The 242712-nt window shown below is 40.1% G+C and overlaps 2 long non-coding RNA genes, 2 pseudogenes and 11 gene segments (V, D, J or C); 13 read left to right on the forward strand and 2 right to left on the reverse strand.

Moving 5' to 3' along the window:
• Positions 1-17411: 17411 nt before the first annotated feature.
• Positions 17412-17998, forward strand: LOC119887446. The segment is given in 2 exon segments: positions 17412-17462; positions 17553-17998. Coding segments are annotated over 2 exon segments (423 nt in total).
• Positions 17999-23013: 5015 nt separating this feature from the next.
• On the forward strand, positions 23014-24079 carry LOC119887856. The gene is made up of 2 exons (XR_005441819.1): positions 23014-23217; positions 23490-24079. It is a non-coding gene; the product is annotated as an uncharacterized LOC119887856 (long non-coding RNA).
• Positions 24080-41641: 17562 nt separating this feature from the next.
• LOC119917595 lies at positions 41642-48986 on the forward strand (annotated as a pseudogene).
• Positions 48987-52226: 3240 nt separating this feature from the next.
• On the forward strand, positions 52227-52842 carry LOC119887587. The segment is given in 2 exon segments: positions 52227-52416; positions 52498-52842. Coding segments are annotated over 2 exon segments (363 nt in total).
• An 8949-nt stretch (positions 52843-61791) lies between these two features.
• On the forward strand, positions 61792-222141 carry LOC119917602. The segment is given in 2 exon segments: positions 61792-61856; positions 221837-222141. Coding segments are annotated over 2 exon segments (345 nt in total).
• Positions 79699-80284, forward strand: LOC119887564. The segment is given in 2 exon segments: positions 79699-79753; positions 79843-80284. Coding segments are annotated over 2 exon segments (363 nt in total).
• LOC119887738 lies at positions 100613-101093 on the forward strand. The segment is given in 2 exon segments: positions 100613-100712; positions 100800-101093. Coding segments are annotated over 2 exon segments (324 nt in total).
• Positions 132883-136767, reverse strand: LOC119887390. The segment is given in 5 exon segments: positions 132883-133462; positions 133584-133895; positions 134043-134321; positions 134543-134842; positions 136690-136767. Coding segments are annotated over 5 exon segments (1302 nt in total).
• On the reverse strand, positions 141668-156984 carry LOC119887833. Its single transcript, XR_005441812.1, has 3 exons — positions 156869-156984; positions 145402-145474; positions 141668-143303 (listed from the first exon to the last, which is right to left on the reverse strand). It is a non-coding gene; the product is annotated as an uncharacterized LOC119887833 (long non-coding RNA).
• On the forward strand, positions 154278-154911 carry LOC119887509 (annotated as a pseudogene).
• On the forward strand, positions 192315-193259 carry LOC119887548. The segment is given in 2 exon segments: positions 192315-192369; positions 192457-193259. Coding segments are annotated over 2 exon segments (363 nt in total).
• On the forward strand, positions 193511-197745 carry LOC119887780. The segment is given in 3 exon segments: positions 193511-193593; positions 193690-193806; positions 197526-197745. Coding segments are annotated over 3 exon segments (357 nt in total).
• On the forward strand, positions 210152-210629 carry LOC119887576. The segment is given in 2 exon segments: positions 210152-210202; positions 210289-210629. Coding segments are annotated over 2 exon segments (363 nt in total).
• A 2258-nt stretch (positions 222142-224399) lies between the features above and the next one.
• LOC119887607 lies at positions 224400-224945 on the forward strand. The segment is given in 2 exon segments: positions 224400-224455; positions 224545-224945. Coding segments are annotated over 2 exon segments (360 nt in total).
• A 10473-nt stretch (positions 224946-235418) lies between these two features.
• On the forward strand, positions 235419-235861 carry LOC119917612. The segment is given in 2 exon segments: positions 235419-235473; positions 235560-235861. Coding segments are annotated over 2 exon segments (351 nt in total).
• Positions 235862-242712: the final 6851 nt, after the last annotated feature.

Consider the following 242712-nt stretch of genomic DNA (forward strand, 5'->3'; position numbering starts at 1 on the left):
GGCCTTTTGTGTACATAGAGAAAGGGGGCAAAACAAAAGCTGCATTTATAATTTTGGTCAGTGTATTTTACTTCTGTGTCCATCACCTTTTGCTTTTCCTCTGACACCCAGTAAAAATGCTGGCAGATTGGTTGCGCTTCACCTACATCAATGTCATGTTCCATCAAACTGTTAATAGGAGCAGACAGCTCAATGTACCGCTCCTCAGACAAATGATCAAACAAAGCCTCTAGATTCTGCAGTGTCTTAGAATTCTTTAACCGGCCACACAACAAACTCTCATCAGGCGGTGTAACCCCGCCATCCTCCTGTACAGAGAAACAATTCATACCATTCCCCACTGTTGCAGCTACTGAAACTGCTTTGAAAGCCCCTTTCTGCTCCATGCCACAAGACTCAGAAATCTGCAAATGACATGCATAATAAGGTTTCAGAAGATTTGATGTACTGGGACCAAAAAAGTAGCGCAGAATGTAGCCATATGACTGATCATGAGAAGTCCTCAACACTTCGTCACGAAACTTTGATTGAACAACAAACTGAAAAACGGGATTACCAACAACGTCTTCCCCATGTGGCACCCACTTCCTCACCAACAATTGGTCCTGCAGCAAGTAGCCACTTGCAACATTTTTTCCATCAATAGCAGTGAGAACACTATCAACCAGCTGACTCAGAGAGGGATCAGCTCTCTGCTCTGCAACCAGGTCACTGCGAAAAACAGACAAAAGACAATCCGAGAAAATGGCAACACAGAGCTCACAATGTATGAATTCAAAGCCCCAGTATCTCTCAAAATTTTTTACCGGTATGGTGACATCACTCCCCACTAGAGTCACACAGCCGTCAGACACAAAAAATGATAAATGACAGGACTGACATGTTTAGCAGAAGCAGCAAATGCAATAGGCTTAACCATCGGCCATTTCCACGCCTAACATTAGTTCTAGGACAATCAGCTTTCCAGTGTCCCCTTCCTCTGCAGAAGTTACATATGTTGGTCGAGTCAAACTGTGTCTGTCCCCATGCAGTCCGTTCTGGCCTACCCAGGCAACCAGTTCCTTCTTCACATTTACCTGTTACACAAAACTTACTGACATCTCCCCTGTAACCAACATCATCCCAAGCCCAGTGCTCACATTCACCCTTGTGTGTAATCACATACTGATCTGCCTGTGTAGCGGATTCTGCAGCAGCCTTTATCTCATTTTCAATGAAAGCAATGTGGTTGGGAGCAGAATTTTTAAACTGCTCCAAAATGACCAAATTACGGCTAATTAAGTCTCAATGTTCAACGCAGTACATCACTGACTAAAATGATTACTTAGCTCTCTGGCAAACTCAACATGAGTCTGTTTACCAGACTTTTACCATGTCCGTAACCTCTGGCAATATGCCTCCGGCCAGTGGTGTAGTCTAGTTTTTTCTAGTGAGATACTGTGATTTTTCCCTCCCACCCTCATACTCCCCTGTCCCAGCGTGACATCCCATAAGCGCCACTACACTCACTAATACATACAGTATGCATGTACATGTAATAGAGAGCATTCTGAAGGACTGCTTAGGCTGTGTGTTATCAACAACGCAAAGACTTTAACAGCCAATGACAGTTACAGGTGGGAAAGGGCGTCATTTTGTGTTCAAACGTGGTGGCGACATTTTAGGGCTCAGATTAGAGTTGTGACAAAACACTTAGCATATGAGATGTGACAATCCAGAATATTGGGGTCACAATATCAAGACTAGAAGATATTTTAATAGTATTTAAAGAAATATTCATTGATGAGTACACGATTAGGTGGTCTGGTGGTCCTCCCCCAGAAGATTTTGAGCATTAAACATTTAATTTCCTGCATTCTGGAGACATTTTCTGCACCAATTTCTGGTGGAAATGTCTAATGTTTAGTGTTAATCACCATCTAACTCAGCCAGTTAAGAGCTACATTTAGCCTTAGATGTTATATGAATGTGGTTTTATCAGCTGGCAATTTTCAATGCACATTTCACAGTGCAAGTTGCAACTATTATTAACAATAATGGAAAGCAGTAATAACAATGAACATAGGGCTATGTGCAGTTCTATCACCAAAACTCATTCATTACAGAATATTGGCACTGAGGACACCAAAAGTGGTCCACATCCTCTCAGGCTCACTTAAAAAAAAAAACATGTATCAGCTTAAATGCATGAGGAGGCATCCAGGAACTGCTACTACTGTACACACACATACACACACACACACACACACACACACACACACACACCACACACACACTGTATCTCGCATTCATTGATCCACCACATCAACATTAGTTAACTAGTTCTAGATTCAATTCAATAGACCAACAATGCTGTTACAGTTCCGTGAATGATACCGTTAATAACAACATAGGCCTATATGCTATTTTCACTCACCAGGTAACGTTACGATAGCATCAGCCTCATCTGGCTCATTTTCTGTGTTTCAGTAACTTTAACATTTGTTTTATCTGTAAAAGCTGCAGTGTCACCCGGAGCGGCAGCAGCTTTAGCTGCAGGCTTACAAAAACACTGAAAGAGTGAGTTTGCTCGCGTTTCACATCTCCTTCAGTGATTCACATTAGTTAATTTCAAACATGCCCCAATTACCAGCACGCAGCTGTGTTGTTGTTTGGTAGCGGACATCAGATCCCGGTCACAGGCCACGGAAGCCCAAACGTCATTTCAGAGCTTCGCAACACAAACGGGGTAAATTTATGTAAATGCTCCGTACTTGTACAGCCTTTCTAGTCTTTTCGACCACTCAAAGCGCTTTTACACTACATCTGCATTCACCATTCACTCACATTCATTCACTGAGCCTAAGTGCTCAAACAGAAACTAACATTCACACACATTCATACACTGGCGGAACAGCTGCAATTCAGGGTTCAGTATCTTGCCCAAGGACACTTCGACATGCAGCCCGGGGGAGCCGGGATTGAACCACCAGCCTTCCGATTAACGGCCAACCCGCTCTACCTCCTGAGCCCTGTTACCAACAGGAAATCTTTTACCATTCCTATTGGGTATACGGCGTATACCTACGTATCACGTAGACTACACCACTGCTTCCGGCACCAACTCATAAGCCATTAACAGTGCAGCCTTGACCATCACATAAACTTTACTTTCAGCCACAGTGAAAGCAGAGTAGGCTTCCTGTGCTCTATCTGTCAACACACATTGTAATCGTCTTCTGCGGTCAGAGTCTGACCACCGTCTACCCTCTGCTACCCGCTCTCAAAGTGAGAAAAAAGCTGTCCGGGTCTCGTTCACAAAACCGAGAAACCAAACACAGATTACTGGCCACATCAAAAGAACCTGAAGTAGATCTACTAGAGTTAGCAAGAGAGACATAGCCCCACCTGTGTGAGTTTTAGCACTTAATCCATGCTCCATCATAAGCTTCCAGACTAGCAACAACAACATGCAATTTACCTTTGTCAACCAAGGCCGGATTAGTGCCCCGAGGGACCCCTAGGCACTGAAGCTCCAAAGAACACCCACACTCTTGATAACAAAGCTGTTGACACCCAGCAAACCACAGGCACCTAATAGAACCTTTGCCCCACCAAAAAGACTCCACCAATATGCACAGACACACATACGATGCTAAAGCCCGTAATTAGGCTATTTTAAAGGGGCATTATGTAGTTTTCAGCGCCCACTAGCGGTGCGATTTTAAGATTGCAACCAGGCATGTGCTTGTACGCGTGCTCGCTTGAACTCATGAGCGAGCAGAATCCGAAACACAACCACTTTCATAAAGAAATCGTGCAATAAACGCAGGACACCAGCATGCAGGCTGTGGCTTTTCACTCAGACATGTTCAGGCTCTGTTACTTCAACGTTACCATCTCAGAGGCGGATCGACACCGGCGCCGTACCTTTCATTCAGCGCAGCGAGACATCAGCATATTGGCACAGTACTCCCTAAAAAAGGCAGAGTGAGAGCGGCTATAGACAGGTAGGGAGCCAGCTTCACACAACATGCTGGAAACTCAGGTAAACTCCCACTAACGTTACATTAATATTTTTATCATCTTGATGTTGAACTAATCCATGCTCGTTACATGATAAAGTTACACTGTGTTGTGTTGTGACATTGTATCTTCAGTAAGTCATGTTTCAGGATTACTAGTGTGCTTTTTGCTTGGATAATTTTCAGTGAACACTATTTTGCCATAGTCTTGAGCCATAAACTGTTTTGGGATGATTTAATTCATTGTATAATTGTATTGTGATTTGTGAGTGAGATGGCAGTACTTGGTTTATAGAACTGGACTGACATACTTGCTGCCTGCTCAGCTGGAGTAGTCATCAACTATTCACCAATATGTGTGATTTTACATGCCAGCTTGGCTGGAAGTTAAAGGGGCTATATGTAGTTTTTCTACTAAAATTAATCCTTTTTTATTGCCTGTGTGTGAAGGGGTTGTAATCTGACATTAAAATGATCCACTTGCCGGGTTTGGCTATTAACTCTGAAGGCAAGTATTCCTATTCCTATATGAACGCTCCGGGTCGGATTATCCACTAAATCCAGTGACTGACACCTGCATGCGCGCTCCCGAGGCTCTCGCTTTGTCTACTGACTTTGCACTCAGCAGCGACGACACTGCAACTTACGACATGGAGTCTGCTAACACTAAGAAACGACCTGCTCCCAGCACAACACAGACTCCAACACAAACTCCACATTAGGATAAAAAACCAAAAAAAAGTTTTATCTACTGAAGCTCGTCAGGCCAAATGTGAATCGGATCGACTTCGTACGAAAATACGGATCAACATCGGCAGGGCTTTTGAATCATGGAGAAACCTCCGCTTTGTTTTGGGTATAAAAACAGACCCAGAGTTGGCTTTCATCCTATTGGACAGGTAAGCTAACATTACTACAAAGCATGTAAAATATATTTTGATTTTGTGCTTCAGTTGGCTCAAGTTAGATAGTCACCAGTCGTTACATGTGAACTACTCCATGATGCATCAAAACGGCTCCCCAACATATCACTGACACATTGCCGACGTCTGCCAGATATCTAGCATGCCAAATTGCCAAATATCTGGAGGAGTCGGCCAACTCGACATCCACATTCAGCCAATAAGAGCAGGCTGCTGGCTGAGTCCCAAAAAACCTTTTACTCAACTCCAGCTCTCTCTGTAGCTCAGACAATCCCTGCTACCTGCGTGTGCTAATCCATTCTTTAACCCATATTCTTTTCTTTATAATTGCTATTTTTATAATAACAAACAACAGCTGTTTCGTGTTTAGGTTTGCATCATTTCTTGACAAAAGGTGGTTAGGAGACCAGTGTCGGGTGACAGAGTCGCTGTCAGCTTGTGTAGTGTTTGACGCTGTGTCACTGATCAGTCAGGTAGTGTGAACGCCACAACGACTTCAAGACTCCCGTCACAAGATCGCAAGTTGTGTAGTGTGAACGGCACGGCCATTGGCCGACGCTGAAAATTGTGTAGTCTGCACGAGCCTTTGAGTGAGCTGGGCATTCATACACTCCTAAAGCCAACATATCCTGCACTTGACAAACTAACTCTCACACAGGTTTATAGCAGCTATCACACCATAATGAAGCAATACACATGACATGCAAACAGCATATAAACTCAGCAAAAAAATCACAGATAGCATAATAGCTCTCACCTTTAGGAGTTCTGTTTTGGTCTTTTCTTCGCAAAGTAACTTTAGCCGATCAAGTCCTCAAAGTCCAGCTAGCAACAAGCAAAGCTTTATATTTTCCTGGGGGACGGTGACTAGCCTATATAATAAGAATATAATAATAACGTCTCTTTCCGCCCGCCTCGTTCCCCCTCTGTGCTGTATAGTTAGCCGCCAGATTCTGAAAGGCTGAAATCCCTTTGAGACGCTCTCTGTAATCGATCCCCATAGTGCAGATTATAGTATCTGCCACTGCAGTTGTACTTGAGGTAGAGTTGCACCGTTCTGTTTGCTGTCCGGTGTCCCCTTTGTCTTTTTCCGTTTCTTTCCTAAAGTTAGCTAACGTTACAGTTAACTTACTGAGGCTGAGCATAGCTGGTAGAGTAACTTAGTAACTTACTTCCAAGCTAACATTGGCTAGCTTGGCCTCCTCTTCATTTATTGCTTTTTTGAAAAATCTGCTTATTAGAGGGAATTTTTTTTATTGCAGCTGATTCTTTCTTTTCATTATCTATTTTTTTCTTTCTCTTGGCAGCTCCGCTGGGCTTTCGGTTGCTATCGCTTCCAATACCACAAACACTAAGGTTACACTCGCAGATACAAGCTCTGACCATTGATCAGTCGCAAATTAATTCCACTGTTTTAATCTCAACTTGTTCTTACAATTGTTCTTGAATCAGTTCGGTGTAAACCACCAGCTCTATTCCCACCTACCTTTACAGCTTTAAACACAGCCAAAACATCACCGCAGCTCTGTCCCTCTAACTGCCTATCCAAAAACTAGCTAAGCTCCCCCCCATACTCCCCCTAGTATTTACGTTTTACTTGCAGTGGTTACATTGGTAGCCTGACAGCCCGGTAAAGTAACCATAAAATGGCAACCCACCTGCAGCTTCGCATGTGCTCTCGAGACAACAGCTTTAACCATGTTCACCACCACACTACAACCCCCCAAATGAACTCCCAAGGGAACCCGTTCTTATGCCTACAATCAGAATCAGAATCAGAAGGAGTTTTATTGCCAAGTAGTGTTATAAATCCGAGAAATTTGCTTTGGTGATAAGGTGCTACACGTAGACAAACATACAGTTGAGATAAAGAAATATAGAAATATATAAATATGGAATAGACAATGCCAAGACATAGACAAGAATAGACAAGAATAGACTTAAAAAGACAACTATTTGCAGAGACATGTGCAAAAGAAAAAAATTATTCTGGGTTTGTGTTGTGCAGACGTATTGCAACGGAATATATACATTGGCAATATAAAAATATACAACAACAAAGATTTACAATTAACAACAAATATGTTCAATTTGCCAGGTTCGTGCATGATATGAAATGAAATAGTATTTACATGTGCAGAGACATTTGTATTATTTGAAAGGGGGGAGTGTCAGTGGGAGACCCAGGCCTTGTTGATGAGGCTAGCTGCAGATGGGAAGAAGCTATTTTTTGTGGCGAGAGGTTTTGGTTCTGATGGACCTTCCAGAGGGGAGAGTCTGAATCAGTTTGTGTCCAGGGTGGGAGGGGTCAGCTGCAATCTTTCCTGCTCGCCTGAGAGTCCTGGACGTACAGGTCCTGAAGTGATGGAAGATTGCAGCCAATCACCTTCTCTGCAGAGCAAATGATACGCTGCAGCCTGCCTTTTTCCGTGGCCGTGAAGCGTACCGGAAGGTTATGGAGGAGGTCAGGATGGACTCAATGATGGCGGTGTAGAAGTGCACAATCATTGTCTTTGGCAGGCTGAACTTCTTTTGCCGCAGGAAGTACATCCTCTGCTTGGTGAAGGAGGTGATGTTCAGCTCTCGCTTGAGCTCCTGGGAGATGATGGTGCCCAGGAAGCGGAAGGAGTCCACAGTGGTGACGGAGGAGTCACAAAGGATGATGGGGGAGGGTGGGGCTGGGCCACGACCATCTCCACTGTCTTCAGAGCGTTGAGCTCCAGACTGTTCTGGCTGCACCAGGTCACCAGATGATCGATCTCCCACCTGTAGGCGGACTCATCCCCACCAGAGATGAGCCCAATGAGGGTGGTGTTGTCCGCAAACTTCAGGAGCTTGACGGACTGGTGACTGGAGGTGCAGGTGTTGGTGTACAGGGAGAAGAGAAGGCAGCCTTGAGGGGTGCTGATGGTCCTGGAATCAGAGACATGTTTTCCCAGCTTCACATGCTGCTTCTTGTCCGTAATGAAGTCATTGATCCACCTGCAGGTGGAGTCAGGCACGTTCAGCTGGGAGAGCTTGTCCAGCAGCAGGGCCGGGATGATGGTGTTGAAAGTAGAGCTGAAATCCACAAACAGGATCCTGGCATAGGTTCGGAGTCCAGGTGCTGGAGGATGTAGAGAAGGGCCATGTTTAACTGCATCATCTACAGACCTGTTGGCTCTGTAGGCGAACTGTAGGGTATCCAGGAGTGGGTCTGTGATAGATTTTTAGGTTGAACAACACAAGGCATTCAAAGGGCTTCATTACCACAGAGGTCAGGGCGACGAGTCTGTAGTCATTTATTCCAGTGGTCCTTGGTTTCTTGGAGACAGGGATGATGGTGGAGGCTTTGAAGCAGGCTGGCGCATGGCATGTCTCCAGTGAGGTGTTAAAAATGTCTGTGAACACCAGAGACAGAGTCCGTCCCAGCTGCTTTGCCTGTCCGCTTCCTCCCATGCGTGTCCCCCAAGGGTGAGGACCCTGCTATATATTGCTGCACCAAACACACACACACACTGGTTAAAGGAAGCAGAGAGGCTTTAAAAAAACTCCTCAGAACATTTGTTCACAAAGACCCACAGGTGACATTAGAAGATATGAAGTCAGATGACACTATCTAAATAGAAACAGTGCCTCTAAAAACCCACACATGCACACTATGGAAGCAACAGCTGATGTTGTGGTTTCTGACTTCCTCATTGTTAAATTTAACGTGTGCTTTTTGATTTTTGATTTTTAACAGGAGGTGTTAGGAATATATTTGGCATTATATGGATGGCCCTCGAAATGTTGTTAAAAAAATAATTAAAACATCTATTTTGTTTATAAATAATCTTACTATTGAATGACTTTAAAATAATCTTCAGTATTAAAAAGTTCATCATATGATGAATTATAATTCTGATTATAATATTATAATCAGAATACAAATGAATGATGTAAAACACTGTTTTCCAGAGATCTGTCAGATGTGGTGTGTTTCTCTGTGAGGAGGAGTCAATGCAAAACTCTGATCTCTTCCATCTCTACAAATGTGCTTCAGAGTGAAGGACAGAGACTGAATCACTGACATTTACAGTGTAGACTGGACAGAGACAACCAGATTTAAAATGATCAGATATGATTATTTGGGTGTTTTTCTCATCCTGTCTTTTAATTGGGCAGGTAAGATCAATGAAATTCTTTACTGGAAAGATGCTGATAATATGTAACTATTGTATATTAACTAATAAGCTGTTTAAATATCTGCAGGTACTGAGGCTCAAACACTGACAGAATCTGAACCAGTAGTTAAAAGACCTGGAGAATCCCACAGACTGACCTGTACATATTCAGGGTTTGGTGGCAATTATAACAACGCTTGGATCAGACAGGCTGCTGGAAAGGGACTTGAATGGATTGCTTATATCAGTGGTAGTGGTAGCAGCAAATACTACTCTCAGTCAGTTCAAGGCCGGTTTACCATCTCCAGAGACAACAGCAGACAGCAGGTGTATCTGCAGATGAACAGTCTGAAGAATGAAGATTCTGCTGTTTATTATTGTGCTCGAGAGCCACAGTGACTGGAGTTGATTAGGCCGCTGTACAAAAACCTACAGTACTCATATTTCACATTGTTAGACCCCAAGCATGAACTCCTTTTCTTTGTATTCATATTACATACTTATTTCTATATTCAATAGTTCTTTTTTTAGTTATTGTTTTAAATTTCACATTTTCTTACAATTGAATGTATAACACAATTAAAATCATATCTAAAGCAGAGGTGATTTCCAGGCATGTTTTCACTCTGCAGATATAATAACAGTCAACAGACTCTTCTATTGGCTCCAGTTACACCAACATTGATGCTTCATACATTTGATTCTTGACATCATTCTTGATCATATTTATTTATTTGGTTGTAAATAATTATCATATATTGGTTGTATATAGTGTGTAAATATCTAAACATCGTAGATGTAGAATGTAAATTGTACTGATCAAATATAGTGTGTATACAGTGTGTATATATTTAGATCCATGCAGAATGTTACTGATTCTACTTTTATTCTATCTGTATCAAAACATTTTCTTTTTTAACAGTTTTCACAACCAGCCTCTGTGACTGTGCAGCCAGGTCAACGTCTGACCATCAACTGTCAGGTCTCTTATACACCGCATATTACAAAGTTTCCCTAAAGAACAAGTTCAGTATCGACTTAGACTCTTCCAGCAACACAGTGACTCTAAACGGACAGAATGTGCAGCCTGAAGACACTGCTGTGTATTACTGTGCCAGAGATCCACAATAACACAAACCATCAGTAGACCTGAAGAAAAACCCCTCAGTGCTTGAACACTTGTAACATGAAGCCACCAGAGGAGGAGCCCTCAGACCACTAATGACTTCAACACCAGTTCACTGTTACAGAGAGAAACAGACATATTGTCAGTGAAAAAGGAGAAGGATTATAACATGGTTTAGTAAAATAATATAAAACACAGTGGAGGCTTTTTCCAAAATGTGTCTTACCTGTTTGACTCACAATATTCATGTACAGCATTTTTTCAGCTCACAACTGTGCTTTAAAAAGCTCTTCACCTAATAATTCCTTCTTTATATCACTTTTTCATAAAACAAGACACATTACATTGATGGTAAATGCATCAGTAAGTTCTTCAGCCTCTTAGTTAGTTTAGTTTGACCTATTTGAATAAAAATGTAAATTCTGAATTATTATTTAATAATCATCAAATGATTCTTATTTTTTGGGAGTGCATTGGGTGTGTCAGATTTTTATTTACTGTAATATGAAAATCACTTTGTAGACTTGATGAAAGATTAAAATGAAGAATATAATGTAATCTCACAGTTTAACAAGGTCAAGTTTTTGTGTGATGAAAATTGAGTTGTGAGTATGGTTAAAGTTGTTATTTGTTGGACGATACTTTGTTAAATCTGACTATATAATAAATCACCAAATTCTACTTCATATTAAGCCTATCATATTAGTTGGCTGGTGTTACAACTCATGTCCAACAAATAAAATGCCAAACTCTGTCCTTCCTGTGAGAACAATTCAATGCAAACACTAGATGTTTTCAACCTTCACTAATCTGACTGCAGAGAGGAAAATAAACCTTTTAGTTTTCTCTGCAACTTTTGTTTTACACAACATAACAGTGTTTGTGTATCTGACTGAATTAATCACAAGTACATGGATACAATTTATAAAAAGAACATGCTAGCAGAGCCGCCCTCAACATATTTATGTAGTTTTGTTTTAAAGTAGCAACACTTAATAATACTCTTTAGGAAAGCAGCAAATGCATATGCATGGAAATAGTGACTGTGACTAACTCTTGAAACTGAAGACAGTTGGCTTTGAGTAAAAAAAGTAAAATATGTGTTACTGGAATAATCAGTGAAAAGACACAAATATTTCTTTGAAATAGTTACAATAAGTGGGTCTGTTGTGAACGTGAAGATGTCGGCCTGGGCTAACATTAGATTCCCAGGCAGAATTATTTTTGCAGTACGACCCTGTGGAACAGAAATATGCTTATTGATGTTGATTTGACATTTATGTTGATATTTTACAAGCATTAATATACTCACCAAACACTATCAGCTCTCTCCTCCCTGTGAGGAGGAGTCAATGCAAAACTCAGATGTCTTCCACCTCTACTTATCTGACTGCAGAGAAGATGACAGAGAACAGTGGACACACAGTTTAACATGATGGACTATAGGACAGGACTGCTGCTTTTAACTGTCTGCTGGGCAGGTGATCATCTGACCTCAATTTGACACAGTTCTTATTTCATGTACAAACTTAATTAAGCTAAAAAAAATGTCTTTACAGGTGTTGATGGTCAGACTCTGACAGAATCTGAACCAGTGGTTAAAAGGCCTGGAGAATCCCACAGATTGACCTGTACAGCCTCTGGATTCACATTCAGCAGCTACCACATGGGCTGGGTCAGACAGGCTCCTGGAAAAGGACTGGAGTGGATTGCTTTTATCTATACTGATAGTAGCGGCACATTCTACTCCCAGTCAGTTCAAGGCCGGTTTACCATCTCTAGAGACAACAGCAGACAGCAGCTGTATCTGCAGATGAACAGTCTGAAGACTGAAGATTCTGCTGTTTATTATTGTGCTCGAGAGCCACAGTGACTGGAGTTGTTTGAGCAGCTGTACAAAATCCTACATTACTCATCTTTCAGGCTGTCAGAGCCCTGGACTGAACTAAAACTTATCAGTCCTGCTTCTCATGTACACTGGATATTGTGAAAGTTAATAATTTTCTACTCGAACAAAAGTCGTGTTAACTTGACTTCATTTTGTATAGTAAAGTTTAAATATAAGGTGTTTACGATCAGCAGCGACTGGAACTCCATCTGTCAATGCCATTTAATTCAATTCAGTTTTATTTATACAGTGCCAAATCACAACAACAGTTATCTCAGCGCTTTTCATAAAAGGGCAGGTCTCTTTTTCTGTTAGCAGCTACTGGACAGCTTGGATCAGACAGCCTGCAGGGAAAGGACTGGAGTGGATTGGAATAAGAGCTGGCTTCAGCTCATTACAAAGCTTCACTAAAGAACAAGTTCAGTATTGCCTAAGGGGGCTTTCACACCTGAAAGTCCGCACCAAGGTCCGAACCAAAGTTCATGTTTTGATACATTCGGTTAGTTTTGGTTTGTTTCACACTGTAATTCTGCGACCGCACTAAAGGAACTTACATGACAGACCTGCGTCCTGTCGTCATCATCTATGTTGGCTGCGTCTCCCTGTAGGCTACTTGACATTGATTTGTTTATTAAACAGTTCAGCGGAGAGCTTTGACAAGAATGAATGAATAAAAAAATGTAGGCTACATATGCATATTTGCTACTACATTTCAGTGTTTCCCACAGAATGACAGTGTAACTGTTGCGGGGGGGCATGCGTGTGCGAGTGAGATCAATTTTGACTAACAGCTATATACAGCGTGCTAGTCACGAAAATCCAGCTGTAATCACATAACATTAACTTCTCTCCTTATTAGCTAGGCTCCTACAGATTTGTGCAGCTGTGTTCCATGAGGGAGAGAGAGAGAGGTACGAGTGAGAGGAAGTGCTGCGAGAATGCACTACGGCGCTCTACAATCAAATAGGCCTATGATTTTAAATAGGCTTATTAAAAAAAAATCGAAAATCAATCTGTGGCGGTCAGTGTTGATATTGTGGCGGTCGGCACAAATAAATGAACGTATAGGAAACAATGCATTGTTATTATTATGGTATTAGGCTACTACCTGCAGCACCAACTATACTGAAGGCTAGTTCAAATTCGCAATTAAATGTCCTCATTGAGCGATGGCAGTGTGATAGGCTACTAATGGCCTAGTGGCCGTCTGTATCAAAAGATGAGCTGTCACGGGAGATTTATAATTGTGCCCATATTTCAATGCATTTCTCCATGCATTTATTTGTTTCCGGTTTAAACGGCAACCGGCGAACTTCCTGTAGGCTAAATAGCCTGAAAGTCCGAACCATCCAAAAAATGCTTTCACACCAGAAATGAACGGAACCATGGTTCAGGTTGATCCGGACCGAGACTACCTCTTTTGGTCGGACCAAATTCTGTCTCTTTGATCCGGACCGTGGTCCCGAGGAGGTTTCACATCTGCAAATTTGGTTTGGACCAAACTGAAATGTCCGAAAGTCCGGACCAAACGAGGTAGGTGTGAAAGCCCCCTTAGACTCTTCCAGCAACAGTGACTCTAAACGGACAGAATGTGCAGCCTGGATCAGCCTTCAGGCCTGGAGATGCAGTGGCACTGAGAGCAGCAAGGAGGGAACTAATGGATGGCATCAAAAACGCTAAGGGTACTTATGCCCTACGGATACAGGGCCATTTTTCCATCACTGACCCCTGGAGCATGTGGAGGGGCATTAAGAGCATCACAGACTACAAAGGGAAGGATGCAGAATGTCCTCGGGACCCATCCCTTCCTGATGCTCTAAATACCTTCTATGCTCGTTTTGACTTATCCAACTCCTCCAGGTGAGCTACCTTTCAGTGTGTTTGCTGAGGAAGTGAGGACGACGCTGCGGAGGATTTACCCCCGCAAGGCAGCAGGCCCAGACGACATCCCCGGCCGGGTTCTGACAGACTGCTCAGTATCTTACTGGGGTGCTAAAGGACATTTTTAACTTATCACTCTCCTTAGCTACTGTGCCTGTTTGTCTCAAGACGTCCACTATTGTACCAGTGCCCAAGAAATCAGCGGTGAAAAGTATGAATGACTATCGTCCCGTAGCCCTCACTCCATTGATCATGAAATGCTTTGAACGCCTGGTTCTGGCCCCCATAAAGGACACAACATTAACATCAATGTGGACCCCCATCAGTATGCCTATAGGAGGAACCGGTCTGTGTCTGACGCAGTGTCAGCTGTCGTCCACTCTGCTCTCACCCACCTAGAGAGCAGGGATTCCTACGTCCGGCTGCTCTTCCTGGACTTTTCATCTGCCTTTAACACTATCATTCTACTGTTCCGAGTCTGCCTTTGAGTCCTTAAGTTCTTGTATTATGACAGTTTAAATCTTTATTGCTACATTTAATTTAATGATGTCCACATCTATCGATCGATCTATCTTTATTGATCCCCAAGGGGAAATTGCGGTGTTGCAGCAGCAAAATTCACAGAGATTACAAAAAAAAATGTACAGACCAGATATATTTATTGTGTATATTTACAAAACTGAGATGTATACACAAGTGCAACTGTGCGCATATTCAAGATGCATCACTTGCATTAACTGTAGTTTAATGTTCAGTCTCCTCTCCCTGCACAGGAGGACAGTTATTGTGTATGGTAATAGCAGTGGATAGGAATGACTTTCTGTTACGGTCCTTGCTGAGTTGTGCTGGAAGTCCGAGGTGGAAAGCGTTACGAGAAATGGTGGGAGTACAGTCCCCTGTGGTGCTCCTTTGCTGCTGACCACCTGTTCAGACACACCACCCCTCATTCCCACAAACTGTGGTCTGTCTGTCAGGTTGTCAATAATCCAGGAAGTTGTGGAGGTGTCCACCTGCATCTTTTGGAGCTTCTCCCGCAGCAGTAAAGGCTGGATCGTGTTAAAAGCATTAGAGAAATCAGAGAACATGATCCTCACAATGCTGCCAGCTTTATCCAGGTGTGAGTGAGTTAGCTGAAGCAGGTAGATAATAGAATCCTCCACACCAACCTCAGGGCGGTAGGCAAACTACAGTAGGTCAATGGAGGTGATCACCTGTGGTCTCAAATGTGCCAGAACCAGTCTCTCCATAACCTTCATAATGTGATCCTCAGGCAGGGACGGACTGGGAGTAAAAAATGGATCTGGACTTTATTTCAGACCAGCCCACCAGAACTTTTCACCGTATACTCCACGGCCACCCTGCTAATGCATGCACAAATAGGACCAGCCTCTAATAAACCACCTAGCAGCATCACAGCCACTGATCACTATTGTAGTACTACTATAAAAAGGCTGCAGAACAAACACTGAAATTGTCATGATTGAACCCTCTCACATCACACTGAGATAAAAAGACTAAAATATCCACAATCCTCTGTCTGCTGCTTAGGGTCAGTAGTTGGCTTTAAGTCATGGGAGTAGGCCTACATATAATAAAAAACTGATTGAACACCTCTCAAATCAGAGAACGTAATCCAATGCTGTTTTTCTGGCCTCGACTTGGCCGTGCTCCATTTTCCATTGCAGATAGTACCTAGAGATAGTACTCCTCAATGTAGTGTAGTAAAATGTCAATATTCGAAATCTAAATAAAGAAGAAGAAGAAGAAGAAGAAGTGGGTTTAGTGATGAACTAACATATGAAAATTGTAAAATATAAAACTTTCTGTTTCTGGCCTCTGTCAGGCGCGCGCAATGATGATGCAGTGAATAGTGACGATTCTCTCTGACCAATCAGTAGTCTGCTGTTTTTTCACATCACATTTTAGTATTGCCTCAGCTCGCTTGGAACCTCGACGGAGGTGATCCAAGAAAAAGTACGTGGAAACAGGTACAGATACAACTTTTCCACAATGGAAAACCCAAAAAAGCGAGTAGAGTCGAGGCGAGGCGAGCTGGTACCGTGCAGTGCAAAAGGGTTTTTGAAATACTACAAAAACACAGCAGCAGTGCCACTATTTCATATCAAGTGAATGAAAGGCAACACAATAAATAATACTGTGTGGCTTTACTCACCGTTTACACCAGACTGTTGATGAGTTTTAATGTATTGTAGGTGAAGTGGTCGGAATCTTGTTGATGAGCATCATATCTAGCAAATCAAATCACTAAAGACACATTCTCCCAAACAAAATATGAATTTGAGAGGGAAATGATGGATTGGTATATGTATAGGATACTATTTGCAACTAATGGCAGACATTAAATAAAATGAGCTAATTAGCATATGTCTAAAGCATTTATACGTGTATAATGACAAGATAAAATCAGAATCGAATTAAAATGCTTATTTTAGCAAAATTAAGTTACACAACAGTAAATGATTGATACTAAAGTGGTTTATTTCACACAAAATTTCCACAGGACAGCGAAATGTAGACATTCAGAGTTTTACTAACGTAGGGTTTTAACAGGTTTTTATTTCTGACACATCCACACACAGATAAAGGTAAAATGTGGTGAGCATTATAAACACTAACATATACAAAGTTTTCATCTAAGCTAAAGAGTGAAAGAACTTGGTTTTTTGCATTTCTGATCCTGAGCAGCTGTTTTCCTCTAGAGGCTCCAACTTTCACCGTATGTCTGTGTCTTCAAACATCTGCAGACAATGAAACCATTAAAAAAGTCTTTTATGCAAACCTGCAAACCAGTAGCATCAGACTTACGTTTTCATACCAATAAAATGCTGTGTTTCTATGCTTGAAGTTAATTGTGAATGTGATTTAGGTGCTGACAGTGATGAATGAATTCTCACAGTAAGACAGCTCACATCATATTTAAAGTGAGTTTTAATCTTTTGAAAACATACTGAACACACATTCATGGTGGTTGCTCCTTGTTTGGGATTTTAATGAATATGTTCATATTTAGAATTATAATGAATGAATAATGATCCTTGTCATTGTTGCAATTATATGATAATGTAAATAATGGTTTAATATTGTATTGTCAATACCTATAAGCATTATTGATTCAGTATAAGTTAAAAGTTAAAAGTTAAAAGTTAAAGGTAATTTAATTTTGGTAAACACAAGGACATTTTCAAAATGTTACAATTTAGTGCGAGGTGAAATTCAAACATCATAAGTAAAGCAGAGGTGATTTCCAGGCATGTTTTCACTCTGCAGATATAATAACAGTCAACAGACTCTTCTATTGGCTCCAGTTAGACCAACATTGATGCTTCATGTGTTTGATTCTATGCAAACTCAGTGACCTTCCTTGTTACTCAGCTATAAAAACTTCCCATCAGGCTGTCAGTGGAGTTCACAGCACGTCACTTTCAACATAAACCATGTTTTCTGTAGCTCTGCTGCTGCTGTTGGCAGCTGGATGTGAGTCTGTCTGGATTTGTCAAAGTCAGCAGTTCTTCTTTAGCAGTATAACTTGATCATTTGTTACAAAACATTTTCTTTTTTTAACAGGTGTGAAGTGTGAACAGTTGACACAGCCAGCCTCTGTGACTGTGCAGCCAGGTCAACGTCTGACCATCACCTGTCAGGTCTCTTATTCTGTAAGCAGCTACTACACAGCTTGGCTCAGACAGCCTGCAGGGAAAGGACTGGAGTGGATTGGAATGAGAGCTGGATCCACCACATACTACAAAGATTCATTAAAGAACAAGTTCAGTATTGACTTAGACTCTTCCAGCAACAGAGTGACTCTAAACGGACAGAATGTGCAGCCTGAAGACACAGCTGTGTATTACTGTGCACGAGGAGACACAGTGAGATACAATAATAGGAGAGTCATACAAAAACTACCTACTCTATTTACCACTACCACTATCAACATTCAGTTGTCTTAGTATCTCTTTCTTTTTTACATTTCTGATTGCCACTGTCAGTTATGAACATTCTGTATACTGATGTCTTATTTTTATCTTATTTGGCTGAATGTTCAATTAATTTGCAAACTAAATACATATAAACAAGTTAAATGCAAACCTGTTTTTATTCCTTGCTTTTAAAAACTCTGGTTAAATGTGATGAATCTGTGTAACCCTAAACCAAATCCTAATAAGAGTTATGTTAAATTTAATGGCTTACTTATAGACAGGCTAGATACTTAATTTGTTCCTGGGGGGACATTAGCATGTCACAACAGCAGAACAAAAAGGAACTACACATTACTAAGAGTAGTGGAAAAACAAATGTCAAACACACACACAGATAAGTATCCAACGAAGGTTAAAATGAAGGGCAACTGGACTTGGTTGAAGCTACTGGAAGACGTTTCGTCCCTTATCCAAAGGACTTCTTCAGTTCTGAAGAAGTCCTGAAGAAGTCCTTTGGATAAGGGACGAAACGTCTTCCAGTAGCTTCAACCAAGTCCAGTTGCCCTTCATTTTAACCTTCGTTGGATAACTATGACCTGGATGACTGAGAATCTTCATAGACACACACATAAGTACTAATGTAAAAGTAAAAAAGTAAGACTTTCTAAGCACCTGCATGCTACAGATGTGTGCAAATTTGAGACATTGATTAACTGAAGTCTTCATATGAAACAGACTCTTAATAATGAAGCAAACAATTTAATAATATGTTTGCCACCCGATTACACAAATTATACTGAAACATGACTTGGAGGAATGAGTCATGTACAGTAAACATTGATTCTCCAGTTTCACCAAACAGTAACTGAGATCCAAGTCATATCCAATTCCACACTGTAAGGAGGAGTCAATGCAAAACTCAGATGTCTTCCATCTGACTGCAGAGAGGATAACAGTTGATACACAGTTTCCCATCCCCAGAGACAACAACAGACAGCAGGTGTATCTGCATATAAACAGTCTGAAGACTGAAGATTCTGCTGTTTATTATTGTGCTCGAGACTCAGTGACTTGAGCAGCTGTACAAAATCCTACAGGACTCATCTTTACTGCAGTTTTACAGAACTCTTTGTGAGAAACACTAATGTTTGATTAGAAAAAAAAAAATTCTAATCAGAGATAAGAATGTAAAATCATATTACTAAATCTGCATCTTGCTTGTTCCATAGATTTTAATTAAAACAACTCTGAACAATAAACAGCATTTACAGTTCAGTGGTTTAAAATGTCTAATCTTAGATTTAATTATGATACTTTCATATACATTATTTGACAGATAAACCAGCAGACCTTTCCCTGTGCACTACAGCTGTTAGTTTTTTTGCATATCGTCACACAGGTTTCAACTCCAAAACGTTAATTTCCTTTTCTTGAATACTGAAACATTTTAACATATAAAATCTAACCAGCTGCAGTTTTCTGTTTGAAATGTCTGTTTTCTGATATTTTATACAATATGGATGGCTATCAGCTACGTTAAAACATGAATACAAAATAAATGATACAATAAATCTAAACTCTAACAGAGTGCCTGTGCATGAGCCCCTCCCTCCCCGTGATATCCTGATGCAAATCTTCAGTCTGTGCAGTGTACTTCTGTCCTGCTGACTGCTCTTGTACTTTGTGTGGAGCATCAGAGGTCACATCTCCAGCCTCAGGATGATCAACACACTCACTCTTCTGCTGGTTGCTCTCTCTCTGCCCTGTGAGTTCTCCTGCTTCCTGCTGTTTTATCTTTTATCAGACAACATCGACTGATGGTCAGTCAGTGATCCCAGAAAACTTCCCAGATGACTGTCTCACTTTCTTCTGTGGTTTCTCTCTCGTTTCATCTCATCAGGTTGTACAGGTCAGAGTATGGAGTCCATTCCTTCCAGTTCAGTAGTGAAAAAGCCTGGGGAGACTCTCAGTCTCTCCTGCAGAGGATCTGGCTTCACATTTAGTTGCTGCAGTATGCACTGGATAAGACAACCTGCAGGAAAATCACTGGAATGGATTGGGGTTGGCTTCTCTGTTGCCAGTAGTAACACTTATGCCAGCAGTGTGCAAGGACGAATAGAAATCAGTAGAGATGATAGCAACAGCATGGTGCTGCAGACTGTCCAACTTAAAGCCAGAGGACTCTGCTGTGTATTACTGTGCCAAAGACACACTGGTTAAAGGAAGCAGAGAGGCTTTACAAAAACTCCTCAGAACATTTGTTTACAAAGACCTACAGGTGGCAGTAGAAGATATGAAGTCAGATGACATTGACTCTAAGAACAGGCAGGTGCACACTATGAAAGCAACAGCTGCTTTTGTGGTTTCTGACTTCCTTTTTTGTATACTTTCAATCAACATGCAACGGTCAATAGGCACTGAGGGTCAAATACAGACAGTCAGTGGACTGGAGAATCCCACAGACTGACCTGCACATATTCAGGGTTTGGCCATTAGAATGCTTGGATCAAACAGGCTGCTGGAAAGGGACTGGAGTGGTTTACAACTATCAGCTGGAGTAGTAGCAACAAATAATAGGCTACTCTCAGTCATTCTAGGGAAGGTTTACCTTCTCCAGAGATAACAGCAAATAGCAGCTGTATTTAGTGTCATAGTCAAGACCATCCAAGCCATGACCAAGACCAGAGAGTATCAAGACCGAGACAAGACCAAGATGCTGAGGGGTTGAGACCAGAGCCAGACCGTCCTATACGCTCACTTTGCACGTTGTGTAAGGCCTTGCATATTAGGCAGGGCCCCGCACTCTCTTGTAAAAGGTGAAACCTGGTGTCAATGTTTACAATTTAAAGAAAGGATGAAGAGATAACCATGCTTCTGAGTACGATAAGAGAAAAACTCAATGAAAGTGAACTGCAGTCAGGTAACACAAAATTAAATTTGCGCATTCTGGCAGCAACATCTGTGTCGACCTATACAATCTATGGTGCCGACCAATCCAGACAATACACGGATGTGGTGGCACTCCTCGTGTGCGCACATCATTTTCAAACGAGACAGTATCTGTCTCTCAGTCAAGGTGTAGTTTCAAATCTGAAATAATGCAGATGGAAATCAGTGACATTGACTAGCTGGGCAGACAGGGTAATATGGATGCACATAGTAAATAATAAGCACCTTGTATTTAGTCTGATCATAGTATAAATAGTATTTTTCACTTTGACATGTATTAAAGAAAACTCTGGGAGCCAGTTTGAACGGGCCTGATGCAGTTGATAACGTTAATAAATTGCAAGTAGCCTATTGTTATTTATAATTTACAGGGTCTATACTGCAGTTTGACAGTAGAGTAGATGCTGGATCATCAGCCAGTACAAGCACAGTTAATTCAAATCCAGCCTCATTTGTTTTAGCAAGTGAAATACAGGCAGCCTCAGCCAGTATGAGCACATTGATGTACAACCAGCATTAGATACAAGCAGCTCAGACCCTAATGAAACAGTTGCTGCTCCAACAAATGAGCCATTCAGGCCTATTACTGTTTTAAAGGAGGAAGGATTGTAGTGAGAGCACTACAGTGTCATGTGTGACTGTGCCGCAATGGCAAATTGTTTACACGGCTCATGAATCAAGTAGGAAGGCCCCATAGCAGATTTTGCTTAGGGTGCCAGGGAGGTTAGGACAGGCTCTGGTTGAGACCATGTCAAGACCAAGACCAGTGCCCCACACTACATGGCACATAAAATGTGGAACATGATCATAGGCACTTCTCAAATTAATCTGAATGATTCACATTCCCATAAAAACACTCAACATTAATTCTTGGCTTTCATATTTGATGTGCAACTATGTAGTCACACTCAAAATTTGCACCCTATCTGTCTCAACTCTGCTGTCACATCTCTAGGCTTGCTCTTTCACCCAAATGAGGAAGCGGTACCACAGCACATAACTTTACTGTCAGGAGCTGTATGCAGCTGACATTAGCTAAGGTTGATATAACTTAACTATTAGCTACATAGCTGCCTGTGGACTGTCTCGTCATTGTTTATCCCAATCAAAAATGTAAGTTACGAACAAGTTGTCACCAGATGCCCTGTCCCCTCAGTCTCTCACAAAGTTAACACTGCATTACCTATTTTCCTCAATATGTTAACTAAATTAGATAGCTAATGCACCTAGCTGGGTGGCAAGCACCTGAAATTCATGCCCTGAAACATACAGTATGCATAGGTAAGCTTGCTAGCTTTGTTAAGTCACTTACACAAAGCTTACCTTTCTTTATGCTTTCTTTCTAAGTGGCAATACAAGTTTAACTTGGTTTCATTCGACTCCGCAAGCGCCGCACTGCCGGATTTACAGATTGCTGTGTTTAATTTTGAACGTTGTTTTTGAGATTAATTCTTTATAGTTTAGGAAGCCAAATTTTATAATAAAGATTTTGCTGACATGTCCTCCTTCTCTTAGACAGACACAGCTGTCCCACATTCACTTTCTACAAGTGCGTGTGAAGGCGGGCAGGGAGGGGTAACAGCTCCTAACAGCAACAAAATTTTTTAATTAGTTAGTTGTTGCATTTGAAGTTTTACATCCAATCAAAGTTAAAATATTAACAAATCAGACAATGCACAGACAATGCTTGATATTCCCACAGTTGTGGTCTTGAAATAAAATCCCTAGTGTGCTTTGTTTGAGACTAAAACAAGAACAATCAGAAATGCAGTCGATATGAGACTCAATCGAGTAACACTAGCTGTATCTGCAGATAAACAGTCTGAACACTGAAGATTTTGCGATTTATTGTGCTCGAGACATAATAAGGGGAAATGCTTTTACAAAAGCTCAAAACTTTGCTTTCTGCATTTCATAAACACACTCAGATAAACATTGTCTCAATAAATCTGCTTCATTCAGACAAGTTTTTGTACAGCTTGGTGTTCTCATACATATAATTAAAGCACATGTAGTGGTGTGTGTTTTCTATGCAGGCTTATAGGTTTTTAGCCTTGCTCTTGAACGCACCTCTGGAGCATCAAATTAGCTCCACCCAGATCAAACCCCCTCAAGCAGCTGTAGTATCATGGCTGCCTCTTTGCTTTTTCGCTGCCTGTCTGTTGCCACATGAATCCTCTGTGATGTCTTGGTAGGTGAGTGAGTAAAAACCTTGTCTTGCGTTTCATTGTCTTTTCCCAGTGACTGAGGTTGTATGTTTTGCAGCAGTCTACTGCCTGCCTGTTATGTAGTTTGGCTGATTCCAAGGTTCCCTGTCTGGAGTGGCGTGATGTATTGTTCCTCACAGAGCACCCTGTGTTAAGGTACGAGAAGCTTAAGGAGCAACAAGTAGAGTATGATAAATGCCTGAGGTAACTGTTATTTACTTTTATAAATCTGTTCATATGTATGTGTTTAATTGTAGGTTGTCAGCTGCTGTTTTGTCTTTGTAAAATTAGGATCTTAACTATTGCTGCTGGTACACTCCGGCTGTAGTGCCTCCAACTGGCACTCCCCTAGTTGACTATGCTTATATTTTAGATATAACCAACTGGTCCATTGTGTTTTATTTAACTTGTTGTTTTGTTCTTTTCAGAGGTGCTAGTGGTCGGCTTTTGGTGGAGGCTAGACACGCTGTAGTGTTAGCGGCACTGGGGTAGTGACAATTTGCAGTGACCATCGATTAGAGTAAGTTGGAGCGCACCCTTAGACTGCCTCCCCACAGCTGGCCCTGGCCCACTCTGCTTTTTTGTTTGGTTTAATAATCAGTAACAACTGGGAGTGTGTTAAAAATAAAAACTCGTTTGCCAAATTTGTAATCTTTCATATTCCATTGTAATTTGATTATTTTGTGTTCACCATCGTCTTTTCAGGCACTTCCAGTTACCGATTATCGATAAATAAGTTATTCTTTTGGAGCCACATCTCTGTAATAAACCTGTGTAGCCTTTGTATAAAGGTTTAGTCAAAGTAGAAAAAGAGCATTTCCTGGGGTGGAAGTCCCCAGGTGGTGTTGTCGGATAGATTCTGGTAGTGGTGGTGATTCCTGTTAGCGCCACCACCAGCCTGGCCACACAGACTAAGAACATTAAGTAATATTTTTGATTTGAACATAAATGTGAATGCGTTTGTCTCGCTTGTCTGAGTTGTGTTAAACATTGTGTGAAGAATAAAATGTAATTAATACAATGTTGTAGCAAGTTTACTAATGCGCAATACATGTTTCCCCGTGACCCTGTATGCAGGTGTAGTGGACCTAAATTTATTAGTTATGCATTTTAATAAATTTATGAGAATTGATACCCAATTATGAATTATTATTCATAAAATCAGAATTTCCTCGTAAAGGGCACCACCGGAGTTGTTATAATCCTAGAGTCTCCGGACCTCTAGGTAGTTTTGAATAATTATACAATTATTACTAGTGATCAGTTAGTTAATAATCGCTCAATTATCTTAAATCAGTCAGTCAGTCTCATATCTAAAGGGTCAATTCTCTTGGCAGGAACTATAAATAGGCAACACACACAGCTCTTGATTATATTACAGTGAATTTATTCTCTAACTAAGGTGATAAAAAGATGGTTGGATACAGGGAACATAAACATTTGCTGAACAATGAGCCTGGAGGTTCGGTTGTGGGAAGCATTTGACTCATACGGCATAGAAGAGCTAATGAAAGTAAACTAATGCTATAGTTTAGGAGTTAAAATGGACATCTGATCACAGGACGTGTGTTAAGTCTTACTGCTGGTCGACAGCCTGCTTTTGGCCTGTTGCACGGGTCCCACGCTAGCTGCCGATCCTGGCTTTTTGCTAGGGATTCTCCGGGGTTCTCCGTGTCTGATTGAAAACGCCTCCTCCGTCTGGCAATTCGGCTGTTTTCAAGTTTCCTTCGCTGTAGCTGGCGAGACCACGTGGCTTGGTCTGACCTCGGTGAAGTTGGCTTCGACGAAAAAGGCTTAAAATGGAACTTGGTCGTTCCTGAATTAGTCCAGTGTAACTTAACGGACTGATAACTTTAACAAACAAAAGAAATAAAGAAAATAAAACAAACTGAAGGCAGATCGATGTCGCGGCACTTCAGGTGTGTAGCTTCAAGCGAACAAAGGGCCTGTTTGTTTCGCTGGTCGACTGAGGGCGTTGCCTGGAAGCGTCCAGAGAGCCAACAGCGAAGCGAAGAGAGTGGGAGAGCGAGAAGGAAGAGTCTGGCGAGCAGGTCGCGTGTCGCTCTTTTGTTGTCTGGGGCGTGGTTCCCCAGGGGGCGTCTCAGGTTTCCCCAGGGACTGCCTTTCTAAACTTAATGTCTAAAGAAAAGAAATCTATTTGCACGTATTATAATCAAATATTTTCCACAATCGAACCTCAATGGTTGAACGGTTGTACCGTTCTAGGCACATTTCCGACGGGGGCATGTAATACTTATTTCGTCCACTTGGGGGAGCTCAGGTTACATGAGGAAAGCTTGGATTAAATCAAAGATCGTCTCTCCTTAGGAACCGGGGAATATTGTTGATTCATCCTTAAATTCAAGCTGGCGATTAAGAGTATAGTAAAACATTTCTTTGTCATCATTTCTAAAGGGATTTTGTAAGAAAGTATTATGAACAAGCATTGATTACATTAGATGAAGGAGTGTCTTGCTGAAAATAAAAACACTGCACAAGTAACTTCTTTTCAGCACTAATATCAACAACAGATAGCAACAACAGTTAACATAACTACTCAAATAGAGGCAAACATATTCAGGTAACTAAAGATTTAATTAAATTTAATTAGATGCTTTGAGTCTTTTGGAGACTGCAGTCCTTTGTCATCCAAAGTTCAGTGTCTGGAACATGTCACACTTAGGTGAGACAAGGAGTATCCTTTTGATGTGGTAATAAAACAAAGAATAAGGTCAGTTGCCACGGAAACGTGTGTGGGGGGGCCAGTTTTGATAGGCTGTTCAGGGAGATGCCAATGGCTGGCTCGTGTCCCTTTGTCAGTTTAACAGTCAGGCCCCGCGTTATCAGCTTCGGAATCAAAATGGTGCCAGTTTTATGGTCGGGCTAGCACTTAGAGAAAGCAACTTTGACCCCTCCCCATCTTCTCTGGGGAGGAGAAAGGAATTTAGGGTAGCTCCACATTCATTCAATATAAAATGCACAAATCCACATCGTTGTTCACTACACAGGATAAGTGGTTGATGATGGATGAATGAATACATGTTTTCTTTTTCACGGGTGTGAAGCTCAGTCGTCTTTGAGGAACTCTGAACACACCTGTTCTCTGTTTTTCTCATGTTCTCTGTAGCTCTGCTGGATCCTGTGAGTCTTTTTTTTTTCTTTCCTTTTTTTAAATTTTATTGAAAAAGTACAAAACATACAAACAAGTTAGGGAATGGGTAAACGGATCCAAGACAATGAGGAAAAACCTACAATGGTGGAAATGAAACCATAGCACACTCAAACATAGCAGCAGACAATGTAAGTTACAAACAGGAAAATATATGTAAATAGATGCTTAAAGAAAAAAAAAGAGCAAGATGAGACACTAAAAAAGCAAGGATTGAGATATAGATGAGAGCAGGTTTTTTGCCTTTCTGTTCATTATAACCATGGCTTTCAGCGACTTGAAGTAGTTGATAAAAGAACATATGAATACAGTAAAAGAGGGAGTACTGCCTTTCCACTTACAAGAATGTATGTGATATTTACCCAAATTAACAAGATTCATGGTATCCGAAATATGTGCATCCAAATTGTCCATAAAATAAATAAATATTGTATACAAAAGAAGGTAGTTTTTAAATTTTTAAGAACAGCTAATCATGGACATCAGACCAAAAAGAGGGTGTAAGGGCAGTTGAAAGACAAATGGTTAATGGTTTCAGCCTCTAAAGAACAAAAGATGCAAAGCTCCACCTCAAATTTAAATCTTTTGTTTAAAAGGTCACTAACAGGGTATATTGCTGTTATTATTTTAAAGTGCGTTTCCTTCACTTTAGGAGAAATAGGACATGAAAGGTAAAAGGAAAATGACTGTCTCCTTAAGGGAACCTCAATATTATCACGTACAGAGCATGAATGAAAGTCCCCAAAGTTTTGGATTTAAAAACCAGACTGATTGTTTTGTTATTGCATTTTTTGTCCATCAGTGGGACATCACCAACTTTTAAGGAAGTTGAATGACCCTGATGTTCCATAATAGAGAATTATGTGGTGAAATATTGTGAGTAAATATCATTTTTCCAAAATGTAGTGCTTGTTTGTGGAAATCAGACATCCTTACAGGAATTTTGGGCATATAATAATCACATTTCAACAGGAAAACAATCCCTCCAACCTTATTAAATATTTTGTTAGGGATATGGTACCATATAGATTCAGGTTGCGAAAACCATTTGACTCTAAACACCGCAATTAGATTCGAATTCCATGGCCCTATGACCCCCGTTTTCATAGTCCCTGACTAACTGAGATTTGCGTAGGTAATGAGTTTTGTTCCTCCATATAAACTTAAATATTATGGAGTTGGATGACCTAATAGCTTTAGACGGAGTGTATAGTGAATGGCATGGGTAGATAAGCCTAGATAACCCTTCAGCTTTGGATAGAAGAATTCGACCTAATAAGGATAGGTAACGTGTAAGCCAATGATTTAAGGATTTCTGAGCAGCATGTAGTCTGGGAAAAAATATTCAGAGCTTCTCTGTTTTGCATTTTTTTTGTTATTACTATGCCAAGGTATTTGACTTCAGCTTTGACCAGGATGTTGGCTATGCTGCTAAGCTCGTTATTATGGACAGCCAAAAGTTCACATTTTCTAAGGTTTAGAGTCAGACCAGATGCTTTAGTGAAAATACTTATTTTATCAATAGCTTTTGAAACCATATTCTTGTTTTTTAAAAACACTGCTGTATCATCAGCAAATTGACTGATTATCAGTTCCTTCCCCAATATTTCAATACCTTGGATGCCTGAGGAGTTTTTGAGGTGTATCGCCATCAATTACACAGCTAAGATAAATAAAAGAGGACTAATTGGGAAACCCTGCCGAATACCCCGATTAACTGGAAAACTCATTGAGAAGCCATGACTGAGGGATATACAACTGTTTATGTCGTTATAGAGCATTTTAATAACTCCACAAAAACTGTGGCCAAAGCCAAACATTTCCAATGCTTTGAGCAGAAAGGGGTGTTCTAAGGTATCGAAGGCTTTGAAAAAATCTAAGAATAAAATGAAACTATTGTGTGGGATCAGTGAGTTATAGTCAAGAATATCTAAGACTAAACGAATATGGTTGTGGATATTTCTCCCTTTGATAAATGCAGAATGTGTTTCATCAATTATTTTGATAAGCCCTTTCTTGAGTCTATTTGCATAAACATGAGCTAAGAGTTTATAATCCCCACAAAGGAGTGTAATAGGCCTCCAGTTGTCCAAGGATAATTTATCTTTATTAGGTGATTAGGAGCGTGATTATCCCACGTTTCATAGTTGGCGACAGGGTAGAATTGCCTATGCATTCTTTGAAGGCATTGTAAATCAGATCTCGTATCCCAGTCCAAAAATGCTTATAAAACTCCGTAGTGAGGCCATCTGCACCTGGAGACTTTCCATTAGGCATCTGAGAAATAGCTGTGTCCAATTCTGTTAAAGAGATTGCATTTTCTGTAAGAGCTAGAAAATCTTCATCTATCTTTGGGGTCGAGTCCTTTAACAAATTGAGGAAATAGGTTGTATCTTGATTAGAGTATTTGGAGCTATAAAGAGTCCTATAGAAAGTATAAATGTGATTGTCTGAGTGAAGATCAAGATATGATTGACAATCATCAACATACAGCTTATGTACTGCCTTCTTGGCTTGTCTATTTTTTTCCAAATTAAAAAAGTAAGAGGAATTCTTTTCCCCATCTTCAATCCATCTCGCCCTTGAGCGGATAAATGCACCTTCAACTTTTTTTTTATAAAGATCATCTAGCTCCAGCTGCAGCTGATGGAGTTCTAAATTTTTCTCTTCGTTAAGAGAGGTCTGGTTAGATCTGATGTCCAGTTGTTGCTTTCTTCTCAGACTGGCCAAATTCGTACCTTCTTGAATGCCAATAATCCTGACATTATATTTGAACCACTCCCATTTGTTCATTGGAGATAGATGATCTAGTAACTTAACCTCACTAATCAGAGGTAAGATCCTGTTATTAAAATAATAATTTTTCAACAGATTACTGTTGAATTTCCAGTGGAACAGTTTACGGTGTGGTAAGTTGTTACTAGATAAGATAGACAGAGTAATTACACAGTGGTCCGTTTGGGGAGAAGGACAGATATCGCAATCAGAGGACAAATCAGACAGGTTGCTTGATATTAACCAGAAGTCCATTCTAGAGCACTGGGTTCGACTTGTTGTTACTCCATGTGTATTGTTTTTTCTCTGGATTCAATTTACGCCAAATATCAACAAGATCAATTGATTTAGAAAAGTCAGCTATTTGAATGCGTGAGAGACAAAACGTGTAGGAAATCTGTCTTGCCATTCATCTGGGACCACATTAAAGTCACCAGCAACAATGACCTTTTCTGTAGAGTAAATATTCTTCCATTCGTCAATCTTGGTACCTAAAGTATCAATCAATCTCTTATTTCTGGCTCGATTATTAAAACCATATATATTGACCAGAATATAGTTGCAAAAATTTAGTTCAATAGTGACCATAAGCCAATGTTCCTCAGTATCACCTTTGTGGTCAATAATACTACCATCAAATTGATTTAATAAAATTGCCACACCTTCTGAATTTGAATTACCATGAGAAAGGAATATGTTGCCACAGTCCCATTGGGATTTCCAGAAATTAGTATCATTATCGATAGAATGTGTCTCTTGTAAGAAAAAACAGTTTACTTTTGGTTGCTCCTTACAAAAAAGAAAAATTGCCTTACGCTTTGTGCTATTTCTTAAACCTCTAACATTTAAAGATAACAAAGAGAACATACAGTATTGGTTGAGTGTGTTCACAAACTTAACGCAGGACAACTGTAGGAGATAACCTTCTCAAAACAGGTTAATAACCAGTCACTATTTAACCCCATTGACTGGCTGAGAAGAACAAAGTTTAAAACAACTCAACTGTCAAGACCAGAAAACACTTGTGTACCATATGTTAAGTGTACAGGGACAGTCATTTAGGTCCAAGTAGGCCAAGCTAGAAGCTACATAAAAAATTGCAGCTATAACAGTTACAGAGTAAAGGCCTACCTCCAACAGCTGGCAATATAACTAAGACGATGCTGTTCTTCAGTTGACCAGCCAGCGGCCGTCAATGACGGCATAACCATCCCGAAGGTAGGCTTTAAGTCCCTTTTTCCTGGCTTGCTCCACTTTTGGCCAGAGACGAGCATGGGCTTCCTTGCAGAAGTCTTCTCTAAAGCGTATTTTTAAGTCGTTGCAAATCTAGGCATTTTTGGACATCTTCCAAACTTGATCGCGGACAGTTCTCATGGCAAACTGTAGTATGATCTGTCGAGGTCCGTCGGGTCTCACATTTTGACCCAACCTGTGCACAGTGTCCACCGTGTTCTGTAGATTTTCTGCTGGAAGGGGGACGACTTTGATCTTGATAACTTCTTCTCTGATGTTTTCTCTGTCTCTCTCGGGGACGGCGTTGAGTCGTAGCGACCATCTCCATTTATATCTTGCATGCTCCAGACACGATTCATGCAATGCTGCATTCTCCTTCTGCAACGAAGCTACCTGCTTCTTCTGGTTGTCCACATCCTCTACTATTCGTTTAACAACTTGCGTATTAGCGTCTACCGACTCTCTGATTTTAACAACAACGTCGGTATTTTCCTTAAGTTGCCATTCGAAGGCTTGGATATGGTCACTCTGAGCGTCAAACTTACGAGTCAGGTTTTGAATAGCGTTGAAGAGAACACTGTTGGAGATTTCCTCTACCTGGCCAGAAGACTTTTTAATTTTCTTCGGGTTCTGGCTTTTCAGCAGCGTATGTTGTCTGTCTGGTCGTGGGCCTTGAGCAAAGATCTGGGACATTTCTTCATTGGTTTGTTCCATCAAATCAATGTCTTCATCATCACATGCTTGCTGAAGAGCAGCAACGAGTAGCCATGATCATTGCTAGCTCCAGTCATAGCGATACAGTATAAGCTGAAGGAGGCAATTAAAAATGAAAATTAAAAATGGTCTAGCTTGCTGTAAATGCTATGTGCCCGAGGCCTGTGGCGTTGACTTATAGTTTTTTGATAGTTTGAAGGTTTTTTAAGAGTCAATTTCCATAGCCTGCAAAAAGTACGACCGCTGACTCTGCCATATTGGCACGCCCCCTGATACTGTAAGTCACACTGAAGCTTTTTTTTTTTCTCTTCCTTTATTGACAAAATTTACATACAAAGTGACATAGATCAAACCAGTGTATAATTAACAAGGGAACAGACAAGATTGGAAGGTGATGTACACTAAAAATAAATAATAAATAAAGTAAATTAAATAAATTAAAAAGAGGTGGGAGAATAAGGAGCAAAGTAACAAAGCTAGGGATTTTCGGTAAGGCTAAGGTCATCAACTAATTTAGAGAACTTAATAGCGTTCTTTTTCTTAATATGTTTAAAAGATGAAAAGTAAAGACACAGTTCCTTATGAAAAATGTAGAAATTTGGCCTCGATTTCATGAATTTGTTTTTATGTATAAAAAACTTCCCGAGAATGATAATTGAATTGATAGCTAGGTCATGTAAGGGGTCTTTCAAAATTGTACCAAATATAACATTTTCCTTTGTTAGACTAGAAAAGTTTAAAACTTTAGGGAACAACCAATAATGCACATCTTCCCAGAAAGCATTAGCAAAAATACATTCATAAAACAGATGCTCTGTAGTTTCAATGTGGTCATCACAGAATGTGCAGTTATTGTGATCCAAACCAAAACGACTTCTCAAAAATTCAGCTGAGGGGTATATTCCATTCAGAACCTTAAAATGAACCTCCTTCGCTTTTGGTGCAATAGGAAATTTAAAAAATTTAGAACTTAGAGTCTCAGCCTCTTTTTTAGAGAAAATTAGAAAAATGGAATTTCTGTGGAAAGAAGGTGGATATAATTCTCTAATGTTTGCCTGATAATGAAGTTTGGTAATTTTATATTTATGAAATTGTGATCATTCACCAAAAGCGAAGGGAGATTAGGTTTCACAGTATTTTGAGATTAATTATATAATCGATGCAATTACAGCTTGAGGAATTGCCTTGACAACCTTGGCATACTGACCTCTGTCGAAAAGCTTAAATTTGGAACCAGTCCTCAAATGACAGAATGTTACCTGTACTGTCCAATAAGTCCATCACAGACCATATTCCTTTTTCTAGCCAAAGTGGGAAAAATATGAATTTATTTTTAAGTAACACATACCTGCAATTCCATATAGGGGTGTTGTGAGGAGTAAAATTATGTTTGTATATCTGTATATCTATATTTGTGTATCTCCAATACAGTAAAACTTGTTGATGAAACGAGGATAAATTGACAGGGAGCTTTTTTAGATCAAAGTCACATTGAAGAAGGAAATCAATGCCTCCTACCTTCATAAAAATTTTACTGGGAATATGAAACCAGAATTGTTTTTCGGGAATTAAAAAAGACCTTCACCAGTTTGTTTTAATAGTATCGTTAATGCACTCAATATCAATAGCCTTAAGTCCACCTTCTTCATATTCTTTAACTATAGTGCCTTTCTTAATATAGTGGGTTTTCTTTTTCCAGATATAATTGAAAATAGCTTGGTCTATGGCTTTTATTGCATTTTTAGGAAGCGATAAGGAGTAGGCTGGGTAGATGAATCGAGAAATGCTCTCCATTTTTGTAAGAAAAATTCTGCCTATAATAGAAATATCTCTTTGAGACCAGGAGTTTAAATAAGATTTGCATTTATCCAGATTATTCCAAATATTAAGATTATCAAGCGAGTTCTTATCCTTAGTAATGTGTATCCCTAGGTATTTAACAGCTGATTTTACAGGGAAATTACGAACTGATGTAAGGGTGGGATTGTGAATCGGAAAAACCTCACATTTATTAAGGTTTAATTTTAAGCCAGATGCTTTCGAGAAGAAATGAACTGTGTGAAGAACCTTAGGAATTTGGTCACTGTCTTTCATAAATATAGTCGTGTCATCAGTTGGCTGATAGTTAGTTGTTTGTCTAGCACTGTTAATTTTTCGAAATGTTAATGTTTAACCAGAATGGAAAGTATTTCTGCTGCAGCGATGAAGCAGAAATACTGAAGCAGAGGGGAGATGGGGCAGCCTTGTTTAATGCCTTTCTCAATAGGAAACCTTGGAGATACACCTTGTGGTAACAACACAGTACTATTAGTGTCTTTATACAGTAATTTCACTATATTTTGAAATTTTTCACCAAAACCAAATTGTTCTAGGGTACGAAACATAAATTGGTGTTCAATAATATCAAACGCTTTGAAAAAGTCAAGAAAAAGGATAAAACCATCGTCCTCGATTAAGTTATTGTAATCAAGTAAGTCAAGTACAAGTCGTATGTTATTGTGAATTGATCGTCCTTTTATGAACCCAGATGATTGAGTGATACCAATTTTTAGTCTGTTAGCGTAGATATGAGTTAAGATTTTATAGTCTAGTATAATGTTGAAACAGAGGTCTTTCAGATGTTCCCAGAAGTGTCTATATAAGTTACTTGTTAGACCATCTGAACCTGGAGACTTGTCAAAGGATAAACATTTCAAGGCATTTTCAACTTCAGTCCATTCTGATTCCAGCATCACATACATCTTTAAAACACCATTCTTTAGTGAGCTCGAAGAAAGCATCAGCAGCTGTACATGAATAAGAGGAAGAGTACAATTTACTGTAAAACTGAAATATTTCCTTAGAGATCTTATTAGGATCCGTACATTCTTGGTTTTCAATTAATAGAGTTTTTATAGTATTTTGTTCTTGTCTCTTTCTCTCCAATCTACAGAAATAGGCAGAACTCCTTTCACCCTCCTCTATCCACTTCGCTCTCGACCTGATATATGCTCCTTTAGTCTTATTAATGTAAATGCTGTCCAGTGAAGACTGCATGAAGGATCAGTTTTTGTTTGTCATCTACAGTTAACATAGGTTTATTACAAATTTTGTTGATTTCCTTTACAATTTCCATTTCCCCTTCTTTACTAGCTCTGCTTAATTTTTTGCTGTTTGAAATGGTGATTTGATGTACCTTGTATTTTAAGAATTCCCATTTCTCCCTATAATTTGTTAAGTTGCAATCTTTATGAATATCACTGATTACTACTAAAATAATTTCTTGACAGAATGGTTCATATTTAAGAAGGCTTGAATTGAACTTCCAATACCCTTTATTCCTTTGACTTGGATTTGTAGGAGTAAGAATAAGTTTAATCAAGGAGTGATCTGTTAAAGGTGCAGTGGAGATTGTGGAATTGGTCTCCAATTTAGACCCAGTATCTGACAGAAGCCAGAAATCTAATCTAGATTTAACTGAACCATCTGATTTGAACCAAGTAAAGGTTTGGCTATCAGGGTTAAGCGTGCGCCATACATCTCTTAGTAGAAATATATTAAAAAACTCAAGTAAAATAGGGTTGTAATGGTGCCCCTGATATTTTGAAAGGATTTCTATCAAGCCACTCATCAATCACCATATTAAAATCTCCTCCAAATACATAATCGACTTCAACCACACAAATTATCCAGTGACCATAAGCATCCTTCTTGGTAGTTACCACCTTCCCAGGAAAATTATTTGAGTATGGCGACACCTGCTGACCTATTTGTGCCATGGCTAAAGACTATTTTGTCTCCCCACTGATTTGACCAGAACTTTTCATCTGTGTTGTTAGAGTGAGTTTCTTTAAGAAGATAGAACTGTGCTTTTTCATTTTTACAAAACAAGAAAGTTGATTTCCTTTTTATAGAATCTCGTAACCCCCTAGCATTAAGTGAAACAAAGGATAATGTGGATTTCAGAAAAGAGAAAATAGAAAAAAAAAGTAAGACAAAAATAGGGAAAAAAGTTTAGTTGTATGAAGCCCCTGTCAGCAAGGAATATATACTGTGAACACCTGTAATTACCTGTACTCAACCAATGTCGAAATATTGAAACTTCTTATTCTTAAATTGTAAAGTGTATCAAAATATATCTATGGCAGCTTAACTTTAACCACCTTAATCTAAATTTGCAAATAACAAAAATAAACTTTCATAAAAATGTTGACTTTGAAGTGCATGCCTTCAATTGAGAGGAGGTATTCAACAGTCTAGTGTAAACATAACTTAAAATACTTTCCCCCTTCTCTTTAACATTTTATGGTGAATCAGGTTTGTTTTCTTTTAAACTGCACAGCAATATATGCACCTTTTTGTAAAGTGAACAATGTTCAAATGTCTGAGTTGCAAATATTAGTAAACCCCTCCTGGGATGAGACTCTCAACGATGTGAGAGCATGAAGAGGGTGACATGTTTTAGATTTAACTTTATCTAGTCTGGAGTAACCCTGTTACCGTTGATGTAGCCCACATGTCCTCTGTAGTAGACATTCTTCCCTGCCGCTCTGGCTTGCTCCATCTTCGGCCATGCAGCAGCGCGTGCCTCTCTATCAGCTTTACAGAAGTCCTGTTTGAAGTGGATTCCGATATTTTTGCAGACCTTGGAGTTTTTGGACAGTTTCCAGATGGCATCAAGGTGATGCCTCATGGCGAACTGGATGATGCTCTGTCGGGGTCTCCCTTCTTCTCGTCTTCCGAGGCGGTGAACAGTATCGACCACCCATCGATGAGGCCCACTGCAGAGCGATTTCAGACAGAATACTGATGATTACGTCTCGGGTGTGCTCATCGTCTTTTTCTTTCAGGCCATGTATTTTGAGGTTCCAGCGCCTCTTGTATCGCTCTAACTCTGTTACTCTTTCCTTTAGTTCCTCGTTTTCTTTAAAAATATGGGGTGTCACGATCGTGGTGTGGAGGCAGGTTGGAGGACCAAAACGCAGGACACAGAGCGGAGCAGGTATAGTTCAACGAAGGGTTTTAATATAACCAAAAGCGAGCACACTTACAGGTGAGTGGCTGAATAAGAGAAATCCAAAATCCAAAATTACAGGGAGACGAGACAAGACAAGCAAGGCTGGTTACAGGCAGGCAGAGAGTGCGCGCACACACACACACACGACAGACTGGGGGGTAACATGAACAATGACCGGACAAGGACAAGACAGAAACACCAGGTATATATACACAGGGACTAACGAGCAGGGCGGGAGCAACACAGGTGACAGACATGAGACTAACGAGGCACAGGCAGGGAGAGAGAGCAGAGGAAAACAGAGAGACTTGACATGACAAGCAGACTATATAACAGATACTGGACACTAGACAGGACAGAACCCAAAACTCAACATACTAAGGCAGATACTAAACTCAAAAGTGCAACACAAAGGATGGCCAACCGGCAGAGCGTGACACGGGGCATTTCTTTTTCCACCGCTTGTATTTTCTCTTTCCATTCTTTGATGTCAGAGGCGTTCATCTCCACAAGTTTGGCAATGTTGGCCACCGTGATGGAGTTCTCCCTTAACTGCTCACCGAAATTATCAATTTTGGTGGTTAGCTTTTCTATAGCTTGGACCAGGGTTGTATGTGGGATTTCTTTCGTCTTTTGGGGCATTTTTATCTTTGCAGGAGGTGTTGCGACTTTCGTTGGGGTAACAGGGGGATTTTTCCTCTTACCGGCGTTGTTGGTCGACGTTTCCATCGGCGTGTAGTCGTGGTCACTCATGTTTGTTAGGCTCGAATCTGCACTTAGGCTAGCACCCGCTTTCCCGCTCAGAATGTTCGGTCAAAGTTATTTGAGGGCTCAACTTCTATTTCACAGCAGTGCACTTTCCAAAAGTCTGCTTTACTATTTTAAATTTGTTCGACTGTTAATACAATGTTTTTTAGGTAAATTTCGGGGCAATTGAGCAAGAGCTTACAATGTGCAGCCTGTCCGGTCCGCCATCTTGCCGGTTTGTCTCACACACACGCCCACCTCTATGGCGGGTGGATAGTGCCACGGATAATCTACCAAAGGAGACTGTCGTGTGACAGCTACGTGTGTGGATAGGCTACTCCGTCGCCAGTGCAAAACGTTGTTGATAAGCCTGTCAGGCTTGTTTTTTTTACAGAACTAATTCTTCTTTTTTCTTTTTTTTATTGGCGGTTGGAAAACTAGCCGAGAGGTGCATTAGTGCCACCAACTGGACTGGAGTGTGGAACCAGAGATTATTTTCAATACAAGGAGTACAGGCCTACATGCTCCAGCCTTTTTGTCATTAAAAGTGTTGCTGTAAAATTCTATTTTACACAGAAATTTAAAAGGAGGGTAATCTAATGGAAATAATATTTATCCAAGATATTAATCAACTTAATTTTGTAGGTTATGTCAGCTGAGAAGTTTACAACAGAAACTTCAATTCAAAAACTCAATTGTGGGTTTTACTTAATTAAATATTACATTGAGTGTGTTTTTACATTTATTTGTTAATAGACTATAGCTCTAACTTCAAAAATATAACTGAAGTAGTATATAGTTTAATCAAGGAAACTAAAAAAAAAAAAAGTAAAATATCTCTTTCAACAAAAAGGTCTCCAACATGGTCACATACTCTGCTGTACTTTGCTGAAGATGATTAATTTTCTTGACGATTTAATTAAAATTAAAGCAATGTGAATGATGGAAGAAATACACTCCTGAGGAAAATATATATATATATATATATAACCGGTAATATTTGTAATTTAATTGAGTAGCCTATAGGCCATGAAGTTATGCTATATTGTTGTATTATAGATTTCAGGGACAACTTGAAGTTCTAGCCTCCCATCTTTAATTTTTAACTGGCATGATGTTTACTTTTGGGTCTATTCTGTAGATTAAAATTATTCTTTTATCATTTACTTTGTGTACCCAACTATCATTTATAATATAAAAAATAGACCAACACCAAGCTACATGTTTTATTTACATCAATGTTTTACTCATATTTGATGCTGCCATAAATGTTTTGTTTTTCAATGGTTAACCATTTTAAAAACACAGCTTGAGCGGCAGTTTAATTGAGTGGTGGCGCAGCAAATTCAAACATGAAAACCAATCAAAAGCATCAGAACAGCAACAAACCTTACTAAACAACTGTGGCTGGAAATGGCAAAGGAAGACAATGTGCACATGAAATACACTCAAAGCAACAAAATGAATATTATTCAACATTTAGCCAAGCTTTTTAAAGAAAATATTCAGATGGCATCTTAAACATTTTCATAAGAAATTGTGATTTAATTACATATTTTACCAATCAGCCTAACTGTAACAGATAACACTTACATTTATTTTGTAATTAAATTATTTGACTAAATTGCATGTAAGTAGTTACTCCCCAACACTGCCTGTATGTTTGTCTACAGTTGAACATTAAATGGTGCTCTTCTTGGTATAGATTCATGGGAGCTTTATATTTATATGAGCATTAACAATAAACTATGCAGAGTGGTAAATTACGTTTGTATCATTGTATAATAGTATGCTGGTTTCTCTTAGTGTAGCATCCCGATGGAAAATTAAGAACTTCACTGAGGGTCTTAAGATTTTTAATTTGGTGTCTTGTACTTCAACAACAATGTAATTGCTAAAAAAAAAAAAGTGCAGACATAAGGCAACATAGTATCTTATAACGCCTTTAGGATTACATTGATTAGTAACACATTAGCATGATCAAACTAATCCAAATCATTATGCTGAAATATACATTTAAAATACATTGTTGCCAATAAAATAACCAAAGGCAAATGCCTATAACAAATAATAATAGAAACTGAATAAGCATGAAACAGCTGTAATACTTCAATGATTAATTTTATAAGTAACTGTAGGCCTAATACAATCATTTTCACATTGTGGGGAAGTGAAAGCATTATCTTCTTCAGTGGAATTTTATAGGACAGTGAATCCAAACAACAAAGCACAACACAGGCAGAGTTCAGAGTTTCCAGTTGCCACAAGAATAAAAGCATTTAACACATGCTGTACAAAAAATGACTTGAATTCACTCAATAAAGTTCAGACTCAGACACTTCTTGAAAAAGAAATTGTTAGAGTGGAGGCTGAAACAAAGAAATTACAGGCCGAGCAGGAAAAGCTGGAACTTGAAAAACAAAAAAATATCATTAGAAATACAGTTGCTCCAACAACAGATAAGCAGGTCATCTTCGCCTATTTCTGAAGAGGATGGGCGGTCTTTTGTAATTCTGTAAATAAGCCTAATGGCAAATTGTGTGCAATGAATCAATGACAATTATATGTAAATTAAAAAAGAGTTTATTAGGAACCTACTGGACTTTCTTTGTGGCTTATTTTTTATGGCAGAATTATTTTAAGTGAAGCAATAGTTTATAACATTTATAAAGCATTAATAATACGTGTACGGACTAGTCGTCCACCGACATCTTCATGCCCTGCATGGTCCACAGGGTCGGCACCTTCCTCCGGCACCGGCTGATAGTGTTGCCTAGGGAGAGGGATCCTCTTGGTGACACAGATGTTGTGGAGGACAGTGCACGCTGCTATTACGATGCAGACTCGCTCAGGGTGCATCCGCATCTCTCCATGAAGACAATGAAACCTAGAAAAAAGAATTAATGATTAGGCTATTGCAAAACCTAAATGTGTCACGTTTGGCGAGTTTTATATAGCCTAGGCCTAGTCTATTTAAATAGTTTTCAGTGATCTAGTGACCACACTATATCAGCACCATGGATAGCGGCACAGACACTGCGGAAAGAATTTTACCTGCGCTTGAGGACTCCGATGCACCCCTCAACGAGGGACCTAGTGGTGGTGTGGATGTTGTTATACTGTCTTGCTCAGTCCTAGGAGCAATTATAGGAGTCATCTGCCAGTGTTTCAGTGGGTATCCACTGTCACCGAGAAGCAGCCCATTTACTCTTCCAGCCTCGAAATCCTGGTATAACACACTCTCTCGGAGGATGCGTGCGTCATGGGTAGATCCAGGCCATCTTGCCACCAAATTAAAGATGTTATAATTGGCGTCACAAGCAATCTGCACATTGATTGAATGGTATCCCTTGCGGTTGACATACAGATACTCATGCTCAGATGGTGCCTGGATCCGGATGTGAGTCCCATCGATGCAGCCCACAATACCAGGAATGCCAGAGGCCCGGAGGAATCGGTGTTTCATCACCGCAGACTTGGCCTCAGTGGGGAGGTGAGCAGATCGTGGAAGGCGACGGCTCAGTGCCAGTGACACTCTGCAGATGGCCCGACATGCGGTGGATTTGTGGACATTAATCGTGTCTCCAACAGTGTTTTGAAACGCACCATTTGCATAAAAACGTAGCGCTATTAACAGCTGTAATGCAGGTGTCAATGCTGCGTTGTGATCGGACACAAACTGTAAGTTGGGTGACAGCTCTTCAACAAGTTCATATATATCTCTCCGACAAAATTGAAACCTCTGAATCAGCTCCTCATCATTGTAAATGTCCAATGGATTGCTTCTGTCCCTAATAACTCTCTCCCGTCTAAAAGCCCGCTCATTGTAAAGTCTGTGTATAAGGCGCGCCATGTCTTTACTGCTGAGTTATCAAGTGGTTACTATAGAAACTTGCCTAGATTTTTACTTTACGCCTGCTACTGACTAGGCGTAAGATTTACGCCCGGTCTTAGCGAGAAGAGGACTTGGAGCCTGGATGGTGCAAATAACTATTAGGTCGGACTTAGAATGCTGAGTTAAGACCTACTTACCTTAAGACCAGGCGTAAGCCCTGTTGGTGCAACCAGCTCCAGATGAGTTCGTCAACGAGCGCCGGCGCAGCTGGGACTGAACGCCAGCTCTTCAGCCCTTTTTCCTCGATCACTTCTTAGGACGACCAGAGCCCCGGCTCATAAACAGGAGCTGGTACTCAGGTGAGGAGGGCAGGTGTGTGAATGGAGGCGGAAATGAATGTTTGTAGCTATCCCGGCTATGAAGAAGACTTTCCATGCACACTCTGATGTTTAACAGTGTGTTGATCCTAAGTCCAAGCACCTGAGACGTAGGTGTTGGGTGTTAGGCTGGTATGGCAACACAAATGACGAATGCAAACAGGAAAAATCGCCAGAGATGGAGGGGAGCAGTGGCCAGGCTATACACAGGCGCCATCTTACTTCCCCTGAGCCTGAAATGTGCCCTTTGTGCTTTGGTTTTTTAAATTCAAATGTTATATTTTATACATTAGGATTTGATCAACAATGACAAGGGCTAAATTGAAATACCTAGACAACTGGGTCAGAGCATCTCAAACTAGAACTCTTGAGGTGTGTTCCCAGTGTGCAGTTTGCAGTACCTATCAACTGTTGTGAAAGTCTTCACATGATGCAGACTGTGCTTAATAAACAACTCAAAAAATGCAAAAAGCCTAATGCAAAAATTATACTGAAACATCCAACTCAAATCCAGTTACACACTGTGAGGAGGAGTCAATGCAAAACTCAGATGCCTTCCACCTCTACTTATCTGACTGCAGAGAGGATGACAGAGAACAGTGGGCACACAGTTTAGCATGATGGACTATAGGACAGGACTGCTGCTTTTAACTGTCTGCTGGGCAGGTGAAGAGCTTCACTGATCTTAATGTGAAATGTTTTCATTATGCTACCAATGTTAAGCATGACATGCATACTGTATCTTTTTTGTCTTGACAGGTGTTGATGGTCAGACTCTGACAGAATCTGAACCAGTGGTTAAAAGGCCTGGAGAATCCCACAGATTGACCTGTACAGCCTCTGGATTCACATTCAGCAGCTACGGGATGCACTGGATCAGACAGGCTCCTGGAAAAGGACTGGAGTGGATCGCTTATATAAGCACAGCTAGTACTCCCATCTCTTACTCCCAGTCAGTCCAGGGTAGATTCACCATCTCCAGAGATGACTCCAGCAGTAAAGTCTATCTACAGATGAACAATCTGAAAACAGAGGACACAGCAGTGTATTACTGTGCCAGAGAGACACAGTGAAAGACAATAACAGGAGAGTCATACAAAAACTACTTCCTCTATTTAGCACCACTGAGAACATTCAGTATTATAATATTATCAGTATATTTAATTTCCACTACCACTGTGATTGAAAGTAAACATAAATGTTAACAGTACTGTACAGAGTACAGAGTCAACACTTGAAGTCACAGAGTCACTCTCTGTTAAATACAGGCACATTTTAGGGTGCAACATAAAATTAGTAACACACTCCATCATGAAGCAGAGGTGTTTTCCAGGCAGATTTTTTTCACTCTGCACAGACAATATCAAAACAAAAAGTACTTTAAGTGGATATGGTATTATTAAACGCTGATAGAACTGAAATCCAATTATCACTATTTAAATAATAAACAGATGTTGTCATTTCATAGTGTATTGAATTAATTTGTAAACATCATGAGTACACAAAATTAAAATGAATAAGGACAGAAGAATATTTTATTTATAGAGAGCATTTCAAGATCCTCAAAGACACCTTACATGGCAAATAAAGAACCTAAATACAAATTTTAAAAGAGCTGGTGCTCTCAGTAGCTTAATATAGCTATAAGCTATAGCAATTTAAAATTATTTTAAAAGGAGCATTTAAAGTCATTTTTTGAACATAAAAATACTGTATCAGCTTGGTTTGGATGCTGGAGACAGAAGGTTGGTGTTAGATGAAACGGGCTACGGTGGAAAGTACGGCAGTAGAGGATGTTGGTGAAATAAGAGGGGCCTGATCATGGAGGATTTTGTTAGTGAATCAAAGGAATTAGATTTTTATGTAAAGTGATGTGGTCACAGGAGCAGGAGTGATTGAGCAGGTGAACAGCTGGGTTCTGGTCTGGATCCACTACCTGAAACTCCATCCAGTCACTTGGGTCTATCAGAGAGCTTCCGTGTTTGAGGAAACTAATCTTACCAATAAATTAGGGCTCTGACATTAGCTGCCCAGATAAATCCCCCACTTTTTGACGTCTTAGTAAAGTGAGTCTAAGTGAGTTTTATACCCCCAAATAAATGGCAATCGTATTGAATTAAAATTCAAGAATGTCAATGAACACTTAATTGGAGTATTTTTGAAACAAATATAAACTTGGGCCGCAACACCATTTTCATCACATTTAAACGCCCTGCAAGAGAAAGTGGCAAAGACCTCCAAAAATCAATGTATTTGTTTAGTTTGTCTAACTGGAATGAGAAGCTGCTTAAAGTTGACGGTTGCGGTAAGCCAATCACAGGTGAGACTGGTCGAGAAACGGGTTAGGTCACCGGACAATTACAGGCCAATTAGTAGCCTAGAGTCGAAGATAGCTTCAACTCCACCTCCTCGGCCTTCATTTTCCATTTTTACCAAACAAAAATTGAATTTCAGGCTTAATCCAGCAATACACTGTCACACTCTGCCTGTCTGCCATGCCGTGTTTTACACTTTTGGATTTAGTTAGCGTTATTTTGGTCTGTTGGGTTTTGGGGGTCTGTCTTGTCTGTCATCTAGTGTTCAGTAACCCTTGTCATGTCTGTTACCCCAGTGATCCCTCTGCATGTCTGTCTCTGTTTTCCTCTGCTCTCTCTCTCTGCCTCGTTAGCCTCATGTCTTTCACTTGTGTTGCTCCCGCCCTGCTCGTTTGTCCCTGTGTGTATATATTCCTGGTGTTTCTGTCTTGTCCTTGTCAGGTCATTGTATGTTGTCACCCTGTGTAGCAGTGTGTTGCTCCTGTTGTCAGCCAATGTCCAATGTTTCCCTGCTCATTTTGGTTTTCTGTTGGACAACCTTTGTTTTTGGACTCTGTCATCAGCCACTCAGTTTGTAAGTGTGCTCGCCTTTGTTTGTTTATTAAAACCCTTCTGAACTGTTCCTGCTGGCTTTCGTGTCCTGCTTTCGGGTCCTACTACCTGCCTCCATAAGACAAACTGTGACAGAATGATCCGACCACAAATGGACCTAGCGGATCTAGCATTATTGGCAGAGGATATAAGGGAGTGGACCTCAACCTGTGAAAGGTTAGGTTCCTCAATCCTGGATTCCATGGACTTGGATCGCAGACTGTTTGTTTATGGCCTCATGGAGAAGACCCTGTGCAGCAAGCCAAGGCTGCTGAATCTCCCCTCCCTGGATGAGCAGTTGGTCGTCATCACACGGATGAAGAGAGACCTGGAGCAGATAATGGACACTCCCGAGGGTTCGCTGCCTGGTGGCGCTAGAGCTGCTAGCCGCCAGCCTGATCCCCGGCCCGCTAGCTGCAGGGTGGGAGGCATCTTCCTCTCCCAGCCTGCACGCACCCAGCCTGCTAGCTGCCCGCCTGGTCATCTCCCTCCTGTGTTGGCTCCAGCATCCAGACTAGTTGGGGACTCCTGGACATCTAGCTCTCTGGTCTCTTTTTTGATGGACTTGGCATTAGAGCCAGAGAGCCTAAGGATTGCAAGTCCCCAACCAGCTAGCTGTCAGCCGGCTAACCCCCAACCTGCTCCGCCTGATTACCGGCCAGCTAGTGCTGCTAGCTTTCTGCCTGCCCACCTGCCTGATCCCCGGCCTGCTAGCGCTGCTAGCAGCCAGCCTGATCACCAGCTGACTCCTGTTCCCTCGTCGGTGTTCCAACCGGCATCAGCTTCGTTGGTGGCCTCAGTCCGAGGACCTCAGCCCAGCTGTGCCTCCAGAGCACCCAAGCTTTGGGTGCCGACCTCCGGAGAGGTCTTGCCGTCGGCCTCCTGCTCGGCCCCCAGTGGGTTTGCTGCCTCACTGTTGGCCGTCCTGCCAACCCCTTGAACTGTTGCCCCCTTGATCTGCCCTGCCTGTTGGGTCGTCCCCCGGGGCCACCTCCCGAACATTGTTGCCTCCCTGTTCTGCCCGGCCTGTTGGGTCGTCCTCCGGGACGGCCTCCTGAACATTGTGGCCCCCCTGGTCTGCCTGGCCTCATGGGTCGTCCCGCGGGACGCCCACCTGAACAGTTTTGCCCTCCTGGTCTGCTCTGTCGACCTCTGGGTCTGCTCCCTGAACTTTTGTTCACCTCGGTCGGCCTCCTGAACTGCCTTGCCCTGCCGGTATTTGGCCTTTTGAGACTTTTGTTTTGTTTTTCTGGCCCTCCGCCTGGGCTCCCTCCGCCCACCCTGGGCCAGCTTGACCTGTTTGTTTTTTTGGGGTTTTTTTTGTGATGTTTCGTTTTAGGACGTCAGGGGCTGTCCTTTTTGGGGGGGGGGTACTGTCACACTCTGCCTCTCTGCCATGCCGTGTTTTGCACTTTTGGATTTAGTTGGTGTTATTTTGGTCTGTTGGGTTTTGGGGGTCTGTTTTGTCTGTCATCTAGTGTTCGGTAACCCTTGTCATGTCTGTTACCCCAGTGATCCCTCTGCATGTCTGTCTCCGTTTTCCCCTGCTTTGTCTCTCCCTGCCTCCAATGCAAATTTAGTTTTAATATATCAACACTGTATCTCCAAAATCTCCGACTGGTAAAATGCAAATTCACACACTGATGCACAGTCCCCACCCATTATGCCTGCATAATATATATCCTTCATTACAGCTTTTGCAGTAGCAGACTCAGCCAAGTTCCCACCATGACAGTTGTACAAAGTGTCCCCCTCTTGGCTCTCATTTCAGGTGAGTGAAGTCGGTGTCCAGGGGAGGAGAAAAGGAGCTTTGGATGTCTGCTGGCTCCCTGTCATCCACATGTACACACTGGCTGTAGATGTTATGAATGATTACTCGGACGATCCTTGTAGTTTATTATTTGTGGTAAATATATACTAAATTTAGATATTTTATGACCTTGTAACTCACTAGTTACTCCCATTATAAATTGTTATGTTTTAATGTCTGCAACCTTGTTAATTGCGCTGCTGCCTGTCTTGGCCAGGATGCTCTTAGAAAAGAGATTTTTAATCTCAATGGAAAAAAAAGGGACTGGAATGGATCAGATAGTGGAACTGGCACAATATTTGCCCAAAGTCAGTGTTGGGCAAGTTACTCAGAAATTGTAATATTACTAGTTACTTATTACTCCTTTAAAAAAGTAATATTACTTTACTTATTACTGGGTGATAAAAGTAACTAGTTATGTTAATACTTTTGAGTGTTTCCCACAGAATGACAGGAGGGGTGGAGGAGGGGGTGTGGGGTTGGACAGGTTTGTGCAGCGGTGTTCACGAGAGAGAGGGAGAGAGACAGAGAGAAGCAGGGAGCGAGCCAGGAGGTGCTGCACGAATATATGCTCCTCAATACAGCTCCTTAATCAAAAATGATTTTAAATACACCTAGTAAAAATTTGAAAATCTATGTGGCGGTCAGCGTTGATAATTATCCAAATTACAGGCTAATTATGGGAAACACACTTTCCCTACCACCCCCTTCACCCCCAAACAAAGCAGTCTCTCCTGATTTTTTTAACTAACATCATATCCATACCATGAGTAAGTAGTTACACTACTTAGTTGGAAAGTAATATTATTACAGTTACTAGTAACGTGTCACTGCCCAACACTGCCAAATACACATCCAAAAATCTAGTGTAGGCTACTTAGAGGTGAAGAGTCTTAAAGAAGGAGACTCTGCAGTTTATTATTGTGCACGAGCCACAGTGACACACCAGACTATAAAGCATGTACAAAAACTGAACACTCGTTTCTGTATGAGATGCACTGAAGTCAGGGCTTTGAAAAAACATTTCCCATTGAATGATGGCCAATAAACAATGAAACACATTTTGTCATGTATTTGTCAGTGTTGTGGGGCAGTTTATCATGACTGAAGACAACGTTATTGTAATTACAACATAATTTAACTGCAGAAAAAGCTTTACTTTACTTTAAAAGCTTTTTCTACAGTACTCAGCTCTTCTAAATTAACTTACTTCAAACCAATAAACACATTAGAAACACTGAATAGTCAGATGAATGATGGAGATAATTTTGTATTATTTTGTGAATAATATTGATCTCATCCAGACTTTTATTTTTACCCCCTACACATACTGCTGACACTTTGGGGGATTTTTTAAACCGAATGTGGATTTGATTATTTTAAGAACCGAGTCTATAGATAAACTAAAATGCTCTTCTCCTCCCTGTGAGGAGGAGTCAATGCAAAACTCAGATGTCTTCCACCTCTACTTATCTGACTGCAGAGAGGATGACAGAGAACAGTGGACACACAGTTTAACATGATGGACTATAGGACAGGACTGCTGCTTTTAACGGTCTGCTGGGCAGGTGAAGAGCTTCACTCGATTTAACATAATTCTGATTTCCTGAACCAATTTAATCAATGTGATTTTTAAAATGTCCTGACAGGTGTTGATGGTCAGACTCTGACAGAATCTGAACCAGTGATTAAAAGGCCTGGAGAATCTCACAGATTGACTTGTACAGGCTCTGGATTCACATTCAGCAGCTACTTGATGGCCTGGGTCAGACAGGCTCCTGGAAAAGGACTGGAGTGGGTTGCCACTATCGATGTTACTAGCATCTACTACTCTCAGTCAGTCCAAGGGAGGTTTACCATCTCCAGAGGCAACAGCAGACAGCAGGTGTATCTGCAGATGAACAGTTTGAAGACTGAAGATTCTGCTGTTTATTATTGTGCTCGAGAGCCTCACAGTGACTGGAGTTGGTTGAGCAGCTGTACAAAAACCTACAGTACTCATCTTTACTGTGCTGATAGATCCTGAGAAAGACTTCTGTTTTAATTTAAACTTCTGTTTTAATTTTTGTTGTTGTTTTAAGGAAATCCTAAAAAAAAAAACACAATTAAAATGTCTTATTGTAAAGACCACTTCCTTATAAAACTCCCAATGACAAAACAATCTGAAATCATTATAATATATTATCCATATAAATAAAATACACAGTACATTTTCACATTCCAGTCACATTCATGTTTAAATGATTTGACCTCTACAGACAGTCACATTGTGGGAGTGAAAATGTTACAGTACCCGATGTAAAAACACTAGAGGGCAGTCAGTGTTAAGTTTCTTACTCTGTCACTTTATTCAAACATAATCTCATATCTGCTGATCTGCTGAAAAAGATCTGTAGTATACATTTTTCCACTTTTCTAAATAAACGTACTTTATGAGGGTTTTGTTTGAGTAAATCCAATCATGGCATGTTATACGGTTTCTAAATGAACCATCTATGTGGTGAGATCTAAGACCATTTTAGCACATTCATTAATAATGATTATTCAATAATGATTAAATAAATAATGATAAAAGATTATTCAACTGTATGCAAATAAAAGTTACTCATAAGGAAGTGAAGTGTGTGTGTGTCAGTGAGAGGACAGAAGAGCTCACATCAGTTCAGCTTCAACTGTTGCGTCAGATGTGTGACCAGGCTGGGCCAGTTGAGCCTGGTCCCAAACTTCACCAACTTTATAAACTTTGTCAAAAATACTCTATTAGCTTCCCACAATAGCCATAAGTTTGCAGACAAAAACTTCTCTGGAGACGGTCAAGAGTCGGTACAAAAAGAGTTTATTCCAAAACAGGACACATAAACCCATACAACATCCCAGCAGGCTGGACGATGAGGTCAACCCTATGGTCTGCAGACAGCCTTATATACCCCTTCTGGGCTGGTGTGCCCCCCTTCTTTCTTTATGCTGAATCTCTATCTATCTTCTGTTTTTATGCTGTTCACACAGGTTGTTATACCACTTTTACAAGTTTTCCAGCTTTCATTCATCATTCTGTGTTGTTGACTTTCTATATTTATATTTCTATATTTTGTTATATTACAGGATAAGAAACTTATCATTTACATTGTAACTCAAATGTCACCCTTTTTCATCAGTTATGCGTATATAATTTGACGCACAGTTATATTTCTTAAAAAATTACTACAGGAATAACACATGTTGTTGTTATACTGGCTGTTTATTACTTCTTGTCTTCATCTATCCATCCACTTTCTGCCTTTGAAGCTCACCCACTCTGCCGAGCAGAGCCAGCAATTGCTTTGTCAGCAAGTTCACCAAATGCCCATGGGCAAGTTCACTTGAAGTTCACACAGGCTCTATGAATCAGAGGTTGGAAGCTGTCAATCAACCCCTTTAAGCAATCATTAAACATGTAGTCTTAATATCAGCAGACTGACACCTTGGCAGTTCATCATGTTATAACAACAGTGGATATCAGTAGACCAAAGCATGCACTTGTCACAGCAGATTTTGGACACCTGTAGCCTCTCCTGCTCATAACAGTAGATAACAGTTGAGCAAGGTATGCATAGTCTCAGTGTCTGCAGTCAATGCCCCCACTCAGGGATCTTACCACAATGAGCTAGTTACTGCATTCATGATTACAGCACAGCACTTCTAAGTAGAAAATAAGACACATCTCATGATGTGTAATGTTCAAAGATTAAGAAGTAAGTAAGAAGTAAGTAAGGATAATTAATAAACTACCTACTAATGATTAATGCTAATTAAGGATATTAAAATGATTATAAATGATGAACTAAGAATGATTACTTATTAATATTGATTAAAGATAATAAAATGATTGATTAAAGATGATGAATTAGGAATGATTAATGATTACTTCTAATTAAGGATACTAAAATGATCAAAAATGATTTGCCCTTTGCTGATCATGCTACTTTCACCAAAAACCTCACTTTGTGGAATAAGCTGGTGTCTTTTGTGCTGTGTGCTAAAGACAAGACATCCCTACTGTGATAGACAATGTTTATGTATACTTTGCAACACATTTTCACTAATTCTGCTTTAACTTTGCTGGTATTTTTGATGATGTCTTGCTGTGCTCATTCACTTTGCTCCCAGAGCACACGTGCCTGCTTACACACACACTTGCTACTGCCTCCGGGCAGTTAGACACAGAGAGGACCACACACACTCAGAGCTATAGAGTTTCAGCGTTGTGATCTTAACTTTACACTGTAAAATAACACTAAGTGATGACAAGAGCTATAGAGTTTTAACACTGTGATCCTGACTTTACACTTTAAAATAATACTTTAAATGATGAACACTGCACTTAATGAAATGATGGCAATGCAATTAATGACAACAATTTAGGCTGTAATGTTCTAAAATAATTTGCGACCCATCACAACATCAACATGTTCTCTGCAGCTCTGATACTGCTGCTGGCAGCTGGATCCTGTGAGGAGCTTTCTGTGGATTCACACTAATAAACACATTAGAAACACTGAATAGTCAGATGAATGATGGAGATAATGTTGATTTCTGTTTCCACAGGTGTGAACAGTATTGATCTCATCCAGCCAGACACAATGGTTGTGCAGCCTAGACAGTCTTTGTCCATCACCTGTTAGGTCTCTGGTTATTCTTTGACTGCTGACAGCTATGCAACATATTCCATCAGTGGGGAGGAGCAGAGACACTTCTGCTGGAACAGTAGAACACAATAAAAGCAAATAATTTGCAGCCTGAGGACACAGCTGTGTATGACTTTGCACATTACCTCACAGTGATACAAACCACCAACAGACCTGCACAAATATTCAGCAACCTGTGAGAGACAACGTCCTACACATGTTAACAAGACATGCACAGTAACTTCCAGGAAATAGTTTACTTTCAAAATATATTTTACATATTATATATGTATACATACATGATATATTTTTAATTGTTGTGTTCTTGTATGTTGATGAAAAAGACATTTGTTTTGTTTATGTGCAAAGCGATGGACGATACAGTCCTTGGTGTTTGCTCTTTTCTTTGCTTTTCCTTTTGTTTGATGATTTTAATGAATAGGTTTTACATTATCCATGATTTGTGTTATTTTTAATCCCATCGGTCACAATAGTGACCATAAAAAACTTTTTCATTTATAAGGCTCTAAAAATGTTATCAATACATTTTAAGCAAATACTGAAATAATAGAGGGTCTCAATGAAACATGTGCAGTATCACATGTTTAGTCTAAACTGTCACATGACCAGAGCTGCTTAATTCCTGGTTGCACCATGAGAAAAGGATGGCTGCATCAAACCTCCCAAACAAAAGGTTAGTAAAGTATGTTAACATAAAGATAGGATGGAGAGTTTTGGTACACATTATCTTTAAGATGTCTAGTATTACTATTTGATATTATTAATAGTATATTAATATTAATATTTATTTGCATTTACTGAACTTTCTTCAGTGTGGTCATAGAATGAGTAACCGTTTTGACGGCAGCAATAGTGACGGGTGGGGTAACACGGGGCAGGTATCCACATTCACAGTTGTTGTTGTACTATCTGCTCGGTTTTTCACTTTTAGTTTTGGGTATGTTGGCTCTAGGTGACCACCCAGACAAGGCATGCACTGTGGTATATAAAAACAAAATCCCCCACTGTGTATTTCTGTGCCAGAGAGCAATAATAACACAAACCATCAGTAGACCTGAACAAAAACCCCTCAGTGCCTGAACACTGAGGGATTTTTCAGACAGCCTGCAGGGAAAGGACTGGAGTGGATTGGAATAAGATCTACTGGATATTCATTCTACAAAGATTCACTAAAGAACAAGTTCAGTATCGACTTAGACTCTTCCACCAAAACAGTGACTCTAAATGGACAGAATGTGCAGCCTGAAAACACTGCTGTGTATTACTGTGCCAGAGATCCACAGTGAGAGACAATTACAGGAGAGTCATACAAAAACTACTTCTTCTGGCAACATTCAATTGTTTCAGTATCCCTTTTTAGTTTTTCCTTTCTGTAACTGTCAGTATTGGAAATTTTAATAGTGAGTGACTGAATATTGAGGTCTTATTTTTATCTTAAATATAAAAATGTTTTATTTCTTGTTAAGAAAAATGATCTGTAGTAGTGTGATGAATGTGTTTAACCCTAACCCTAATAAGAGTTGTGATTAAGGCAATGACAGACAGATAGAATAGATAGATACTTTATTTGTTCCTGGGGGGACATTAACATGTCACAGCAGCAGTACACAAAGAAACAACAAAGAATAGTGCTAAAACAAATGTCAAACACAAATACTAACATAAAAGTAAAAAAAGTGAGCACTTCACACGTGCGTGATTGGCGAGTCCAGAGGGTTGCACCTGCATACTACAAGTGTGTGAAATGTAGGTAATAAATTGATAAACTATTGCCAAAGTTTTCACATGAAACAGACTCTTCTTAATAATGAAGCCAATTTCATAATGTGTTTGCAGACCTATTGCACAAATTATACTGAACCACGAAAGAGGGACTTTTGGCTGAATGACTCATGTACAGAAAACATTCATCCTACAGTTTCAACAAACAGTAACTGAGATCCAAGTCAAATTCATCTCCTCCCTGTGAGGAGGAGTCAATGCAAAACTCAGATGTCTTCCACCTCTACTTATCTGACTGCAGAGAGGATGACAGAGAACAGTGGACACACAGTTTAACATGATGGACTATAGGACAGGACTGCTGCTTTTAACTGTCTGCTGGGCAGGTGAAAAATTTCACTGATCTTATGTTTTCTTGTAATGTGTCAGTTTGTTGCATGTGATGGTTTTCTTTGCTGTCTTAACAGGTGTTGATGGTCAGACACTGACAGAATCTGAACCAGTTGTTAAAAGGCCTGGAGAATCCCACAGATTGACCTGTACAGCCTCTGGATTCACATTCAGCAGCTACCGTATGAGCTGGATCAGACAGGCTCCTGGAAAAGGACTAGATTGGATCGCTTATATAAGCACATCTAGTTCTCCTATCTATTACTCCCAGTCAGTCCAGGGTAGATTCATCATCTCCAGAGATGACTCCAGCAGTAAGCTCTATCTACAGATGAACAATCTGAAGACCGAGGACACAGCAGTGTATTACTGTGCCAGAGAGACACAGTGAGAGACAATAACAGGAGAGTCATACAAAAACTACTTCCTCTATTTAGCACTACTGAGTACATTCAGTATTATAACATTATCAGTATATTTAATTTCCACTACCACTGTGTTTGAAAGTAAACATAAATGTTAACAGTACTGTAAAGAGTCAACACTTTCTGTCATTTTAGGGTGCAACATGAAATTAGTAACACACTCCAACATTAAGCAGAGGTGTTTTCCAGGCGGGGATGAATGTGTTCACACTGCACAGACAATATCAAAACACAAATTACTTTAAGTGGACATGGTATGCTGATAGTGTTAATTGGATTTCAGTTCTATTTTTTTAGCCTAATGAACAAGGATGTTCTCAGTTGATAGTGTATTAAATTCATTTGTAAACAACATGAGTATATAAAAATAAAATTGATAAGAACAGAGAAATATTTTACTTACAGAGAGCTTTTCAAGATCCACAGACACTTTACATGGCAAATACAGAAACTAAATAAAACTTTCCGGTTGTACATGGTAGCTCAATATACAGTATCACACAGTGATTTGAACTTCCAGTGACCAGTAAATGCTCCGTATTTGTACAGCGCCTTTCTAGTCTTTTCAAACACTCAAAGTGCTTTTACACTAAATTACATTCACCCCCACACTGTATGTATTTTTTTATATTTTTTTTTGAGGAAACAGCAAATTTACACTGTTATACAAGGAGAGGGACTGATTATACAGGGCCCCAATGGACGGAGGTCCCTTTAAAATCCTGGAATGAAAACTTTGTTTTTGTTTGCAATGTTAAATTTTTAAGCAAGTAGTTTCAAACTAAATAAAAAGCGTCTGAATAAATCAGTTGGGAGACTGAACTTTGTATATCCCTCCAAAAAAAATTAAAAGTAGTGGAGGCCACTCTTACCATTTCTAAAAGACGCAAAATGGTTTAGCAGAGCAGAGTGACGCTGATGCTGGAGCATCAACATGCTTTGTCAAGTCTTTCCCCAAGCACGGGAAATTAAGGTCCCAAAAAAGAAAGAAAAGAGTAAGGACGCAAAGTGAAGGAAAATAACTGCCAGCTTATTTCTTTCAAAAGAAAGGTGATCACAGTCACAACTAGCAGTTAAAGAATGGTTTAAGCTAATATCAGCAGTTTAGATTGAAGGCAGGTATCTAGTGCAGTCTTGTTCCCTTGTCTTTTATTATGCAGTACTGTACAGTTAGCAATTTCTCAATGTCCGGCTATGACAACTAAGAAGGATTTTTTTTTACCAGCGTTGTACCTTATACCTTGAGAATGATATATGCGTCAATAAACGATAATGCTAATTTGGCTTGATACTCATAGCAAACCTCATTTAATCATAGTAAAATAGTTGTAGGATACAGTTTGTTGAGAAAAGAGTTGAAATGTGGTGAGATTTCAAACTGTGCAGACTTAAGCACAAATAACAGATTATTACTACTTGTTTAATTGTGATAAGAATGGGTCATTAGTGACTACCCTAAACACCATGTGTACAGTTGTTAGCTCCATTATTTCCATTATTTGTCAACATTTTTCAAAAGATGAGTGAGAGACAGGGACCAAGGCCCCATCCACACTACTCCGTTTTAGTTTACAAACGGAGAATTAAAACGAATACGATCTCCATCCACACCAGCGTTTCCGCTGCATTTTGGAGTTGATCTCCGTCTACATTAAAACGACTGAAAACGCACAGCTAGGAGCCGTTCAGGTGCACTGGGCATGCGCGTGCCAGTGTAAACATGAAGCAGATGGTCTGTTCCGTAGTTACAGAAGATTTGGCAAAAAATAATTAAATACAGACTAAGCATCAGACCAGTTTTTTTTTTTGTTGCATGGATCAATAAACATATGTAACACATGTAACACAGGAGTGTGGCGTCAGAAAACAGACTGGGAGTTGTTGCAAAGTAAATGGCGACATGCACAGTACAAGTGTAGGCAGATGAGTATTATTTGCAAAACGCAAAACAGGGTCAGCAGCGTTTCCAAACTTCTCGGTTTTAGGTCTTCGTTTTCATCGTTGTAGTCTGGACGGGGAGGTGCAAACGTAGCAAAAGGTCTCCGTTTTAATTCGAAAACGCAGTAGTGTGGATGGGGCCCAAGAGAGGAAGGGGGCCCACAGAGACTGCTTGTATATAGAGCCCAGAAATTTGTGCTACATGCCTGGTCAAAAGAGAAGGAATGAGTGAGCAGGTGACCAGCTGAGAATCCATTTGCAGCCACTTGGGTGTATCAGAAAGCTTCCTTGTTTGAGGGAACTGATCTTGCTAATAAATCAGGGCTCTGACATTAGCTGCCCAGTGAAATCCCCACACTTTTTTACATTTTAGTAAGTGAGTCTTGGAGACATTATGATTGAATTATAGTTTTAGAGAAAATGCTTAATTGGAACTTTACATTTTAAACAAGTACATGAACCCAGGGAGCAACACAGTCACAATTAGTTAGTTAATCACATTTAAACACCCTAGAGAAAGTGGCAAAGACCTCCAAAAATCAATGCCCTGAATGAAAACCTGCTTAAAGCCTTATTCCAAAATGGATGAAATTCATTATTTTCCTCAATTCTACAATACCCCATAATAACAACGTGATTGATGTTTGTTAGAAATCTATTTTTGTTTTTTTTTAAAGCACAGCCTTTGCTATGACACTCAAAACTGAGCTCAGGTCACACACCTGTCTAAAGTCCCACAGTGCATGTCCAAGCAGGTTTACCATCTTCAGAGGCAGCTGCATGCAGCTGTATCTGCAGATAAACAGTCTGAAGACTGAAGATTCTGCTGTTTATTATTGTGCTTGAGACTCAGAGACTTGCAAAATCCTACAGGACTCATCTTTACTGCATTTATCTGATATGGCTGATATCATTATTTCAAATAGTCAGAGAAAATGATTCTATACAGTTATACCAAACACTGTGAGAAACCCTAATGTTTGATTGGAAAAAACATTTCTAGGCGGAAATATGAATGTAGAAATGAAATTACTAAATCTGCATCTTGCTTGTTCCATAACAGAGCTTCATTAAAACAACTCCTCAGAGAAGACATTAGCTGAGCAATAAACAACATTTATAGTTCAGTGGTTTCAAATGTCCAATGTCAGATTTAAACGGAGTGTGGACTGTTAGCTGGAGAGGTGTTCACCTCCTGGGCCGTGCCGAGCGGGGCCTTGAGCAAGCCCCTGAACCCCCAACCGCTGGGGCCGCCTTACCAAGTGGTAGCCCACTCGCTCTGACATCTCTCCATGTGTTGTTGCTGTAGGTCCTGTTTGTGCATTTCAGACCTGTTAAAAATACTAACAACAGAGTGAAAACATTTAGTTTCCCCTCGTGGGATTCTTATTCCATTCTTCTTCCAAAAGAGCCCTTCCATATACATTATTTGATAGATAAACCAGCAGATCTTTTCATGTTTGCTACAGCTGTAAGTTTCTTGCATATCGTCACACAGGTTTCAGTTCCAAAGTGTTGATTTCCTTTTTTATTTTATTTTTTTAAATAATGAAACCTTTTAACGTCTAAAATCCAACCAGCTGCAGTATTAGTATTAGATTATCTTGCTTTCACCTCACTTGTTTTTACAGCAACAAATAAACAAACATGAAAAATAATAAATCAATTGATCTTTCAATTATAACCAAATCACGTAATAAACTGTTAGGTAGACTACATTCCTTAATTTTTATGATTCAATTATCTTTTTTCAAGTTATATACCAGTGTTTCCCAAAGAATGACACTGTAACTGTGGCGCACGATGGGGAGGGGTGTGCGTGCAGTCGATATTGACTACCAGCTATACAGCGTGCTAGCATCGAAAACCCAGGTGTTTTCTAACAATAACTTAGCTGTCCTTATTAGCTAGGCTGCTTACATGCTTGCTAATAATTTTTTAAAGCTGGGTCTACGACATTGACAGTGTTGTGTTGGAAAGATTTGTGCAGCAGTGTTCATGAGGGAGAGAGTGAGAGAAGGACAAGCGAGAGGATGTTCTGAGAGACTGCACTACGTTGTATGAATGTGGCAGTCAGCATTGATATTGTGGCGGCCGCTACAAATAAATGAACATATGGGAAACATGGACAAAATTGTTGGTACCCTTCCATTAAATAGAGAACACAATGGTCCCTGAAATAATGTGAAAGTGACAAAAGTAATATAAAAAATATAATTTGATTTCAATCATAAATATGATTGAAATCAGACATTGCTTTTGAATTGTGGTTCAACAGAATTATTTTTTTTAAAAACTGATGAAACTGGCCTGGACAAAAATGATGTTAACTCTGGAAATAATCTGACCATAGGGACATGTTTAACTGAGGTGTGTCCTGTAATTAGCACCGCTTGCTCTTTGAGCCAAACTGGAAGACGACCGAGGAGGACACTACTGTTGAAAGCAGAAAGCAAATCATTAGACTAAATCGTTTTTGAACTTGAATGCAGTACTCAGACTCAGAGTTGGTGAATCGAAACAGGGTTTTATTAACAATATACTGGATGTGAGATGCTGGGTTCAGGGAGTGGGTGGTCCAGGGGCAGCATAATAATCCAGGAAGGGGGAAGTCCGCAGGGTATGACTCCCCATTCCCGGGTGTGCATGAGCAGGAGTGAAGTAGTTGCAAGAGCTGGCCCAGGTGGGGAGATCGGTAACATGTGTCTATGATCTGGCGCTGAGGGGAGGCAAGGACCCGGTATAAGAGGCAGAGCATAATGAGGCTGATGGCTGGCAGCTGGTAACAGGCTCCTGCACACCTGCCTCCACTCCTGCAAAAAAGGGACACACACACACACACACACACCCCTAGTGACCATTTTGGGTTTTTCTTTCTTTAATGGAAGGGTACCAACAATTTTTTCAACATCTGTAATATAAAAACGGAAATGTTCTGTTTGAAAATGTCTGTTTTCTTATGTGATGTTTTATCCAATGTAGATGGCATTCAGTTATTATTATTATTATTATTATTAATTGTTATACAATAAATCTAAACTCTAACCGAATTAAAACATCTAATTTGTGTATAAATGTTGAAAAACTTGAAAAGCATCTTCATAATTAGATCATAATTATAATTTAGAATATAAAACAATGATGTGATATATGGTTTTCCCGAGATCTGTGAGATGTGGTGTGTTTCTCTGTGAGGAGGAGTCAATGCAAAACTCTGATCTCTACATATGTGTTGCAGAGTGAAGGACAGAGACTGAATCACTGACATTTACACTGTAGACTGGACAGAGACAACAGGATGTTAAAATGATCAGACCTGATTATTTGGGTGTTTTTCTCATCCTGTCTATTAACTGGGCAGGTAAGATCAATGAATCTCTTTATTGGAAAGATGCTGATAATATTAACTAATGACCTGTTTAAATATCTGCAGGTACTGAGGCTCAACCACTGACAGAATCTGAACCAGTGGTTAAAAGGCCTGGAGAATCCCACAGACTGACCTGTACATATTCAGGGTTTGATGCCCATTACTGGAACGCTTGGATCAGACAGGCTGCTGGAAAGGGACTGGAGTGGGTTACAACTAGGGGATAGTAGCGACAAATACTACTCCCAGTCAGTCCTGGGAAGGTTTACCATCTCCAGAGACAACAGCAGACAGCAGGTGTATCTGCAGATGAACAGTCTGAAGACTGAAGATTCTGCTGTTTATTATTGTGCTTGAGACTCACAGTGACTGGAGTTGGATGAGCAGTAATTTTTGTTCCTGAGAAATATTTGTAGTAAACATTAAACACACAAAAAGCACAAAATAAATCACTTCTCATAAAACAGCAGCAGCACAACAACGAGACAGCTCAACAATCTCTTTGCTGTAATTAAACTACTACAAACACTATACCTTTTGACAAATTAAGTAAATTATGTAGAATGTAAAGTGAGTCATATCAATAACTCACTCATCGTCAACCACTTATCCTGTGGAAGGAGTGGAAGGAGACTAGAGCCAATCCCAGCTGACATCAGCCAGGAGTCATTAGATCACAATGTTGCAGTTTCTTTTATAAAATCACTAGAGGGCAGTCAGTGTCAAGTTTCTCTCTCCTCTGTTTCTAAAAGGAGACACTCAGATCTGGTGTTCTCATTGATCTTAACTGACTGACACTTGAACCCTGGACTGAACTAAAGCTTAACACTCCTGCTGCTCATGTACACTGGATACTGTGATAGTTGATACTTTTCTACTCTAAACAAAAGTCATGTGTTAACTTGACTTCATTTTGATTAGTAAAGTTTGACTAAGGTGTTTACGATCAGCAGCGACTGGAACTCCATCTTTCAGTCAGTTCATTGCAGCAGACGACGTAGATCTCAAGATAAACAGCAGAAAGCCTGAAGGAACTGCCATGTCTTTCTGTGCTTGATGAACAACTAATCTGCAGTAAGAACCATTTTCTTGGATTTGAGTAAAAACTCACTGGGCTGATAGACCCTGATGTGATTAACATCTTTAGATCATTCAAAATGATACAAAACCACTTATACCACTTATGTGTGGCTAGCATTAAATTTACATTTCACGAGAGAATCCATCCATCCATCGTCAACTGCTTATCCTGCAAACAGGGTCGCGGGATGCTGGAGCCAATCCCAATAGACGAACAACAACTCACGCTCACACCTACCAATTAACTTACACTCACCAATTAACCTAGTCTGCATGTCTTTGGTGACGGTGGGAGGAAGACAGAGCACCCGGAGAGAACCCACACAGACATGGGGAGAACATGCAAACTCCACACAGAAAGGCCGGGGCAACCGGGGTTTGAACCCACGACCTTCTTGCCTTCATTGCTGCAGCTCTTCTTTTCACCCTGTGTGTTGTACGCTCTGCTCTTGAGCTACAGAGTGATGCATCTTACTTGTACAAAATCTTTGTTGGGAGTTGCATATGCGCAATTCCCAGGTAAGGACTACCAGTCAATCAGAAGAGAAGAGAAGGGCAAGTATATCCAGCTGCAGCCTGCAGACCGTGACGGAAGTTGACCTTTCAAATATGGTTTGTCCCAGAAGACACTGCGCACAAAACGTGATCAAGTTCATCTCGGCTTACGTACATGATAGATCCTAATGCAAACCGTATTATTCTTTAGAAGCCAACAACATCGAAAATGTGTTCAAACGTTTTCGGAGTTGAGAAGCTCCGCAAGTGCCGACCATAGTGCCGACGGGTGTTATATAGCTGCAGTAACGTTACCGGAGGCTGCACAGCAACACAATGGAGGTTAACCCTATCTGCTAGCGCCGCTGTAGGGTTAACCGGTCGACAGCATAATCAATAACTTTAGGCACATACCCTGGTTAGGGTAAGAGGAATGTACTTCGGGGGGCTGTCAGGAATAGCTAGCTAGCTACGGTTAGCTCCCCCAGGCCCAGTCAAACAGACCTCTGCAGCCAACACAGCAGACGTGTCCAGCAACAGCTGATAATGTTCGTACCGCTGTTATTCTGTCAATAAATTCTCAGTAATGTTGTTAAGTTTTAACCTAAATCGAGACACATCTGGCTTGTGATGTAACATTACAGAATATTCTTGGTTTGTGAAACTTAAAATCACTTTGGAAGAAATAAAATATACAACAGTGGTATGAATTGAAACATTGCTTTATTATTATCATTAGGCTATTATAAATAAGTATTTGCAGGAATTATAGAATAAATATACTATATTATATAAGTATAATATAGTAAATATTAACACATAACGTACAGTGATTACTACGTTGACACTTGACACCTCTTTTTTTAACGGCTTTTTTTTATTTAACAACTATGCGTGGACCGAGCAGTCGAGATAAACGTCATCACGTTTGGCTTCTGGGCCATATATGGAAGTTCAACTTCCGTCACATTTGTCTGGTTTTTATATACAGTCTATGGTTTGTCTGCGGACTGCAGCTGGACCCTTCTCGAGAAGGGCGGGTCGTAACAAATATCGTAGTGTGATCCAAATCAAAGTCGCTTCAGACTGCGACCGTAACCGAGCAGATGGTATAAGTTACTCACCAGTCCACAACCACACATCATTGTTCCACATCTTACCATTAGGACTAAACGTTGAACTGTTGCCGGTGTTCTGACGATCTGTGCTGCCTTGCCGAAAAATGCTACCATAGCGCAAATCGATAGACTCGACTCTACTCGGCCCTGCTCCGTTTTCCATTGCAGATTGTACCCAGAGATAGTACGTAGCTTGTCGTCATAGCGACGCCACACACAACTGCCACGACGTAATGTTCAATGCGACACACACACCAGCGATCCACACAGCTTTCTCTTTTTTAAGTTAAAACGTTTCAACATTCCTCAGAATGTAAAGGCAGACAAGCGGTATGAAAACCTTCTAGCAATGTTTTCCTCTGCTGTTGTTGCTGCAGCGGTCTGTGTGACGGCGGGAGCAGAGGGCTCTGTGAGAGGATGGCTGGCCGGCCTCACACGCTCCTCCCGCGGGTTGGCACTGGTTCTCGTAAAACTGTATTTAACTGGCATTTAAGTTGAACATTTACAAACAAAGTGAATGACCTGAATTACTCTGATTTTAATGAATATATCGTCTATTATCCATGATTCATGTTAATAATCTTATTTAGAATTATAATTTAAATATTGATCCTTGTACATAATGTTTTAATATTGAATTGTTGTCAATACTTGTAGACATAATTACTTCAGTATGAAAGCAAAGTTAACAGTAATTTAATTTATGTAAATGTAGGGACATTTTCAAAACGTTACAGTTTAGTGTGTAGTGAAATTAAAACATGTAAAGCAGAGGTGATTTCCAGGCATGTTTTCACTCTGCAGATATAATAACAGTCAACAGACTCTTCTATTGGCTCCAGTTAGACCAACATTGATGCTTCATGTGTTTGATTCTATGCAAACTCAGTGACTTCCTTGTTACTCAGCTATAAAAACTTCCCATCAGGCTGTTAGTGGAGTTCACAGCACGTCACTTTCAACATAAACCATGCTTTCTGTAGCTCTGCTGCTGCTGTTGGCAGCTGGATGTGAGTCTCTCTGGATTTGTCACAGTCAGCAGTTCTTCTTTTGCAGTATAACTTGATCATTTGTTACTAAACATTTTCTTTTTTTAACAGGTGTGAAGTGTGAACAGTTGACACAGCCAGCCTCTGTGACTGTGCAGCCAGGTCAACGTCTGACCATCACCTGTCAGGTCTCTTATTCTGTTAGCAGATACTACACAGCTTGGATCAGACAGCCTGCAGGGAAAGGACTGGAGTGGATTGGAATGAAATATACAGGAGGCTCTTACTTCAAGGATTCACTAAAAAACAAGTTCAGTATCGACTTAGACTCTTCCAGCAACAGAGTGACTCTAAACGGACAGAATGTGCAGCCTGAAGACACTGCTGTGTATTACTGTGCCCGAAAGACACAGTGAGAGACAATAACAGGAGAGTCCTCCAAAAACGACTTCCTCTATTTACCACTTCTGGCAACATTCATTTGTCTGAGTATTACTGTTTTTACATTTCTGATTGTGACTATCAGTTATGAACATTGTGAATAGTGAGTGACTGAATATTGAGGTCCTATTTTTATAGAATTCGTCTGAAATGTTAAATTGATTTGCAAACTAAATAAATATAAACAAGTTAAATGCCAATGTTTTCATTTCTTGTTTACAAAAAAATCCCTGTAAATGTTATGAATCTCTGTATTAAGATCACTTAATGCACTGTTAGGTACACCACATTATTTCACTTTCATGATTCAGTTTGTTTTTTGTAATATAAGTTGTTATACATACTTAACAGCTTCCTGCTGTACATAAAAACGGGCTTCCCACCAGGAAATCCGGCTACAACTAATAAAACAGTATCACAATATCCCTTCAATAAGTCAAATTTACTCACATACTGAGCCAAGCCAATTCTGCTCATCTGCATGCTCGTCGTCCTCATCGAGGTGGCAACCTGACTGCAGTTCCTCGTCATAACCGACTTCAGTGGGCAAATACTCACATTCCATGACGTACACAGGTGCATTTTATTGATGGCATTTTGAATGCAGAGAGATACCGTGACATGATCCTGAGGCCCATTGTTGTGCCATTCATCCACGACTATCACCTCAAGTTGCAGCATGATCATGCACGGCGCCATGTTGCAAGGATCTGTACACAATTGCTGGAAGGTGAACACATACCAGTTCTTGCATGCCCTAGTGAAAAGTGTATGAAAGAGGTGGTATTATGCTTTTTGACTTTTTCCCTCTCCTTTATTGAGTTATATACCTTATTTGTGCATGTAATAGGTTTGCAAAATGAAAAAGGAAGTTCCCATCTCCCACAGAAAACACTCTAAACTGCCTGAAAACAGCTTGTTTGTAGTCTATCCGTTTCCCTATGAAAGCTAAATGCGCCTCATATAACGCTCTCCAAGCGATTACTCTGACACGCCCTCAAAAACACCAGTGGAAAAACACTGAGCTGTAGTACACACCTCTCCTCTCCCTTCCAAACACTAGCTACTTTGCAGGCAGTCAGTAGACATAAGGTTAGGAGGGATTATTGGGTCAGATTTAAAATTAAAAGTCTAAAACTAAAAGTCTAAATCAGAAACTAAAAGTCAAAGTCAAAAATTTATTGGGTATTTAGGATTGGGGATTTGGGGACTCTGTCGTGTATGCAAATTAGGAGGCATGGCCCAAAGGCTGCAGGGAGGGTTTGGAACAGCTGAGGCGTAGGGGCACTTTATGGACTGCAGGGGGAGCTCTACTGCCAGCACACTGCCATGAAAGCAAGCAAAGGGAGTGAGCAGGGCTGGAGGGAGGACCATCATTTATAATACCTTTACTAAAAGGGTACAGCATTTCTGTCCATGTGGCCTCACACAAGTCAACAGTGAAAGGAGAGCTATCCGTCTGACGAGAAAGCAGCGGACAGTGAAGCAGGTAAGATATGATAACATTAGCGAGTTACCTATATTAGGCTAACTGTTTCTGACATGCATGAGTTATGTTACTGTCAGAACATGCAGGTTTTAAATGCGGATTTTAACCCCGCTGAGGGCTGTGTGTATAAACTGTAAAATTAAGGTGTAGAAGCTGTGTTTCTGGGTAACAGCACCATGCTGGGCAGGTGACAGGTGTGTGTTTACAGTGTTTGTGTGCTCTGAAAAACATAACAGCGCAGCTATAAAATCTCAGCAGGCAGACCTAGTATGGTATTATTACCAGAGGTGTGGACTCGAGTCACATGACTTGGACTTGAGTCACAAAAATTATGACTTGCGACTCGACTGACTTTGACTTTAACACCAGTGACTCGTGACTTCACTTGGAATTGAGCTTTTTGACTTCAGCTGATTTGACACTCCCCATGCCCAAATATAAATTATGATATAAACTTGCGCAGCACATCAACATAGGTCTCGAAAAAAAACACTGCGCCTCCAAAACGCACAACTTTATAAATTCCTCCACCTCACGGAGAAAAGAAAGGTCAGGTCGAAACAGTGTAGAAAGACTGCCGCAGCTGTTGCATGAAGCTGCTTCCACCAATTATAAAAACAAGTTAATTCAGATAAAAAGATAATGGCGCCGGGTGCTGTTTCACAACGACACTCGTTTTGTTTTATAAATCCAGCGCGCCTCTTTCCTTTACAGCTGTACAGCTGAGCCGCTCGTCCCTGTCTAAGGTGTGTTCAGTGTTGCTTTACTTGATCAGTGCTTGTAAAATATCCATGGTGTCTGCGTCTTCTAACGTCATAGCGATTTATAGTTTTCTCACCGCTGGTTTCTGTCTCTGCATCTCCCGACGAAACAACACGGTTTTATTTCAGCGTTCTGTAAGTAATTTCATCAACTCGATTAGTTCACCAGTCACCTGTCCTGCAGCTCCCCCAGTACACACACACACACACACAGCCCCCTCAGTGACCCATCCGTGACCCAAAGCTGTCAACTTGGGGGAAACTGTGCTCTTGCACTGTAGATGCTGCTTAAAGTTAATAATGTTGGATTATTGTTTCTTATTTCATGGGCTATATGAGATTTTGGAGTAATACATATATAATAGTTTTAAAAAGAAACTGTTACATTTTAAAAGTTCAATAGTTGTTGAATGTTTCCTAAGGCGATGAGTAATCCTGTTAAATAATTGTGATCTCAATATTGACCAAAATTATTAGCAGCCCTACATGAACATTTAATTTAATTCATGAAATTATAGAACATTTGTTGTGTGAAACTACACCTCTGCCTTCTTTCTGTACAGGCTAATGCTTCATTCAATACATTTTTTTTATTTTTAAACTTTTGAAATGGTTTTACATTTGGTGAAGAGCACATTATGACTTGTTTAGGACTCGAAACTCAAAGTTTAAGACTTGGACTTGACTTGTTGGTCCTTGACTTGAGACTTGACTCGGACATGCCAGTCATGATCGGTCTGGACTTAGGACTCGACTTGGGACATGAGTACTAAGACTTGAGATTTAACTCGGACTTGTAAAACGATGACTTGGTCCCACCTATAATTATTACTACGTACACATATGGATGTAATGTTTAGGCCTGATAGACATCCACTAATCAGAAGTAGAGCACACTACCTGCATCACTGCTGATGTCATTTGACCAAGGAGTGAATGGTGATTAATGCAATTGTCATCAGTGTTTACTTTCCTACTACTCTCCTTTTGTTCTTTCACTTCACTTCACCGTCTGTCCATGTGTTTGTTATTGCCACGTGCTCAGCTGCATCCACACACCTGCACTGGGTTGCACTAGCTCTGTATTTTGTGAGGTTAATAGGTTCATAGGATCATAACACAGGCACCCCCTTACATATTGTTTAGGGTGCAGTAGTGTTTTTTGCTTGTTTGTTTCATGTATTGTTCTGTGATACTTTTGCTTCTTGGTATTGTTTAATTATGTATTGTGCTCCAGTGTCCTGTACACAAGCAGGGCAAAGCAAGCGTTAGATCCAACTTTTACCACAAGAGAGAGTATACTGTTAGTGAGTTATGTTAGGAGCAGCCTCAACAAGGCAGTGCAGACCATGCTCATATTATAGTGATGGCAAGTTCGACTCTTTTGACAGACTTGAATTTTCAAATCTTATCTTGAATCATTTCGTTCATTTGAACTAGGCTGGTTATTGTGGCGCTGCAGCCCTCTAGTGGGCGATTAAAAAACAGCGCCATTCTCAAACACGGAAGCCTGTCTGGCTTGCTTTAATTGACAAAGTATAATGCACAAATTCACCTCTTGATTACTGTATATCATCATTATATAAACCCCCTTGGGCCCACAACCAAATTCAAACCATGTAAAAACCACAGAAATATGTTGTCAATATGCAATCCACTACTCCGGCTAAATCCTTCCATTTTCACAATCTTTCCCCAGTATACAACCAGACCAGCCATATAAAGGCTTATGTATATAATTACTATCATTATCTCTAAAGTGCTCATTCGTACAGTAGCCTAACGTCCCTATCCATGAGTAAAATATTAATATCAGATTTGCAGTAAATATATTGAAGTAATAAGCTTGATACACTAAATGAATAAACACACTCTTATTAAAATTCAACCAATTAAATAATAATCTGGATCAAGCCACCAAGTTCTTAAAGAACTCCAGCACAGAGAGAAGAACAAAGAAATAAACACATGTAAACGCAGCAGTTTGGCAGGTCTGGACGCAGAATGGGCCACATCAGGTCCGGATTCTGCTGACAGAGAAACTCACATGAGCACATCGCTCTCAAACATGGCCAGGTTGTTCACCTGTCATGACCTGTGAAACAACAGCACGGCTCTGTTGGTAAATAAAAAGGAAAAGTTACGTTGCGTTTTCTGGCGGACCTGGAAAAGCTGTTTAAAGAGCTAACGCTAATGTTGCTACGTGGCTGTGTTTTGATGACCTGGTCTGTTTGTTTCGGAGAGGAGACGACCTCGGAGGTAATTTGGCTCCAGGTGGAACGCTGTCAGGGCTCTGAAGTGGAGCGGACCCAGAACAACTCTCATCAGCTGTTAGCTGTAAGGCTACTATAATTTAGCACAACATCCCTGCGCTGTAATAATGTTATGCTTTATAAAATGTCACATAATTAACAAAATAGCTTTATAATGTCAGTCCAGTGACTGTTACTTGACAGCCGACCTGCCTCTCATTCTTCACTCAGCCTGCCGAGTGAACGAAAGACTGAGGAGGACCCATGTGAGCGGTGAACAAGTCATTAATTTCTGCTCCACAGTCACGTGACAAATGAACAACTCAAACCAAAAGGCCCACAGTTGAGAGTCGTGAACTAATCAGTTCTGTTTCCTGTGCTGCCTGCTTACCACAGCCCTGTAGCCGAGCTGTCACGTGACAAATGAACGACTCAAAGAGACCCACAGTTGAGAGTCGTGAACTAATCAATTCTGTTTTCTGTGCTGACGGAGCCCATGCAGCTGCCGTTTGACGAGTGAACGTAAGAGTCCAAGATCTTTCACGCATGCATGAAAATGAACAAATCCTCACTGAGGCTACCCGTTCCTCCCGAGTCATATACACGATTAGGTCTTATGAACGAAACGCTCTTTGAATGACAACACTACTCTCGCTCCGCATCTCAACGCGCAACCAGAGCGCAGCACACAGACAGACAGCAGCCCCTCCAGCTTCTCTCCCAGCAGTGTTTTTCTTGGCTTGTGTGGAGGTGAGTGGTGATGAACAAAAGACTAAACTACCAGTGCCTCGAGTTTACTGCTAATTAAACAAAAGACAATGTGGGCCTAGGCCTATGTCAAACTCATGACTCATGAGCTGAGGTAATGTAATAAGTTAGCTGAAGTTTAGCAAAGGCAATATCTCATGGCCATACAACCTCATGTACTGATGGAGACACTACAGGTGAACACAGTAACATTTGTGTCTAACAACATTGCCACATTGATTTGAAAATTAGGGATTAACTAATTAAAATGCGCCAATTTGCACACATTTGACAAGTCACTGCAGGTTAATAATATAAAGAAAATAACTAAAGCATATCACCACAGAACTTCCACAGTTAATGACTTACATCAAGAGTTGGCTATTTTCTCTCTGAAATGTGCTTTGTAAATATGCAGATTAGCTTGTTTTGGTTAATATAGAATAAATATACAGATGCAAATAGACTGAGGGTATTAGGCTTAAAACCAACACCATCTAAATGTGTATTCTTGAAGTTTTATTTCCATTAGAGTAAAGAAAGACATGGAAGCAAAATAGACCAAAGTCTCAAAATTGACCACTCCATGAAAAAGTGCCTTAAGGAGTAACTTCATAGTTTTGATGGTAGGCTACTCATCCAATAACTATCCAGTCTATTAGTGTGTTGTATGCTGATAGATCCTTATATGATACAGACAGCCCTCCCTCAAATGTGAAACTAAGTCCATGTCACCATCAGAATTGTGTGTGTGTGTGTGTGTGTGTGTGTGTGTGTGCATGGTAAATGTAATATAATAGAAATAATAATAAAGTATTTGATCAATACATTAATGTATTCAGGCTATTCAGTATTCTGTTGCTTGGCTGTGTGAAGCTGAAGGTTATCTTTACTCATTTGGCATCTTGCTTGTGAAAGAAAAAGTAAAAGTATTTAAATAACATTTATTTTAATTATGCCTGCAGCCCAATGCCACAGTTTAGTGTGAAGATTTATGTGAAGTATCATGTATTCCAATAACACAAAAAGAATTGAAACGATTTATTGCCTTGTGAAAAATTATTAATGAAACTATGTCATAAATATATACTTGAAACTAGTAGCATAGAAAACATGCACATTGTGGCATAGTTTGCTTTGCTGTTGCTGCTCCTGTAATAAACCTAGTGAATACTAAAGAAGACCGTGGTCTGTGTGTAAACTGATTTTGTAGAAGAGTAAAAATGTTGTTGAGTTAATATATTTGTCTTGTTTTAAAAAATGCTTTTTTTTCACTTGAGCCCCTGCCCACCAAAATGTCTGTGCACGTCTCTGGTTGCCAAGCTGGTCGGCAACATATACAGCTGAACCGAAGTTCTGTTTACGGGCTTCACACTGACCTGCCCTTCTCTGCTTCTGATTGGTTAGTAGTCCTTAAAGGAGACCTATCATGCTTTTCCACATTTTATGATTTATCTATAATGTTATAATGTTGGATGTTCATGTTAAACATGGCCAAAGTTTCAAAAAATTAGGTTAAAGCATTTATAAGTAATCACTGTGAGCAAAAACCTCAGTTGAGTGACTGCTAATTGAAGTGTAGCTAGCACCCGAGTAAAAAGTATAACCAACATGGTGGCCTTCCGACATCGATGTTTGTTTTGTTTATGGTCATTGCTCCTGCACATGTGCACCTTTCTTTGTATTTACTAAAGCTAAAGTTTGAAGTACGGTTTTTTAAAGGTTAGTTGAGAATGTGTCGTCATTCACTCAGAGGAGAGGTGAATTATTTCTGTTGAACTGAACAAGAAATTTGCACATTTATATAATTTGTAAAATATGTTATTCCAGAGGTTTAATGTATTAACATCCATGCTGTAATGTGAAACTAAAAGTGTAACTTGTTAAAAGGGATATTGTCCCATAGTGGCAGCCGTGGAGAAGAGAGCTCCCCGGCTCGTCACTGCTCCTGACGACAGCTCTGCTGATACTGATCGCGCCACCAAAGACGCTACCACAACACTGTCTCAGCCAATCACGTCAACGGAGTGAATTGGAGAATTCGGCGGTGGTGCATTCAGGACACCACAGTCTGCTCGGGTTTTTAGGGACTCTGGCCCTTCGATTGCAAAAATCCCATTCATGGGGTTTGGTGGTGGTGAGGGCCAAGGAAGCTTTCCAGCGTTTCTATGTCTCATTTAAATCTGTGGTTCGTTCCTGTTTTTTCCATCTCAGGAACATTGCTAAGATTAGATCTGTGGTTTCTAAAGAAGCCACGGAGATGCTTGTTCATGCTTTTATTTCTTCTCGTCTGGATTATTGCAATGTACTGTACACTTGTTTAGTTGTACAGAATGCAGCATCAAGACTTTTGTCAAAGACCAACAGGAGATACAACTGTGCTTAAGGCTCTTCATTAGCTTCCAATTGGCATTAGAGTGCATTTTAAAATTTTAACCATTACTTACAGAGCCTTGCATGGTCAAGCTCCCTCTCATATCCAGGATCTATTGCACAGACACACTTCTGGTCGCTCTCTGAGGTCTTCAGGCCAAGACCTTTTAACTGTTCCCAGAACACCTTTTAAAGCAAGAGGTGATCGTGCTTTCTGTGTGGTGGCTCCAAGGCTCTGGAACTCTATAGCCTTGAGAGCCTTGGACTATCTGGAAAATTTTAGAAAACACCTTAAGACACATCTTTTTCAACAAGCATTTAACTAGCCATATGGTTTTGTACGTTATGTGTTGTTCTTTTTTATTTATTTTATTTTATTCTATTATTATTATTATTATTATCTATTACTATCTATTATTTCTGTAAAGCACTTTGTGACCCATCTTGTCTGTGAAAGGTGCTATATAAATAAAGTTTACTTACTTACTACAATTTTGCCATATCCCACCCTCTTTCCAGGGCATCAAGGAAGCCAACCTATTGTGTTCAAGTCTTCACATGATGCTGACTGTGCTTAATAAACAACATAAATAATGTGTTTTTCAACCTAGAGCCTAATGCACAAATTATACTGAAACATCCAGTCAAATCCATCTCCAGCTGTGAGGAGGAGTCAATGCAAAACTCAGATGTCTTCCACCTCTACTTATCTGACTGCAGAGAGGACGACAGAGAACAGTGGACACACAGTTTAACATGATGGACTATAGGACAGGACTGCTGCTTTTAACTGTCTGCTGGGCAAGTGAAGATTGTCACTGATCTCTATTTAATGTTTTCTTGCAATGTGACAGTTTGTTGTATGTGATGGTTTTCTTTGCTGTCTTGACAGGTGTTGATGGTCAGACTCTGACAGAATCTGAACCAGCAGTTAAAAGGCCTGGAGAATCGATTGACCTGTACAGCCTCTGGATTCACATTCAGCAGCTATGCTATGAACTGGGTCAGACAGGCTCCTGGAAAAGGACTGGAGTGGATTGCTCTTGTACACACATCTAGTTCTCCTATCCATTACTCCCAGTCAGTCCAGGGTAGATTCACCATCTCCAGAGATGACTCCAGCAGTAAAGTCTATCTACAGATGAACAATCTGAAGACCGAGGACACAGCAGTGTATTACTGTGCCAGAGAGACACAGTGAGAGACAATAACAGGAGAGTCATTCAATGGTAAACCACCACAAAACTATATTCTAAGGAGACCCGTTTTAATAAACGTAAATCATACAGTAACATTTGTCTTTCAAACAAATGGCAAACTGATTAGCACACACAAAACTCCCTTCCCTCTCATGCATCATGGGAATTCTGAGGGATGGATGAAGCAGACAGACTAAGGGGACTTTTGAAGCAAAAAGTAAACTTGGTGTAAATGACTTTGTAGCAGGTAGGCCCCATGATGAAGCTCCGACCCCAATGTGCTGAGAGTCTAGCTCCGCCCCCGGTTCAGATGATGGGGACAGGTGGTTGGACAGGGGTGGTGATAAGAGTGTGACAGTGGAGGCGGATAATGACATAAGAGGGAAGCTGATCATGGAGGGGTTTGTTAGTGAATCTAAGGAATTTGATTTGTATGTTGGAAAAACGTGACATGGTCCCAGGAGCAGGAGTGAAAGCAAGTGAGCAGCCTGGTCCTGGATGGATCTCATTTTCTGTGTTGTGAAGTTGGTCTTCCGACTTCAGTGTGTGTTCATTTTCTCTTAAGTCGGAATGTGGAATCAACATGGGTACTACTACAAAGATGTGTTGGATTAGCATTATCAGAGCGCATAAACAACACGCAGACATCTAGTTCACTCTACATGAACAGCAAACTAACTGTTATAACAATTTTGCAAAATATGTATATGCAAAGTGGGATTTTGCATGAATCAAAGTAAACTCCTTTATGTCCCATGTACACTTTCTCTTTTTGCAATAAAGATTTAAGGAGAGAAAAGATTCCGATTATTCCAACACCACATGAAAGCACCATCACTCGCCGCTCACCTCTCCCTTTCCGAGCGCGCAGGAGAAGTTATGGTGGCCGACAGGCTCTGTCGACTCTTGTGCTAAATAATACGTGTGGGCCTCCATTTGTACAAATATCTCCTCTTTTCTTACTTCTAATAAACCAGCCAACTACTACTACTACTTCTTCTTCTTCTTCATATTCAACATAGTGATGAAACACACTGTAGTTTGTCCATTTGGGCTAGTGTAGAAACAGGCAGCTCAACAAGGTGATTTCTGAAAACAAAAACTTGCTTATTGTTGACTGGGCCAGAAGGACACCCAGGTCAAAAAGAAGTGTTCTTAAAGGCACTGAAAATATACTTGAAATTCACATAGTATGCTTATAGTACATACTTCTAACATGCTTATTACAAGTATATTAAAGATATATTCTCCTGAGTTTTAACATACTTCTCAAAAGTATACTTTGAATAAATTGACAATAATATATACTTAATTAAACTTTTAATAAATATGCTTAACTAAAAGTATATTTTTACAATATTTTAGTCTATTTATTAAAAATGTATTTATTTAATTCTTAGTAAATACTATTTAGGGGTACTTTGTGGAAGTACATTGTTAAACAATTACACTTTTAGTGGGTAAAAATATATTTAAGCCAAACATGCTTCATTGTGTAGGCTACTGCAAAATATTGTAATTATTTCTGTAATAATGCCACATGTTTCAGCCTGATTTCCAGAAGTATGGTTTTTAAAACATATTTTTCTTACATTAAAATATATTTTTCAAAAGCATATTATTTCTTTTTTTTCATTCCATCAGGTAAATATCTAGTTGAGATCAGAGCCCTCTTTCATAAGGGTAACCTGGCCCAGAAGGAAGCAGTACATGTTGTTAACTTAACAAACAACAACATATAGAAATAAGCATACTTTAAATCATAATGCAGTTATACTTGTTTCTGTTTGGACTGTTAAAATGTAAATAAAATAAAACTTTATCAGAGTAATAAATGCAACTAATATGTTGCTGTCTGTGTGCTAAAGGGTCACATTTTTATAGTCTACCTTAATACTCACATGTTTACAGTAAGTTATTGGTCACTGTCATCATTATTCCTGCCCATGTAGTCTGTAAAGACATCACCACAGTTGTCATTTTTGTATAAATTAATTCTAAAGCTTAGTTGAAGCTACTATGAATCATCAGCTAAGCATCTGAATTAGACTAGTCAAAAGTGGATATCTTCTAAAGGTTCACTGTTTTTTAGAGATTTCTCTTCTTTGCAACCATGGAGGGGGTAATCATTACAGTGACCAATGACTCAGTTAGAAAAGCAATGTTAAAGTGTACATGGGTATGTGAGAATTGTTTTAAGACACGCTTGAAATAATGTTTTTGTGTACAGCAATGCCTGACCACGATAATAGCATGTGATGTTTTATAAAATACTGCTCAACTTTACGTCCATTTGTATGGTCATAGATCCTCTATTCAACTTTAAAAGTTGAACCTACCCTTTGCCAACTTTAACCAACTTAATGCTAAACCCAGAATTTGAATTTCCTGCCTTAGCTCAAGAAAAGTAAATAAAGAATAATAATAAGATTTGGTATAGGAATAGAATTACAGTGTTTAGAATGATACGCAAATGAAGAAATAAATTAGGTGGAAGTACTGGCCTAACTGAATATTTATTATATCTCATTTGCAACTGCATTTATTTTCTTTCAGGGGTTCCTGGGATCGACTCACTCAAAGGACCAGCTGGACCCTCACAAGCTCGATGTGATCATAGGTATGTCTGGCTCCTGCACACAATCACTGTTTTTGCTCTCACTACATGTCAACGGGGTCAGACTAAATAAACAAATATTCTTGTGAAATAATAATTATATTGTTATACATTAAGTAATTGGCTACTATTGTACTTCACAAATTGACTGCTGTGTTAATGTGAAATGACATGTAGACAGAACAGTTGCTAAGCAAGTCTGAATGTTTGTGTTACTTGTTGAACATGTTTAACAACATTTTATCATATACAGCTCCTTGGCTGAATGTACAGAAGTGTTTATGTAAAGTTTTTGATCATGTTGTAATGGAAGAACTGAGCATTAACTGGGAGGGGTCCCTTGTGGAAAACCATTTCACCTGAACCTAAACAGTTTGCATTATCAGAACAGTTAGACATGATGTCATATTGTGTTTCAGCAACTTTAAACAAAATAAAAAAAATCTGACAATGGTAGTTAGTTAATTAGAGGTAATATTGCTTTGATACAGACAAAATATTTCCTTTTCCCTTCCACAGATGCTGTGTGATAAAGCAGTTTCCAAATCCCATAGTGTCAGTGCAACGAGTCCTACTCAAACATAACCGACCCTCCACTCCAAAGATAAGGATTGTGACCTGTTTCAGATTCAGTTTGGTTCCACCATTTGTACTGTATGCTTGTGACGGATGTAGCAAACCTAAATTTAGTTATGCAATTTAATAAATTTATGAGAATTGATACCCAATTATGAATTTTAATATTCATAAAATCAAACCAGATTCCTCATTAAGGGCACCACCGGAGTTGTTATAATCCTAGAGTCTCCGGACCTCTAGGTAGTTTTGAATAATTATACAATTATTACTAGTGATCAGTTAGTTAATAATCGCTCAATTATCTTAAATCAATCAGTCAGTCTCATATCTAAAGGGTCAATTCTCTTGGCAGGAACTATAAATAGGCAACACACACAGCTCTTGATTATATTACAGTGAATTTATTCTCTAACTAAGGTGATAAAAAGATGGTTGGATACAGGGAACATAAACATTTGCTGAACAATGAGCCTGGAGGTTTGATTGTGGGAAGCATTTGACTCATACGGCATAGAAGAACTAATGAAAGTAAGCTAACGCTATGAGTTTAGGAGTTAAAAAGGAAATATCTGATCACAGAATGTGTGTTAAGTCTTACTGCTTGCCGGCGGCCTGCTTGGGCCTGTTGCTGGTCCCACGCTAGCTGCCCGATCCTGGCCTTTTTGCTAGGGATTCTCCAGGGTTCTCCATCTGGCAAAGACCACGTGGCTTGGTCTGACCTCTGTGAAGTTGGCTCGACGGGAAAGACTTAAAAATGGAACTTGGTCGTTCCTGAATTAGTCCAGTGTAACTTAACGGACTGATAACTTTAACAAAACAAAGAAAGAAAATAAAACAAACTGAAGGCAGATCGATGTCGCGGCACTTCACGTGTGTAGCTTCAGGTGAACAAAAGGCCGGTCTCGCTGGCCGACTCTTGGGCGTTGCCTGGCGTGGCACGCCGATGCGTGCCGAAGCGTCCAGAGAGAACAGCGAAGAGAAGAGAGTGCGAAAAGATGTCACGTGTTGCTCTTTTGTTGCCTGGGCGTGGTTCCCCAGGGGGCGTCTCAGGTTTCCCAAGGGACTGCCTTTCTAAACTTAATGTTTAAAAGAAATCTATTTCGCGTATTATAATCAAATATTTTCCACAACTGAACCTCAATGGTTGAACGGTTGTACTGTTCTAGGCATTTGGTAACAGGAAACAATTGTCACATTATTGGTCAGGATATTTATACATTTAATGGCATTTCCGACGAGGCATGTAATACTTATTTCGTCCACTTGGGGGAGCTCAGGTTACATGAGGAAAGCTTGGATTAAATCAAAGATCGTCTCTCCTTAGGAACCAGGGAATTTGTTGATTCATCCTTAAATTCAAGCTGGAGGTTAAGAGTATAGTAAAACATTCCTTTGTCATCATTTCTAAAGGAATTTTGTAGGAAAGTATTATGAACAAGCATTGTTATTACTTCATTACTTCATTACTTCAGTAAATTACTTCATTACTATCATTTAGTTGGAGTTCCCCATAATCAACTGATTTCAAGATAAACAGCTGGAAGACTGAAGGAGCTGCTGTTTCTTCTTGTGATTTGAGACATTGTGATGAAAACTGAATTAACAGATGACACTGCAATATGAAATCTGTCTTCCTTTCGCACATTTTCCCTTTCTTAGCAGTAATCCACCTCACTGTGACTGATCAGTTTTGTAATGAAAGTAAATGAGACTGACAGAGCAGCTTAATAAATGTTCTTTTAAACTACACACCACACATTTTTAGCCTATGTCACAAATGCATATGAGTGAAAAGCTCACACAGAAAATAACACACAGCCTGGACAGTCTTTGTCCATCACCTGTCAGGTCTCTGGTTATTCTTTGACTGATAGCAGCTATGCAACATGTTGGATCAGACAGTGTGAATGAAAACCAATGGACTGGATTTTTCACATGTGGGGAGGAGGTACCTTTAATCAAAATGATGCTCTGAAGAACAAGTTCAGCTACAGCAGAGACACTTCTGCTGGAAGAGTGACTATAAAAGCAAATAATCTGCAGCCTGAGGACACAGCTGTGTATTACTGTGTAGGCCTGCCCATAGTGACAAAAACCACCAACAGACCTGCACAAATACTCAGCAACCTACAAGAGACGACGTCCTACACATATCAACAGGACATGGGCAGTTACTTCTATCTACTATGAAGTTAAAATATGTTTAACACTATTTTTAACTGTTTTGTTCTGTGTTCTTCTATGCTGATGGTTAGAGAAGATGTAAAAAGGAATATGTTTTACTTTATGATCTATTTTAATTCTTACATTAAGAATAGTAATAATAGTCATTGTTGAAATTATACAGAAATTTACATGTTTTAATATTGAATTGTTGTCAGTACAATATATTTATGCAAAGTTAACAGTTCTTTCATTTCTGTAAATGCAGAGATGTTTTCAAAATGTTGCAAATAATTGTGTAGTCATAATAATGATTAAAACATCAAATGTAAAAAGCAGAGGTGATTTCCAGGCATGTTTTCACTCTGCAGATATAATAACAGTCAACAGACTCTTCTATTGGCTCCAGTTAGACCAACATTGATGCTTCATGTGTTTGATTCTATGCAAACTCAGTGACCTTCCTTGTTACTCAGCTATAAAAACTTCCCATCAGGCTGTCAGTGGAGTTCACAGCACGTCACTTTCAACATAAACCATGTTTTCGGTGAAACTGTATCCATGTGCCTTCATAAGGACATTGAAGGATATCATGGATGTGAAACTAAAATGTACGTTTTGGTAGCAAAATCTTTCACATGATTTGTAGATTGAACACCAACATTTTTTATGAAAACTATTTTAATACAAATTTGTTCTTTGTCAAGTTGCTCATTCACATGAATAACTGAAAGCACCTTAAAAGTATGTATGGTATGTTTCACTGTGCCAGAAGTTACGGAAAAGCCTTGATATAAATCAGAGTCTTGCTTGACTACATGTGCTACAGCAGTTCATCCTTCTCTTGTCGCCTGTCAGTGTCCTTCTCTATGCAAAGTGAACTTCCTCACAGTCTGCTATAAAGACTTGATATCACGCATGTGCTGAAAGAATTTACATTATTTTGTTTAATTTAGAGATAAACTCTTCCACAAGATTTGCAGATTGAATACCAAATTTTTAAGAAAACAATTTTCCCACACAAAAACCAATGCACAATTAATTGTCTGGTCCATTATATACCTTTATAGCCTGTCAGTGTCTTTCTCTATGCAAAGTGAACTTCTTCACAGTCTGCTATAAAGACTTGATATCATGCTGTCAGTTGCAGCAGAAGAAGAGAAGCTCCCATCAGATCACCTTCAATACCAACCATGTTCTCTGTAGCTCTGCTGCTGCTGCTGCTGCTGCTGGATCCTGTGAGTCTCACTGAGGCAGAGACACTGACAGTATGATCACAGCACACTGACTGTTCACTGTTATTACACTGATTCAACATTCAACATGTTTTCCTCCACAGGTGTGAAGTGTGAACAGTTGACACAGCCAGCCTCTGTGACTGTGCAGCCAGGCCAACGTCTGACCATCACCTGTCAGGTCTCTTATTCTGTTAGCAACTACTGGACAGCTTGGATCAGACAGCCTGCAGGGAAAGAACTGGAGTGGAATCAGAGTTGGCTACAGCGCAAACTACAAAGATTTCCTAAAGAACAAGACTTAGAGTTTTGTATTGAATCCTCCTCACAGGTAGGAGGGAACTGGGGTCGATTTGGCTCTCAGTTGATGTTTGCTGAAACTGGAGTCAAACTTCCCCATCAGATTTCAAATTCAAATAAAATTATTTTAAAAATATGAATTGTCACATACATGCTACTAGTTACCGAAAATCTGTTATAATCCAAAACAGGCACACAGGTGTGCTGAACAAACTATAATAAATTTAAAAGTGCACAGATGCAGCTCAAACGTTACAGAGCATTTTGCTGTTTGTTTTTGACTCTACCTGTAGTATAAACTTTTATTTTATTTACCTGTTGATTTCCACAAGTACACAATTACTTAGAAGAAAGCCTGAAATGTTAATCTTTTTTCAATCTGTCAACTAACAACATACTGTAATCAAAATAGTTGTTTTACTTCCTCTAAGCAGCAGCAGGGAGTGATACTATTCTACCCTCAATTGTTTTATATCCCTCCTTTCTGATGTATATTATTGAAACTAGTGAGAACTGAAGAACCAAGAATGACTGACCATCTCAGCTGCACTTGATTAATTTCAAGCTCAAAGGTTAGACACACATCTGAATCCTTCTGTCTTTGGGGAAAACATTTTTAAGTTTTCTTTGAGATAATCAACTTTTTAAATTTAAACTCCTGTTCAGGTTGGACTGAAGTTTGACAACTAGCTGACTGGAATCTGCTGTTTTGCTCCAGTGTTAAATGCAGACGCTGCTTAAGGGTTGTGTTTGTGTTTTTAATAGTGTCATAAAAAAACAATCAAAAATGTAAATATTGATCATGTATTTGAGTGACTTGACAATGGACATTGACAGATACTGGTGATCAGGTCTGGGACAAAATATCAACCCTGACATTTTTGGCCCGGACAGCCCCGCACAATGTGTACTTTATGTAATATAAGCTGAGTAGTAAGTGCTGTGGATAAGTTAACCAGTGCAAGTGGATCAGTGTACTCATTAGCACTCATTTACTGACTCCCTGGTGATCAGAGGCCATGGAGTACACAACTCATACTCAAGTACAAGTTCAAGTAATTGTCAAAGAAACAGAAAACTCTGCTAAAAGTCACAGCATCATTTCAAATTATTTTTTGGTCCAGAATTGTAGGATTTCCCTGACAAAGCTGTACAGTTTCAATAATAACATGCAGGGAATGAGTCAATAACTGTTTATTTAATGAATGCATGGCATGAATTTTCTAAATACATAAGCATTCATTCATTATAGTAACATGCTACAGTTGTTGTATAATAGGCCAGATTATACAGTCACATCTTTATCAAGGGATCCCTTAGCCTAATAATCTTAATAATGTTCTCATGATACATAGGGACCTAGGTCACTCACAGCGGCGTGGGCTAAGGCAAGGTGATAATGACAAAATTACCTCACCTAGTCAGCCATTAGGACGGTTAGTCAAAGTTGCAACTGCATTAGTGAACTATGCTAGCTACTAAAACAACTTATAAACTATTGTGAAAGTCTTCACATGATGTAGACTGTACTTAAAATTAAAATTTATTTTATATTTATCAGCCTAAAACCTGTTGCGCAAATTATACTGAAACATCCAACTCAAATCCAGTTCCTCCCTGTGAGGAGGAGTCAATGCAAAACTCAGATGTCTTCCACCTCTACTTATCTGACTGCAGAGAGGATGACAGAGAACAGTGGACACACAGTTTAACATGATGGACTACAGGACAGGACTGCTGCTTTTAACTGTCTGCTGGGCAGGTGAAGATCTTCAATGATCTTAATTTAGTTAAGTTTAGTTTTCTTGTAATGTTTGTTGTATGTGATGGTTTTCTTTGCTGTCTTGACAGGTGTTGATGGTCAGACTCTGACAGAATCTGAACCAGTGGTTAAAAGGCCTGGAGAATCCCACAGATTGACCTGTACAACTTCTGGATTCACATTCAGAAGCTATGCTATGAGCTGGGTCAGACAGGCTCCTGGAAAAGGACTGGAGTGGATCGCTTATATAGGCACATCTAGTACTCCCATCTCTTACTCCCAGTCAGTCCAGGGTAGATTCACCATCTCCAGAGATGACTCCAGCAGTAAGCTCTATCTACAGATGAACAATCTGAAGACCGAGGACACAGCAGTGTATTACTGTGCCAGAGAGACACAGTGAGAGACAATAACAGGAGAGTCATACAAAAACTACTTCCTCTATTTACCACCACTGAGTACATTCAGAATTATAACATTATCAGTATATTTAATTTCCACTACCACTGTGTTTCAAAGTAAACATAAATGTTAACAGTACTGGAAAGAGTCAAGACTTTCTGTTGGGAAATACAGGCACATTTTTGGGTGCAACATGAAATTAGTAACACACTCCAACATTAAGCAGAGGTGTTTTCCAGGCAGGGATGAATGTGTTCACACTGCACAGACAGTATCAAAACACAAAATACTTTAAGTGGTATAATTAAATGTTGATAGAACTGAAATCCAATTAACACTATCTGTAGCCTAAATGAACAAGGATGTTCTCATTTGATATACAAAATTAAAACAGAAAGCTTTTCAAGATCCTCAAAGACACTTTACATGGCAAATAAAGAACCCAACTAAAATTTTCAGAAAGTATGGGCGCATATAGTAGCTCAACATGCAGTATCTCACAAACGTGAGTTGAATTTCCTGTGACCAGTATGAGGTAGTGTGAGAGCGATAACATCAAATTTCACACTCCTGCTCCCCATTCACACCTGAGACCGTATAACACTAACGAGTTACATGACACCGGGGAGGGAAGATAGCTAATTGAGCCAAATACTTAGGGATGTACTCACTTTGATTGCCAACGGTTTAGACATTGTTATTTTGAGGGGACAGCAAATTTATACAAGCTGTACACTCACTACTTTACATTATAGCAAAGTGTCATTTCTTCAGTGTTGTCACATGAAAAGATATAATCAAATATTTACAAATATGTGAAGGGTGTACTCACTTTCCTGATATACTGTATAACAAAATAAAAAATGTTTTAAAAGGAGAATTTAAAGTAATTTCTTGAACATTAAAAGACTGGATCAGCTTGGTTTGTCTGATGGAGACAGGAGGTTGACGTTAGATGAACAGAGGATTTGGTAAAAAGTGCGGTAGTGGAGAAGATTGGTGAGATAAGAAGAGACTGATGATAGAGGGATTTGTTAGTGAATTGAAGGAATTTGATTAGTACTGTATGTTGAAAAAAGGAAAAAAAGTGATGTGGTCACAGGCAAGGGCATCAAAGGGGGGGGGACATCAACAAGAACCTGAGAAGCATCGACATGCTGTACTTCACAAGAGGAAAATATAAACACACACACAGAAAAAGGACATTGTTGACGACATAGTTCCATGGATTAAAGTGCAAGTGCTAAAGTGCTAGTGTGGTTGTTGCACATTGCTCCATTGAACTGACGTTTGTGTAAAGTGCATATGCTAAGGTGCTAGTATGTTTATTGCATGTTGCCCTATTGCACCACGATTGCAAGTAAAGTGCTGTAGTGCTCACATATTTATTAATTTTACACTATTTTACATTGTTCAGCAGCTTAATGCTGGCACAAATTATCATTTTAGGTGATTGGATTTGCATTTTGGTACACGGAGTCTTCTTCCTGATTAAGGTCCCAGGGTTTCTTATTCAGGGAAGAGGGGATGTTGAGGGTCCAATTTAATTTTCCTAGCCTGTTTCATGACTGCCTGGTCATACAGGCTCTGTACAGGCTCATAGTTTCTCCTTCCTATAATTTTCATAGCTGTTTTGTGCATGTTGGCAAGCTTGTTTTTCAACTTTCAAGTTGCTGAATCATGCAGTACTTCCATATCTGATGACACTCTCTAAGATTGCATGGTAGAAAATCATCATGATCTGACTGCACACACCATACAACCTTAGACGCCTTAAAAAATAGCCTCTGCTGCAATTTGTTACACAGGTTGTCAACATGTGTATTCCAGCAAAGAAGACTGTCAATGTGGACTTGAGTTACTTCATGGTTTTTAATGACCACTGGCTCATGGTCAGTAACTTGCCTCGGGTCGAAGACCATCTCCTGTGTTTTTTGGATGTTTAAAATTAGATAGTTGGTGTCACACCATTTAACAAATGTGTCTATTTCGTCTTGGTACACAGAGGAGTCTGTATCCTTGTGCAAAAGGCTTCGGATTGCGGTATCAATTTCATTATATTGTTGTTAGAATGTACATTCCTACAGTTATTGGTGTACAATGTGAAGAGTATTGGTGATACAACACAACCCTGTGGAACCCCTGTGTTACAGTATGTGATCTCAGATAGCTTCCCATTGACCTTCACTTGCTGTGCCCTGTCAGTAAAAAAAAGAATAAAACCATTTAATCAAGATAGTATTAACATTCATGTTTTTAAGCTTCTCTAAAAGCATGTGAGTTTGCACTGTATTAAAAGCTGAACTAAAATCAACAAACAAGATTCTAGCATAAGCTTCTATGTTTTCAAGGTGCTTAGAAATAAAATGCAAGATGCAAAGGATTGCGTCATCAGTGCTGCGTTCTTGCTTATAGGCAAACTGGTACACATCTAACTTTGACTCAACATCCTTCATAAGTATAGACACACATTTTTCAAAACATTTCATTACAATCGAGGTTAGAGCCATGGGACGAAAGTCATTATTCTCTGAGGCTCCAGTTTTTTTAGGCAGGAGTTATAGTTTATTTCTTCCACAGAGCTGGGACAATGTTAGGTTTCATCGACTGTTGGAAAATAGGGCACCATGCCATTGTTCTTCTACACAGCTTTTGAGCAGAAAGGCTGGGAGGCCATCGGGGCCTGCGACCTTGCCTGTGCGCACTTTGCTGAAGAGTCGCTGGATGTTAAATGGGTCCACTTCCAGATAACAGGTAGTGGCTTGCAGGGACTGCAGAACACACACATTCCTGAGAGAAATTTCAGGAATCAAATCGCAGGTAAAAGTCATTCAGTTCATTTGCTTTTTGTTAGTCGTCAAGTGTGATAATTTGTTGTTTTGCCGGGTTCATATTAGTCACTGATTTCATTGTATCCCAAAGTTGTTTGGTATTTGATGTTTGGAAGTTTTGTTTCATCGTTTGCCTGTGTTTTTCCTTCGCATTTGTAAGGAGTAGTTTCTTCTTGGACCACTGACAATCCAGCTCTGTCTTTGATTCTAAAGGCTTGCTTTTTCCTATTTATACAGTCTTTGATTTCTTTTGTAATATAGGATTTGTTGTTGGGGAAGACTATAATGTCCTTCTTGGCCACCACACTGTCAACACAAAATCCAATGTTGTCTGTTACAGTGCTAGTAGCCTCATCAAGTTCTAATGAATGGAAAACGACCAATCTGTACACATGAAGGACCCATTTAGTTTTATGCAACAGTTTTATGTTCAGGTTTACTTGACTTGAATAAAGATTTGTAAGATGGTATTAAATGTAATGTATTATGGAGTTGGAGAGGGGGGGGTTGGCTTGACTGAATATGCCCCCTTAATATTTCCATAACATAAGATCCTGTTATTTTTCATGTCACATTTTACATATTGTTGAAAACTTGGCAGCGCCCTATTGCCAAACTCCCTTGGCAAGTAGTGAGGTCTCATAGATATGCAAAGCAATTCGACATCAGGGCTGCATATAGTCTCTCTCACTGTGTATTGTTTACACCATTTGTCACTCACGTACATGCAGCTCCTTTGGTTAGTACAAAGCTCGTCCATCTTGGGTGTCAGCGACTAGGCCGTGTGCTGGTGTGTGTTGCTCGGATGGCTGCTGGCAGGTTATCCGGTGGTGTTGATTGAAGTGTTTGAAGGAACAACAAATTTTCTCTGGAGTAGACACGACTTAGTTCACGTTCCCACAGCGCAGTTGTTGCAGGACAGGAAATTAAGTGCTCGCTGATAAAAATCAGGACCAGAAGTATAATGTGGAGGCCCGGTGCCTTTGTTTGGGGCTGTCAACTACTATCTTGATTCAGAAATTCTCCCTCTTGCAAAGTTTGCTGTTGTCAACTCCAACATATAGTCACAAGCACAGAACACTTAAGACACTAATTCAAACAAGAAACTAAAAACACTTAAAAACGGCACTCACTGGGTTGCTACAGAGCAGCGCCACCAGAAGTTATAAACAGGCAAAGTATTATGCAGTACTGTACAGTCAGCAATTTCTCAATGTCTGGCTGTGACAACTAAGAAGGTATTTTTTTCAGCGTTGTCTTATACCTTGAAGATGATGAATGCTTCAATAAACGCTAATGGTATTTTAGCTTGATAATCATAGCAAACCTCATTTAATCATAATAAAATAGTCGTAGGAGACAGTTTGTTGAGAAAAGAGAGTTGAAATGTGGTGAGATTTCAAACTGTGCAGACTTAAGCACAAATCACAGATTACTACCCTAAACACCATGTGTACAGTTGTTAGCTCCATTATTTGTCAACATTTTTCAAAAGATGAGTGAGAGACAGGGACCAAGAGCAGAAGGGAGAGAGAGTGCCTGTATAAAGAGCCCAGAAGTTTGTGCTATGCTCTTGGTCAAAGGAGAAGGAATTAGTGAGCAGCTGGGTTCTGGATCCACTGCATGAGACTCCATTTGCAGCCACTTGAGTGTATCAGAAAGCTTGATTGAGGGAACTGATCTTGCCAATAAGTTAGGGCTCTGACATTAGCTGCACAGGGAAATCACTTTCTTTAACATTTTGTAAGTGAGTCTTGGATACGATGGGTTTTATACCCCCAAATAAATAACATTATTACATGGTACCTGGCACCTATTTCTAGGAAAAACACCTAAAATAACATATCCAAAATAAATCAGTAATATCTCCTCAACCATTAGGCCTAGATGCATAATTCTGGTCTCCTTTGAAAGGCCAGAAGCTAAGGAATATAAATCCATTGTATATTAACATATTTATTTTACCATTACAGACTACATGGATATGAAATACAGAAAAAATATAATATTTTCATCCTTGTCTGGTAAAAAAAGCTTTATTTTGATGCAATAAACCATCAAAACCATCCTAATGTAGATTATAATGCACCTGAATATCTTCTAATACATCTAGAATACAACTGTAACTGTAAATTTGATGAAAAGAAACTGATACAACAGTTATTACACAATCTTTCAAAAATATACCAGGCGAATGTCCATGTTTTGGCCATATTTACTGTTTATATGTTCATTTTTATTGGTAGTTATCTTCAAAACATTATTACACCCCATACAACCACGTTCCAAATAACATAAAGCTTCCAAAACATTGAAGTATTGATAAAAGCAGTCAATATATATGACCAAAAGCACTCCCAGGCTTTACAGGCCCACAGCTTGCCGATTAAGATCGCCTCCGCCAAATTACACTCAAAACGTTTTTTTCAATGGAAACGGTTGTCCCCTGAACACCCCTTCCTGCCTTTTTAACACCGTTGTGTTTACAAAGTTTACACAGCTGATTGGGTAACACCTGAGACACGCCCACTAAACGGGAGCAAACATACCCCAAAGCCTGTTGCAGAACGTTGCGCAACGTTTCAAGGAAACATGCCGTTCAATCCGAAAACGTTGCAAATCGGTGCAAAACTTTTTGAGATTGAACTCGCCCCTGGACTGGCAATCTGGCATACTGGGCAAATGCCCGGTGGGCCGACGCACCTTTGGGGCTGATGTAGGCCCAACATACATTATGTAAAACTGGTAAAAAAAAATGGGCCGATGACAGGCCCGTAAAGCATGGACAACAGCCCATTGGGTAATTTTTTATACTTACTGGGCCGGCCCAATCACATCTCTTACCAGCCCCCACCCCCTCTGCTCTCTGTTTCTTGCGTTATGGCCCCCCCAAAAAATCTTCAGACGGCTGCCGTCAAATGCACGAAAATAACCGATATGTTCGCAACCAGGGCTGCATTTTAACATCAGCTGCAGGACCCGACGTAGAGCAGGCACAGGCACTTGAAGGAGTAAAGGAGAGCTGTGGCCACTGCCAGTCTATGGTGTTAGCAAGTAACAAAGTGACAGGACCAAGGGGGAGAGAGAGCAGGAGGAGAGTGAAGCGGTAAGCATGGGGTAGCTCAACCTGTAGGGAGGAAGTAGGGAGGGAGGGGACATGTAGCCACCACTTTTTGAAAGCATTTGTTAAAAATGTTCTGAAAAATAGCTTGCACCAAGAAATGTTAATTATAAAAATGCTATGAAAAATGTTTATTTGCACAATAAGCCTGCAATGCAATGTAAACATTGAAGAAACCTCTGTCTGTGTGTCACTGCTGCTGCGTTTCTCCCTACATGTGTTACACTGTGAGGCGGGGATTGGCTGGTCTTCGGCAAGTCTGGCTGATCCCGTCTCCCACATCCGACGATCCTGTTTGGAGCGGCGCACCAACCCTTCTCCAATCGCCGAGCTGCCTGCAGGACCGCCTCCGTGCCTTCTCTCTCAAATAGGCTGGTCTGCTGCTGGGTCGAGGCAGCTACCATTTGCCATGTAGTTTGCCCCAACGCTGGTCCTAACTTTGAACTCTGTGTGTGTGTCCTCAGTGGAAACAACCATTTCTTTGTTTGTTAGATCTGTGTGTTACTGAGAGTTGGTAACTCACCTGGGCTGATCCCAGTATTGGTCTACAGAATTGGACTAGGGGAAGCTCATCACTGATCTCTCACACCAAATACTTGTGTTAGATACACTAGGTTTAGGGGTGCTGCGCTCCCTGTGTTTTGCTTTTGAACAACGGCTAGAAAGGTTTTGTTTATTCTTTTGCAAGTAGTTTAGTAATCCCTCATTTAGGAGGGATCTCTTTTTATTATATTTGGTTCTTTGTTTTACGCAGCACCCACTTGCCCATTTTCTGTTTGACCCTTTTGTGTGTATCAGACTGTTTAATAAATAATCTTTCCACCCATACGAAAACCATCTGGTTTATGTTTACGTCACTCCTACCCCTAGAGAGCGGGGATGTAACACCTCTGTTGTCCAGAAAAGTAACTTAAGCTAAAAACGATTTAATGCTCAAAATCTCCCCTATCAAATACCTGTTTTATAATTTTTTTCCCCCAAATAGTAGGCCTATTAAAATATATTCTTGTCTTGTTGGTGAGGGGTGTCCGACCGATTTTGGAGGGCCGCCCGGGCCAAAAATTCCAGGGCCGATTTTATTTTTTTGTCCCAGTCCAACCCTGTGCAGGTGTATCTGCAGATGAACAGTCTGAAGACTGAAGATTCTGCTGTTTATATTTCTGCCCGAGACTCAGTGACTTGAGCAGCTGTACAAAATCCTACAGGACTCTTTACTGCATTTATCTCATATGACTGATATCATTACTTCAAAGTTATACCAAACACTGTGAGAAACACTGTTTGATTAGGAAAAAAACCTTTCTAAGCAGAGATATGAATGTGGAAATGAAATTACTAAATCTGCATCTTGCTTGTTCCATAACAGAGCTTCATTAAAACAACTCCAAAGAGAAGACAGTAGCTGAGCAATAAACAGCATAAAGTTCAGTGGTTTCAAATGTCTAATATATTTAATTATGATACAAAAGAGCACGTCCATAAACATTATTTGACAGATAAACCAGCAGACCTTTTCATGTCCTGCTACAGTTGTTTTTTTTTTTATAGCTGTGTTTTTTGCATATCATCACACAGGTTTCAGTTTAAATAAATAAAATATAATTTTTGAGAACTGAAACCTTTTAACGTCTAAAATCCAACCAGCTGCAGTATTAGTATTAGATTATCTTGCTTTCACCTCACTTGTTTTTACAGCAACAAAATAAATTAAACACAAACATGTAAATTAATAATTTGATCTTTCAATTATAACCAAATCACGATATACACTGAATGTTAGGTATACCACATTCCTTCATTTTTATGATTCAGTTATCTTTTTTCAAGTTATTTACCAGTGTTTCCCAAAGAATGACACTGTAACTGTGGTGCACGATGGGGAGGGGTGCACGGGCTGTCGATATTGACAATCAGCTATATAAAGCGTGCTAACATCGAAAACCCAGGTGTTTTCTAACAATAACTTAGCTGTCCTTATTAGCTAGCCTCCTTGCATGCTTGCTAATAACTTTTTTAAAGCTGGGTCTCCGACATTGACAGTGTTGTGTTGGACTGATTTGTGCAGCTGTGTTCATGAGGGAGAGAGAGTGAGAGAGGGACAAGCGAGAGGATGTTCTGAGCGACTGCGCTACGGCGCTCTGCAATCAAATACCATTTTAAATAGGCCTAGTAAAAAAAAAAAAACAATTCAATATGTGGCGGTCAGCGTTGATATTGTGGCGGCCGCCACAAATAAATGAACGTATGGGAAACGTGGACAAAATTGTTGGTATCCTTCCATTAAATAGAGAAAAACCCACAATGGACCCTGAAATAACTTTACATAAAAAGTCACTGAAAATTAACTGATGGAAATCAGACATTGCTTTTGAATTGTGGTTCAACAGAATTATTTTATAAAACAAACTGATGAAACTGGCCAGGACAAAAATGATGGTAACTCTAGAAAAGATTGGAAATAATTTGACCATAGGGACATGTTTAACTAAGGTGTGTCCTGCGATTAGCAACAACGCTCTTTGAGCCAAAGTGGACTTCAATGCAAGTCAATACAAAACTCTGATCTCTTCCATCTCTACATATGTGCTGCAGAGTGAAGGACAGAGACTGAATCACTGACATTTACAGTGTAGACTGGACAGAGACAACCGGATTTTAAAATGATCAGACCTGATTATTTGGGTGTTTTTCTCATCCTTTCTATTAACTGGGCAGGTAAGATCAATGGAACTCTTTCAGAATCAGAAGGAGCTTTATTGCCAAGTAGTGTTTTACATATGTTTTACAGGAATTTGCTGTGGTGATAAGGTGCTACACATAGACAAACATTCAGTCAACATAAATAAATGTAGAAGTCTATAAATATGGAATCGAAGAACAACGTTGCAGATATATACATGTGCAGTATTCTGGGTCTGTTCCATGCAGAAATAACGCAACAGAAGAGAATATTGTGTTGTTACGGCTGCCATCGCCCCCACCTGTATTTGCCTGTGCTTTTAAGTGGACTATCTGTTATGCTGAGCAGGCTGTGCAAGCCCACGCGGAGGATTGGCTGCACAAGGAGAGAAGGCCCCACCTACTTCCTGGGTTTCCAGTTACCATGCCCTCGATTGGTGCGGCATGCTCTACGGGCCAATCAGATGGAGACCGTGACGACCACCACCTGCTTAAAAGCCTGCTGGGTCTGCCATTCGGGGCAGCAATTTGACCTGAGTTGCTTGCCTTGGGAACGCCTGTCTTAGAGCTTATAGTAGTATTTTGTACCCTGTGCTAGACTTTGTGTCTTGACTTTGTGTGATTCACTGTGTGAAGGTAAGAGAGTGGGCCAGGGCTAAGCTTAGCTATCAGTGACACCTTTCTTGCACACACCGTAGGTGTTTTATGTTAGTTTTCATCAGGCTCAGGGGTGCTGTGCGTTTTGTGTTGTGTTTTTCAAATGCCGTAGGTTAGTGAGCTTTTGGTTTATTCTTGTTTTGTTAGTATCTCTGTAAGCAGTAATCCTCCTTTTGAGGATCTCCTTTTGTTATAATTGTTTGTTGATTTCCGCAGCACCCATTGGCCCATCCTCTGTTTGTGCTCCACTTGCATTATTTCAAATAAATACCCTTTCAAACCAACAACATCTGGTTTATGTTTATGTCCCTATATCCCTAGACACCTCGGGACGTAACAGTGTACATATAAATATATAAACTGACAACATAAAAATATACAACAACAAAGATCAACAATAAATGTGTGACGTGCCAGGTCTGTGCCCGACATGAGATGAAAAATTATTATTGGAACGATGCAGATAATGTGACTATATTAACTAATGATCTGTTTAAATATCTGCAGGTACTGAGGCTCAAACACTGACAGAATCTGAATCAGTGTTAAAAGTCCTGGAGAATCCCACAGATTGACCTGTACATATTCAGGGTTTGGTGGCAATTATAACAACACTTGGGTCAGACAGGCTGCTGGAAAGGGACTTGAATGGATTGCTTATATCATTGGTAGTGGTAACAGCAAAACCTACTCTGAGTCAGTTCAAGGCCGGTTTACCATCTCCAGAGACAACAACAGACAGCAGGTCTTGAGAATACACACTGTTTAAACCCTCAACTGATTTAAATAATAATTTAATATTATTTATTTTATTTATTTTTATTTTTCAACCTTGTGTAAAAAAGTTGCTCATAAGGACGTTAAAATGAATCATCATAGAAGACAGTAGCTGAACAATAAGCTGCATTTGTATACTTCAATGGTTTGAATTATCTAAGATTTAATTGTGATACAAAACATCACTTTCATATACATGAAAAAAAAAAATCAGAAGGTGTTTTCCTGTGCATTGCAACTGTTAGCTTATTGAGATTTCAGCTCTTAAGTAGTTAATTTGCTTTCTAAATACTTTAACCTTTTTAAGTAAAAAATTCCAACCAGCTGCAGCAAACTCAAGTATTTATTTAGATTATCTTGCTTTCACCTCACTGCTGTGTTTGCAACAGCAAAATAAAATAAATACAAACATCTAAATGAATAAATCAATTAATCTTTCAATTAAAACCAGATCACGTAATATAATGCCTATTAGGTAGACCACATTACTTCATTATTATGATTCAATTATTATATCATTTATTTTGTCATATAACATAAGAGTAAATGTTTTTTGATGTGATATTGTGTCCAACATCAGGAGGATACAGCTACATTAAAGCCATGAATTCAAAATAAACGATTCAGCAAAATTAAACTCTAACAGAGCCAGTACATGAGCCCCTCCCTCCCCGTGATATCCTGATGCAAATCTTCAGTCTGTGCAGTGTACTTCTGTCCTGCTGACTGCTCTGGAGCATCAGAGGTCACATCTCCAGCCTCAGGATGATCAACACACTCACTCTTCTGCTGGTTGCTCTCTCTCTGCCCTGTGAGTTCTCCTGCTTCCTGCTGTTTTATCTTTTATCAGACAACATCGACTGATGGTCAGTCAGTGATCCCAGAAAACTTCCCAAATGACTTTCTCTTTCACTTTCTTCTGTGGTTCCTCTCTCCTTTCATCTCATCTTCTACTGCCACCTGTAGGTCTTTGTAAACAAATGTTCTGAAGAGTTTTTGTAAAGCCTCTCTGCTTCTTTTAACCAGTCAGATTCACCATGCTGTTGCTATTATCTCCGGTGAAATCTATTTGTCCTTGCACACTGCTGGCATAAGTGTTACCGGAAGAAACCCAGGCAACCCCAATCCATTCCAGTGCTTTTCCTGCAGGTTGTCTTATCCAGCTCATGTCACAGCAGCTAAATGTGAACCCAGAGTCTCCCCAGGCATGTGGCGTGCCTCGCCAGGCAACGCCCAGACTCGGCCAGCGAGACAGGCTTTTTGTTCACCTGAAGCTACACACCTGATGTGCGGCGACATCGATCTGCCTTCAGTTTGTTTTTAATTTTAATTTCTTTTGTTTGTTAAAGTTATGAGTCCGTTAAGTTACACTGGACTAATTCAGGAACGACCAAGTTCCATTTTAAGCCTTTTTCGTCGAGCCAACTTCACCGAGGTCAGACCAAGCCACGTGATCTCGCCAGCTACAACGAAGGAAACTTGAAAACAGCCGAATTGCCAGACGGAGGAGGCAAAAAGCCAGGATCGGCAGCTAGCGTGGGACCCGTGCAACAGGCCAAAAGCAGACTGTCGACAAGCAGTAAGACTTAACACACGATCTGTGATCAGATGTCCATTGCCTATTTCTAGTTCCTGCCAAGAGAATTGACCCTTTAGATATGAGACTGACTGACTGATCTAAGATAATTGAGCGATTATTAACTAACTGATCACTAGTAGTAATTGTATAATTATTCAAAACTACCTAGAGGTCCGGAGACTCTAGGATTATAACAACTCCGGTGGTGCCCTGAAACGAGGACAATTTTGATTTTATGATTATTAAAATTCATAATTGGGTATCAATTCTCATAAATTTATTCAATTGCATAACTAAAATTTAGGTCTGCCACACTTAAATCACATTTATTGTGTTTCTATGTAGATATCTTGCATGCAAGTTGTTAGTGCTAATGTTTTAAGCTGTAAGGTAAGCTAGTTCATAGCTACACAAGCGTGGGTTATTTCTAACAACAATAGTCTCGGTTAATTCCGTTTATATGTTTTCTTTGAATTTCACCATATATCTGACACACACAAATTTTCACAAAAGCATTACGATGTCACAACTTTCACTTAGATACTTGAATCACAATCATTGTGTTAAAAAAAAAAAAAGTTAAAGAAAAGTTGTCAGGAGTTATGCCAAAACCCAGATGCAGACATGGACACAATGCAGCAGTTAAACAGTTTATTGACTGACGCAGGGTGAGGTGGCAGGGAGTCTCATTCCAAGCAGTTGGAACTTGAGGACTGGATGGCTGGGGTGGCTGGAAGGGTTGGATCTTGGCTTCAATAGACTTGGTGATCTGGAGACAGGCAGAGAGAAACTAGTTAAACCAAACGCGCTACTTGATTAACAAGCTTAACACTATATGCTAAGGCAAGACCTACAGTACACAACTTAACAACCCAGCAGGGAATGGAATTCTGGTCTCTCCTTAAGAAGAGGTAGGGATGGCAGATCAGGAACAGGTGTGTGATTACCAACAGGTGCAGCTAGTGCCAACTCAGGAAGCCAGACACGCCCAGGATTTAAAAAACTGAGAGAAGGGAGCGAAGAAAAACAGAACATAAACACACCAAGCATGCCTCACTCACCCAAAGGAAAAAAAACAAATGAAAAACACACTCACTAAGTCCCAAACTCAGGTGCCAGATGCAGGAGTCATGACAAAAGTGTTGAATAAAAAGCTTTCATTATCACGTTTTTTCATTGTACTTATATAATGTTACAATTTACCCCAGAGTACATCTAACCCAGACTAAGGGGTAAATTGTAACATGTGATGGAGACTAAACCGTGCATTTTCTGTCTGTGTTGTACAGATAACAGCTACACCATTTAATAGCAGACATGTGTAGCTAGTTTATCACATTTTTGAATGCACTGGCTTAAAAGAGCTCCAAGATACGGACAGAAATGTCGAAACAGTAACTGATATCCAAGTCAAATCCAGTTCCTCCCTATGAGGAGGAGTCAATGCAAAACTCAGATGTCTTCCACCTCTACTTATCTGACAGCAGAGAGGATGACAGAGAACAGTGGACACACAGTTTAACATGATGGACTATAGGACAGGACTGCTGCTTTTAACTGTCTGCTGGGCAGGTGAAGATATTCACTGATCTTGAGTTAAATCTGTCTTCATAAATGTGCCATCTTACAGCAAGTGAATATGTTCTATTCTTTTGACAGGTGTTGATGGTCAGACTCTGACAGAATCTGAACCAGCGGTTAAAAGGCCTGGAGAATCTCACAGATTGACCTGTACAACCTCTGGATTGTCATTCAGCAGCTACCCTATGAGCGGGATCAGACAGGCTCCTGGAAAAGGACTAGATTGGATCGCTTATATAAGCACATATAGTTCCCCTATTTCTTACTCCTAATCAGTCCAGGGTAGATTCATCATCTCCAGAGATGACTCCAGCAGTAAGCTGGAATAATAAAAACAGGTGTTTTGCTCTTTGAGGAGGAGGTGATGCAAAACTCTGATCTCTTCAAGCTCTACGTATGTGTTGCAGAGTGAAGGACAGACTAAATCACTGCAGACTGGACAAAGACAACTGGCTTTTACAATGATCAGACTTGATTATATTTAGTTCTTCTCATCCTGTTTATTAACTGGGCAGGTAAGAACAATGAAATTCTTTACTGAAAACCTGCTGATATGAAGATATTAATTTCCTCTTAAGGCTTCAAGTTTGTCTGCATGTCTGTGGCTTCCAACAGCCACAATTTGAATTCTGAACACTTTAAAAGTCTAAAAACAATACAGGCCTTCAAACACCTGCAGGAAACTCAAGTATTGATTCAGATTATCTTGTCTGTCAAGATTCTCAGTTATCCAGGTCATAGTTATCCAAGGAAGGTTAAAAATCAAGGCAATTTGCCCATTTTCCCTCTCATCTAGAACTGAACTGGCAGGGAGTCCCAGCTATTTAACTTTTTTGGTGTTGTTGATTGGTATACCAATGCCATAAATAAGCTATTCAAATATACATTTTTGGTATGGTCTTCATAAGGGTATTGATTGATATCATGTGTCAGTTTAGGCAGAAGAAGAGAAGCTCCCATCAAATGACCTTCAATACCAACCATGTTCTCAGCCTCTGTGACTGTGCAGCCAGGTCAACGTCTGACCATCACCTGTCAGGTCTCTTATTCTGTTAGCAGCTACTGGACAGCTTGGATCAGACAGCCTGCAGGGAAAGGACTGGAGTGGATTGGAAGTGCACATATTGGATACACTTCAAGCTACAAAGATTCACTAAAGAACAAGTTCAGTATCGACTTAGACTCTTCCAGCAACACAGTGACTCTAAACGGACAGAATGTGCAGCCTGAAGACACTGCTGTGTATTACTGTGCCAGAGAGTCACAATAACACAAACCATCAGTAGACCTGAACAAAAACTCCTCAGTGCCTGAACACTTGTAGCATGAAGCCACCAGAGGAGGAGCCCTCAGACAACTAATGACTGCAACACCAGTTCACTGTTAACACACCTGCAGCTCCATCTGTCTGTGTCAGTTCATCTCAGCAGACAGGAAATAAATCTGAAGATGAACAGTAGGAAGCCTGGAGGAGCTGATGTGTCTTCTTGTACTTGTGAGACTGTGATTAAAGATGAATGAATAACTAATCCTGCTGTGAGAAACGTTGCCTGGGAATTCTGTGTCAAAACTCTGTTTTCTCTCATCCTCACTGGGCTGATAGACCCTGTCTTATATGATTAACGCCCTCAAGTCATTCATAATGATACAAAACGCAGACATTTGAGTACCACTGACGTATGATTGGCTTTAAAGTTACATTTCATGAGAGAATATTGATAAAAAGATTCATATTGCTCTATAATACTAAAGAAAATATTTATCCATCACAGACTGTAGTTTAATTAAAACCATTTCTGAGAGATAAGAGCTGCTCTATAAAGTGGATGAGAATTGGAGCAGGTTTTTATTTCTGACACAGCCACACAGAGATAAAGGTAAAATGTGGTGATCATTATAAAAACTAATATATGCATGCATTAACTACCACAGTTTTCATCTAAGCTAAAGAATGAAATTTCTGATCCTGAGCAGCTGTTTTCCTCTGGAGGCTCCAAGTTTCTCTGGATGTCAATGTCTTCAGACATCTTCAGACACTGAAACCATTAAAAGTCTGTTATGTAAAACCTGCAAACCAGCAGCATCAGACTTACGTTTTCACACTATTTACATGATCCTGGCTGCTGTCACTTTATTTCTGTTTACACCAAGTACAGTAAATGAGCAAAAAAGTGAATAAATAAATGCTGCAAAAATGCTGTGCTCCTATGCTTGGAGTTAATCATGAATAGTAGGAGGTGCTGACAGGAAATAAATTCTCACAATAAGACAGCTCACATCTTATTTTAAGTGAGTTTTAATCATTTGAAAACATACTGACCACACTGTAAACATGGCTTATAGAAAGAAACATTCTTGGTGGTTACTTCTTGTTTGTGGATTTTAATAAATATGTTTATTACATATTTAGAATTATAATTAATTAATAATGATCCTTGTCGTTGTTGCAATTATGTAATAATGTAAATAATGTTTTATTATTTAATTGTTTTAGTGTAGTGAAATTAAAATATCACATGTAAAGCAGAGGTGATTTCCAGGCATGTTTTCACTCTGCAGATATAATAACAGTCAACAGACTCTTCTACTGGCTCCAGTTAGACCAACATTGATGCTTCATGTGTTTGATTCTATGCAAACTCAGTGACCTTCCTTGTTACTCAGCTATAAAAACTTCCCACCAGGCTGTCAGTGGAGTTCACAGCACGTCACTTTCAACATAAACCATGTTTTCTGTAGCTCTGCTGCTGCTGTTGGCAGCTGGATGTGAGTCTCTCTGGATTTGTCAAAGTCAGCAGTTCTTCTATTGCAGTATAACTTGATCATTTGTTACAAAACATTTTCTTTTTTTAACAGGTGTGAAGTGTGAACAGTTGACACAGCCAGCCTCTGTGACTGTGCAGCCAGGTCAACGTCTGACCATCACCTGTCAGGTCTCTTATTCTGTTAGCAGATACTACACAGCTTGGATCAGACAGCCTGCAGGGAAAGGACTGGAGTGGATTAGTAGTGACACAACTGTCAAAGATTCACTAAAGAACAAGTTCAGTATCTCCTTAGACTCTTCCAGCAACAGAGTGACTCTAAACGGACAGAATGTGCAGCCTGAAGACACTGCTGTGTATTACTGTGCCAGACAGACACAGTGAGAGACAATAATGTGAGAGTCATACAAAAACTACTTCCTCTATTTATCAGCTCTGGCAACATTCAGTTGTCTCAGTATCCCTTTTTTGTTTTTCCTTTCTGTAACTGTCAGTATTGGAAATTTTAATAGTGAGTGACTGAATATTGAGGTCTTATTTTTATCTTAAATATAAAAATGTTTTATTTCTTGTTAAGAAAAATGATCTGTAGTAGTGTGATGAATGTGTTTAACCCTAACCCTAATAAGAGTTGTGATTAAGGCAATGACAGACAGATAGAATAGATAGATACTTTATTTGTTCCTGGTAGGACAATGTCAAACACAAATACATACATAAAAGTAAAAAAGTGAGCACTTCACACGTGATTGGCGAGTCCAGAGGGTTGCACCTGCATGCTACAAGTGTGTGAAATGTAGGTAAAAAATTTATAAACTATTGCCAAAGTTTTCACATGAAACAGACTCTTCTTAATAATGAAGCCAATTTAATAATGTGTTTGCAGACCTATTGCACAAATTATACTGAACCATGAAAGATGGACTTTTGGCTGAATGACTCATGTACAGAAAACATTCATCCTACAGTTTCAACAAACAGTAACTGAGATCCAAGTCAAATTCATCTCCTCCCTGTGAGGAGGAGTCAATGCAAAACTCAGATGTCTTCCACCTCTACTTATCTGACTGCAGAGAGGATGACAGAGAACAGTGGACACACAGTTTAACATGATGGACTACAGGACAGGACTGCTGCTTTTAACTGTCTGCTGGGCAGGTGAAGATCTTCACTGATCTTATGTTTTCTTGTAATGTGTCAGTTTGTTGCATGTGATTATTTTCTTTGCTGTCTTGACAGGTGTTGATGGTCAGACACTGACAGAATCTGAACCAGTTGTTAAAAGGCCTGGAGAATCCCACAGATTGACCTGTACAGCCTCTGGATTCACATTCAGCAGCTACCCTATGAGCGGGATCAGACAGGCTCCTGGAAAAGGACTAGATTGGATCGCTTATATAAGCACATATAGTTCCCCTATTTCTTACTCCTAATCAGTCCAGGGTAGATTCATCATCTCCAGAGATGACTCCAGCAGTAAGCTCTATCTACAGATGAACAATCTGAAGACCGAGGACACAGCTGTGTATTACTGTGCCAGAAGAGACACACTGAGAGACAATAACAGGAGAGTCATACAAAAACTACTTCCTCTATTTACCAGTATCAGTATATTTAATTTCCACTCCCACTGTGTTTGTAAGTAAACATAAATGTTAACAGTACTGGAAAGAGTCAACACTTTTTGTTTGCCACATTTATGGGTGCAACATGAAATTAGTAACACACTCCAACATTAAGCAGAGGTGTTTTCCAGGCAGGGATGAATGTGTTCACACTGCACAGACAATATCAAAATATCAAAAAGTACTTTAAGTGGACATGGTATAATTAAATGCTGATAGTGTTAATTGGATTTCAGTTTTATTTTTTAGCCTAATGAAATAAATAAGGACAGAGAAATATTTTATTTACAGAGAGCTTTTCAGGATCCTCATAGACACTTTACATGGCAAATACAGAAACTAAATAAACTTTTCAGGTGCATATAGTTGCTCAATATACAGTATCACACAGTGATTTGAACTTCCAGTGACCAGTAAATGCTCCGTATTTGTACAGCGCCTTTCTAGTCTTTTCAAACACTCAAAAGTGTTTTTACACTACATTGCATTCAGCATTCACCCACTTTCATACACTGAGCTTAAGTGCTCAAACAGAAACTAACATTTACACACATTCATACACTCATGAAACAGCCACCAGTGGCAATTCAGGGTTCAGTGTCTTGCCCAAGGATATGCAGCCTGGAGGAGCCGGGGATTGAACCGCCAATCATCAACCCGCTCACACCAAATTTAACACACCTGCTCCCCATTCACACCTGAGACCTTGTAACACTAACAAGTCACATGACACCGGGGAGGGAAGATAGCTGATTGGGCCAAATTTGGACATTTTCACTTAAGGGTGTACTTACTTTGGTTGCCAGCTGTTTAGACATTAATGGCTGTGTGATGTGTTATTTTGAGGGAACAGCATTTTTACACTGTTATACAAGGAGAGGGTCTGATTATCCAGGGCCCCAATGGACGGAGGCCCCTTTAAAATCCTGGAATGAAAACTTTGTTTTTGTTTACAATGCTTAATTTTTAAGCAAGTAGTTTCATAACTAAATAAAAAGCGTCTGAATAAATCCGTTGAGACACTGAACTTTGTATACCCCCCCCAAAAAAAATAAAGAACAGTGGAGGTCACTCTCACCATTTCCAAAAGACGCAAAATGGTTTAGCAGAGCAGAGCGATGCTGAAGCTGGAGCATCAACATGCTTTGGGACAGTCAAGTCTTTCCCGAAGCACGGGAAATTAAGGTACCAAAAAAGAAAAAGAAGAGTAAGAAAGCAAAGTGAAGGAAAATAACTGCCAACTTATTTCTTTCAAAAGAAAGGTGATCACAATCACAACTAGCAGTTAAAGAATGGTTTAAGCTAAAACAGTTTAGATTGAATGCAGGTATCTAGTGCAGTCTGGTTCCCTTGTCTTTTATTATGCAGTACTGTACAGTAAGCAATTTCTCAATGTCTGGCTGTGACAACTAAGAAGGTATTTTTTTCAGCGTTGTCTTACCATACCTTGAAGATGATGAACGCTTCAATAAACGATAATGGTATTTTAGCTTGATAATCATAGCAAACCTTATTTAATCATAATAAAATAGTCGTAGGAGACACTTTGTTGAGAAAAGAGAGTTGAAATGTGGTGAGATTTCAAACTGTGCAGACTTGTAAGCTCCAGAATTTGTCAACATTTTTCAAAAGATGAGTGACAGACAGGGACCAAGAGATGAGGGGGGCCACAGAGACTGCTTGTATATAGGGCCCAGAATTGTGTGCAGCGCCCCTGGTCAAAGCATTTTAGTAAGTGAGTCTTGGAGATACAATGGGTTTTATACCCCCAAATAAATTACATTATTATTGAATTAAAGTTTTAGAGAAAACGCTTAATTGGAATACTTTAAACATGTACATAAACCCAGGGAGCAACACCCTTTCAATCACATTTAAACACCCTAGAGAAAGTGGCAAAGACCTCCAAAAAAACCAATGCATTTCTTTAGTTTGTCAAACTGGAACAAAAACCTGCTTAATGTTGATAGTAGCGGGCCGGAGCTCACAGGTGACACTTGACGAGAAGTCGGAGTGGGATAGGTTGCCAGTCAATTACAGGAATCATTCATTTTCCATTTTCACCAAATTAAAACTACTAGGCCTAATCCAGCCGTGTGCAGTGCATGTTTAAAGTATTCACAGTGCTTCAGTTTTTCCACATTTGGTTATATTAAGACTTATTCCAAAATGGATTCATTATTTTCCACAAGATTCTACAAAAAATACCCCATAATAACAAGGTGAACAAAGTTTGTTTGAAATCTTCACAAATTTATAAAAATTAAAAAAAAAGCACATGTACATAAGTAATCACAGCCTTTGCTATGACACGCAAAATAGAGCTCAGGTGCATCCTGTTTCCACTGATCATCTTTGAGATGTTTCTACAACTTGATTGGAGTCCAACTGAGGTAAATGCAGTTGATTGGACATGATTTGGAAAGGCACACACCAGACTAAGGTCCCACAGTTAACAGTGCATGTCCGAGCAGGTTTACCATCTCAAGAGGCAGCAGACAGCAGGTGTATCTGCAGATAAAAAGTCTGAAGACCGAAGAGTCTGCTAATGTTTCCGTTTAGGAATATATTTTGCATTATATGGATGGCCCTCTAAATGTTGTTAAGCAAAATAATAAAACATCTATTTTGTGTATAAATAATGTTACTATTGAATGGCTTTAAAATAATAATAATTAAAAAGTTCATAATTATAATCAGAATACAAATGAATTATGTAAAACACTGTTTTCCAGAGATCTGTGAGATGTGGTGGGTTTCTCTGTGAGGAGGAGTCAATGCAAAACTCTGATCTCTTCCATCTCTACAAATGTGTTGCTGAGTGAAGGACAGAGACTGAATCACTGACATTTACAGTGTAGACTGGACAGAGACAACCAGATTTAAAATGATCATATCTGATTATTTGGTTGTTTTTCTCATCCTGTCTATTAACTTGGCAGGTAAGAACAATGAAACTCTTTACTGGAAAGATGCTGATAATATGTAACTACTGTATATTAACTAATAAGCTGTTTAAATATCTGCAGGTACTGAGGCTCAAACACTGACAGAATCTGAATCAGTGGTTAAAAGACCTGGAGAATCCCACAGACTGACGTGTACATATTCAGGGTTTGGTGGCAATTATGACAACGCTTGGATCAGACAGGCTGCTGGAAAGGGACTTGAATGGATCGCTTATATCAGCAGTGGCAGTAGCAGCAAATACTACTCTGTCAGTTCAAGGCCGGTTTACCATCTCCAGAGACAACAGCAGACAGCAGGTGTATCTGCAGATGAACAGTCTGAAGACTGAAGATTCTGCTGTTTATTATTGTGCTCGAGACTCACAGTGACTGGAGTTGGTTGAGCAGCTGTACAAAAACCTACAGCACTCATCTTACACATTGTTAGACCCCAAACATGAAGTCCTTTTCTTTGTATTCATATTACTTATTTCTGTATTTGTTTATTTTTTTGTTATTGTTTTATATTCCACATTTTTAAAATGTTACAATTGAATTTGTAATAAAATTAAAATCATATGTAAAGCAGAAGTGATTTCCAGGCATGTTATAATAACTGTCAACAGACTCTTCTATTGGCTCCAGTTAGACCAACAGTGATCCTTCGTACGTTTCTATGCTGCTACGGATGTTCTGCCAGTCCGACAGACATAATTTTTGATCATATTTATTTATTTGGTTGTAAATAATTATCGCATATTGGTTGTATAAAGTGTGTAAATATCTAAAAATCTACGTAGAATGTAAATTGTACTGATTGAATATAGTGCGTATACACTGTGTATATATTTATAGATCCATGCAGAATGTTACTGATTCTACTTTTATTCTATCTGTATCAAAACATTTTCTTTTTTAACAGGTGTGAAGTGGGAACAGTTGACATAGCAAGCCTCTGTGACTGTGCAGCCAGGTCAACGTCTGACCGTCCTGTCAAGACAGCTTGGATCAGACAGCCTGCAGGGAAAGGACTGGAGTGGATTGGAAGCGCACATGTTGGATACACCGCATATTACAAAGTTTCCCTAAAGAACAAGTTCAGTATCGACTAGACTCTTCCAGCAACAGAGTGACTCTAAACGGACTGAAGACACTGCTGTGTATTACTGTGACGGAGAAACACAATAACACAAACCATCAGTAGACCTGAAGAAAAACCCCCAAGTGCCTGAACACTTGACATGAACATGAAGCCACCAGAGGAGGAGCCCTCAGACCACTAATGACTTCAACACCAGTTCACTGTTAACACTCCTGCAGCTCCATCTGTCATGAAGCCTGAAGGAGCTGCGGTGTCTTCTTGTGCTTGTGAGACTGCGATTAAAGATGGATGAATAACTAATCCTGCAGTGACAAATGTTCTGTGGGATTTCTGTGCAAAAACTCTGTCTTCTCTCATCCTCACTTTGCGAATGTATAGATAGATAGAACTTTATTGATCCCCGAGGAGAAATTGCTGTTGCAGCAGCAAAACTGACAGAGATTACAAAAAAATTTACCAGAAACACACAAACTAACGTAATGTAAAAAATTTACATTTATTTTTATATTTATAAAACTGAGATGTATACACAAGTGCCACTGTGCACATATTCAAGATGCATCACTTGCATTAACTGTAGTTTAATGTTCTTAACATTCACGTGTCCTTCAGTCTCCTCTCCCTGCACAGGTTTGGCAATGGCAGTGGATAGGAATGATTTTCTGTTACGGTCCTTGCTACAGTGGAGTTGTAGTAGTGTCCAGCTGAATGCACTCTGCTGCCCGACCAGCAGGTTGTGCAGCGTATGTGAAGTGTTGTCCATGATGTTAAATAGTTTGTGTAACAAACTGTGTCCTGGTCCTCCTAAAGTCCACCACCATCTTCTTCGTCTTTGTCACGTTTAGGAGGAGGTGGTTGCTCCCACACCACAACACAAAGCAGTTAACCAGATCCCCATACTCAGTCTCATCTCCATCGCTGATACACCCAACAACTGCAGGATCATCTGAGTATTTCTGTAGATGACAGGAGTTGTCAGAGGTGTAAGGCGTGAAAAGAAATGGTGGGAGTACAGTCCCCTGTGGTGTTCCTTTGCTGCTGACCACCTATTCAGACACATGACCCCTCAGTTGCACAAACTACCACTGCTCAATACCGCTATAAGATACAATTTAAAAGGAAATTTTTAATTAATTTCTTGAACATAAAAATACTGGATCAGCTTGGTTTGGATGATGGGGACACGAGGTTGGTGTTAGATGAAACAGGCTATGGTGGAAAGTACAGCAGTAGGGGATCTTTATGAAATAAGAGGAGCCTGATCATGGAGGATTTTGTTAGTGAATCAAAGGAATTGCATTTTTATGTTGAAAAAAAGTGATGTGGTGAGCAGGTGAGCAGTTGGCTTCTGGTCTTGATCCACTGCATGAAACTCTACCCAGTCACTTCGGTGACTCAGAGGGCTTCCTTGTTTGAGGAAACTAATGTTACCAATAAATTAGGGCTCTGACATTAGCTGTCCAGTTAAATCACCCACTTTTTTACATTTTAGTAAAGTGAGTCTAAGTGAGCGCATTGAATTAAAGTTTTAGAGAATGTCAATGAACACTTAATTGGAGTATTTTTGAAACAAATACATAAACCTGGGCAGCATCTCCATTTTCATCACATTTTAATGCCCTGTAAGAGAAAGTGGCAATGACCTCCAAAAATCAATGTATTTATTTAGTTTGTGTAACTTGAACAAAAACCTGCTTAATGTTAACGGTTGCGGGAGCCAATCACAGATGACACTGGACGAGAAACGGGTTAGGTCACCAATCATTAACAGACTGATTAGAAGCCTAGAGTCGAAGATAGCTTCAACTCCACCTCCTCCGCCTTCATTTTCCATTTTCACCAAACAAAAACTGAATATCAGGCCTAATCCAGCCATAAACCCCTGTGAGGACTCAGACTGGTAAAATGCAAAATGACTCACTGATGCACAGTCCCCACCCAATCTGCCTGCACAATATATCTCCTTCATAACAGCTTTTGCAAATGCGACTCAGCCAAGTTTCCACCATGACAGTTCTACAATGTGTCGTCCTCTTTGCTCTGATTTCAGGTGAGTGAAGTCGGTGTCCAGCAGAGATGTATAGGAGCTTTGGATGTTTGCTGGCTACCCGTCATCTAAACTCTGTGTCTCTTTCAGCTGCTCAGGGCCAGTCCTTCACCTCCTCAGAGCCAGTGATCAGCAGAGCTGGAGAACCAGTCACTTTGTCCTGTAAAGTGGAAGGTCTTCCTCTGGCTTGGCTGCACTGGATTCGTCAGAAACCAGGGAAAGGACTGGAATAGATCGGACGCATTAATGACGGAACTGGCACAAAATTTGCCCAAAGTGTCCAAGGGCAGTTTTCCATCACCAAAGACACGTCCAAAACCTTGTGTACTTAGAGGTGAAGAGTCTGAAACAAGAAGACTCTGCTGTTTATTATTGTGCATGAGAGCCACAGTGACACAGCAGACTACAAAGCTGTACAAAAACTGAACAACACTTGGAAGCACTGAAGCATGTCAGGGCTTTGAAAACACATTTCCCTTTGAATGATGGCCATTTAACAATGAAACACAATTAAAATGTATTTGTCAGTGTTGTGGGACAGTTTATCATGACTCAAGACAACCTTACTGTAATTACAACATAATTTAACTGCCGAAAAAGCTTTACTTTAAAAAGCTCTACAGAACCCAGCTCTTCTAAATTAACTTACTTCAAACTAATAAGCACATTAGAAACACTGAATAGTCCGATGAATGACAGAGATAATGTTGTTTTGTGTTTCCACAGGTGTGAATAATATTGATAACTCATCCAGACTTTGACTTTTATTTTTACCCCCTACACATACTGCTGATTGTATCATCAGTTTACAACTCATGTAAATACAGTTTAAAATTCACTTTGACTGGAAATATATCTATAAAAAATTATTTTGTCAAAAGTGCAAAATTGTCCTATGGTGTGACTGTCTCATGCATGGTGTAATAAATTACAACTTTTATAAAATAAAATGACACGCATACAAATGTTGAGAAATACCTCAGGCATAATGTTACAAGTGTCTATTTTAGTGAATGGCAATCATTTATTTCATCCATATATTTAGGAGCTTATGTACGAGCTTGATATATTTTGTCACTGAAAACCATGTCCTCTGGTGTGATACCATATCTTAATTTTAACTGGGCAATTCAACAGACAACCTTATTAAGTTGAAAGACTCCATTAAAGTTAATGATACTGAAGCCCTCTGTGAAGCCCATGATGCAACATGCCAAAGCATGTAATACTCATGCTGGTCCACTAGAGGATGCGTGTCAGCTTCCGGTAATGCACTCAATCGCAACCACAGAGCGGCTTGCTTAATAACAGTTTTCTGTCCTCCCAACTTTGCTTTTAACGACGGTGGAACTACATGTTGTTGTCGATAAAGTTTTTATGCCATATTATGTCCGAACAAAAACAGAATAGGAAACAGAAACATAACGACAGAGCTCAAGTGCTGAAGCTAACGGACCACATCTACGTTGCTAGCCAAAAAGAAAACAACGGCGGGAAAATGGATGACGACTTCTCAACGGACTCTGAGGCTGTAACACCGGTTGGTAGCCCCTCTTCCAACCCTGCCTTCAAAGTAAAAAGGAAAGAAAGGAGCGACTTGTCCCTAGAGGATCTTCAGGCTAACATTCTGGTTGCAGTTAACCAGAGATAACCTGGAGCTGATGGTAAGAGACAACAAGTCAGGCATCAAAGAGCTGAAAACCACCCTTAATTTTGCCTTCGTCAAAATTGACGCTTTGAAAAATGAAAACAAAAAGTTATGAGCTTTGCAACAGTCACGAAAAACTATTAAAAAAAAACATGGAAATCACTGAGAATAGTCACTGAGACTAAAAAATACAGGCGGAGATGGGCTCTAAGGCTGTATGTGTTATGTGTGTTGGACAGAGAGGACCCAAAAGCAACGCTCCAGTGAAACAGGTTTTATTGGGGAGAAAAAGGGGTTGAGGGAGTGGGGGTGAGGGAGAGGCGGATGCCGGGGAAACACGGACATGGGGAACCGAGGAGACTGAAACAAGGGACCGAGGAAGAGAGGAGGCATGGGAGAACTGACCGGGGGAGTTGGTGGAGGAGTATGGTGGCAGGCTGACTGGCTAGGCATGGGGAAGAGCCGGGAGGACGTCCGAGGGGTGAGGGCAAGGTGGCCAGCCCAGCTGACACAACGGAGGACGGAGGCAAGTGAACCTGGAGACAGACAGACAGACAGACAGGGTTAGACACAGGGAAAACCAAGTACAGGGAAACAGAGATGACGCATATTATACAAGAGTGCCAGGTTAGGAGCAACGACGATCAAGTAGAGACGGAGTGGAGGTTGAAGTACAGAGATGAGGCTGATTGCTGGAATGTGTGGCAGGCTGAGGTTGTGGCTGACGAAGCGCAGTCAGCTGGGCTCAGGAGCAGAGAGAGAGAGAGAGAGACCACAAGCAAGGGGAGCAGAGGAGACAGACCAAAACACAAGGGGAAAACAGAATCACAAGAAAAAAGGAGGAATAAACAGGACACTCATCCTTCAGCCGGGCTGTCACCACAACAGTATGGGCTACCAGAGGAAAGGGAGGAAAATGTAAAAAGAAAAGTGATAGACATTTGTCAGCAAATAGCCCCTAACCAAAATATGAGTCAAGCCATCAATGTTGTGCATTGGAAAGAGGGACGTCAGCAACACACACCCTCGCTCCGTGATTATCCTCTTTGCCTTCAGCACAGCGAGGGATGGCGTCTGGAAAATTGCACAAAACCACCTTTCCTGAGGGAGAAGAGGCTTCGCTTCGGCGAGGATCTCACTCAGGCCGACAAGAAGACCCGAGAAAGGCTGTTGCCTCGCATCTAAGAAGAAAGGAAACAAGGAAAGCAAGCTTTTTTCAGAGGAACTCGAGCCTTCATTGAGGATGTGGAGATCCTTTAAAGGATGACTTATCTACAATGTTACAATGTTGGATGTTCATGTTAAACATGGCCAAAGCTTCAAAAAATTAGGTTAAAGTATTTAAAAAGAAAGAAATCCTTGGACAACGCAACTGCCCCACAATTCACTCACTCCGTCTCTCTCTCTCTCTCTCTCTCTCTCTCTCTCCCCACTGTGTCCGCTCAGACAAGTAGCATGCTCGTAACTCAGAAGAGATCTCGCCGTCCGGTGGATTTCAGGTTTAAGAAAGGGAGTAGATGATAGCTAGGTAGAGAAGGAAGTGAGCCACATGTTTAATTATGGCTTTTTGTGGAGCTTTTTCGTTCAGCGGAATGCGACCTGAGTGTCCAGACTGAGGTCACATTTAAAAAGATCCGATCTGTGTCGGATTTGGACCACATATGGAAGTGGCCCAATTCCGAACTGGAAAAGATCAGATTCCATGTGACTTGGCCTGTTCACACTGTCAGAAAAAGATCAGATCTGACTCACATATGGGCAAAAAAAATCGGATTTGGGTCACATTGGCCTGCAGTCTGAACATAGCCACAGAGGCTACAATGAAGCCCTACATGAAGAGTCAGTATAAGAAAATAAAATATTTTTTTTAACTTTGAATCATGCAAAGCTGCCATACAGGAGTCACAGAACTACAATATAGGATTGGAAAAGCAGTTTAATAGGTCTCCTTTAAGATGTTTTCTATGGAGTCACACTAGGACTTTTTTTGTAAACTCTGAACTTGTGCCCTCTCTAACTATTGCTGCTTTAAAGGGTAAGAAAATCTGTTCTAAAATGGTTCTAATACCTATGTTGGCTATATCTGTTCATAGGGTTGAATTCCATCCTCTCTCACGGTTTTATTATATATTAATAATTGTATATTTTACCTGCAATGGACTGGCGACCTGTCCAGGGTGTACCCTGCCTTTCGCCCAACGTCAGCTGGGATAGGCTCCAGTCCCTCCGCGACCCTGTAGACAGGATAAGCGGTTGACGATGGATGGATGGATGGATGGATATTTTACATTATATTAACCCAATCAGTCATTCATGAATAACACAAGCACTTTGTAATTACTTTAAAATGTTCCAAATTCACATTAAAGAGGTAGTTTTTCTCTCGTAAAGAGAATTGTTCTTTAGGGGTTGATGAAACTACTTTCTTTAAATGACTACGAAACATTGTTAAAAGAAAAACCATCTTTATTTTTTGTAAGGACTACAATGCTGATGTTATTTTCAACCAAGAAACTCACTCGACGAAAAGTTATGGAAGAGTCAATGGGGAGAGGACATTTGGTTGACTCACGGATCCAACCACTCAGCAGGGGTTGCTATTCTCACTCTATAAATTTTAAGGAAAGGTTCTTAATACAGTAAGGGATATCACTGGTCACTGGATTGTTACTATTACCTGTTTGGAAGATGCATTTTTTTATTTTAGGCAACTATGGGTACTGCTCACTTTCACAAAATTCTAAATTATTGGAAGAGCTGGACTCTTAATATGGTTACGGATAACCAATTAGACAGATGCCCACCAAAACTAACTAAATTCAGAAAAACTAATTGACTTACAAAAAGGCTCGATCTCATTGATATATGGAGAGAAAAAAATACATTGTTGAAAACAGCAATAGAGAGAGCCCTCCATTGAGTCATGTACTGTCATGCACTCCTGCTGTTCTGACAGACCATAAGGCCATTTATTTATCTATTCAGGTCAGCAAGGAACAAAGAGGGAGATTATCTAGCGGTTACTGGAAATTAAATAATTCTCTACTATCTCATAAAGAGCTAAAAATGAAAATAGAACTCCTTATCTCAGAACAATGGGAGGCTGCTAGAAAAGGGAATCATTTTGGTACATCGTGGGAATTTCTCAAATATAAAATTAGAGGCGTCTGCTCAGGTTATGGCAAGATATTCAAGCTTTTATTAAGGACACACACCCGGTCCAAATGACATACAATGAAAAACTTAAACAGACAAACACTAAATTAGACAAAGGAAAAAACATACATAGTCCACAGTATTGAAAATACATTATTATACCACAATATTACATAGGCCTATTTACATATTAGGCTCAAAAACCAATGATTCCACGTTCTGGAAAATAACCTAACTGAACTTAGTGCCTGGTTGGTCAGTGCTGAAATGATACTGTTTGAGAGAATGATAACCTACACATACATCTATATATGAGCTTGTGCAGCACAGCAGATCAGGTGGGCACACCAACACTGACGAACATTTGGCTTGCACTGCTCCATCGTGACATCTTCAGTAGCAACCTCAAATCATCATTATATGCTACATTGAGCTTCTGCATACTGCTTTCTGTAGCACCTCCACAAATGGGCAGTATACACGGGGGTACAATATGCTCTAAAAAGGGTAGTCTTAACAGATACTGAGCAAATACTAAATTTGCGAATCAACATACTAGCCATCATATGTCTGTAAATGTCCCTATCATCAGACAGGTCGTCAGTTAGATAATGTCCCAAATATTTCGCCTCATCACATACGTTAAGGACAGTACCAGAGAGAAGTCAGGAATGTCAGTTTCTTGTCCTCTCTACTCCTAACAATCATAATATTACTCTTCTTTGCATTATACTTAATGTCAAAGTCTGAGCCATATTGACAGCAAACCCTCAGTAAGTGTACATTGATTGATGAGCATACCAAAAGGCCAGAATTCTTACTAAAGATTTGGGAACTGCTTTGTTTTGTAACTTCAATATCATCAATAAAACATATAAAAATGGTGGAATTGTGCCTGTTATACAAATCTAAAATTTCTTTCAAGGCAAAAATACACATATCTGTGCCGTGTTTTGGTTCAAAACCAAACTGATTGTCAAAGGTCTGTTCCAGCTTATTTAGTAAGGTCCTCTCCAAGACCTTGGATAAAATTTTAAATGTTAGGCAGAAATCTTATCTATACTGCATGCCTTATTATCTTTTAGCAACATAATTGCATCATAGACTTCTTGTGGGGAGACAGTCACATCTTCCTCATTATCAATATTGCCCACTGCAAAGGAGTTACTTTTAACACAGTTGAACAGCTCATAATAGTGTTTCTGCCACAACGGAGTAATTTCGGGACTGCTTACACCATCAGCATTCGTTGGTGTTACGACTGTGGCCGTAAGTTATGAGCTTTACAATATGCCTAGGTCCAGTGTTATTGCTACCTGTTCTGTTTATTATGTAAATAGGTCTGTGCCACAAAATCAGAGGGATTGGTGGATTCCAGCTCATGGCAGATGATTGGGTGCTTCCTGATAGCTTGCTACTTAAGCGGAGAAGATGGCGGTGGCTGGGCGCGCGTGGGCATCTTGGCATCCTCCTCCTCTCCCAACAGGCCACAGTCTGAGCTTGTTTAAGTAGGGGTGGGCCGCCAATTCTGTTGTCTTCTTTTTCTCTTGTTTATTATAGTCAGGGAGGTCAGTTGCTTGTGGTTGATTTTTGTTTGACAGGTTAGTTCTGATTTCTAGTTAGAGGTGTTTTTTTGTTTGTTATGTTGGCCTTGGCTCACCCTGAAGTAACCTAGTTTGACCTTACTTGTTTTCATCTGTTATAAATAAATTCACTATTTCTTGTTTGCTAATAGTCTACGTTGTGCTCATGTGGCTCCTTGGGACTTGGGGAAGATGTTGCGTTTGGGCCCCTAGACCGGGCGTAACAGTTGGTAAACATGTTTTACAGTTATTCATTCTTTTGATTTCTTTCCAGAATTCATTAGGACTATTGTTGTCATGGGTTTGGGTTGGTTAGGTGTGTTCTGTGTTTGTTTCTATGTTCATTCCCTGCCCTTGTGTTCGCTTTTCTCTGTAGTATGTGTTAGGCCTACTTTGGTCATTTGTTTATTAGTCAGGTTTACTTATGAGTTCATTAGTGTTTTCTAGTCTTGTTTCACTGTTTCTAGTCTGTTTCTAGAGTGTTTCAGTTAGCTTTTGTGGTGTCCGAACAATAATGTGTTGAGAAGAAATCTGCTTGACACTGTTCTTGATCATAAGTTTCACATCTCATTACATCAAGGAGTTCAGCATCAATTACAAGCTCTGCAGCAGCTTGGAGAGTGACCCAGCCCGATGACCACTCTGTCTCTCTGTACATCAAACATAGCTTATATAGGATATGTGTAGGTATCTGTTAGATACCATAGAAGGGTTTGAGTCTGCAAAATAAAGCTCCAACCCATATAAGGGTACAGTGCTATTCTGAGGTAACAAAACAAGTGGATAGAGGTCAAATTCTATAGAAGGGTTCAGTCCCTACATAACCATCAATCACTGCTCTCCCATTAGGAGGATAACTGACCCTCTGTCCTGCTGCTACAGTGCTATTTTAAACTGTTATGAGTCAAATGCACATATATTGTACACCACATATTACTTCCTGTTTTAGTTTGTAGTTAGTCTGCCCTAGTGTACTTCCTGCCTGTCCTTGATTGTTTCAAGTGCAATTTATATTTCTACGTCAAATAGGTGATGGCGTAGGCTACGGGGTTACACAGAGGCTATACCGTAGCCCGACGTGCACCTCCTCAAAAATGTAACTACACGTCGAGTCGACGCGGACCGTTAGCTCTAATTGGTTGGCCGGGTAGCATCGCAATGCCTCCAAGCTGACTGGAAGTAACCCGCGCTTTGAAGTAACATTTACTAGCAGCCAAAATGGCGGCTGTAAAATAGTGAATCAATATATTTGACCGTTGCAACCCGAGCGAAATGACTAGTTTTTCTATCAGAATGTGATCCATTCGGTCAGTAACATTTGAATAGGCTACATCAGCTGCACGTATACAATTTTGCCCCCACTTATGTTAGCGGAGCGCTAAACCATAAGTTAGCCTGCTTGGCCGGCAAAAGTCAGCACAGTGGACGCTGTAGCGATACTGCTGACTAGCGTTTGGGGGTGTAACTGAGAATACGCACAACTATAAATACATGGCTATGTGCGTAGCCTATGGCGTATGTGTAAATGTAAGGTATAAATGGGCCTTTAGTGGTTTCACCTGTGTGTAATTAGGTTCTCACTCACCTGTGTATTTGAGTGGTTGTCTGTCTTTCACTCATGGCGAGTTCATTTTAGATGTTCCTTTGGATGTTTCCAGTGTTTCTATTGTTTCCAGTGTTTCTCATGGATTTAGTTACTTTCGTTGGACTTTGTATTTTTGGGACTGCTCACACCTAACCACACCTGTAAGTTTCTGCTAATAAACCTCACCAACTCTCCAGTTTTTGTCTCCGTGTCTGCATTTGGGTCCTAACCTCTGTTCAGCCCGAGAGACTGAACGCAACTATTGTTTTTCAGTTTCCTTACAAGTGAGTTAGATCTCACCATATTTTCATTTGTCAGTTTCTTATAAAGGACCAGGGGTTAAGTACTGTAATCCAGATTCTATGAGTATAGGCGCAGCCCTGTAAGGCTATCGCTATTGGGTTTACCCCTTCCGCGCGCCTGAGAATTTTAGTCTATGCCCACCCACAGCGTGGGCCTCTCCTACGTCCGCAACTTGTATATATACACAACGATGAGACCCAGCCTTTGGCTCCCAAATGCCTTTTCTTCAGCACTGAGAACCAAGGTCCAGTGAGGCCTTCAACTTAGAGGGCAGCGCCTATACTCATAGAATCCGGGTTACAGTACGTAACCCCTCTTCTATTTCGTATAGGCTTTGCCCTCTAAGGCTATCGCTATTGGGGTAGAGGTGAAGCAGGATGAGTCAACGCCTCACTGGCCCATACGATACCACCAAGCACAACTCACCTGCCCAGAGCCATAATGAGCCATCCAGTCACCCACTGACCACGGCATTGGTGTCGGCGTGTGCGTGAGCAGCAATGGCGTGGCATGGGAGGCGGCATGGGAGGGCTGACCCACGCGTAAGCCGGGAAACTCGGTGGGGGGGCCCCGCAGCTGTACAGACGCAGTCGGGGTCACGACAGCAACCACATCAGCTGCTCACAAGGCAGGGCCACGTAAGCAGTGGCCACCCACCCCCACACCGTCCCGTGGGAGAGGGCGCACCACACACTCACAAGGAGAATCACTCAGTGATAACACTCAGTACTGACTGAGTCAGAGAGAAACGGGAGACATCCCGCAGGTAGAAATGGACAAAAGAGCATGGGGACGACCAGGAGGCCGCCGTGCAGGGAGGGTGATGACCCGCGACCGAAAGGAGCTCGCAGTGTTTTTAGGCATGAACACCGGGTTAGGGCACAGAACAGCCGAGCAGCCGTCGCCCTGAATCCTGAGACACAATGGAGCCACAGAGAGGGCAGCCAGATCGCTGTCCCTCTTGGCCAACGTCAGAGCCAGGAGCAAGGCGACCTTAGCCGAAAGGAATCTCAGGTCCGCTGTCTCCAAATGCTCAAACGGGGCTTGATTTAATGCACGTAAAACCAGCGCCAAATCCCACTGTGGGGCAACAGGCCGCATCACCGGCCTGCGCCACCGCACTCCCGTAAGGAAACGCTTCACCAGGGGGTGGGAGAACACAGTCCTGTCCCCAAAGCCCTCGTGACAGGACAAAATGGTGGCAGTGTAGGTTTTAACCATACTGAACGCAAGCCCCCTGTCCACGAGCAGCTGGAGGAACAAAAGCACCACCGGCAGCGGACAGGCGATCGGGTCCAGACACCAGCGTTGGAAAGCTGACCAATTAGAGGAGTAAGAGGACTGAGTGGAGGCGGCTCTCGACCCTTGGATGGTGCGAACCACCTCACTGGAGAGGCCTAAGCCTTCCAGGCGTCACCTCTCAGCAGCCAGACCCAGAGATGCTGGCCGAGGATCAGGTAACACCTGATAGCACCTTCTGCCTGAGAGAGAGCGTCCCCCCTCCAGGGGAGTTTCCACAGCTTCCCCGCCAGCGACCGCTGGAGACAGGTGCGCTCCAGGGCCACCAGAATCAACGCCAAGGTTGAAAACTGCAGGGGATCAGCCGCACTGGCGGAAAAGCATACAGCAGCCGGGGAGGCCAAAGGGGGTGATCGAAGGCGTCCACCCCCAGCGGGGGAAAGTCCCGCGGGCTCAGTGAAAACCAAAGGGCACACAGATAAGTTCTGCCCTGCCGAACCGGATCCAGATCTGGTCCACCAAATCGAGATGAAGGCGCCACTTGTCTGGGCAAGGGCCTCCCATCGACATGATGTCCGCCCCTCTGTTCAGCACGCCAGGGATGTATTCTGCTATGGTGGACAGCAGGTGAGTGTGTGCCCACATGAGCAGCCTCCTGGCCAGACCCAGGAGCTGTGCCGAGCGCACCCAGCCCTGGCGGTTTATGTAGGCCGCTTCGGCCCTGGTGTCGGTGCGGACCAGCACGAACTGGTCCTGCAGCAGAGGGGAGAAATGTCGGATCACCTTCCACACCGTGAGGAGCTCCAGCACGTTTATGTGGGGAGGCCTGCGGACCTGCCACAGACAACCCACCACCTGAGAAAGGAAGGTGCCGTCCCAGCCCATCAGGGAGGCGTCTGTGAAGACCGAGATATGGGACGTGACCCTGCCCAGAGAGAGAGAGGGGGTCCTGACAGTAGGTCAGACAGGGGAACGGAGACGAGGCACCGTCTCTGTCTCACCAGGTCGACACGCAGAGGGATGAACCACCGCTGCAGCCTCCCAGGGGGACCACCACATGAGCCGCCGACATGAGGCCCAGAAGCGTCATGACCGACAGAGCCGCCACTGCCGCTGGAGGGACAACACGGTGGAGCAGCTCCATCAAAGCATCCACCCTCTCCTGAGAGAGCCGGGCTCTCCGGAGAGAGAAGTCCAGTACCACGCTGAGGTAGGTGAGTCTCCGGGAGGAAAGAGGAGCACTCTTGAAGCCCAGGTAAGACAGGTGTGCGACTAACTGGGCTGTCAGCACTACTGCTTCGTCCCGTGACGGCGCCAGCAGCAGCAGGTCGTCCAGGTAAAACAGGACCCTGATGCCCGACCGCTATCAACGCTACTGACCACAACAAAGCTCCGGCTATGCTAGCCGAGATCATGAGGACTGCACACTCCTTAAGAAAGCGAACAAAAAGATTGCTGACCTTATGGAAGACATCCGACGACTTTCAGAGGAACTCAAAGAGGAAGATTCCCTGCTGACTGGCTTTATGGATGTGGCTTCAGTACAAGCCAAACAGATTGTTTCTCTTAGCGCAACCGCTAACATCCAGTACACCGTGTTATGGGACCCCTCCAGCCTTCCCAGGCTTTTCTCCTGCTGGACTCCGAAGCATCAGTCAACGTGGGCTGAAGTGGTGGTCCGTGGCTGCAAGAGAGGCTCGGATGGGGCTGCCTCTCCTCCGCACATCGTCCTCTTTTCTCCCCAACCACACTAATAATTGGTTCTTTAACGCTACCACTCACTGCTTCCCCGGTGCCACCACGGCTGACATTTAAAAAAAACTCCAGGACCTAATGCCATCGCTCCCATCCTCCATCACAAGAGTGATAGTCCATGTGGGAAGAAATGACACAGCTCTTCAGCAGTCTGAGCTGACAAAAACAGGTTTTAACCGTCTTTTTAACTTTTTAAAGCAGTGTGGAAAGTCCGTTTTAATCTCTGGTTCCATTCCCACTGTTGGTCGTGGTGCTGGCCACTTCAGTAGACTCCTTGGCCTCCACGACTGACCTCCAGTCAGCCTGCAGGGCTCACCGTGTGTGTTATGTGGATAATTTTAATATTTTCTTCACCCAAACAAACGGGGCTCAGAAATGTTAGCTGCTCACATACAGCATGTGGTGCGGTCCACACATGACTTGCGTAAATGACTAATCATTCATGCAGCACACCTGGACACACCACCGGTCACTGAACAGATCTCTGCCTCACTGCCACAAATAACTGCTGGCATGTAAAGCCGTCTCCTACCAGCGTTGTTCCAAAGACTTCTATTCCTGTCATCATCATGCATAGACCAGTAAACCGAAATGTGAACATCCCACACAGAAATAACAGTAATCTCTTAAGGATTAGGACTGCACCAACTCCAGCACCCAGAACAAACTCATTTAAAATGTCTCTTTTCAATGTGAGATTTCTGTCAAGTAAGACTTTTATCTTAAATGATTTTACCTTAACTGAATCCTGATTATGATTGTTTTAGTCAGTGGGGGTCAGTGTTCGTGGTGGTGGGCTAGTGAGCGTGTATAGGAAATATTTAAAATGTCATCAAGTACGCTGTGATGAATTTAACTCCTTTGAAGTTCTCACTCTTAAAGTTGGAGGGCTGCAACCTATCATATTTGTTATAATTTATCGCCCCCCAAAACTGCCTGGAGGATTTTTATCAGAACTTCCTGAATTTTTATCTACTCTGGTTTTAAATTATGACAGAATTGTTCTTTGTGGCAATTTTAATATTCATGTTGATGACCCCACCAATGTTAATGCAACTGACGTTTTAAATATGGCCGCTTCTTTTAACTTCAAACAACATGTCAAAGGGCAAACCCATAACCATGGTTATACACTGGACTTGGTTTTTACCCTGGGTGTCAGCATTTCCTTTGTGGAATTAGTGGACATGACCAAATCTGACCACAGATGTATTGTTTTTAGCTGCAATTCGCCTGTTACTCATGCCGCCTCACCAAGCTCCGTGTGTTCTTGCATCTTTAATGAACAAAGTGTTTCAAAGTTTTGTCCATTCTTTCAGAGCCAAAGCCAACACCTGTCTGATTCCAACACCAACAATCTGGTTGATCACTTCAATCATATCTGCTTGTCGTCACTAAATATTACTGCTCCTCTAAAGGTTAGGCCTGCGTCTAAAGCTAGTAAGCAACCCTGGATAAATGACAGCATTCGCAGCCTAAAAAGCAGGAAAGCAGAGCGCAGATGGAAAAAATCCAGTCTCCAAGTCCATTACCTCAGTCTGAAGGATTTATTAATTAAATACAATAACATGGTTAAGGATGCGAGAACACACTATTTTCCTGAACTCATTACTACACATAAACACAATCCCAGGTTTCTGTTTAAGACTGTGGATCAGCTGGTAAACCCAACCCCTCCTTGTGCCTCTGCTGGAAGTAATGATGACTGTGAATTGTTTTTATCTTATTTTACCAATGAGGTGGTGTCAATCAGAGCCTCTATTACCCCCATGGCCTCTTACTCAGAGGTCCCTCACCAGCAACAAGAGACTTTTAACCAGTTTTATCCCATCAATTTGTCTGAGCTTTTGAAAACAGTATCACAAATGAGAGTGTCCTCCAGCCCACTTGACATAATACCTACAAAGTTTTTACTGAAAGTAATAGATTCTTTTGGGCCCCATTTGATCTCTCTTTTCAACAGCTCCCTATCTACTGGTTGTGTCCCTGATTATTTTAAAACAGCTTGCGTGAACCCACTTTTAAAGAAACCTGGTTTAGATCCCTCCCTCCCACAAAATTTTAGACCAATTTCAAAACTGCCTTTTATTGCAAAGATTCTAGAAAGAATTGTGCCCAAACAGCTGCTCACTGTACTGGAAAATAACAAATTATTTGAAAAGTTTCAGGTTGGTTTCAGGAAGTACCACAGCACTGAGACTGCCCTGCTTAAAGTCACCAATGACCTTTTAATGTCTGCTGATGAAGGTATGTGCTCAGTCCTTGTACTCCTTGACCTTAGCGCTGCTTTTGACACCATTGATCACAAAATCATGTTAGACAGACTGAGGCACTGGGTCGGGATCTCTGGTACTGCCCTAGAATGGTTTTCATCCTACCTGTCAAGTAAGAAGTTTTGTGTGTCTGTAAACAACTATGTCTCTTAGTTCTGTCCAGTTAACTATGGTGTGCCTCACGGGTCGGTCTTAGGACCCATTTTGTTTTCCTTGTATCTGCTTCCCCTTGGACATATTATCCAGAAACATGGCATTTCTTTTCATATTTATGCTGATGACACACAAATATACTTGCCCGTCAGATCCACAGACCCTGGAATGCTGAGTTCACTTAACAACTACCTTTGTGAAGTTAAAAAATGGATGTCAAATAATTTCGTCCAGCTGAACTGCAGTCTGGGAGGCGAACTGCAGTCTGTGACCCCAGTGGATCAGGCTGTCCATCCATCTGTCCATCGGGCAGGAAGCGAGCCACTCTGAGTAGCACTCTGAAAGTGGCCAGACCTGCTGATGAGGCGCTCTGGTGGCCATGAAGAGAAGCCATGAGCAGGCCAAAGCCGGAGCCTTGGGAGCGCGGTGCAGCTCCAGTGGAGCAGGCGCCGACGGAGCAAGACGGGAACATAGGGAGCTGAACCCGCAGCAGCCTCAGGCCGGCCATGGCGCTGGCGGTCTCTCTGCCGGTCGCGTCGGTCCTGCTGAAGAGCTGGGGGGCGGGGAAGACGAGAAGGAGGACGAGCCCATCCCACATGCTGTCTGATGATCTCAGCTTCCTGAGCTCCGGACCTCGCGGTGTCGTCAAGGGACCAGAACTGAGGCCCAAAAAGCCCTTCCGGGCTCTCCAGGGCCTCAGCCAGCTCCTTCCTCGTGGCCTCTGGGACGACAGACTGCTGGAGCCACAGGATCTGGTGGATCTGGGTCTGCCAGACGGCCATCCGGGCAGCGGTGACAGCTGAGGCGGCGCAATCGGTGAGCTGCACGCTAGCTCCTTTGCTAATCTCCTCTTTCTCCTCTTCCGTTATGGTGGTGGAGTTAGCCGCCAGCTTGGTGAAGGAGGATGCTTTGTCGGCGATGCGGCCTAACCACAGTGCTGCCTGTGAGGCCAGGACGGGGCGCCGTCCGGGCACCACCTGGCGTGGTTTAACCCCGGAGAAGGTGGTGAGGGCGGGCTCCAGGGTAGGGACTGGGGGAAAAACCAGATCTGTGAAGCCCTCCACCTTAGTGATGGGAACGTAGGTGGAGACTGGGGCCCGGAGAACCTTGGGATCCGTAGTGCCGACCTGGTACGTCTTAATCGGAGGGAAGCGCGGCCAGACCGGGTCCCGCTTAGCCGGCTGGCTATGGGCGAGAACATAGGGGCCAGGGGGACGAGCATGTGGCAGCGGGCGGAGGCCCGCTGCATAATGGTGGGGAGCTCTCTGACGAGGCCAGCAATAGATGGCAGGGAGGTGGCGGCGGACAGCGGGATGGAAACATTGCCAGAGAGAGCCCCCTCGAGGCTGGAATCACCCCCGTGAAGGCCAGGGTCGATGGAAGGTTGGAATGGGGGAAGAGGGGAGTGGCTGGGGGACCCACGGAAGGAAAGAGTCGTCATTGCTGAAGAAAATAGGGAACCAAAGGCTAGGTCTCACGGTTGAATATATACAAGGTGCGGACGAAGGAGAGGCCCACGCTGTGGGTGGGTGTAAACTAAAATTCTCAGTGCCGCGCAGCCTTAGAGGGCGAAGCCTATATGAAATAGAACATGTCAGCATGAAGCTCTTCAACATGTTCATTCCATCCTGGTTTAGCTTTATACATCTTGGTCTTATACAGAGGCCTGCTTGAGGCAAGAATGGACTCTACAATACTGTTGTACAAGGAACACAACTCAGTACCATGTTGCAGGTTCTTACAGTTAATATCACAGCATGCAGACGTGTCTTTCGGTAAGTCGATGTTACTCAACAAAGTGTCAGACTGTACACAATATACTTCATATTCTATATTCATACTCTATTTTACCCACCTGCATGTCATTGTTCACAGACAAAAGGGTAGGTAAATAGCCCAGATTTAGAGAGAAAGAAAACGGCACATGATCAGTCGTGGCAAATTAATAATTAATCCTTAGAGTCTCTAAGGAGTCATGTGCATCAGCTGTACAGATGCAATGGTCTAACCATGAAGTTGTGTGCCACGCCTCACTGATGTAAATGTAGCCATTATCAGGCAAAAGTATATAAGATAGAATCAAACCATTATCAGAACAAAACTGCATTAAGTGATTGGCAAATAAAGAGCTACTGTCAGAAACATCAGCATTCATATTACCTCCAATAAAAAAGCAGGTGGAAGCATTATCCTGAATAAAAGACATGACACATGCCAACCCGCAAAGATATTCATCTTCATTCTGGGAACTCTCATAAGGTGCATAGATGCACAGAAAGATGAATTTTCTTCCACCACGGCTGAACTCAATTCCTATAGCCCAGTCAACGTCCAGTCTGACCACGTTAACCAGCTGGTCATACTTTTTGTGCCATAGCACTGCAACACCGCCACGTATTTTATAAGGTCACGTAGAATTGTATGGAACAAGAAGAGAAAAACTGCAGATATTTCTTTAAACATGGAAAAAAGAAGAAATAATATCAATCCTATAAGAAGGAAAGAATAAGATTAGCGAGGACAATAAAGAAATATCAAACTATATAAGTGCTTTTTATGAAAAACTTAAGGATGAAGAATATATAATCTGCTGTTAGGACATAACTCTTGAGGACATTAATTATGGAATAACTCAATTAAAGAACAATAAATCACCAGGCTGTGATGGTCTGACCTCTGAGATGTATAAATGTTTCTCTGGGCCATTAGGCAAATTTCTTCTTGCTGTCTTCAAAGAATCTCTGTACAGAGGGGATCTTCCTCCTTCTCTGAGGCAAGGTGTCATAACACTTATTCCAAAACCTCACAAAGAGAAAATTGGAGACCCATTACAATGCTAAATAATGACTATAAGATTGTGTTAGCAAACGTCTCAAATCTAAATTACACACTTTAATTGATGAATGCTAATCTGGTTTCATTAAAGATGAAGCCAATAACATTTGCTTAGTTTTGGATCTGATAGAATACAAATGCTTTCTACATGAACACTTTATGTGACTTTCAAAAAGCTTTTGACATGGTAAGCCACAAATTTATTATTGACACCTTAAACTTTTTTGAATTGGTAAGAATTTTATTAATGCTGTAAAAACTCTGTACATGGGAGGAAACAGTTGTGTTAAATTGGCTAATGGAACCTCCAAGGCTGCCCCACCTCGCCTCTTCTATTTTTTATTGTAGCTCAAATTCTCTGTGATTTAATTCACAAGAGTTCATTCAAAGGAATTCCATTAAATGAAAGATAAATAAAAATCTCACAGCGGGCTGATGACACAACCCTGTTTCTAAAAAATGAATCCCAAATAGGAGTTGCAGTAAATGTTGTAAACCAATTTTCTGAAAGCTCAGGCTTGAATCTAAATCTATCAAAATGTGAGTGGTTTTCTCTTAAAAATAAGCATTGGGGTCAAATATGTGAGATAAATATAAAGAATTTAGTAACTGATCTTGGAATAAAAATCAGTCATAATCACAAGTTGATGACAGAGAGTTATCTCTCTACTACACGACCCTATTAATAAAAAGTTTGACTCTTGGTTTGCAAGAGATATATCTACGTATGGAAAGGTTCTTCTTTCTAAAGCAGAAGGTCTCTCATGAGCAGTATATTTATTTACATCAATAGAAATACCTAAGTTACAATGTGCCAATCTAGACAAACTATTATATAACTTTATATGGAGGAAGAAGGCCCATAAAATCAGGAAAAACATCTTGACTAATAAAATTGGACATACAGTTTGTGGAACATTGTTCCAAACTTTATCTTTGAAAAACTTTGAAATCACATTCTTGCTTCTGTGCCCATACTCCAACAATCAACAGACTGCCAGTCAAATTGTCAAACTTCCATAAACTGCTCTAACTTGTTGGTCACTTTTGTACAAACACAATTTCTCCCCTCACAAATGTTTTATCTGGAACAACATGAACATCATACAAAGAAACAAGACTCTCTTTATACAAAGCTGGTTTAAACATGACATGCTACCGGTATCCCAATTATTAAATAACTCAAATCAAATTTTAACTTGTGACAACTTCACTCATAAATCTAAATTCCGTCCTCCAAGAAAAGAATTTGATATTGTAACCAGAGCTATACCCCATGGGATCATCACCCTACTTAGAGATGAGAAAGATTTGGATCAAATTGATGCATTTTCTCCAGCAGTGTTTCAATTAATGGTCTATCTTTTCTAGACAGAAAAGTCAACAACAAAGTAATTAAAAACCTTTTAGGTGCAAAATCTATCCCTGCCTCCAGGTACAAATGGACCCCCTTGTATGAAAATATTAATTGGAATAGAGCATGGAGTAACCCACATAGATTTTTAATTACAAACAAAGTAAAAGAAATATCATTGTAGATGAAAAATGCAGCTTCTGCTCTCTGAAAACAGAAACGCTAGACCATTTATTCTATAGCTTTTCACATAGCTCTACTCTGTGGAATCATATACAGTGTTTTATTAATGGACACTTTGGCTCAAACATACATTTATCTAATATTGACATCTTTCATTTTTCTGACTCAAACTCCTCCATATAATATATAGTAAATTTATTAATTTTGCTTGGAAAAGTCTTTATTCATAAATCTAAATTTATGATGAACAAAACTCTTTCAATGTTTTTAAACTTGACTTAAAAATGTATAAAGACTGTATTTCTGGATTAGATGGTAAATCAGCATCAAAATGTATTCAATATTTATCAAATTTAACTTTATAATTAATTTAACTGATTTTTATTGTCTGATACTCAGGCTGTGTACTTTTATATTGTTTATAGTTTTTTTTTTTTTGTTTTGTTTTTTTTACAGATTATTTGTTATTTATTTATTTGTTTCAATTCTCTATTTTTTGGCTGACGTGTATTTATTATTATTATTATTGTATTCTTTATGAAAACGTGAACTGTCACTAAATGATTTTTGTATTACCAGCTTTTTTCAGGAAATTGTAACACACAAACGCACACACACACATATATATATATATATATATATATATATATATATACACACTGGTATGACCGCGTCAGTAACGTTATGTGGAGGCAGGCCAGTTAACGTACGTTACTGTTAAAGTTATGCAAACATCAACTATCGTTGGCTAAAAAGTAACGTTACCGTATACAAGTGACTGAAATCTTTGCCAGACAGTTAATTTTAATTAAAAATTAATTATGTAATTAATAAACTGGTAACTAAGTCTTACAAACTATTTCTCACAACATTAAACTCTGCCCATATCACCTGTTTGTGAGAAATATTTACATTACATATTTACAATTTGTAACCTAATAAAAAGTTGGTGTTCTTTTTCTGTGTGCCCATTAAGGACTATAGAGACAGCTGCTGAAGGAATTTCACCATGCCCGTAATCACCTGACTGGCAAGAGAAGCTATTGTACAGGTGAGTCAGATAAATTATAAGATATTGTATTTGAAAAAAGCAGCATTTGATGATGATGTAGGATCAAAGTGATTAATTAGTGACACTACATTATCTAAGGGTGCTTTTACACCTATAGTTTGGTTCATTTGATCCAGACCAAGTGAAAAAAATTATACACTGTTGTATTTCAGTTCTGGTCCGGTTCATGTTCACACTGCAGTTTTACAAATGAACCAAGACAAGTAACCATGACGTTATACAAACTTACAGGTAGCTTGTTGATTGGACAGCTTTGGCAATTGTCATCCTGCATCATCAGGACCCACATGGGGAAATCAAACTCCGGTGACTGACAGAAGTTTATGCAGCACTTTAATGTTTCTGATCTGTATCGCAAAGAGCTCACAAAGTAATAATTTCAGCATGATTAGTAGTTATCGCTGTCACAAATGTTTTATAGACTTAATGAACTGACAGGGTAAACGTAGTGCTATTTGCCCTCCTTTTTAAAAAAAACATATTTTTACCTATTAATCAGGGAAATACCCGCACTTACAAGTTTACGTTACCAAATGATTTTCATAAACATAGCGGCTTATACAAATCAATTATAAGATCGCTGAACACATGTCGCGGTCAGCAGATGGATTTATTAGTGGTTTAGCTTTGTAAATAATGCACAGATCACATCTCTGCTATCATAAAATCCTGTGGTTTGTTCGTTTGAAATCGTACCGCTTGTTTGGTCCGCTTTTGGTGCGCACCTGAGTGCGACTGTTGCATTCACACCTGCCCAAACGAACCACACCAAGGGGGGGAAATTAACTCTAATACGATTCAACCGAACTAAATGAGGCAGGTGTGAAAGCACCCTAAGAATCTGCATATCTCAGCATTAGGGTTGGTATATTTCACTTTGAATTATTTAAGAGAATTTGGACTTAGTGCTTTTTATACTGTATAGATTTGAAATACTTGAGTTAAAGGCATTATAAAGAACCATACTGGAATGTTTTGGCTTCATTATTAAAAGCAAGTTAAGGGTTTCTTCCTCCCTCAGCGGTACAGAATAAATAAACCTGCCTGTGTGTTAGAGACTGTGTACCTGCAGTCAATTGCTGGCTTGCTAATCAGACATATGGTGGATAAAAAAACAAACAAATAAAAAAACCCATGTTGCTTCTATAGGAGTCAACAACACTTCACAGTGGATGAAATTTTAAAATGAAAAGAAGCAATTTACAACTGTCACAGATTGTTTTTGATACTTGAATTATTGGCAGTGATCTAGAGAGTGATCTTATTTTTTACTGTAGACTGTGTGAAATGCTGTTATGAACTTATTATAACTCCTTGAGCTATTTATTACCTGACTGAAATCATCATAACACTGTGTCAATGCAGTGGTCCATGTCCCAGATAAAAACTGTTTTCTATTTGCCATATAGCCAGCCGTCCTGCTTCAAACAAGTAGCCTAATTGATTCATTGTTTTTCTGTGAAGGCCCAAGTTGAAAACTAATCTACATACATTTGCGTGTATGTGTTTCTATGATTGCAGATGCAGAACATATGCAAACTATAGTACTGCAAGCTTGGCAATAATACACAACTGATTGCCCTATGCAGAAGGTCTCACAGACAGGCAAGACAGCAGCAAGGTTATTATAGTTTGGGATTTTTCATTAGTTTTTATTTCATTTTGACTTTTTGTATTCAATTTCAGTTTAGTTTTAATTAGTTTTTAACGTGAATTTGCTAGTTTAGTTTTTATTTTTTGAAAATGCTTAGTTTTAGTTTAGTTATTAGTTTTAGTTTTAGTCTGTGTCGCTGCACGATGTTGTTGATGTGAGATATGTGTGTGTATGTGTGTATATATGTATATATGTATGTGTGTGTGTGTGTGTGTGTATTTATTTATTTATTTTATTAGTGTGTGTATACTAACACATTGTCTAAATAAATGCTACAAATATATGAAGCACATGCTACATCTACGGTAAAATTTAAAACCTACATACAGAAAACCCTTAGAGCAAAGTACCCTAATCCTACTACCCAGTGGTCCCAGGAAATCAATTACATCAGTCTCTAGCGCTATCATTCTTGGTTAAATAGGTGAAAAACAATAAATGGACAGCTAAAAATTGGAAGGTAGTGGAGGCACCCTTTGGAGCCACAAACAACAGGTCCCTAGCACGCTGAAGGTTACTTACCTTCAGTGTGACTGGAAAGCAGTTAGGCTATATTAAAATGTAAACCCATATTTATCAAAAAATAGATTCTAGATTCTAAATAGATGCTATAAAAGCACAAAGAGACAGGTTGGCTAAGATATGAATGAGACTATAAAACACACACTGGCTGACATGCTGTAAATATAATGACCAGCAGACAGTTAACCCAGCGCAAGGGGAGCTCACAATCAATGGGCAAGAGGCAACTTCCTCCCAAACATGCAGGATGAGTATTAAGCCAGACCATCAGAACAGAACAAGGAAAAGAAAACCACTAAGACAGTGACTCACTATACCTGCAACCTAAACTAAACAAAGCTCTGTACCGTTGTTGCATTTATATTTATTTGTACACATGTAGGCTATGTATAAAAGATAATAGAAAACATGTTCACATCCCACCAACTACGCAGACGATCCCTACCTGGGTCTCCTGGCAAAGTTAGCCTCCCCATAATGTTACAGGGGGCTCTCCTCCTATCAGCGGTCGCCAGCCGCTACGCTGATCTCTTGATGGATAAAGCAATCGTGGCAGGCCGGCCACACGGTGCTCAGAGTGCCAGCTCTTCACGCGGAGGAGAAAAGCATAACACACCCGCGCCTCACCAACAGGTTCCTATCGGAGTTTGTTAATTTGCTAATCACCCGTGCACCTCTAAACTGCTGGTCCGGCAAGACCAACTGCCCGCAACGTCAGTTCCCCCAGCTTCATATCCACTCGAAATGTAGGCTTTGGTCCTATGAAATAAATAAAAAGATGAAAACTAAGGAATTTAACATTTTCATTTTAGTTACTTTTAGTTAGTTAGTGCAAACTTACAATATAGTTTTAGTTAGTTATCGTTTTTTTTGTAAAGCCTCGTTTTAATTTTTATTTCAGTTAATGACAATGTTTTTTCACATCTAGTTTTCATTATTTCGTTGGTCTTCCTTTCTGATAACCTTGACAGCAGAGGCACTGCGGACATCCTAAGGATTTATGAACTTGAGGTGAGTTTAAGATAGCCACAGTGTTCAGTCAACACAGACTGGGACAAATCTACTATTAATAGTGAAATCTTATTGTTATTGATGAGATGATTAGGATGATAAAGCCAACTACTTTCAATTGGCATGACAGAATCCTCACTTTCACTTTCATTTCATGTGCTAAGTAGGGGTATAATGATACATCCAATTTACGGTTCAATTCAGACCTCGATTTTTGAGCGGTTCATACCTGCAGATTACGTGAAAGGGTTTTAATGTAGACCATCATAAATTTGGTAGTAGTATTTTTTGCAAAAATAACCACTTACTATATTTGTATTTTGTGGATTTACAGGAGTTTATTGTGCTTTACTGTTGTATGAAAGAGAACAATGAGTCATATCACCTCTAAATGTCCACTGCACATTCTGTTTACTGAATATTTCTGAAAATGCCAATGCTCATAGTCACATTTTATCACACAACCACAGTGGTCAAATGACCTTGTTGTCATTGGAGTCCACTCATAAAGTGTCTGCCTCTCTGTTTCATTGAATGTCTAAGATACTGTATGATGGAATTTGTCTGTAGGGAATTGCAAAAAAATACATCCTCTACAGTACATTTATTTATGTTAAAATAATATGAGCACATAGATATTGACCAAAATTGACAATGTAAAAAAAACCATCACAATTTATTACTGTTGTCCACCATAGAGATAGTGACTGTGAGAGTTAATTGTTTTATGTGTATCAGTCTGTGATGGACTTTGGTGTTTTCCTACCACGAGCAAGAATGTTGGGACAGCTTTCATGTTCAAGATGACTTGGATGAGGTTGATAAAGAAATAAATGAGTTAATGGTTATTGTTTGTGGTTGTGTTTTACAACTGATTTTAATAGCAAGTGCCATAAAAATATGGCAGGAAAATAATATCTTGTAATCCTCTCACATACATAGTGTTTTGTATTTCCAGTCACATTGCATTTCTCTTTACTGCATCAAGACCAAGTGACGGATCACTAAAGACTCCTAAAGCATTTTGCCACTAGATGGTAGTCTACTCTCCCTTTTCTGACTTCTATTGACCAGCTGGAACTTAAACCAAAATCTCCCTCTTGCACATTAACAACCTGACATTAAACATTTTATCAAGTGCATTTGTTCATAGTAGCTTGATATCATTCTCAAGAAGGATGTATTTTTTTTTGTTTAAAGGACCTAAAGTACACAGAGTGAATTACAGAAATGAATCAATTGCAGCACGTGCACACGTAGACATCAAAATATATTTCATAAATAAAAAATCGAAACCAGGTTAGTCTCTCTCTCTCTCGTCTCTGCGCAGCAGGGCAGCACACACAGACAGGCAGGCAGCAGCTCCTCCCAGCTTCTCTCCCAGTTGTGGTGTCCTTGGCTTGTGTGGAGGATAGACTGGAGGTAAGTGGTGATGAACAAAAGACTAAACTACCAGTGAGTTTATCACTAATTAGCCAAAATATAGTTAACTTGTGTCTTGCTGACAGGCACGACTCATGAGTTAGGCTACTATCTAATACGTAAGCTGAAGTTTAGCTAAGGCAATATTTCATGGTCATACAGGGTAATGTACTGTAGCCTACTTAATGGAGACTCTGCAAGTTAATATAGTAGAATTTGCGTCTAATAATGTCAAAACAATCGCCACATTGATATGCAAATTAGGCATAATTATTTGCCATATATTTGACAAGTCACTGCAGATGAATAGTATAAAAAAGCATATGACCTCAGAACTTCCCCAGTTAATGGTTTCCATCAAGAGGCTTTTCCCCTGAAATATCATGTTTAAATATGCAGATTAGCTTGTTTTGGCTTATTTAAAAGAAATCTTCAAATGCAAACAAAAAGTTTCTTTTTCATTAAAATAAAAGAAGACAAAAACACCAAAATCTACATGAAAAAAGGGTCCTGCCTTAAACAGTAACTTAATCATTTTGAACCTCATCTAATAATTATCAATTCTTAAAATTTGTTGTATGCTGATATATCTGTACATGACATAGACAGTCCTCCCTCAAAGCTTCCTATCATGACTGCTCATATAGATATGGAAAAAGACCAATCCCTAATAATAGTTTCTTTATCTGCCCCAGACTTCTGTGACCTGTAGTAGGCCAATTAAGCCTCATTTGCTGTAACCACCGGTAACTAGGCCTACAGGTGTTACATGCACAATAATGTTGCAATTACATAACAACAGACTATGTAAAAAGCGGTTGGTCGAGATTTCATTTCCTGCCAATCAGAACTGCATCCTGCAGTTACATTCACAATTATAAATTTCAGCCATCACTCCTCAATGAACACCCTTCTCAGCGAAAGTCTGACAGCAATTTCTAAGTAAGTAGGCTAAGAGTCTTTTCACAGCTATAATGAAAAAAAAACATTTTTACACTAGTAGCATATGCTAATTAAGCCTAAATAAAAAATAAATAAATTGAAGTCCCGCCCTCGCAGCTTCTGCTTAGAGAAATTCTGGCCCTTGATCAAAAGTAGGTGAGGAGTGCAAAGCTAATTTCATATGTACATTCAAATTAACCTATATAATATAATAATATATCGTATGCTTCTTTCAAATTTGCTGTGGTTAAAATGGTTAAATTAAACAGCAAAAGAGGGTCCAACGAGGGTTAAAATGAAGGGCAACTGGACTTGGTTGAAGATACTGGAAGACGTTTCGTCCCTCATCCAAAGGACTTCTTCAGTTCTGACTGACTGGCAGGGAAACTCAGCTATTTAACCTCAGTGGGGTCGTTATCCCGGGTCATCGATACCGCTGGTTCGTTAGTGTTCCTTGTTGCTGTGACGACAGTCGTTACAGTCGTTGAGACTACCTGTGGCCAAGACTGAACGACCATCGTTGGTATCTTCACCTGAGGCCAATAGGTTACGTTTGTTGAGTTTCCTGGGAAGTGATGAAAGGACAGCATTGTAAGTGGGGGATAAGTGGTGGCGTAGACCCCCTCCCCTGTTCAATGACGGCTTCTCAACCCTGGTGTAGATGGCTTCCTTGACACCTCTTTCAAACCATCCATCTTCTCTGTCTAAAATGTGCACCTGGTGGTCCTCAAACGAGTGTCCTCTGTCCTTCAGATGTAAGTAGACAGCAGAGTCTTGACCTGAGGAGTTGGCCCTTCTGTGTTGAAAGAGGGTATTTATATAATAATGGAATACATGATTAGATGATAATTATTGCATTATATATACAGTATTTTCTCTAAATCTTTCAATATGTTGTTTCCGCCCCTTAACAGCAACTGCCGTTTTGTCATATATTGCTCTGTTGTATCTTCATTCATTTGTGTAAAATGCCCCCACCGTTTAGGTTTTGATCCTGTCCTTAGTCTGACAGTTGGGAGTTCTCATACATAACTAAAAGAAATTAGTAATGAGGCCAAACTCATCACGCAAGAGCTCAAAGACTTCTATCTCATTCTGCAGTGTTCTGCCATGATGCTGTAGATACCAACAAGAACACTAATATGAAACTATCCATCTCTATATCAGCCATGAACTGACAACTCTGTACAGAAAACGAACAACATACAGTAAGTACACATATAATTATACCATAAATGATATTTCTGCCTTGTTTAGTCTCCACCAGTGGTGGACAGTATTTTCTTTTCATGCCACATTGTACTTCTACTTACTTTCTTATTTGTATTTTTAATCACTTTAAGATTTAGGCAGACACAACAAGCATTGTGGAGGTGTCACTTGGCAATTGTGACAATGTTTCTCACTATCTTCAGAATTTTTACAATCACGTAATGGAGTAAACAATTAAGTGGATTAATCCATAATGAAAATAATCATAGTTCCAGTCTGATAAAAAATAATTTAACCTCAACAAACATTCTGCTTTTACCTTGATGAATTAGTAAGTTTAGTAGTAAGATTAGAACAGTAATAATCATAATATATAATAGGAACAGTCACAGAGGACATATTTCTTTCTGCTTTGAGTACTTTTACTTTTAAAACTGTAAGTACACTTTCCTGATTATCCTTACATACTTTTACTTAAGTAACATTTGGGATGTCTGCCTTGTTTAGTCTATTCCCTGCATGTCCTGTATTGAATTTAATATAATTTGATGAGCGATTCTACGTATGTACAATTTATCCTGCTTTTTCATGGTATTTCACATTTGTGAAAAAGAGTTATGATGACACTTTTCTGAAGAGTTTTTGTGTTGCCTTTGACTGTGAGAATGTGTGCCTGCTGTACACATGTTAGCCACTTCCTGCCTGGATACATGCTGATATGCAAATAAATGCAGTGAAAGAGGAGTTTCTCTCACTCGAGGAAGTTTATTTGTAGCTCTGACAGTTTCTACAAAGTTTCACTGCTACAGGTGCAGTCCCAGAGGTGCAGAGAGAGAGGGAAGTGACTCTCTAAAGATGATATGTTTAGAAACTCCAGGAAATTGAAAATCCTTCAGACTCTAACTGATAACAGATGTTTACAGTATGTTGATTTGATGTGGTGTTTTTTTTAGATGCTACAGATGCTTTGTTTATCACAAGCACACAATCGATTATATTCATACTCCCTTTAATGTTTGTGTGTCTCTCCAATTTGCATCTAGTGTATTTGCAAGTATCATATCTATTGAGTTAGTGATGAATTCAAAAATGATCAACAGAATCACCAAATATGAAAAGGATTTATAGTCAAACTAAAAAATGCAAAATAACATATAGAATCTATTTCTACCATGCGTGTTATTTACATCAGTGACAAGTTAATACTACACTTCACAAACACATTTTAATAAAACTAAAATGTAAGTAATCAATAACTTCTGTATCATAATGTGACAACAAACCAAATATATTCATTTAAACAGTTAAGAATTGCAGTTGTATTTTTAATTTTTCTACAGAAATCCATTTTCAGTGTTTAGTTAATCATTTTAAATGTCACATACTTCACATACTTTAGTAAATGTGTAGTAGATTTTCAATAATGTCCAAGTTTAAAAAAAAAAAAGATGAAATACAACTGAGAGTCTCTGTAAAAGTCGTCTATGCTGTCCATCCACATGATCCTTTATCTTTTCTTCATCTGAAAAATAAAAATCAAAACAATTAGAACACTTGTCAAATTCAATCTGGAGTTTCACCCAGCTGGAAAATTGAAGACCAAATGATCTGTGTGTCTTCAGCAGATTTGCTGCAGGCTGGTGTTCTTTAACAATTAATATTAATGGCTGGACTGGATGATTCGTTCATTTCAATAACAATTTTCAAGTACTTGCATAAAAAAAAATTATCTTCAGAAACACCAGGACACTGTAACTATGTGTTATTTGTTACTAAAATAAGGTATTTGCAATGTTTAATTCAATTAACTGTTAATTGTTATTTCTTTGTGCTGTGCAGCATTTTAAAATATGCTGGGTGGCTGTGCCATTAAACTTTGTTCAGAACAGAGTGGGAGAAAGAAGTGGTACCGTTCACACCACTTTACTGTGTGATTGTCTCCATCAAAATCAACACAATAAACCTGTAATGTAATATCACATTATTTTACTTGACAATGTCTGTTGTATAAGTGAAATGCTGAAAAGGCCTGCATGTTTACCTTGACCAGGCTGAATATCATGCTATAGAAGAAAGAGAATATGAATAGGAATATGAAGGAGGAGGTTGTGGACCACAGACTGCTGAACTCATCCTCTTCATTGGCATCCTCTATGCAGCTCAGAGCCCAACTCAGGTTTGACTCTGAAGGAGAATCTAAGAAGAGGTGGTTAGATGAGGGGTGTGTGTGTATGTGTGTGTTAACCAAGGTTTACAAAAGGGGTTACACATGGTAGCTCCTCTTTAATCTTGAGAAGCTGCAGAGCTGCAGTCTCTATTCATTCAACTACTACACTGTAAATTTCCAGTTAAACTGAGGCTTTTTGAAGATCCTTTTCTCTCTCTCTCGCTTGCCTGTCATTCACCGGTCTTGTGCAGTTTCGCGTGCATTCTGTGCTGACGACAACTGCATGCACATCGCGTTTCCTTGCAGGTCTATTTCAAGAAGCCAGCTTAGAAAGTCCCGCAAGGTGCGGACAACTCGGCACAACACCAGTGAAGCAGCTTCCTCTTCGCCCACCACACACATACACGCTACGCCTACACATGCGCACTGATGACCCAGGGTTATGGTTACAATTTTGGATTTATTTACACACTTTAAAAACATTTATTGAAAGTTTTATTTTTTTACATGTTTATTTACAGCATTAAACATGTAAATGTATATTGTAATAGGCTGTTTATTAATTTACTGGGAGAAAACTCATAGTTCTATGTAAAATCAGAGGTTGAGCACACCCATATCGCCAAAATGGCACGATCCTCGTTTCGCTGCAAAGCTTCGATTGAATCAGACTCTGCCCATCCAAACATCGACTATTCGGGGTCAGCCCTAGTTTTTTTATTACGATTACGAACACATTTATGAACATTTTTAAAGAGAGGAAAAGACGTCTACGTTTTTCTCATAATAATAATGCTCAAACTAGAATTGAGCATTATTCACTGTTTGATCACATCATGTGTGGACATTTCTCCATATGAACATATAGTATGCTACTATGACTTTGTGCTTTCTTTTCAGTGTGTTTAAAAAAAATTAAGTCATTCATAAACATGTAACAAAAGTGTCTCCATGCAACATTTATTTGAAACAGTCAGCACACTTCTCAAGCTGTTAGACAATGTGACAAAGACAGAAACACAATATGATGACAAACAAAACTAAATTAACATGTTGACACTTATTTTTACAATCACAAAGACTGATGACATCACAGAGTGCACAGATTCATGGCGGAGTACACACAGAGACAGAGCAACATGTTAGCACAAAATACCACCAAAGCTGAATCTACTATTAATCACATTCAATTGAGTTACCCTGGGCCTTAGACACTCCATGTGATGTTTTCATGGACTCATTGGTGCCAGCAGGCCAGACGTTGCAGTAGAACATGTTGTGCTTGTCCCACTTTTCCTTGGTGGTGGTGTAAACACTTGTAACTAAGTAGCCATGTTGGATCTTCTGTGGGGGGAAGTTAATGCCATCCATATAGATGCCGGCCTTATTTTCAGTACCTTCTGACCAGGCGACGTAGTAATCCTGCAGCACAGGACCAGAGACCAGACACACCAGAGAGACCACAGCTCCTTTGTTTATGTCCTCCTCTGGGAGGACATGGACTGTCACGTTTGGCTTCTTTCCTTCTAGAAGAGATACTTGGTTTACCAACAAGGTTCATATATATGCTTTATGTTATGCGTTGCAGCCTCAGCAGACTTACAGATTAGTGTTCTACCAATCCGTCTCCATCACTCAGTAACATACCTCCTTTGTGGACAGTCAGATCTTGAATAACTGGAGTCATATCGTCTCTAATAGCAGAACAGCGCACTTTGTTGACACTCTGCCACTCAGACAGACTACGAGTTATCATGCTGGTTTTGCTGTGCTGAACGCCGCTGGACGATGTTGATTCAGCAATGTTGTTGGTCACATCTTGTTCATTAATTTGCCAAGTGATTTGAATTTCACTAACAATGGTCTCGTCCTGTCCAGTAATGATACACTCCAACTTTGCCTGTTTGTTGTTAAAAATTTTTTTGGCACTGGGTTGGTTCAGAGTCACTGTGACAGGAGCTACACAAAAGACAGCAACATAGTCAGAAGCATTTTGCAACATTTAGAAAAACTGTGGACTTCACATTTATGTCATGTAATTTATGTCAAGATCCAGCATAAACTACTTTATGTCACTATTTAGTGATAACCTTTGTAGCACTGTACCTTTTGAGGCCTTCTTTTTATATTGTGTTCCTCTGTAAGTCACCTCACAGGTATACACAGCGTTACTGTCCCAGTCTGCATTGTTGACCTTCAGGACACTGACAGCTGAATGTAAGTTTCCAGTTCTTTGGATGGGACTTTGAATGTAGTCGTTCAACTCTGCGTCATTCTTTTTCCACTTGAATGAGTCAAGTTTTCCATCACCACATTCAATCGTGCACACCAGGGCCTGGGTGTCTTCACTTGGCACTGATAGCAAAGTCACTTTTGGAGGAGGCTCTGAACAGGTGAAGGAAACAGCAGTTATAGTCATTTATTGCGATAGTATTCTGTATCATTTGACTGCAAAGTGATAAGATGATTGTGCTGTGTGTTTCAGGCAGACAAAGGAAAATGTGAGGGAATAAATATTGTTCTACATTCATTGATAAAATCAGGATGAATGAGGAGAAAATATTGATAAGAAATCAGAGGCATTAGTAAAATGAAAAATCACATACTTTGCACTTGCAGATTTGTGGGAGATCCGTTGTGATTTACAGAACATTTAAAAGACTTCCTTGAATCCCAGTCAGATTTTGATACTTTGACCAAACTGACTCCTGTATATTTGTTGTTTTTCTCAGCTGGAGGATAATTTTCAGAAGTCAGGGTTCTCCCACTGGCATCGGTCCACTGGAATGTAAGACTCTTTGGGTAGAAGTCGCGTGCAAAACAACCAACAGTGATTTTATCTCCAGACCCAGGTTGGCACTGAACCAAAGGGAACAGAGTGGGTGGTGTTGGTGGTGTGGGTGTTCCTGAGAAAGTGTCAAAACATGTAAATACAAATGCAAGAACACAGATGATCAATAGCTTGTCTAAACTCTTACTACAAATACTAGTAAGGAGAATAACATGCTCCTTTGTTATCTTTATGACCATGTAATCACCATGACAATAATATATCTAATCAGTATTATTAATATTAAAATGCTGCTGCTGAAACATAAAATGATCTTTACCCTTTCCGAGCAGCAACATCATGTTTATATAAATAATATAATGGCTAATGTAAAAACATCTGCAGGATAGCACCGATAACTCTTTGACTGATGAAAGCAAAGAGAGAAAAATCATTTTAATGAATACTACATTCTAATAAATAATGTCCTATTGATTATTTTGTTATTTTTTATACTCTGGCACTAATATGTAATACTGCATATTCACTACTCTTTGATTAAACGTAATTAATCACTTATTAATGTGTGGTAACGGCCCATTGGAAAGTACACTTTGGGTGTAGAGTTGCACTGGACCAAAGGGAACAGAGTCGGTGCAGTTACAAGTTTGCTACGTCAGAACTTATTCAGCAGTGTTTCCATCTCTCATTTAGCGCATTTACACTTTTTCAACAAAGGCAAAAATCACCTCAAGCGAGCGTAAAAATTTTTTGGCAAAATTAAGGATTTTTTAATTTTATTTTGCCGTGTCCATTAACCTTTTCTAATGCGATACTTCAAAATGCACATAAAAAATGTTGACGGAAACACGGCATGAAATTGTGAACTAATTTAAAAAGTGTTTAAAACATTCAATTAATGCTGAGCACTTTGGGTATAATATTAAACATACTTTATTTTATCTTTAGAAACATGTGAAACTACAAAATCAGCATTACTGTAAATATGAAATATGTGAGCTTTTCTTAAACAACACTGGTTTGATCTTAAAAAGTTAAAAAAACTTTATAGTACCTAATAAAAAGACTGAATAATAATGTTAATATAAAAGATTATATAAATCATCATCCATTATCCATGATAAATGTGTTACCACAGTAACACATTTATTATTTGTGCTTTTGTGTTCAGCACACAGATAAACAGACCAGAGCTGAGCGTGTTAAAACAACTGCTTCCACCAACATTCAAAACCACAACTGCTGCTTTGTGGGATCAAGGGTCAATATAATATATAACAATAATAATTAACATATTAAATTATTTCCGATGATGATTTTGTGCTTTTTTTTAACAGTGAATTAAAATACCTAAAAGTGTTTTGGGAAGAATTACAGATAGTTGATGTGAAATGATTCCTCTAAAAACCTTAAGTGCAAATGCATACAGTCCTTTAATAAAAGTTGTCCCTGTGGTATTTCAAATTAAATTATATACTATAGCCTACTATATACGATGCTATATAACACAATGTACTTCATTATGTCTTTGTTCAGTGTTCGTATTTAAACACACAAAGAAAATATATATTACTATGTTGAAGGGAAACTTCTTACAAAACAAAATGCAGGTATGGTGCTGTACGGTATATAATTACTGTTCACAGTAATAAACTGTGTTGTATAGTAATGTGAATAAAAAGATACAGACATTCATCAGCAGCAATTTTAATCCAGCTGAATACATTTTAAGATCAAGTCAAACCACCTCCTGCATTAAGCGATAACGCCAAACAAGAACTTTTTCAAACACTTTCTAAGAAACAGCTGCGTTAAAAACATCTGGCTGCTCTGTTTTCTAGTTTGTCCAACATGAGTATGAACTGAAATAAGACCATAATGTAAACCTCTTCACCAGCAATATTTATATTAATAAAAGAAAAATAAACTAGTGAGTAAATATATAATTTAAATGTGTCTTACCTGTAGATACTGTGACTTCAGTCCCACGACCCCAGTAGTCGAAAGCGTCACAGTGCTGCATCTCCACTCACTGCTTGTACAAAAACCTCACACCACACAAACCAGTAAAATGTGTTAAAAGCTCAGAAATACACAGAAATCCTGGTCAGTATTTAATCCTGGTTTCATCTATGTCATCTTCTTAGTCAGCTCTTCAGGTTAAGATTTACTGGAAGATAACGTTTACCTCTGGGCACTAACTGTGACTTTAAAATACTAACTTATTAGTAAGTACTTATCTGCTTATTTAAAATGATAAACACTACTGTGTTTATCATTTTAATATTCCTCATATTCCAATGAGAAAAAGAACCTTTTTCTGCCCTTTATTTCCATCACAAGAAAGGCAGGGTGTCAGATTATTGCTCTGAAGTTTTTGTATGGATCTATATCACAGTGCACCCCACCCACCCAGCTATCACTGTGATAAACCTTAATACAAAAACCACCACACTGTTTCCTGCACTGGAGAGTCAGGGGACCTATGTTGTCAGCATTGGGTAAAAATAAATCAACAAAATTATATTTAAGATTAAAATTGGTGAATTTTTATTTTGCAATACTGATTTCATACTTTATAAATAAAAAATACAATGATAAAATCATAATCATCATTTTTTCAATAATATACCATGACAAGCCTTATGTATACATTTTAATCTAAAGAACTGAAATATATTCCTGTTCCTGTATATAAATAAAATATAGTTAAATATATTGATACAAGACCAACCATCTAAATAGAGGTTTTCATCTTTTATTAAGACCCCGATGTCGGTCATTTTTAAACTCTCAGGTTTTGAGGGACTTGAAGAACACTGAACAAAATACATTCAAATGAAAATAAGCAATTGATAATATGTCAAATGAAAATAATTACTGTTGTTATAAAGTTTATAAATATGTAAATATCAAAGCAATGATGTTTAAATTTGATTCAAACTTTTTTGAATTTGGTCTTTTTGGCAGCCACTAGTAGGTATGAGGGGTCAAGAAGGACTAAGATAATTTTTTGTAAATGTTCTTACAGATAAAGTTCTGCTCAGCCTCATAACAAGAGATGATCAACCTGATGGTGTGTAAACTCCACTCTTTGTTTCAGTTTAGGAAAAGTTAGAATTAAGGCATATTTTAAAAACAACTTGTATAAAGGAGTTTTACAGCACTTTCTATCTGTGAATGTCACAGTGACATCTGCAGTGGTTTATGTGCAGCTCTTTGTCTTTCTGTATCACTGTGCTTTCGAGCACAACAATAAAGAGAGTCTCCAGTTGTCAGGCTGTTCATTTGCAGATACACCAGTGGCCTGTACTACGAAGGGATGGGGGTTCAACCTATTCAGAGTTAACTCAGGGTTGACAAACTCTGACCGCCTACACTGGAGTTAAACGGTACTACGACAGTGGATAATAAGGGGTGTGCAATGGCGTATTTTACCCAGAAGAATCCATGTCATGTTGTGGTGTCGGACAGAACGGACCCAAACGCAACGCTTGTCAGTTTGCAAAAGAGGTTTATTGAGGGAAAAGAAGGAGAGGAGAGGCGGGAGGTGAAAAGAGGAAAGTTGGACGACGGCAGACGTGGGTGCGGGGGGCCGAGGAGCTGGCGGGGCTGGAAAGGTTCAGGTGAGGCGACCTGTTGATGATGAGGCTGATGGCTGGCAGGTGTGGCGGGCGGAGGTGGAGGTTGACAAGACACAGGTGCAGATCATCAGCTGGGATCCCCGGCCTCTACGTCGTACATCAAGGAGGCGGCGCACTGAGTAGGCAGGCTGGCCATCAATTATTCAAGGAGGGGGAGGCGCCGCCGCTGGTACGGAGAGGGAGCTGGTGGAAACCGGCTTGATTGGGGTAAGTGTTTTCGAGGAGGTCTGTAAGGGGAGTTCCTTGGAGGAAAGCCAGACCTGCTGCCCAGGCGGCAGGCAGGCACTGGGGTCCGGTGGCGGTCTGCCAACTCTCCCTGGCCTCCCTCCAAAGTCTGCGGCAGCGTCGAAGATGGGCCTGTACCGAAGGAACCACTACCTCATCTTCTAGTGACGGGAACAAGGGGGGTTGATAACCCAGGGATCACATGAACGGAGACATACCAGTGGCGGCGCAGATTTGGGAGTTGTGGGCATACTCGATCCAGGGGATGTAGGAACTCCAGGAGGTGGGGCTAAGGTATGCTACACACCTGAGCGCCGCCCCCAGGTCCTGGTTGACCCGCTCGGTCTGCCCATTGGTCTGGGGATGATAACCGGAGGAGAGACTGGCGGTGGTGAATTGGGGGCCCCGGTCAGAAACTATGTCCAGGGGGATGCTGTGGAGGTGGAAAACATGGTCTATGAGGAGGCGGGCAGTTTCCAGAGAGGTGGGGAGTTTGGGTAGGGGGACAAAGTGGGCGGACTTGGAGAAGCGGTCAACCACTGTGAGGATGTTTCCATTAGAACTAGGGAGGCCGGTGACGAAATACAGGGCAATATGGGACCAGGGGCAACTGCGACCGAAAGGTGGAGGAGCAGACAGGCGGGTGGCTGGTGGGACGGTTTGGCGCAGGCGCACACCTTGCAGGCTGCTACAAAGGCCCGACAGTCCTTGTCCATGGCGGGCCACCAGAACCGCTGGCGGAGTAGGAAGAGGGTGCGAGCCATCCCTGGGTGGAAGCTGAACCTGTAGGCGTGCGCCCTTTGGAGGACCCGGGAGCGGACACTTGAGGGGACGTAGAGGCGGTTAGGGGGACCGGCACCGGGATCCGGGTCAGTGGACTGGGCGCAGCGAACAGCAGCACCACCCAGACTACAGAGGCGACGAGGTAGACGCGTGGCAGGATGGTGTTGGGGGGGTCCGAAGGGGTATCTGGGGAGTGGAGACGGGAGAGAGTGTCTGGCTTGGTGATTGGTTGGTTGATGACTCTTTCAATGACAATCGGACCTATTCATAGTTTTCAGTCACGTGATATTCGAGGCTCCCTGGAGGGCAGAACGGTGCTGGGGATGGCGGCCGTACTCTTTGAGACTCAGCAAAAGCCGGCAAATTTAACTTCACACGTTTCTTTGGATCACCTGTCAGCTAAAGAAAAGGTAAGATATGGACAAAAACTGCAAGTGTTGGGCACTTGCGATCCATATACAGCACCCGTTGCCGTATTTCTGCTGCTAAAAACCGCAAGGTCCCTGCCAGCGCTCGGCTTCGGTGATGTTTACATTTATCTTGTGGAGAATCCCTCACCTTACACTGCTGCCAAGATGAAAGCATATAAAAGCAATGACAGCTATATGTACTTTCGATCTGGATGGGTTAATAATGCTGCTGTTTGGGAGGTGAAGAGTAGCACTGCATGCACAGATGAAGCCTATGTCTGGAATGAGCCAAGTATGGCAGTCGGGTAGTAGGGTATGCACCAGGGAGCCAGATAGCCCAGAGAAAGAGATCTGTTGATGGGTGTGGTGTCCTTCCCCCTGCCAAGTTTCCCTCTCCAACCCTAAATGAATGTGCATCATTCTACAAAATGCTACATCTTTCAGAAGACACTGGGTATCAACCTGTAAAAGCTTAATTTTGTCTATTGTCTCTGGCCATACAAAGAGGTACATACCTCGGGCTGTGCAACTGAACATCCCTGCACCCCTAATAGAGATCTAGGGGTGCAGGGATGGAGGGTTAAGGATAACAGAAGAACAGGTCAGTCAGTAAATACGATCGAAGATCATGATCGAATGTCAGGAATATCACAGGCACAAGTGTAGAAAAGTTATCCACACAATGCAATACTGTCATTTTCTAATGTTTTGAATAAACATTAATTCATCATTGTTTATATTTGTCACATATTACAAACTTGTTAACTCAAAGTTGTTTATTTGTAGTGTCATGCAATAGAAAGGGATATGAGACTTCAATCAAAATGAGCCATGTGGTTTGACCAGAAGGCAGGAAGGGTGACTGCATTAAAAATTAGAGCTGCCTGCCAGACGAGTTCTGAGGAACCAGCTGTCTCCCTGCTGAAGAAGCTGTGCTACACTGTGGCCTACAAGGCCCCAACCAACAACACACCACACTCTCTCAGGTATTTACATCCACTTTACACTGGATGAGAGCAGCACCCAAAAATATTGATATCAGAATTACCAAGTAGGACTAAAGCTACATAGAAGTGATGTGCAGAAAAGTTTTTAATAATCTGAAAACACTCATCTTTCAAAACATTGTAGTTGATTATTTTCTGGAGTAATTAATAAATTGTTAATTATTAATAAATTCAGTGTTCTGTCATAGGAGTAAAGAAACCAGGAAATATTTACCATTTAAAATCTGGAATTAAAGAATGTGGACAAGAATAAGTCAAAACAATTAATTGATTATCAAAATTTATTAATTACTTAACATTTGTTTCTATCAATTGATACTTGATACACGATTTTTTCTGTTTCAGATGAGGCACTGATCACGAGAGTAAGGTAGTTGATGAGTATGCCAAGATGATGGAGGGACACCACACAAATCTCTCTATCAGGAAAGGAGGACTGGTCATCAACCCTAAATACTCGTGGTTAGGGGCAACCACAGACAGCATTTTAACATGTAACTGCCATGATATGGGTGTGTTGGAGGTAAAGGCACCCAGCAGCTTTCAGAAGAGCACTTTACTGGAGAAAAGCAAAGAGGACTGCACATTTTCTATCCAAGGGGTTGAGGGTAAAGTTTCATTGAATCTGTGTTTGCACATGATAAAAGTACTGATGGTCACTTTTATCATGTGCAAACACAGATTCACCTAACACAAGCTAGCTACTGTGACTTTGCTGTCTGGGGACCAGGTGATGGAAGCAATGGGGAAATTTACATTGAGAGAATACTGCCTGATACTGACTTTTTTGACACCGTATGTAAAAAGGTACACACCTTTGTCCAGTAGTGCATCATTCCAGAGCTAGTAGCAAAAGTGTTTACAGCTCCTATTCTACCATTATCACATACTACCAAACCATCTGAATGCAAAGGCTGTTACTGCGGGGTCCCTGTCCTGCATAATGACGATAGACTTGAGTATAAGTCAGGAATCTGTAAAAGACAGTACATTCACAAAAGTTGCTTGAAACTTAACACTACACATTTGAAGATGTCAAGTTGGAAATGCAGCGACTGCGTGACAAACAAAGGAGGGATAACAGAAAAAAACTGAACAGAGTATAAGTTTCAAGCGTTGTATTCAACACAGGCCACATACTTTGTGCCGTATATAAATGTAGTTTTTTGTACATAAATCTTGACATAAATAAATGTAAAAATATATAAATATGCAATAGACATTTGCAAGTTATAAAACAATAGAACCATGTGTAAAAACAAAAACAATGTGGCAGGTATATACATGTGCATTTCCATGGATTTGTGCTGTACAAATACATTACAGGGGGAGAGGATATGTCTATTATATAATTGACTAAATATAAAAGAACAATAAAAAATATGAGCAGTATGGCAGTTTGTGAAGCGATATACAAAAATATTAGCATCTTATTATTATTATTATTATTATGTGTAAACATTGGTTTTACTTGTTTTTTCCCCTAGCTTTTTTAGAAAACGGTGTTATTGTCTAGAATTAATGACTGTTGAAATGATTTTTGTGAACTTTGCAAACAAACATCAAATTTGTTATTTTCCAATAAAAGTATGAATTTATCAGTGACATCTCATATCCTTATTTCATTAATGGTGTACCAACACCCATTTTAATGTTTAGCCCAAGGGAACAACTGAGGGAGCCAAATTTGTCAGTGCATAGCACTGACAAATTTGTAATGTATCAGCTTCACACATTTGAATTCCTACTGTACTTTTAAGTATGGTGTACTGATTCCTTGCCTCACCGATAACTCTCTCAACATGGATCCGTACTGATGCAAGCCCTCGTGTTATCTCCAATTCCACAGAACCAAGCTGCAAAATGTTCCTTGTTGTGTTATGCCAATTAAATATTTCATGGTAAGATGATGTTTGTATTTTGAGTATGTCTGTGCTATGCTCTTAGATCTCTAGGCTATCCAATAAAAATCTCAAAACAGTCATTAATACAGGTGCATCTGCGAAAGACCTGTCTAAATACCATAGGCACTGAACAAGCCTTGCATTTAACACCTCAAGGGTATTCTGAAATGTTCTGCTGGCAGTTGGAATTGAAATTGAAAAGGGAGAGAGGTTTGTACCAGTCTGTAGAAATGACATCACAAATGTTAAAACTACTTATAACTTGGAATATGTGGATTCCAGTCATTGCTTTCACTTTTTTATCATGTTTTTCAAAAGCCAGTTCATCAAATGTCCCTGATTGAATAATGTCTGCCTGCCGGTCTGTTGTCACACTGTTGTTCTTCCTGAGCAAGTGGCACCGGCTCAGCATCAGGCATTGATGACAGTTCTAGGAGGACATCCACTGCATCCTTCTTCTCCTCCCACCTCTTGTTCTTCATTCTGTTGTACCGCTCATACCTCTCCATGTCTTTCTCTCTTTTCCTCTTCTTAATGGCTGGTATGTGTGTGTGAAGATGAATGGTACCCAGTCAGGGGACAACAGGTCATCAGATTTGGTACCTATAATATGTCCAACAAGGTAGAAAAAAAGTCACTTAAATATGTGATATTATTACTGTAGACTAACCCCTCTCGCCCTTAAACAAATGCTAACTATTCAAACTGAAAATCAAATTTGCCTTTAACTATTTTTTATTATAACCTCAATTCCCAAAAAGTTGGGATGCTGTGAAAATTAAAAAAAGGACTGTCTTTGTTTTTCATTCAGTAGAATATCGATGTAAACAGTATTTGTAAGAGTTCCAAATAATTTCATTTCAAATGCATTTTGAGTTTAGTTGGGTCTAAAGCTGATGATGAGCAATGTTGCTGGGCAATGTTGCTGGTGGCAAGTCTGACTATGTTTTGAACGGATAGAGGCGGGGCAGGGGCAGGGCGGGTGGTGGGGGAAGGGGATTAGGCTACGGTAGTAATCTTGACGGCAACACTGCCCAGCAACATTGCTCTAAAGGTTGCTCCGTGTTTCATTAGCTCAACACAACAACCCAACTATTTAACTTAGCTAACAACTGTTAGCAAACTTTAACTCACTCCGACCACTGTTGTTGGTCGCCTCGATAAACAACAAACTATGTCAAACAAATTACATAAAGATATGTTACGGCTAAAAATACGACAATTATTATACCTGTATGTAGACTACTTATGTTTAACGTTACTTGTCTTACCTTTGATTTAGTGTTCATTGCAAATACGTGTATATTTGGACGGTTGCCATTATTTGCCCTCCCCGGAGACAGAAGTAACGTTACGTTAAATGGCACAAATCCACAATCTCCTCCTCTCTGGGTTTTCTTTATCGGATGGAATTCTGTAGAAACACAGCCTCGGCTTGTTTCCTCTTCGGTTTGTTCATCCGTTTGCACAACAACTATCCGGCATTTCGGCAATACAAAAGCAACAAAGTAAATTTATCACTTTTGCTTCCTGCGGCACCGGAAAGTATTTTTTTGCACTCCAAGGGAGCGTTTTCCCTGGAATGTGACGTCATGTGAAAACTACGAATAAACCGGGGTAACAATTTCTTAGAACCTGTCTTCAAAGGAATGTCCTTAGTAGACAGCCAAACCTTATCTCCTGGGAGTACACAGGCACAGTTGTGCAAGATTTCTCCCTCAACCAGAATGCATCTACATGGAGAAATCACACCAGGACGGGCGTAGTGGTGGTTTAGCAGCACTACACAATCACAATTAATCTGTCTGGTCCTCAATACTTGGTCACTGATGTCATCCCCCCCTCCCCCCAAGCCAAAGTTTCTAACTCAGCCCTGTGCCATTTCACCATCTGTTCTGCTACTTGGCGATTTCATGATCCATGTTGACTCCCCTGACTGCAAAACCACAACTTAACTCCTGGATATTCTACATGTTTTCAATGTTACCCAAAACACAGATATCCCTCGCCAAAGAAAAGGACACACCCTGGACCTGCTGTGCACCTTTGGCACCACCATCGGTAACTTGACCAGCACAGATCTCATCATCTCTGACCACCTGGCTATCACCCTGGACCTAAACATCCCCACTCCCTGTGTCAACTAAAAGTCCAAAAACCCTTTCTCTCTCTCCTCTATTCTGGCTGACACAATCCCCGCCTCTGCCTTTGCTCTGAACGTTTACCCTACTTGCCCAAATAAACAAACTCGTCTCCTTCACACACTCCGTGCCTTGGTATACAGATCAACTTCACCACTTTATCGGGAAGAATTACAGATCAGTTGATGTGAAATGATTCCTCTTAAAGCTTACAGTGCAAATGCATACAGTCCTTAAAAGTTGCCCCTGTGGTATTTCAAAAGAAATTATATGCTATATAGCCTATACTACTTACATATAAAAATGCACTTCATTATGTCTTTGTTTAGTTGTCACATTTAAACACATACTGACCCTGTATTTATACATTACTGTTGGAGCTACTCCTTGTTTTGTAATTTAATTGAATAAATATTAATTGATTTTGTTGCCATATTAAAAACATCTGTCTGCTGTTTTCTCGTTTGTCCATCATCACTATAAAGCTAAATAAGACCATGAGTTAAACTTCTCTACCACCAATAATCACATTTATAATAGGTCATTTAAATGTGTCTTACCTGAAGTTACTGCAACTTCAGTCCCAATACCCTGGATGTCGAAAGCAGCATCACAGTGCTGCATCTCCACTCACTTGTACAAAAACATGATGTTCCAGAAAATTTTGTTAAAAGCTCATTATGCGCATGAAATATTTAGAAATCCTGCTCAGTATTATATCCTGGTGTGTAGATACTTAATCAGTTCTTTAACCTTTGTGTGGTGTTTGGGTCTGAGGGACCCCTTATCAATGTTTAACCAAAGGAAACAATGCAATTTATTATTATTTCAACCTCAGATAGCTGATTCCATTTTCTGTGAAGAACAAAAAATAACATATTTGCAATTACTTCACACTGTACAACCCCCTACACATTACCTGCAGGTGTGGAGGTGCTGGTTCCCTTCACTCTGTCCTCATGCTGTTAGTGTGTGTGTTTTTGTTCTGCTCCTACTATTCACACACAAGGTTGCAACATTTTTACATTTTATGCACAGTCCTGCACATTTCGCCCTCTGTCTTGCAGGAACCATTCTATATTTTCTCCCACAGCAGAACACAACAAATCATCCTGTGTGGCTCTGCAACGCAGTCAATCAAATTGGCAAAAAGGATCTCTGAGCAGAGGTGCTTAGAGATGATTTTCAGTATTTGAAAATCACATTTCTGGAAATTCAGAATCTGAGTCTGACAGTGAGTTGGAAGAAGAGGATGAAATTGAACAGTTCAGTGGGGCTGATGTGTTACTGATATTGGTATTCAGTGTTCTTGACTGACATAAATGTGTTCAGTTTCTTAACATTGTTCTATTTAGATTTGTCCAGAATCTTCCACCCATATGTTGATAGTGCCAGTGCACAGCGCTTCCCAACCTATCACACTGATAAACCCTAATACAAAAAACCAAACACCGTTTCCTGCACTGGAGAGTCAGGGGACCTATGTTGTCGGCAGTTGGTAAGAATAAAACAACTGAATTTTCAGTTTGCATTATATATACAGTATATAAGTGATATATATAAATATAGTTTCTAGAAATACTTTTGTATGTTTTTAAAATATATTTATACAATACTGTACCAATCCACTAATACCATAAGACCATAGTTTTGGTCATATTTAATCTTTCAGGTTACCTTATCTCTCGGATAAAGTTCTGCTCAGTTTCATAACAAGAGATGATCAACCTGATGGTGTATAAACTCCACTCTTTCTTTCAGTTTAGGACAAGTTAGAGTTAGGGCATATTTTAAAACTTATATAAAGTGGTTTTACAGCACTTTCTATCAGTAACTTTCACAGTAACATCTGCAGTGGTTGGTGTACAGCTCTGTGGCTTCCTGTATCAATGAGTCTTTGAGCACAATAATAAACAGCAGAGTCTTCAGTTATCAGGCTGTTCATCTGCAGATACACCTGGTCCACGTTGTTGTCTCTGGAAATGGTAAAGCGATTGTGGAATAAGCTTTAGTGCTTCCACTCGGAGAACAAATGAAGGCAACCCACTCCAGTCCTTTTCCTTAAACTTGTCTGATCCAGCTGATAGCAGTGCTAAAATCTGATATTCCTGCATAAGTACAGGTCAGTTTGTGAGAGTTTTAAATTTAAATTTAAAAAGCAGTATGGAAAAAAATTCACCAGTATATTCACCAGAAATCAAAAAATAGCATCAGAAACATCAAACGTAGTGTCATAAAGTCATAGTACAGGCATGTGATTGGCAAAGGGCAAAAAAGCAGGAAATATTTTTTATTTTTTAATATAGTTTTTTGAATATTTTTTTCAGTATTTCAGATAAATTTGGTTCTGTATAAGAAATAAATTGTAACAAAAAATTGGTGTGCAATTTGCAAAAACATGGAAGATGTGTTATTATTTTCACCTGCATGATCTTCATGCATGAACTTATGGAGACATAATTTCAGAGAATTTAATCAGCAGCACTGTAAGAAACAGAAAATAGTCTAATTACATCATCGGTAAGCAATGATTCCAAGGAAAAACGAAAAAAAAAATGTAAACATGATTCAAACATATGAAATAAAAAAAGGGGATCAATTTTCAGTCAATCAGAATGATGCCAGTAGTGCTGATAAATACAGGAAGTAGTATTTGTATGACTCTCCTATTATTGTGTCTCACTGTGTGTCTATGAGCACAGTAATACACAGCAGTGTCTTCAGGCTGCACATTCTGTCCGTTTAGAGTCACTGTGTTTCTGGAAGAGTCTAAATTAACACTGAACTTGTTCTTTAGTGAATCTTTCACAGTTGCGTCAATACTAATGCACTCCAGTCCTTTCCCTGCAGCTTGTCTGATCCAAACTGTGAAGTCGCTGCCAACAGAATAAGAGACCTGACAGGTGATGGTCAGACGTTGACCTGGCTGCACAGTCACAGAGGCTGGCTGTGTCAACTGTTCACACTTCACACCTGTTAAAAAAAGAAAATGTTTTGTAACAAATGATCAAGTTATACTGCAAAAGAAGAACTGCTGACTTTGACAAATCCAGAGAGACTCACATCCAGCTGCCAACAGCAGCAGCAGAGCTACAGAAAACATGGTCTATGTTGAAAGTGACGTGCTGTGAACTCCACTGACAGCCTGATGGGAAGTTTTTATAGCTGAGTAACAAGGAAGGTCACTGAGTTTGCATAGAATCAAACACATGAAGCATCAATGTTGGTCTAACTGGAGCCAATAGAAGAGTCTGTTGACTGTTATTATATCTGAGTGAAAACATGCCTGGAAATCACCTCTGCTTTACATATATTTCATTACACTCTAAATTTTAACATTTTGAAAATGTCCCTGCATTTACATGAATGGAACAACTGTTAACTTTGCTTTTACTTAAATTGTTTGTGCTTAAATACAGACTATTGTATTGACAGCAATTCAGTAATATAACATTATGTTAATATCATTAATTCAAGTAGTCCAAGAAAATTATTCAATACAGTTACACCAAACACTTATAAAAAGAAAAAATATTTCTAAGCAGAGAATGTAGAAATCATAATACTAAATCTGCATCTTGCTTGTTCCACAGAGCTTCATTAAAACAACTCCTCAGAGAAGAAGTAGCTGAACAATAAACAGCATTTATAGTTCAGTGGTTTCAAATGTCTAATCTTAGATTTAATCATGATACATAAGAGCCCTTTCATATACATTATTTGACAGCAGACCTTTTCAGCTGTTTCTGGTTTCAGTTTCTAAATATTTCCTTTTTTTGAGAACTGAAACCTTTTAACATCTAAAATCCAACCAACTGCAGCATTAGTATTAGATCTTGCTTTCACCTCACTTGTTTTTACAGCAAGATAATTAAGTAAACACAAACATGTTAATCAAGAAATCAATTGATCTTGCAAGATCACTTACACTGTTGTTACCACATAATAGTTTTTCAAGTTATATCAGAAAGGTGAACACCTCTTGATCTCCCACTCACTGTCCGTTAATGTGGTACGGGAAAGGGAAGTTTGGGGTCCCCTGCTGGAGCTGCTGCCTCTGCAACCCGACCCCCAATAAGTAGGTTAAAGATGGATGGATGAATGTGTCAAAACAGTTCACAATTTCAAGGACTACTTGTGGCACAAAAGTTCATCCTTCCTGAACTTCCTCACATTCTCTGCTATAAAGACTTGATATCATGCTGTCAGTTGGGTCCGAACATCACCTGTCAGGTCTATTATTCTGTTAGCAGCTACTGGACAGCTTGGATCAGACAGACTGCAGGGAAAGGACTGGAGTGGATTGGGATGAGAGATCCTGGAGGTTCATACTATAAAGATTCACTAAAGAACAAGTTCAGTATCAACTTAGACTCTTCCAGCAACAGAGTGACTCTAAATGGACAGAATGTGCAGCCTGAAGACACTGCTGTGTATTACTGTGAGATCCATAATAACAGAAACCATCAGTAGACCTGAACAAAAACCCCTCAGTGCCTGAACACTTGTAACATGAAGCCACCAGAGGAGGAGCCCTCAGACCACTAATGACTTCAACACCAGTTCACTGTAAACACTCCTGCAGCTCCATCTGTCTATGTCAGTTCATTGCAGTAGACAAGAAGTAAATCTGAAGATGAACAGCAGGAAGGAGTTGCTTTGTTTTCTTGTACTTGTGAGACTGTGATTAAAGATGGATGAACAACTAATCCTGCAGTGAGAAACATTGTCTGGGATTTCTCTGCAAAAACTTCTCTAATCCTCACTTTGCTGTTTAGATTCTGCACATGTCTTACATGATTAACGTTCTCAGGTCATTCAAAATGATACAAATCACAGACATTTGTGTACCACTGATGTACGACTGACTTTAGTCAAACATTTAGAAATTAAATTTCATGAGAGAATAATGATGAAGAAGATTTATATTGCTCTATAATACAAACCAAGAGAAAGGTAAGAAAATATTTATCTATCACGGACTGTAGTTTATTAAAACCATTTCTGAAAAAAAAAAAAAAAGAGCTGATCTATAAAGTGGAGGAGAAGTGGAGTAATGGCAGGATTTTTAAGTTTAACGTTTACAAACAAAGTGAATTACTAGAATCCTACATTTATTGTGTATGGAGATATTTACATAGAAAAGAGAGTATAATAATACGGTAATATGTTTAGAAAAGATGTGGAGAGACTATTGACAGTTTCATGCAAATGAACAGCAATAAAGTGATTTCTATATATAGAAAAAGCTAGCTACATCTCTCCATGGGTGGGAAGAAATGTTTGCCTTTGTTACAATGATTTAGTTTGTTACATTTGTATTTAATTTGACTATAATAAAAAAAAAAATAGAAACCACACTGCATTTTATTTGTGACGCAACCACACAGATAAAGTTCAAACGTGGTGATCATTATAAAAACATATACATTCATTAACTACCATAGTTTTCATTAAAGCTAAAGAATTTAGTTTTTTGCATTTCTGATCCTGAGCAGCTGTTTTCCTCTGGAGGCTCCAAGTTTCTCTGGATGTCTGTCACGCTTTGCAGAATGAGCGAGAGCCCAAACGCAAAACACTAGAGTAGAGATTCAGTTCAGGGCTTTTATTCACATTCACAGATTGGTACAGAGAGAGTCCATAACAGCCAGGTAATCCAGAATCCCACAGAACACATACTCCACAATCAACAAATACACAACGGAGCATACACCCTACAATGACTGGACAGGGACTGAACAGAAACACCAAACATTTATACACCAGGGCTAACAAGCAGGTGGGAGCAGCAATTTACGCCATTAACTGCTCAGAGCAGGTTTTTTCATGGTTAACTTGAGGTTACCCTACACCACATCTATACTCAGTGTTAAGCAACAATACAATATGGAGTCTTCAAGTAGCGAGGATGACTTTGTTGTAGTCTCTCTTCTTAAAAAGAGAAAAATAAATAAAGGACATTTTGTGTGACGCCCCGGGGTAGCTAGCTAGCTAGCTACGGAGTATGGAGTTAAGAGGAGGAGAGGGATCCTTTGTAGCGCAATTTATCTACAATGGTTACGGATGGGTCGGGTTGAGGGTGGATAATAAGGCTTGGTCCCTTGTTCTTTTTCCTTTGTGTGTTTGTTTATCTGGGTGGGTGTAGGATGGAATGTCAAAGTACATGTCTATGTATGAAAAGGGAGGACCCACTGTCAGAGATAGAAGCACTGTGGCTTCAAGTACACGTTCCCCATTTAAAGCCCCTACTGGTAGGGTGTGGTTACAGGCCACCTGGTGCAAATTGCTATTTATCTAGAGTGATTGTGTGAAATGATAGATAAGGTATGTGATCATGATAATGAAATTTATTCTGAATTAATCTGAATATTGACTGGAACTCACTATGTTGTCCACTTAAGACAAAGCTTCCTACTGTCACAGAGGCATGTGGTTTGACACAAGTGGTGACTACACCAATGAGTGTGTATAAAAAGTGATGGATCCAAAACATCCACTTGTACTGATCATATCCTCACTAATTCCAGAGTTTCCCTCATCACAGGCTTAACATACTCAGAATTTTCACCAATCCCACTTTCTAAAACGGGGCCCAGGACAAACAGGCAAACCCAATAATAATCTTAATAATGAGGACAGAACAGACTAAAGCAGAATGATCAAAATCAGATTAAATAATGAAACTGGAAGAGAACATAAATCGACACCTAGCAGACAGAACCCAAGCATGATGGTACAGAACATAATATATCAGACAGGAACCGAACGGAACAAGAACTAAGGCAGGCACCGAAATATCAACAGGACAGATCAGACCAGAAAAACCACACAGAACAAGCAGAAGACAGAACAACATAGACCAACTCCACAAAACCCAAACAAACCAAAATGCAAACACACACCGAGAAGACTGGATACAAGACAACAGACAGGACTGAAACCCAAAACCCAACAGACTATAAAACAGATACTGAACTGATCAAATAACCAAAACTCACAGAGAGCTAAACTAAGCATAGCCGACAGCATGTGACACACTGAAACCATGAAAAAAGTCATCTATGCAAACCTGCAAACCAGCAGCATCAGACTTACGTTTTACATTTACTATTTACATGATCCTGGCTGCTGTCACTGTATTTCTGTTTACAGCAAGTACAGTAAGTGAGCAAAAAAGTGAATAAATAAATGCTGTGACTAAAATGCTGTGCTCATATGGTTGGAGTTCATGAATGTGATGTAGGAGGTGCTTACAGGAAATAAATTCTCGCAGTAAGACAGCTCACATCTTATTTTAAGTGAGTTTTAATCATTTGAAAACATACTGAACACACTGTAAACATGGCTTATAAAAAGTGACATTGTTAGTGGTCGCTCATTGTTTGCGGATTTTAATAAATATGTTCACATTTAGAATTATACTATATTATACTGTAATGATCCATGTCGTTGTTGGAATTATATAATATTGTACATAATGTTTTAAAATTGAATTGTCGTCAATACCTGTAGGCATTATTAGTTAAGTATAAGAGCAAAGTTAAGTTATTTCTCTTCTGTAAATGTGAGGATTGAAAATTCTGATTAGTGAGTGACTGAATATTGAGGTCTAACCCTAATAAGAGTTGAGATAAAGGTATTGGCAGACAGATAGAATGAGACTTCATTTGCAGCTACTTGGATGCAACAGAGGGTGGCGTGGTGATGCAGTGGTTAGCACTGTCTCCACACAGCAAGAAGGTTGTGAGTTCAAACCCCGGTTGCCCCGGCCTTTCTGTTTGGAGTTTACATGTTCTCCCCGTGGCAGTGTGGGTTCTCTCTGGGTGCTCCAGCTTCTTTCCACCGTCCAAAGACATGCAGGCTAGGTTAATTGGTGTTTCTAAAATTATCCTTAGGTGTGGTTGTCTGTCTATGTGTGGCCCTGCGACGGACTGGCGACCTGTCCAATGTCAGCTGGGATTGGCTCCAGCCCCCCGCGACCCTGTGCGCAGGATTACCATTGACGATGGATTGATGGACAAAACATCACTTTCATATACATGAAAAAAATCAGCAGGTGTTTTCCTGTGCATTGCAGCTGTTAGCTTTTTGAGATTTCAGCTCTTAAGTAGTTAATTTGCTTTCTATAAATACTTTAACCTGTTTAAGTAAAAAATTCCAACCAGCTGCAGCAAACTCAAGTATTTAGATTATCTTGCTTTCACCTCACTGCTGTGTTTGCAGCAGCAAAATAAAATAATTAATCTTTCAATTAAAACCAGATCAAGTAATATAATGCCTATTAGGTAGACCACATTACTTCATTATTGTGATTCATTTATTTTTGTAAGTCATATAACATAAAAGAGTAAATGTTTTCTGATGTGATATTGTGTCCAACATGGATCAGTTACAGCTACATTAAAGCCATGAACACAAAATTCAAACGATTCAATAAAATTAAACTCTAACAGAGTTCCTGTACATGAGCCCCTCCCTCCCCGTGATATCCTGATGCAAATCTTCAGTCTGTGCAGTGTACTTCTGTCCTGCTTCCTGCTGTTTTATCTTTTATCAGACAACATCGACTGATGGTCAGTCAGTGATCCCAGAAAACATCCCAGATGACTGTCTCACTTTCTTCTGTGGTTCCTCTCTCGTTTCATCTCATCAGGTTGTACAAGTCAGAGTATGGAGTCCATTCCTTCCAGTTCAGTACTGAAAAAGCCTGGGGAGACTGTCAGTCTCTCCTGCAGAGGATCTGGCTTCAAATATACATGTTGCGGCATGAGCTGGATAAGACAACCTGTAGGAAAAACACTGGGATGGATTGGACGTGTTTGGAGCGATGCAAGCAAAACACACTATGTCAGCAGTGTGCAAGGACGAATAGAAGTCACCAGAGATAATAGTAAGGTGAATCTGAGACTGTCCAACTTAAAGCCAGAGGACTCTGCTGTGTATTATTGCGCCAAACACACACTGGTTAAAGGAAGCAGAGAGGCTTTACAAAAACTCCTCAGGACATTTGTTTACAAAGACCTACAGGTGGCAGTAGAAGATATGAAGTCAGATGAGAGTAAGGAGAGTTTGACAGTGACTTAACACATGCATTCTATGAAAGCAACAGCTGATAAAAATAAATTAGTCTTTCAGCTGTTGCTTTTATCTAAAGCTACATACATACATAATCCCCCCCAAGTGTCTTGCTCCGGGACACCTGGGAGAAAATGTCTCAGCTGGAATTGAACACCGGTCTCCCACACCAAAGGCATGCATCTTAATATAATATAAGAGAATGATGTAAAACATTGTTTTCCAGATATGTGTGAGATGTGGTGTGCTCTGTGAGGCGGAGTCAATGCAAAACTCTGATCTCTTCCATCACTACATATGTGCTGCAGGGTGAATGACTGAATTACTGACATTTACACTGTAGACTGGACCGGATTTTAAAATGATCAGACCTGATTATTTGGTTGTTTTCCTCATCATGTCTATTAACTGGGCAGGTAAGAACAATGGAACTCTTTACTGGAAAGATGCTGATAATACGTGACTATATTAACTAATGAGCTGTTTAAACATCTGCAGGTACTGAGGCTCAAACACTGACAGAATCTGAACCAGTAGTTAAAAGGCCTGAAGAATCCCACAGACTGACCTGTACATATTCAGGTTTTGATAAGCATTATAACAACGCTTGGATCAGACAGGCTGCTGGAAAGGGACTCGAATGGATCGCTTATATCAGCGGTGGCAGTAGCTACATCTACTACTCTCAGTCAGTTCAAGGCCGGTTTACCATCTCCAGAGACAACAGCAAAGAGCAGCTGTATCTGCAGATGAACAGTCTGAAGACTGAAGATTCTGCTGTTTATTATTGTGCTCGAGACTCACAGTGACTGGAGTTGGATGAGCAGCTGTACAAAAACCTACTGTACTCATCTTTACTGTGCGGCTAGATCCTGAGAAAGACTTCTTTATAACTTAATTTGTTGTTAATTAAATCAGGAAATCTGGCCCTGGGAAAGATCATTAACCAGCAACAATAAATAAAAATGTCTTAATGTATTAATCACTTCATTACAAAACAGCAATTCAATCTGTTGGACTCATTGTCCAGGTTTGAATAAAATAAATACTACATGTTCACATTTCAGCCAAATTAATTAAAGTTATTTGGCATTAAAAGACAGTAGCAATAATATTGCAGTTTCTATTTACAAACACTAGAGGGCAGCCAGGGTCAAGTTTGTCTCTCATCTGTCGGAGACTCAGACACTCAAAGCCTGGACTGAATTTGACTTTTATCCTCACATCACAACACTAATAGAACATTTTAAATGCAGATCAGCAGTGACTGCAGCTTCATGTGTTCATATAGTTGTAGTTCACCATTTTATATAGATTTCAGAACAGCTGGAAGACTGAAGGAGCTGTTTGCGTGTGAGACTTTGGGATGAAAACTGAATAAATAAAGGTTTCTGAAAAAAGACAAACTCATTTCCTGGGCTCTTAGAGGAAAGTCTGTCAGACTATACAGGTGCATCTCAAAAAAAAAAAACTTTTCAAAACAGGTTTCAAATCCAAATTAAATTCTTGTAAAGATATTAATATGTTCTTTAAATAAAAAAAAAAAAAAACACTCTCATTGTCTTCTTGACTGAACAGACTAGACTGTTCAAAGGACTGGAGTGGATTGCTTTTATCAGCAGTGGTGATGGCAACAGCATATACTACTCTCAGTCAGTTCAAGGCCGGTTTACTACCTCCAGAGATAACAGCAGACAGCAGGTGTATCTGCAGATGAACAGTCTGAAGACTGAACCATTAAACCTAAGCATGTTATTTGGTTAGCTCAGTTGGTAAGGTGCAGGACTTGCAACCCAATGGTTGAGTTTTTGCTGTCATGACTGAACTATTTCAGCACTGCTATCAAAGCCCCATAATCTGGCAGCGGGCCAGATATTATTGCTGCTGCTCCATAATCACAGAGAAAATGAATCCGTTTCCCTTGTCAGAGTTTGTATAAACTTCATCTAATGTGCGGTTTACAATGAACTGTGGTGCAGAAACAGTGATGTTTCACACTCTTTCCTTACATTTTCCATGTTATCTGTCAGTGGCCAAGTCACAATAACATATGGTTTTACTGAATAATGAGTAAATTTTATTTCCTAATAAACATAGAAACATCATTTCTTGACTGGGTACTCTCTGCGGTCTCTGAAGAGACACCTTTTGAGCTAGATGTCACTAAATCTTACAGTGAACCTTTAAAAAGGGAAACAGGGATAATTAAAAATATAATGCCATTATCAGTAGCTTGGTTTTTAGCTTGATTTACTTTTTTGGCAATGCACATTTATTTTTTCTATATTTACATTTTTTACAACAGTTTTAACAAATGCTTTCAAAAAGTGATGGGGACAAAATCAGCTATTTAAAAAAAGTGGTGGGGACATGTCCCTAGCGTGCCCAGTTCAAATGACACCTAGGAGACACATCACTAATGAGCAGTTACAGGCTCATATCAGATCTCCAATTTTTAAGAAAAATCATTGAAAAAGCTGTTTTTCAACAGCTAAGCACTAAGCTGTTTTGGCACTAAATGATGTTTATTTATCTTCCAGTCAGGTTTGCAACCACACCACAGCACCGAGACGCTCTCGTTAAGGTCACATCTGACAGTGGCAGAATTTCAGTCTTAGTATTATTGGATCTCAATGCTGCATATGACACGGTCGGCCACAACATATTACTTGACAGACTTGTGGGTGGGACTTTCTGGCATAGTCCTAAACTGGTTTGAATCCTACTTAAAGGGCAAGGACTACTTTGTGTCTATAGGTAATCATACATCTGAGCTTACAAAAATCACCTGTGGAGTTCCAAGGCTCCATTCTGGGCTCAGATTATGCAAAACAATAAAATTGTCACGCCTTTGTGGTGAAGGCAGGGTTGAGCAGGTTGGAGGACCCAAATGCAGGACTCAGAGCCAGCAGGTAGTGATTTATTTAAACAACTAAAGGCAAGCACACTTACCGGTTGAGTGGCTGATACAGAGTCCAAAACAGAGGTTGTCCAAACCAAAATCCAAATGGTGCAAGGAAACAGGGCAACGTGACAAAAGGGCAGACAACAAGCAATCACACAGCAACTCAGAGAGACAGCATACAATGACCCAACAAAGACAAGACAGAAACACCAGGTATACACACAGACTAACGAGCAGGGCAGGAGCAACACAGGTGACAGACATGAGGCTATCGAGGCACATGTAGGCAGAGAGAGCGGGGGAAACAGACAGACATGCAGAGGGATCACTGGGGTAACAGACAGACAAGACAGAACCCCAAAACCCAACAGACCAAAACAACAAATAATAAAACTGACTAAAAGTACAAAACATGACATGGCAGACAGGATTGTGACAAAAAATAAAATATGTTACCATAATTACGCAGATGGGGTGGTGATGGAGCAATGGAGAAGACACAAGCCTTTGGTGCGAGAGAACCGGGTTCAATCCACCACTGTGACACATCCTCCAACGTGTCCCTGAGCAAGACACTTAGCCTCTCGTTGCCCCAGAAGCATGCATCCTCTAACATATACAGCAATTGCTTTGGATAAAAGTGTCAGCTAAATGAGCAAATTAGTAAGTAGTAATGACACACAGATATATTTACATAACCATATCACCAGGTGACTATGATCCCATTCAAGCGCTGAGTAACTGTATTGAACAAATTAACAATTGTGGGCTAAATTTTCTTAAATTAAACAAAGATAAAACTGAAGTTATTGTTTTTGGAGCCAAGGAAAAACGATTTAAAGTCGCTGCTCAACTTCAATCGGTAATGTTAAGAACCACAAACCAAGCCAGAAATCTTGGTGTAGTCATGGACAATTACAAAGTCAGCCTACCATCACCTGAAGAATATATCAAGGATTAAAGGACGTCTCAGCAAGACCTGGAAAAACTTGTTCATGCATTTATCTTCACTACTGTAACGGTGTCTTTACAGGACTCCCTAAAAAAATCGATCAGACAGCTGCAGCTGATTCAGAACGCTGCTGCTCGAGTCCTCACTAAGACCAAAAAAGTGAATCACATCACTCCAGTTCTGAGGTCTTTACACTGGCTTCCTGTATGTCAAATAATTGATTTCAAAATGCTGCTGTTTGTGAATGTTTTAGGGCCAAAATACATTTCTGATCTTCTGCTTCGTTACGAACCATCCAGACCTCTCAGGTCGTCTAGGATGTCTGCTTTCTGTCCCCAGAGTCAAAACTAAACATGGAGCAGCAGTGTTCAGTTTTTATGCTCCATATATCTGGAACAAACTCCCAGAAAACTGCAGGTCTGCTGAAACTCTCAGTTCTTTTAAATCAAGACTGAAGACTTTTCTTTTTACCACTGCCTTTAATTAAATCAAATTTAAGGCTGTAGATTAATATTTTACACTGCACTGTGACTTTTACACAGTGACTGTCCTGTTTTACCCTGTTTTTATTTTATATTTAACTCTAAAATTTATTTTATAATGTTTTTATTTTCTATTTCACCCATTTAAAAATTACATTTTAATGTGTTTATTTCAATTTCCCTATGTTGCTTTTATGTTTAATGTAAAGCACTTTAAATTGCCTTGTTGATGAAGTATGCTATAGGGGCAGCGTGGTGGTGCAGTGGTTAGCACTGTCGCCTCACAGCAAGAAAGTTGTGGGTTTGAACCCCGGTTGACCCGGCCTTTCTGTGTGGAGTTTACATGTTCTCCCCGGCTTCCTCCCACCATCCAAAGACATGCAGGCTAGGTAAACTGGGGTCTCTAAAATTGGCCTTAGGTGTGAATGTGAGTGGCTGTTTGATGGACTGGCCACCTGTCCAGGGTGTACTGCGCCTGTCAGCTGGGATTGGCTCCAGCCCCCCGCGACCCTGTACGCAGAATAAGCGGTTGACAATGGATGAAATGTGCTATACAAATAATTTTGCCTTGCTTCTGTTCCTCTGATACTGCTGCTGGCAATTGGATCCTGTGTGGTGCTTTCAGTGGTTTCACCTTAGAAACAGGACAGACTCTGCAGCCTGAGGACGCAGTTGTGTACTTTATATGGACAAAAGTATTGAGACACCTACACATTACTTTTATGACATCCAATTCTAATCCATAGACCTTAAAATGGGGTGAGTCCCCACTTTGCATCTATAATAGCTTCCACTCCTCTGGGAAGGCTTAGTCTGTTGGATTTTTGCCCATTCATTAAGAAGAGCATTTGTGAGATCAGACACTGGATAAGAAGGCCTGGCTGGCAATCTCTGTTCTTCTTCATCCCAAGGGTGTTTGAGAGGCTTGAGGTCAGGGCTTTGTGCAGCCAGTCAAGTTCTTTCACAGATTAAGATTTCCTTTTACAAAGACCACACTATGAAAAAATCTTCCCAAAATCTCTTAAAATGTTTGAACAAATTAACTGAAAATAAAAATTCCATTTTGTTAAGCCTCCAAACTGCATGAGTAAAAAGATTGTCACTGTACAATATGGAAGTTTTGATCTCTGCACTTAGTCAAGAAATGAGTTGTCAGGAATTTGATATTTTTGTTTCCTCTGCTGCTGTAGACATTCTCTACTTATGGAAATGCGTCTGTGTCACATGTTCCCTTTTTAAGCCTGTAGAGGGAGGTCTATGCAAACTCTTCCTCTCTTATAAACACACCATCAGCAACTTGTGGCAGAACACTGGGACAGTTTTATATATTTCTGAAACACTCAGATCAGAGAGCTGAACTACAGTGTTTATCACAGAATGAGAAATACAATTATCTGGAGTTTATTATTTGTAGTTACTATTCATGGTGAGAAATCATTTCTGCTTTACTTCTTTTGTAAATGTCCAACCTGTGATTTACAAGTTTGTTGGATAATGATCAACAGAAATCTTTGCTTACAGGAGTTTGGAGTGAGATCAAACTGGACCAGTCTCCCTCTGAGGTGAAAAGACCTGGAGAGACAGTGAAGATGTCATGTGTCATATCTGGGTTTGACATGACAAGCTACTATATTCACTGGGTACGACAGAGGCCAGGGAAAGCTCTGGAGTGGATTGGGAGGATGGATGCAGGTTCAAACTCTGCTAGCTATGCCAGCTCCTTTCAAAACCGTTTCATCATGACTGAAAATGTGCCCAGCAGCACTCAGTACCTCGAGGTCAAGAGCCTGACAGCAGAAGATTCTGCTGTTTACTTCTGTGCTCGACAAAGCACAGTGACTGAAGACAGTGGAGCAGCTGCACAAAAACCTCCACAGACAACAAATGTGATCTTAATGACATCTATGCTTTCTCATCATAATTTTATTTACAAAGTCCTTTGATTTTATGTAATTTAGAGATATATATATATTTATTCAGTCATATTAATGTGTTTTTCATTGTCTTAATGTTGTTAGTCAACTCAGTAGAAAACAGTCAAAAGTCATCTGTGACCAATTGGCTTTGAATATTTACAAGTAGATCAACAAGAAAATGGTTTGAATATGTATTAAAAATGAGAAGGCAGTCTTGGATGAAGAATTTGTTCATTTTTTTGGTTCTGACTTTCAGAAAGACGTCTTGCCGTTGCATCTGCAGTCAATTAATTTATCGATTACCAAACTAGGCCAAACACTGCTGCAGCAGATCAGTCAGTGGGACAGTCAGTATTAACCAACTGGGGAAATATAGATGGGTCTTTTTAATTAGGAGGTTTGTTGCAGTGCGGGTACAATGCAGTGCAGTGCAGTGTAAGATTAGGCTTTCCACCTTGATCTCCACCAATCAATAACACCATCACAAAAATAGGATCCAATACAGGTCTATTATCTCATATTGCATTATCTTGTTTTTATTATTTGTGGTTGTTGCCCTTTCACAGTGAAATCTGTCCAAATATAATATAACTACATCCTTTTTTCTGTCTCTTTTCTCCTCCAGGAGACCAGACTGCTAAAACTACAGTAGACTCCAGGGCTGGATTGGTAATCTGGCATACCGGGCAAATGCCCAGTAGGCTGGCGGACCTTTGGGGCTGGTGTAACATAAATTATTTATTTATATAACTGTTTTTAAAAAATGAGCCAACGATCAGCCCATAAAGCATGTACAGCGGCCCATTGGGTAATTTTTTATACTGACATTGACCTGGTCCAATCACCTCTCTTACTAGGCCCCACCACCTCTGCTCTCTGTTTCTTGCGTTACGGGCCACAAAAAAAAACAAACAAAAAAAAAAAACATTCTTCAGACAACCTATATGTTTCCGATAAGTTTGCTAAACTCAGCTGCAGTACCCTGCGTAGTAAAAGAGCTGTGGTGGCCGCTGCCAGGCAGAAGAGGAGACGTGTGATAGTGAAACAGAGTGACAAAGTGACCATGATGGGCCGAGTGAGAAAAAGAGCTGGGGGAGAGTGGAGGTGAAGCGATAAGCATGGAGTAGCTCAGCCTGTAGGGAGGGGGCAGGGAGGGAGGATCATTTACACTAGGGATGCTGGGGGTATGTAGCCACCACTTTTTGAAAGCATTTGTTAAGCAAAAAATAATAAGCTACTGATTACTGCATTATATTTTTACATTGTGAATTGTCACCTGCCATCTGAATTCTCTCCAGCAGGAAATTAAGTGTTTAATGCTCAAAATCTTCTGGGGAAGGACCCCTTGACCTCCCTATTCAAGATTTCAGTTATAAATATTTTTTTAAATAGTAGGTCTATTAAAATATAATTATGTCTTGTAGTCATGGACACCAATCTTGTGCAATGTCTCGTCTTAGTTTCATCACACCCCTAATCTGACCCCCTGAATGGAACGATGAGAGTTGTCCGACCAGTTTTGGTGGGCCGCCTCGGCCAAAAATGCCAGGGCCGATTTTTTGTCCCAGTCCAGCCCTGGTAGACTCAATAGTTAATATGTCGTCTCAATCTATTGACCAACTGGCTACAGAGTGGTGATATCCTACGGACAGAGAGGTGGCTACATCAGAGCCACAGTATCACATTTTAAAATGAATTTAACTCAAAAGTGAAGTAGTACTGATCACTCAATGTGGGGTATAAATTTTTTCCACGAAAAAATAATTTCAGCAGAGGCAGGGATATGTAAACCTGAAAGGGGGAAATCCCCACCACATTTGAAATGGCTGATTTTGTCCCCATCACTTTTTGAAAGCAATTGTTAAAAATGTATTGATAAATAGCTTGCACCAATATGTCAACTAATAAATGAAAATTATTTGAGAAAGGTTTATTTGCACAATAAGAAAACATGCAAAGCAATTATAGAAGAAACAAATAACAAGCTGCTACTTACTACAATATATCCTGTCATATTTTTCTATTATTGACTTGTCCCCTGCCAGCTGAATTTTCTGTTTCTCTTTTTATGAATGAAGACATTTCCAAACTAAATTGGAGCAGAAAATGTCTCCAGAATGCAGGGAATTAAGTGTTTAAAGCTCAAAATCTTCTGGGGTAGGACCCCGAGACCCCCACTCATATATTTCAGCATTTCATATTTCTTGAAAATGTTAAAAATTTTCTTATCTTGTGTTTGAGCACTGTCAGGTCTCGTGACACTAGTGTATCATCGTGCCCCTAATCTGAGACCTTATGTCCCCACCACTTTTCATCACAAAGTGACGCCCTTGGTTTGAATGAGTTAAACACAGCATGAGTAGGGAATATACTTGATAAGCATTTTTATTATATTTGTTGACCTTCTCTTTAAATCAAATCCCTTGACACAAAAATGATAAACAAAATCTGTATCTGTGGCTGTTGCAGGACTGTAATGAACCATTCAGTTCTGATTCGGTATGAATGAGATGACTGGCTGATAAACCTGCCTGTGTCTGCCTACCTGCACCTACTCTGACTGTGCACTCATTGCACAAAAATGTATCTTTGGAGGAAGGCCTGAAGGGTGTTGGTGGGATCATTTTGTTAGGATACTTTCAAAATCTAGCTGTCTGTTGCTGGTTTCTCCAATGTTGCCTTTCCCCAGCTTTAACAAAACCATAACTGAGAATCAAGTCAAATCCAGTTCCTCCCTGTGAGGAGGAGTCAATGCAAAACTCAGATGTCTTCCACCTCTACTTATCTGACTGCAGAGAGGATGACAGAGAACAGTGGACACACAGTTTAACATGATGGACTATAGGACAGGACTGCTGCTTTTAACTGTCTGCTGGGCAGGTGAAGATTTTCACTGATTTTTATTTAATGTTTTCTTTTAATGTGTCAGTTTGTTGCATGTGATGGTTTTCTTTGCTGTCACTGATCTTGATCTAGTTTTATTTGTGTCAGCAGCTTATTTCACTTGATGTGTTTATATCCTCTTGACAGGTGTTGATGGTCAGACTCTGACAGAATCTGAACCAGCAGTTAAAAGGGCTGGAGAATCCCACAGATTGACCTGTACAGCCTCTGGATTCACATTCAGCAGCTATGCTATGAACTGGGTCAGACAGCCTCCTGGAAAAGGACTGGAGTGGATCACTTATATAGGCACATCTAGTTCTCCTATCTCTTACTCCCAGTCAGTCCAGGGTAGATTCACCATCTCCAGAAATGACTACAGCAGTAAAATCTATCTACAGATGAACAGTCTGAAGACCGAGGACACAGCAGTGTATTACTGTGCCCGAAGAAACACAGTGAGAGACAATAACAGGAGACTCATACAAAAACTAGGTCCTCTATTTACCAGCACCACTGGGAACATTCCACTACCACTGTGTTTGAAAGTAAAGTTAAAGGTTCACAGTGCTGGAAAGAGTCAACACTTTCTTCATACATATCTTCATTTTTTCACTTTCAAATAAAGTTCCTAAATAAAATTTAAAAAATCTGGTGCATAGCAACTCAAGATATAAGATAAAATATTTAAAACTGGAGAATAAGGAGAATTTTAAGTAATTTCTTGAACATACAAGACTTGATCAGCTTGGTTCATGAGCAGAGATAGCGTAGTTGTCTTTGTCTTTCAAACAAATTGCAAACTGATTAGCACATACAAAACTCCCTTCCCTCTCATGCATCATGGGAATTCTGAGGGATGGATGTAGGCCTTCCCAAGGGTTTATTTACAGCGTCAAAGTCCACTGGAAGCCTCTCAGAAGTGTTTCAGCAGCGGAGCGTGTAGCCTGCCCCTACTTTAACAACTTGTGTGTCCTTTTTGTGCTTCTACTACATTCTTCAAAGCTCTTTGTGGCCTGCTTCCACTCATCATCTTGATGGGTGCATCAAGCAATTAACACAGGGAGTATTTCAGAATAAGTGTTTTTTGCCTGCCGGATTTTGCCGACAAGTTTAGATTTTGTTCATTTGGTGATTAGTGCTTGCTTTTGTGCTACTAGTATGATTAAGTAGGCTATGTACTTAAATTTTTTCTTTTTTGTCGGATTTAACTGTGTTTATTGTTGATAAATGATCAAAAGTCTGTACCGGGTATTTTATTTTGAAAACTGAACAGATTCTGTGCTGTTTCCGTGTCTGACTTCCCGGCCAGTTCATCTGCTCTGTGCTGTTTGATGCTGGGACACTTTTGGGACGAACTGCAGCACTTCTGGTGTGAGCACTGTGGTGTATAACATATGTGCATTTAACGCATAACAGTTTAACATAACACTGTAGCAGCTGGATAGAGGATTAGTGACCTTTTAAGGGGAGAGCAGAGGTTAGTGGTTATGTGGAGACTCAGACCCTTATATGGTGTCTAACAGATGCCTGCACATATCCTATAGAACTGTGCCCTTATATGGATTGGTGCCTTAGTTTGCAGACTCAAACCCTTCTATGGTATCTAACAGATACCTAAACATGTCCTATATAAGCTGTGTTTGATATACAGAGAGACAGAGTGGTCATCGGGCTGGGTCACTCTCCAAGCTGCTGCAGAACTTGTAATTGATGCTGGACTCCTTGATATAATAAACTTTTATGATCAAGAACAGTGTCAAGCGGATTTCTTCTCAACACATCATCGCAGCATTATTGTTCGGACACCACAGCACAAACATTTAGTAGAAAGGCTGTGATCAGCTCTGGCAGCAGAGAAGCAGACGGACTCAGTGGACTTTTGAAGCGAGTCCGGGGTCATGTAAACTTGGTTTAAATGACTTTGTAGCAGGTAGGCCCCGTGACGAAGCTCTGGCCCCACTGTGCTGAGAGTCTAGCTCCGCCCCCGGTTCAGATGATGGGGACAGGTGGTTGGTAGGAGCGGTGATAAGAGTGTGACAGTGGAGGCGGTTAATGATATAAGAGGGAAGCTGATCATGGAGGGGTTTCTGAGTGAATCAAAGGAATTTGATTTGTATGTTGGAAAAACGTGACATGGTCCCAGGAGCAGGAGTGAAAGCAAGTGAGCAGCCGGGTCCTGGATGGATCTCATTTCCTGTGTTGTGAAGTTGGTCTTCCGACTTCAGTGTCTGTTCATTTGCTCTTAAGTCGGGCACTACTACAAAGATGTGTTGGATTAGCATTATCAGAGTGTATAAACAACACACAGACATCTAGTTCACTCTACATTCACAGCAAACTAACAATTTTGCAAAATATGTATATGCAATACGGGATTTTGCATGAGTCAAAGTAAACTCCATGACGTCCGATGTACACTCTCTTTTTGCAATAAAGATTTAAGGAGAAAAAAGTTTCCGATTATTCCAACACCACATGAATGCACCATTAGTCACCGCTCACCTCTCCCTTTCCAAGCATGCAGGAGAAGCTATGGTGGCCGACAGGCTCTGTCGGCTCTTGTGCTAAATAATACGTGTGGGCCTCCATTTGTCCAAATATCTCCTCTTTTCTTACTTCTAATAAACCAGCCGACGACTATTACTACATCTTCTTCAAATTCAACATAGTGATGAAACACATTGTAGTTTGTCCAACCTGCTTATTACTGACGGTTGCGGGAACAGGTGACACTGGGCCAGAAGGACATGAACAACCGTGACAAGTCACCAGTTAGTTACAGGGTTCATTCATGTTCCATTTTCACCAAACAAAAACTGATCGCCTAATCCAGCTCTCTCCTCCCTGTGAGGAGGAGTCAATGCAAAACTAAGATGTCTTCCACCTCTACTTATCTGACTGCAGAGAGGATGACAGAGAACAGTGGACACACAGTTTAACATGATGGACTATAGGACAGGACTGCTGCTTTTAACTATCTGCTGGGCAGGTGAAGATTTTCTCTGATCTTGAGTTAAATCTGCCTTCTTAAATCTGTTATCTTACAGCAAGTGATTATTTTCTTGTTTGTCTTGACAGGTGTTGATGGTCAGACTCTGACAGAATCTGAACCAGTGGTTAAAAGGCCTGGAGAATCCCACAGATTGACCTGTACAGCCTCTGGATTCACATTCAGCAGCTACAACATGGGCTGGGTCAGGCAGGCTCCTGGAAAAGGACTGGAGTGGATTGCCTGGATATATCATGATGGTAGTAGCTACATCCACTACTCCCAGTCAGTTCAAGGCCGGTTTACCATCTCCAGAGACAACAGCAGACAGCAGCTGTATCTGCAGATGAACAGCCTGAAGACTGAAGATTCTGCTGTTTATTATTGTGCTCGAGACTCACAGTGACTGGAGTTGGATGAGCAGCTGTACAAAAACCTACAGTACTCATCTTTACTGTGCTGATAAATACTTCTGTTTGTCTTTTAACCTTTGTTGTTGTTGTGTTTAATAAAAAAAAAAGAGAAAGATCATCATTAACCGACACCAAGTTGGTTTTACAGTTCTTGATTATATTACAGTGAATTTATTCTCTAACTAATGTTATAAGAAGATGGTTGAATACCGGGAAAATAAACAATTGCTGAACAATGAGAAATGGAGGTTCGATTGTGGGAAGCATTTGGATGTTTGCTGGCTACCCGTCAACTAAACTCTGTGTCTCTTTCAGCTGCTCAGGGCCAGTCCCTCACCTCCTCAGAGCCAGTGGTCAGCAGAGCTGGAGAACCAGTCACTCTGTCCTGTAAAGTGCAAGGTCTTTCTCTGGCTTGGCTGCACTGGATTCGTCAGAAACCAGGGAAAGGACTGGAATGGATCGGACGCATTAATGACGGAACTGGCACAATATTTGCCCAAAGTCTCCAAGGGCAGTTTTCCATCACCAAAGACACGTCCAAAAACCTTGTGTACTTAGAGGTGAAGAGTCTGAAACAAGAAGACTCTGCTGTTTATTATTGTGCACGAGAGCCACAGTGACACACCAGACTACAAAAAACACTACTCTACAACAAAACTCTACAAAAACTGAACAACACTCATCTCCGTATGACAAGCACTGAAGCATGTCAGAGCTTTGAAAACACATATCCTTTTGAATGATGGCCAAATAGCCATGACACACACTTCATTAATACAAATGTATTTGTCAGTTTTGTGGGACAGTTTTTAATGACTCACAGCAACACCTGCATTCAAAAGAAGACAACCTTACTGTAATTACAACATAATTCACATAGAGTGAAAAGATCTGTATCATACAATATTCAGTTTTTCTACATTAACCTACACTAACATACTGACTAACACATGACATAATTTTTTACAATAATTCAAATCCGTGAAGCGCCATTTGCTAAATTATCTAGATGATAACATTTAAATATTTAAATCCATATGAACTCAAAAAATATGTTCTTTAAATAAAAAACTATTTCTCAAACTAGTTTTCCCAATCGAGAATACACACTATTTACACATTTAGCTGATTTCAATAAATTGTAAAAGATTATTCAACAGTATGCAAATAAGTTACTCATTAGGAAGTGAAGTGTGTGTGTGTGTGTGTGTGTGTGTGTGTGTGTGTGTCAGTGAGAGGACAGAAGAGCTCACATCAGTTCAGCTTCAACATCAACATGTTCTCTGCAGCTCTGATACTGCTGCTGGCAGCTGGATCCTGTGAGGAGCTTTCAGTGGATTCACACTAATAAACACATTAGAAACACTGAATAGTCAGATGAATGATGGAGATAATGTTGATTTCTGTTTCCACAGGTGTGAACAGTATTGATCTCATCCAGCCAGACACGATGGTTGTGCAGCCTGGACAGTCTTTGACCATCTCCTGTCAGGTCTCTGGTTATTCTTTGACTGATAGCAACTATGCAACAGGTTGGATCAGACAGTGTGAAGGAAAACCAATGGACTGGATTTTTCATCAGTGGGGAGGAGGCACCTTTTACCAAAATAATGCTCTGAAGAACAAGTTCAGCTACAGCAGAGACACTTCTGCTGGAACAGTATCTATAAAAGGAAGTAATCTGCAGCCTGAAGACACAGCTGTGTATTACTGTGTACGCCTACCCATAATGACAAAAAACACCAACAGACCTGCACAAATACTCAGCAACCTACAAGATACGACGTCCTACACATATCAACAAGACATGGGCAGTTACTTCTATCTACTTACTTCTATCTACTATGAAGTGAAAATATGTTTAAGACTATTTTTGTCACGATCCTGCCCTGAGCTTGTCTGGGTTAGATTACTTTGGCCATGCCTTCTCTGTGTTTTGATTTTGGTTTCTCTGTGTCTGGGTTTCAGTCCTGTCTGTCTGTGGTCTTGAATCCAGCCTTCTACTTGTTCTGTGTGGTGGTTCTGATCTGTCCTGTTATCTCGGTGTCTACCTTAGTACTTGTTTAGTCCTGTTCCTGTCCCTCATGTGTTAGGTCTCTACCATCATGCTTAGGTTCTGTCTGTTTGTTAGATGTCAATTTATCTTCTCCGCCAGTTTCGTTATTAATCCGATTTTGATCATTTTGCTTTAGTCTCCGTGTAGCCTTCATTATTTCATTCATCCGCATCTCTAAGTTACTTCTTTTATGCTGGTGCTTAGAGAAGATGAAAAAAGACATTTGTTTTTTTGTGCAAAAGGAATATGTTTTACTTTATCCATGATCTATTTTAATTCTTACATTAAGAATAGTAATAGTCATTGTTGAAATTATACAAGAATTAACATAATGTTTTAATATTGAATTGTTGTCAGTACATTTGTGCATTAATAGTTTACAGTAAAAGCAAAGTTAACAGTTCTTTCATTTCTGAAAATGCAGAGACCTTTTCAAAATGTTGCAAATGAGTGTGTAATGATGATTAAAACATCACATGTAAAGCAGAGGTGATTTCCAGATATGTTTTCACTCTGCAGATATACAGGTGCTGGTCATAATTTATATCATCAAAAAGTTGATTTCAGTAATTCCATTCAAAAAGTTGTAGTAGACCTAAATTTACTAGTTATGCATTTTAATAAATTTATGAGAATTGATACCCAATTATGAATTAAAATTCATAATATCAGAATTTCCTCGTAAAGGGCACCACCGGAGTTGTTATAATCCTAGAGTCTCCGGACCTCTAGGTAGTTTTGAGTAATTATACAATTATTACTAGTGATCAGTTAGTTAATAATCGCTCAATTATCTTAAATCAGTCAGTCAGTCTCATATCTAAAGGGTCAATTCTCTTGGCAGGAACTATAAATAGGCAACACACACAGCTCTTGATTATATGACAGTGAATTTATTCTCTAACTAAGGTGATAAAAAGGTGGTTGGATACAGGGAACATAAACATTTGTTGAACAATGAGCCTGGAGGTTCGATTGTGGGAAGCATTTGACTCATACGGCATAGAAGAGCTACTGAAAGTAAACTAATGCTATGATTTTAGGAGTTAAAATGGACATCTGATCACAGAACGTGTGTTAAGTCTTACTGCTTGTCGACAGCCTGCTTTTGGCCTGTTGCACGGGTCCCACGCTAGCTGCCCGATCCTGGCTTTTTGCTAGGGATTCTCCGGGGTTCTCCGTGTCTGATTGAAAACGCCTCCTCCGTCTGGCAATTCGGCTGTTTTCAGGTTTCCTTCGTTGTAGCTGGCGAGACCACGTGGCTTGGTCTGACCTCGGTGAAGTTGGCTCGATGAAAAAGGCTTAAAATGGAACTTGGTCGTTCCTGAATTAGTCCAGTGTAACTTAACGGACTCATAACTTTAACAAACCAAAGAAATAAAGAAAATAAAACAAACTGAAGGCAGATCGATGTCGCGGCACATCAGGTGTGTAGCTTCAGGCGAACAAAGGGCCTGTTTGTTTCGCTGGCCGAGTCTGGGCGTTGCCTGGCGCGGCATGCTGCTCGTGCCGAAACGTCCAGAGGGCCGAGCAGGGTGGAAGAGCCAACAGCGAAAAGAAGAGAGAGCGAGCGAGGTCGCGTGTCGCTCTTTTGTTGCCTGGGGCGTGGTTCCCCAGGGGGCGTCTCAGGTTTCCCAAGGGACTGCCTTTCTAAACTTAATGTCTAAAGAAAAGAAATCTATTTGCACGTATTATAATCAAACATTTTCCACAATCGAACCTCAATGGTTGAACGGTTGTACTGTTCTAAGCATTTGGTAACAGGAAACAATTGTCACATTATTGGTCAGGATATTTTTACATTTAACGGCATTTCCGACGAGGGCATGTAATACTTATTTCGCCCACTTGGGGGAGCTCAGGTTACATGAGGAAAGCTTGGATTACATTAGATGAAGGAGTGTCTTGCTGAAAATAAAAACACTGCACAAGTAACTTCTTTTCAGCACTAATATCAACAACAGATAGCAACAACAGTTAACATAACTACTCAAATAGAGGCAAACGTAATCAGGTAACTAAAGATTTAATTAACTTAATTAAATGCTTTGAGTATTTGGAGACTGCAGTCCTCTGTCATTGAAAGTTCAGTGTCCTGGACAATGTCACACTTAGGTGAGACAGGAGTATCCCTTTGATGTGGTAATAAAACAAAGAATAAGGTCAGTTTCCACAGAAACATGTGTGGGGGCCAGTTTTGATAGGCTGTTCAGGGAGATGCCAATGGCTGGCTCGTGTCCCTTTGTCAGTTTAACAGTCAGGCCCCGCGTTATCAGCTTCGGAATCAAAAAGGTGCCAGTTTTATGGTCGGGATAGCACTTAGAGAAAGCAACTTTGACCCCTCCCCATCTTCTCTGGGGAGGAGAAAGGAATTTAGGGTAGCTCCAAATTTATTCAATGTAAAATGCACAAATCCACACCGTTGTTTACTACAAAGTGAAACTTGGATATTATATTCAGTCATTACACACAGACTGATATTTCAAATTGTGATGATTAAAACTGACAACTAATGAAAATCCCAAATTCAGTATCTCCAAAAATTAGAATATTACTTAAGACCAATACAAAAAAAGGATTTTTAGAAATGTTGGCCAACTGAAAAAGTATGAACATGAAAAGTATGAGCATGTACAGCCCTCAATACTTAGTTGGGGCTCCTTTTGAATTACTGCAGCAATGTGGCATGGCATGGAGTCGATCAGTCTGTAGCACTGCTCAGGTGTTATGAGAGCCCAGGTTGCTCTGATAGTGGCCTTCAGCTCTTCTGCATTGTTGGGTCTGGCGTATCGCATCTTCCTCTTCACAATACCCCATAGATTTTCTATAGGGTTAAGGTCAGGCGAGTTTGCTAGCCAATTAAGAACAGGGATACCATGGTCCTTAGACCAGGTGCCAAGTCCTGTTGGAAAATGAAATCTGCATCTCCATAAAGTTGGTCAGCAGCAGGAAGCATGAAGTGCTCTAAAACTTCCTGGTAGACAGCTGCGTTGACCTTGGACCTCAGAAAACACTGTGGACCAACACCAGCAGATGACATGGCACCCCAAACCATCACTGACTGTGGAAACTTTACACTGGACTTCAAGCAACGTGGATTCTGTGCCTCTCCTCTCTTCCTCCAGACTCTGGGACCTTGATTTCCAAAGGAAATGCAAAATTTACTTTCATCAGAGAACATAACTTTGGACCACTCAGCAGCAGTCCAGTCCTTTTTGTCTTTAGCCCAGGCGAGATGCTTCTGACGCTGTGTCTTGTTCAAGAGTGGCGTGACACAAGGAATGCGACAGCTGAAACCCATGTCTTGCATACGTCTGTGCGTGGTGGTTCTTGAAGCACTGACTCCAGCTGCAGTCCACTCTTTGTGAATCTCCCCCACATTTTTGAATGGGTTTTGTTTCACAATCCTCTCCAGGGTGCGGTTATCTCTATTGCTTGTCCACTTTTTTCTACCACATCTTTTCCTTCCCTTCGCCTCTCTATTAATGTGCTTGGACACAGAGCTCTCTGAACAGCCAGCCTCTTTAGCAATGACCTTTTGTGTCTTGTCCTCCTTGTGCAAGGTGTCAGTGGTTGTCTTTTGGACAGCTGTCAAGTCAGCAGTCTTCCCCATGATTGTGTAGCCTACAGAACTAGACTGAGAGACCATTTAAAGGCCTTTGCAGGTGTTTTGAGTTAATTAGCTGATTAGAGTTTGGCACCAGGTGTCTTCAATATTGAACCTTTTCCCAAAATTAAAAGGAATAAACACTTGAAATATATCAGTCTGTGTGGAATGAATGTATACATTATAAAAGTTTCAATTTTTGAATGGCATTACTGAAATAAATCAACTTTTTGATGATATTCTAATTGTATGACCAGCACCTGTATATTATTGAAACTAGTGAGAACTGAAGAACCAAGAATGACTGATCATCTCAGCTGCACTTCATTCATTTCATATCAAAGTTTTCTTTGAGATAATCAACTTTTTAAATTTAAACTCTTGTTTAGGTTGGACTGAAGTTTGACAACTAGCTGACTGGAATCTGCTGTTTTGCTCCAGTGTTAAATGCTGCTTAAGGGTTGTGTTTGTGTTTTTAATACAACATTGTCACAAAAAACAATCAAAAACATGTAAATATTGATCATGTATTTGAGTGACTGGACATTGGACAATGACATATTGGTCATCAGGACTGGGACAAAATATCGGCCCTGACATTTTTGGCCCAGGCAGCACCGCACAGTGTACAATGTAATTCCCCCAAACCACTTTAAAGCTCAGTAGTATGTGCCGTGGAAAAGTGTATCAGTACAAGTGGATCAGTGTACTCATTAGCACTCATTTCTTGACTCTCTGGTGATCAGAGGTGGCCATGGAGTACACAACTCACTCTCAAGTACAAGTTCAAGTAATTGTCAAAGAAACAGAAAACTCTGCTAGAAGTCACAGCATCATTTCAAATTATTGTTAAGTCCAGAATTGTTGGAATTCCCTGACTAACCCGTACAGTTTCAATAAGAATATAAAGGGAATGAGAAGTTTTAGTAACATGCTACAGGTGTTGTACAATAGGCCATATTATACAGTCACATCTTTATCAAGGGATCCCTTAGCCTAATAATCTTAATGTTCTCATGATACATAGGGACCAAGGTCACTCACAGCGGCGTGGGCTGAGGCAAGGAGATAATGACAAAATAACCTCACCTAGTCAGCCATTAGGACGGTTAGTCAAACTTGCGACTGCATTAGTGAACTATGCTAGCTACAAAAACAACTTAAACTATTGTGAAAGTCTTCACATGATGCAGACTGTACTTAAAATTAAAATGTGTTTATCAGCATAAAGCCTGTTGCGCACATTATACTGAAACCAAATAAAATCCAGTTCTTCCCTGTGAGGGGGACATACAGGGTAACATGATGGACTATAGGACAGGACTGCTGCTTTTAACTGTCTGCTGGGCAGGTGAAGATTTTCACTGAAAATTTAATGTTTTCTTGTAATGTTTGTTGTATGTGATGGTTTTCTTTGCTGTCTTGACAGGTGTTGATGGTCAGACTCTGACAGAATCTGAACCAGCGGTTAAAAGGCCTGGAGAATCCCACAGATTGACTTGTACAGCCTCTGGATTCACACTAAGCAGCTACCCTATGAACTGTGTCAGACAGGCTCCTGGAAAGGGACTGGAGTGGATCGCTTATATAGGCACATCTAGTTCCCCTATCTCTTACTCCCAGTCAGTTCAGGGTAGATTAACCATCTCCAGAGATGACTCCAGCAGTAAGCTCTATCTTCAGATGAACAATCTAAAGACTGAGGACACAGCAGTGTATTACTGTGCCAGAGAGACACAGTGAGAGACAATAACAGGAGACTCATACAAAAACTACGTCCTCTATTTACCACCACTGAGTGTGTTTCAAGGTAAACATAAATGTTAACAGTACTGGAAAGAGTCAACTTTCTTTTGGGAAATACAGGCACATTTTAGGGTGCAACATGAAATTAGTAACACACTCCAACATTAAGCAGAGGTGTTTTCCAAGCAGGGATGAATGTGTTCACACTGCACAGACAGTATCAAAACAAAGTACTTTAAGTGGTATAATTAAATGCTGATAGAACTGAAATCCAATTAACCCTATCTGTAGCCTAAATGAACAAGGATGTTCTCATTTGATAGTGTATTGAATTCATTTTTAAATAACACGGATATATACAACATTAAAAACAGAAAGCTTTTCAAGATCCTCAAAGACACTTTACATGGCAAATAAAGAACCCAAATAAAATTTTCAGAAAGTATGGGCGCATATAGTAGCTCAACATGCAGTATCTCACAAAAGTGAGTTGAACTTCCAGTGACCAGTATGAGGGAGTGTTAGAGCGATAACATCAAATTTCACACTCCAGCTCCCCATTCACACCTGAGACCTTATAACACTAACGAGTTACATGACACCGGGGAGGGAAGATAGCTAATTGAGCCAAATTTGGACATTTTCACTTAAGGGTGTACTCACCTTGGTTGCCAGCGGTTTAGACATTGTTATTTTGAGGGGACAGCAAATTTACACTGTTATACAAGCTGTACACTCACTACTTTACATTATAGCAAAGTGTCATTTCATGAAAAGATATAATCAAATATTTACAAATATGTGAAGGGTGTACTCACTTTCCTGATATACTGTAACAAAATAAAAAAAATGTTTTAAAAAGGAGAATTTAAAGTAATTTCTTGAACATTAAAAGACTGGATCAGCTTGGTTTGTCTGATGGAGACAGGAGGTTGATGTTAGATGAACAGAGGATTTGGTAAAAAGTGCGGTAGTGGAGAAGATTGGTGAGATAAGAAGAGACTGATGATAGAGGGATTTGTTAGTGAATTGAAGGAATTTGATTAGTATGTTGAAAAAAGTGATGTGGTCACAGGCAAGGGCATCAATAGGGGGGGAGGTGACTGATTACCGAGGGCCCCGATGGAGGGAGGGCCATTTCAAATCCTGGAATGTAAAATTTGTTTTTGTTTGCAATGTTTAATTTTTAAGCAAGTAGTTTCTACTAGTTTCTAGTAGCCTACATGCCTTTGAACCACTAACTTGCACAGTGTTAATATTAGGTTAGCTTTATTGTCCCCAAGGTGAAATTCTGCTTGGGCACAGTGCAGAGTTGCTTCATAAAAAATATCACAAAAGACATCAACAAGAACCTGAGAAGCATCGACATGCTGTACTTCACAAGAGGAAAATATAAACACACACACAGAAAAAGGACATTGTTGACGACATAGTTCCATGGATTAAAGTGCAAGTGCTAAAGTGCTAGTGTGGTTGTTGCACATTGCTCCATTGAACTGACATTTGTGTAAAGTGCATATGCTAAGGTGCTAGTATGTTTATTGCATGTTGCCCTATTGCACCTTGATTGCAAGTAAAGTGCTGTAGTGCTCACATATTTATTAATTTTACATTGTTCAGCAGCTTACTGGAGGCTGGCACAAATGATCATTTTAGGCGATTGGATTTGCATTTTGGTACACGGAGTCTTCTTCCTGATTAAGTTCCCAGGGTTTTATATTCAGGGAAGAGGGGATGTTGAGGGTCCAATTTAATTTTCCTAGCCTGTTTCATGACTGCCTGGTCATACAGGCTCTGTACAGGCTCATAGTCTCTCCTTCCTATAATTTTCATAGCTGTTTTGTGCATGTTGGCAAGCTTTTCAACTTTAAAATTACCGAACCGTGCAGTAATTCCATATATGATGACACTCTCTAAGATTGCATGGTAGAAAATCATCATGATCTGACTGCACACACCATACAACCTTAGACGCCTTAAAAAATAGCCTCTGCTGCAATTTGTTACACAGGTTGTAGACATGTGTATTCCAGCAAAGAAGACTGTCAATGTGTACACCTAAATATTTGAATGAGGACACCTGACTTACTTCCTGGTTTTTAAAGACCACTGGCTCATGGTCAGTAACTTGCCTCGGGTCGAAGACCATCTCCTGTGTTGGTGTCACACCATTTAACAAATGTGTCTATTTCGTCTTGGTACACAGAGGAGTCTGTATCCTTGTGCAAAAGGCTTCGGATTGCGGTATCATCAGCCAATTTCATTATATTGTTGTTAGAATGTACATTCCTACAGTCATTGGTTTTCAATGTGAAGAGTATTGGTGATACAACACAACCCTGTGGAACCCCTGAGTTACAGTATGTGATCTCAGATAGCTTCCCATTGACCTTCACTTGCTGTGCCCTGTCAGTAAAAAAAATAGTAAAACCATTTAATCAAGATAGTATTAACATTCATGTTTTTAAGCTTCTCTAAAAGCATGCGAGTTTGCACTGTATTAAAAGCTGAACTAAAATCGACAAATAAGATTCTAGCATAAGCTTCTATGTTTTCAAGGTGCTGAGAAATAAAGTGCGAGATGCAAAGGATTGCGTCATCAGTGCTGCATTCTTGCTTATAGGCAAACTGGTACACATCTAACTTTGACTCAACATCCTTCATAAGTATAGACACCATATTTTTCAAAACATTTCATTACAATCGAGGTTAGAGCCATGGGACGAAAGTCATTATTCTCCGAGGCTCCAGGTTTTTTAGGCAGTGGAGTTATAGTTTATTTCTTATAACAGAGCTGGGACAGTGTGAGGTTTCACGACAAGGGCACCATGCCATTGTTCTTCTGCACAGCTTTTGAGCAGAAAGGTTGGGAGACCATCAGGGCCTGTGGCCTTGTCTGTGCGCACTTTGCTGAAGAGTCGCTGGATGCTAAATGGGTCCACTTCCAGATAATAATAATAATCTTTATTTGTAGAGCACTTTTCAAAAACAAGTTACAAAGTGCTTTAACAAGTGTAAAGACAATAATACCCAAGAGACAATAATACAAAAACAATACAAGATAAAAGCATGAAAACATTGAAAAGACTAAAATACAGATAAATATAAAATTAGTAAAATATAATTAAATAAAAGGGATAAAATAAAGTCAAATGAGATCGGGAAAGGCTCTCCTATAAAAGTATGTTTTAAGAAGGGACTTAAACGAGTTCACTGACTCAGCCGACCTGATTTCCTCGGGCAGGCTGTTCCAGAGCCTCGGGGCCCTGACAGCAAACGCTCTGTCCCCTTTAGTTTTCAGTCGAGACTCTGGAACAGATAACAGACCTCTGCCCGAGGATCTCAAGGTGCGTGCTGGTGTGTATGGGACTAAAAGTTCAGAAATATAACAAGGCGAGAGGCCATGAAGAGCTTTAAAAGTGATCAATAGAATTTTAAAGTCAATTCTAAAACATACTGGGAGCCAGTGTAATGAAGCTAAAATAGGAGTAATGTGGTCATATTTCTTTGTTCTGGTTAAAAGCCTGGCAGCTGAGTTCTGGACAGTCTGGAGTCGATCAATAGATTTTTGGGTTAAACAGGTGAAAAGGCTGTTGCAATAATCCAGGCGTGATGAGACGAAGGCGTGTAAAATGGTCTCGGTGTCCTTAAAAGTTAACATAGATCGAATTTTTGCTATATTTCTAAGTTGATAAAAAACAAACACCGAGGTTCTTTGCCACAGGCTTAATGCGATTTACTAGGGAACCAGCAGATGGCAGTATTTGATTTGCCATTTGCTGGGACCCGTTGACCAGGATTTCTGTTTTGTCTGAGTTCAGGTGGAGGAAATTATTTGACATCCATTTTTTAACTTCACAAAGGCAGTTGTTAAGCGAACTCAGCATTCCAGGGTCTGTGGATCTGACAGGCAAGTATATTTATGTGTCATCAGCATAAATATGAAAAGAAATGCCATGTTTATGGATAATATGTCCAAGGGGAAGCAGATACAAGGAAAACAAAATGGGTCCTAAGACCGACCCGTGAGGCACACCATATTTAACTGGACAGAATGAGGAGACATAGTTGTTTACAGACACGCAAAACTTCCTATTTGACAGGTAGGATGAAAACCATTCTAGGGCAGTACCAGAGATCCCCACCCAGTGCCTCAGTCTGTCTAACATGATGTTGTGATCAATGGTGTCAAAAGCGGCGCTAAGGTCCAGGAGTACAAGGACTGAGCACATGCCTTCATCAGCAGACATTAAAAGGTCATTGGTGACTTTAAGCAGGGCAGTCTCAGTGCTGTGGTACTTCCTAAAACCAGACTGAAACTTTTCAAATATTTTGTTATTTTCCAGTACAGTGAGCAGCTGTTTGGACACAATTCTTTCTAGAATTTTTGCAATAAATTATTTTTATATTATTATAATAATTTTGAAATTGATCTAAAATTATGTGGGAGGGAGGGATCTAAACCAGGTTTCTTTAAAAGTGGGTTCACGCAAGCCATTTTAAAATAATCAGGGACACAACCAGTAGATAGGGAGCTGTTGACAACAGAGATCAAATGGGGCCCAACAGAATCTATTACTTTCAGTAAAAACCTTGTTGGTATAACATCAAGTGGGCTGGAGGACACTCTCATTTGTGATACTGTTTTTAAAAGCTCAGACAAGTTGATGGGATAAAACTGGTTAAAACTCTCTTGTTGCTGGTGAGGAACCTCTGAGTAAGAGGCCGCGGGGGTAATAGAGGCTCTGATTGACACCACCTTATTGGTAAAATAAGATAAAAACAATTCTGTCATCATTACTTCCAGCTGAGGCACAAGGAGGGGTTGGGTTTACCAGCTGATCCACAGTCTTAAACAGAAACCTGGGATTGTGTTTATGTGTAGTAATGAGTTCAGGAAAATAGTGTGTTCTCGCATCCTTAACCATGTTATTGTAGTTAATTAATAAATCCTTCAGACTGAGGTAATGGACTTGGAGACTGGATTTTTTCCATCTGTGCTCTGCTTTCCTGCATTCCCTTTTTAGGCTGCGAATGCGGTAATTTATCCAGGGTTGCTTACTAGCTTTAGACGCAGGCCTAACATACGGAGCAGTAATATTTAGTGACGATGTGGTGTCCGAACGATAATGCTGCGATGATGTGTTGAGAAGAAATCCGCTTGACACTGTTCTTGGTTATAAAAGTTTATTACATCAAAGAATTCAGCATCAATTACAAGCTCTGCAGCAGCTTGGAGAGTGACCCAGCCCGATGGCCACTCTGTCTCTCTGTACATCGAACACAGCTTATATAGGACATGTTTAGGTCTCTGCTAAAAACCATATAAGGGCACAGTCCCTTCATACACACTAATCTCTACTCCCCCTATCACTGGGTCAGAGGTCAAATTGCATAGGAGGGTTCACTCTTTGCACACCCATCAATCATTACTTCCCCTTAAGGGTTCACTGTGCCTCTCTCCAGCTCTGGGTCAGAGGTCTTAAACTGTAATGGTCGAATGCACGTAATGGCCAGATGCACATATGTTATACACCACAACGACAAGCAGATATGATTGAAGTGATCGACCAGATTGTTGGTGTTGGCTTTGGCTCTGAAAGAATACGCAAAACTTTGAAACACTTTTTTCATTAAAGATGCAAGAACACACAGAGCTTGGTGAGGCGGCATGAGTAACAGTCGAATCGCAGCTAAAAACAATACATCTGTGGTCATGTCCACCAATTCCACAGAGGAAATGCTGACACCCAGGGTAAAAACCAAGTCCAGTGTATGACCACGGTTATGTGTTTGCCCTTTGACATGTTGTTTGAAGTTAAAAGAAGTGGCCATATTTAAAAAGTTAGTTGCATTAACATTGTTGGGGTCATCAACATGAATATTCAAATCGCCACAAAGAACAATTTTTAAAACCAGAGTAGATAAAAATTCAGGAAGTTCTGATAAAAATCCTCCAGGCGGTTTTGGGGGGCGATAAATTATAACAAATATGATAGGTTGCAGCCCTCCAACTTTAAGAGTGAGAACTTCAAAGGAGTTAAATTCATCACAGCGTACTTGATGACATTTTAAATATTTCCTATACACGCTCACTAGCCCACCACCACGACCACTGACCCTCGGTTGACTAAAACAATCATATTGAGGCGGACACACTTCAGCTAGCTGGCTATAGTCATTCATTTGCAACCAGGATTCAGTTAAAAACATAAAATCTAGATTTGCAGACAAGATAAAATCATTTAAGACAAAAGTCTTACTTGAAAGTGATCTCACATTGAAGAGAGCCATTTTAAATTAGTTTGTTTTGGGTGCTGGAGTTGGTGCAGTTGTCCTAATCCTTAAGAGATTACTAATATTTCTGTGTGGGATGTGCACATTTCTGTTTACTGGTCTATGCGTGATGATGACAGGAATAGAAGTCAGTGGAACAGCGCTGGGAGCAGACGGCTTTACATGCCAGCAGATGGAGACAGTTATTTTTGGCAGTGAGGCAGAGATCTGTTCAGTGAGCGGTGGTGTGTCCAGGTGTGCTGCATGAATGATTAGTCATTCACGTAAATCATGTGTGGACCGCACCACATGCTGTGTGTGCGCAGCTAACATTTCTGAGCCCCGTTTGTTTGGGTGAAGTCCGTCTGTCTTAAAAAGAGACATTCTTTGCCAGAAAATATTAAAGTTATCCACATAACACACACGGTGAGCCCTGCAGGCAGACTGGAGCCAGTCGTGGAGACCAAGGAGTCTACTGAAGCGACCAACTGTGGAAATGGGACCAGAGATAAAAACGGACTTTCCACACTGCTTTAAAAAGTTAAAAAGACGGTTAAAATCTGATTTTGTCAGCTCAGACTGCCGAAGAGCTGTGTCATTTGTTCCGACATGGACTGTCACTCTTGTGATGGAGGACGGGAGCGACGGCATCAGGTCCTGGAGTTTTTTTTTAAATGTCAGCCGTGGTGGCACCGGGGAAGCATTGAGTGGTAGCGTTAAAGAAACGGAGGTTTCTGGTTATGGAGTCACCAATTATTAGTGTGGTTGGGGAGAAAAGAGGACGAGGAGATGCCGGTTGTGTGGTTCCAGAGCAGGACTGAGCAGAATCTGCTTCAACACTGCGTGCGGACTGAGGATGGACTGTGTGAGCTGCCGAGTGTTGTGTTGGAGTAGCAGTAAAATACCTGAGAAAAGGGCTACCCGACGGTGCAGGGTAGAGATGGCCTCCGGAGCGTCTGAGCACAGCCTCCTTCAGGATCCTACGTCGGGAAGCGGAGGTTTTTGACCGGGATGACGGCCGCCTATCAGGTCCGGCGGCAGACCGGCGGCCCAGTGCAGGAGATGTAGCCGGTGGAGGAGATGCAACAGTGTCGGCAGGCACTGTGCGCCGAAAGAGATCCGTATCAGGGAGACTCAAAGCCACAGGTGCATCCGCTGGTTGGACCGGAGTGCCGTAAGACAAGGCTGCATAGCGGTTGGAGAGGCCGATGTGCGGAGGAGAGGCAGCCCCATCCGAGCCTCTCTTGCAGCCACGGACCACCACTTCAGCCCAGGTTGACTGATGCTTCGGAGTCGAGCAGGATGAAAGCCTGGGAAGGCTAGAGGGGTCCCAAAACACGGTGTCCTGGATGTCAGCGGTTAGAGAAACGATCTGTTTGGCTTGTACTGAAGCTACATCCATAAAGCCAGTCAGCAGGGAATCTTTCTCTTTGAGTTCCTCTGAAAGTCGTCGGATGTCTTCCATAAGGTCAGCAATCTTCTTGTTCGCTTTCTTAAGGAGTGTGCAGTCCTCATGGGGCAGAGTTATTTCAGCTAGCATAGTCACCGGAGCTTTGTTGCGACCAGTAGCGTTGATCGCGTTTTTACGGTCATCTAGCTTTAAATCCATGTCGGATGACCAAAATCCTTAACCCACGTAAAACTTAAGTTAAATAAAAAGGATATAAAAAATGTAACAAAAAAGAGTGGATTAAAACTGGATAAGAGTCCGGTTTAAGACGGAGCTTCCAACAGGTGGCTACAGACACCAACGCATGCGCAGAGTGCAGTTTACGTCAGCAATTACGTCAGCGATCTTGTGACAAGATGATGCAAGGTTTCTGGAGATAGTCCGAGGGCTAGTGATAACAGGTAGGGACTGCTTGCAGGGACTGCAGAACACATACATTCCTGAGAGAAATTTTGGGAATCAAATCGCAGGTAAAAGTCATTCAGTTCATTTGCTTTTTGTTAGTCGTCCAGTGTGATAATTTGTTGTTTTGCAGGGTTCATACTAGTCACTGATTTCATTGTGTCACAAAGTTGTTTGGTATTTGAGGTTTGGAAGTTGTGTTCCATCATTTGCCTTTGTTTTTCCTTCGCATTTGTAAGGAGTAGTTTAAGTTTTTTTTGGACCACTGACAACCCAGCTCTGACTTTGGTTCTAAAGGCTTGCTTTATTTATACAGTCTTTGATTTCTTTTCTAATATAGGATTTGTTGTTGGGGAAGACTATAATGTCCTTCTTGGCCACCACACTGTCAATACAAAGTTCGATGTATTCTGTAATAGTACTAGTAGACTCATCAAGCTCTGATGAATGGAAAATCGACCAATCTGTACACATGAAGCACCCCTTTAGTGTTTCAATTGTATCGTCTGTCCACACAAACAGTTTGATGTTCAGGTTTACTTTACTTGAATACAGATTTGTAAGACAGTATTAAATGTAATGTATTATGAAGTTGGAGAGGGGGGGGTTGGCTTGACTGAATATGCCCCCTTAATATTTCTATAACATAAGATCCTGTTATTTTTTATGTCACATTTTACATATTGTTGAAAACCTGGCAGCGCGCTCTCCAGTTTGCAGTGATTATAATTACCCAAGAAAAAAATAGGCGCCCCAGGTGTGCGCTGCAACTGTTCATGTGCGCACTCTGCTATGAGCGCGGCGGCTCTGCCTGCGTTGGTGCTGGGTGGAACATAAACAGCGGCTATAATAATATTGCCAAACTCCCTTGGCAAGTAGTGACGTCTTATAGATATGCAAAGCAATTCGACATCAGGGCTGCATATAGTCTCTCTCACTGTGTATTTACACCATTTGTCACTCACGTACATGCAGATTTCTCCTCTGTTCCTTTTCCCCGACACGTCAGAGCGGTCGGCTCGCACCAGCAAGTGGCCACCCAAGTTGAGCAGGGAATCTGGGACTCCTTGGTGGAGCCACGTCTCAGTAAACACCATAAGGTTAGATTCCCGATACTCGAAACAGCTCCTTTGGTTAGTACGAAGCTCGTCCATCTTGGGTGTCAGCGACTAGGCCGTGTGCTGGTGTGTGTTGCTCGGATGGCTGCTGGCAGGTTATCTGGTGGTGTTGATTGAAGTGTTTGAAGGAACAACAAAGTTTCTCTGGAGTAGACACGACTTAGTTCATGTTCCCACAGCGCGGTTGTTGCAGGACAGGAAATTAAGTGCTCGCTGATAAAAATCAGGACCAGAAGTATAATGTGGAGGCCCGGTGCCTTTGTTTGGGGCTGTCAACTACTATCTTGATTCAGAAATTCTCCCTATTGCAAAGTTTGCTGTTGTCAACTCCAACGTAATATAGTCACAAGCACAAAACACTTAAGACGCTAATTCAAACAAAAAACTAAAAACATCAACAACGGCACTCACTGGGTTGCTACAGAGCAGCGCCACCAGAAGTTATAAACAGGCAAAGTATTATGCAGTACTGTACAGTAAGCAATTTCTCAATGTCTGGCTGTGACAACTAAGAAGGTATTTTTTTCAGCGTTGTCTTATACCTTGAAGATGATGAATGCTTCAATAAACGATAATGGTATTTTAGCTTGATAATCATAGCAAACCTCATTTAATCATAATAAAATAGTTGTAGGAGACAGTTTGTTGAGAAAAGAGTTGAAATGTGGTGAGATTTCAAACTATGCAGACTTAAGCACAAATAACAGATTATTATTACTTGTGTGATTGTGATAAGAAAGGGTCATTAGTGACTACCTTAATCACCATGTGTACAGTTGTTAGCTCCATTATTTGTCAACATTTTTCAAAAGATGAGTGAGAGACAGGGATCAAGAGAGGAAGGGGTCCCAGAGAGACTGCCTGTATAAAGAGCCCAGAAGTTTGTGCTATGCTCTTGGTCAAAGGAGAAGGAATTAGTGAGCAGCTGGGTTCTGGATCCACTGCATGAGACTCCATTTGCAGCCACTTGAGTATCAGAAAGCTTGTTTGACATTAGCTGCCCAGTGAAATCACTTGAAACACTTTATTTTACATTTTGTAAGTGAGTCTTAGAGATACAATGGGTTTTATACCCCCAAATAAATGACATTATTATTGAATTAAAGTTTCAGAGAATGTCAATGAACGCTTAATTGATCTTTTCAAACAAGTACATGAACCCGGTGAGCAACACTGTTTTAATCACATTTAAACGCCTTGTAGAAAAGTGAAACGCCCTGTGAAAGTGGCAAATATCTCCAAAAATCAATGTATTTCTTTAGTTTGTCTGACTGGAACGAAAACCAGCTTAATGTTGATAGCGGGGGGCCGGAGCCAATAACAGGGCTGAGTTCAGCGCCGACAAAACGTTTCAACAGAAATGGTGGCTCCCTGAACACGCTGTTGTGTACGCAAGTGCACTGCATTTCCCTGCCTTCTTAACACCATTGTGTTTACAAATTTGTTGCAACTGATTGGGTAACAACTGAGACACACCCACCAAACGGGAGAAAACATACCTCGAAGCCTTTTGCAATCAAAATTGAGCTCGGGTGCATCCTGTTTCCACTGATCATCTTTGAGATGTTTCTACAACTTGATTGGAGTCCACCTGTGGTAAATTCATTTGATTGGACATGATTTGGAAAGGTCCCAGAGTTAACAGTGCATGTCAGAGCACAGGTTTACCATTTCCAGAGACAGCAGCATGCAAGTGCAGGCCTGGGCTGACGCACCTTTGGGGCTGATGTAACGTAAATTATGTATAACTGTTTAAAAAAATGGGCTGATGACAGGCCCATACAGCATGGACAACGGCCCATTGGGTAATTTTTTATACCGACAGGGCCGGCCCAATCACATCTCTTACCAGCCCCCACCCCCTCTGCGCTCTGTTTCTTGCGTTATGTTCCCCCAAAAAAATCTTCAGACGGCTGCCGTCAAATGCACAAAAATAACCAATATGTTCGCTACCGGGCCTGCAGTAGTTTTAACATCAGCTGCAGGACCCGACGTAGAGCAGGCACAGGCACTTGAAGGAGTAAAGGAGAGCTGTGGCCACTGCCAGTCTATGGTGTTAGCAAGTAACAAAGTGACAGGACCAACCTGTAGGGAGGAAGTAGGGAGGGAGGGGACATGTAGCCACCACTTTTTGAAAGTATTTGTTAAAAATGTTCTGTAAAATAGCTTGCACCCAGAAATGTTAATTATAAAAATGCTATGAAAAATGTTTATTTGCACAATAAGCCTGCAATGCAATGTAAATATTGAAAAAAACCTCTGTTGTCCAGAAAAGTAACTTAATGCTCAGAATCTTCTGGACCCCCCTATCAAATACCTATATGTTTCATACATTTTTTTTCCCAAATAGTAGGCCTATTAAAATATTCTTGTCTTGTTGTCATGGTCCCAATCTTGTGCAATGTTAAGTCTCATGGGCTAAGTGTTTTGTCACACACCTGGCCCCTTAAATGGAAGGATGGTGTATTGGTGAGGGGTGTCCAGGGCTGATTATTTTTTTTGTTGTCCCAGTCCAGCCCTGTGCAGCTGTATCTGCAGATGTTTGATTATAAAAAACCTTTCTAAGTAGAGATATGAATGAGGAAATGAAATTACTAAATCTGCATCTTGCTTGTTCCATAACAGAGCTTCATTAAAATAACTCCTCGGAGAAGACAGTAGCTGAGCAATAAACAGCATAAAGTTCAGTGGTTTCAAATGTCTAATATATTTAATTATGATACAAAAGAGCACTTCCATAAACATTATTTGACAGATAAACCAGCAGACCTTTTCATGTCGTGCTACAGCTGTTTTTTTGTTTTTTTACAGCTGTGTTTTTTGCATATCATCACACAGGTTTCGGTTTCCAAATATTTCCTTTTTTTGAGAAATCCAACCAGCTGCAGTATTAGTATTAGATTATCTTGCTTTCACCTCACTTGTTTTTACAGCAACAAAATAAATTAAACACAAACATGTAAATTAATAATTTTTATTTAATTTCAATTATAACCAAATCACGATATACACTGAATGTTAGGTAGACCACATTCCTTAATTTTTATGATTCAGTTATCTTTTTTCAAGTTATTTACCAGTGTTTCCCAAAGAATGACACTGTAACTGTGGTGCACGATGGGGAGGGGTGCACGGGCAGTAAAAAAAATAAATAAATTAACGTATGGGAGAAGTGGACAAAATTGTTGGTACCCTTCCATTAAATAGAGAAAAACCCACAATGGTCCCTTAAATAATGTGAAAATGACAAAAGTAATAATACATAACAATTAACTGATGGAAATCAGACATTGCTTTTGAATTGTGGTTCAACAGAATTATTTTATAAAACGATGTGTCCTGCGATTAGCAACATCCGTTGCTCTTTGAGCCAAAGTGGACTTAATAGAAGACGACTGAGTAGGACACCATTGTTGAAAGCAAATCATAAAAAAGCAAGACTAAATACATATTAAAAAGCCACAAAGCCTCTAGGGTATAAATTATGTTATGATTGAAAAACTTAAAGCATTTTCATAATTAAAAATCATAATATAAAAGAATGAGATGTGGTGTGTTTCTCTGTGAGGAGGAGTCAATGCAAAACTCTGATCTCTTCCATCTCTACATATGTGTTGTACAGTGAAGGACAGAGACTGAATCACTGACATTTACAGTGTAGACTGGACAGAGACAACCGGATTTTAAAAATGATCAGACCTGATTATTTGGGTGTTTTTCTCATCCTGTCTATTAACTGGGCAGGTAAGAACAATGAAACTCTTTATCAGAATCAGAAGGAGCTTTATTGCCAAGTATTTTTTTACATACGAGGAATTTGCTGTGGAGATAAGGTGCTACACATAGACAAACAGAGTCAACATAAATAAATGTAGAAATATATAAATATGGAATAGAAGAACAACGTTGCAGATATATACATGTGCAGTATTCTGGGTCTGTTCCGTGCAGAAATAACGCAACGGAAGAGAATATTGTGTACATATAAATATATAAACTGACAACATAAAAATATACAACAACAAAGATCAACAATCAACAATAATATGTGCGATGTGCCAGGTCTGTGCCCGACACGAGATGAAACAGTATTATTGGAAAGATGCTGATAATGTGTGACTATATTAACTAATGATATGTTTACATATCTGCAGGTACTGAGGCTCAAACACTGACAGAATCTGAATCAGTAATTAAAAGTCCTGGAGAATCCCACAGAGTGACCTGTACATATTCAGGGTTTGGTGGCAATTATAACAACACTTGGGTCAGACAGGCTGCTGGAAAGGGACTTGAATGGATTGCTTATATCATTGGTAGTGGTAACAGCAAATCCTACTCTCAGTCAGTTCAAGGCCGGTTTACCATCTCCAGAGACAACAGCAGACAGCAGGTGTATCTGCAGATGAACAGTCTGAAGACTGAAGATTCTGCTGTTTATTATTGTGCTCGATACTCTCAGTGACTGGAGTTTGTTAAGCAGCTGTACAAAAACCTACAGTACTCATATTTCACATTGTTAGACCTCAAGCATGAAGTCTTTTTCTTTGTATTCATATTACATACTTATTTATACATTTAATAGTTATTGTTTTAAATTCTATATAATAATTATTTAACATTAAACAAAGTAAAGATCACTGATGATGTGGAATCTAAAGTGAGTCATAAAATGAGAATGAAAATTTTTCCTTCTTCTTTTCACTAGAGGGCAGTCAGTGTCATGTTTCTCTCTCCTCTGTTTCTAAAAGGAGACACTCAGATCTGGTGTTCTCATTGATCTTAACTGACTGACACTTGAACCCTGGACTGAACTAAAGCTTAACACTCCTGCTGCTCATGTACACTGGATACTGTGATAGTTGATACTTTTCTACTCTAAACAAAGAGTAACTGAGATCCAAGTCAAATCTTGTAATGTGCCAGTTTGTTGCATGTGATGGTTTTCTTTGCTGTATGAACCTTCAGTATTATAACTAATTTCTACTACCACTGCATTTGAAAGTAAACATAAATGTTAACAGTACTCGAAAAAGTCAACACTTTGTTAGTAAATCCTGAATGGGTATCATCAAGCCCCTAATCTGAGCCCGTATGTCCCCACCTCTTTAACAGAAAGTGAAGTTACATGTTTAAATGTGGTAAGAACGGTTCATTAGTGACTACCTTAATCACAATCACAGTTTAACATATACAGTTGTTAGTTCAATTATTTGTTAACATTTTTCAAAAGATGCATAAGAGACAGGGACCAAGAGAGGAAGGCCACAAAAATGGCTTGTATATAGCGCTAGGTAAACAGCTGGGTTCAGGATCCACTGCATGAGACTTCATTTGCAGCCACTTGTGTTTAACAAAGGGTGACACAGTGGTGCAGTGGTTAGCACTGTCTCCTCGCAACAAGAAGGCTGTGGATTCAAACCCTGGTTGCCCCGGCCTTTCTGTTGGAGGCTCGTGGAAAAGGACTCGAGTGGGTCGCATATATCAGCAGTGGCAGCATCTACTACTCTCAATCAGTCCAAGGCTGGTTTGCTATCTCTAAATAAACTTTATTTGTTGTTGTTAATTAAATCAGGAAATCTTGCCCTGGGAAAGATCATCGCCAACAAACAACAATAAATACATTAATAAAAATGTCTTAATCACTTCATCACAAAACAGCCAATGACAGCAATTCAATCTGTTGGAATCATTGTTCTGGTTTGAATAAGATAAATACTACATGTACACATTTTAGCCAAATTCTTATATATTCTTATATAAGTTATTCGGCATTAAAAGACAGTAACAATAATAATATTGCAGTTCCTATTTACAAACACTAGAGGGGAGCCAGGGTCAAGTTTGTCTCTCCTCTGTCCCCATAAGATCTCTGCTGATCTCTTTGATCTTAACTGGCATTCAAAGCCTGGACTGAATTTGACTTTTATACTCATCACAACACTAATAGAACATTTTAAATGCTGGAGCAGCAGTGACTGCAGCTTCATGTGTTCATGTAGTTGTAGTTCACCATTTCATATAGATTTCAAGATAAACAGGTCGAAGACTGAAGGAGCTGCTGTTTCTTCTTGTGCTTGTGAGACATTGGAATGAAAACTCAATAAATAAGTGATTCTGAAAAAAGACAAGTCTCATTTCCTGGGCTCTTTGAGAAAAGTCTGTGTCAGACTATACAGGTGCATCTCCAAAAAATTTTAAAGAAAAATATACAAACCAGGAAGTATGGGCATTCATCAAAACTTTGCAATAAGGTTTCAAATCAAAATTAAATTCTAAAAATATTAATGTTCTTTAAATAAAAATCACTCTCACTGGTCTGGTCAGTTGAGAATACACACTGTTTAAACCCTCAACTGATTTAAATAATAATTTAATATTATTTATTTTATTTATTTTTATTTTTCAACAGTGTGTAAAAAATGTTGCTCATAAGGACGTTAAAATGAATCATCATAGAAGACAGTAGCTGAACAATAAACAACATACTTCAATGGTTTGAATTATCTAAAATTTAATTGTGATACAAAACATCACTTTCATATACGTGACAAATTGAGATTTCAGCTCTTAAGTAGTTAATTTGCTTTCTAAATACTTTAACCTTTTTTAGTAAAAAATTCCAACCAGCCGCATCAAACTCAAGTATTTATTTAGATGATCTTGCTTTCACAACACTGCTGTGTTTGCAGCAGCAAAATAAAATAAATACAAACATCTAAATGAATAAATCAATTAACATTTCAATTAAAACCAGATCAAGTAATATAATGCCTATTAGGTAGACCACATTACTTCATTATTATGATTCAATTATTTTTGTAAGTCATAACATAAGAGTAAATGTTTTCTGATTTGATATTGTGTCAAACATGGATCAGTTACAGCTACATTAAAGCCATGAATTCAAATTAAACGATTCAATAAAATTAAACTCTAACAGAGTGCCTGTGCATGAGCCCCTCCCTCCCCGTGATATCCTGATGCAAATCTTCAGTCTGTGCAGTGTACTTCTGTCCTGCTGACTGCTCTTGTACTTTGTGTGGAGCATCAGAGGTCACATCTCCAGCCTCAGGATGATCAACACACTCACTCTTCTGCTGGTTGCTCTCTCTCTGCCCTGTGAGTTCTCCTGCTTCCTGCTGTTTTATCTTTTATCAGACAACATCGACTGATGGTCAGTCAGTGATCCCAGAACATCCCAGGTGACTGTCTCACTTTCTTCTCTGGTTCCTCTCTCCTTTCATCTCATCAGGTTGTACAGGTCAGAGTTTGGAGTCCATTCCTTCCAGTTCAGTAGTGAAAAAGCCTGGGGAGACTCTCAGTCTCTCCTGCAAAGGAGCTGGCTACACATTTAGCTGCTGTGGCGTGAGCTGGATAAAACAACCTGCAGGAAAACCACTGGAATGGATAGGGGTTGCCTGGGTTTCTTCCGGTAACACTTATGCCAGCAGTGTGCAAGGACGAATAGAATTCACAAGAGATAATAGCAACAGCATGGTGAATCTGAGACTGTCCAACTTAAAGCCAGAGGACTCTGCTGTGTATTACTGCGCTAGTCACACACTGGTTAAAAGAAGCAGAGAGGCTTTACAAAAACTCCTCAGAACATTTGTTTACAAAGACCTACAGGTGGCAGTAGAAGATATGAAGTCAGATGACACTAAGGAGTGTATGACAGTGACTCAACAAACACACATGCGCACTATGAAAGCAACAGCTGATGTGGTTTCTTACTTCCTCATTAGCTTTTTAATTTTTCTAATATTTGCATTCTTGATAATTATTTTAATTATATTGACCAGGGAGGTTTGTAAAACAGGTCAGATGTAAAACATTCAATTTCTCCACATCAGGAACAAGTTATTAATCATCTGATTCACTCTGCACATGCTCAGTTTAGTCCTAGTTCCACATGCGAAAAGTAGCACCCAGTGGTAGGCACAGCCTTGGCTTAATTTACTTTTGTAATGGCATTGTCAGTTTTGTAGTTAAACTCAACATTAAACATAAATCACATTTATTGTGTTTCTATGTAGATATCTTGCATGCAAGTTGTTAGTGCTAATGTTTTAAGCTGTAAGGTAAGCTAGTTCATGGTTACAAAAGTGTGGGTTATTTCTAACAACAATAGTCTCAGTTAATTCTATTAATGTTTTCTTTGAATTTCACCATACATCTGACACACACACACACACAGATTTTCACATAAAAGCATTATGATGTCACTACTTTGACTTAGAGACTTGAATCACAATCATTGTGTAAAAAAAAAAAAGTAAAAGAACAGTTGTCAGTAGTTATGCCAAAACCCAGATGCAGACATGGACACAATGCAGCAGTTAAACAGTTTATTGACTGACGCAGGGTGAGGTGGCAGGGAGTCTCATTCCAAGCAGTTGGAACTTGAGGGCTGGATGGCTGGGTGGCTGGAAGGATTGGATCTTGGCTTCGATAGACTTGGTGATCTGGAGACAGGCAGAGAGAAACTAGTTAAAGCAAACTCGCTACTGGATTAACGCTATATGCTAAGGCAAGACCTACAGTACACGACTTAACAATCCAGCAGGGAATGGAATTCTGGTCTCTCCTTAAGAAGAGGTAGGGATGGCAGATCAGGAACAGGTGCGTGATTACCAACAGGTGCAGCTAGTGCCAACTCAGGAAGCCAGACATGCCCAGGATTTAAAAAACTGAGAGAAGGGAGCGAAGAAAAAAAGAACATAAACAAACCAAGCATGCCTCACTCACCCAAAGGAAAAAAAACAAATGAAAACACACTCACTAAGTGCCAAACTCAGGTGCCAGATGCAGGAGTCATGACAAAAGTGTTGAATAAAAAGCTTTCATTATCATGTTTTTTCATTGTACTTATATAATGTTACAATTTACCCCAGAGTACATCTAACCCAGACTAAGGGGTAAACTGTAACATGTGATGGAGACTAAACCGTGCATTTTCTGTCTGTGTTGCAGCTACAGCTACACCATTTAATAGCAGACATGTGTAGCTAGTTTATATCACATTTTGAATGCACTGGCTTAAAAGAGCTCCAACAGACAGAAATGTTGAAACAGTAACTGAGATCCAAGTGAAATTCTTCTCCTCCCTATGAGGAGGAGTCAATGCAAAACTCAGATTTCTTCCACCTCTACTTATCTGACTGCAGAGAGGATGACAGAGAACAGTGGACACACAGTTTAACATGATGGACTATAGGACAGGACTGCTGCTTTTAACTGTCTGCTGGGCAGGTGAAGATCTTCACAGGTCTTGAGTTAAATCTGTCTTCTTCAATGTGCCATCTTACAGCAAGTGAATATGTTCTATTCTTTTGACAGGTGTTGATGGTCAGACTCTGACAGAATCTGAACCAGCGGTTAAAAGGCCTGGAGAATCCCACAGATTGACCTGTACAACCTCTGGAATATCATTCAGCAGCTACTGGATGGCCTGGATCAGACAGGCTCCTGGAAAAGGACTGGAGTGGATTTCCAGCATTGAATATGATAGTGACAGGAAGTTTTACTCTCAGTCAGTCCAAGGGAGGTTTACGGCCTCCAGAGACAACAGCAAAGAGCAGCTGTATCTGCAGATGAACAGTCTGAAGACTGAAGATTCTGCTGTTTATTATTGTGCTCGACACTCACAGTGACTGGAGTTGGTTGAGCAGCTGTACAAAATCCTACAGTACTCATCTTTCCTGTGCTGATAGATCCTGAGAAAGACTTCTGTTTTTATTTGAACTTCTGTTGTTTTTAATTAAATCATGAAAATTGGCCCTGAGAAAGATCATAATTAATCAACAACAACAAACACATAATTAAAAATATCTTACTGTAAAGACCACTTCTTCATAAAACAGCCAATGACAGCAAAACAATCTGCTGAAATCATTGTCAAGGTGTAAATAAAAGACACACTACATGTTCACATTTCAGCCATTGGCAGACATCTAGCTGATCACATTATGGAAGTGAAAATGTTGCAGTTCCCTATAAAAACACTAGCAGGCAGTCAGTGTCAAGTTTCTTTCTCCTCTGTCAATATAAGGAGAATCTCATATCTGCTGATCTGCTGAAAAAGCTCTGTAGCAAACAGTATTCAACTTTTCTAAAGAATCTTACTTTATGAGATTTAAGACATATTTTCAGAGTAAATCAAATCATGGCAGGTTACAAGTTTTCTAATGAACGATCTAGATGGTGAGATCTAAGACCATTTTAGCACCTTCATAAAAATGTTCTTTAAATAAATAATAATTTCTCTAGTTTGGCCAATCGAGGAGACACACTGTTTACACCTTTAACTGATTTAAATCAAATGTAAAATATTATTCAACATGCAAATAAAAGTTACTCATAAGGAAGTGAAGTGTGTGTGTGTGTCAGTGAGAGGACAGAAGAGCTCACATCAGTTCAGCTTCAACATCAACATGTTCTCTGCAGCTCTGATACTGCTGCTGGCAGCTGGATCCTGTGAGGAGCTTTCAGTGGATTCACACTAATAAACACATTAGAAACACTGAATAGTCAGATGAATGATGGAGATAATGCTGATTTCTGTTTCCACAGGTGTGAACAGTATTGATCTCATCCAGCCAGACACGATGGTTGTGCAGCCTGGACAGTCTTTGACCATCACCTGTCAGGTCTCTGGTTATTCTTTGACTGATAACAGCTATGCAACAGGTTGGATCAGACAGTGTGAAGGAAAACCAATGGACTGGATTTTTCATCGATTTGGAGGAGGAGACCTTCACCAAAATAATGCTCTGAAGAACAAGTTCCTTTGCTACACACAAACTTCATCGGTGAAATTAGCAGGACAGAATTTGCAGCCTGAGGACACAGCTGTGTATTATTGTGTACGTGGCTCCACAGTGACACAAACCACCAACAGACCTGCACAAATACTCCCTGTGATTAAACCAGACATTTTAGAGAGATCATTGAGACTTCAACTTAACAGTCTACAGACAGCCCTCATTTGTATTTTTGGATTTTATGATAAAACTATACAAAAGAATAATGGGCTCCCTTCTCTGGATGTGAAATTGTTTTACATGAAAGGAAAAGGAAGTTTTTTTAAACAAACTAATGATAAATGCTACAATTCAATGAAACTAGAACAAACCACCTGAGAGCCCCTCCCTCCACATGATGTCCTGATGCAAATCTTTTCTGGGCAGTGCACTTCTGTCCTGCTCTTGTACCTTGTGAGGAGCATCAGAGGTCACATCTTTAACCTCATTATGATAAACACAATCACTATTTATGTAATTAACTAATATTAATTACATACTGATATTAAGAGCAGTATGACAGAGCACCTAAACACACAGACACACAAATAGACATTATTGTAGCAAAAGCTTATGTTGGACTATGGTTTTTACTGAAGAACTGTTCTTCAACAGCAAAGTGATGGTTGATAATGTTTCTATTAATGTGCAGCAGCTGTGACTTTATTATTTCAAAACTGACACACACGATATGTCCATCATAGCAATCTTCAATAAAACACGCCTCTGATCTGAGTGCCTGGTTGATCTAAACATGGATTAAATAAAAGTTAGCAGAATAAGTTAAAAAAAACATTTTCAAATTAATAAAAACAAGTGTTTTGCTCTTTGAGTAGGAGGCGATGCAAAACTCTGATCTCTTCCACCTCTATGTATGTGTTGCAGAGTGAAGGACAGGCTAAATCACTGCAGGCTGGACAAAGACAACTGGCTTTTACAATGATCAGACCTGAATATATTTAGTTTTTCTCATCCTGTTTATTAACTGGGCAGGTAAGAACAAGGAAGCTCTTTACATGGGGTTGTGATGGCGCATAGATAAGATGCTTGCCTTTGGTGTGGGAGACATCCACCATTGTGTCCCTGAACAAGAGACTTAACCCCTAGTTGCTCCAGAGGCGTGCGACCTCAATTGTAAGTCGCTTTGGATAAAAGCGTCAGCTAAATGAATAAATGTAAATGTACTGCTTATATGAAACAATCCATATCCTCTTAAGGCTTCAAGTTTGTATGTCTGTGGCTTCCAACAGCCACAATTCAAATTCTGAAAACTTTAAAAGTCTAAAAACAATACAGGCCTTCAAACACCTGCAGCAAACTCAAGTATTGATTCAGATTATCTTGTCTGTCAAGATTCTCAGTTATCCAGGTCATAGTTATCCAAGGAAGGTTAAAAATCAAGGCAATTGCCCATTTTTCCTCTCATCTAGAACTGAACTGGCAGGGAGTCCCAGCTATTTAAGTTTTTTGGTGTTGTTGATTGGTATACCGATGCCATAAATAAGCTATTCAAATAGACATTTTGGGTATGGTCTCCATAAGGGTAATGATTGAAATCATGTGATACAAAAAAAATTACATTTTGGTAACATTTACACAAAAAGAGCTTCCACATGATTTGAAAATTGTTCTTTGTCACGTCGCTCATTTACACGACTAACTGCCAGCACCTTAATAGCATGTATTGCTGCCAGAAGTTACAGAAAAGTCTAATTACGAAGTCCAGTTATTGAGACATCTTGAGTCCACTTATGTCCACTGTGACAAAGTGGCAATGATTTAAACAGATTGATGCCCGCTAGCAGGAATGAGCTCCTCTGGTTTGATTTAGAAATAAATGGTCATGATACAAATCAGAGTCTTGCTTGACTACATGTGCTACAGCTGTTCATCCTTCTCTTATAGCCTGTCAGTGTCCTTCTCTATGCAAAGTGAACTTCTTCACAGTCTGCTATAAAGACTTGATATCATGCTGTCAGTTGCAGCAGAAGAAGAGAAGCTCCCATCAGATCACCTTCAATACCAACCATGTTCTCTGTAGCTCTGCTGCTGCTGCTGCTGCTGGATCCTGTGAGTCTCACTGAGGCAGAGACACTGACAGTATGATCACAGCACACTGACTGTTCACTGTTATTACACTGATTCAACATTCAACATGTTTTCCTCCACAGGTGTGAAGTGTGAACAGTTGACACAGCCAGCCTCTGTGACTGTGCAGCCAGGTCAACGTCTGACCATCACCTGTCAGGTCTCTTATTCTGTTAGCAGCTACTGGACAGCTTGGATCAGACAGCCTGCAGGGAAAGGACTGGAGTGGATTGGAAGCGGATGTGTTGGATACACTTCAAGCTACAAAGATTCACTAAAGAACAAGTTCAGTATCGACTTAGACTCTTCCAGCAACACAGTGACTCTAAACGGACAGAAAGAAAATATTTATTAGTTTTTATCCATCACAGACTGTAGTTTAATTAAAACCATTTCTGAGAGATAAGAGCTGCTCTATAAAGTGGAGGAGAAGTGGAGCAGGTTTTTATTTCTGACACAGCCACACAGAGATAAAGGTAAAATGTGGTGATCATTATAAAAACTAATATATGCATGCATTAACTACCACAGTTTTCATCTAAGCTAAAGAATGAGCAGCTGTTTTCCTCTGGAGGCTTTTTCTTTGGATGTCAGCGTCTTCAAACATCTGCAGACACTGAAACCATTAAAAGTCTGTTATGTAAAACCTGCAAACCAGCAGCATCAGACTTACGTTTTCATACTATTTACATGATCCTGGCTGCTGTCACTTTATTTCTGTTTACACCAAGTACAGTAAATGAGCAAAAAAGTGAATAAATAAATGCTGCAAAAAAAATGCTGTGCTCCTATGCTTGGAGTTAATCATGAATGTGATGTAGGAGGTGCTGACAGGAAATAAATTCTCACAATAAGACAGCTCACATCTTATTTAAGTGAATTTTAATCATTTGAAAACATACTGAACACACTGTAAACATGGCTTATAGAAAGCAACGTTCTTGGTGGTTACTCCTTGTTTGCGGATTTTAATGAATGTGTTCATATTTAGAATTATAATTAATTAATAATGATCCTTGTTGTTGTTGCAATTATGTAATAATGTAAATAATGTTTAATGTTAAAATATATGTAAAACAGAGGTGATTTCCAGGCATGTTTTCACTCTGCAGATATAATAACAGTCAACAGACTCTTCTATTGGCTCCAGTTAGACCAACATTGATGCTTCATGTGTTTGATTCTATGCAAACTCAGTGACCTTCCTTGTTACTCAGCTATAAAAACTTCCCATCAGGCTGTCAGTGGAGTTCACAGCACGTCACTTTCAACATAAAACATGTTTTCTGTAGCTCTGCTGCTGCTGTTGGCAGCTGGATGCGAGTCTCTCTGGATTTGTCAAAGTCAGCAGTTCTTCTTTTGCAGTATAACTTGATCATTTGTTACTAAACATTTTCTTTTTTTTAACAGGTATGAAGTGTGAACAGTTGACACAGCCAGCCTCTGTGACTGTGCAGCCAGGTCAACGTCTGACCATCACCTGTCAGGTCTCTTATTCTCTTAGCAGCTACTACACAGCTTGGATCAGACAGCCTGCAGGGAAAGGACTGGAGTGGATTGGAATGAAATTTACTGGAGCTTCATACTACAAAGATTCACTAAAGAACAAGTTCAGTATCGACTTAGACTCTTCCAGCAACACAGTGACTCTAAACGGACAGAATGTGCAGCCTGAAGACACTGCTGTGTATTACTGTGCCAGAGAGCCACAGTGAGAGACAATAACAGGAGAGTCATACACAAACTACTTCCTCTATTTACCACTTCTGGCAACATTCATTTGTCTGAGTATTACTGTCTTTACATAGTGAGTGACTGAATATTGAGGTCCTATTTTTATTGAAACTGAACATACCAGTTCTTGCATGCCCTAGTGAAAAAAAAATATGCTAAGTGTATTAAAGAGGTGGCATTATGCTTTTTGACTTTATCCCTCTCCTTTGAGTTATATATACCGTTTTTGTGCATATAATAGGTTTGCAAAATGAAAAAGGAAGTTCCCATCTGCCAAAGAAAACACTGCTCTACACTGAGCTGTAGTACACACCTCTCCCTTCCAAACACTAGCAACTCTCCAGGCAGTCAGTACACATAAGGTTGTTACTGTAATATAGAGACAAAGCTATGGAGGGATTATTGGGTCAGATTTAAAATTAAAAGTCTAAAACTAAAAGTCAAAAATGAATTTGGTATTTAGGATTGAGCATTTGGTATTTTAGGATAGGGGATTTGGGGATTTAGGGTTGGTGTTTTGTGGATTTGGGGATTGTGTTGTGTATGTAAATTAGGAGGCATGGCCCAAAGGCTGCAGGGAGGGATTGGAATGGCTGAGGCGTAGGGGCACTTTATGGACTGCAGGGGGAGCTCTAGTGCCAGCACACTGCCATGAAAGCAAGCAGAGGGAGTGAGCAGGGCTCTTGGGGGTTACCATCATTTATAATACCTTTACTAAAAGCGTACAGCATTTCTATCCATGTGGCCTCACACAAGTCAACAGTGAAAGGAGAGCTATCCGTCTGACGAGAAAGCAGCGGACAGTGAAGCATGTAAGATATGATAACATTACCAAGTTAGCTATATTAGGCAAACTGTTGCTGACATGCAGGTTTTAAATGCGGCTATTAAACCCGCTGAGGGCTGTGTGTATAAACTGTAAAGATAAGGTGTAGAAGCTGTGTTTCTGGGTAACAGCACCATGCTGGGCAGGTGACAGGTGTGTGTTTACAGTGTTTGTCTGCTCTGAAAAACGTAACAGCGCAGCTATAAAGTCTTAGCCGGCACACTTAGCATGGTATTATTACTATAAACACCTATGGATATAACGTTTAGGCCTGACAGACATCCGCTTCTCAGAAACAGAGGACACTACCTGCATCACTGCCAATGTTATTTGACCAGGGAGTGAATGGTGATTAATGAAATTGTCAGTGTTTTCTTAGTGTCTCCTTTTGTTCTTTCACTTCACTGTGTTTCAAGTGTTCCCGTCTGTCCATGTGTTTGTTATTGCCCCATGCTCAGCTGCATCCACACACCTGCACTGGGTTGCACTAGCTCTGTATTTTGTGAGGTTAATAGGTTCATAACACAGGCACCCCATTACATATTGTTTAGGGTGTAGCAGTGTTTTTTTTGTTTGTTTTTTTCTTCATGTATTGTTCTGTGATACTTTTGCTTCTTCGTCTTCTTGGTATTGTTTAATTATGTATTGTGCTCCAGTGTCCTGTACACAAGTAGGGCAAAGCAAGTGTTAGGTCCCACTTTTACCACAAGAGAGAGTATACTGTTAGCGAGTTATGTTAGGAGCAGCCTCAACAAGGCAGTGCAGACCATGCTCATAACAATCTGTTTGTGTATGTTGCAGGAATGATGCAAGCAGACATAATATATGAAAGGAACATACCCATGTAAGTAGACGTAAATAGTCATGGTAGAGTGGTAAAGTAGGCCGTTCGGCTTGAGTTTTTTTGTTAGCTTTTTAAACCAAGCAGCTAAGCTAACTTAACTGTTGCCAGTGACATTAAAGTTGATGATACATGGGAGCAACTTTTTGAGCAATGTTGCTGGGCAGTCTTGCTGGAGGCAAGTGTGACTACTATCTGTTTATGTATGTTGCAGATTTTAGTAAAGATATTGAAAGCCACACTGGGTTTTTATTCAGATGTGCAACAATTACGTCTCTCCTAAGTTAGGGCATAAACTTGACACTAGAGGCTTAGTAACTGCTAGTTAGATTTTAACAAACAGTAACCAAAATTGGATGCACCATGATTAACGTTCGGTATGGACTAAATGGAGTTTCAAAGTCTTTGAACATCTACAGATAGTCTTCAAAATACATGTAAAATAGAGTCAGTTTGAACCTAGACTAATTTTCAACTGCAAATCACCACAATCTTTATCACTGGGTTGGACTGTGTCTTTAAATTCACAGGTCTTTGAGTAAACTGTCTTATCTGTTTGATTCATAATTTCATCTTCAGTTATTGCCACCTGCATTTTGTCCCCATCAGGTTACAGCTAAATAAATCCAATGCAACATACAGAATCATATCAGCACTTTATTAAACAATGAACATGCTTTAACTGAATCAAATGTAATAGTGTTGAATCATTAATCCTTCCTCCACTACAGTTTTTAAGATAAATGAAATGGTCTGTTTTGGCATGAATTCATATTTCTAGTGCCACTGGATTAAAATGGAGACTTTGCTCTTTATTTACCCATTGCCATGGCGAATTGTAGTTTTCTTTTCATTCCCCACTTACATGCTTATCTCAGTGAACACACTCAGGGTTCATTGAACTCGTTTTGATCAGCTGTTTAAGAACTGAAAAATCAGTGTCACATCTCAGGCTCAATCAACTCAGAGCTCCAGATTCATCATCTCTCCTTTGCTTCCCAGTGTTTTCTTTGTGACTAACCTTTTGTTTCTTGTACCTCAGGATCACCGCCTACTCCTCCGCTTCAGTTTGCCTTCTGCTGGACAGCCAGCCATGCGTCCTTATTCACTACTGTCTGATATTATTCACAAACTTCCTTCAGATGCCTTCAGATCTCCAACCCTACTCATCTCTCATTCATCTAATGTCCCCACACCATCACAATACTGTGGGCACAATGCATCATTTTTCACCTACTACCTCTATGATCCAAAAGAGGTGATAAAGCAGCTAAACTCCTCCACCTGCTTCCTTGACCCACAATTTTTTTTCAAAGAACCCCTTGGACCTATTTGTGATAAGCAACTACAGACCAATCTCCAATATCCCTTTTCCTAGTAAAATATTTAAAAAGGTTGTCTACAAACAACTGTATGTCTTGTCAGGTTTGGGGACCAGCAGTGAAGGGGAACTCCAGGAACTACTACCTGGAGTGACCAAACAAAGCAGTCGTCTCAAACAAATAGCTAAAGCTGATGTGCATAGTGCTAGGGAAAACAAGCTGCATAGAGACACCCCTACCTACCAAGATGTCTAAAACCAATCTAGCTAGTATTAAACGCTAAACTCAGTGCATCAACCCTTAATAAAATTGATATTGAACACTGTGCAGTTTTGCACAAAAACACAACTTAATTACATCGTGGTGAAAGAGTGGCGACCATATGGACCCTGGAATCTCTTGGCACCTTAAGATTCGATTTGATTACAGCTGTATAATTACTAAGCATTTAATTTGCACATTAAAAAGAAATGTCTCCTCAAATGCTTAAAATGACATACATTAAAATTAAATCCCTAATTTACTTAACTAGCCTTAGCTCCTCCGTGGTCCTCAGCGTCCTTCCTCTGACTCCTCTGGAAAATGAAATATAATTTAACTTAACTATCAGGATGTAACATTACAGTCTGTGTACAGGACACCAGTTTAGCTTGAACCTGATGTTCTCATTCCTCGACAAGTTAGGTAGTAATGACACTCAACTAATTAATATTACGCATTCCTAATTTAGCTAACGTTAACCTTACATTGCAGCCAAAAAATATAACAACGTGCTTTACAGGAGATATGTTAGCTAGCAGTTGCGGAAACAGACTTAACAGACAGACTGTGACTTACACTGCACATGTCCTGTCAGACGGACAACTTACTAAGTAACTTCAATATTTTCCTCCGCTAAATTTAACCGTCACGTTCTACCGCTCGCTCTCTCTCTTTCGCTGGCACACACCGGCACACACACCCGCTTTGCGATTACAGGACACACAGGGAGCCAAACCAGCGATAAGTGTTGCTGCACAGTGTGCCAGTGAAAATCAGCGTTGCAGTCATATTGATGAGCGTGTGAAATATAAGTAGCGTGGTCATTCATTCATTCATCAGCAGCGGTGAAATGCGTCGGATACAGGGGCAACACTGGTCCCAGACCAATAACAGAGATCATGGATCACACCTCCGACTGTCCGGGCGCTGTTTGCATTAAACCGTGATTTATATCTTAAGGACTTATAAATTCTTAATTTTGGGGTTGTTCTTTTTGTCCACTTCTTGATGCTGGTGTTGACGACATAGGAACTACCACCGATGTCCACTTGGCTTTTGGCCATACTAGGAAAAGAAAGTATATGGTTAAATGTAAATTCAGTAGGCGGGCGTCAGCAGGCATCATCACGTGGTCCCGAAACCAGCCAAATGACACGAGTCAATTTTCTTTCCATCGGCGGAAAGTTTGTTTCAAAACTCCGTGTGTGAAGAACTGAGATCGACAAATACAGGCGGGACTCACAAATGCCTGTTTGAAAGTGACAAATACTTTTCAACAATTTGTAAATTAAAACTGGACTCACAAATGCCTATTTGAAAGTTGTAAATGTTAGGAAGATATTCATAGATGTGGTTCATTTATTTGTAAACTATTGAATATATTCACAGATATTTTTATTGTTTGTGGAATTTGTTTTCTATTTGCAAAATATTTTTTTGAGTTTATAAATCTTCATTTTGTTTTATATTTACAGATTATTTACACACAGATCGCTCATCTGTTCACACAAATAATATTGAAACATAAATACCCCCATAGCCAAGATCAAGGTAAATATGATTATGATAACAACATGATAGACTGATGAATTGCTTGTTAGCTAGTACAAGCTAGCAGTAGCAGACAAACCACACTGCTCCCATATGTGATCAGAATGCTACAGCATTGGAAACAGTAAGTAGATGGTTTAGCTATAAGTAATCGTAAATCATACACAATGAATGCCTTTTTCGTGTCATGCAGTCAGTGACACTGACAGCCAAATGACCAAACTCCGTAGACACAGGACACACCGCCTAGCTTAAGTTAATCACACTCGAACACACACACACACACACAAGCTCAGCAGTGAAACTTCAATATTAAATAAATGACCTACCTTTTCATATAGGCTAACCAGGTAGAAATCCATTGCAAACAACGTCCACACAGTTACATCCACAGCATGAATTTTGAGCATTAGGCTACCCACTTACATCCAACACGTTGAATCCATAACATGTGTCGTTCTTGTGTATCCTACTCTGTCATTCATCTAAAATGTGGCCAGGAAGTGAAAACTGAAGTAAGAAAAAAACAAAAAACAAAACCTATACTATATATTCATGTCATATATATATATATATATATATATATATATATATATATATATATGACATGAAAGCACTGGCAACTTTCCAGGGTGTACCCCGCCTTTCGCCCGATGTAAGCTGGGATTGGCTCCAGGCAAAGAACATGAAATGTCTCTGAAAGGTTTTGTAAATTCTATATACATAAGGATTTGAGCAGCAATGACCAGGGCCAAATTGTAATACCTAGACGACTGGGTCAAAGGTTTTTTTTTTTTTTAAATAAAATAAAATAATAATAATAATTGATAAACTCTTGTGAAAGTCTTCACATGATGCAGACTGTGCTTAATAAACAACATAAATAATGTTTATCAACCTAGAGCCTAATGCACAAATTATACTGAAACATCCAAGTCAAATCCATCTCCACATTGTGAGGAGGAGTCAATGCAAAACTCAGATGGACACAGTTTAACATGATGGACTATAGGACAGGACTGCTGCTTTTAACTGTCTGCTGGGCAGGTGAAGATCTTCACAGATCTTTATTTAATGTTTTCATGTAAAGTGACAGTTTGTTGCATGTGATGGTTTTCTGTGTTGTCTTGACAGGTGTTGATGGTCAGACTCTGACAGAATCTGAACCAGCGGTTAAAAGGCCTGGAGAATCTCACAGATTGACCTGTACAGCAGCTATAATATGAGCTGGGTCAGACAGACTCCTGGAAAAGGACTGGAGTGGGTTTCCAGGATTGACAGAGGTAGTGGTAGGAGCATCTACTACTCTCAGTCAGTTCAAGGCCGGTTTACCATCTCCAGAGACAACAGCAGACAGCAGCTGTATCTGCAGATGAACAGTCTGAAGACTGAAGATTCTGCTGTTTATTATTGTGCTCAAGAGTCACAGTGACTGGAGTTGGATGAGCAGCTGTAAGACATCCTACAGTACTCATCTTTCACATTGTTAGACCCCAAGCATTAAGAATTTTTTGTATTCATATTACATACTTATTTCTGTATTTAATTGTTTGTTTTTTATTTTTTATTTTATTATTTTTTTCATATTCTGTATTCACATGAATAATTCAACACACAGATTACTAAATCTGTTCCTGAGAAATATGATTATTCAATAATAAACTCAAGATCACTTGTTCATGAAAGGTTGAAAAACAGCACATTTGAAATTTTACATTACATTTATTTTTTTGAATAAAGCATTATAAAAATTTGAACACAAACTGACAGCACAACAACTGGGTTGTTGAAATTAAACTACTGCTAATTCAACATTTTTACAAATAAAGACACAAGTGTAAATGGTGTAGAATCTAAATTGAGTCATAAAATCACTAGAGGGCAGTCAGTGTCAAGTTTCTCTCTGCCCCGTTTCTAAAAGGAAACACTCAGATCTGGGGCGAGATCAATCTCAAAACGTTTTGCACCGGTTTGCAGCATTTTTGGATTGAATGACACGTTTCCTTGCAATGTTGTCCATCGTTTCGCAATGGGCTTCGAGTTATGGCATAAAACATATTACTGTTATCTATATACAACTACATTAATTAAAGTATAGTGTATTATAATCCTTATGCCTTGCTAATATAAAAATATCTCGATTTCAAAGCAGATAGTACAGAGAATCTTGCTTCCTCTTGTGACAGACTTGTTGATTAAAACAAACCTGGTAAGTCTTCCGTGTGTGAGATCGGCACTGTTTTCTTGGGTTTAGCATCGCCCACTACGGGGCCACAGCGGTGCAGTCACTAATCTAGATCAATGAAACGCCTCAAACCATATTAGTTTATTTAAGTTTCGGAGAACTTAAAATGACCGTCGCTGTTTTCTGGGGGGGGGGGTTATTTTGACATTGGCATTGGCATTACTGCAACAACATGTCTGGATTAACGAAACGCCTCAAACCTATTAGGTTGATCTGACTTTCGGAGAGTTTGACAACAGTACGAGTTTGCTACCATTGTAAAGGTTTGCGCTTCAAAGAAAAAGAAGACGATGCTTAAACAGTCTGGCGGTTTGGATTGTACTATAAAAGACATTCTAGATCAAAAGACTGAAGATCTTCATGAAAAAGCAAAAAAATATTCCATCGCATTGCAGAGATTTCTCACCATGGTAAAACAAGGAGAAAAAGACCAGAACACACTAACTTTGTCAATGCCGGTCGCTGAGGATTTTCACTCTACAGAGCAGAAGAATCAAGAAAGAAGAGCCTTTGTTTTTGAAGAAGTTTTAAAAAACATGCCAAAAAATAGCAGGAATAAAGCCCAACATATTTTGGAAAAAATTGTCCTCCTCAAAAAACATATCTGCATGGACTGAACGTGGGGAGTTTGTGTTTAATGGTAATGTTATGAAAGGGTCTCATGTGTAGGTAATGTTATTAAAGGGTCTGATTTGATAAGAGGAGTGACTGCTTCTCACAGCGTGTCTGACAGCCAGAGACCTACAGGTTGGGATAAATAATGGACCGCCATCTACACCTCTTGTTACCAGAGGGCATTTATTAGCAAACAATGAAACAAGTCCATTTGTATCTCCTAAAATGCGATTGAGTGATTGGATAACATTTTAATTATCTATCATTATTGGTTTTAAATAAATACATAGAGACATAACTTTATCATTTCAAAGTGTTTTTATTTATATCACTATAATAACAAAAAACATTGTCGTACACGTTTCAATCGATAAATCATTTTGATAATGAATGGCACACAACTTCTAATATTATTATACACATTTACACCTACACATTTTTTCACAAATTTGCACACCATAAAATCATTGCTTGACTGTTTATTACTATATTTAGTCATTACATTGTCATAAGATAACCCTCTATCCATGTGGTAAAGAAAAAACACACAATACTGACCACACAGTACAGAATCCACATCTTGCACTTGTCTAACAGAATGTTGCGTGGACTTAAAATTACTGTTGAGAAAGGATTCAGGAAAATGTGAGTATATCGGAGAGTTCCCAAAACTGTCAAAGAATGATCCCACACCCTGCTTGTCAATATAGATAACAACCCAGTGTTGTCCTCCCAGGTGGGAGGGGTCTGTGTTTTTTACCACCAACATGGCGGGTCTCTTTTTAATAACTGATTTAGGAAGTTGGTCACTAGCAAATACTCCAAGAAAGACGCCTTGCTTCACTACCTTATCAAGTACTTTTGACAGTTCTATCGTATTCATCCTACCGTTTGTTAAAGTTAGAAAAAGTCAATGAGAACCTGTCTTCTTGATGATATCTCAATTATAGAATCATATGTGGCTTAAATAACCGCATTTATTGTGCGTTGAAGCAGATTTCTAAAACGAGCCTCTAATCTAACGCTACCAATTTTAATGAGCGACATATGGTCTCCGCATCCTTCATCAGTGCTCAGGTTAAAACAGAACAGACTATATCCATTACAAAACTCGTCGTGGGTTATGGCCATAGCGTTGTTTTTAAGATACTTTCCAGTTGCCGAGTACAATTGATGATACTCCCTGATGGCATTCCCTCTGGTAAAGTTGGGTTGAAAGGGTTTTGAAGGATATTGCTGGCCGTCAACTTATAAACATAAAAACTCTATATCATAATGGTTAAATGTAAATGGATTACACGCATAACTACCTGTAAATGCCTCATGGTCTACAAATCCTACTAGAATAAATTTAGGTATTTGTCCCAAAAATACATTTGGGACACTAAAATTTTTAAGACAGACTCTGTCTATGGGATATTTAACGTTGCCATGCTCAGCCGAAGATAGGGTGACTTTCTTTACAAACAGGCTTGCTGACATAATGTTAACTCGAAAGTCGTCTACAGTGTTGCGCATTAAGCAAAATTCATTTTTAGCTCTTATGAATTTTATCTTGAGGTCTACGCCATTTATTATTAACTTGTCTTGAAAAAACAAGTCAGAATGTAAAGGGGATATTAGCTCCACTACGCGGCCGCCTTGTGTGTACTCCATTCTTTTAACTAGTCCCTCATTGCGTCCTCCAGCCGTTGCGTCGTCCATATGACCTGCTGTATCCATGCAAAATAGTCCGGATCCAAGCTGTGTCTGCAAAGCATCCTTTCCGTAGTTCAAAAGGCACTCTATTATACCCCTGTAAGGATATGTGTTTGATGATTGCGTTATGAGTCGGTCCCCCAACGATATGTCGACCTGTGAAAATATTGTACATCCAGGGTAGTTGATAAAGTCCACTTCGTCTGCTTGATCCAGGTTTCCGCCACTAGCTTTGGTGATTTTTACGCGTGTGTACAGAAACGTATTGTTTAGATCCAGGTAGTCCTCTGTACTAGCTGGAATGAAAAATTCAAGGGGTGCAGAGTCTGATACCGCTGCTAGAGGGGGGAATTCGACGTAGATGAATTTCTCAATACTTGTTTGTGTTCACGGCACCATAAACAGGTCTAGCTCCGACTTAACGCACTCTTCTGACAGGCTATGTACCAAAGACATTCTTGTTAGAAAATGTCTCTTGTCTTCTGATGTTTTGTCGACTTGCTTCTCCTTGCGTGTTTATTTTTTCTAGTCTTAGTATGGGTCTTCTTGTTTGTTGTTCGGCTACGCCTCTTTGGTGGGGAACTCCCTCTTTTCCCAGGAGGTCGTTTTATTGGTCGGGGGGCCACGGCCAATATACCCCTCTTAACGTCTGTTCATGACGTTAGTACTTCTTGAATAAGGGGAATGCTAATCTAAACAAACCCCTGAAGATACCCCCTAACCCTGCACCATACTGAGCACCGAGCCCGCTGTATCCTGGTAAATCACCACCTGCTTGGGCTGTATAATATGCATCGTACTTGTCCACATTGTGAGCATATGGATGGTACATGTTTGCGCCTTGTCTAATACTGATATTTTACGGGTCGAAAGTGTAGCTTTATTATCACTTTGCCGTACGTAAAAGGGATATGTTGATTCTGATCTGTCTTGAGAGAAATCTCGATACTATCAATGTGTGTTTTGCAGAGCCTCAGATAGTGTGGTCTGTCATAAGTATTTGTGATCATATGGTTGTTTGGCCCCGATATATGTACTATTCTTTTAAGAGGGACGTAACTATCCCCTACCGTTTGATGATCAACAATATCGGTATAAATATATATATATACATCCCTACATTAACATCGGTAGGATGTGGCGCCAAATACGGCATCTGTGTCAACACTGTGTTAGGTCGCGGCTGAGATCTAAATGTTGCAATTCCCTCGTGAGTTTTAAAAGCTGCTCTGGGGATAAATCCCAACATTTGTGCATTCCTTGAAACGTTAATTCTACGTCTCTCGTTGGTAAAATGCTTACTCTGTTGGTAATGTTGTTGTAATCAAGCTCAATGTGACCCATGTCATTTTCAGATAAACAACTGTTTAGTTCAGCAATTATCTGTGACATTGTTGTGTAGAACCCCTGTTCAACCTTGCTATGACCCCAACTTTTAATATATTTTTAAAATTAATTTTTGATTAATTAATTTATCCCCCCAAAAAATTTATTAATCAAAAATGTATTCACGTGCACGACTGTTACGCGCATCATGCGCATTCACATGCACGCGCTTTGCTGGCCTTGACTAAAGTAAAGCAGGGGTGATTTCCAGACATGCTGTGGTATGATGGGCTGGTGTCATTGGTACTTGTGGTGCTAATAAACTATGCAAGCTCGTACGGAAGACCACCTCATTGGTTGGGATGTAACTGGACAGTGTTGCGACAGTGACTGAGAGGAGGGTGAGAGGGAAACTGAAAGCCATGACGGACAACCCCTCTCATCCTCTCTATGCTGAGCTGAGGCAGCTCAGGAGCTCTTTCAGCCACAGACAGATTATATTTCTGACAATTATATAGTTGTAAATAATTATCATATATCCGTTGTATATAGTAAATATCTAAAGATCTACATGGAATGTAAATTGTATAGAGCGTGTGTATACCTATCTATAGATCCATGCAGACTGATTCTACTTTGATCATTTTGTACAAAACATTTTCTTTTTTTAACAGGTGTGAAGTGTGAACAGTTGACACAGCCAGCCTCTGTGACTGTGCAGCCAGGTCAACGTCTGACCATCACCTGTCAGGTCTCTTATTCTCTTGGCTACTACACAGCTTGGATCAGACAGCCTGCAGGGAAAGGACTGGAGTGGATTGGAATGAAAAATACTGGAGATTCATTCTACAAAGATTCACTAAAGAACAAGTTCAGTATCGACTTAGACTCTTCCAGCAACACAGTGACTCTAAACGGACAGAATGTGCAGCCTGAAGACACTGCTGTGTATTACTGTGCCAGAGATCCACAGTGAGAGACAATAACAGGAGAGTCATACACAAACTATTTCCTCTATTTACCACTTCTGGCAACATTCATTTGTCTGAGTATTACTGTTTTTAAGTTTCTGATTGTGATCAACATCAGTATTGAAAATTCTGAATAGTGAGTGACTGAGTTTTGAAGTCTTATTTTTTATCTAAAATGCTAAACAAAAAAAAAAAAATTAGTTTCTTGTTAAGAAAAATTATCTGCAGTAGTGTGATGAGTCTGTTTAACCCTGAGACAGACAGACAGACTGATAGAACAGATAGATTAATCATTTTGGGGGACATTAGTCTGTCACAGCAGCAGTACACAAAGGAACTACAAAGAATAGTGTTTAAACAAAATACAAAACAAAAGTTCAAACACAAATACTAACATAAAAGTAAATATGCTCGCCCTTTTAAGCACCTGCATGCTACAAGTGTATAAAATGTAGGTGAAAATGTTATAAACTATTGCCAAAGTCTTCACATGAAACAGACTGTTCTTAATAATGAAGCCAATTTAATGTTTAATAATGTGCAAATTACACTGAAACATGAAAGAGGGACTTTTAGAGAAATTACTTAAGTAATTAGTAAATATTTACTTTCCATTTTCTCCAAACCGTCACTAATATCCAAGTCAAATCCAGTTCCTCCCTGTGAGGAGGAGTCAATGCAAAACTCAGATGTCTTCCACCTCTACTTATCTGACTGCAGAGAGGATGACAGAGAACAGTGGACACACAGTTTAACATGATGGACTATAGGACAGGACTGCTGCTTTTAACTGTCTGCTGGGCAGGTGAAGATATTCTCTGATGTCAATTTTACATCTTATTTACTGTACCAACATTATTAATGTGTTTTTTTTTTTAAATGTCTTGACAGGTGTTGATGGTCAGACTCTGACAGAATCTGAACCAGCAGTTAAAAGACCTGGAGAATCCCACAGATTGACCTGTACAACCTCGGGATTATCATTCAGTAGCTACGCTATGAGCTGGGTCAGACAGGCTCCTGGAAAAGGACTGGAGTGGGTTGCTTATATCAGCAGTGGCAGTAGCTACATCTACTACTCTCAGTCAGTCCAAGGCCGGTTTACCATCTCCAGAGACAACAGCAAAGAGCAGCTGTATCTGCAGATGAACAGTCTGAAGACTGAAGATTCTGCTGTTTATTATTGTGCTCGAGAGTCACAGTGACTGGAGTTGGTTGAGCAGCTGTACAAAAACCTACAGTACTCATGATTACTGTGCTGATAGATCCTGAGAAAAGATATTTAAACTTTGTTGTTAATTAAATCAGGAAATCTGGCACTGGGAAAGATCATATTTAACCAGCAACAATAAACACATAAATAAAAATGTCTTAATGCACTGATCACTTCATCATAAAAACAGCAATGACAGCAATTCAATCTGTTGGAATTATTGTTCAGGTTTGAATAAAATAAATACTACATGTACACATTTCAGCCAAATTAATTTATTTAAGTTATTTGGCATTAAAAGACAGTAGCAATAATAATATTGCAGTTCCTATTTACAAACACTAGAGGGCAGCCAGGGTCAAGTTTGTCTCTCCTCTGTCGGAGACTCTCGGACACTCAAAGCCTGGGCTGAATTTGACTTTTATCCTCACATCACAACACTAATAGAACATTTTAAATGCTGGATCAGCAGTGACTGCAGCTTCATGTGTTCATGTAGTTGTAGTTCACCATTTCATATAGATTTCAAGATAAACAAGACTGAAGGAGCTGCTGTTTCTTCTTGTGATTGTGAGACTTTTGGATGAAAACTGAATAAATAAGTGAATCTGAAAAAAGACAGGAAAGCCTGTATCAGATTATACAGGTGCATCTCAAAAAGAATTTAAAGAAAAAAAATCTGATTTTTTGAGCTGCACCAGGAAGTCAGGTTTCAAATCCAAATTAAATTCTTGTAATAATATTAATATGCTCAGTCAAGAAGACACACTGTTTAAACCTTCAACTGATTTAAATAATAATAATTTAAAAGATTATTTAACAGTGTTAAAAAAAGTTGCTCATGAGGAAGTAAACTTTATTTATATAGCACCCTTCACAGACAAGAGGGGTCACAAAGTGCTTCACAGTAAAAAATAGAATAAAATAAAACAAATAACAACAACAACACTTAAAATACAAAACTATATGGCTAGTTAAAAGCTTAGTCTAAAAAGATGTGTCTTAAGGTGTTTTCTAAAAGTTTCCACAGAATCCAAGGCTCTCAAGGCTAAAGGGAGAGAGTTCCAGAGCCTTGGAGCCACCACACATAAAGCATGATAACCTCTTGTTTTATAACGTGTTCCGAGAACAGTTAAAAGGTCTTGGCCAGAAGACCTCAGAGAGCGACCAGAAATGTGTGCATGCAACAGATCCTGGATGTAAGAGGGAGCTTGACCATGCAAGGCTCTGTAGGTAATGGTTAAAATTTTAAAATGTACTCTAAAACCAATGGGAAGCCAATGAAGAGCCTTAAGCACAGGAGTAATGTGCGATCTCCTGTTGGTTTTAGACAAAAGCCTTGCAGCTGCATTCTGTACAACTTGCAGTCGTTCCATGGAGGATTTGTTTAGACGAGTGTACAGTACATGGCAATAATCACCTCAGTTTTGTCTGTATTTTTTTGCAAAAAGTTGACTGCCATCCATTTGTTAATGGAGGCTAAGCAATTGTGAAACACGGACAGTTTGTCTAGCCTATGAGGACTAAAAGATAAATATAATTGGATGTCATCAGCATAACAATGATAAGATATGTCTTCAAAGCTACCAATAATCTTTCCAAGAGGAACCATATACAGACTGAACAGCAGGTGGCTGAGCACAGAACCTTGGGGCACACCACAGGACCAAGGAGCAGAGTCTGACATATGTTCCTATGGACACAGAAACTCCTGTCAGAGAGATAGGAGGAAAATCAATTCAGAACTGATCCAGTAATGCCCACAGTTGTTTTCAGTCTATCAATCAGAGTGCAGTAATCAACAGTATCAAACGAGATCTAATAGGACCAGCACAGAACATTTACCCCCATCAGCAGCCATCAAAATGTCATTTGAGACCCTAAGGAGGGCAGTCTCAGTTGAATGGTTTTTTACGAAAACCAGACTGAAATTTATCAAATATATTATGGGAATCCAAAACATTATTTAGGTGGTTCGCAACACCCTTTTCTAGAATTTTCGAATGAAAAGGCAATTAGAAATAGGCCTATAGTTTCTAAATGAAGCTGCATCAAGATTGTTCCTTTTCAAGATAGGCTGAACAACAGCATACTTAAAACAGCTGGGGAAGTTTAAAATTGAAACCAAACATGGGCCAAGTAGATGTATAATCTATATAATAGATGGATCAGACAGGCTGCTGGAAAGGGACTCAAATGGATCGCTTATATCAGCAGTGGCAGTATCTTCTACTCTCAGTCAGTTCAAGGCCGGTTTACCATCTCATATCAGAGACAACAGCAGACAGCAGCTGTATCTGCAGATGAACAGTCTGAAGACTGAAGATTCTGCTGTTTATTATTGTGCTCGAGACTCACAGTGACTGGAGTTGGATGAACAGCTGTACAAAAACATACTGTACTCATCTGTGCTATAGTTTTAACCTTTGTTGTTCTTAATAAACAAGGAGATTATTATTAACCGACAACAATAAACACATAATAAATTTAAATGTCTTACTGTGAAGACCACTTCCTCATGAAACAGCCAATAACAGCAAAACAATCTGCTGAGATAATATTTCACATAGGAATAAAAGACACACTACATATTCACATTTCAGCCACACACATTATGGGAGTGAAAATGCTGCAGTTCCTAATTGAAAAACACTAGAGGGCATTCAATGTCAAGTTTCTTCAAGGAGAATGTCCTGTCTGCTGATCATATTGAGCTTAACTTGACTAGATTTTTAAGTTTTAAGTTAAACTATCACCCTTTGTGAGCTTCATGTCTTCATTTAGTTGGACCATCTTCAACTGATTTCAAGATAAATTGCTGGAAGACTGAAGGAGCTGCGGTTTCTTCTTGTGATTTAAGACATTGTGATGAAAACTGAATTAAAAGATGACACTGCAATAAGAAATGTCTTCCTTTCTCATATTTTCCCTTTCTTAGCAGTAATCCACCTCACTGATGTGAGTGATCAGTTTTGAAATGAAAGTGAATGAGACTGACAGAGCAGCTTAATAAATGTTCTTTCTAACTACACAACACATATTCTTAGCCTCTCACAAATGCATATGAGTAAAAAACTCACAGAGAAAAGGTAAATAACACTTTCTCGCTCTCATTTTTTTGACAGAGATAGTCTTTATGTAACACTGTATCTCCAAAATCTCTTACTGGTAAAATGCAAATTCACAGATGGATGCACAGTCCCAACCCATTATGCCTGCATAATATATCCTTCATTACAGCTGTTGCTGTTGGAGACTTCGCTAAGTCTGCGATGGACTGGCGACTTGTCCAGGGTGTAGCTTGCCTTTCGCCGAAAGTCAGCTGGGATTGGCTCCAACCCCCGCGCGACCCTGTACACAGGATAAGCAGTTGACGATGGATGGATGAAGACTCAGCTAAGTTTCCACCATGACAGCTGTACAAAGTGTCCTCCTCTTGGTTCTCATTTCAGGTGAGTAAAGTCCAGCAGAGGAGAAAAGGAGCTTTGGATGTTTGCTGGCTCCCTGTCATCTAAACTCTGTGTCTCTTTCAGCTGCTCAGGGCCAGTCCCTCACCTCCTCAGAGCCAGTGGTCAGCAGAGCTGGAGAACCAGTCACTCTGTCTTGTAAAGTGCAAGGTCTTTCTCTGGCTTGGCTGTACTGGATTCGTCAGAAACCAGGGAAAGGACTGGAATGGATCGGACGCATTGATGGTGGAACTGGCACAATATTTGCCCAAAGTCTCCAAGGGCAGTTTTCCATCACCAAAGACACGTCCAAAAACCTTGTGTACTTAGAGGTGAAGAGTCTGAAACAAGAAGACTCTGCTGTTTATTATTGTGCACGAGACCCACAGTGACACACCAGACTACAAAGCTCTACAAAAACTGAACAACACTCGTTTCTGTATGAGAAGCACGTCAGAGCTTTGAAAACACATTTCCCTTTGAATGATGGCCAAATAACCATGAAACACACTTCATTAATATAAATGTATTTGTCAGTGTGGTAGGACAGTTTTTAATGACTCACAGCAACACCTGCATTTGAAAAAAGACATCCTTACTGTAATTACAACATAATTCAACTAGAGCGAAAAGCTCTGTATCATACAATATTAACCTACACTAATATACTTACTTACTTACTTAATATAATTGAAATCGGTGCAGCGCCATAAGTTTGCTAAATTAACAATCTAGATGGTAACATTTAAATTCAATATAAGCTCAAAAAATATTATTCTGTAAATAAAAAGCTATTTCTCAAACTAGTCTGGCCAATCGAGAAGACACACCGTTTACATCTTCAACTGATTTCAATAAATTGTAAAAGTTTATTCAACAGTATGCAAATAGAAGTGACTCATAAGGAAGTGAAGTGTGTGTGTGTGTGTGTGTGTGTGTGTGTGTGTGTGTGTGTGTGTGTGTGTGTGTGTGTGTGTGTGTGTGTGTGTGTGTGTCAGTGAGTCAGTGAGAGGACAGAAAAGCTCACATCAGTTCAGCTTCAGCATCAACATGTTCTCTGCAGCTCTGATACTGCTGCTGGCAGCTGGATCCTGTGAGGAGCTTTCAGTGGATTCACACTAATAAACACATTAGAAACACTGAATAGTCAGATGAATGATGGAGATAATGTTGATTTCTGTTTCCACAGGTGTGAACAGTATTGATCTCATCCAGCCAGACATGATGGTTGTGCAGCCTGGACAGTCTTTGTCCATCACCTGTCAGGTCTCTGGTTATTCTTTGACTGATAGCAGCTATGCAACAGGTTGGATCAGACAGTGTGAAGGAAAACCAATGGACTGGATTATACATCGATATGGAGGAGGCAGCTTTCATCAAAATAATGCTCTGAAGAACAAGTTCCTTTACTACACTTACACTTCAACTTCATCAGTGAAATTAGCAGGACAGAATTTGCAGCCTGAGGACACAGCTGTGTATTATTGTGTACGTGACTCCACAGTGACACAAACCACCAACAGACCTGCACAAATACTCCCTGTGATTAAACCAGACATTTTAGAAAGATTATTGAGACTTCAACTTAACAGTCTACAGACAGTCCTCATTTGTATTTTTGGATTACATGATAAAACTATACAAAACAATAATGGGCTCCCTTCTATGTATGTGAAATTGTTTTACATGGAAGGAAAAGCTACTTTTTTTTAAATGAACTAATGATAAATGTTACAATTCAATGAAACTAGACTGCCTGAGAGCCCCTCCCTCCCCGTGATATCCTAATGCAAATCTTCAGTCTGCACAGTGTACTTCTGTCTTGCTCTTGTACCTTGTGTGGAGCATCAGATGTCTCATCTTTAACCTTATGATAAACACAGTCACTATTTATGTAATTAACTATGTCATACTGATAGTAAGAGCAGTTTGACAGAGCACCTAAACATGCACACACACAAACAGACATTATCAAAGCACCAGCTTATGTTAGACTTTGGTTTTTACTGATTATCTGTTCTTCAACAAGCAAAGTTATGATTAAAAAAGTTGTCGTCTGTTAATGTGCAGCAGCTGTGAATTTATTATTTCAAAACTGCCACACACGATATGTCCATTGTGACGGCAGAAAATTGTTTTCTTCTTACACTTATAATCTTTTATGCAAGTACTTATAAGAGTGCTATTTCTCTATTATAATTTTTATGTCTTATACATTGTTTAATCTTGAACCTGTTTCTTTATTATTATTCTCATCCTGCTAGTCTGTCCACATGTGTAGGGTTTAGGTCAGGGATGTGGATTTGTTTTCTGTTCCTGTCCTGTTTTGTTGTAACTCAATTATTTGCTCAGCCTCTCGCCAGGAAACAGATTTCCACGACAGTATAGAATCCTTGTCTCGCTGATAAAGTTACCCTCTTGTTGGATTTTTTATCAAACACAACAATTTTTAGTCTTCTGGTGAAAAAGATTTCCATGTTTTCCTCGTATACTGATTTAAAGTGCAAAGGCTTGGATAGCTTTGTTCTAAATTGCTATTGTGTTGCGGGAGTAAAATAATGCAGACAAGTTACTGGGCAGGGTGACAAAAAAATCCTCCACATCCATTTTACGTGTGTTTGGAAGGTGCTAGGGCAACTGAATGACCTGTTTTTCTGAAATCCAAGAGTTAAAATTATCTGGCCATTTGACCCATTTGACTAACATCATGTCACGGCCTTTGCTTTTCTTTTGAGATAAAATATTTTCTATTTTAAATGTTTTGTTTTTAGCTATAATGACTTTTGGCATCACTGGTTCATAAAATGTTCCCTGTAATATTTCCCCGTCATAGTCTTTTAACCTGTAAACAGGAGGGTCCATTGACACACATTCCTTTGTAGTAAAGTATTCATCAGTATAAATTTGCACATAGCTTTTTTCAAGGGACCACGTAGTTTTGAAATTCGTACAGTATCACCAACTTTATATTTAAAACGAATTACTCTTTTATCTTTTGTTTTATACAAGTTGTTAAATACAATATCCTCATTGTCTTTTATTACATCAATCGGTTTCATTTTAATACTGCGATGATGACCAGGTCCGGCAGTGCGTCTACGTATCGTTTAGAATTATTGGCTGTTAAATAACGCCACATTTTAGATTTCAGAGTCCTATTAAAACGCTCTACTACAGATGCCTTAGTCTCATTTGATGTGGTAAAGTGAATGATACTATTTTCATTTATGCTTCAAAATCCCTTTTCCCTCATCTGTTTGTATTTTATGCGGTATTCTACATTCAGCTAAAATATCTTTAAAGGATGCTGCGACGCATTTACCAATCTTATTTTTTAAACAATGTGCCCATGCGTATTTTGAAAACAAATCTATACAAGTTAATATATAGCATACCCCATCATTTTTAACAGAATAAGCGGACATGTCAACTATCTAGCTGGAACTTCCAATCTATTGTATTCACTAAAACCTTGTTTCTCTTAAAATGCACCGGAGCTGTCTTGTGAAGAATAGAGGCATCTTGTTTCATGAGCCAGTTTTCTATATCTGAATCTCCTCCACAATCTTTATTACAATGATTGACCCTTCAATGTCTGTGCTCAAGTATTTTATTTCCAAGGACATACACGACATATCCGTCAGTGAGGATTACAAGTATACACATTTCAGAAAATCGGTACAAGCAACTATGTTTTTACAAACCAAAGATTCAGTTAAGCAATACATCACATCAGCAACACTGACATGTTGCTTACTGGTTAGCATTAAAACACACAAATCAATACAAAAAGTACAAAAACAAAACACATGACCCATATGAAATTCATATGGGTCAACAACATTTGCAGCATCGAGTAGAGTAGATTTCACATCTGCATATTTATCTGCTGTCATTTGCACCATGGTACGCCATCCCGAGGTCATTCGTCTAACACATTCTGTCTGTTTTTCAAATCTAGAACAACATAGCATCCTATCTATGTCACATATTGCATTGTTTCACACAACAGTGCTCTCATCCTATACATGATGTTATCTCTTTTTGGCATAGTTTAGTAGACTAGACACATTCCCCATAGTTTTTTTGTGTTTTTCCTCCCATTCCAAATGTCCAGAGATTCTTTAACTACTGAGCTCACGCAGTCCTCCACTCTAGCTATCCAAATCTGTGGAGCACCTGCAGTAATATCCCGCACTCTGCACTCACACGTTCCCAAGACCACGTAGTACATACTTTTGAGCAAATCTTTGTTAAAAAGCTTCTGCGTAATTTCCCTCTTATGTCCTTTAACATAAAAGAAGGGTAGCGTGTCAGTGTAAGTGTGAGATTGTTTTTTACTCCACTCATCTGTATAAGCGCAATACACATGTTTGTTTAGCTTTTTGCTGCAGTATCTCATGTAAATAATAAGCTACAGTTACCTGTATAATACTGCTAGTAGTAGTGTTAGGTGATGTGGCCTTATCACAACAGTCCAGAGTGTCCAAACAGGCTCCCCTCAACGGCTTGTCCCTTCTCTCGTCCTCTTCTGATTTTTCTTCAGGAGCAAGAAATGTTAAATTTCTTTTCCCCAGTTCTTTTCCAAAGTCATCCACCCATAACTAGTACTACTTGACATATCTTTTTAATCAAAAATTTAATGCACCTTTGGGTTGGCACAAAGGTAATCATGTTTTAGCTTACTACACAATAAAACAACAAGTGCTTGAATCTAAGCAGGGGCTGTCAAAATTTAAAAGTACATGCAACTGTAGAACCTGGACAAACTAAGAAGCAGCTTTGACACACCTAATTTCTTTGTACTTTATCCAGCTAAGGAGCATCACCCTAATTACAGCCCAGCTACAGATGTTGTGCTGATTTGTGCATGCCTGCCTAGAATTGCATGCACCTCAGTGGAGATAACACTCATATATACTGAGAAAAAGGTGGATGCATATCTAGGCAGGTAGCCTACAACATCTGTTCTGCCGAATTATGCATCCAGCTCTTAAGGTCCTTTTCAGACACTTTGCTGTGCACCCTGATCAAATGCAGTTATCGCTACTTCTATAAGTGTAATGAAATATTGATGAATTTACACTTTCCTAAAATATATACTTCTACTCATTTATCACCACTGATGAACCCCACCAAGAATATCATATCGTTTTTAAACAGTACTTGGAGGTGCAGGTGGTGCTCGGCGGACAGGCAGAACTCTGCACAACAGTCAGGGCTGGACTGGCCATCGGGCATTTCGGGCATTTGCCCGATGGGCCGACGTGCTTTGTGGGCTGGTACATACTTTAATTAATTATTTTATTTATTATTTTTTTGTCTGAACGGCCTATAAAACTCGCACATCGGGCATTTTCTTCTTTTGTGGGCCGATGTTTTTTTTGTTTTTGCAACGGTATAAACTATTAAAGGTGGTGGATTGGCCAATTGGTCATGATCGACTCTGGGCTGGACCAATTATAGCCGAGGAGGTCAGATGCACCCTCCCCCTTCAACGGATCAGCAATGAGCAATCACATATTATTGCTGCTGAACAAAAATGGAGAACAAAAAACGTAAAGGAGGCGCCGAAAAAATTAGGGCCAAAAAGAAACTAGCCCTTCAGGCAGATGCTGCCAAATGTGCCAAAATATCACAGTTGTTTGGTGGTGGCTATAGTGGAGCTCCTACTTCAGTAAAATTAGCAAGTGATGGAGGCCAGCAGGTTGAAGAGGGAAAGGGGAAGCAGGAGGAGGAGAGACCCGAGGCGGCCGCCGGTCCAAGTGGCAGAACTGAACTTGAGGTAAGAAGTTATGAGCTGCAGTCTATATCTGGGTCAGATTATAAACCAAGGTTAGGTGCAGCCTCTCTCAACCCGTAAATAAATGCATCCATCGATGATCCGGTTCTAATCCGCGCTCATATAGTTTTTTTCTCTCTCTCATCAAAACCGAATATGTTCATCAGTGGTACAGACAGTCTACATCAAGCAGAGACACGTTTGTGTGCATTTTATTTTGTGAGGGTTAGGGGTTCAGGGTCCCATCATAATTTCTTAAGAAGTAAGTACTGTATATGATGTCAGTATTTTCCAACATTTTCTAAATACTGTACCAGTACTGTGTAAAATGCCATCAAAAAGTCAATTAAGTGTTATTCTTTTTCCCCTTTCTTTCTTTGTCTCCTTTCACTTTTTAAAGGCCGCCATGTTAAAAAAAATATTTTGTGCTGCCATGCTGTTTGTTGATGTGGTAAATAAATAGTTTATGAAAATACCACAAAATCTGTCATTTATTAATTTTAATATTCATTAATGATCATGTCTCACCTCTAGTCTTCTCTGTCTTAATTTCAGGTTTCCACCATGTGTTGTAGATAGTTCAGGAGGAGGTTAACTTGACCAAGCAGTCTTTTGTTTTCCGCTAATTACTGTTTAGAATACCAGAATAGGGAGGATGATGTAGGTTTAAGTTTATTAGATACATATATACCAACAAGACAGTGTACATCGCTGTCAGAACAGCGTTTGTTTTCATTCAGGCTTTATGGCTTTGCCAATAATACTTGGTGGGCCGGTCTCTAGTCAAAATGCCCGGGCCGATTTTTTGTCCCAGTCCAGCCCTGACAACAGTTCACCGCTGGTGTTGTGCAACGAGTGCACCGAGCGCAGCTCACCCATAAACACCTCCAGCTAGCATCGTAAGCACAGCTTGGGATTGATCAAAGCTGTGCTAATTAGCTTAAAGAGCTAAGCTAACATGCTATTTATGCTGACGATACCTGCTAATTATCGCTAACACATAAATAAAATACTACAATTTCATTCACCAAAACAACTGGAGCAGTGGCTTCTTGGGCAGTCTGTTGTACAATTAACAGCAGAGCACGGCATAATATTCCTCCAATCAGCTGGGCTCACTCCAGCGACATACTCAGAGGATGACAAGTTGAGAGCCAAAACCTTGATCAGTTGGGAAACAACTGCTGTGTTATGAGCTGGATAAGACAACCTGCAGGAAAACCACTGGAATGGATTGGGGTTTCCTGGGTTTCTTCCGGTAACATTTCTGCCAGCAGTGTGCAAGGACGAATAGATTTCACAAGAGATAATAGCAACAGCATGGTGAATCTGAGACTCTCCAACTTAAAGCCAGAGGACTCTGCTGTGTATTACTGCGCCAGAGTCTCACACTGGTTAAAGGAAGCAGAGAGACTTTACAAAAACTCCTCAGAACATTTGTTTACAAAGACCTACAGGTGGCAGTAGAAGATATGAAGTCAAATGACACTAAGGAGAGTATGACAGTGCCTCTAAAAACACACATGCACACTATGAAAGCAACAGCTGATGTTGTGGTTTCTGACTTCCTCATTGTTACATTTAATATCTTTATTTACTTTTCTACAACAACAAATAATAAGTTAACAATATTCCCATTTTTGATTTTTAATAGCAAGTGTTAGGATGTATTTGAGATTTAAAAAAGATCATAATTATAATCAGAATATTAAGGAATGATGCGGTGTGTTTCTCTGTGAGGAGGAGTCAATGTTGTTAACATTGATGCTTCATGTGTTTGATTCTATGCAAACTCAGTGACCTTCCTTGTTACTCAGCTATAAAAACTACCCATCAGGCTGTCAGTGGAGTTCACAGCACGTCACTTTCAACATAAACCATGTTTTCTGTAGCTCTGCTGCTGCTGTTGGCAGCTGGATGTGAGTCTCTCTGGATTTGTCAAGTCTTTTGCAGTATAACTTGATCATTTGTTACTAAACATTTTCTTTTTCTAAACAGGTGTGGAGTGTGAACAGTTGACACAGCCAGCCTCTGTGACTGTGCAGCCAGGTCAACGTCTGACCATCACCTGTCAGGTCTCTTATTCTCTTAGCAGCTACTACACAGCTTGGATCAGACAGCCTGCAGGGAAAGGACTGGAGTGGATTGGAAGCAAATATACTGGAGCTTCATTCTACAAAGATTCACTAAAGAACAAGTTCAGTATCGACTTAGACTCTTCCAGCAAGAGAGTGACTCTAAACGGACAGAATGTGCAGCCTGAAGACACAGCTGTGTATTACTGTGCCAGAGATCCACAATAACACAAACCATCAGCAGACCTGAACAAAAACCCCTCAGTGCCTGAACACTTATAACATGAAGTCACCAGAGGAGGAGCCCTCAGACCACTAATGACTTCAACACCATGCTCACTTTTAAAGAGAGAAACAGACATATTTAGCAATGAAAAAGTAATAGGAATATTAAATAGTTTAGTATATAATCATAATAATTTGCCAAGAAGTTTATATTAATCCAAAAATTGTTATTGTGTTACAAGTGAACAGTGTGTGTTAGATTTTTGTTCACTGTAATATGAAAATCATTTTGATTACAATGGCTAAAAAGAACATAACATATTTTGCAGGTGTTGCAACTTCTACATAACAGTTTTCCAACAAATAAGGACTTGTGAGGACGAGTCAGTGCAACGACTAGTTGTCTGCCACCTTCACTAATCTGACTACAGAGAGGAGAGAGTTTTCACTGTAATTTGTTTTATGCAACATAAAATAGTATGTATGTCTGAGTTGATCATTTTTTTGTTTTGACTGAAAAACATGGGTGTTCATGCCAGGGAGGGTTATAATCAAGGGCAACTGGACTTGAAGATAAGGGAATCGCAGCCATTTAACCTCTGTGGGCTTGTTATCAAGGTGATGGATCCTACTTGTTTTTTTAATGCTCCTGGCTGTTGCAACGACCGTTGTTGTGGTCTGAATGACTGTGAGCGTTTGATCAAACTCCTGGGAAGAGATGAAAGGAAAGCATTGTAAATGGGGGGTGGTGATGGCGCAATCGATAAGACATATGGTGTGAGAGACCCATGTTCAATTCCCCACTGTGACCCATCCACCATTCCCTGAGCAAGACACTTAACCCCTAGTAGCTCCAGAGGAGTGCAACCTCTGTATAGCAATTGTAAGTCGCTTTGAATAAAAGCTTCAGCTAAATGAATCAGAGCGGAGGCGTACACTGACCGCTGCAGACACCATGGACACAGTTTACTTCTGTTGATACAACTTTCTGGAGTCAGCTTGGCAGATGCGTTCCACACATGTGCAGTACGTTGGTCGATTGGTGCGCTGGTAGCGTAGTGTTCCCACAGTCACAAAGAATGTGAGGCAAGTGCGAGCCTACTTCACCCTTTGATGACGATTTTTTCGTCACACGGACCCTAGCGGTCGCTCGCATACTTGCGGATGTGAAAAGTATAAAACTTGCTTTTGCTCTCCTCCTCCTGTTTAGTGATAGTCTCTCTATTCTGGTGTAAATTACCTCTTTCACTCCTCTTGCAAACCATCTGTCCTAAAATCAACATTATAATATAACACACAACATTTGTCCTCTTGGAGGAATGATTGATGTACAGTAGTGGAGACCAGGGATGGTTGTAAAACAGTTCATTCTGCACATGCTCAGTTTAGTCCTAGTTCCACATGTGAAAAGTAGCACCCTGTGGGAGGCACAGCCTTTGCTTCATTTATTTTTGTACTAGCATTGTCTTTTGTTGTTAAACTCATCAAACTTCATCACATTTATTGTGATATTGATATCTGATGACACCTATCTGTCAATATTTTTAAATGTCCCGCCCCATCCAGGCTGTGATTGGTCGTTTCACCATATTAACAAGCTACATTCAGCACACGGCTGCTTGAAAGGCACCCCAGCTTCTCGTCTCCCTCATCTCTCTCCGCCGACAGAGTTTAGCAGGCAGGCGAGAACAGGAACAGGTGAGCGTGACGCTCAGAGAACCTGATATGGAGAGGGCAGAGGAGAGTACTGGCAGCTTGGGAAAAGTCCTGGTACACAAGAAAATGCCCGGGTATGCCAAAGAGTAAAATGTCGAAGTGCCTGTACTGCGTACCGGAGCGTACAGCCCCACTTCAAGCACTACACACACACACACACAATGAAAGTGCTGATTAAAAAGCTTTCATTTTCATGTTTTTCTCATATTCCTTATAATATAATGTTACATTTCCCCCCAGGGTACATCTAACCCAGACTAAGGGGTAAATTGTAACATGTGATGGAGACTAAACCGTGCATTTTCTGCCTGTGTTGCAGAGATAACAGCTACACCATTTCATAGCAGACATGTGTAGCTAGTTTATATCACATTTTGAATGCACTGGCTTAAAAGAGCTCCAACAGACAGAAATGTTGAAACAGTAACTGAGATCCAAGTGAAATCCAGCTCCTCCCTATGAGGAGGAGTCAATGCAAAACTCAGATGTCTTCCACCTCTACTTATCTGACTGCAGAGAGGATGACAGAGAACAGTGGACACACAGTTTAACATGATGGACTATAGGACAGGACTGCTGCTTTTAACTGTCTGCTGGGCAGGTGAAGATCTTCACTGATCTTAATTTAGTTAAGTTTAGTTTTCTTGTAATGTTTGTTGCATGTGATTATTTTCTTTGCTGTCTTGACAGGTGTTGATGGTCAGACTCTGACAGAATCTGAACCAGCGGTTAAACGGCCTGGAGAATCTCACAGATTGACCTGTACAACCTCTGGAATATCATTCAGCAGCAACTGGATGGCCTGGATCAGACAGGCTCCTGGAAAAGGACTGGAGTGGGTTGCTACTGATGCTGGTGGCAGCAGCAAATACTACTCTCAGTCAGTCCAAGGCCGTTTTACCATCTCCAGAGACAACAGCAAAGAGCAGCTGTATCTGCAGATGAACAGTCTGAAGACTGAAGATTCTGCTGTTTATTATTGTGCTCGAGAGCCACAGTGACTGGAGTTGGTTGAGCAGCTGTACAAAATCCTACAGTACTCATCTTTACTGTGCTGATAGATCCTGAGAAAGACTTCTGTTTGTCTTTGAACTTTGTTATTGTCATTGTTATCATGGAAGAATATACAAGTGCATCAAAAAATAAATAACCACATTAAAAAAAAATGTTGAGCTGCACCAAAACATCTGTGCATTCATCAAACCTTACCATCAGGTTTCAAATTCAAATTAAATTCTTGTAAAAATATGAACTCACATACATGTCAGGACAGGGGGCCAGAACTCAAACAAAGACCAGAGTGTCAGTTCAAATAAAGGAGAATTTATTTAAAACAAGCGCAAACGGAGATGTGGGCTGGGCCGTAGATGTTCTGGTTGGCCTGAGGGTTTGGGGTCTGGGTTCTGGTGCTCTAGGTCTCGTGGGGCTGGTGAGTAATCAGAGTCCAAGCTGGTACTCTGGAGTCAAGACAGGAAAAAAAACTAGTTAACTCTCAGGATCTCAAAAAACAAGATAAGATTCAGAAAGTTCAAGCCAAAGGTTGGCTGGCATGTGCATGTACTCAATAGTGCAACAATTCAGCAGGGATTGGAAAGTTGGTCTGGCTTTTATGGGTGAGTAGACTGCAGGATGTGCAACAGGTGTTCTTGATTGAAGTGATGAGCCCAGGTGAGTAGACAGGAGCACCGGCGAGCACGCCCACCAGCAGTCTCTGAGCATGAGGGAGAAAGCAGAACACAGAGACGTACGCAAAACGTAAACACACACAGCAGACATACCAAAAGGGTAAAAGAACTCAAAAACTACATTCACACGCATAGCATCAAGAAAGCCAGGGTCACGACCGGGGGGGGGCAGAAAATATGTTGTCTCCCAAACTAGACACACAGGTGTGCTGATAAACAACTTTATTTTTAACATTGCTGTGTAGAGGTGCAGCTCATTTAAGCTCTTTCAAAAAACTTTGTTTTTTAAATAAAAAATTATTTCTCAGTAGTCTGGTCAATTGTGAAGACACACTGTTTAAGATTTAAATAATAATAATTTAAAAGATTATTCAACAATATGCAAATATAAGTTGCTCATAATAATAATAACTGAGAGGTGTGAGGCCAGGGGAGATTAAAGCCCATAGGCCTCACTGAAGAAGTGTGTTTTAAGCTGCAGGTGGCAAGAGGAAGCTTGTTCCAGAGTGATGGTGGGCCACAGAAGGCTCTGTCACCAAATGTCCGGAGCCTGGAATTAGGGACAGCAAGCAGGTCCTTGTCAGAGGACCACAGGGACCGTGACTGAGTGTAGTAGATCTATGAGGTGCAAGTCCATGGAGAGATTTGTACATCAGGAGGAGTATTTTATATTTGATCTGGGACTTAACTGGCAGCCAGTGAAGCTTCTTCAGGATGGGAGTGATGTGAAGTCCAAGTTTTGTGTGGGTGAGCATCCTAGCCGCAGAGTTCTGGACATACTGGAGTCTGTCAGTAGCCTTGCTGGGCAGACCGAACAGGATACCGTTGCAGTAGTCAAGTCGGGAGGTGATGAAGGAGTGGATGAGGGTCTCAGCTACAGAGTTGGAGAGGCACTGTTGGAGTCTGGAGATGTTCTTAAGATGGTAAATGGCAGTTTTAGTAGTGTTTTTGATGTGCTGTTGGAAGGAAAGAGTGGAGTCCATGATGATACCCAGGTTGCGTACTTGAGGGGTGTCAGGGAAAATAATTCCTTCCCAAAGAATACGGAGTCAAATAGATGTGTTGAATCATTTCTTTATGTAACGTGGCCACGGAGAGAACGCACGGTTACTCTGCCGAACTCAGCATTTCCTCCCCTTAAGTACAGAACAAGTACAAAGCAAACAACAGCCAACAAATGGTAGATGAAGGAAAACAAATGGCAGAGTATTAGCATACACTCAAAACTCTTCCTGAGCTAAGAAAGGAAATGTATGTGGCATCAGATGTTTCTCTGTCTCTTGATTGGTCTATGTTGAAACTCCCACCTAAATGCCAGCAGACGTTTATTGTAAATCAGTCAACTTTTGATTAGGGACAAAAACCCTGTGACCAATGCTAATTTCTCACATGTTCGTTACAGTGAAATCCTAAAAATCAGCAACTTATAATGTATTTCTCACAGGGGATGCAGAGATTGAGCAGCCATCCACATCCAATGTGATCACACCAGCCTTTTTGAGAAGTGACTGTGAGGCAAACACCATGAGTTCTGTTTTGTCTTTTTCAGTTTGAGGAGGTTACTGTCCATCCAGTTCTTGATGTCCTTCAGGCAGTTAAGTGGCACTGGTGGAAGAGGAGTAGGAGACTTAGTGCTGATGTAGAGCTGTGTGTCATCACTCATAAGGAAGTGAAGTGTGTGTGTGTCAGTGAGAGGACAGAAGAGCTCACATCAGTTCAGCTTCAACATCAACATGTTCTCTGCAGCTCTGATACTGCTGCTGGCAGCTGGATCCTGTGAGGAGCTTTCAGTGGATTCACACTAACAAACACATTAGAAACACTGAATAGTCAGATGAATGATGGAGATAATGTTGATTTCTGTTTCCACAGGTGTGAACAGTATTGATCTCATCCAGCCAGACATGATGGTTGTGCAGCCGGGACAGTCTTTGTCCATCACCTGTCAGGTCTCTGGTTATTCTTTGACTGATAGCAGCTATGCAACAGGTTGGATCAGACAGTGTGAAGGAAAACCAATGGATTGGATTATACATCGATATGTAGGATGCAGCTTTTACCAAAATAATGCTCTAAAGAACAAATTCCTTTACAACACATACACTTCAACTTCATCAGTGAAATTAACAGGACAGAATCTGCAGCCTGAGGACACAGCTGTGTATTATTGTGTACGTGGCTCCACAGTGACACAAACCACCAACAGACCTGCACAAATTCATTTTAGACTTCAACTTAACAGTCTACAGACAGGCTTTTGTATTTTTGGATTATATGATAAAACTATACAAAACAATAATGGGATCCCATCTCTGGATGTGAAATTTTTTTACATGGAAGGAAAAGCAACTTTAAAAAAAAAAAGATTTAATAATAAATGCGACAATTCAATGAAACTAGAACAGACTGCCTGAGAGCCCCTCCCTCCCCATTGTATCCTAATGCAAATCTTCAGTCTGCACAGTGTACTTCTGTCCTGCTCTTGTACCTTGTGTGGAGCATCAGAGGTCACATCTTTAAACTCATTATGATAAGCACAATCATTATATATGCAATAAAGCAGCCTTGCCCACCCCTCAGAGTCTTATGCAGCATTCAGACCAAACGCAAATTTTCTCCTTGCGACACTTTCCTCGCGTGAGTACATTCGCTGCAAGTGTTCACACACAAAGCGAGAAGGCGATTTTAACGCGATAACGTGAATAAAAACAACTTGTCATTACTACAGCTGTATGAACCCAAAGTAAACATTTTGCTGTGATTAAATAGCAATAAACAGATTAAACTGATGCCGAAATAACCACAACATGATGCAGATTTGTTAAACATGAATTCATGCTTTTTCAGGTCTGTCAGCAAGACAGCAGGACTACAACTTCTAAAATGTTTGTTTTCTGATTGGAGTTTGGATCGATCAGGGCTATTGTATGCTAACTTGGTCACAGTAAAGTACAATGATAGCTGGAATAAAGCTACAGAGACATGTTTTCTGGTAGTTCAACCTCCTCGCTTTCTTTTCTCCAAGTAATGTCCAGTTTGGTTCGGTTTTTATCTAAATTTGAAGTCATTGTCCAACACTAACAACACTGAAACCGGATGTGTACGGAAGCTGGCTGCTGAGAAGCTCCAGTAACTTAAACTTAAATAAAAGCAGTTAACTCCAAGCTCCTCCCGCGAGTAAACGACGTAATTGTCAGAATCCAGTCCGACTACAGGTGTTTATTTGTCCAAAGGTTGCAGCGCTGCTCTCTGCTCCTCTTCCCCAAGTTTAGCAGCTCTCCACCGGCCAGCAGATTTTAAATCCCCCGCTCTGCCCGGCCCTCTCCACACATTGCTCTGAACCTGTCAGTGACAAACGGACATTCTCAACAGTGATAGGCTATCGCGACTCAGCGTCATGGGACTTTCAACTCACACGAATTCCTTTGCGTTGCCTTCATGTTGCCAGCCCCGCCCCCTTCGCGTCGCTTCACGCCGCCCGACAGGAAGTCGCGGCTCTACGCATCTTTGCATTGACTTTGTATGTAAACTCACCGCCCCAAACGCTTGCTTCGCTTTTGGTCTGAAAGCACCATTAAGGCTGTATTTAGTGAGACATAACCGGAAAGGTGGAGGAGGTCATAGGGAGTCCAGCCCCTCCCCCACACGATCCTCAGGCATGCCGGAGCGCCCCAGAGCAACACCGGGCCATAGGGGCAGGCACCAACCCGCCCCACAAGGGAACAGGCCCGTAACTGTCAAGAGTAACATTGACAGTTACTGGTGGGGAGAAAAGACTGATTTTCTGTTTAGTGTTAATCACCATCTAACTTAGCCAGTTAAAAGCTACATTTAGCCTTAGATGTTTTATGAATATGGTCACTTGAGCACAGGTTTTATCAGCTGGCCATTTTTATGCACATTTAAGAGCGCAACTTGCAACTTTTATTAACAATAATGGAAAACTGAGGCTTATCAGTAGCAGTAATAACACTGACCATTTGTGCAGTTCTATCACCAAAATTCATTCATAATGTAGAGTATAATAACCTTAAAAGTGAGAACACAAAAAGTGGTCTACATCTTCTCAAGCACACATCTTCCAAAAGCATTGTCAAACGTAGGCTATGTACTGTATCACCTTAAATACCCGAGCAAGCATACAGGAACTGTTACTTCTTCTACTGCTCACACGCTCACACACACACACACACACACACACACACACAGTATCCCACATTCATTGATCCACCACACTAATGTTAATTAAGTTAAATAGTTCTAGATGCAATTCAGTATACCAACAATCACCTGCTGTTACAGTTACGGGAATGATAACGATAATGACAACGCATATGCTACTTTCAATCACCAGGTAACGTTAACATTAGGATAGCATCAGCCTCCTCTGGCTCGTTTTCTGTAGTTTCTGTAACGTTAACGTTCGTGTCATCTGCTGCAGCTGCTGTCACCCAGAGTGGCATACGGAGATCCTTGACCTTTCCTAGTGGGTATACGTTTACCTGTGTATCACGTGACTACACCACTGTATAGATCTGTCTCCCACTTTAAGAATGAGTGAGAGTTTGAACCATCTGTTTTCAACAGTAACATGTTTTTCTTTGATCATAGCTTTGGGGGGTTAGAATTTAAGAAAGCCTGTTATCATTGGAGGTAAATCTACGTCAACTCTGTTATATTTAAATCTTGAATTATGAATTTAAACTGTTGATATTTAAGAAATTATGTGTGTCCCTTAGTGTGTGTGTAGGATGTGTGTATGTGGTGTCCATGAGTAAGTGTGTGCGCTTGTGTGTGCACTAGCGGTGTGCCTGACTGCTTGTGAATTAGACAGTATGAAAATAGCTCAGCTGGTCCATGTATAAACAGGGAGAAATTAAAGAAGAAACAAATGTGCTTTGTCCAAAAAAGTAACTTAAGCTAAATAAAAACAAGCAGTTGCTTACTGCTGCTTAAAAAGAGAATGTTAGTTACATAAGTTATGTAAGTTAAGTAACAAATAATAACTATTTCATTCAAATGGGAAACGAACACCTGTCTCCTTTGTGAAAGTCTGTTTTTATCAAAAGCGTATTCAGGCTTCAAGGTGTCTCTATGTGGATACATCCCAAGAATAATGCAAATATATTAATTTCATCAAATATGCCAAACTGCCGAAATAATTAGATAGATAAATGTTTGCACAGGCCACAATAAAAGGCCACTCGAAAATGTGCAGTTCCATCACACAGCACAATGCCACACCCGTTGTTTTGAGGGAGCGTGCATGCTGACTGCAGGAATATCCACCAGAGCCGTTGCCTGTGAATTGAATGTTCATTTCTCTACCATAAGCCGTCTCCAAAGGAAATACATCCAACTGGCCTCACAACCACGTGTAACCACACCAGCCCAGGACCTCCACATCCAGCATCTTCACCTCCAAGGTCGTATGAGACCAGCCACCCGTAGAGCTGCTGCAACCATCGGTTTGCATAACCAAAGAATTTCTGCACAAACTGTTAGGAACCGTCTGAGGGAAGCTCATCTGCATGCTCGTCGTCCTCATCGGGGTCTCGACCTGACTGCAACTTCGCACAGCTATTGAAGAGGAGTATGCCAACATTACACAGGCCACAATAAACACCGTGATAAACTCTATGCGAAGGAGATGTGTTGCCCTGCATGAGGCAAATGTTGGTCACACCAGATACTGACTGCTTTCCAGACCCCCCAGACGGTCCAGATTGCTAAGTGTTTTGTCACAACTCTTTTCTGAGCCCTAAAATGTCCGCACCACTTTTCAACAAAAAGCGACGCCCTTCCCCTAACCGTCATTGGCTGTTAAAGTATTTGCAGTGTTGATAACACATAGCCTAAACAGTCCATCAGAATGCTCTCTATTAGATGTATTGCATACTGTATATATACGTAAGTGTAGTGTGGTGCTTATGGGGTGTCGCTTTGGGACGTGTCGCTCTGGGACCCGTGAGTATGAGGCTATACTCACTACAAAGAACTAGACTACACCACTGTCAATAACCAATAATCCAATAGACCTCACATGTGGCCGGGGTGTTGGTGTGGACCAGAGGCAGTGTAGTGTTGTATTTGGTGCAATATGGACTCGTTTCGAATCATTGAACTTTGAATAAACTACAGTACAGTGCGAGCCACTCCGCTCTGCAACAGCAAGGGCGAGGTACGCTCGCGGGGACGGAGCTTATATGCTTCAAGATTCTCCGATTAGCTTCCTTCTCATCCTTTTCAGGATTTCCAATACAGTAAGTTCTGTAGGCCTGCTTCTGTACCGAACCTGCATGGTCTCTATCGTCATTATGCAAGTTTCTAAAAAATATATTTTATATGGGCCTATGTAATGTGGTTGTTGAAACAGAGTTGTAAGAGTTATATTAATTTCTAGCTTTGTTTAAAAGAGGAAGCGCAGCAACAATGTGCTACTGCAAGTAACATTTGAGCTTAATGCTGTAGGTGAAACCGACATGGTGAATTGTTGAAACAGAGTTATTGTAATCACGCAGATATGATATAGCCTAGGTTAGAAAGGAATGTGTTTAAACAGAGTAGAAATTGAACTGCATACTAAATAGGCATATTTTGCTCATTTCATAACAGAGCTTTATTACAGTTTTTCAAAATTGCTTAAACACATTTCTTGAAATTATGCCCCTTTTTCTCGTTACTTTAAACACAAATCCACAGCTTCTCACCCAATTCCCCAAATGTCCTATTTTCAAGTTAAAATGAAGCTCTCCACTCAAAACCATTCAATCTTGCTGAAAAACCAAACCCTAGGAACCTTTTCACACAACGAACACAACAATAGAAATAACAAATGTAAACATTTGCACTTTTTTTTTTTTTATTTCTTAGTACTGTACAGTACAACACACCAAACAACTAATTATTCTGCCCCAGCCTCCTGACTTTGGTCTTGGACAGGCCAGAGATTCTCTGTGCTGATTGAGTGAACAATATTGAATGTTAGTGTTTTCTCAATGACTGCATGATGTAGGCAATCTGAAATGAAGGGATTTGTGTGTAGAGTTTAGGGAAATGGGTGTGGTTTTTGAAAAAAGGAGGACAGTTGTGTATAGTTGGATGTTTATGGAATTCACTGAATGTAAAACAGAGAACGAGTGGAGTATTTTAATGTATCCATGTGCATCTCATTTGACCTCCACTGCAGGCATTATAATAAGGATATGACCCATTTTTATTTCTTGTGGATGCCTAGAGGACATGAGGAAAGCATATTTTCAGTTTCAATGCAATGCAGTAGAAAATAACATCGGACATAACAATAGCTCTGTCTCTCAAAAGGTATTAATAATTAACAAATAAGGAAAATTTCCCTTTTGTAAATTTGCCAAGATGAAAAAGCTCTAAACTGCACGAGTAAATGATTGTCATTATGGAATGGAAGGAAGTTTTGTGTCCTATTTGGTTAGTCCATAAATGAATTGTCAGGACTTTGATATTTACATACCGGTATACAGTTTCCTCAGCTGTTAGAGATTCTCTACTTATGGAAATGTATGTGTGTCACATGTTCCCTTTTTAGGTCTATGCAAACTCTTCCTCTCTTATAAACACACCATCAGCAACTTGTGGCAGAACACTGGGACAGTTTTATATATTTCTGAAACACTCGGATCAGTAAGCTGAACTACAGTGTTTATCACAGAATGGGCAATACAATTATCTGGAGTTTATTAATTGTAGTTACCATTAATGCTTTACTTCTTTTGTGACAGTAATAATCAGAATTTCTTTGCTTACAGGAGTTTGGAGTGAGATCAAACAGGACCAGTCTCCCTCTGAGGTGAAAAGACCTGGAGAGACAGTGAAGATGTCATGTGTCATATCTGGTTATAGCATGACAAGCTACAATATTCACTGGGTACGACAGAGGCCAGGGAAAGCTCTGGAGTGGATTGGGTGGATGAACACAGGTTCCAACTCTGCTAGCTATGCCAGCTCCTTTCAAAGCCGTTTCATCATGACTGAAAATGTGCCCAGCAGCACTCAGTACCTCGAGGTCAAGAGCCTGACAGCAGAAGTTTCTGCTGTTTACTTCTGTGCTCGATAAAACACAGTGACTGCAGACAGTGGAGCAGCTGCACAAAAACCTCCACAGACAACAAACAGCAACGTGATCTTCATTTTCTCACCAGATGCAAAAACACTTTGATGTATCCATGTTAAGTTCTAAATGTTTTAAACTCATAAGTAAACATTTTTTAGCTTAATGATGTTACATCACAAACCGTAATTTAATTCTTTCAAATGTCAAAGCGTTATTGTCACAAGTACAAATCATAAATTATATGAAATCAGTTTGATCACAGAACGGACTTGGCAGGATCAGAATGATAATGAAATGTCCACGATCCAAAATATATTAAAAACATGGTGGGTGGTGTAACATGAGTAGATGACATTCTATCAGTTTTCAAAAATGCTAGTGGATCAGAGGAATACTGTAGGTCATTTAGCTCATCTGCTGTCCAATATTCTCACAGGGAGTAATGAGGCCAAATTATATTTGAACATATTTGATCAAATCTTGTTTGTAAATTTGTCAGATTTATAAACTAAGAGCATTTTGAAGTTGTATTAAAAGCATTAAAAGTTTGTGGTGGTAATACTCAGACATTTATCGCAAATGAAATTAACACGTCAGACAACCTCGACTGACTTGAAGGAATGACTCTTGAATGTTGATTCTTCATCAAACAATAAACTGAAAGCAAAGTCAAATCCACTTTTCTCCTCCCTGTAAAATCTAAAAACTGAATTACTATTTAATGATAATTGAATGATTCTCATCGTGTTTTTCTTTACTGTAATAGATAAATCACTTTGTGGACCTGAAGTGAGATTAAGATGGGTAAAAACGTGTTTTGGACATGTCAAGATTTTGTGTCGTGAAAAAAAAAAATTAGATCCTAAATCACATTTATTTATCTGGTGTTGCAACTTGTACATTATTGTTTATCAGTTCCAAGAAACAAAGGCCAAGCTCTGTCCTCCCTGTCAGGATGAGTCAATGGAAAACCTAGCTGTCTTCCACCTTCACTAATCTGATGGCAGAGAGGAAAACATACCTTTAATCCCCTGAGGGGAAACTCATTGTTTTCACTCTGTGTGTATATTAGTATATACACACAGGTCTGAAATACACACACATGCACAAACACAACCTATAGCAACACACAAAGAGATGTTAGAGTGAGGGGGCTGCCACTCAGTGCAGCGCCCCGAGCCGTTGGGGGTTCAAGGCCTCCTTCGGCAGTGCCCAGAAGGTGAACTGGCACCTCCCCAGCTACCACTCCGCAACTCTGGTCCAAGCTGGACCGGCAACCCTCCGGTTCCCAACCTAATCCTTATGGACTGAGCTACTGCTGCCACAAACCTTTTAGATCTACTGTCATTGGCAGGGCAGTCTGTCAATTCCACCTAACAAGGGTGTAGGAGTGGGGGAAAAAGGGAACGGAGTACACAGGGTCCTGGACCTGGGAAAAAAACTAATACACTGGGAGAACAGTGAGAAATAAACTAATATAAAATAATGTTTAAGGAGATTTGAACTTTGCAAAACATTTTTATTACAGTTCAAGCTATCAAACATGGACCTTCAAATTTCAGTTTGAAGGTCCAAGTTTTTTTCCCCAGTTTTGACATATGACATGATATTTATCTCATAAACTACAGTAATTTAGGATAAATAATTAATTCAAACCGTCCTGAGGAGTGGTTTAAAAGACACTATTCAATCTCTCTCTTCAATGAGGAGGAGTCAATGCAAAACTCAGATGTCTTCCACCTCTACTTATCTGACTGCAGAGAGGATGACAGAGAACAGTGGACACACAGTTTAACATGATGGACTATAGGACAGGACTGCTGCTTTTAACTGTCTGCTGGGCAGGTGAAGATCTTCACTGATCTTAGTCCAATATGTATTTTATTTGTGTCACCAGGTTATTTCACTTGATGTTTTTATCCTCTTGACAGGTGTTGATGGTCAGACTCTGACAGAATCTGAACCAGTGGTTAAAAGGCCTGGAGAATCCCACAGATTGACCTGTACAGCCTCTGGATTCACTTTCAGCAGCTACAACATGAACTGGATCAGACAGGCTCCTGGAAAAGGACCAGAGTGGATCGCATTTATTGGTACTCTCAGTAGGAGCATCTACTATTCTCAGTCAGTTCAAGGCCGGTTTACCATCTCCAGAGACAACAGCAGACAGCAGATGAACAGTCTGAAGACTGAAGATTCAGCTGTTTATTACTGTGCTCGAGAGTCACAGTGACTGGAGTTGGTTGAGCAGCTGTACAAAAAGTTACACTAGGCAACTCATCCTCACTAGGATGACATAACAAAATAGTTCCGTTTTCATTTTTCTTTTGTTTTATGGTTTTATATACAATCACGTAAATTAGCCCTGAGAAAACCATTATTAAAAAACAACAATAACCATTAAACGCATTCTTGCGATGGAATCACAGTTGCAACCCCGCCAACATTCCAACCCATAAGTATTAAAAATCACTACATTATTTCATCAGTACGCTGTACTGGACATGTAATAACGAAGGTTACGATATGGTAACCCTAGTTCTGTAAGCAGAGCCCTCTATTGGACTCTATGGGTACTACCTCCTCCAATCACACGCACGCACTTACTCACTGAAATTTTATTGTGCACGTAGCTGACCAATAAGATGTCACTACCGATACATGCGTGACGTATAAATAGCAGTGTCCCTACTGCCTCAGCATCCAACCGCCTCTTCAGCAGATGGTGTCGGAGCGGCAGGGCTCATCACCTGTGCTTATAGAACTAGGGTTACCATATCGGCCACAGGCCGGCCACTGTGGACACCATAAACCAGCATGCAGCTGGGGTGAACCGACAGGCACACAGCTCACTCACCTTCTTAGCAGAGGTGAGAGCAAGGCACAGGGCTGTTCAAGAGATAGCAGGACTGCTCCAGGGGCTCATAAGGTGCAGCTATTAGAGCCACCAACACAAGCAGGAAGTCCTACTGAGGCGCAGAAAGACACGACACCGGTCGCTGTCTTCTCACACCTTGCAAAAAGCGTATTACGAGGGGGTGGGTGAAGACTGTTCTGTCAATAAACCCCCCGTCACAGGAGATATAGCTGCAGCGCGACAGCCCCTTCTCCATCAGACTTTGCAGGAAAGAGAAAACGGATCCCACCGAACAGGTAGGCAGATCCGGTTCCCTGTCAATGCATCAGCGCTGAAAGCCCAACAACTTAGCTTTACAGCAAGACATGGTGGAGACTGCCCGCCGCTTGGATGGTCTGTACGACCTCAGCGGATAGACCAGCCTGCCTCTCCCCTTTTAGGAGCAAAACCTGGAGAGGATGGTCCAACACTAGCATTGTGCATATGAAGCCTCACCCTTGTGACAGACCCCCCCCAGACCAAGCCAGGGCTGTCATTGTAGGCTGCGTCACTTCTACTAGAATGATGAACGACTGTTCCTGCCTCACCTAACTGGAGGGATGAGATGGGGTGGGGGGGAATGCAAACAGCAGCTCTTCTGGCAATGGCTCGTGCGTCAATCCCCAAGGGTGGGCTGTCCTGTGGCTGAATTGCAAACCGCAGTGGGTGTTGGTAAACAGATCCACCTCTGCTCTCCCGAAGCGAGCTCAGATCTGCTGAACCACATTGTTGTGCAGTCTCCACCCGCTCAGTTGGGGGCCAGCCCTCGACATGAGGTCAGCCACCGCCGTTTTCCAAGCCTGGGACGTGAAGGGCTTTCAGAGACAGCAGGTGTTCTGATGCCCACGTCCATGGATTCCCTGCCAGCGCCAACAGAGCAGTGGATTGGACTCCGCCCTGTCTGTTCATGTACGTGCTGGAGGAAACACACCACCACACTAGAAACACAAGCTGGAGTGGATTGTGGATGTGTGGTGTGTGGCCCCCTCGGCTCTCCTCGGGAAGCCACAACACTCACTGCACTCCCCTGCAGACTGTCGACCACCAAGTGACGCGCCTGTCTCGACAGGTACGCTCTTGGAGTGTTGTAGTTGAGCACAATCCCCAGATACTCCGCTCGCTGCAGCGGCTGGGGGGAGCTCTCTTCCCAGTTGATCACAACCCCAGGCTGTTGAGGTGCAAAATCAACTGGGCTGTGTGGAGATCAACTAAGGCTTCAATCTCTCCATGACCATGAGGTCGTGAGTAGAAAAGAACCCTCATGCCCTTCTCGCGCAACGATTGCAGTGCAGCATCTGCTGAGCGTGTGGGGGGCTAGCGAGTAGTTGACGGGGAGCCTAATGTATTTGTAGGCTACACCCTGAGAGGTGAAGAATAGAAATTCCCTGTTATTGTGTCACCTCAACATGAAATAGGCGTCTTTCAGGTCCAGCAGTTGATCATCAGCATGTGGAAACGCCCTTTTGCCCATGCTGGTTCAGATGGCAGAGATCCAGAATGGCTCAGAAGCCTCTTTTTTCGAGACCAAAAAGTACATGGAGCAAGACCTCTGTGCATGTCATGCATGAGATCCCCTAAGACAGCCTGCTTCAGCAAAAGTTGCTGGATCTTGGCGGCCAGAAGGTCCACTTCCTCTTGAGAGGATAGACTGGCTTCCATTATGTCCAGGAAAACTGGTGGTATGCAGCAGAACTGAAGAGAGGAGCCTCATCTCAGAATGCTGTCCACCCAGCTTGTCAGCATGCAGCAGCGTTGCCATTCTACATGCATCTTCGGCACTCTTCGCCGCCAAACTCTCCATAAATAGAAGTTTAGCCCAAGGGGGGGCCATGGTGTCCCTGAACACACCACAGCTTGCTTCTCTGTGGTCTCCTTGAACGCACCACAGGCTAGCAAACCACCCTCTCACTCTGTTCTGACCGGGAGAGTGGCGTAGGCTGCAGGGCGAACTGTTAGCTTAGATTGACTGAACTCGTCTGGGCAGGATGCGGGTCACCTCGCCCGGGTGCAAAGATTAATTTCTAGAAGTGGCAACTCCATCTGTGGAGGTGGTGAATTCAGTGAGCAGCTTGCCGTTTGGTAAAGAAAAAAAGGATGCTGAGGCAGTAAGGACACTGCTATTTATACGTCACGCACGTATCGGTAGCGACGTCATATTGGTCGGCTACGTGCACAATAAAATTTCAGTGGGTGGGTGTGATTGGAGGAGATAGTACCCACATAGTCCAGTAGAGGGCGGAGTCTGTGTAAGATAGAAGTTCCTGTATCTTTGCTCCGACCACATCCATATTCAAAGTCAGCATTCATTTCGATCTAAAATAAACACCTGTAAAGTACCATGACTGCATCTTGCACGGTTGTGACGCTTTTTCATTATGAAAATCTGTCCACAGACACTTCTGGAAAAGTACTGTAAATCACCACAATGGTAGTTCCCGCTACGGTAGGTGTCTCCTGGAACACATTTTGACAGTGAAACACAAACAGACTCAGGAGTTGAAAACAATACGAGTCACATGCTGTCACAGCTGGTATAAATGTCTGACTGTAATGATCACTTCATTCAGAACAGCCAATGACATTCATATATTATTTGGCATCTAAAGTTGGTCACAATATGGGAGTGAAATTCCGCTGATCTTAACTGTCACTTTGGACTGATCTAGAGTTTTATACTCCCTTTGTGAGCTTGCTTCACCACAACCCTAATTTCATTTACATAACAGATCTCACCATCTACTATAGATTTCAAGATGAACAGTTGGAAGAGTGAAGGAGCTGCTGTTTCTTCTTGTGCTTGTGAGACACTGAGATGTAAACTGAATGAATAAGTGATACTGCCAGAAGACAAATATTTGCCCAAAGTCTCCAGGGCCAGTTTCACCAAAGACAGGTCCAAAAATCTTTTGTACTTAGAGGTGTAGAGTCTGAAACAAGAAGACTCTGCTGTTTATTATTATGCACGAGAGCCACAGTGACACACCAGACTACAAAGCTGTACAAAAACTGAACAACACTCATTTCTGTATGAGAAGCACTGAAGCACGTCAGGGCTTTGAAAACACATTGAATGATGGCCAATTAACAATGTAAAACATTTTATCAATAAAAATGTATTTGTCAGTGTGTTGGGACAGATTATCATGACTCACAACAACGACTGCATTTATAAGTTTACTGTAATTACAACATAAATCAACTGCAGTGAAAACTTGCTTTAAACGCTGTTTAATACAATATTCAGTTTCAGTTTCTAAGACTTATTTATAGTAAAAGAAAATGTTGCTAAATAATAATAATAATAATCTTTATTTGTAGAGCACTTTTCAAAAACAAGTTACAAAGTGCTTTAACAAGTGTAAAGACAATAATAAATTAACCATCTTGTTGACATTTAAGTCCATATAAGCTCTTTCAAAAAAAAAGGTCTTTAAATAAATAATGATTTCTCTACCTAGTCTAGTCACTTGAGTAGACACGCTGTTTACAACTTAAACTGATTTAAATCAAATGTCACTCATGAAGAAGTGAAATGTGTGTGTGTGTGTGTGTGTGTGTGTGTGTGTGTGTGTGTGTGTGTGTGTGTGAGAGAGAGAGTGATTAAAAATGACAGTTCATTAAACACACACACATGTTTACTGTTTTTTTTTTATTTAACTGTATGAATTGAATTGTTGTATTTTCGTTAAAGCTTTGGCAATACTGTTCTGATGACATTCATGCAGATAAAGCATTTTAATTTAATTGAATTGAGTGAGTGAGAGGACAGAAGATCTCACATCCCTTCAGCCTCATAATCAACTATGTTCTCTGTAGCTCTGATACTGATCTCATGATCTGATGTTGTATCAGCTTTAGAGGACACGTGTTCCAACTAAAACCTTTTGCACATGCAACAACAACAAAACTGTTTTACAGTTAAACTCAGGCAGCTTCGTCAGGCCGAAGTGGAGGACTTCAGGAGTGATGACAGTGAATGCTGTGAAACCAGGTCAGAAACACGCTGACAAAGGAGATCAGAGAAGCAAACAGGTTTTCTATCGTTGTTGTTGCTGTTATTAGCTGTATGTCTGTATGTCTATGTCTGTATTTCTGTGTAAGTACATTGGGATCAGTAAATAATCAAAATGGAGTCAAATTCCATGTATATGTTGAGTGTGTGTTAAAATGCTAAACTGAACATTTGAACAGTGAGCAGGTGGTGTGTGCAATATTTCAGTATATAAAAGTGACAAATGTCCATCCATCCATTATCTATACCTGCTTATCCGTGCAGGGAGGTGCAAAGGATTCACAGAGGACATTGTGCTAGACGAGGCTGAGGAAAGAAGCTTTTTCTGAGTCTCTCTACTTGTGGAGATATTTGGATGAGTTACTGTCCCAGCAATTTTCAATTCTTATACAAGTAGCAGCCATGCATTTGGCTCTTTAAAATCTTTCTTCAGAAATACTGTTTTATGTAAATACTTTCACCCAGTAGAGTATTAAGAGTAGCAGCCGTAAGAACAGACTATTGAAATTATTTCATAACACTGTATTTTTTATTGTGTATTATTGTATTGTAGCCAACCATTCTGTTGCTGTCAAAGTTTAAAACTGTTACTTTCTCTGCTGCTGTCAGCTCTCATTTTAGCGTCAGATCGATGTAACTCTCTTCTACCACATTCACCTCTGTTATCCTACATTTAGTCTACTATTCAAATACATATGCTTCTGGCGTTTATACTGATAGACATTTTACTGAAATTGAAACATTTCAGACAAACATCAGAATTGGATTGGAGCTTAATTGGAGGGTTGACTATTTGACATTAATTCCCCAGTTTTCACAGTTTTCTCCACTAACGCTCTCTCCTCCCTGTGAGGAGGAGTCAATGCAAAACTCAGATGTCTTCCACCTCTACTTATCTGACTGCAGAGAGGATGACAGAGAACAGTGGACACACAGTTTAACATGATGGACTACATGACAGGACTGCTGCTTTTAACTGTCTGCTGGGCAGGTGAAGATCGTCATTGATTGAATCTGTCCTCATAAACTGGCTAGCTTACAGCAAGAAACTATTTTCTTGTTTGTCTTGACAGGTGTTGATGGTCAGACTCTGACATTCTGCTGTTTATTATTGTGCTCGACAGCCTCACAGTGACTGGAGTTGGTTGAGCAGCTGTACAAAATCCAACAGTACTCATCGTTCACATTTTTGACCCCAAGCATGAAGTATTTTCCTAATATTCTAATTACATATTCAATTCTATATTTAATTGTTTATATTTATTTTATTTATATATTATTATTTATTGTTTTATATTCTGTATTTACATTGCGCATATATATATATATATATATATATATATATATATATATATATATATATATATATATATATATCTCAATTCATTCTACAGATTACTAAAAACTGTTTCTGAGAAATATGATTATTTAACATTATCCACAATATAGATGACTTGTTAATAAAAGGTCCAAAAACAGCAACGTTTGATATTGTATGTTACATAATTTCTTTTGAATAATGCATTATACAGTCCAAAGATCACGTGTTCATAAAAGGGCAGCAGAACAATCTGCTTGTTGAAATGAAACTACTGCTAAAACTATACATTTCTCAACAATGTCTGGAAATGATGTGGAATTTAAAGTGAGTTATAAAATAAGTGTGAAGAACAATGTTGCAGTTTCTTTTATAAAATCACTAGAGGGCAGGCAGTTTCTGCAGAGGGCTCTGCAGCACTCATTAAAACTGCCCAAGATCATTGGTACCCATCTGCTGAGCCTCAGTAATATTGGTGTGGTTCCTGCTCAGAGCCCAAAGGATACTAAAAGACAGTACCCACCCAACCACAGCCTGTTCACCCTGCTGCCTTCTGGCAAGAGACATAGATGTTTCTGCTGTTGCATCACCAAACTGCAGTGCAGACTTCCCCCCAGGCTATGAGAATCTTAAATTCAAATTCATTCTCAGCATTGCTCCATGCAATATATATTTTTTTCTGTTTATATATATATATATATATATATATATATATATATATTTTTTTTTATTCTTCCTGTATTCGTCTCTGCTGTGTTATTGCTGTATTGCTGACAGTTTGGGACTCCATGTTGCATGTTAAACGGAAAGTAAAAACACTTCTGATCAAAAATCTCACCACAAAGCCACAGACATTTT

Source organism: Micropterus salmoides, unplaced genomic scaffold (assembly GCF_014851395.1).
Source record: "Micropterus salmoides isolate LMB-PRFRI ecotype aquatic unplaced genomic scaffold, ASM1485139v1 Ms_hic_scaffold_10, whole genome shotgun sequence".
In the NCBI taxonomy this organism is placed as follows: domain Eukaryota; kingdom Metazoa; phylum Chordata; class Actinopteri; order Centrarchiformes; family Centrarchidae; genus Micropterus; species Micropterus salmoides.